The sequence below is a fragment of the Oncorhynchus clarkii genome, chromosome 12 (assembly GCF_045791955.1).
Source record: "Oncorhynchus clarkii lewisi isolate Uvic-CL-2024 chromosome 12, UVic_Ocla_1.0, whole genome shotgun sequence".
NCBI classification, from domain to species: domain Eukaryota; kingdom Metazoa; phylum Chordata; class Actinopteri; order Salmoniformes; family Salmonidae; genus Oncorhynchus; species Oncorhynchus clarkii.
Genome location: NC_092158.1, coordinates 66,359,686 through 66,636,200, shown reverse-complemented (window position 1 = coordinate 66,636,200; position 276,515 = coordinate 66,359,686). Strand labels below are relative to the sequence as shown.

Sequence of the window (276,515 nt, the reverse complement as noted above, 5' to 3'; positions counted from 1 at the left end):
CTTCTGTAAACAGGGCCTCGCAGTCTCTAGGACCGGGCAAAGGGAGGAGACTTGGTGATGTTGTATTTGTTCATTGCATTGCACAGTAGGCTATTACCTTATTAATCATAGTATCCGTGTAATTCATTGTATTAATATTATTCACAAGGAAATTCATATTAAAGTTATTTGTTATGTTTACTATTTTTCCCGGGTTAGAAACATGAGTGTGCATCTTAACCCTCGCATTGGAGACAAGGTGAAGAACTACTTCAAACAGCTGGATGACTTTCTTTCACATGAGGTAAAACATCTCCTATGTTTACTTTTTTGTTTGTTTTTGGGACCCTATACCTATGATGTAAGCCTATGTGTGCCATGTTTAATTTTAAAATAAAATAAAATATATTCGTTTCCTGCTTTTTCTTTCAGAATTCAGTTCGTGCGCACGGGAGGTCTTGAGAGTTGAAATAGAGGGCATCCTGAGACATTCTCAGAAGAATTTAACAAAAATGCCAAGAATGTACGTGTCATGGTAGCATGTTGTAGTTACATTTTGCATAAGTTTATTAAAACCTGTTTTATAAGTAATAGTGTTCTTTATAAGTAAAAAGTTCTAGATACAACCAAAAAGGGTTTTATTGATTGTTTCATATATATAACCCCTGAAGGTTCTATATAGAACCCTTTTCTAGAGTGTGTATAATATTTGAATAAACACACGCACACACAGCTTATATTTGTTAGAAATGTGCTAGTAATTTTGTAAAGATGTGTGTGTGACCTGAATGAACCGATTAATGAAGACGAATTTCTCAATGAAATGTTACCATAATACCATACCAACATCATCTTCAATGAAAAACAACAAAAGCCTTTACAATACACTTTTAAACAAGACATCATATAATTGTGGCATTTTATCACTGTAAAAAATGGTTTATTCATGTAGTTATTAATAATATAAAGTATATACTGCAACATTATATTTTGAATGTTAGTTCAATGGAGAGTACCAATCGCTCTTAAAACAAAGCCTATACTCTTCAGTCGCTGGGGAGGAAAGGTAATAGATGCAGAGGTCCCATCAACTTACATAACCGGAGGAATAAATAAAATATGTATTTACAAGCCCATTAAAGACAAGACTATTGAATACAGAGACAGATTATCTACGTGAAAGAAGTATCATACGCACACATTCCTAATGGCCCAGATTCAAAAGCCCCCGCAATATAGGCTCAAATTTAAGCAGTATTCCCAAGGTCAGTACTGCCTGTGCACTTCATAGGCTACCAGTGTCTTTTTCTGAAAACCGGGAGCATATAGAAGGGGGTCTATCAAAATATTTCAGACCACCCAAACCTGTTTCTAAAACGAAATAAAGTAATGTTGAGGTTCTATTTCATACAACCCATACAAGGTTGATCTGTATCTTTACATAGACAGTTGGGGTCCACAAACCACAATTACCCTATAAGCAGGTGGTTACAACGTAGTTGACACCAAAGTTTCTGTGTGCAACTGAAAAGGTGTTGCGTTTTCAAACATTAAATACTTTGGTTTTCGAAGTGAAAGGCCAAACTAAATTTGTTCTATATGGTGATATTTATTTAGGCCATAGTCCGATGGATTCACATGTTTATTTTTTTCATCAAAATAATCCTGGTTGAAAGGTCAAAATTTCGTGATAAAATAGCAAATAGCTGAAGATGTAACAATTATTCGAGCGATGCACCTGTCCTTTCGATGCATTTTCTCCACACGTACAAAAACACTCAGGTATGAAAGTGTAAGGGAACTTCCACCTTTCACTTTTTGAACACCTTGCAGACTCGTTGTATAAAGGATCGACACAGGTTGGAACATGGAAGAACTTGGGTGGCAGAACTGGTATTGATCAGTCAGGAAGAACACGTTATATCTTTATCCGTTGCGGACAACTTACTTTTGTCGGAATTATACGAAGTAGTCTATCTTTCGGAAGTGCACCAACGTTGATTGCGGACAGACCGAGAACTACAGTAGACCTACGCTAAAATGGGTTCAATCACCTTTTGGATGTGCTTGGTCATGACGATTTGCACCTGGAATAAAACCATCGGATGCACATGGATGAAGACACTGCCTCGGTCTCCGAGCATGTTCCAAGTGTTCAGCAACAACACCATAACGATGCTTCAGAAAATGGTAGGATATAGGGTCATGTTTAATCACTTGTTCCTGGTCATTGAGCTCTTGTCATCTTTTCAACATTTCATGAGCTGCTGTGTTTCATTGAAATTACCTGACTCCTTTTTGTACAATAATAATAATGCAATATTTTGTTTATATTTTTTGGCATCTCAGGGTCATGAAGTCTCTCGAGGACCTCAGATCACTTTCCCTGATAAACAATACAGACAAGTCAATAATTTCAAGGTAAGAAATATGCATAAAAAATGTTTTGTTCTATCCATAACCTTTTTTTCTAAGAGTGGATTAAACACTGAATTCGGGAAGTATTCAGACCCCTTCACCTTTTCAACATTTTGTTATGTTACAGACCATTTCTAAAATGGATTACAAATAAATAAAAAAACATAAAAAAACGTTTTGGCTTTGTCATTATGGGTTATTGTGTGTAGATTGATGAATGAAATCATATTTATTACATTTTAAATTAAGGCTGTAACGTAACAAAATGTACAGATAGTGAAGTGTTCTGAACACTTTTCCGAATGCACTGTATATAATTAGGTTAAAACGAATTTACAATTTGCTATAATTTTTCGATATTTGCCATCAATTCATAAGGCATATACTAATACAAATCACTCTTCTTCTAGGCTGACGAACAGATTGCCTTCATTTCGCATACTCTGAACGCTATAAAGAAATTGTTCAGCAGTGGTAAATATGAGTCCACCGCCTGGGACCAGAAAGGAGTTGACAAGTTTATGAATGACCTCTATCGCCAGACCTCGGAGCTGGACCAATGCGTATGTCATTTGTGATTTTCGCCTCTTTAACAGTAATGCAAAAAGGAAAACATTATACTATCCTTCTTGATTATAATATAAGTGGTTACATGTTAATCAAAACATAATATTAAATGAATGATTTGTATTTTGTTCTAACAGGTAAAGGCTATGAAAACTAGACTGTCAAAATCTGTCAACAGAGTGAACAAAAAGATGAGCCTTCACTTCAAGTTCCTGAAGCATTTCTTGAAACGCGAGGTAGGTTGATCCATTTGTCTTACAAAGAGAGTACATTCACCAAATCTGGATGTTTTTATGTGATGATACAATATGTGTCTATTCTAAAATATTAACAAGTGTATTTCGTTTATGCAGGATTACAGCGCGAGCGGCTGGGAAGACATAAGGACAGTGGTGCTGGCACACCTACAAAGACTAGACACAACATTAAGTAGCAAATGAGCGTTATGTGTGTGTTGTGTAGATATTTGTTATTTATATATCTATTTATCTATTCATATATCTAACTATATCTTTTTACATGTTTACTTATTTGTTTTTTTAACGTATTTATTTATTGTGTAGTCATGTATTCACAACTCCGAGGAGTAAATATTTTTTTATTCTGAATAGTTATGTGATTGACTTAGGCTATACATGGCCTAATGTATCAATGTTTCCGTGCATTTTTTTTATTCATGAAGGCCATTGCATACTGTATTTATTATTGCAACCTGATAGGAAATGTTTGTTATTGTAATAATGAAATATATTAAAATTAAATAAATGTGTCCTCTACAGCTGTAATCTTTTTTAATCAAATAAATTCTAATTTATCGCATACACACATTTAGCAGATATTTTAACGGCTGTAGCTATATGCTTGTTTTTCTAGCTCTACCACTGCAGTAATATCTGACAATACAAAACAATACACACACATCTAAAAGAAAATTAATGGACATAAGAAACATAGAAATATGTCGGAGTCCGGAGTATATATACACAGTACCAGTCAAAAGTTTGGACACACCTCAGGGTTTTTCTTTATCTTTACTATTTTCTACATTGCAGAATAATAGTGAAGACATCAACACTATGAAATAACACATATGGAATCATGTAGTAACCAAAACATTGTTAAACAAATCCAAATATATGTTATATTTGAGATTATTCAAAGTACCCACCCAGCTTTGATGTCTGCTTTGCACACTCTTGGCATTCTCTGAACCAGCTTCAGGAGGTAGTCACCTGGAATGCATTTCAATTAACAGGTGTGCCTTGTTAAAAGTTAATTTGTGGAATTTCTTTCCTTCTTAATGCGTTTTAGCCAATCAGTTGTGTTGTGACAAGGTAGGGGTGGTATACAAAAGATAGCACTATTTGCTAAAATACCAAGGCCATATTTCTGTCAGGAACAGCTCAAATAAGCAATGAGAAGTGACAGTCCATCATTACTTTAAGACATGAATGTCAGTCAATGCGGGACATTTCTAGAACATTGAATGTTTCTTTAAGTGCAGTTGCAAAATCCATCAAGCACTATGATGAAACTGGCTCTCACGAGGACAGCCACAGGAAAGGAAGACAGAGTTTATTAAGACCCTGATGGAACAGGTGTTTTCGAACTGGGTTGGAAAAAAGCCTGCACCTTCTCCTGCTGGTCTCCAGGACCGTGCAGACAGTTTTGGTGACCACTTCCCTACAGTATAATATACTATGATCTTTACAGTTAAACAGACTTTGAATATTATGAATTAATCCCAACATTATTTAGAAAAAGGGAGAAATGAACCAATGCCAAGTTTTGACCTTGCAGAGTCAAAAACGTGCACAGCACTATGACACACACACACACACACACACACACACACACACACACACACACACACACACACACACACACACACACACACACACACACACACACACACAAAGAAAATAGAAAGTTCCAACAAATCATGTTGTCGTTGCTTGTCAACTTTGCATACATAGCAGACAACAGTAAGGTGAAAGTTGGTTACGTCATTGTGAAAATTAAAGTTGGGAGATGTGGGTATTGACGCTGACGTTTCCCATTCACTTTTCCGTTGTAGCGCAACAGCAAAGGACTACGGAACAATATTTCGGACTAACTTTGATCGAAAACCACTAAATGAATGTCTTATATGGCTACATTTCTTAAGAAGTTTGGGTTTTCGCCTTCGACGATATTATCAGACTTTTTTTTCGGTTCAAGCGAAGTTATTAGCAGTTGAAAGCAAAGCTCGCGAATAGCCTATAGTCGCTAGTAATAGTCAAGCCGATATCTAAAATGAATAATCTTACCTTGTGATTCAATTATAATTTAAAGCTGATTTCAAGGAGAATGTGAATAGATTTACTTGTTTTTTTTTTCGGAAGTCACCGCCTCCGGTAGGTTGATCGGTGGGAAATTCTCCATACAGTTTTCCCTTTCCCAATTCCAGATTAAACTACTTAACACAATGAATATGTTCAAACTCATATGGAAAACTAACAGCGAAACAAATAGCTGTTTACAATGTATACAATGCAGAGCTGGACTTGTATTGTTCTTATTATTTGCAGTATGCAGAGCGTGTGTCATTGCTGTGACTGGATCCGACACCACTACGGTCACTTGAGCGCAGAATACCTTTCCCTGCTGGACCAGATGGTGAGTTATTAGCACACTGTAAGAGGAGACTGAATGCATGTATTAAGGACAGCAAAACAACCAACCAAGTAAAATAGTCATATGTTTCATGTTTAGCATCTGTGTTAGAAAACTGTTAGCCTATATTTGAATATACATACTAAAAGGGCGCTAAGGCTATAATGACAGAGATATCAAGAGACGCTATCTACATTAGGCCTACTGTACTGTAAAGTCAGATTCCGGAACGAGGCCATCTATAAAATCACAAAACTGTTTGATGGGAATATGAAGTCCGTCACCTGGAACAAGAAAAACCTGGACGATTTCCTCAAAATTCTAGAAAACCAATTTGAGAACCTTAATTCCTGCGTAAGTAACGGGTCTATTTAAAGTATAATCCCTGTTCAGGTCAGGGTTCTCCAATCCCGTTTATGTCGAGGTACCCTCCTGTAAGTTTTCGCTCCAACCCCAGTTGTAACTAACCTGGTTAAGTTGATCAACTACCTATTTAATCAGGTGTGGTAGATTAGGGTTGGAGTGAAAACCTAAAGGAATGCAGTTCTCCAGGAACAGGGTTGGAGAGCCCTGGTTTTGCTGTAGCCTACTAACTCTACAAGTGGAGAAATTGACTTATAAAGTACACATATGTTCAACTTTTTCCACATTTTGTTACCTTACAGACTTTTTCTAAAATTGATCAAATTGATTTTTCCCCTCTTCAGTTTATACACAATACCCCATAATGACAAAGCAAAAACCGTGTTTTAGATATTTTGTCAAACATAATAACAATACAAAACTGAAATATCACATTTACGTAGGTATTCAGACCCTTTACTCAGAACTTTGTTGAAGCACCTTTGGAAGTGATTACAGGCTTGAGTCTTCTTGGCTATCATGCTACAAGCTTGGCACATCTGTATTTGAGGAGTTTCTGCCATTCTTCTCTGCAGATCCTCTCAAGTTCTATTCGGTTGGATAGGGAGCGTCGCTGCACAGCTATTTTCAGGTCACTCTAGAGATGTTCGATCATTTTAGCGTAAGTCCGGGCTCTTGCTGGGACACTCAAGGACATTCAGAGACTTGTCCCAAAGCCACTTTTGCGTTGTCTTGGCTGTATGCTTAGGGTCGTTGTCCTGATGGAAGGTGAACCCTCGCCCCAGTCTGAGGTCCTGTATGCTCTGGAGCAGGTTTTCATCAAGGATATCTCTGTACTTTGCTCTGTTCATCTTTCCCTTGATCCTGACTAGTCGCCCAGTCCCTGCCAATGAAAAACATCCACAGCATGATGCTGCCACCACCATGCTTAACCGTAGGGATGGTGCAAGGTTTCCTCCAGACGTAATGCTTGGCATTCAGGCCAAATATATTTCATAAGACCAGAGACACTTGTTTCTCATGGTCTGAGAGTCCTTTTGTCAGGGAGGTGCCGTTTGGCAAACTCCAATCCGGCTGCAATGTGCCTTTTACTGAGGAGTGTCATCCGTCTGGTCATTCTACCAGAGATGGTTGTCTTTCTGGAAGGCTCTCCTATCCCCACAGTAGAAATCTGAAGCTCTGTCAGAGTGACCATCGGGTTCTTCGTCACCTCCCTGACCAAGGCCTTTCTCCCCCGATTGCTCAGTTGTGCCAGGCGGCCAGCTCTGGGAAGAGTCTTGGTGGTTACAAAGTTCTTCAATTTAAGAATGATGGAGCCCACTGTTTTCTTGGGGACCTTCAATGCTGTAGAAATGTTTTGGTACCCTACCCCAGATCTGTGCCTCGACACAATCTTGTCTCAGAGCTCTACGGACAATTTCTTCATGTCCTGGTTTTTGCTCTGACATGAACTTTCAACTATAGGACCTTAAATAGCAGGGTGTGACTTTCTAAATCATGTCCAATCATTTGATTTTACCTCAGGTGGACTCCAATCAAATTATAGAAACACCTCAAGGCTGATCAGTGGAAACAGGATGCACCTGAGCTGAATTTTGAGTCTCATAGCAAAGGGTCTGAATTCTTATGTAAATAAGGTATTTCTGTTTTTGCATTGTCATTATTGAATATTGTGTGTAGATTGATGAATCATTTTTTTCTTTAATCCATTTTAGAATGAGGCTGTAACGTAACAACATTTGGAAAAAGGGAAGGGGTATGAATACTTTCCAAACGCACTGGATATGGGTTATTACAGATTTTGAGCCCGTTTGCGACATCACATAAATAATATTGCAGCAATGAGAAATGTAAATTATTGTGGATTATAATTAATGGAAAGTTTTCATGGGCTTTGATGCATTTTTCATTATGGCAAATCAAGTTTGATATTTTAAAGTGGAAATTACAATCTTTAGAATCCTTTTCAAACATTGAATACACATTAAATTTCAATTTCCTGCCGTGCAGAAAAATTCTCAGAAAAAAAGGGATCAAATGAATATACTACATCTGCATGATGCTAAAGTATTGTTTCATTTTGTCCGACATGTATCACCTGCCATGAAACCTGAGAGGAGACTGAAGCGGTACTTCAAGAAGTTGAATAGGAAGGTTCTGAGAAAAATGGTGAGTTTGATTTCGTATGGAAATGTGTTTAATACATGTAATCATGAATATAAACTAGGGTAAACAGGAGCAGTGTTCTTTAAAACAAAATAGTGAGTACTGGGGACATATGTATCAAGCATCTCAGAAGTGCTGATCTTGTATCAGGTCTCCTCTGTACTTATTTATAGTGATCTTGAAGACAAAACTGATCCCAAATCAGCTCTCCTACTCCGAGAAGCTTAATGCATACGTGCATTTCTATGTTCTTTCTATGTTGTTCAAGACAATATGGTCACTATTTTGCCAAGAAAGTTCACCCCACTAATATTTGAAATGTTCTGTTTTTCAGAACTACAGTGCTCATCAGGAAAGAGATGAAACGTCATCTGCAAATATTGGATATCCTTGTGGCACAATTGTACTGACCATCCAGACTCATTTCAGAAGCTACACCCTTACCAGTTTATAAAGCATGAATACAATCATGTGGGACCCTGTCAGTCTATTTATTATATTTAAATAATACATTATCGTTTTTTATTTTAATAATTTATTATTTATATTTTGTATTTCCCTTTTGTACCTGTGTTGAACTGTAATGCCGGTCTACTTGAAAAAGCAGTGAAAAAATAATATTGAAAATCTGAATTAAAACCTATTTTGTATAAATTGTCCAAATTTCGTTCTTGTCTGAAACCAATGAGAGTGGATTTATAATATCTTATATAACCATCAGAGGGGATTCACATTAAACTTGTTGCTGATCAGTCACATGATCATTTCTACTTTAAGTTTATGTATGCTTGTACTTTCGTTTCTTTATGTAACTTATTTTTTATATGTATTTATACTTTATGAGGGTTGCTGTTCATGTTTTTCCTGTTCGTTTTATGTGTGTTAATCACACTGGGGCTGTGGGCTGAAGGGGGTGGGGAGATCTGGGTGAGGAGTAGAGGATAATTTGGGGGACCAGGAACTTGACATTGTGGGATGTTTATTTATAAAGTCTGTCCAATGTATTAAACACCTGCATGTCTTACTATGATTGGAGGAGAAATAAGAAAAAAGACATGGAAAAAGAGACAAAAAACAAGCAATACTTTTAATGGATAATAGTTTAGTCCCCTGAAAAAGGCAGGGTGCGCAAAAAAATAAAAACAAATAATTTATATAGCTTAGTCATATATATATATATATATATATATATATAACTTTTTAAGTGGCATGGGGATCCTGCTAATAATTCTCAATGGATTACTGAGGTCAATTCTTGTATGACATTAGACAAAGTGTGTATTAAATAGGCCAATGTGGCAGCATTGTAGATATATCATGTGTATCCATTTGTATTATGGTATGAGGTTATTATTTAACATCTAGAATGGTGTGTATGTGTGTTTATATTGTATGGTATAATACTCAGAGCCCCACTGTCAAACCCTGGCCATAGAGAGGCTTATATTCTCTATTTTGGTTAGGCCAGGGTGTGACTAGGGTGGCCATTCTAGGTTCTTTATTTATTTTCTATTTATTTGTTTTTGGCCGAGTGTGGCTCCCAATCAGCGGCAGCTGTCTATCGTTGTCTCTGATTGGGAATCATACTTAGGCAGCCTTTTTTCCCACCTGTGTTTTTTGGGTATTTAGTTTCTGTTCAGTGTCTACACCTGACAGAACTGTTTCGGTTTTTCACTTTGTTCGAGTGTTTTTTGAGAAATAAAATATGAACACTTACCACTTGGTCAGATCCTCATTCCGACGAGAGTCGTGACAGAACTACCCACCACAAAATGACCAAGCAGCATGGCCAAGCGGAGAAGGGATCCTGGGCACGGGAGAGAAGGGAGTTTAGGTCATCGTGGACATGGGAGGAGATCATGGCAGGCGACAAAAGCCTGCCATGGAAACAGACGGAGGCAGATAGAGAGATCAGGAGTTACGGCAGAGACGGGAGCACTAGAGGCAACCCCCCCAAAATTGGGGAGGGACACAGGTTGGCGAGCAGAGTTGGTCACGGTTCCAGTGCCATGTTTTACGCACCGTGCATTCAGTGCACAGACACAGCTCGGTGCGTGCAGTACATGCTCTCCGTACCTGCCCGTAAAGAGGGGTATCCAGCCAGGAAGGGTGGTGCCGGCTCAGCGCTCCTGGTCTCCAGTGCGCCTCCTCGGGCCAGGATATCCTGCGCCTGCTCTGTGCAAGGTGTTTCCAGTGCGCCTGCACAGCCCAGTGCATCCTGTGCCAGCGCCTCGAACGTGCCGGGCTAAAGTGGGGATTCAGCCAGGAGGGGTTGTGCTTGCTCTAAGCTCCAGACCTCAGTGTGCTTTCACAGCCCATTGCATCCTGTGCTGGTCCCCTGCACTTGCTGGATTGAAGTGGGTATCCAGCCAGGATGGGTTGTGCTTGCTCCACGAACCAGGCCTCCAGTGTGTCTCTCCAGCCGGGTGAGCCCTGAGCCTGCCCCACGAACCAGGCCTCCAGTGTGTCTCTCCAGCCCGGTGAGTCCTGGTGAGTCCTACTAATGGTCAATAGTGAATTGTAAATTGGAGTTGGGTTTCAGTTCAACATCTGTTCGGAATCTGTGGAATGCAACTCCTGAACTCAGTGACGTGTGCCTCATGTGCCATATTGTCATAGGTCTGTACATTGAGTCGGGGGCAGGATGTGGCCATTGGCCACGTTGTACTGCAAGGACTTCTGATTGGTCAACACCAGGCTGGGGAGTGGGGTTATAAAAGGCATCCTGTTCCTATGTTCGGTGGGGAAAAGCTGAGGACAGGGGAGACTGAACATCTGAACATCTACCTCCCAGCATAACATATTGATTTGTCATCTCACAATAAACCAATTTTCTCCCCCTGATTTGCTTTGGAGTTTTCGTTATTGAAGAAAAACATAAATTGCTAACAGATGCTGCCATAGAGTTACATTAGAAGTGCCCATCCAAGAAGGCTCAAGGTCGCTGGCCACAGCTAAATGACGTTAAATCAAGATATATCTGCAAAAGCTTTGACTGGACTGATAAAGTCAACATCCAGCGTTCAAAATCTTAGCTCGCAAGCTAGACAAGCAGTCATCATCATGACTCACGTTGACAATCTACTGTCAAATCCTTTTCAAGCCTTGTCATATGAAGAGATGCTGTAGATAAAACATATAAGTGCTCATCTGCCATTAGACATGAACATTACACAACAAGTTGGAAATTGCAAATTCAACAATGAGAGGTTTGTAAGGAATCAGTGGCTAATTTCAAATAACTAGCCTGCTATTCAGTAAACTTGTGTGTGTGGTCCAAGTCTGGGTTTAAGGGTCTCTTTCCAAGATTAAAAGGATAAACTTTCAACACCACGGGCCAGAAAAGGTTGAATACATTGGCCTTGCTGTCAATCCAGCATGACTTTTGCAGTGTTCAAAATAATTGGAAACTAGGAACTGGGAAATCTCAGACTTCAGTGAGTTCAAACAACTAGGAATTCTGTAGAGAAAAAGAGCTCAGACAGAGAAAATACGTTTTGAACAGTCATCCAGCTCGGAATTCCAAGTCGGGATCTCTAGAATTCCTACCTGAAGATTACTGACGTCATGATTCGACCAGTTTTTTCTTGAGTTCCCAGTGGTCTTGGAAGCACCATAAATCCAGAGAATGCCAGACTTTGATGACAAGATGTGCCCAAAAGATGGACCGCAGCGCCTCCTTCCTGTTCAAGTGAACGTAGCACGAAAAGGTGAGTCCAGAAAAGTTTTGTATGCTGCTGCATAAATTATGTAATATGCCAGGGTGATATGTATACTAGTAGCCCATATGCCTCACCCTAATAAGTTTGTCCATTTCCTGTTCTGATCTGACGTGGTGGTGCATATGTAGCCTATAGCCTGTTGTAGAGAAATGTAATCATTGAATATTGTAAGAGCTTTCAATGTCTCCTCACATTCCCTTCTTTTTTATACTACGGTTCTGACTTGGTGCACAGGGAGAATACTGTAAGCATGGCCCATGTTCTGAATTCTGTCACTGTACATTTCAAAAGTGCTGAACAAATAGTTATATTGACTACGTCCCTCCTAGCTCGCTCATGAATGTCTTCATCAAAATTATGGATTGCCTCTTATCCGCTCCTTATGCCGTAGTTTGCACATCTCAATTATCAGTAGAAATCACATTTGTTTAGGCAAGTCAGCCATATTAGCTATGTTATTTTAAGGCAGTAAATGAGGCTGAATGATCTGTTTCCCTGCTAGACAAGGCTCCGCTGATAGCCAGGTGTAGCAGCGTCATGGATTCACTCCATGGTGCTGAAAAGAAAGCTCTGCTGTTGGGACAGCTTTATGTAGGCCCTTGCAGTTTATGGGCACCATTTGTCATCGTTATTGTGCAAATATTGTACTCTTTAGTGTTATGTTGTATTGGTTTTGCTGACATGAGCAAACATTTTTGGGGGAGTTTGCCCCACCAAGATTTAGATGCTAAAAGCCGACTGTCATGATAACCAGTTTGACATGGTGGAGTGTTCCATGTTGCATATATATGATTGGATGAACATGGAAGGACGCTCCTCTAAAAATCATAAATAACTTCTTATGCGCAGGTGGGATGCTAGCGTCCCACTGGCCAACATCCGGTGAAATTGCAGAGCGCCAAATTCAAAATACTAAAATACTCAAAATGAACATTCATAAAATGTTACCATCTGAGAACAGCCCTCTGCTTACAAAAGCATACAAACGTTTTAAAACCAAGTAAAGGAATTACAAAAGTCAGAAACGTCGATAAAATGAATCACTTACCTTTGATGATCTTCATATGTTTGTAGTCACAAGAGTTCATGTTACACATTAAATCTTTGTTTTGTTCGATAAAGTCCCTCTATGTCCCAAAAACTCAGTTTTCTTGGCTCGTTTTGTTCAGTAATCCACTGGCTCAAAGGCAGTCACGACATGCAGACGAAAACATCCTAATAGTACCTTTAAAGTTCGTTGAAACATGTCAAACGATGTTTGTAATTAATCCTCAGGTTGTCTAATGTCTAAATAATTGATATCATTTCAACGGGACAATAGCGTCTTCAATAGAAAGGAAAAACAACGAACGGTGCGCAATCAGTCACGCGCTCAAAACAGCTCTGGTTAATTTAGAGTCCAGTGAAAGAATGGTCTAATTCTTCCTCGTATTTCAGAATATGAGCCTGAAACAATGTCTAAAGACTGTTGACATATACTGGAACTGCAATTGGGGTCCTATCCAAATACATACTGTATAGGCAGGCATTCAATAGAAAAGTACCCACATCAAAAATATCCCACTTCCTGGATGGATTTTGCTCAGGTTGTCGCCTGCCATGTCACTTCTGTTATACTCACAGACATTATTTTAACAGTTCTGGAAACTTTAGAATGTTTTCTATCCAATACTACCATGCATATGCATATCCCTGCTTCTGGGCCTGAGTAACAGGCAGATTACATTGGGCACCTCATTAATCCAAAATTCAAAATACTGCCCACAACCCAAGAGAGGATAAGCACAACATCAAACTTATTCAGGATTTGGTGAGTGGGCTGACATAAACCATTGTTTATTGTTTCCGAGCATGAAATGTAGGCTCATTTCTCAATCTGGACACAATTGACAACTTGCATAACTATATATATATATATATTTTAAATACCTACAGGGGTCATTTTCGGGTGCAGTGCTTGCAAGAGAATGTGTACATCAACATTCAATAGTAATTTGTTATTTGAAGACACCCATTATCAACAGGTAGGTTAGTCTGTAACTTTTAAAGTAGCCAAAGAATCTCCTCTAACGGAATGATTGTGTAGCACATTGATTTACATTAATTTATTTTTCACAACAGAGAGAGATTATTTTTCATTTTAGGTCAAGTGAGAAAGATGCTGAATTTGCTAAACCTTGTCAGCCTCTGCATTCAAGTTGAAATGTCTTCCCTGATATGGCAATACCACCTACTACATTGAATTGTTTCGCACAGTTGAATGCAGATGATAACTCTACCATTGGAAAGTCTGTTGGGTAGCCACATCTAACGCAGCCAAAGCGTGCAGTTTAACCTCGGTTTCCCCGGGAGCAATCAGTAAGCGGAGTTAGCCATCCCGTCCTTGTCGCCAAATTGCTAGAGAAATTCTATAAGAAGAGTGCAGATTCTTTCAAACAATTTTATAAGATTTGCAAAAATGAAGCAATCAATAACAACCACTTAATCAATGCATCATTAGGAAAGCCCAACAAGCAGAGATGTCTCTACTTTAATAGAAAAAGTACAACCTATTTTGTCGAAGTGGCAGTTTAGCAGATTGGTGGAAAGAGAGACGCAACGTGGTGTGTAAAAGCTGAATTAGCTTGTCTTTTCACATTTAGATAGCTGACGTTGCCACCAATGTCTGTTCCTTTCTGCATGTTTCCACACATCTAAGTTCCTGTAGATTGTGGAAACAGTATGTCACATACTGAGGTCGCACCCAAACGACTCTTATTTGTACACACAGACTCACAGACTGAGTAAGATGTGGCTACCCAACAGTTAATGACTTGAATATTCGCATCATTCTTAACTTGGCTAAACAGTATAGTCGTTGTGCGTCCGGAGGCTTCGTAAATTCGCCCTGGCTATCTGCTCCGATTTCAGATCCCTGGCGGAGTGATGCCAGGAAAATATCATCTCCCTCATGGTCAACAAAACAAAGGAGCTGATCGTGGACTTCAGGAGACAGCAGAGGGAGTACGCCCCCATCCACATTGACAGGCCCTCAGTGAAGGTAACCAGCTTCAAGTTCCTCGGAGTACACATCACTGATGTTCCATCCATACCCACAGTGTGGCGAATAAGATTAGCCTGTATCAGCAAAATACTAACATATAACAATGGAAAATTATCTAACCAAAAACAGCATAGTAAGTCTAATTAAACAGTATAGTATGTCATGAATTTTACATTTCCACCACATAATGACGCAGTATAACAGTGGCGAGCAGAACGGCATCTCAGAAATAACCATTTGTGGCTCCTTGTCATGGATGGTCTATTGCAACAGACGACCAAAATGGGTTCTACTCCTACCAGCTATAAACAAGAAGCGGCTCCACTGGGAAAGCAATCACCAAAACTGGACAGTTGAGAAGTGGAAAAAGGTTGCTTGGTCCGATGAATCCCGGTTCCTTTTGCATCATGCTGATGGCAGTCAGGATTGATGTACCTAATAAACTGACCGCTGAGTGTATTTTACATGTTGATTACTGTGAGGGTGGGGGCATCTCTAAATATAATGTCCAAAAATATAAAACAATATTATTATACATTTTTTTTATTGCTTAATATTGTTATTATTATTATTTGTTTTAAATAAATATTTGTCCACTTTCCATAATGTTTGTGTTGTGTCATTAATTCTTATTAAACAAAGGTCCAAAGTGATGTTTTGATTTAGAGCTTCACACTTTAGTGGGATTCACACTAAAATGTTAAATAGTGCTTCCCTCTGGTTGATATTTGGGGTACATGAAATACTGGGAAAATAAATTAAATGTATTCCGTAGCTTAACTAAACAGCTTTAGTGAACTAATCATCTGGCAACCACAGCAAGGTGTCAGCAGAAGGAAGGCCAGAGAACACATACTTGGACCTGCTAAGGAGCAACACCAGACTGGAGGAGGAAGATGTATCTGCAGTGTAGGACAGGCACCTCCGGAGGACCCACCTTTCATCCGGTCACCCAAATCCATAAGGTGAAGACTGTGTGTGTGTGTGTGTGTGTGTGTGTGTGTGTGTGTGTGTGTGTGTGTGTGTGTGTGTGTGTGTGTGTGTGTGTGTGTGTATATATATATATATATATATATATATATATATATATATATATATATATATACAATGTTGTTGGAGAAGAAAGGATTATGTTTTTTTAATCACACTGATGAATCATAAGTGGTTTGAATGATTTATATTACACAGATGTAGGACATTGCAATAAATGAGGCACACACCCATCTTTTAAACCCCCTGTGACAGAGCGCATTGGAATATGAATCTATTGTATTGACAGGCACGACGCAGGACCAGTGCACCATAACCACCATACATTACGCAGACCAGTGCACCATAACCAATCAGAGCTGCATTAGACATATTTGCAAAAAGCCATTGCGGTACATGGCTCTGAGCCATTCACTTTGAACTAGGGAAATTGCGCTTGCTTTGATATCGACGTGAGAGCTGCATGTAGCCAGCCACCTGTGTACATTTGTTCATTTTCTTTGCTAGTTATTGAGCGATTATCCCAGTTTTAGCCAATGTCTGGTCAACAATGGGGGAGTAGTTGCTTCCTACAAGAGCACAAAATGTGTGCATTTCTATCCATCTTTGAAAAGCCAGTCAGGTTCAGAGATTGTTGTATTCCTTAAAGGGGCAGTGTTGCATTTTGAGACTGTCTTGAATAAGCTAAGTAGCCAATAGGTGGAGGGTAGCATAATGTGCATGTTTCTCTCTAATAATGGTATGGGAATAATAATGCATTTTATTTTTTATGTAACAACACAACATTTTCAGTCACCTCCTTGTCTGATGGACAAGTGGATTAACCTTAACCTAAAGCCTTGCATGCTTTTTTCAAAATGTAGGCCTACTTTGAACACCACCCATTGGCTGCTATTAACAGAACATGCAATAAGCATGTAATAATGTTGAGTGAGCTAGCCTTGCACGCAAACAATGTTGTAGCTGGGAAAGATAGATGACGAAATGCAGTAATATTTAAAAACGTTGGTTTTCGAAAGTGAAAGCGATTATGGTGTGTAATCACCGATGTCATCATCTGCCGAGACAGAGGCTGGCCCACGGTCATGGCTATAAGGGTTCCTAATTGTCAAATTAATGTACAAAGTTTTGGGGGGCATTTTACCTATCCCTAACTCTTTTCCTAAATTGAACCTAATAATCCTAACCTGCTACGTTAATTATCCTAACCTGCTGCGTAATTTCGGTTAAACCTGCTACGAAAAATCAAAATGGACGTTAACGTTAACTTGGCCAAAGCTGGATCCCTTCTAGTCATGACCCTGTCCCACGTGCAGTCATACAAAATAACAAATGACTTTAATCTGTATAGTAGCTCGCTGACAGTGAGCACTGAGCAGTCATTGTTCATGTTATTTTATTTGGCCTATAGAAACTGTAAGGAAAACACCTTCATGGCATTAACAATAGAGTTACCTTTTTATACTCCAATGTCACTATGTTTTACAATAAATAATGAAATGCCATGGATGCTACATGTAGTATATTAAGATAACTGCATTGGAGCAGCTGTGTGGAGTCCAACTATTATAATAATGTTCTTCTTTCTGAAACAGAGTAGCTATGCAGATAGTTACACGTTCCATCCCTTGAGAGAAGGGATGTTAAAAAAGTATGCTTTTAAACGCTTATACTGTAGGCTATCAACCCTACTCAATAAATATAAAATTGAAGTACAAAATGGATAGGCTACTGTGTTGAAAATACATTGCGTGAAGCGCAATGTGTATATACACACAGAAGACAAGAATGTCGTCAACAGCTTTGCAAGGTGGAGGAATGGAATTTTCAATGCTCTTTCACTTTCCCCAGTTGAACTTTCCTTGTTTAACAAATTACCTCATCCATGGCATATCAATGAGGGAGGCTATGCAGGTAGGGTAGGTAGCCGACCGTTTAGAAGTCGTGTTCAGGGATGTATCAACTCACCGGACACATGGCGACTCTTAATGTCTCCGTTGTGGTACATCTTCTGTGTGTAATTGTTCTTTACCCGGTTGTGTATGCTAAATGCAGTAACCAAAAGGAGCAAATGCATTATCTTTCTCAAACTCGCCAGACCCTCAATGATCTTTCCATGGTAGGTCAATTTATGTAACCTGTTACAAATTGACCTTATAGGCAGACATATTTAGAAATATGGCTCTGAATATAGGCTTTAGCATACTGTGATATCACAATTTATTTATTCTAGATGAAAATGTATTATTGGAGCTTAATTAATTCATATATTTAGTTATTTTATTGAGATATTTGTATTATGTGTGTGGTATAGGAGAGGAGACCAAGAGGCTGTATCCCAGAGGTGGAAATTATAATGGTCCAAAGTCCAACGCTTTCAAAAGAGGTGATGCTCAGGAGATCATGAGTGTCTACAATTTCTGCGTTAGTCAAGTTCAATCGCATGGTTACACGAAGTGTTATTCTGATTACAGGAGGGGGAAAGGTTTAGACACGAGACTTGCGTTTCAACTAGCCAGCGAGCTCTTCCAACAAAACCTAACTCTTGTGAGTTAATCTCAGGGAGCTCCAAGACCTTCTTGCTCGACAATATATGACCTATTCGGAATGTGTACGTTCTTGGTTATGTTTCATTTGTTAACTTTAACTTGTTGCACAATTTTTTATTTCTACTATTATTATTCAAGTAATCACATGGATATTGATTTTAATGTTGTTTGTTGTTTACTATTTCAGGTCAGAGACATGCTACTGCGTCAAAACATTCCAATTGGTGATATGGTTTAGAACTACTTCAAACAGCTGGACGACTTACTTTCACCTGAGGTAAAGCATCTTATAGGTTGCATTTTACTGAGAGGGCTGGAGTGGGCCTAGCCTATACCTATGGTGTATAATGTATTCTTTTCACTTAAGCGTTTTTCATTTCAGCGCTACAGCTTGTGCTCGTGGGAGGTCGTGAAAGCTGAAATGTGGAGCATCCCGAGGGATTTTTATAAGAAATCAAAAATGCCAAGAACACACGTGTGAGAGTAGCACTACTTTTAGTTCATTTCTGCAAAACATGTAATTTTGATGATTAAATTAAATGTACCACTGTAAGCTTCATATGTTTGTTATTTATCCGTGTTGCAAATTATTTCCATGTAGGCTATGATATTTAAATTAAGATACAAACACGCCTTACATTGGTTGAAATTGTGCTAGCAATTTTGTAAAATTCTGTGGTGTGATACAACCTTGAAATACAACGACTTTTTCGTTTAAATGTTATACTAAATTAGATGTTATTCCTACTAACAATTGCATATCAACATCATCTTCAATGAAATACAATAAACTCCTTTACAATACTCTGAATTCCAGCCATACTTTCCCGCCCTTTCAGACATCATCATATCACTGCAAAACATTGTTGATTCAGATAGTTATTACTTCTAGCAAGTGCATGATATCCAGTAAATATGTAACATAATTATAACTCCACATTCTGAATGTTAGTTCAATGGAGTATAGCAATCGCTAACCGTGCTGTTACTCTTCAGTCTCTACAGTGGAAAGATAATAGATGCAGAGGTAACATCAACTCACATATCTGGATAAAAGTCCAATAAAAACACATGAATACGGAATACTTTGACAAATGATCTACGTGATAGACATATTTTACTCACAAGTGCGTGTAGGCCCAGATTCAAAAGCACCCGAAATACAGTCTCCAATTTAAGCACTAATGTCAAGGTAAGCAGTATTGTCAAGGTCTATACTGCCTGTGCACTGCATAGGCTACCAGTGTCTTATTCTGAAAACCGGGTGCAGAAAGGTGCTCGTCTACGAAATTAAATAAGACCACTAAAACCCGTTTCTAAAACGAAATATAGTAATGTTGAATGTGTAGTTGATATAACCCATACAACGTTGATCTGTATCTTTAAAAAGGAAGTTGAGGTCCAGAAACCACGTTCACCCTTTAAGCAAGTGGTTCCAACGTAGTTGGATACCATAGTTTCCGTGTGTAAATTAAAAGGTGATGCGTTTGCGAAGACGAGATTTAAACACAAGGGTTTCCGAAGTGAAAGGACAACGAAATGTTTGAAAAGAAATGCATATTAATTTACGCTGTCGTCTGACTAAAATGGATTCACAAGTAAATGTTTTTAATCTAAAACATGTTCCTGGTTGGTAATCCAATATTTCAAAAAAAATAACAAATCAGTCAAGAATTGAACAAGTCTTCGAGGGATGCACCTGTCCTTTCCGTGCGTTGTCTCCAGGCCGAAAAATATACTGTCAGGTATGAAAGCGCCTGTCTACCGGGACTTCCACCTTTCACTTTCGGAACACCTTTCAAAATCTTTGTATAAAATATCGACACAGATTGCAGCATGACAGAACTCTGGATTTCGAGAAGAGGGTCGATCAGGAAGGACACTTTATCTCTTTGTCCTTTGAGGAAAACTTATTTTTTTCCGGAATTATACAAAGTATAGGCTGTCTTTCGGAAGTCTGCCTAATTTTGCACCTCGGTTGATAGCGAACAGTCAGCGAACTACAGTACACCTACGATAAAATGGGTTCAATAAGCTTTTGGATGTGCTTGATCCTGACGATTTGCACCTGGCATAAAACCTTCGGATGCACTTGGATGAGGACACTTCCTAAGTCTCGGAGCATGTTCCAAGTGTTCAGCAACAACACCATAACGGTGCTTCGGGAAATGGTAGGATACTGTAATGTTTATTCACTTGTTCCTGGTCATTGAGCAGTTGTCATCTATTCAACATTTAATGTGCTGCTGCGTTTCATTTGATTCAGTTACTCGTTTATGTATACAATAATAATATTGCAATCATTTGATTCTATTTTTTGCCATCTCAGGGTCATGTGGTCTCTCGAGAACCTCGTATTACTTTCCCTTACGAGGAATACAGACATGTCGATCATTTCAAGGTAAGACATATGCATAGCCTACACTATTTAAAAAGGGTTTTGGTTCAACGTTTTTTCTCATAGTGTAGGCCATATAATTAGGTATTAACGAATATGCAAAATTTGCTATACTTTTCTGATATTCATAAGGCATGTACTAAAACAAATCACTCTTCTTCTAGGATGACGACAAGATTGTCTTCATTTCGCAAACTCTGAACGCTATAGAGAAATTGTACAGAAGTGATAACTATGATTCTTTCTGGGACCAGAATGTAGTTGACGAGTTTATGATTGACCTGCATCGCCAGACCTTGGAGCTGGACCAATGTGTAAGTCTATGTGATTTGTGATTTACTATTAACATTAATGCCAAAAGGCAAACATTATCCTATATTTTTTAGATTGCTGTATAATGTGATTTAAACGAATCATAACATAACATTAATGACTTATATTTTGTTCCAACAGGTAAAGGCTATAAGAGCTACACTACCAAAATCTGACAAAGGAGTGAACAAAAATATGAGCCTTCACTTCAAATTCCTGAAGAATTACTTGAAACGCGAGGTATGTCAATTTGTCTTACCAAGAGAGTGCATTCACCAAATAAGGATATGTGATGACACAACATGTGTCTATTCTAAAATATTACATGTGTGTTTCGTTCATGCAGGAATACAGCGCAAGCGGCTGGGAAGGCATAAGGAACGTGGTGCTGAAACACATGCTAAGACTAGTCACAATAATATTGACTAACCAATGAGCCTCGTGTGTGTGTAGAGATTATTTATTTATACTTCTATTTTTTCAACTATTTATTTACACGGTTATTTTTATATATGTTTTATTTATTTATTATGTGAATTCACAACTCTGCGAAGTAAAACACATTTTATACTGAATAATGTATTATGTGCTAGGTATTTTTAAGCTATAGAAAATGTAACAACGTTTTCATGCATTGATTTTTGTATTTATGAAGACCATTGCATACTGTATTTATTATTGCAACAATATTGGAAACGTTCGTTATTGTAACGATTAAATACATTTGAAATAAACTAATGTGACCTCTAACAGCTGAAATATATTTTTAATCTAACATATTTACATATGGGCCTAATAAAAAGGTCCTTAGATAGGCCTGATAATGTCACACAGTGTTGTTTTGTCTTAACTTGAAGACTGATGATATCACACAACCCGTGCATAATGGCTGGGAAACCCTTTAAATGCGTCCACAGTGGAGGCAAGATAAGAAGACATTTCAGCACCATGGCAAACAAACAGACAGGAACGGACATGATTACAGCAATCCTGAATGAATCGTGAATAATGATTAGTGAGAAAGTTAAAGACGCACAAATATCATACCCCCAAGACATGCTAACAGCATTACAGTAACTGCCGAGGTTTGCATTTTTTTGGAGATGGGGTATGATATTTCAAATCAAATCAAACTTTATTTGTCACATGCACCGAATACAACAAGTGTTGACCTTACCGTGAAATGCTTACTTACAAGTCCTTACCAACAGTGCAGTTCAAGAAGAGTTAAGAAAATAGTTACCAAATAAACAAGTAACAAATAATTCAAAGCAACACAATAAAATTAACAATAACTAGGAAATGTACAGGGGTACCGGTTCTGAGTCAGTGTGCCGGGGGTACAGGTTAGTTGAAGTAATTTGTACATGTAGGTAGGGGTGAAGTGACTATGCATAGATATTAAACAGCGAGTAGCAGCAGTGTACAAAACAAATGGAGGAGTGGGTGTCAATGTTCTGGCCATTTGATTAATTGTTCAGCAGTCTCATGGCTTGGGGGTAAAAGCTGTTAAGGAGCCTTTTGGTCCTAGACTTGGCGCTCTGGTACCGCTTGCCGTGCGGTAGCAGTGAAAACAGTCGATGAATTGAGCGACTGGAGTCTCGGACAATTTCATAGGCTTTCCTCTGATACTGTCTATTATTATATAGTTCTCGAAAGGCAGAAAGCTTTGCCCCAGTGATGTTCTGGGCCGTACCAACTACCTTCTGTAGCGTCTTACGGTTAGATAAAGACCAGTTGCCATACCAGGCGGTGATGCAACCGGTCAGAATGCTCTCGATAGTGCAGCTGTAGAAATGATTGAGGATCTGGGGACACATGCCAAATCCTTTCAGTCTCCTTAGGGAGAAAAGGTTTTGTCGTGGCCTCTTCACGACTGTCTTTGTGTATTTGAACCGTGATAGTTTTCTGGTGATCTGTACACCAAGGAATTTGAAACTCTCGATCTGCTCCAATACAGCACCATAGATGTTAATGGGGGTCTGTTTGGCCCGTGTCAGTGATTGGGTGCAGAGATTAGCGGAGTCAGGCGCAGGACACAGGTTTGAGCAACACAACTGAGTTTACTCACAAAAATTCTAGCAATATTTCAAATAGGAAAATACATACAAACTAACACCTACAACAACCACTAAGACACCAACAATCATGGACAGAACAGAAATGTATGCCAGAGGGTTAAATAAGGAACCTGATATGGGAATTGAAACCAGGTGTGTGTAATACAGACAAAAGAAAACGAAAATGAAACATGGATCGGCGGTAACTAGAAAGCCGGTGACGTCGACCGCTGAACACCACCTGAACAAGGAGAGTGGCCGGTTTCGGCGGAAGTCGTGACAGTACCGCCCCCAGACTCTAGATGTGAATTGGGGACCCCAATCAGAAACTATATCCTCAGGCACCCCGTAGTGCCGGATTACGTGGGTGAACAGGGCCTCCGCAGTTTGTAGAGCCATTGGGAGACCGGGCAAAGGAAGGAGGCGGCAGGACTTAGAAAACCGATCCACAATGACCAGGATCGTGGTGTTTCCCCGCGACGGGGGAAGATCCGTCATGAAATCCACCGATAGGTGTGACCGCGGTCGGTGTGGAATGGGAAGGGGTTGTAATTTCCCTCGGGGCAGATGTCTAGGTGCCTTGCACTGTGCGCATACCGAACAAGAGAAAACATAAACCCTCACGTCCTTAGCTAAAGTGGGCCACCAGTACTTCCCAGCAAGGCAGCACCCCGTCCGACCGATGCCAGGATGACCAGAGGAGGGTGACGTGTGAGCCCAACAGATCAAACGATCGAAGACATCAAACGGAACGTACAGACGCCCAGCTGGACACTCAGGGGGAATGGGCTCTGCATGTGACGCCCGCTCGATGTCTGCGTCCACCTCAACAGCCAACAGCTCCCGGTCCCCCACATCATAGTTTCGCTCCACCGGGCTGAGCTTCTTCGAAAAGAAGGGGCGGAGCTTTGGTGGCGTACCCGAGCGCTGAGACAGCTCAGCTCCTATCCCAGCCTCGGACGCGTCCACCTCTACTATGAATGCCAAGGAGGGATCAGGATGAGGCAGTACGGGAGCCGAAGTAAACAGAGCCTTCAGGTGACCAAAAGCCCTGTCCGCCCCAGCTGACCACTGCAGTTGCACCGGTCCCCCCTTCCACAAGGAGGTAATGTGAGCCACTACCTGACCAAAACCCCGGATAAACCTCCGGTAGTAGTTGGCAAACCCTAAGAACTGCAGCACCTCCTTTACCGTGGTTGGAGTCGGCCAATTAGGCATGGCTGAAATGCGGTTATTTTCCATCTCCACCCCTGACGTGGAAAAGAGGTACCCTAGGAAGGAAGGAGACGGACTGTTGGAAGAACAGACATTTCTCCGCCTTGACGTATAGGTCATGTTCCAACAGTCGACCAAGCACCCTGCGCACAAGGGACACATGCTTGGCGCGAGTAGCAGAGTATATTAGAATGTCATCTATATACACCACTACACCCTGTCCGTGCAGGTCCCTGAAAATCTCATCCACAAAGGATTGGAAGACTGATGGAGCATTCATTAACCCATACGGCATGACGAGGTACTCATAGTGCCCAGAAGTGGTACTAAGTGCCGTCTTCCACTCATCCCCCTCCCCCCGGATACGCACCAGGTTGTAAGCGCTCCCGAGATCCAATTTTGTGAAGAAGCGCGCCCCGTGCAATGACTCTGTCATACTGGCGATGAGAGGTAGCGGGTTACTGTATTTTACCGTAATCTGATTTATACCTCGATAGTCAATACACGGGCGTAAACCTCCATCCTTCTTCTTCACAAAAAATAAACTTGAGGAGGCAGGTGAAGTGGAAGGCCGAATGTATCCCTGTCCCAGAGATTCAGCGACATATGTTTTCATAGCCGCCGTCTCCTCCTGTGAAAGAGGATACACGGCACTCCTGGAAGTGCAGCACCTACCAGGAGATTTATCGCACAATCCCCTGTCGATGGGGTGGTAATTGAGTCGCCCTCTTTTTACAGAAGGCGAGTGCCAAATTGGCATATTCGGGGGGAATGTGCATGGTGGAAACCTGGTTTGGACTTTCCACCATAGTGGCACCTAAGGAAACACCTACACACCTCCCTGAACACTGACAGGACCATCCCTTGAGAGCCCTCTGTTGCCACGAAATAATAGGATCATGAGAGGCCAACCAGGGAAGGCCCAACACAACAGGAAACGCAGGAGAGTCGATCAGGAAGAGACTAATTCTCTCCTCGTGACCCCCCTGTGTTCCCATAGCAATGGGAGCTGTGACCTCCTTAATTAGCCACAACCCCAAAGGACGACTATCTAAGGCATGTACAGGTAAGGGAACATCAACAGGAACAATAGGGATCCCTAATCTATGTGCCAAGGAGCGGTCAATAAAGTTCCTAGCTGCGCCTGAATCTACTAGCGCCTTATGCTGGGAATGCGGGGAAAACTCGTAGTCATCCAGAGTCGGGCCTTCCCTTCCGCAGATGGCGTTGGCCCACTCCAGGTCTTTTCCAGTCAGGCAGGAGATGAGGGAGCTCACTCTCTCACGTCCCAAAGGGGCCGGCTGAACAGCTGTCAGGTAGAGCTCCAGCTGGAGTAGGAACCCCTGGCACCCGGCAGCTGTTCCGTGATACACTCCCGGGAGCGAAAGCCGAATCCCACTGGGTCCTGACGACGGAAGGGTGGACATTGGTGTAGGTTGAGGTGCGGGCGGAGGTGATGATGTTGTATTTACAGGAAAGCCTCCTCTCTCCCATCTGTCCATTGTTTGGACGCGCTCCTCTACTGGGAAAGAAAGACTGGCTGCACCTGCTGACTCCATTTGAATGGTCTGTGATTCTATCAGCGATTGGGTGCAGAGATGTAGCGGAGTCAGGTGTAGGACACAGGTTTGAGCAACACAACTGAGTTTACTCACAAAAATTCAAGCAATATTCCAAATAGGAAAATACATACAAACTAACACCTACAACAACCACTAAGACACCAACAATCACGGACAGAACAGAAATGTATGCCAGAGGGATAAATAAGGAACCTGATATGGGAATTGAAACCAGGTGTGTGTAATACAGACAAAACAAAATGAAAATGAAACATGGATCGGTGGTGATTAGAAAGCCGGTGACCACACTGCCAGTTCTCTGACCTCCTCCTTAGACTGGCCGTTGTGGGTGATCAGGCCAACCACTTTGTGTCGTCAGCAAACTTAATGATGGTGTTGGAGTCGTTTTTGGCCACGCAGTTATTGGGTGAACAGGGAGTACAGGAGGGGACTAAGTACACACCCCTGAGGGGCCCCAGTGTTGAGGATCAGCGTGACAGATGTTTTGTTGCCTACCCTTACCACCTGGGGGCGGCCCATCAGGAAGTCCAGGATCCAGTTGCGGAGGGAGATGTTTAGTCTCAGGGTCCTTAGCTTAGTGATGAGTTCCTGGGAAATCAGTATGTCTTTCTCGTCAGACTTGTTAAAGAAAAAAGCTTTTTCCAGTTCGTTGTGAGTAATCGCTGTTCTGATGTCCAGTAGATATTTCCGGTCGTAAGAGATGGTAGGGAGAGGGAGAGGGAGAGGTGTGGTGCCAAGACAAGTAAAAACATAAATGACAAACAACGCAAAAAAACAATCTATTTGTGCATCTGGGTAGGCATATAACGTGAACGTCTAGCAAACGAAAGGCAGCGAGTTTGTATCTCATCACAGACAACCTTATCATTTTAAGTAACGTTGTAATGGTAAGAGTTTATTTTGTCCTTGTGGTATAATATTTTAGCTTCTGTAACTTTCTCACTTATTATTCAAAGATTCATACACGATTATCAAAAATTATTGTAGAATCCACATAAATGTAGAAGTTCTTAGAAGCATATTCTTATTTTGTTTACAGTAAAAGTGACTCCAAAATGACACAAAACATGATCTATCATTAATTTCTATTGGACACAAAATAAATCTGAAACTTAACCAAAACAAACAGCAAATGCAACCAACTAGTTTGTAGAGTCGCAAACTGGATTTAGTCATTGGGAGCTATCAAAATGGGACCAAATACGTGTTACTACTTCAATACACATATAAGTTCATTTCTCCCAATACTTTTGGTCCCCTAAAATGGAGGGGGTATCTACAAAAAGTGTTGTAATTTCAGAAAATATGTCAGATCTCCCCAAGGAGATGTGGGTGTGGAGTCAGGCGCAGGAAAAACAAGTCCCGAAAGAAAAGGGCGTTTCATTTAACAAGTTCAAAATAACAGGACTCCGGACTACAACAGTAGCCACAAACCATACTAAAACACAGTCCAGGGAAAAAACACCTGTTAAAAAATTAACAAGAGAAAACGCAACCCAAAACTTACTGACAGTCAAACAAAAACAATCCCGCACATAACCCAAAGGAAATGGCGAGATTAAATACCCCCTCTAATTAACCAAAATGAAACCAGGTGAAACACAAAACAAACATAACCAAAAGAAAAGGAAAAAAAAAAGGATCGGTGGCAGCTAGTAGACCGGTGACGACGACCTGCCGAGCGCCGCCCGAACAGAGAGAGGAGCCACCTTTGGTGGACGTTGACGCAGGCCTCGAGGACGACCCAGAGGGCGAGGTGCAGGGCTATCAGGATGGAGGCGGTGGAACTCACCCAGCAGAGATGGGTCCAAGATGCCCCCCACCGGTACCCAACACCTCTCCTCCGGACCGTAAACACGCACTGAAACGGCGACAGGTCCGTGGAGGAGTGGCGAAGTGAATTCTGGGCCATCTCGGCCCAGGGAACGAACCTCGCCCATTCTCCAGGCCGGTCCTGTCAATACGACCGCAGAAACCTGCCCAGATCCTGGTTCACTCTCTCCACCTGCCCATTACTCTCAGGGTGAAAACCAGAGGTCAGGCTGATCGAGACCCCCAGACGCTTCATGAACGCCTTCCAAACCCGGGAAGTGAACTGGGGACCCCGATCAGAAACTATATCCTCAGGCACCCCGTAGTGCCGGAAGACTTCTGTAAACAGGGCCTCGCAGTCTCTAGGACCGGGCAAAGGGAGGAGACTTGGTGATGTTGTATTTGTTCATTGCATTGCACAGTAGGCTATTACCTTATTAATCATAGTATCCGTGTAATTCATTGTATTAATATTATTCACAAGGAAATTCATATTAAAGTTATTTGTTATGTTTACTATTTTTCCCGGGTTAGAAACATGAGTGTGCATCTTAACCCTCGCATTGGAGACAAGGTGAAGAACTACTTCAAACAGCTGGATGACTTTCTTTCACATGAGGTAAAACATCTCCTATGTTTACTTTTTTGTTTGTTTTTGGGACCCTATACCTATGATGTAAGCCTATGTGTGCCATGTTTAATTTTAAAATAAAATAAAATATATTCGTTTCCTGCTTTTTCTTTCAGAATTCAGTTCGTGCGCACGGGAGGTCTTGAGAGTTGAAATAGAGGGCATCCTGAGACATTCTCAGAAGAATTTAACAAAAATGCCAAGAATGTACGTGTCATGGTAGCATGTTGTAGTTACATTTTGCATAAGTTTATTAAAACCTGTTTTATAAGTAATAGTGTTCTTTATAAGTAAAAAGTTCTAGATACAACCAAAAAGGGTTTTATTGATTGTTTCATATATATAACCCCTGAAGGTTCTATATAGAACCCTTTTCTAGAGTGTGTATAATATTTGAATAAACACACGCACACACAGCTTATATTTGTTAGAAATGTGCTAGTAATTTTGTAAAGATGTGTGTGTGACCTGAATGAACCGATTAATGAAGACGAATTTCTCAATGAAATGTTACCATAATACCATACCAACATCATCTTCAATGAAAAACAACAAAAGCCTTTACAATACACTTTTAAACAAGACATCATATAATTGTGGCATTTTATCACTGTAAAAAATGGTTTATTCATGTAGTTATTAATAATATAAAGTATATACTGCAACATTATATTTTGAATGTTAGTTCAATGGAGAGTACCAATCGCTCTTAAAACAAAGCCTATACTCTTCAGTCGCTGGGGAGGAAAGGTAATAGATGCAGAGGTCCCATCAACTTACATAACCGGAGGAATAAATAAAATATGTATTTACAAGCCCATTAAAGACAAGACTATTGAATACAGAGACAGATTATCTACGTGAAAGAAGTATCATACGCACACATTCCTAATGGCCCAGATTCAAAAGCCCCCGCAATATAGGCTCAAATTTAAGCAGTATTCCCAAGGTCAGTACTGCCTGTGCACTTCATAGGCTACCAGTGTCTTTTTCTGAAAACCGGGAGCATATAGAAGGGGGTCTATCAAAATATTTCAGACCACCCAAACCTGTTTCTAAAACGAAATAAAGTAATGTTGAGGTTCTATTTCATACAACCCATACAAGGTTGATCTGTATCTTTACATAGACAGTTGGGGTCCACAAACCACAATTACCCTATAAGCAGGTGGTTACAACGTAGTTGACACCAAAGTTTCTGTGTGCAACTGAAAAGGTGTTGCGTTTTCAAACATTAAATACTTTGGTTTTCGAAGTGAAAGGCCAAACTAAATTTGTTCTATATGGTGATATTTATTTAGGCCATAGTCCGATGGATTCACATGTTTATTTTTTTCATCAAAATAATCCTGGTTGAAAGGTCAAAATTTCGTGATAAAATAGCAAATAGCTGAAGATGTAACAATTATTCGAGCGATGCACCTGTCCTTTCGATGCATTTTCTCCACACGTACAAAAACACTCAGGTATGAAAGTGTAAGGGAACTTCCACCTTTCACTTTTTGAACACCTTGCAGACTCGTTGTATAAAGGATCGACACAGGTTGGAACATGGAAGAACTTGGGTGGCAGAACTGGTATTGATCAGTCAGGAAGAACACGTAATATCTTTATCCGTTGCGGACAACTTACTTTTGTCGGAATTATACGAAGTAGTCTATCTTTCGGAAGTGCACCAACGTTGATTGCGGACAGACCGAGAACTACAGTAGACCTACGCTAAAATGGGTTCAATCACCTTTTGGATGTGCTTGGTCATGACGATTTGCACCTGGAATAAAACCATCGGATGCACATGGAGGAAGACACTGCCTCGGTCTCCGAGCATGTTCCAAGTGTTCAGCAACAACACCATAACGATGCTTCAGAAAATGGTAGGATATAGGGTCATGTTTAATCACTTGTTCCTGGTCATTGAGCTCTTGTCATCTTTTCAACATTTCATGAGCTGCTGTGTTTCATTGAAATTACCTGACTCCTTTTTGTACAATAATAATAATGCAATATTTTGTTTATATTTTTTGGCATCTCAGGGTCATGAAGTCTCTCGAGGACCTCAGATCACTTTCCCTGACAAACAATACAGACAAGTCAATAATTTCAAGGTAAGAAATATGCATAAAAAATGTTTTGTTCTATCCATAACCTTTTTTTCTAAGAGTGGATTAAACACTGAATTCGGGAAGTATTCAGACCCCTTCACCTTTTCAACATTTTGTTATGTTACAGACCATTTCTAAAATGGATTACAAATAAATAAAAAAACATAAAAAAACGTTTTGGCTTTGTCATTATGGGTTATTGTGTGTAGATTGATGAATGAAATCATATTTATTACATTTTAAATTAAGGCTGTAACGTAACAAAATGTACAGATAGTGAAGTGTTCTGAACACTTTTCCGAATGCACTGTATATAATTAGGTTAAAACGAATTTACAATTTGCTATAATTTTTCGATATTTGCCATCAATTCATAAGGCATATACTAATACAAATCACTCTTCTTCTAGGCTGACGAACAGATTGCCTTCATTTCGCATACTCTGAACGCTATAAAGAAATTGTTCAGCAGTGGTAAATATGAGTCCACCGCCTGGGACCAGAAAGGAGTTGACAAGTTTATGAATGACCTCTATCGCCAGACCTCGGAGCTGGACCAATGCGTATGTCATTTGTGATTTTCGCCTCTTTAACAGTAATGCAAAAAGGAAAACATTATACTATCCTTCTTGATTATAATATAAGTGGTTACATGTTAATCAAAACATAATATTAAATGAATGATTTGTATTTTGTTCTAACAGGTAAAGGCTATGAAAACTAGACTGTCAAAATCTGTCAACAGAGTGAACAAAAAGATGAGCCTTCACTTCAAGTTCCTGAAGCATTTCTTGAAACGCGAGGTAGGTTGATCCATTTGTCTTACAAAGAGAGTACATTCACCAAATCTGGATGTTTTTATGTGATGATACAATATGTGTCTATTCTAAAATATTAACAAGTGTATTTCGTTTATGCAGGATTACAGCGCGAGCGGCTGGGAAGACATAAGGACAGTGGTGCTGGCACACCTACAAAGACTAGACACAACATTAAGTAGCAAATGAGCGTTATGTGTGTGTTGTGTAGATATTTGTTATTTATATATCTATTTATCTATTCATATATCTAACTATATCTTTTTACATGTTTACTTATTTGTTTTTTTAACGTATTTATTTATTGTGTAGTCATGTATTCACAACTCCGAGGAGTAAATATTTTTTTATTCTGAATAGTTATGTGATTGACTTAGGCTATACATGGCCTAATGTATCAATGTTTCCGTGCATTTTTTTTATTCATGAAGGCCATTGCATACTGTATTTATTATTGCAACCTGATAGGAAATGTTTGTTATTGTAATAATGAAATATATTAAAATTAAATAAATGTGTCCTCTACAGCTGTAATCTTTTTTAATCAAATCAATTCTAATTTATCGCATACACACATTTAGCAGATATTTTAACGGCTGTAGCTATATGCTTGTTTTTCTAGCTCTACCACTGCAGTAATATCTGACAATACAAAACAATACACACACATCTAAAATAAAATTAATGGACATAAGAAACATAGAAATATGTCGGAGTCCGGAGTATATATACACAGTACCAGTCAAAAGTTTGGACACACCTCAGGGTTTTTCTTTATCTTTACTATTTTCTACATTGCAGAATAATAGTGAAGACATCAACACTATGAAATAACACATATGGAATCATGTAGTAACCAAAACATTGTTAAACAAATCCAAATATATGTTATATTTGAGATTATTCAAAGTACCCACCCAGCTTTGATGTCTGCTTTGCACACTCTTGGCATTCTCTGAACCAGCTTCAGGAGGTAGTCACCTGGAATGCATTTCAATTAACAGATGTGCCTTGTTAAAAGTTAATTTGTGGAATTTCTTTCCTTCTTAATGCGTTTTAGCCAATCAGTTGTGTTGTGACAAGGTAGGGGTGGTATACAAAAGATAGCACTATTTGCTAAAATACCAAGGCCATATTTCTGTCAGGAACAGCTCAAATAAGCAAGGAGAAGTGACAGTCCATCATTACTTTAAGACATGAATGTCAGTCAATGCGGGAAATTTCTAGAACATTGAATGTTTCTTTAAGTGCAGTTGCAAAATCCATCAAGCACTATGATGAAACTGGCTCTCACGAGGACAGCCACAGGAAAGGAAGACAGAGTTTATTAAGACCCTGATGGAACAGGTGTTTTCGAACTGGGTTGGAAAAAAGCCTGCACCTTCTCCTGCTGGTCTCCAGGACCGTGCAGACAGTTTTGGTGACCACTTCCCTACAGTATAATATACTATGATCTTTACAGTTAAACAGACTTTGAATATTATGAATTAATCCCAACATTATTTAGAAAAAGGGAGAAATGAACCAATGCCAAGTTTTGACCTTGCAGAGTCAAAAACGTGCACAGCACTATGACACACACACACACGCACACACACACACACACACACACACACACACACACACACACACACACACACACACACACACACACACACACACACACACACACACACACACACACACACACACACACACACACACACACAAAGAAAATAGAAAGTTCCAACAAATCATGTTGTCGTTGCTTGTCAACTTTGCATACATAGCAGACAACAGTAAGGTGAAAGTTGGTTACGTCATTGTGAAAATTAAAGTTGGGAGATGTGGGTATTGACGCTGACGTTTCCCATTCACTTTTCCGTTGTAGCGCAACAGCAAAGGACTACGGAACAATATTTCGGACTAACTTTGATCGAAAACCACTAAATGAATGTCTTATATGGCTACATTTCTTAAGAAGTTTGGGTTTTCGCCTTCGACGATATTATCAGACTTTTTTTTCGGTTCAAGCGAAGTTATTAGCAGTTGAAAGCAAAGCTCGCGAATAGCCTATAGTCGCTAGTAATAGTCAAGCCGATATCTAAAATGAATAATCTTACCTTGTGATTCAATTATAATTTAAAGCTGATTTCAAGGAGAATGTGAATAGATTTACTTGGTTTTTTTTTCGGAAGTCACCGCCTCCGGTAGGTTGATCGGTGGGAAATTCTCCATACAGTTTTCCCTTTCCCAATTCCAGATTAAACTACTTAACACAATGAATATGTTCAAACTCATATGGAAAACTAACAGCGAAACAAATAGCTGTTTACAATGTATACAATGCAGAGCTGGACTTGTATTGTTCTTATTATTTGCAGTATGCAGAGCGTGTGTCATTGCTGTGACTGGATCCGACACCACTACGGTCACTTGAGCGCAGAATACCTTTCCCTGCTGGACCAGATGGTGAGTTATTAGCACACTGTAAGAGGAGACTGAATGCATGTATTAAGGACAGCAAAACAACCAACCAAGTAAAATAGTCATATGTTTCATGTTTAGCATCTGTGTTAGAAAACTGTTAGCCTATATTTGAATATACATACTAAAAGGGCGCTAAGGCTATAATGACAGAGATATCAAGAGACGCTATCTACATTAGGCCTACTGTACTGTAAAGTCAGATTCCGGAACGAGGCCATCTATAAAATCACAAAACTGTTTGATGGGAATATGAAGTCCGTCACCTGGAACAAGAAAAACCTGGACGATTTCCTCAAAATTCTAGAAAACCAATTTGAGAACCTTAATTCCTGCGTAAGTAACGGGTCTATTTAAAGTATAATCCCTGTTCAGGTCAGGGTTCTCCAATCCCGTTTATGTCGAGGTACCCTCCTGTAAGTTTTCGCTCCAACCCCAGTTGTAACTAACCTGGTTAAGTTGATCAACTACCTATTTAATCAGGTGTGGTAGATTAGGGTTGGAGTGAAAACCTAAAGGAATGCAGTTCTCCAGGAACAGGGTTGGAGAGCCCTGGTTTTGCTGTAGCCTACTAACTCTACAAGTGGAGAAATTGACTTATAAAGTACACATATGTTCAACTTTTTCCACATTTTGTTACCTTACAGACTTTTTCTAAAATTGATCAAATTGATTTTTCCCCTCTTCAGTTTATACACAATACCCCATAATGACAAAGCAAAAACCGTGTTTTAGATATTTTGTCAAACATAATAACAATACAAAACTGAAATATCACATTTACGTAGGTATTCAGACCCTTTACTCAGAACTTTGTTGAAGCACCTTTGGAAGTGATTACAGGCTTGAGTCTTCTTGGCTATCATGCTACAAGCTTGGCACATCTGTATTTGAGGAGTTTCTGCCATTCTTCTCTGCAGATCCTCTCAAGTTCTATTCGGTTGGATAGGGAGCGTCGCTGCACAGCTATTTTCAGGTCACTCTAGAGATGTTCGATCATTTTAGCGTAAGTCCGGGCTCTTGCTGGGACACTCAAGGACATTCAGAGACTTGTCCCAAAGCCACTTTTGCGTTGTCTTGGCTGTATGCTTAGGGTCGTTGTCCTGATGGAAGGTGAACCCTCGCCCCAGTCTGAGGTCCTGTATGCTCTGGAGCAGGTTTTCATCAAGGATATCTCTGTACTTTGCTCTGTTCATCTTTCCCTTGATCCTGACTAGTCGCCCAGTCCCTGCCAATGAAAAACATCCACAGCATGATGCTGCCACCACCATGCTTAACCGTAGGGATGGTGCAAGGTTTCCTCCAGACGTAATGCTTGGCATTCAGGCCAAATATATTTCATAAGACCAGAGACACTTGTTTCTCATGGTCTGAGAGTCCTTTTGTCAGGGAGGTGCCGTTTGGCAAACTCCAATCCGGCTGCAATGTGCCTTTTACTGAGGAGTGTCATCCGTCTGGTCATTCTACCAGAGATGGTTGTCTTTCTGGAAGGCTCTCCTATCCCCACAGTAGAAATCTGAAGCTCTGTCAGAGTGACCATCGGGTTCTTCGTCACCTCCCTGACCAAGGCCTTTCTCCCCCGATTGCTCAGTTGTGCCAGGCGGCCAGCTCTGGGAAGAGTCTTGGTGGTTACAAAGTTCTTCAATTTAAGAATGATGGAGCCCACTGTTTTCTTGGGGACCTTCAATGCTGTAGAAATGTTTTGGTACCCTACCCCAGATCTGTGCCTCGACACAATCTTGTCTCAGAGCTCTACGGACAATTTCTTCATGTCCTGGTTTTTGCTCTGACATGAACTTTCAACTATAGGACCTTAAATAGCAGGGTGTGACTTTCTAAATCATGTCCAATCATTTGATTTTACCTCAGGTGGACTCCAATCAAATTATAGAAACACCTCAAGGCTGATCAGTGGAAACAGGATGCACCTGAGCTGAATTTTGAGTCTCATAGCAAAGGGTCTGAATTCTTATGTAAATAAGGTATTTCTGTTTTTGCATTGTCATTATTGAATATTGTGTGTAGATTGATGAATCATTTTTTTCTTTAATCCATTTTAGAATGAGGCTGTAACGTAACAACATTTGGAAAAAGGGAAGGGGTATGAATACTTTCCAAACGCACTGGATATGGGTTATTACAGATTTTGAGCCCGTTTGCGACATCACATAAATAATATTGCAGCAATGAGAAATGTAAATTATTGTGGATTATAATTAATGGAAAGTTTTCATGGGCTTTGATGCATTTTTCATTATGGCAAATCAAGTTTGATATTTTAAAGTGGAAATTACAATCTTTAGAATCCTTTTCAAACATTGAATACACATTAAATTTCAATTTCCTGCCGTGCAGAAAAATTCTCAGAAAAAAAGGGATCAAATGAATATACTACATCTGCATGATGCTAAAGTATTGTTTCATTTTGTCCGACATGTATCACCTGCCATGAAACCTGAGAGGAGACTGAAGCGGTACTTCAAGAAGTTGAATAGGAAGGTTCTGAGAAAAATGGTGAGTTTGATTTCGTATGGAAATGTGTTTAATACATGTAATCATGAATATAAACTAGGGTAAACAGGAGCAGTGTTCTTTAAAACAAAATAGTGAGTACTGGGGACATATGTATTAAGCATCTCAGAAGTGCTGATCTTGTATCAGGTCTCCTCTGTACTTATTTATAGTGATCTTGAAGACAAAACTGATCCTAAATCAGCTCTTCTACTCCGAGAAGCTTAATGCATATGGCACCAGTTCTTTCTATGTTGTTCAAGACAATATGGTCACTATTTTGCCAAGAAAGTTCACCCCACTAATATTTGAAATGTTCTGTTTTTCAGAACTACAGTGCTCATCAGGAAAGAGATGAAACGTCATCTGCAAATATTGGATATCCTTGTGGCACAATTGTACTGACCATCCAGACTCATTTCAGAAGCTACACCCTTACCAGTTTATAAAGCATGAATACAATCATGTGGGACCCTGTCAGTCTATTTATTATATTTAAATAATACATTATCGTTTTTTATTTTAATAATTTATTATTTATATTTTGTATTTCCCTTTTGTACTTGTGTTGAACTGTAATGCCTGTCTACTTGAAAAAGCAGTGAAAAAATAATATTGAAAATCTGAATTAAAACCTATTTTGTATAAATTGTCCAAATTTCGTTCTTGTCTGAAACCAATGAGAGTGGATTTATAATATCTTATATAACCATCAGAGGGGATTCACATTAAACTTGTTGCTGATCAGTCACATGATCATTTCTACTTTAAGTTTATGTATGCTTGTACTTTCGTTTCTTTATGTAACTTATTTTTATATGTATTTATACTTTATGAGGGTTGCTGTTCATGTTTTTCCTGTTCGTTTTATGTGTGTTAATCACACTGGGGCTGTGGGCTGAAGGGGGTGGGGAGATCTGGGTGAGGAGTAGAGGATAATTTGGGGGACCAGGAACTTGACATTGTGGGATGTTTATTTATAAAGTCTGTCCAATGTATTAAACACCTGCATGTCTTACTATGATTGGAGGAGAAATAAGAAAAAAGACATGGAAAAAGAGACAAAAAACAAGCAATACTTTTAATGGATAATAGTTTAGTCCCCTGAAAAAGGCAGGGTGCGCAAAAAAATAAAAACAAATAATTTATATAGCTTAGTCATATATATATATATATATATATATAACTTTTTAAGTGGCATGGGGATCATGCTAATAATTCTCAATGGATTACTGAGGTCAATTCTTGTATGACATTAGACAAAGTGTGTATTAAATAGGCCAATGTGGCAGCACACAGTCCTTTCATAAGACTTGGAATTCCTGGATAGAATAGAGTTATTGTAGATATATCATGTGTATCCATTTGTATTATGGTATGAGGTTATTATTTAACATCTAGAATGGTGTGTATGTGTGTTTATATTGTATGGTATAATACTCAGAGCCCCACTGTCAAACCCTGGCCATAGAGAGGCTTATATTCTCTATTTTGGTTAGGCCAGGGTGTGACTAGGGTGGCCATTGTAGGTTCTTTATTTATTTTCTATATTTTTGTTTTTGGCCGAGTGTGGCTCCCAATCAGCGGCAGCTGTCTATCGTTGTCTCTGATTGGGAATCATACTTAGGCAGCCTTTTTTCCCACCTGTGTTTTTTGGGTATTTAGTTTCTGTTCAGTGTCTACACCTGACAGAACTGTTTCGGTTTTTCACTTTGTTCGAGTGTTTTTTGAGAAATAAAATATGAACACTTACCACTTGGTCAGATCCTCATTCCGACGAGAGTCGTGACAGAACTACCCACCACAAAATGACCAAGCAGCATGGCCAGGCGGAGAAGGGATCCTGGGCACGGGAGAGAAGGGAGTTTAGGTCATCGTGGACATGGGAGGAGATCATGGCAGGCGACAAAAGCCTGCCATGGAAACAGGCGGAGGCAGATAGAGAGATCTGGAGTTACGGCAGAGACGGGAGCACTAGAGGCAACCCCCCCAAAATTGGGGAGGGACACAGGTTGGCGAGCGGAGTTGGTCACGGTTCCAGTGCCATGTTTTACGCACCGTGCATTCAGTGCACAGACACAGCTCGGTGCGTGCAGTACATGCTCTCCGTACCTGCCCGTAAAGAGGGGTATCCAGCCAGGAAGGGTGGTGCCGGCTCAGCGCTCCTGGTCTCCAGTGCGCCTCCTCGGGCCAGGATATCCTGCGCCTGCTCTGTGCAAGGTGTTTCCAGTGCGCCTGCACAGCCCAGTGCATCCTGTGCCAGCGCCTCGAACGTGCCGGGCTAAAGTGGGGATTCAGCCAGGAGGGGTTGTGCTTGCTCTAAGCTCCAGACCTCAGTGTGCTTTCACAGCCCATTGCCTCCTGTGCTGGTCCCCTGCACTTGCTGGATTGAAGTGGGTATCCAGCCAGGATGGGTTGTGCTTGCTCCACGAACCAGGCCTCCAGTGTGTCTCTCCAGCCCGGTGAGTCCTGGTGAGTCCTACTAATGGTCAATAGTGAATTGTAAATTGGAGTTGGGTTTCAGTTCAACATCTGTTCGGAATCTGTGGAATGCAACTCCTGAACTCAGTGACGTGTGCTACATGTGCCATATTGTCATAGGTCTGTACATTGAGTCGGGGGCAGGATGTGGCCATTGGCCACGTTGTACTGCAAGGACTTCTGATTGGTCAACCCCAGGCTGGGGAGTGGGGTTATAAAAGGCATCCTGTTCCTATGTTCGATGGGGAAAAGCTGAGGACAGGGGAGACTGAACATCTGAACATCTACCTCCCAGCATAACATATTGATTTGTCGTCTCACAATAAACCAATTTTCTCCCCCTGATTTGCTTTGGAGTTTCCGTTATTGAAGAAAAACATAAATTGCTAAATGCTAAATGACGTTAAATCAAGATATATCTGCAAAAGCTTTGACTGGACTGATAAAGTCAACATCCAGCGTTCAAAATCTTAGCTCGCAAGCTAGACAAGCAGTCATCATGACTCACGTTGACAATCTACTGTCAAATCCTTTTCAAGCCTTGTCATATGAAGAGATGCTGTAGATAAAACATATAAGTGCTCATCTGCCATTAGACATGAACATTACACAATAAGTTGGAAATTGCAAATTCAACAATGAGGTTTGTAAGGAATCAGTGGCTAATTTCAAATAACTAGCCTGCTATTCAGTAAACTTGTGTGTGTGGTCCAAGTCTGGGTTTAAGGGTCTCTTTCCAAGATTAAAAGGATAAACTTTCAACACCACGGGCCAGAAAAGGTTGAATACATTGGCCTTGCTGTCAATCCAGCATGACTTTTGCAGTGTTCAAAATAATTGGAAACTAGGAACTGGGAAATCTCAGACTTCAGTGAGTTCAAACAACTAGGAATTCTGTAGAGAAAAAGAGCTCCGACAGAGAAAATACGTTTTGAACAGTCATCCAGCTCAGAATTCCAAGTCGGGATGTCTAGAATTCCTACCTGAAGATTACTGACGTCATGATTCGACCAGTTTTTTCTTGAGTTCCCAGTGGTCTTGGAAGCACCATAAATCCAGAGAATGTCAGACTTTGATGACAAGATGTGCCCAAAAGATGGACCGCAGCGCCTCCTTCCTGTTCAAGTGAACGTAGCACGACAAGGTGAGTCCAGAAAAGTTTTGTATGCTGCTGCATAAATTATGTAATATGCCAGGGTGATATGTATACTAGTAGCCCATATGCCTCACCCTAATAAGTTTGTCCATTTCCTGTTCTGATCTGACGTGGTGGTGCATATGTAGCCTATAGCCTGTTGTAGAGAAATGTAATCATTGAATATTGTAAGAGCTTTCAATGTCTCCTCACATTCCCTTCTTTTTTTATACTACGGTTCTGACTTGGTGCACAGGGAGAATACTGTAAGCATGGCCCATGTTCTGAATTCTGTCACTGTACATTTCAAAAGTGCTGAACAAATAGTTATATTGACTACGTCCCTCCTAGCTCGCTCATGAATGTCTTCATCAAAATTATGGATTGCCTCTTATCCGCTCCGTATGCCGTAGTTTGCACATCTCAATTATCAGTAGAAATCACATTTGTTTAGGCAAGTCAGCCATATTAGCTATGTTATTTTAAGGCAGTAAATGAGGCTGAATGATCTGTTTCCCTGCTAGACAAGGCTCCGCTGATAGCCAGGTGTAGCAGCGTCATGGATTCACTCCATGGTGCTGAAAAGAAAGCTCTGCTGTTGGGACAGCTTTATGTAGGACCTAGCAGTTTGTCGGCACCGTTTGTCATCGTTATTGTGCAAATATTGTACTCTTTAGTGTTATGTTGTATTGGTTTTGCTGACATGAGCAAACATTTTTGGGGGAGTTTGCCCCACCAAGATTTAGATGCTAAAAGCCGACTGTCATGATAACCAGTTTGACATGGTGGAGTGTTCCATGTTGCATATATATGATTGGATGAACATGGAAGGACGCTCCTCTAAAAATCATAAATAACTTCTTATGCGCAGGTGGGATGCTAGCGTCCCACTGGGCAACATCCGGTGAAATTGCAGAGCGCCAAATTCAAAATACTGAAATACTCAAAATTAACATTCATAAAATGTTACCATCTGAAGACAGCATACCATCTGAGAACAGCCCTCCGCTTACAAAAGCATACAAACATTTAAAAACCAAGTAAAGGAATTACAAAAGTCAGAAATGTTGATAAAATGAATCACTTACCTTTGATGATCTTCATATGTTTGTAGTCACAAGAGTTCATGTTACACATTAAATGTTTGTTTTGTTCGATAAAGTCCCTCTATGTCCCAAAAACTCAGTTTTCTTGGCTCGTTTTGTTCAGTAATCCACTGGCTCAAAGGCAGTCACGACATGCAGACGAAAACATCCTAACAGTACCTGTAAAGTTTGTTGAAACATGTCAAACGATGTTTGTAATTAATCCTCAGGTTGTCTATTGTCTAAATAATTGATATCATTTCAACGGGACAATAGCGTCTTCAATAGAAAGGAAAAACAACGAACGGTGCGCAATCAGTCACGCGCTCAAAACAGCTCTGGTTAATTTAGAGTCCACTGAAAGAATGGTCTAATTCTTCCTCGTATTTCAGAATATGAGCCTGAAACAATGTCTAAAGACTGTTGACATATAGTGGAATCCATAGGAACTGCAATTTGGGTCCTATCCAAATACATACTGTATAGGCATTCAATAGAAAAGTACCCACATCAAAAATATCCCACTTCCTGGATGGATTTTGCTTAGGTTGTCGCCTGCCATATCAGTTATGTTATACTCATTGACATTATGTTAACAGTTCTGGAAACTTTAGAATGTTTTCTATCCAATACTACCATGCATATGCATATCCCTGCTTCTGGGCCTGAGTAACAGGCAGATTACATTGGGCACCTCATTAATCCAAAATTCAAAATACTGCCCACAACCCAAGAGAGGATAAGCACAACATCAAACTTATTCAGGATTTGGTGAGTGGGCTGACATAAACCATTGTTTATTGTTTCCGAGCATGAAATGTAGGCTCATTTCTCAATCTGGACACAATTGACAACATGCATAACTATATATATTTTTTTTTAAATACCTACAGGGGTCATTTTTGGGTGCAGTGCTTGCAAGAGAATGTGTACATCAACATTCAATAGTAATTTGTTATTTGAAGACACCCATTATCAACAGGTAGGTTAGTCTGTAACTTTTAAAGTAGCCAAAGAATCTCCTCTAACGGAATGATTGTGTAGCACATTGATTTACATTAATTTATTTTTCACAACAGAGAGAGATGATTTTTAATTTTAGGTCAAGTGAGAAAGATGCTGAATTTGCTAAACCTTGTCAGCCTCTGCATTCAAGTTGAAATGTCTTCCCTGATATGGCAATACCACCTACTACATTGAATTGTTTCGCACAGTTGAATGCAGATGATAACTCTACCATTGGAAAGTCTGTTGGGTAGCCACATCTAACGCAGCCAAAGCGTGCAGTTTAACCTCGGTTTCCCCGGGAGCAATCAGTAAGCGGAGTTAGACATCCCGTCCTTGTCGCCAAATTGCTAGAGAAATTCTATAAGAAGAGTGCAGATTCTTTCAAACAATTTTATAAGATTTGCAAAAATGAAGCAATCAATAACAACCACTTAATCAATGCATCATTAGGAAAGCCCAACAAGCAGAGATGTCTCTACTTTAATAGAAAAAGTACAACCTATTTTGTCGAAGTGGCAGTTTAGCAGATTGGTGGAAAGAGAGACGCAACGTGGTGTGTAAAAGCTGAATTAGCTTGTCTTTTCACATTTAGATAGCTGACGTTGCCACCAATGTCTGTTCCTTTCTGCATGTTTCCACACATCTAAGTTCCTGTAGATTGTGGAAACAGTATGTCACATACTGAGGTCGCACCCAAACGACTCTTATTTGTACACACATACTCACAGACTGAGTAAGATGTGGCTACCCAACAGTTAATGACTTGAATATTCGCATCATTCTTAACTTGGCTAAACAGTATAGTCGTTGTGCGTCCGGAGGCTTCGTAAATTCGCCCTGGCTATCTGCTCCGATTTCAGATCCCTGGCGTAGTGATGCCAGGAAAATATCATCTCCCTCATGGTCAACAAAACAAAGGAGCTGATCGTGGACTTCAGGAGACAGCAGAGGGAGTACGCCCCCATCCACATTGACAGGCCCTCAGTGAAGGTAACCAGCTTCAAGTTCCTCGGAGTACACATCACTGATGTTCCATCCATACCCACAGTGTGGCGAATAAGATTAGCCTGTATCAGCAAAATACTAACATATAACAATGGAAAATTATCTAACCAAAAACAGCATAGTAAGTCTAATTAAACAGTATAGTATGTCATGAATTTTACATTTCCACCACATAATGACGCAGTATAACAGTGGCGAGCAGAACGGCATCTCAGAAATAACCATTTGTGGCTCCTTGTCATGGATGGTCTATTGCAACAGACGACCAAAATGGGTTCTACTCCTACCAGCTATAAACAAGAAGCGGCTCCACTGGGAAAGCAATCACCAAAACTGGACAGTTGAGAAGTGGAAAAAGGTTGCTTGGTCCGATGAATCCCGGTTCCTTTTGCATCATGCTGATGGCAGTCAGGATTGGTGTACCTAATAAACTGACCGCTGAGTGTATTTTACATGTTGATTACTGTGAGGGTGGGGGCATCTCTAAATATAATGTCCAAAAATATAAAACAATATTATTATACATTTTTTTTATTGCTTAATATTGTTATTATTATTATTTGTTTTAAATAAATATTTGTCCACTTTCCATAATGTTTGTGTTGTGTCATTAATTCTTATTAAACAAAGGTCCAAAGTGATGTTTTGATTTAGAGCTTCACACTTTAGTGGGATTCACACTAAAATGTTAAATAGTGCTTCCCTCTGGTTGATATTTGGGGTACATGAAATACTGGGAAAATAAATTAAATGTATTCCGTAGCTTAACTAAACAGCTTTAGTGAACTAATCATCTGGCAACCACAGCAAGGTGTCAGCAGAAGGAAGGCCAGAGAACACATACTTGGACTAGCTAAGGAGCAACACCAGACTGGAGGAGAAAGATGTATCTGCAGTGTAGGACAGGCACCTCCGGAGGACCCACCTTTCATCCGGTCACCCAAATCCATAAGGTGAAGACTGTGTGTGTGTGTGTGTGTGTGTGTGTGTGTGTGTGTGTGTGTGTGTGTGTGTGTGTGTGTGTGTGTGTGTGTGTGTATATATATATATATATATATATATATATATATATATATATATATATATATATATATACAATGTTGTTGGAGAAGAAAGGATTATGTTTTTTTAATCACACTGATGAATCATAAGTGGTTTGAATGATTTATATTACACAGATGTAGGACATTGCAATAAATGAGGCACACACCCATCTTTTAAACCCCCTGTGACAGAGCGCATTGGAATATGAATCTATTGTATTGACAGGCACGACGCAGGACCAGTGCACCATAACCACCATACATTACGCAGACCAGTGCACCATAACCAATCAGAGCTGCATTAGACATATTTGCAAAAAGCCATTGCGGTACATGGCTCTGAGCCATTCACTTTGAACTAGGGAAATTGCGCTTGCTTTGATATCGACGTGAGAGCTGCATGTAGCCAGCCACCTGTGTACATTTGTTCATTTTCTTTGCTAGTTATTGAGCGATTATCCCAGTTTTAGCCAATGTCTGGTCAACAATGGGGGAGTAGTTGCTTCCTACAAGAGCACAAAATGTGTGCATTTCTATCCATCTTTGAAAAGCCAGTCAGGTTCAGAGATTGTTGTATTCCTTAAAGGGGCAGTGTTGCATTTTGAGACTGTCTTGAATAAGCTAAGTAGCCAATAGGTGGAGGGTAGCATAATGTGCATGTTTCTCTCTAATAATGGTATGGGAATAATAATGCATTTTATTTTTTATGTAACAACACAACATTTTCAGTCACCTTGTCTGATGGACAAGTGGATTAACCTTAACCTAAAGCCTTGCATGCTTTTTTCAAAATGTAGGCCTACTTTGAACACCACCCATTGGCTGCTATTAACAGAACATGCAATAAGCATGTAATAATGTTGAGTGAGCTAGCCTTGCACGCAAACAATGTTGTACCTGCTGGGAAAGATAGATGACGAAATGCAGTAATATTTAAAAACGTTGGTTTTCGAAAGTGAAAGCGATTATGGTGTGTAATCACCGATGTCATCATCTGCCGAGACAGAGGCTGGCCCACGGTCATGGCTATAAGGGTTCCTAATTGTCAAATTAATGTACAAAGTTTTGGGGGGCATTTTAAGTATCCCTAACTCTTTTCCTAAATTGAACCTAATAATCCTAACCTGGTACGTTAATTATCCTAACCTGCTGCGTAATTTCGGTTAAACCTGCTACGAAAAATCAAAATGGACGTTAACTTGGCCAAAGCTGGATCCCTTCTAGTCATGACCCTGTCCCACGTGCAGTCATACAAAATAACAAATGACTTTAATCTGTATAGTAGCTCGCTGACAGTGAGCACTGAGCAGTCATTGTTCATGTTATTTTATTTGGCCTATAGAAACTGTAAGGAAAACACCTTCATGGCATTAACAATAGAGTTACCTTTTTATACTCCAATGTCACTATGTTTTACAATAAATAATGAAATGCCATGGATGCTACATGTAGTATATTAAGATAACTGCATTGGAGCAGCTGTGTGGAGTCCAACTATTATAATCATGTTCTTCTTTCTGAAACAGAGTAGCTATGCAGATAGTTACACGTTCCATCCCTTGAGAGAAGGGATGTTAAAAAAAGTATGCTTTTAAACGCTTATACTGTAGGCTATCAACCCTACTCAATAAATATAAAATTGAAGTACAAAATGGATAGGCTACTGTGTTGAAAATACATTGCGTGAAGCGCAATGTGTATATACACACAGAAGACAAGAATGTCGTCAACAGCTTTGCAAGGTGGAGGAATGGAATTTTCAATGCTCTTTCACTTTCCCCAGTTGAACTTTCCTTGTTTAACAAATTACCTCATCCATGGCATATCAATGAGGGAGGCTATGAAGGTAGGGCAGGTAGCCCAACGTTTAGAAGTAGTGTTCAGGGATTTATCAACTCACCGGACACATGGCCACTCTTAATGTCTCCTTTGTGGTACATCTTCTGTGTGTAATTGTTCTTTACCCGGTTGTTTATGCTAATTTCAGTGACCAAAAAGAGCAAATGCATTATCTTCATCAAACTCACCAGACCCTCAATGATCTTTCCATGATAGGTCAATTTATGTAACCTGTTACAAATTGACCTTATAGGCAGACATATTTAGAAATAGGGCTCTGAATATAGGCTTTAGCATACTGTGATATCACAATTTATTTATTCTAGATGAAAATTGATTATTGGAGCTTAATTCATTCATATATTTAGTTATTTTATTGAGATATATTATGTGTGTGGTATAGGAGAGGAGAACAAGAGGCTGTATCCCAGAGGTGGAAATGATAATGGTCCAAAGTACAACGCTTTCAAAAGAGGTGATGCTCAGGAGATCATGAGTGTCTACAATTTCTGTGTTAGTCAAGTTCAATCGCATGGTTACACGAAGTGTTATTCTGATTACAGGAGGGGGAAAAGGTTTGGACACTGAGACTTGCGTTTCAACTAGCCAGCGAGCTCTTCCAACAAAACATAACTCTTGTGAAATGGAATTGCATCAATCTCAGGGAGCTCCAAGACATTCTTGCTCGACAATATATTACCTATTCGGAATGTGTACGTTCTTGGTTATGTTTCATTTGTTAACTGTAACTTGTTGCACAATTTTTTATTTCTACTATTATTATTCAAGTAATCACATGGATATTGATTTTAATGTTGTTTGTTGTTTACTATTTCAGGTCAGAGACATGCTACTGCGTCAAAACATTCCAATTGGTGATATGGTTAAGAACTACTTCAAACAGCTGGACGACTTACTTTCACCTGAGGTAAAGCATCTTATAGGTTGCATTTTACTGAGAGGGCTGGAGTGGGCCTAGCCTATACCTATGGTGTATAATGTATTCTTTTCACTTAAGCGTTTTTCATTTCAGCGCTACAGCTTGTGCTCGTGGGAGGTCGTGAGAGCTGAAATGTGGAGCATCCCGAGGGATTTTTATAAGAAATCAAAAATGCCAAGAACACACGTGTGAGAGTAGCACTACTTTTAGATCATTTCTGCAAAACATGTAATTTTGATGATTAAATTAAATGTACCACTGTAAGCTTCATATGTTTGTTATTTATCCGTGTTGCAAATTATTTCCATGTAGGCTATGCTATTTAAATTAAGATACAAACACGCCTTACATTGGTTGAAATTGTGCTAGCAATTTTGTAAAATTCTGTGGTGTGATGCAACCTTGAAATACAACGACTTTTTCGTTTAAATGTTATACTAAATTAGATGTTATTCCTACTAACAATTGCATATCAACATCATGTTCAATGAAAAACAATAAACTCCTTTACAATACTCTGAATTCCAGCCATACTTTCCCGCCCTTTCAGACATCATCATATCACTGTAAAACATTGTTGATTCAGATAGTTATTACTTCTAGCAAGTACATATTTACTGGATATCATGCAACATAATTATAACTCGACATTCTGAATGTTAGTTCAATGGAGTATAGCAATCGCTAACCGTGCTGTTACTCTTCAGTCTCTACAGTGGAAAGATAATAGATGCAGAGGTAACATAAACTCACATATCTGGATAAAAGTCCAATAAAAACACACGAATACGGAATACTTTGACAAATGATCTACGTGATAGACATATTTTACTCACAAGTGCGTGTAGGCCCAGATTCAAAAGCACCCGAAATACAGTCTCCAATTTAAGCACTCATGTCAAGGTAAGCAATATTGTCAAGGTATATACTGCCTGTGCACTGCATAGGCTACCAGTGTCTTATTCTGAAAACCGTGTGCAGAAAGAAGCTGGTCTACGAAATTAAATAAGACCACTAAAACCCGTTTCTAAAACGAAATATAGTAATGTTGAGTGTGTGGTTGATGTAACCCATACAACGTTGATCTGTATCTTTAAAAAGGAAGTCGAGGTCCGGAAACCACATTTACCCTTTAAGCAAGTGGTCCCAACGTAGTTGGATACCATAGTTTCCATGTGTAAATGAAAAGGTGATGCGTTTGCGAAGACGAGATTTAAACGCAATTGTTTCCGAAGTGAAAGGACAACGAAATGCAAATAAATGCATATTCATTTACGCTGTCGTCTGACTAAAATGGATTCACAAGTAATAAAAAAAAATCTAAAACATGTTCCTGGTTGGTAATCCAATATTTCAAAATAAAATAACAAATCAGTCAAGAATTGAACAAGTCTTCGAGAGATGCACCTGTCCTTTCCGTGCGTTGTCTCCAGGCCGAAAAATATACTGTCAGGTATGAAAGCGCCTGTCTACCGGGACTTCCACCTTTCACTTTCGGAACACCTTTCAAAATCTTTGTATAAAATATCGACACAGATTGCAGCATGACTGGACTCTGGATTTCGAGAAGAGGATCGATCAGGAAGAACACTTTATCCCTTTGTCCTTTGAGGAAAACCTATTTTTTTCCCGGAATTATACAAAGTATAGGCTGTCTTTCGGAAGTCTGCCTAATTTTGCAAATCGGTTGATAGCGAACAGACAGCGAACTACAGTAGACCTACGATAAAATGGGTTCAATAAGATTTTGGATGTGCTTGATCCTGACGATTTGCACCTGGAATAAAACCTTCGGATGCACTTGGATGAGGACACTTCCTAAGTCTCGGAGCATGTTCCAAGTCTTCAGCAACAACACCATAACGGTGCTTCGAGAAATGGTAGGATACTGTAATGTTTATTTACTTGTTCCTGGTCATTGAGCAGTTGTCATCTATTCAACATTTAATGTGCTGCTGTGTTTCATTTGATTCAGTTACTCGTTTATGTATACAATAATAATATTGCAATCTTTTGATTCTATTTTTTGGCATCTCAGGGTCATGTGGTCTCTCGAGGACCTCAGATCACTTTCCCTTACGAGGAATACAGACATGTCGATCATTTCAAGGTAAGACATATGCATAGCCTACACTATTTAAAAGTGGTTTTGGTTCAACGTTTTTTCTCATAGTGTAGGCCATATAATTAGGTATTAACGAATATGCCAAATTTGCTATACTTTTCTGATATTCATAAGGCATGTACTAATACAAATCACTCTTCTTCTAGGATGACGACAAGATCGTCTTCATTTCGCAAACTCTGAACGCTATTGAGAAATTGTACAGAAGTGCTAACTATGATTCTTTCTGGGACCAGAATGTAGTTGACGAGTTTATGATTGACCTGCATCGCCAGATCTCGGAGCTGGACCAATGTGTAAGTCTATGTGATTTGTGATTTTCTATTAACATTAATGCAAAAAGGCAAACATTATCCTATATTTTTTAGATTGCCGTATAATGTGATTTAAACGAATCATAACATAACATTAATGACTTATATTTTGTTCCAACAGGTAAAGGCTATAAGAGCTACACTACCAAAATCTGACAAAGGAGTGAACAAAAATATGAGCCTTCACTTCAAATTCCTGAAAAATTACTTGAAACGCGAGGTATGTCAATTTGTCTTACCAAGAGAGTGCATTCACCAAATAAGGATATATTCATATGTGATGACACAACATGTGTCTATTCTAAAATATTACATGTGTGTTTCGTTCATGCAGGAATACAGCGCAAGCGGCTGGGAAGGCATAAGGAACGTGGTGCTGAAACACATGCTAAGACTAGTCACAATAATATTGACTAACCAATGAGCCTCGTGTGTGTGTAGAGATTATTTATTTATACTTCTATTTTTTCAACTATTTATTTACACGGTTATTTTTATATATGTTTTATTTATTTATTATGTGAATTCACAACTCTGCGAAGTAAAACACATTTTATACTGAATAATGTATTATGTGCTAGGTATTTTTAGGCTATAGAAAATGTATCAACGTTTTCATGCATTGATTTTTGTATTTATGAAGACCATTGCATACTGTATTTATTATTGCAACAATATTGGAAACGTTCGTTATTGTAACGATTAAATACATTTGAAATAAACTAATGTGACCTCTAACAGCTGAAATATATTTTAATCTAACATATTTACATATGGGCCTAATAAAAAGGTCCTTAGATAGGCCTGATAATGTCACACAGTGTTGTTGTGTCTTAAAACTTGAAGACTGATGATATCACACAACCCGTGCATAACGGCTGGGAAACCCTTTAAATGCGTCCACAGTGGAGGCAAGATAAGAAGACATTTCAGCACCATGGCAAACAAACAGACAGGATCGGACATGATTACAGCAATCCTGAATGAATCGTGAATAATGATTAGTGAGAAAGTTAAAGACGCACAAATATCATACCCCCAAGACATGCTAACAGCATTACAGTAACTGCCGAGGTTTGCATTTTTTTGGAGATGGGGTATGATATTTAAAATCAAATCAAACTTTATTTGTCACATGCACCGAATACAACAAGTGTTGACCTTACCGTGAAATGTCACGCCCTGGTCTTAGTATTTTGTGTTTTCTTTATTATTTTGGTCAGGCCAGGGTGTGACATGGGTTTATTTATGTGGTGTGTTTTGTCTTGGGGTTTTCGTAGGAATTGGGATTGTAGCTTAGTGGGGTTCTCTAGCAAAGTCTATGGCTGTCTGGAGTGGTTCTCAATCAGAGGCAGGTGTCACGCCCTGGTCTTAGTATTTTGTGTTTTCTTTATTATTTTGGTCAGGCCAGGGTGTGACATGGGTTTATTTATGTGGTGTGTTTTGTCTTGGGGTTTTCGTAGGTATCAGGATTGTGGCTTAGTGGGGTTCTCTAGCAAAGTCTATGGCTGTCTGGAGTGGTTCTCAATCAGAGGCAGGTGTTTATCCTTGTCTCTGATTGGGAACCATATTTAGGCAGCCATATTCTTTGAGTTTTTCGTGGGTGATTGTTCCTGTCTCTGTGTTTTTTTTTGCACCAGATAGGCTGTATAGGTTTTCACGTTCAGTTTGTTGTTTTTGTATTGTTCGTTTTTTCATCATTATTAAACATGTATGAAAATTACCACGCTGCATTTTGGTCCGACTCTCTTTCAACCGAAGAAAACCGTAACATGAAATAATTACTTACAAGTCCTTAACCAACAGTGCAGTTCAAGAAGAGTTAAGAAAATATTTACCAAATAAACAAGTAACAAATAATTTAAAGCAACACAATAAAATAACAATAACTAGGAAATTTACAGGGGGTACCGGTTCTGAGTCAGTGTGCCGGGGGTACAGGTTAGTTGAAGTAATTTGTACATGTAGGTAGGGGTGAAGTGACTATGCATAGATATTAAACAGCGAGTAGCAGCAGTGTACAAAACACATGGAGGAGTGGGTGTCACTGTATTGGCAATTTGATTAATTGTTCAGCAGTCTCATGGCTTGGGGGTAAAAGCTGTTAAGGAGCCTTTTGGTCCTAGACTTGGCGCTCTGGTACCGCTTGCCGTGCGGTAGCAGTGAAAACAGTCGATGACTTGAGTGACTGGAGTCTCAGACAATTTCATAGGCTTTCCTCTGATACTGTCTATTATTATATAGTTCTCGAAAGGCAGAAAGCTTTGCCCCAGTGATGTTCTGGGCCGTACCAACTACTTTCTGTAGCGTCTTATGGTTAGATAAAGACCAGTTGCCATACCAGGCGGTGATGCAACCGGTCAGAATGCTCTCGATAGTGCAGCTGTAGAAATTATTGAGGATCTGGGGACGCATGCCAAATCCTTTCAGTCTCCTTAGGAAGAAAAGGTTTTGTCGTGCCCTCTTCCGACTGTCTTTGTGTGTTTGAACCATGAAAGTTTTCTGGTGATCTGGACACCAAGGAATTTGAAACTCTCGACCCGCTCCAATACAGCACCATAGATGTTAATGGGGGCCTGTTTGGCCCGTGTCAGCGATTGGGTGCAGAGATGTAGCGGAGTCAGGCGCAGGACACAGGTTTGAGCAACACAACTGAGTTTACTCACAAATATTCAAGCAATATTTCAAATAGGAAAATACATACAACATACATACAAACTAACACCTACAACAACCACTAAGACACCAGCAATCATGGACAGAACAGAAATGTATGCCAGAGGGTTAAATAAGGAACCTGATATGGGAATTGAAACTAGGTGTGTGTAATACAGACAAAAGAAAAAGAAAATGAAACATGGATCGGTGGTAACTAGAAAGCCGGTGACATCGACCGCTGAACACCACCGGAAATAGGAGAGTTGCCGGTTCCGGCGGAAGTCGTGACAGTACCGCCCCCAGACTCTAGATGTGAATTGGGGACCCCAATCAGAAACTATATCCTCAGGCACCCCGTAGTGCCGGATTACGTGGGCGAACAGGGCCTCCGCAGTTTGTAGAGCCATAGGGAGACCGGGCAAAGGAAGGAGGCGGCAGGACTTAGAAAACCGATCCACAATGACCAGGATCGTGGTGTTTCCCCGCGATGGGGGGATATCCGTCACAAAAACCACCGATAGGTGTGACCACGGTCGTTGTGGAATGGGAAGGAGTTGCAATTTCCCTCGGGGCAGATGTCTAGGTGCCTTGCACTGTGCGCATACCGAACAAGAGAAAACATAAACCCTCATGTCCTTAGCTAAAATGGGCCACCAGTACTTCCCAGCAAGGCAGCACCCCGTCCGACCGATGCCAGGATGACCAGAGGAGGGTGACGTGTGAGCCCACCTCAACAGCCAACAGCTCCCGGTCCCCCACATCATAGTTTCGCTCCGCCGGGTTGAGCTTCTTCGAAAAGAAGGGGCGGAGCTTTGGTGGCGTTCCCGAGCGCTGAGACAGCTCAGCTCCTATCCCAGCCTCGGACGCGTCCACCTCTACTATGAATGCCAAGGAGGGATCAGGATGAGCCAGTACGGGAGCCGAGGTAAACAGAGCCTTCAGGTGACCAAAAGCCCTGTCCGCCCCAGCTGACCACTGCAGTTGCACTGGTCCCCCCTTCCACAAGGAGGTAATGTGAGCCACTACCTGACCAAAACCCCGGATAAACCTCCGGTAGTAGTTGGCAAACTCTAAGAACTGCTGCACCTCCTTTACCGTGGTTGGAGTCGGCCAATTACGCACGGCTGAAATGTGGTTATTTTCCATCTCCACCCCTGACGTGGAAAAGAGGTAGCCTAGGAAGGAGACGGACTGTTGGAAGAACAGACATTTCTCCGCCTTGACGTATAGGTCATGTTCCAACAGTCGACCAAGCACCCTGCGCACAAGGGACACATGCTTGGCGCGAGTAGTAGAGTATATTAGAATGTCATCTATATACACCACTACACCCTGTCTGTGCAGGTCCCTGAAAATCTCATCCACAAAGGATTGGAAGACTGATGAAGCATTCATTAACCCATACGGCATGACGAGGTACTCATAGTGCCCAGAAGTGGTACTAAATGCCGTCTTCCACTCATCCCCCTCCCCCCGGATACGCACCAGGTTGTAAGGGAATACCCCCCTGAAATGGACAAAAATGAATGGGAAGTCATTGGCATTCGACAAACCATATACACGGTGTCCAATACTACCCAATTCGGCGTTGATTCGTGTAAAGTTGATTGCAAATGCCATATGGCAAATGCCAGTTGTAACACTTCAAAAATCCAACAGGGGGCGAGTGCGCTCCACCTTGGTTTTTCATATTGGAAATGCAACACAAGTCAACATCCAAAAGCAAAAAAAAAATGTGCTTTCTGGACCGTTTTTCGAAATTCTTTCGATTTTTGTGTCAATTACACACGTATAAGAACTGTATCAACATACTTTAGTCATATTTTATTATCATCATTTATTTTATTATTTTTTTACTTGTGCATAAGGCACATGTTTTGTCCATTTGCAATATGATTTAATAGGAAGTCAAAAGTCGAAAATGTGAACTTTAAAAAAAAAAGACTCGTTAAAATCACCCTCGTTAAAAAGTGCTTTCTGGACCGTTTTTAGAAATTGTTTGGATTTTAAGTAAATTAATCATGTGTAAGAACTCTAAGAATATACTTTTGTAAAATGTTATTATCATAATATTTTTTTTTTACTTGTGCATAAGGAATAAGATTTGTCCATTTGCAATATGATTTCATAGGAAGTAAAAAAGTAAAGGTCAAAAGTCACTTTTTTTGGGGCCAAAATGCCAGAATTGACTGGCCTGATGAACTCGGGATGGCCGGGCAGTGATAATTGTTCCTTTCCATCACGATTTCATCATGTCCATTTGGTGATGTTTTTTTCACTATTGAATCATAACCAATGTACGTGCATTTGCAATATGTTTCAATGGGAATTTACCATCACGAATTTGGCATGCTCAAAAGTCAAACTATACTTTGCTCAAACTATACTTTTGTCAACTTTTATTATCATTTTTTTTTTTTACTTGTGCATAAGGCATATGTTTTGTCAATTTGCAATATGATTTCATAGGAAGTCAAAAGCCACTTTTTCTTTGGCCAAATAACATAAGAAATTTGACGTGCTCAAAAATCTTGCAGAAATGCAAAATTGACTGGCCTGATGAACACAGGATGGCCGGGCAGTGATAGTTGTTCCTTTCCATCACGTACATTTGGTGATGTTTTTTCACTATAGAATCATATTGCAAATGCACATGCATTTGCAATATGTTTCAATGGGCATTTACCATCACAAATTTGGCATGCTCAAAAATCCTGCAGAAATGCAAAATTGACTGGCCTGATGAACTCGGAATGGCCGGGCAGTGATAGTTGTTGCTTTCCATCGCTCATTGTGTTTACTTCATCATGTCCATTTGGTGATGTTTTTTCACTGTTGAATCATATTGCAAGTGCACGTGCATTTGCAATATGTTTCAATGGGCATTTACCATCACGAATTTGGCATGGTCAAAAATCCTGCAGAAATGCAACATTGACTGGCCTGATGAACACAGGATGGCCGGGCATTGATAGTGGGTCTTCTCCATCGCTCGTTGTGTTGATTTCATTATGTCCATTTGTTTATGTTTTCTCACTTTTGCAAAGTCACTGTGCATTTGCAATATGGTTCAATGGGCATGTACCATCACAAATTTGTCATGCTATAGAAATCCTGCAGGAATGTGAAATTGACTGGCCCGATGAACTCGGGATGGCTGGGCAGTGATTCTGGTTCATCTCAATCGCTCGTTAGGGTTGATTTCAGAATGTCACTTTGGTGATGGTACCTCACTGTTTAAACATATTGCAACTGGACAAGAGTCACCAGCAAGTCACCGTCCATCAGTCAATTAGATATCATTCTGACACCAAACCCACTTTTTACAACTCGTTTAGTAGCCAACTATCACATACTTCAGAGCTGGCCCAAAATTCACAACGCCTTCGGTTCAAACCATAAAAAAAAACGTAAAAGACGTAGTTATGTTAACCACTTCCGGTTGGTCCAGGAAGCTTAGAATTGACACAGGTAGACCTCATAGTGGCCTGATGGACTGTTATCGAAGACAGGTTCATAAGGCATTCATAACCCACATAGGCCTCAGGTTGAAATTAGGGGTGCAGGCAATGTATTCCAATGGGGAGAGGGTTAATGCCACACGGTCAAGGTTAGGCTTGCACGGATCGGGAGGACCTTAGGAACATTCCTGTGGTTGAATTGTCCTTCTAAACCTAACGGTTCCGCTGCTGTCACCCAAAAGCAAATGACGTTGTGGGGCAGGCTTCATTTTGGGCCTACTTTTCTAATGGTCGCTGCGCTTAGACCGAGCGAGCTACGGTCAAGCGGGATATCTCGTTGAACTCGGCACGGCCTAGGGATTATGGTAATGCCATTGCCTGCTCTCTGTGTCTTTAAGCAACGCACTTTATCACTCCATCCTTGCTGTGTGTGTGTGAGAGCTTTTCTTTGACATCTGTTGGAAGAAATGACTGATTTACAGTTCATGAGGGTTACCTAGTCACACATATGAAGTTTTGGAGAGATGTGCCTTTTTTAACCCTTCAAAACAGACAGTGTGACCCAATTAAAGGCACTTCCGGTTGGCACAGGAAGCTATAAGTAAACACATGTCGTGATTGAGATAGCCACTTACAGAATCCTGAGTTTTAAGTCTTTAACCCTTTCATGCGTGAGTTCCAAATATCTCGAACGGTCGCCCCAGCGTGAGTTTTTTTATGCACGTGATGTTAGAATGTCCTCTCCATTCCAGAATGTGATTGATACGTAACAGTACATTTTATCCGCGCTGCCCTCAAACTAAAGCACGCAGACTGTTTATATGTATAGGTTGTTTTAACTTCAATTTCAAATGATTTTCTAACAAGTTTTTATTTTCTAAAAACAGTTTGAATTTAGGTGTGTTCCGCCTCCTCATTCATTCACATAAAAATAGTCATTTTTACTTTTGCGGATAATTAAATTTTTGGGACATTTCTGACACGGACAAAATTCCCCAAGCACTTCCCAATTGTTTGTGCAGTTCACGTCTGCAGCTCATCTCCCGTCAGAACAGGATCTGCACACGTGTTCACATTTTCCATTCCACATTTCTATTGTAGCGTACTGCATGTATGGAGCATAACATATTTGTGTATATTCTTTATCACCGCGGACACGTGAGGTAACGTTACTCATTGTATAACCTTTATGGTGTTATAGTCAATCGTGCTTATGTTGCCACATTCTTCTATTAGCTCTGTAAAACAATGCTAAATGCGTCAGAGAAGTATTATCTTGTGTTGCATTTTGAAGCTACCCTGGCCTTATGACTCCCAAGTGGCGCAGCGGTCTATGGCACTACATCTCAGTGCTAGAGGCGTCACTACAGACTCCCTGGTTCAAATCCAGGCTGCGTTTCTATCAAAGTAAGTGCCTTATTACGTTATAATAATAGTTTCCGTATGCCGTTTCTGCTGTAGCTGTAGATGATAATATATTCCTTATAACTGCGGACACGTGAGGTAACGTTACACATTTTATAACCTTTGTGGTGTTATTGTCAATCATGCTTACCTAGCTACATTATTCTATTAGCTCTGTAAAACAATGCTAGTTGCGTCAGAAAACTATTAGCTTGTGTTGTATTTTGAAGCTACCCTGGCCTTATGACTCCCAAGTGACGCAGCGGTCTATGGCACTACAGACACCCTGGTTCAAATCCAGGCTGTATCACAACTGGCTGTGATTGGGAGTCCCATAGTGCAGCGCACAATTGGCCCAGCGTTGTCCGAGTTTGGCCGGTGTAGGCCATCATTGTAAATAATAATTTGTTCTTAAATTACTTGCCTAGTTAAATAAAATAAAAATATGACCATGGTTTGTTTATTTGGTCTATTCAGCATAGCTCTGTTCTGCCCTGCCTTGCCCCCTTGTGGAGCTCAAAAGTTAGTTTCTTACTGTTATAACTCAAATCTGTGATTTTGTCAATGCAATAAACTATTTTTTATAGCAGTGTTTATTATGTTACTTCTTTGTAGTATTGTTTTATTGCTATATCCTTATATTGTATTCTAATGAATAATTCCTCTTTATTCTGTACTTTCAGAAACCAGAAACATTATTTGCCAATATTATAACTGGAGCTGGACATCTTTGGAGCTAAAGAATGAGGACAGCTTCTGTATGCTAACGTACACTCTTTAACAGTTTTACTGGATGAAAACACAGCAAGAAAACACATATGCCAATATGTAATAGTCATCTATTTTATTGCAGTATTGGTAGTTGGTTCAACAACTTGTTTTACTAGAGGACAAAAAACTGAATATGCATAACCCATATTTAATATTCATGCAGTGACTGAACAACAACTGAATTTCCACCCCCATCTCTAAAGGCATAGTATCATGGCAAGTCACATGTCAGATCACCTGTCAGGTCAGTCAGTCACTTATTGCTGCAGATGCTGGAAGAGTGTGGGACTGCTGTACCAATTGTCCACGTACAAAGTGTGTCCCTTGCCGAGATGAGGAGCCAGCATGGTCATCACCACGGACCCGGACACCCCAAGCCCCTCATAATGTTGGATGTCAGTGGTGGACCCTGTGTAAACCAGTATTCTCTTAGGGAGTTCTTCTTTACTATTCCAATGAGAAGGACTGTCACCAGGAAGGTATACATTTCACTAATTGTGGTTGTCACCCATTTAGCGAGTTTCCCCCTCACTCCTGTCTCTCTCTTCTCCTGTAGCTCTAAGGCATAGCGATTGGTCTCCTCAACTATGTCTCCCACCAGCTCCTCTGTCAGAAACAACTTGAAGCACTCTGCCTCAGTTGGAAATGGCAAGGGGCGTTGCACTCCAGACTGGGACTCGTCAAAGCAAACAGCAGGGCCAGGAGGGGAGAAATGACTGGTGGCCTTCCAGCTACCACAGAACTCCTGTACTTTATCCACTGTCGGTCTGCCTCCATCACCACCAGCATCTTCAAAGGGAACTGGTACTTCCTCAATGGACAAGGGAAATTCAGATTCAGGGTTCTCAATGACTACAAGGTTGGGGGGCAGCTCCTCTGTCAGAATCTGATTCCTGACTTTCATACTCAGACTCATTGTCAGAATTTAAAAAAATCTCCAGAATTTCCACATTTGTGAGTTGTCTCCTTTTGAAAGACATTGTTAATGCTACAGCTTAGCTCACTAGCAACATACATAAACAACAACACTGAATGGCGCAGAGTGGGAGGTTATGTGGTTGACTGCCAGCACGCGCCACTAGTATCAATAAATCACTATCAGAAAATGTTTTGAGTGGCAATTATTTGTGTATTTACGGTTTTATTCACATGTTTTCAATTCTAGGTGACAAATCATGCATTCCGATTCTTGCACAGATTGTAATGGGCACATATTATGTGTGTAAAATACTTTTTTGAAGGTTGTACTGATTATGATGAGCTAAGCTAATTCCAGCTGTGTAGCCATGTTTGTTGACATACAATGCATTCTGGGATTCAAGTCTGTTTGACCAAAGATGTTATAACAAAATGAGGTGAGTAAGAGTTCACACATTTTTTGAGGACTTCCGGAAATTAATGATGGGATGTGAACAACGATAGATGACACACCCCTTCAACATGCATACTATAAACAGACCAAACTCATCTCGTCTTCTCTTATTATCTTCGGTTTCTGTGAGGAAAAAATGCATGGCTGCGAGCTGAAACTAATCGTCGGATTACTTTCGATTTCTATAAAGTGTTTTACCTAGTTATTTCGATCAATGGTGAGCTCACCCGTGATGCGATTAATTATATATTGCTATTAGCTAATTCATATTGTAGTTTATATCAGCCGAGAGTTAGAAAATATGACTGCTTGTGTTGGGTCAATCTTTCCTCAGCGCTAGGACAAATGTAGCCTACATTTTTCCAGTTAGGATGATTGTGTTATGCTATATTTACTTCTGTGAATATCTGAACAATGCATCCAAAAATAAACTGCTGACATTCTGGACATAACTTTGTAAAGACTGTGTTTGTGTAAATAGTTTCTGAAAAAAGTGTGGTCAGCTCAAACGCTGATTGTTGCGTCATTCGAAACTGCCGTCCTAAACAAGCATTCTAAATGAGTGTTCTAAACACACGGTTGTGATCGTACGCTTCAGGGACCACTGTAGAACGATCACACCCGTGTGATGGTAAGTGTGAAAGAGTTAAGTTAAGAATTGATTGATCTACACAGGTTTGAATACAGTGATTTTCATAATGACAGGTTATGTGTTTCAAAACACTTTTAGGGTGATTTTAACCACTTCCGGTTGCTCCAGGAAGCTTAGAATCAACACAGGTAGACCTCATAGTGGCCTGATGGACTGTCATCGAAGACAGGTTCATACGGCATTGATAACCCACATAGGCTTCAGGTTGAATTTAGGAGTGCAGGCAATGTATTCCTATGGGGAGAGAAGTCAATGCAAACTGTTTGATGTAAACACCTTCTTTTAACTGTTAAGGGTTAATGCCACATGGTCAAGGTTAGGCTTGCACGGATCGGGAGGACCTCAGGAACGTACCTGACGTCGAATTGTGCTTCTCACCCTAACGGTTCTCTCACTGTCACCCAAAAGCAAATGACATTGTGGGGCAGGCTTCATTTTGGGCCTACTTTTCTAATGGTCGCTGCACTTAGACCGAGCGAGCTACGGTCAAGCGGGATATCTCGTTGAACTCGGTACGGCCTAGGGATTATGGTAATGCCATTGCCTGCTTTCTGTGTCTTTAAGCACCGTACTTTGTCACTCCATCCTTGCTGTGTGTGTGTGTGAGAGCTTTTCTTTGACATCTGTTGGGAGAAATGACTGACTTACAGTTTATGGGGGTTGCCTAATCACACATATGAAGTTTTGAAAAGATCTGACCTTTTTAACCCTTGGAAACTGCCACTATGACACCATTTAAGGCACTTCCGGTTGGCACAGGAAGCTATAAATAAACTCATATCCTGATTAAGGTATGCCTTTACAGAATCCTGGGTTTTAAGTATTTACGTTAAGAACTGAGTTATTTACGGAGGGTTTAGTGAGTGTGTGTTATTTCAGAAAATCATAGAAAATCACAGAAATCTCCGCAGCACACTTTAAAAATATTTGTATGAACACCCTGCAACTGGATCTGTAACTGTTGAAAAAATAAAACACCTATCTTTGAACATCACCAATTTGTCATTGTACGATTTCTCTTGGTCAACTGTGCCATTGTGGGTTGGTGGGTTGGTCAACTGTGCCATTAAAATTGTTTATACTTTTGTGGTATCAGGTTGATTGAAGAGGTCTACACCATGTAAATTGTAGTATTTTAGATTAAGAATGCATTGAGATACTGATCTGTATTATGATCATGATTAAAAAAGTTAATAGTAGAATTATGGGATAATTATACTGTATGTAAATCTGCTAATATTGATGTGTGTTAAATTTAGGTTTTTACTTTGAGTGATAAGACAAATTTGAATCACTGAGGAATGCTATTCTAAATATTGGTTCGATAAATAGTTGGGTTGTTACTTATGATTTGGAATATGAATGATTTCAATGACCTATTCTCTATTCCTAAGTATATTTCTGAGCATGAGGACTTATTTTCATTTTTACTCAACAAATGTATTATTCTATATGTTTAAACAGGTGCAAGTCTGTATTATGGTATAAATATTGTAAACTCAGTTTCTGAAGGGTGAATAATTACATTGAAGGGATTTGATTCTTTATTATCTTTACATTTTGATTATGGATTTTTTAATTGTATTATATACTCTGCAACTACTGTTAGTAAGGTGCCATGTTACTATTCTGATTCTTCAGAAGGGACTGAGTCCCTTGAGAGGGGAATGTTGGGGAATAATCAGAATTAGGTGGTAACATAGGTAAGATGTTTTATATTCATCATATGTTTGTAAGTTACTTCTCATCAGAATGTTATTTTTGTATAATACTGTGGCGGGGTTACAGTATCTGTTCTATGTCAAGACTAAGTTGTTTGGGCCGGAGAGAGGGGAGAGGTCAAGGTGTCATCATGTGTAAACATATCTTTTGCTCCACTGTGTGTCTGTGTGCCAGTCACTCCCTACTTTTCCCATCGGGGAGAGGAGGATGGCAGTATCTGGAATCATTCTATGCTCCCTCTTTTGTTGCTCCTATCTTAACCTATAGCCTCACTCTCCTCTCCGTGAGCTTGTTCAGGATTGGTTGTATTTAGAATTGGTTGTATCTAAATGACAATTTGATATATATCATAGGGTGGGGGTAATGTCTTGGTACCATTTTGTACCAAGGACGAAATAAGAGCTTTGTTCAGGAGACCAAACTGAACGATAATTTATAGCCAACTCTGACTGGCTAGGGGATACTCCTCTCTGAAGTAAAGTCTTTCTTTGTGTAAGTTCCTAAGACCTGTGGTTTGTCATGTCGTCTAGGGGGGGTGGATCTTTGCTATAAAGGATCCCATTTGCCATTATGTTGGGACTCTCAACTTTTCATTAGAGATACTGAACTGTTGAAAGTCAAAATGCTATTGCAAAAGCTGAATTATTATTAAAGGTGAAGATTAAGCATAACTCTGACTGGTGTGTGGTTTGCTCTCATGATTTGGTAAATAGAGGAAATTTCCACGACATGACGTGCCCAAAGTAAACTGCCTGTTACTCAGGCCCAGAAGCTAGGATATGCATATAATTGCATTGAATAGAAAACACTCTGAAGTTTCTAAAACTGTTAAAAGTATGTCTGTGAGTGTAACAGAACTGATATGGCAATATGGCAGGCAAAAACCCAAGGAAAATCCTTCCAGAGTTCTCTTTTTGAGGTCACAGTCCATTCAAATGCTTGTCTATGGGATATTCAAAGGAATTCCTCCCAGATTGCAGTTCCTATGGCTTCCACTAGATGTCAACAGCCTTTAGAATGGGTTTTGGGCTTGTTTTTTGAAAAATGACTTAGTAGTTGTAGTTTTCAAGGTGGCTCTCATTTTGACTGTAGTCTTGCGTGGATGAGAGCGCTCACTTCGTTATTTATCTCCGGTATTGAACATACTACATTCCGTCTTAAATTGTATTGTTTATTTACATATTAGGGTACCTGAGGATTGATTAGAAACGTTGTTTGACTTGTTTGGACGAAGTTTATTGATAACTTTTGGGATTGCTTTGTCTGCATGTTGAACGAGTGGAATGGGTGGATTACTGAATCAAACGCGCCAACTAAACTGACTTTTTGGGGATTTAAAGAAGGACTTTATCGAACAAAAGAACCATTTGTTGTGTATTGAAAACAGAGGAAGATCTTCAAAGGTAAATTATTTATTTTTTCGCTATTTCTGATTTTTGTGACGCCTCTGCTGATTTGGAAAATGTTTTTAATGCTGGTGTACGTGGGGCGCTGTCCTCAGATAATCGCATGGTATGCTTTAGCCGTAAAGCCTTTTTGAAATCTGACAAAGTGGTTGAATTGACAAGAAGTTAAGCTTTTAAATGATGTAAGACATATGTATTTTCAAGAATGTTTAATATTACAATGTTGTCCCTTGAATTTGGCGCGCTCCAGCTTTACCTGATGTTGTGGATTTTGATCCCAGTAACGGGATCACTGCACTAAGAGGGAAATGAATGTCAGTCAATGCGGGAAATTTCTAGAACTTTGAACATTTCTTCAAGTGCAGTTGCAAAAACCATCAAGCGCTACGATGAAACTGGCTCTCATGAGGACAGCCACAGGAAGACCCATAGTTACATCTGCTGCAGAGGAGAAGTTCATTTGTTTTACCAGCTTCAGAAATTGCAGCCCAAATAAATGCTTCACAGAGTTCATGTAACAGACACATCTTAACATCGTGTTCAGGGGAGACTGCCTGAATCTGTCCTTCATGGTCGAATTGATGCAAAGAAACACTACTTATGTGTGTGTGTGTGTGTGTGTGTGTGTGTGTGTGTGTGTGTGTGTGCGTGTGATGGGATGTATTGACATTATGGACAGTATGTGGATAGAATTATTATTTTTAATGAATTTGCAAACATTTCTAAAAACCTGTGTTTGCTTTGTCATTATTGGGTTGTGTGTCTCGATTGACAAATATATTTTTTAGCTATTTTAGAAATAGGATGTAACTTAAACAAAGTTTGGAAAACGTCAATGGGGATGAATACTTTCCGAATTCACTGTACCTTAGTTGAATGCACTGTTTGTCGCTGTGAATAGAGCACAGCAGAGTACATTTAAGTAGAGTAGAGTACAGTACAGTATATATTAATTCAGTAGAGTATATTACAGTAGAGTTTAATTCAGTACAGTACAGTAGAGTTTAATTCAGTAGAGTACAGTACAGTTTAGTACATTAGAATAAAGTAGGCTACACTCTACTGTGCAGTACTCTACTGTACTGAATTATTCTTTACTTTAATGTACTGTACACTGTACTGTAGCGAACTATCCTCTACTGTGCTCTACTGTAATGTACTGTCCTGTACACTGTACTGTAATGAACTGTACTCTACTGTACACTCCACTGTAATGAATTTGTGGAATTTCTTTCCTTCTTATTAATGTGTTTTAGCCAATCAGTTGTGTTGTGACAAGGTAGGGGTGGTATACTGAACATGGCACTATTTGATAAAATACCAAGTCCATATTATGGCAGGAACAGCTCAAATAAGCAAAGTGAAATGACAGTCCATCATTACTTTAAGACATGAATGTCAGTCAATGCGGGACATTTCTAGAACTTTGAATGTTTCTTCAAGTGCAGCTGCAAAAACCATAAAGCGCTATGATGAAACTGGCTCTCGTGAGGACAGCCACAGGAAAGGAAGACATAGAGTAACATCTGCTAAAGAGGAAAAGTTCATTAGAGTTACCAGCTTCAGAAATTGCAGCCCAAATAAATGCTTCACAGAGTTCAAGTAACAGACACATCTCAACATCAAGTGTTCAGGGGAGACTGCCTGAATCAGTCCTTCATGGTCGAATTGATGCAAATAAAACACTACTTATATATATATATATATATATATATATATATATATATATATGTGTGTGTGTGTGTGTGTGTGTGTGTGTGTGTGAATTTACATTATGGACAGTATGTGGATAGAATTATTATTTTTTATAAATTTGCTAACTTTTCTGGAAACCTTGCTTTGTCATTATGGGGTATTGTGTCATTATTGAAGAAGATTCTTAAAGAAATCATAGACATTTAGGCTATGTTTTATAAGTTTGAACAGCACAGTATGGAATGGCACAGTTCAATACAATAGAGCACAGTAGAGTACAATAGCGTATAGGATAGTACAGTACAGTAGATATTCATTCAGTACAGTACAGTGTAGTTTAATTCAGTAAAGTACAGTACAATTTAGTAAATTCATGTAAAGTAGGCTACACTCTACTGTGCTGTACTCTACTGTATGTTACTTTCCTTTACTTTACTGTACTAAACACTGTACTGTAATGAACTGTACTCTTCTGTATTGTACTGTACTGTACACTCCACTGAAATGAACTGGACTGTACTACACTCCACTGTAATGAATTCTACTCTGCTGTTCTCTATTGAACTGTGCTCTCCAAATTTATCCATGGACATTGAAATTAACAAACAAACCAACATTTTGACCAAAGAAAGAAGGCCGGTCCAGACAGCACCGTGCTTGGTGGGTATGCACGATGTATCCTGTATTCAGTTGAAGTCAGATGTTTACATTCACTGAGGTTGGAGTCACTAAGATTTGTTTTTCAACCACTCCACACATTTCTTGTTAACAAACTACAGTTTTGGCAAGTCGGTTAGAACATCGACTTTGTGCATGACACAAGTCATTTTTCCAACAATTGTTTACAGACAGATTATTTCACATATAATTCACTATATCACAATTCCAGTGGGTCAGAAGTTTACTTACAAAGTTGACTGACTTTAAACAGCTTAGAAACTTCAAAAAAAATGATGTCATGGCTTTAGAAGCTTCTGATAGGCTAATTGACATAATTTGAGTCAATTGGAGGTGTACCTGTGGATGTACTTCAAGGCCTACCTTCAAACTCAGTGTCTCTTTGCCTGACATCAAGGGAAAATCAAAAGAAATCAGCGAAGACCTAAAAAAAAAAAAACGTAGAAGCCTATACCAAGGAAATATTGTCACATATTATTTTTCATTTCCCCTTGTAATAAAAACGACAAATAGATAGATAAATAGTTCCAACAAATCATGTTGTCTTTGCTTTTCAACGTTGCATCACCAGCAGACAAAAGTAGGGTGAAAGTTGGTTACGTCATCGTGAAAATGAAAGTTGAGAGATGTGGGTATTGACGCTGACGTCTCCCATTCACTTTTCATTTGAAGCGCAACAGCAGAAGACTACGGAACAACATTTCGGACTAACTTTGAACGAAACCCACTAAATAAATGTATTATATGGCTACATTTCTTTAAAAGTGTGGGTTTTATTTCGACTCCGACGATTTTGTTATCAGACTTTTTTCCTCGGTTCACGCGAAGTTATTAGCAAGTTGAAAGCAAAGCTCGCGAATAGCCTATTCTCGCTATAGTAATAGTCTAGCCGATATCTAAATTGAATAATATTTTCTTGTGGTTCAACTATAATTTAAAGCTGCTTTCAAGGAGAATGTGTATATATTTACTTGGATTTGTTCGTCCAGGAGACGGGGCAGGCATGGAATTCCAAGTGCTACATGTGCTAGTCCGGAAAATGAAAGTCCCCGCCTCCGGTAGGTTGATCAGGGGAAATTCTCTATACAGCTTTCCCTTTCCCAATTCCACATAAAACTACTTAACACAGCCAAGATGTTCAAACTCATCTGGATAACTAAAAGCGAAATAAACTGCTATTTACAATGTATGCAATGCAGAGCTGGAGTTGTATTTTTCTTATTATTTGCAGTATGCAGAGCGTGTGTCATTGCTGTGACTGGATCCGACACCACTACGGTCACTTGAGCGCAGAATGCCTTTCCCTGCTGGACCAGATGGTGAGTTATCAGCACATTGTAAGAGGAGACTGAATGCATGTATTAAGGACAGCAAAACAACCAACCAAGTAAAATAGTCATACGTTTCATGTTTAGCATCTGTGTTAAAAAACTGTTAGCCTATATTTGAATGTACATAGTAAAAGGGCTCTAAGGCTATAATGACAGCTAGATCAAGAGACGCTATCTACATTAGGCCTACTGTACTTGGAGTATAAGCTATACTTTTATGTCTGTCTTGATTGCTCTTGAAGTATTTGACACGTGACTTAACATACTATATTGATTGTTTTCCAGGGAGGAGATATCACAAAACAGAATGCCCCAGTCCCTTTCCCAACATCACTTTACAGACACATAGATGATGCTGAGGTAAAGTCTAGAATTTTGACTTATCATGTTCTGATATGCTTTGGTATGGCGATCTTGACCCAATGTTATATTGATGCCATAACAGAAGCCTATACTGTTTCTAATCTTCTTTTTATGTCTTCCTGGGTAGTTTGAGGACAAAGTCATATTCCTGAAAGAGACCATCTATCAAATCACAAAACTGTTTGATGGGAATATGAAATCTGTCACCTGGGACAAGAAAAACCTGGACGATTTCCTCAACATTCTAGAACGCCAATTGGAGAACCTTAATTCCTGTGTAAGTAACGGGTCTATTTAAAGTATAATCTCTGTTTTGGTCAGGGCTCTCCAACCCCATTCTTGGAGAGTTACCTTCCTGTATGTTTTCGCGCCAACCCCAGTTGTAACTAACCTGATTCAGTTTATCAACCACCTAATTAATCAGGTGTTGTAGATTAGGGTTGGAGTGAAAACCTACAGGAAGGTAGTTCTCCTGGAACATTGTTGGAGTGCCCTGGTTTAGGTGTAGCCTACTAACTCTACAATTGGAAAAATCTACGTATAAAGTGCATATAAAGTATTCAACCTATTAACTTGTTCCACATTTTGTTACGTTACAGCTTTTTCTAAAATTGATTAAATAGATTTCCCCCCTCATCAATCCACACACAATACCCAATAATGACAAAGCAAAACCGTGTTTTAGACATTTTTGCAAATGTATTAACAATAAAAAACTTAAATATCACATTTACATAAGTATTCAGACCCTTTACTCAGTACTTTGTTGAAGAACCTTTGGCAGTGATTACAGCCTTGAGTCTTATTGGGTATCATGCTACAAGCTTGGCACATCTGTATTTGGGGAATTTCTGTCATTCTTCTCTGCAGATCCTCTCAAGATCTGTCAGGTTGGATAGGGTGCGTCGCTGCACAGCTATTTTCAGGTCTCTCCAGTGATGTTCGATCAGGTCAAGTCCGGGCTCTGGCTGGGCCACTCAAGGACATTCAGAGACTTGTCCCGAAGCCACTCCTGTGTTGTCTTGGCTGTATGCTTAGGGTCGTTGTCCTGCTGGAAGGTGAACCTTTGCCCCAGTCTGAGGTCCTGAGCGCTCTGGAGCAGGTTTTCGTCAAGGATGTCTCTGTACTTTGCTCCGTTCATCTTTCCCTCGATCCTGACTAGTCTCCCAGTCCCTGCCAATGAAAAACATCCCCACAGCATGATGCTGCCACCACCATACTTAACTGTAGGGATGGTGCAAGGTTTCCTCCAGATGTGATGATTGGCATTCAGGCCAAATAGAGACACTTGTTTCTCATGGTCTGAAAGTCCTTTAGGTGCCTTTTGGCAAACTCCAAGCGGGCTGCAATGTGCCTTTTACTGAGGAGTGTCTTCCGTCTGGCCACTTTACCATAAAGGCCTGATAGGTGGAGTGCTGCAGAGATGGTTGTCTTTCTCGATGGCTTTCCCATCCCCACAGAGGAAATCTGGAGCTCTGTCAGAGTGATCATCGGGTTCTTGGTCATCTCCCTGACAATGGCCCTTCTACCCCTGATTGCTCAGTTTGACCTGGCGGCCAGCTCTAGTAAGTCTTGGTGGTTACAAAGTACCCTTTCCCAGATCTGTATCTCGAGACAATCTTGTCTCTGAGCTCTGCGGACGATTTCCTCAACTTCATGGCCTGGTTTTTGCTCTGACATGCACTGTCAACTGTAGGACCTTAAATATACAGGTTTGTGCCTTTCCAAATCATGTTCAATCAGTTGATTTTACTTCAGGTGGACTCCAATCAAAGTGTAGAAACATCTCCAGGACGATCAATGAAAACAGGATGCACCTGAGCTGAATTTTGAATCTCAAAGCAAAGGGTCTGAATTCATATGTAAATAAGGTATTTGTGTTTTTGCATTGTCGTTATTGGATATTGTGTGTAGATTGATGAGGATTTTTTTTTCTTTAATCCATTTTAGAATAAGGCTGTAACGTAACAAAATTTGGAAAAGGGGAAGGGGTCTGAATACTTTCCGAACTTACTGTGTATGGGTAATTACAGATTTTGAGTCATTTTGCGACGTCACATAAATAATACTGCAGCAATGAGAAATGTAAATTATTGTGGATTATTATTAATGACCATTTTTTGTAAGCTTTGATTCATATTTCATTATGGCAAATCAAGTTTGATATTTTAAAGTGGAAATTACAATCTTTAGAATCCTTTTCAAACATTGAATACATGTTAAGGTTCCATTTCCTGCCGTGCAAGAAAAAAAATATTGATCAAATGAAGATCCTACACCTGTATGACGCTAATGTTTTGTTTAATTTTTTTCCAACAGGTATCACCTGCCATGAAACCTGAGAGGAGACTGAAACGGTACTTCAAGAAGTTGAATAGTAAGGTTCTGAGAAAAATGGTGAGTTTGCTTTCATATGGCAACATGTTTAATGCATGTAGTCAAATGAATATAAACTAGGCTAGGCTAAACTTGAGCAGTGTTCATTTAAAAATAAAAATGTGGGTTCTGGGGCCATATGTATCAAGCATCTCAGAGAAGTGCTGATCTAGTATCAGGTCTCCTCTGTCTTTGTTTATAGTGATCCAAAAAACAAAACTGATCCTAAATCAGCACTCCTACTCTGAGAAGCTTTACATTTGGCACCAGTCCTACTCTGTTGTTCAAGACAAAATGTTCATTATTTTGCCAAGATAGGTCACCCCTCTAATATTTGACATTTTCTGTGTTTTTCAGAACTACAGTGCACAGGCGTGGGAGCTCATCAGGAAAGAGATGAAACGTCATCTGCAAAGATTGGATATCCTTGCAGCACAGATGTACTGATCATCCAGACTCATTTCAGAAGCTATGCCCTTACCAGTTTATAAAGCATGAATACAATCATGTGGGACCCTGTCAGTCTATTTATTATATTTAAATTCATAAATTATTGTTTTTTATTTTTTATAATTTATAATTTATATTTTGTATTTCCCTTTTGTACATGTGTTGAACTGAACTGTATTGCCGGTCTACTTGAAAAACCAGTGAAAAAATAATATTGAAAATGTGAATAAAAACGTATTTTGTACAAATTTTCCAAATTTCATTCTTGTCTGAAACCAATGAGTGTGGATTTATAACATCTCATCTAACCATCATAGGGGATGCACATTAAACTTGTTGCTGATTAGTCACATATTAATTTCTACTTTAAGTTTATGTATGCTTGTAGTTTTTGTTTCTTTATGTAACTATTTTTACTGTGTTTTTGTACTTTGTGAGTGTTGCTGTTCATGTTTTTCCTGTTCGTTTTATGTGTGGTAATCACACAAGGGCAGGTGGCTGAAGGGGGTGGGGAGATCTGGGTGAGGTGTAGAGGATAATCTGGGGGACCAGAACCAGAACTTTTAGCTCCCACTTGACCTTGTGGATTTTCATTTATAAAGTCTGTCCATTGTATTAAACACTTGTATGTCTTACTACGATTGGAGGAGAAATAAGAAAAAAGACTAAATGGAAAAAGAGACAAAAAACAAGCAATACTTTTAATGGATAATAGTTTAGTCCCCTGAACGAGGCAGGGTGCTGGTGGGCAAGAAATAAAAACTAATAATTTATATAGCTTAGTCATATACAGTGGGGCAAAAAAGTGTTTAGTCAGCCACCAATTGTGCAAGTTCTCCCACTTAAAAAGATGAGAGAGGCCTGTAATTTTCATCATAGGTTCAACTATGACAGACAAAATTCGATTTTTTTTCCCCCAGAAAATCACATTGTAGGATTTTTAATGAATTTATTTGCAAATTATGGTGGAAAATAAGTATTTGGTAAATAACAAAACATCTCAATACTTTGTTATATACCCTTTGTTGACAATGACAGAGGTCAAACGTTTTCTGTAAGTCTTCACAAGGTTTTCACACACTGTTGCTGGTATTTTGGCCCATTCCTCCATGCAGATCTCCTCTAGAGCAGTGATGTTTTGGGGCTGTTGCTGGGCAACACGGACTTTCAACTCCCTCCAAAGATTTTCTATGGGGTTAAGATCTGGAGACTGGCTAGGCCACTCCAGGACCTTGAAATGCTTCTTTTTATGAAGCCACTCCTTCGTTGTCCGGGCGTTGTGTTTGGGATATTTGTCATGCTGAAAGACCCAGCCACGTTTCATCTTCAATGCCCTTACTGGTGGAAGGAGGTTTTCACTCAAAATCTCACAATACATGGCCCCATTCATTCTTTCCTTTACACGGATCAGTCGTCCTGGTCCCTTTGCAGAAAACCAGCCCCAAAGGATGATGTTTCCACCCCCATGCTTCACAGTAGTTATGGTGTTCTTCAGAAGCAACTCAGCATTCTTTGTCCTCCAAACACGACAAGTTGAGTTTTTACCAAAAAGTTATATTTTGGTTTCATCTGACCATATGACATTCTCCCAATCTTCTTCTGGATCATCCAAATGCTCTCTAGCAAACTTCAGACGGGCCTGGACATGTACTGGCTTAAGCAGGGGGACACGTCTGGCACTGCAGGATTTGAGTCCCTGGCGGCGTAGTGTGTTACTGATGGTAGGCTTTGTTACTTTGGTCCCAGCTCTCTGCAGGTCTTTCACTAGGTCCCCCCGTGTGGTTCTGGGATTGTTGCTCACCGTTCTTGTGATCATTTTGACCCCACGGGGTAAGATCTTGCGTGGAGCCCCAGATCGAGGGAGATTATCAGTGGTCTTGTATGTCTTCCATTTCCTAATAATTGCTCCCACAGTTGATTTCTTCAAACCTAGCTGCTTACCTATTGCAGATTCAGTCTTCCCAGACTAGTGCAGGTCTACAATTTTGTTTCTGGTGTCCTTTGATAGCTCTTTGGTCTTGGCCATCGTGGAGTGTGACTGTTTGAGGTTGTGAACAGGTGTCTTTTATACTGATAACAAGTTCAAACAGGTGCCATTAATACAGGTAACGAGTGGAGGACAGAGGAGCCTCTTAAAGAAGAAGTTACAGGTCTGTGAGAGCCAGAAATCCTGTTTGTTTGTAGGTGACCAAATACTTATTTTCCAGCATAATTTGCAAATAAATTCATAAAAAATCCTACAATGTGATTTTCTGGAATTATTTTCTCATTTTGTCTGTCATAGTTGAAGTGTGCCTATGATGGAAATTACAGGCCTCTCATCTTTTTAAGTGGGAGAACCTGCACAATTGGTGGCTGACTAAATACTTTTTTTGCCCCACTGTATATATACCTTTTAAGTGGCATCATGGGGATCCTCCTAATAATTCTCAGTGGATAAATGAAGTCAATTGTTGTATAACATTAGACAACGTGTGTATTAAATAGGCCAATGTGGCAGCACACAGTCCTTTCATAAGACTTGGAATTTCTTGATAGAATATAGTTATTGTAGATATATACTGTATATCCATTTGTATAATGGTATGAGGTTATATGAGGTCATTATTTAACATCTAGAATGGAGTATATGCATGTTTACATTGTATGGTATAATACTCAGAGCCCCACCTGTTTCAATCCCCACCTCTTTAGCAAGAAATACAGTTTTGTTTTTGTTGTTGCCTGTTTTGCATGTGATTTTGGTATTAATACGTGTCAGATATCAGTTTGCAAACAATGTTTAAAAAATATATTTTAGTTCAAACTTGTTATGGCTGTAATCCCACTATCGGGATAAGTGTCATCAACAACCGCTGAATAGCATAGGGCCACATACAATAAATATTACTACAAATATTTATATTCATGAAATCACAAGTGCAATATAGGAAAACACAGTTTAGCCTTTTGTTAATCCACCTGTCGTGTCAGATTTTGAAATTATTATCCAAGCGTTTTTGTATGTTTATCATTCGCACGATAAAACATTAAGTACACTTAGCATCAGGTAGCTTGGTCACGAAAATCAGAAAAGCAATCAAATTAATAATTTACCTTTGATGATCTTCGGATGTTTGCTACTCTGCCTGCTGCTCAGGCCCAGAAGCTAGGATATACATACTATAAGTAGATTTGGATAAAAACACTCTGAAGTTTCTAAAACTATTTGACTGATGTCTGTGAGTATAACAGGACTTATTTGGCAGGCGACACCCCGAGGTATCACAACAGATTTCCTCTCCTTCCTATGAAGTGGAGGTGTGGCAAGGATCGGACCAATATGCGACATGGTATGTGTCCATGGAATTTAATAAGAACACTCAACATGAACACAAATACAAAACAACAAAGTGAATTGGCAACGAAACAGTCCCGTGTGGCACAAACATTGACACAGGAAACAATCACCCACAAAATACCCAAAGAACATGGCTGACTAAATATGGTTCCCAATCAGAGACAACGATAAACACCTGCCTCTGATTGAGAACCAATCTAGGCAACCATAGACTTACATAAACACCTAGACTAGGAAACACCCCATAAACATACAAAACCCCTAGACCAGACGAAACACATAAATCCCCCATGTCACACCCTGACCTAGCCAAAATAATAAAGAAAACAAAGATAACTAAGGCCAGGGCGTAACACGAGGACAAACCAACCAGAAATGTGTTTTTTTGAGGTCACTCTCGGTTCAATGGGTCTTCTATGTGGATCTAAATTTCTAATGCACTTGCTTGCAGTTCCTATCGCTTCCACTAGATGTCAACAGTATTTAGAAATTGGTTGATGTTTTTCCTTTCTGTAATGAAGAAGTAGGGCAGTTCAGAACGAGGGTCGAGTGAAGTGTACTGTTTGTTAGAGGCGTGTGACCTGAAAGCTCGCTCCACTTAGTTTTTATCCGCTATTGAACGCAGTTTATCCCGTCTTTATTTATTTATTTTTTTACGTAAAAAAATACCTAAAGTTGTATTAGGAAAGTTGTTTGAAATGTTTGGACAAAGATGAACTTATTAGATATTTTGTATTCATTGCTCGAGGTGGAACCAGTGTTTTTCTGGATCAAACGCACCAAATAAATGGACATTTTGGATATATAACGATGGAATTAATCGAAAGAAAGGACAATTTGTGATGTTTATGGGACATATTGGAATGCCAACAGAAGAAGCACGTCAAAGGTAAGGCATAAATTATATCGTTATTTCTGAGTTGCGTGTCGCGCCTTGCGGGTTGAATTATGATTGTCTGTGTTTGTTTGATGGGGTGCTGTCCTCAGATAATAGCATGGTTTGCTTTTGTCGTAAAGCCTTTTTTAATCTGACAGGTTGGCTGGATTAACAACAAGTGTAGCTTTAATTTGATGTATTGCATGTGTGATTTCATGAAAGTTTAAAATTTATAGTAATTTAATTTGAATTTGGCGCTCTGCATTTCACCGGATGTTGTCAAATCGATCCCGTTGACGGGATTTGATCCCTAAGAAGTTTTTAAGCCCCTTGGGTGTATAAGAATATTTTGATGATAAATACACAATGCAGAGAATGAGAGGACAACAAAATAGAGTACTAATGGTCAATAGCAAATTGTAAATAGGAGTTGGGTTTCAGTTCAACATCTGTTCAGAATCTGTGGAATGCCACTTCTGAACTCAGAGCGACGTGTGCTACGTGTGCCACGTTGTCACTGGTCTGTACATTGAGTTGGGGGCAGGATTTGGCCATTGGCCAAGTTGTACTGCAAGGACTTCTGATTGGTCAAGCCCAGGCTAGGGTGGAGGGGTTATAAATGGCATCCTGTTCCTTTGTTCGGTGGGGAGAAGCTGAGGACAGAGGAGACTGAACATCTGAACATCTACCTCCCAGCATTACATCTTGATTTGTCCTCTCTGAATAAACACATTTTTCTCCCCCTGATTTGCTTTGGATATTATGTTATTGAAGAATAACGTACATTGCTAACAGGTGCTGACATAGAGTTACATTAGAATTACCCATCCAAGAAGGCTCAACGTCATTGGCCACAGATAAAATTATGTTAAATCATGTTATATCTACCGTAGCTTTGATTGGACTGATAAAGTCAACATCCAGCTTTCAAAATCTTAGCTCGCAAGCTAGACAAGCAGTCATCATCATGACTCACATTGACAATCTACTGTTAAATCCTTTTCAAGCCTTGTCATATGAAGAGATGCTGTAGAAAAAAAACGTATAAATGCTCACCAGAAATTAGACATGAACATTACACAACAAGTTGGAAGCTGCAAATTCAGCAATGAGGGTTTTGGAAGGAATCCGTGGCTAATTTCTAATAACTAGCCTGCTATTCAGTAGACTTGTGTGTGGGTTTAAGAGTCTCTTTCCAACATTAAAAGGATAAACTTTCAACACCAAGGGCCAGAAAATGTTGATTACATTGTCCATGCTGTCAATCCAGCATGACTTTTTATGTGTTCAAAACAACTGGAAACAACTGGGAAATCTCAGACTTCAGTGAGTTCAAACATTTGGGAATTCTGGAGAAAAAAAAACGCGCTCCGACAGGGAGAATACGTTTTGAACAGTCATCCAACTCGGAATTCCAAGTCGGGATCTCTAGTGTTCCGACCTGAAGCTTAATGATGTCATTATTTAACCAGTTATTTTTTCTTGACTTCCCAGTTGTCTTGGAAGCGCCATAAATCAAGATAATGCCAGACTTTGATGACAAAGTTTGATGAAAAAATGTGCCCAAAGGATGGACTGCAGCGCCTCCTTCCTGTTCAAGTGAGCATGCAAAACAAGCTTAGTTCAAAAATGTATTGCATGCTGCTGCATAAATTATGTAATATGCCAGGGCGATATGTATACTCTAGCTATGAAAGTAATACTAAGTATATGATGTGTAGTAAGCTGTTAGTAGCCCATATGCCTCACCCTGATAAGTTGGTCAGTTTCCCCCTAATAACTTAGCCTACTGTTCTGACTTGGCAGTGCATATGTAGCCTATAGCCTGTTTTAGAGAAACGTAATCATTGAATATTGTAAGAGCTTTCGATGTCTGCTTACACGCCCCCTTTTTTTATCCTATGGTTCTGACTTGGTGCACAGGGAGAATACTGTAAGAACGTCCCATGTTCTGAATTCTGTCACTGTACATTTCAAAGTGCTGAACAAATAGTTATATTGATTACGTCCCTCCTAGCTCGCTCATGAATGTCTTCATCAGAATTTTGGATTGCCTCTTATCCGCTCATAGTCCCCTTATGCCGTAGTTTGTACAACTCAGTTATCAGTAGACATCACATTTGTTTTAGCAAGTCAGCCATATTAGGTATGTTTTTTTAAAGGCAGAAACAAGGCTAAATTAACTGTTTCCCTGCCAGACAAGGCACCGCTAATAGCCAGGTGTAGCAGCACCTGGCTATGCACTCCATAGTGCTGAAAAGAAAGCTCTGCTGTTGGGAGAGCTTTGTGTAGGCCCTAACATTTTGTGGGGACCGTTAATCACCGTTATAGTGCAATTATTGTACTGTTCAGTGTTATGTTATATCGGCTTTGCTGGCATGCATAAACATTTTTGGGGGAGTTTGCCCAACCAAGATTTAGATGCTAAAAGCCAACCATCATGATAACCAGTTTTACATGGCGGAGTGTTCCATTTTGCACATTTATGATTGGATGAACATGGAAGGATGCTCCTCTAAAAATCATAAATAAGCACAACATCAAACTTTTTCAGTATTTGGTGAGTGGGCTGACGATTGTGTCCGAGCACAAAATGTAGGCTAATTTCTCAATCTGTATTCCATGTCATTTTAAAAAAATACTTGGCGGGGTTGTTTTCAGGGGCAGTGCTTGCAAGACAACGTGTTCATCAACATTCAACATTCATTTGAAAAAAAACATTATCAACAGGTTGGTTAAGTCTGCAACTTTTAACGCTTTTGGGGTTACTACATGATTCCATTTGTGTTATTTCATAATGTAGATGTCTTCACTATTATTCTACAAAATAGAAAATAGTTAAAATAAAGAAAACCCTAAGGTGTGTCCAAACTTTTGACTTGTACTGTATATATATATACTCCGGACTCAGACTTTGCTCCTCCTAATATTTCTATGTGTCTTATGTGCACGTCGTAAATTCCTGAGAATCTCCTGATGGACACACAGTAGAGAGAGAGTAGACTTTTATGGAGAACAAAGGAAATCCTTTGTTCTCCTTTTACTTTTAGTGTCATGACTTCCGCCGAAGTCGGATCCTCTCCTTGTTCGGGCGGCGTTCGGCAATCAAGGTCACCTACTTTCTAGCCATCACCGCTCCATTTTGTCATATATCCATTTCTCTTGTGTTGCTTCCATATACACCTGGTTTTCATTTCCCCAATCAATCTACTTGTATTTATCCCTCTGGTTCCCATCATGTTTTGTGTGTAATTGTGTGATGTTATGTGGTGTTATTTTACGCGCTTTACTTTTATGTTCCGTTTTTTGAGCGCGTTTGATTCATGTAGTGCTCTCGTTTAAGGAACAATAATAAAAGTGCGCCTGTTCATTATACTCTGCTCTCCTGCACCTGACTTCGCCTCCAATACACCATTGCCATTTAGATTTGTGTGTATTGTTGTGTATTGTTAGATATTACTTCAATGGTAGAGCTAGTACCACAATCATTCCACTACACCCATCAAAACATCTGCTAAATATGTTTGTGATAAATTATAATTTATTTGATTAAAAAAGATTATCGTTGTAAAAAATTATGAAGTTAAGTTTGAAAAAATGTGTAAAATAATTTATTTCATTGTAAAATATTTCATTATTACAAAAACAAACATTTCCTATAAGGTGGCAATAATAAATACAGTATGCAATGGCCTTCATAAATACAAAAATGAATGTACGAAAACATTATTACATGAGGCTATGTGTCACGCCCTGATCTAAGTATTTTGTGTTTTTCTTCATGTATTGGGTCAGGCCAGGGTGTGGCATCGGGTTTTTTGTATTGTGGTGTGTTTTGTCCTTTTGTTCTGGTGTGTATGTATTGGGATTGTAGCTAGTGGGGTTATCTAGCAAAGTCTATGGCTGTCTGTAGTGGTTCTCAATCAGAGGCAGGTGTTTATCGTTGTCTCTGATTGGGAACCATATTTAGGCAGCCATATTCTTTGAGTTTGTCATGGGTGATTGTCCTGAGTGTCTTGATGTCCTTGTTTGATGTTAGTTGACACAAGTATAGGCTGTTTTCGGTTTTCGTTTCGTTTATTGTTTTGTAGTGTTCGTGTTTAGTCGTGTTTACGTTTGTTTAAATAAACATGGATCGCAATCGACACGCTGCAGTTTGGTCCGACTCTCCTTCACTATATGAAAGCCGTTACACTATCTATAGCCTAAATCAAATACACGAGTATTCAGTATGAACAAGGATTTACTCCACAGAGTTGTGAATACATTACTACACTATAAATAAATACGTTTAAAACAAATAAATAGGTATATAAATAAATAATATCTACACAACACAAACATAACGCTCATTGGCTACTTAATGTTGTGTCTAGTCTTTGTAGGTGTGCCAGCACCACTGTCCTTATGTCTTCCCAGCCGCTTGCGCTGTAATCCTGCATAAATGAAATACACTTGTGTCATGACGTTGGTATAGCAAGCCCATCCCCCTCTCCCTGCCTCCCCCTTTCCTCCTTCAACTAGGTTGCTGTGGTCAGAGAGACGTCGTAAATTCCTGAGAATCTCCTGATGGACACACAGTAGAGAGAGAGTAGACTTTTATGGAGAACAAAGGAAATCCTTCCACCTCACAGAACTTGAGGTACGAACAAATGTCATGTTCCGGAGAAAGTGTAAAAGACCGGTGAAGAATCCAGCTACGCACTGGTCCGTTTGTCACAACTTGGGAAGCTCATGGGAGATGGTGTGGCACATTACCATAACGCTGTTTATATAATAGCCTCAGATATGAGGTTTACATCTAATTGTTGTATAAGATGAATGAGTGAGTATGATACTGTTTGTATAAATTGTGTAATATGATTGTGGACTGTTTAATGAAGAAAAATACAATTCCCTTTTGATTTGAACTAAATCAGAGGACTGCCACTGAGTCCAGTTAGGGTCAGGCCTCCTGGGACAGCCCCTTTTCTGCCATTACGAATAAAACCCAACTTTGAGAATTTATCAGCAGACCGAGCTTACCTCAATTATGAGATGGCTAAAGGTTGCAGAGCATTGCTGAATCTTTTAACCATATCACGTGGTTAAACTCTTAGACTGTCGATACCGACAGAATGAGAACAAGTCTTTGATATTAATTACTAGTCTGCAGCTAGGAATTCGGTATCATTGAACGCGAAGAATGACCACCGCCGAAAAATCCATTCTATAATGAATGTCACTCTGAACTATTCCCTCTAACCACAACCGAGAGAGAGAGAGAGGGAGAGAGATGGACAATTCTAAAAAATAAACAAACTTTTCACCAGCGATCAAGACGACACACTGAGCATAAATTAATGTATATTGATTGCAATTGTTCCCGAATGAGTGAGCGTTCATGTGTAAAGGATTAGCATTTTAATTGTTATAATTATCACTCTGTAGTGACTTCTTAGTCGACCCCCACTTCCCCTTTGTCTAACAAGCCGCCATGCCGGTTTAGCCCACTAGGGCACATTTCATGTAACCACATTTACCTTGTTTGTTTGTTTATGCATTTCTGTGAATTACTTAGTTAGTAATAAATAAATGATTTAAGACAATTGATGTATGGATGACTCATAGTGAAGACTGGGTTCGTGCAGATAACCAACAATTTATGACGTTTGGAATGAGACTAACGTGAGGTACAGTAAATATTTTCATTAATTCGAAGACTAATTGATCAGATAAAATATCTGAAAAGTTAAAAAGATTATTTTGTAATCTGAATATTTTTCCTTGGTGCCCCAACTTCCTAGTTAATTAGTTACGTAATTAATCAGTTGATCGCACAGTTTTTTCAGTCTTTGTGTGTCTGCACCAGACAGAACTGTTTCGGTTGTTTCTTTGTTTTTGTTATTCAGTGTTCAGTTTTGATTTTTATTAAATAAGATGAACACGAACCACGTCGCGCTTTGGTCCTCTCCTTCTTCCCAAGACAGCCGTTACAGATAAAAACTATAAGTCTTCAGTTAATGATAGTAAAGACATGATACTTGTTAAGATTTGAGAATAGACACATGTTGTATCATCACATAAATACATCCAGATTTGGTGAATGTACTCTCTTTGTAAGACAAATGGATCAACCTACCTCGCGTTTCAAGTAATGCTTCAGGAACTTAAAGTGAAGGCTCATCTTTTTGTTCACTCTGTTGACAGATTTTGATAGTCTAGTTTTCATAGCCTTTAACTGATAGAACAAAATACAAATAATTCATTTAATATTATGATTTGATTAACATGTAACTACTTATATTATCATCTAATACAATAGGATAATGTTTTCCGTTTTGCATTAATGTTAAGAGGCGAAAATCACAAATGACATACGCATTGGTCCAGCTCCGAGGTCTGGCGATAGAGGTCCTTCATAAACTTGTCAACTCCTTTCTGGTCCCAGGCGGTGGACTCATATTTACCACTGCTGAACAATTTCTTTATAGCTGTTATGGTGAGTGAATGAGGACCCAAAAGCGAACTAACTTAAACAGAGCTTCTTTAATAACCAAACATAGGTAGGCTCAGATAGACCGGCAGATTCCGACAGGACAGGACAAGGTTACAGCAAACATGACGATAGTCTGGCTCAGGCATGAAACACAACAAACAAGAATCCGACAAGGACAGGAACAGAAACAGAGAGAGATATAGGGACCTAATCAGAGGGAAAAAGGGAACAGGTGGAAAACGGGGTGAATGGGTAGTTAGAGGAGACAAGGAACAGCTGGGGGAAAGCGGGGGAGAAAAGGTAACCTAACAACGACCAGCAGAGGGAGACAGGGTGAAGGGAAAGGACAGAGACAAGACACAACATGACAGTACATGACAGTACCCCCCCACTCACCGAGCGCCTCCTGGCGCACTCGAGGAGGAAACCTGGCGGCAACGGAGGAAATCCTCGATCAGCGCACGGTCCAGCACGTCCCGAGAGGGAACCCAACTCCTCTCCTCAGGACCGTACCCCTCCCAATCTACGAGGTACTGGTGACCACGGCCCCGAGGACGCATGTCCAAAATTCTACGGACCCTGTAGATGGGTGCGCCCTCGACAAGGATGGGGGGGGGGGGGGAAGACGAGCGGGGGCGCGAAGGACGGGCTTGATGCAGGAGACATGGAAGACCGGGTGGACGCGACGAAGGTATCGCGGAAGAAGAAGTCGAACTGCGACAGGATTAATGACCCGAGAAATACGGAACGGACCAATGAACCGCGGGGTCAACTTGCGAGAAGCCGTCTTAAGGGGAAGGTTCTGAGTGGAGAGCCAAACTCTCTGACCGCGACAATATCTAGGACTCTTAGTTCTACGCTTATTAGCAGCCCTCACAGTCTGCGTCCTATAACGGCAAAGTGCAGACCTGACCCTCTTCCAGGTGCGCTCGCAACGTTGGACAAAAGCCTGAGCGGAGGGGACGCTGGACTCGGCGAACTGAGATGAGAACAGCGGAGGCTGGTACCCGAGGCTACTCTGAAAAGGAGATAGCCCGGTCGCAGACGAAGGAAGCGAGTTGTGGGCGTATTCTGCCCAGGGGAGCTGTTCTGACCAAGACGCAGGGTTACGAAAAGAAAGACTGCGTAAGATGCGACCAATAGTCTGATTGGCCCGTTCTGCTTGACCGTTAGACTGGGGGTGAAAGCCGGAAGAGAGACTGACGGAAGCCCCAATCAAACGGCAAAACTCCCTCCAAAATTGAGACGTGAATTGCGGACCTCTGTCCGAAACGACGTCTGACGGAAGGCCATGAATTCTGAAAACATTCTCGATGATGATTTGTGCCGTCTCTTTAGCAGAAGGAAGCTTAGCAAGGGGAATGAAATGAGCCGCCTTAGAGAACCTATCGACAACCGTAAGAATAACAGTCTTCCCCGCTGACGAAGGCAGTCCGGTGACAAAATCTAAGGCGATGTGAGACCACGGTCGAGAGGGAATAGGAAGCGGCCTGAGACGGCCGGCAGGAGGAGAGTTACCGGACTTAGTCTGCGCGCAGACCGAACAAGCAGCCACGAAACGACGCGTGTCATGCTCCCGGGTGGGCCACCAAAAACGCTGGCGAATGGAAGCAAGCGTACCCCGAACGCCAGGGTGGCCGGCTAACTTGGCAGAGTGAGCCCACTGAAGAACGGCCAGACGAGTAGGAACGGGAACGAAAAGAAGGTTCCTAGGACAAGCGCGCGGCGACGGAGTGTGAGTGAGCGCTTGTTTTACCTGCCTCTCAATTCCCCAGACAGTCAACCCGACAACACGCCCCTCAGGGAGAATCCCCTCGGGGTCAGTGGAGGCTACTGAAGAACTGAAGAGACGAGACAAAGCATCAGGCTTGGTGTTCTTAGAGCCCGGACGATAAGAAATCACGAACTCGAAACGAGCGAAAAACAGCGCCCAACGCGCCTGACGCGCATTAAGTCGTTTGGCAGAACGGATGTACTCAAGGTTCCTATGGTCAGTCCAAACGACAAAAGGAACGGTCGCCCCCTCCAACCACTGTCGCCATTCGCCTAGGGCTAACCGGATGGCGAGCAGTTCGCGGTTACCCACATCATAGTTACGTTCCGACGGCGACAGGCGATGAGAAAAATACGCGCATGGGTGGACCTTGTCGTCAGAGAGGGAGCGCTGAGAAAGGATGGCTCCCACGCCCACCTCTGACGCGTCAACCTCGACAACGAACTGTCTAGAGACGTCAGGTGTAACAAGGATAGGAGCGGATGTAAAACGATTCTTGAGGAGATCAAAAGCTCCCTGGGCGGAAACGGACCACTTAAAGCACGTCTTGACAGAAGTAAGGGCTGTGAGAGGAGCTGCCACCTGACCGAAATTACGGATGAAACGACGATAGAAGTTCGCGAAGCCGAGAAAGCGCTGCAGCTCGACGCGTGACTTAGGGACGGGCCAATCAATGACAGCTTGGACCTTAGCGGGATCCATCTTAATGCCTTCAGCGGAAATAACAGAACCGAGAAATGTGACGGAGGAGGCATGAAAAGTGCACTTCTCAGCCTTCACAAAAAGACAATTCTCTAAAAGGCGCTGGAGGACACGTCGAACGTGCTGAACATGAATCTGGAGTGACGGTGAAAAAATCAGGATATCGTCAAGGTAAACGAAAACAAAGATGTTCAGCATGTCTCTCAGGACATCATTGACTAATGCCTGAAAGACAGCTGGAGCGTTAGCGAGGCCGAAAGGAAGAACCCGGTATTCAAAGTGCCCTAACGGAGTGTTAAACGCCGTCTTCCACTCGTCCCCCTCCCTGATGCGCACGAGATGGTAAGCGTTACGAAGGTCCAACTTAGTGAAAAACCTGGCTCCCTGCAGGATCTCGAAGGCTGAAGACATAAGAGGAAGCGGATAACGATTCTTCACTGTTATGTCATTCAGCCCTCGATAATCTATGCAGGGGCGCAGAGACCCGTCCTTCTTCTTGACAAAAAAAAACCCTGCTCCGGCGGGAGAGGAGGAGGGGACTATGGTACCGGCGTCAAGAGCTACAGACAAATAATCTTCGAGAGCCTTACGTTCGGGAGCCGACAGAGAGTATAGTCTACCCCGGGGGGGGGTGGTTCCCGGAAGGAGATCAATACTACAATCATACGACCGGTGTGGAGGAAGAGAGGTGGCCCTGGACCGACTGAACACCGTGCGCAGATCGTGATATTCCTCCGGCACCCCTGTCAAATCACCAGGCTCCTCCTGTGAAGAAGAGACAGAGGAAACAGGAGGGATAGCAGACATTAAACATTTCACATGACAAGAGACGTTCCAGGAGAGGATAGAATTACTAGACCAATTAATGGAAGGATTATGACAAACTAGCCAGGGATGGCCCAAAACAACAGGTGTAAAAGGTGAACGAAAAATTAAAAAAGAAATGGTTTCACTATGATTACCAGAAACAGTGAGGGTTAAAGGTAGCGTCTCACGCTGAATCCTGGGGAGAGGACTACCATCCAGGGCGAACAAGGCCGTGGGCTCCTTTAACTGTCTGAGAGGAATGTCATGTTCCCGAGCCCAGGTCTCGTCCATAAAACAGCCCTCCGCCCCAGAGTCTATTAAGGCACTGCAGGAAGCTGACGAACCGGTCCAGCGTAGATGGACCGACAAGGTAGTGCAGGATCTTGAAGGAGAGACAGGAGTAGTAGCGCTCACCAGTAGCCCTCCGCTTACTGACGAGCTCTGGCCTTTTACTGGACATGAAGTGACAAAATGACCAGCGGAACCGCAATAGAGACAGAGGCGGTTGGTGATTCTCCGTTCCCTCTCCTTAGTCGAGATGTGGATACCTCCCAGCTGCATGGGCTCAGCACCCGAGCCGGCAGAGGAAGATGGTAGTGATGCGGAGAGGGAGGCGACGGAGAGCGCGAGCTCCTTTCCACGAGCTCGGTGACGAAGATCAACCCGTCGCTCAATGCGAATAGCGAGTTCAATCAAGGAATCCACGCTGGAAGGAACCTCCCGGGAGAGAATCTCATCCTTTACCTCTGCGCGGAAACCCTCCAGAAGACGAGCGAGCAAGGCCGGCTCGTTCCAGCCACTGGAGACAGCAAGAGTGCGAAACTCAATAGAGTAGTCTGTTATGGATCGATTGCCTTGACATAGGGAAGACAGGGCCCTGGAAGCCTCCTCCCCAAAAACAGATCGATCAAAAACCCGTATCATCTCCTCCTTAAAGTCCTGATACTGGTTAGTACACTCAGCCCTTGCCTCCCAGATTGCCGTGCCCCACTCACGAGCCCGTCCAATAAGGAGAGATATGACGTAGGCGACACGAGCAGTGCTCCTGGAGTAAGTGTTGGGCTGGAGAGAAAACACAATATCACACTGGGTGAGGAACGAGCGGCATTCAGTGGGCTCCCCAGAGTAACACGGCGGGTTATTGATTCTGGGCTCCGGAGATTCGAAAGCCCTGGAAGTGGCCGGTGGATCGAGGCGGAGATGGTGAACCTGTTCTGTGAGGTTGGAGACTTGGGTGGCCAGGGTCTCAACGGCATGTCGAGCAGCAGACACTTCCTGCTCGTGTCTGCCTAGCATCGCTCCCTGGATCCCGACGGCTGAGTGGAGAGGATCCGAAGTCGCTGGGTCCATTCTTGGTCGGATTCTTCTGTTATGGTGAGTGAATGAGGACCCAAAAGCGAACTAACTTAAACAGAGCTTCTTTAATAACCAAACATAGGTAGGCTCAGATAGACCGGCAGATTCCGACAGGACAGGACAAGGTTACAGCAAACATGACGATAGTCTGGCTCAGGCATGAAACACAACAAACAAGAATCCGACAAGGACAGGAACAGAAACAGAGAGAGATATAGGGACCTAATCAGAGGGAAAAAGGGAACAGGTGGAAAACGGGGTGAATGGGTAGTTAGAGGAGACAAGGAACAGCTGGGGGAAAGCGGGGGAGAAAAGGTAACCTAACAACGACCAGCAGAGGGAGACAGGGTGAAGGGAAAGGACAGAGACAAGACACAACATGACAGTACATGACAATAGCGTTCAGAGTATGCGAAATGAAGGCAATCTGTTCGTCAGCCTAGAAGAAGAGTGATTTGTATTAGTATATGCCTTATGAATTGATGGCAAATATTAGAAAATTATAGCAAATTGTATATTCGTTATAACCTAATTATATACGGTGTATTCGGTAATTGTTCAGAACCCTTCACTATCTGTGTTACGTTACAGACTTATTTTAAAATGTAATAAATATGATTTCATTCATCAATCTACACACAATAACCCATAATGACCAAGCCAAAACATGTTGTTCGAAATGTTTGCTGATTTATTAAAAACAAAATACTATTTTTGCCATTTTAGAAATTGTCTGTAACGTAACAAATTGTGGAAAAGGTGAAGGGGTCTGAATGCTTCCCGAATTCAGTGTTTAATCCATTCTTAGAAAAAAAAGTTATGGATAGAACAAAACACTTTTTATGCATATTTCTTACCTTGAAATGATTGACTTGTCTGTATTGATTGTCAGGGAAAGTGATCTGAGGTTCTCGAGAGACTTCATGACCCTGTATTGCCAAAAATTATTGCATTATTATTACTGTACAAAAAGGAGTCAGGTAATTTAAATGAAACATAGCAGCTCATGAAATGTTGAAAAATTGACATGAGCTCAATGACCAGGAACAAGTGAATAAACATGACCCTATAACCTACCATTTTCTTAAGCATCGTTATGGTGTTGTTGCTAAACACTTGGAACATGCTCGGAGACCGGGGCAGTGTCCTCATCCACGTGCATCCGATGGTTTTATTCCAGGTGCAAATCGTCATGACCAAGCACATCCAAAAGCTGATTGAACCCATTTTAGCGTAGGTCTACTGTAGTTCTCGGTCTGTTCGCAATCAACGTTGATGCACTTCCGAAAGATAGACTTCTTCGTTTTATTCCGACAAAAGTAAGTTTTCCGCAACGGATAAAGAGATAAAGTGTTCTTCCTGAACAATCAATTTCTCGAATACTCAAGTTCTGCCATGCTCCAACCTGTGTCGATCCTTTATACAACGAGTCTGCAAGGTATTCCAAAAGTGAAAGGTGGAAGTTCCCTTACACTTTCATACCTGAGTGTTGTTGTACGTCTGGCGAAAATGCACGGAAAGGACAGGTGCATCTCTCGAAGAATTGTTACATCTTAAGACATTTTTTTATTTTTTTTATGATGAAATATTTGCCTTTCAACCAGGATATTTTTTGATTAAAAAAAAATATCATGTGAATCCATCGGACTACGGCCTAAATAAATATCACCATGTAGAACAAATTTAGTTTGGCCTTTCACATCGAAATCCAAAGTATTTAATGTTTGAAAACGCAACACCTTTTCATTTGCACGCAGAAACTTTGGTGTCAACTACGTTGTAACCACCTGCTTAAAGGGTGATTGTGGTTTGTGGACCCCAACTGTCTATGTAAAGATACAGATCAACCTTGTATGGGTTGTATGAATTACACACTCAACATTACTTTATAACGTTTTAGAAACAGGTTTGGGTGGTCTGAAATATTTTGGTAGACCCCCTTTTATATGCTCCCGGTTTTCAGAAAAAGACACTGGTAGCCTATGCAGTGCACAGGCAGTAGAGACCTTGGGAATACTGCTTCAATTGGAGCCTATATTGCGGGGGGCTTTTGAATCTGGGCCAATAGAACTGGGCCAATAGGAATGTGTGCGTAAAATAGATCTTTCACGTAGATCATCTGTCAAAGTATTCAATATTCTTGTCTTTAATGGATTTGTAAATACATATTTTATTTATTCCTCCAGTTATGTAAGTTGATGGGACCTCTGCATCTATTACCTTTCCTCCCCAGCAACTGAAGAGTATAGGCTTTGTATTAAGAGCGATTGGTATTCTCCATTGAACTAACATTAAAATTATAATAATGATTATGTTGCATAATATCCAGTATATACTTTATATTATTAATAACTATACGAATAAACCTTTTTTTACAGTTATATGATGCCACAGTCATATGACTTCTTGTCTAAAAGTGTATTCCTAAGGAGATTATTGTTTTTCATTGGAAACAGGAGACAAAGGGCTGTGAGACAGAGGTTTAGTCCTAGACACATGAAAAGTGGAATGTATACGGAGACGGACAGCAGAGGGGCTAAGGATTTTAGAGATGTGGAAAGGGCCGATGAAACGGGGGTAAAGCTTACGGGACTCCACCTGGAGGGGGGGCTGGTCCCGAGTGGAAACCTATACCTTCTGCACGAGCCGATAGTGGGGATCAGCAGTCCATAGGCGATCCGTAGTTCGCCGATACCTAGATGTGGTCTTCCAGGTACTCCGGGCTCTCTTCCAGGTACGGCAACAGCGGCAGACGAACATCGGGGCAGAGGGTATGCTAACTTCTTCCTCTTGCTCAGGAAAGAGCCGGGGCTGATATCCCAAGTAACACTTGAAGGGCGATTAGGGAAGGGTGTTACGGGCGTGTTCCACCCACACAAGTTGCTGACTCCAGGTGGTGGGGTTGGCGGAGACTAGGCAATGAAGAGCCGCTCGCTCTGACTGACAATTAGATTAGGGGTGGAAACCAGAGGACAGGCTGTCCAGAGACCAAAGAATCATACAGAAGAAGAACCATATATGTGACATGTAATAAAAAAAAAGAGATATACATGAAAAATCATTGGACACCATTTTTCTATAGTGAACCGGTTTCACAAGCTTTCCACGCGCTAATTAACAAAAATTTTAAATTTAAAGATAGGCTCTCGTGGAATAACCGTTTATGTGCACCACTCAGAATGGACGGACAAGCGCACAACCTTTCTGTTGCTGATGAAAATCGCAGAAATGTGGGAAAGAAACGTAAAACAAAACTAAAAGAATGGAAAGACAGGCAAAGGTAGATCTTACGGGATGCGGGAAAACCCTATACAAATCGTAAGGGTCAAGAAAAAACTGGGAAAAGCTGTCCAAAAGAGGTATGTGGAAGAACCGTATATCAAACAATCAAGCTAGCTAGCTATAGAGTACAGTAACTAACATGTATGTTCTGGGTTGTCTAATTTGTAACTATAGAGAAAACATATTAGCTAAAGTTCGTTGGCTACTAACTCATACATTATCGTTACAAATGTTATTGCTAGATTATAGAAGAAACATAGCTAGCTACTTTTTCTCCGTCCACCGGATGATTCGACATGGCTACAGTAGCTAGCTACACTGTATCCTGCAGGGAAGAGCGTGTTCCACGACGTGCAGAAAGGATTGTGGAAAGTTGACTGATGAACGCAAGCTGCATCTGTTCAACAGGTTCTATACTGTCCCATACGAGAAACAACAAGCGTTGATTCTCTCCGGCTTAGAACAGGTTAGAAATAAGACAAAACGCCTATTATTATAATAGCTATATTGAACACTTGCATAGTTTAACTTTGACAGTAATGATACGTACATTAACGTTAACTCTAAAAGTGCTGTGTTACACAATGGTGCAATACAAACTCATTCTGTGTATAGATTGGGAGTGTGTGAAAGATGGAGGTCCTGATCAAGCAATATCCTGAATGTGCTACAGTATATTAAATTCTGAATTCATCATTGTCAATTTTTATTGCAGCATGAGGTGAAACGGAGACGTAAACCTGAGGATACAAAGGAGAACAAACGACGGAAACAAACCTTCAAATACCATGTACAGCAAGCAGGCCAGAGATTGAATGTGTGCAAGGTTACTTTCATGTCTGTGTTCCAGCTAACCAACAGCCGTCTTCAGGCAAGTGAAAATATGAATTAATGTCTATATGAATATCAATTACAAACATATTGTATTCTCTGTACAGATGCTGACAGATGCTGTGGGCAGAATAACAACTGGCGGATGCTCAATCTGATGTCGATGCTCGTCTCTATGGGTTACTTTACCCAAGTTGAGCAGAAGTTCATGGTCTCTGGTCATTCTTTTCTTCCTTGTGATCGATCTTTTGCCACCATCGAGAAGAGGCGCAAGGTGTCAGTCCTTCATACACCTGATGATGTTTCAAAGATGATACTTGAAGCACAACCAGCAAAACCATTCAATGTGATGAGGATGCAATGTGAAGACTTCAGGCACCTCCCAGATTCTGTCCTCAAGCGACCAGCTGGACTACAGATCACCTCAGTGAGGTGGTTAAAAGTCACAGGTATTGCACAGAGAATAGTTTACTAACATCCCATCAACACGCAACATGTTGTTCTAACAATAAAATATCCTAATGCTTGACTGTGAAAGTTGTTATTGATGTCAGGAACTTAAAATGTTTCTGTTCTAATTTCAGTTGAGGATCCTTGGAATCTGTACGCCAAACAGAGCCACAGTCTATTTGAGGGATGGAAGCCGTGGCTGATCTCCAAACCAAAACAAGGAGCTACACCTCAACCTCCCTATTTTGCAAGCCACTACCCTAGAGCATATGAGAGTCCTCTGCCCATCAAAAAAAACAAGTACCAAGATCTGATGACCATGCTCAACTACTTGAGAGATGCTGCACGCTCTTTTTATGAATCACTGCAGAGTGAATAATTTCTTGTTAAACCAAGCTACATAATTAAACGTTTTTTCTGTGAGTTTATGATCCCCTGAACCTGTATACTGTAGTATGTTGAATCTGTATACATTTCAGAAGACATGTCACCCCTATTGTAGGACATTAAATGTATCGTAGGTGTTTTCTATGTGAATCAATTTGTGTATGATTTGAACCAGCACAATATATTTAATTAATTTAATTTTAAGATGTTGTTCCTAGTGTAGAAAATGTTATGTACAATGTGTTCTGTTGATAATTATTTTGTGTGTTATCATTTGAACCTTTTTTAATCTGAATGAATTAAAAACAAATAAGTCATCACATACAGTATGTGAGTATTCATTTGATCTTGATTCCCTTTTTTTATTCATTACAATATACACTGTCTCTCTGTCACCACATTTAGCATTAACTCTAAGCAGTTAATACTTATTTACTGCTGTCACCTCAGTGCAGAAGGACATTTCTTGCCTTTAGCATGGGTTTAACGCAATTCAAAACCTAATTGCTGATCATAGTTTTAAACACAAAGAGAATGGTTTTCTGAACGTTTTGTAATATTGACTTTCGGGACCTGCATAATGGACATGCATATTGGCACATCACATTTATCCCTATTTGATATTTACAAGTTGTGCTTGTTTTGATTGAATTCATTTAATTGTATTCTATTTTGGTAGTTCTATGGTATGTTCACATTGAGGGCTTCATTTTAAATGAGACTAAGATTTCATGACTCAACTTTTAAGAAAAGTCATCAGTGCTAAAGTTGATAGACCACCTTTAAATGAACCTCCATACAAATGAATGAACTGCATATTGCATGTAAGTTATTTACATGAAGGGCATATGTACTTGAAAGTACTTAAAACATCATATCAGGTGTTAAAAAAGGACATCTTACAAGAGTCATGCAAAATGTCACATATACTGTTCTTCCACAAACTGAAATCATCACTGGAGATATACTGTTCTTCCACATTCTAAAAATTAAAACGGCAATAAAAAAAATATTATTTGAAATAACAAAAAAATATAAATTGTTGTTGGAAGAAATGGGTATGGTGAATTATTTCTCAACCACAAAACACCTAATGTGGTACACACAATTAATAATATAAAAATAACTGATTATCTTAAAATGGAAAAATTGTCACATATATGGTTCTTCGTCTGTAGGGTTCAGAATGCCTTCCAGAACTGAGGACCACGATCGGAGACCAAGCCGACCCGGAAGTCCATGGATACGGAAGAAGTGCTGCACCATGAGCTGAGCCGTCTCCTTGGCTGAGTGTAATTTGGGAAGGGGAATAAAATGGGTGGATAGAAGACCTATCCACCACTGTCAGGATCGTGGTAATGCCATCTGATAGAGAAAGACCAGTAACAATGTCCAGAGAGATATGGGACAAGGGGCGGTGAGGAACAGGGAGTGGTTGAAGAAGGCCATCCGGAGCTTGCCGCGGAGTCTTATTGTGCACACACAGTGCAGGCGGCGACGAATGTGGAGACGTCATGAACCATGGAAGGCTACCAAAAGTGCCGGATGAAAGCCAGGGTTATTATTCACACAATTGGTTAATAATTATTTATTATTATTTATTTCTTGAATGCGGTCCAACTGTTTGCAAAAGTAGTGGTTCTCAGGATTTGAGAACAACTTCCCCTGTCTCTGTAATGTCAAAGGATAGTGGAGAGTGAATATCAAACAATGATTAAACCTCAGATCCACAAATGAGCTTTTAAAGCATGTCTGCGAGATTTTTTAGACAGGCATAGATCAGATGAGGTTAATAAATAATCCCAAACCTCTGAATATTTTGAGTACGGTCATGTATGGTAATTCATCTCTGGATCGTGTATAATTGCAACCAGAAGCTTAATATATCTCGCAGTCTTTCCTAAATGAGCTGTGAGTGGAAACTCAGGAATGTCACTATGAGGCTAAAGATTATTTTAAAATAGCTACAGTGTGTATTGGCTGAGCTGATAGAAAACTCTGCATGGATCAACATCATTGCCTTCACTCCACATTACAGGCCTGAATGACAAAGTGAAAAGTAGTAGACCTATTCAAAAATAACCCATTCTAAAACATCCACTCGGGTTGCAACATGGCAGTTAAGCAATATTGCAAGACAACATGGCAAATTAATGAACTTTTGTGTCTAAATAATAAATGTTGTGGCAAATCCAACACAACACATCACAGAGTGAAACTGTTGGTATTTTCAAGTTTTACAGTGGCTGCACCTGTCACGTTCTGACCTTTATTTCCTTTGTTTTGTCATTATTTAGTATGGTCAGGGCGTGAGTTGGGGTGGGCAGTCTATGTTCGTTTTTCTATGATTTTGGGATTTCTATGTTTCGGCTAGTATGGTTCTCAATCAGAGGCAGGTGTCGTTAGTTGACTTTGATTGAGAATGATACTTAGGTAGCCTGGGTTTCACTGTTTGTTTGTGGGTGTTTGTTTCCGTGTCTGTGTTTTTCACCACACGGTACTGTTTTGGGTTTCGTTCGTTCCACGTTTATTGTTTTGGTATTCAGTTGTGTTCATGTTGAGTATTTCTTATTAAAAGAATCATGGACACTTACCACGCCGCATATTGGTCCTCCGATCCTTCTCGCCTCTCCTCTTCAGACGAAGAGGAGGAAAACCCTGACAGCATCATGTTATGGGTAGACTTGTCACCAGAAGGGACTGAGGAGTTTGTCGGGATCAAAATAAATATGAAAGGAGCAAAGCCAAGATGAAAAATTAGAGGAAAACATGCCTTAGTTCTTTGAAGACCTGACACTGGGTTAGCATTACATTTTTCAGTGGGACAATTACACACATTTTAAGGCAAAAGACACACCAGAATGGCTTTCCAAGAGGTGTTTAGTGTTCCTCAGTGGTCAAGTTAAAGACAACGTATGAATACTGCTATCTATCAATAATACCCAACCAAATTGACTGAGCTTGAGAAATTTGACAAACACCATGAGCTCCAAAAGGATTGGGACAGTGACACGTTTGGTTGTTTTGGCTCTGTACTCTTGCACTTTGGATTTGAAATGATACATGACTATGAGGTTAATGTGCAGACTGTCAGCTTTCATTGGCTGGTATTTTCATCCATTTCAGTTGAACTGAAATGAATCCATTTTAGAATAAGGCTGTAACGTAACAACACTTTCCGAATGCACTGTATATGTGTCACGACATCCACCGAAGGTGGCTCCTCTCCCTGTTCACGCGGCGCTCAGCGTTTGTCGTCGCCGGACTACTAGCTGCCACCGATCCCTTCTCTTTTTCGTTTGGTTTTGTCTGGTTGAGCACCTGTGTCTAGTTTAGGTTATTAGTGGGGTATTTAATCTCGCCACTCCCTCTTGGGCTTGTGCGGGAGTGTTTGTTAGCTGTCATTTGTTTGGGTTGCGTTTTGGGTTTGTTCTATTGAACAGGTGTTTTTTCTGGACCGCGTTCCTGTTGTTTTGTGGCTACTGTTGTGGTCCTGTTCCTGTTATTTGGACTTGTAATAAACACCCTTCCTTGCAATTCACTCTCTCCTGCGCCTGACTCCACACCCACCTCTCCTAGGGAGATTTTGACAGAATCCTTCACCACAATCATGGAGTCAGCAGGAGAGGACGCGCCCTCTCCGTCCATGGAGGAACGTGTCCTCTAGCATACAACGGTGCTACACCGTCTGGGGACGGCCATGGATCAAGTGATGTTGAGAATTGAGAGATGGGAGAGGAGCGGCCTCCCTACCCCGTCTTCAGCCACTCTCCAGCCTGCACCACCACCTTCTCTGGCGGTGTCCGGCCCCAGCGGGATTCGGCTCACGCTCCCGAGGAAGTACGATGGGACGGCTGCCAGGTGCAAGGGGTTCCTGCTCCAGCTGGATCTTTACCTGGCGACCGTTCACCCGACTCCCTCGGGAGAGGAGAGTGTCAACGTCCTCGTCTCCTGCCTTTCGGGCAAAGCCCTGGAGTCGGCCAACACGGTCTGGTAGGGTCCAGACTCAGCGAGGGACAATTACCCAGAGGTCACCCGCCGCTTCCGGGCTGTGTTCGATCACCCACCGGAGGGCAGAGCGGCGGGTGAATGGCTGTGTCATCTGAGGCAGGAGACGAGGAGCGCACAGGACTTCCCTCTTGAATTCCTTACCCTGGCCGCCGGCGCAGGGTGGAATGACAGGGCCCTGATGGACACTATAAGTGTAGACTGCGAGAGGACGCCCGCAGGGAGCTAGCTTGTCGAGACACCACCCTCACTCTGGACCAACTGATCGACATGTTCATCAGGCTGGACAACTTGCTGGCAGCTTGTGGGCATCCAGATAGGGTTCTGTTCATTCCACCTCCCAGCCCTCCCGCTCCAACACCCATGGAGTTAGGGGGTGATGCAGCTAGGGCGACCGGAGGAGGAGCCTCCTGTAACGGCTGTCGTTGGTGGAAGAAGGAGTAGACCAAAGCGCAGCGTGGTACGTGTTCATGATGCCTTTAATAAACTCAACACTGAATACAAACAAACAAAAGAATAAAGGAAAACCAAAACAGTCCCGTATGGTGAAAACACTGAAACGGAAAATAATCACCCACAAATCAAAATGGGAAAACAGGCTACCTAAGTATTGCTCTCAATCAGAGACAACGATAGACAGCTGCCTCTGATTGAGAACCATACCAGGCCAAACACATAGAAAAATAAACTTCTGACCGGTGTTGGAGGAGCTCGTCTGGGAGTCAAGAGGACAGGCAGAGCACTGCTCGGACACCTCAGGTGAGTCAGCACCAGGCTCACCCAGTGCTCCCTGTTTGTCATTTGTATGTGTTGATTTCCTTTCTTGAGTTTTCCCCTCATTCCCAGCATAAGGCGCTAGTAGATTCAGGCGCAGCGGGAAGTTTAATGGACCACGGGTTTGCGCTTAAGTTAGGGATTCCCTTGGTTCAGATGGACCAACCCTTCCCCGTGCACGCCCTAGATAGTCGACCATTAGGGTCAGGGCTGGTCAGGGAGGCCACGGTTCCACTGGACATGGTGACGAAGGGGGGTCATGAGGAGCGGATTAGTCTCTTCCTCGTTGGCTCTCCTGCGTTTCCAGCGGTGCTGGGGATTCCCTGGTTGGCTTACCACAATCCTAAAATGTTGTGGAAACAGGGGGCTCATGAGGGATGGTCATAGGAGTGCTCAGGTAGGTGTGTGGGAGTTTCCATCGGTGCGACGACGGTGGAGAGTCCGGACCAAGTCTCCACCATGCGCATTCCCCCCGAATATGCCGATTTGGCTATCGCTAACTGTGAAAAGAGGTCGACCCAATTACCATATCATTGACGAGGGGATTGTGCGATAAACCTCCAGGTGAAGGCCGCACTTCCCAGGAGTCACGTGTATCCCCTGTCACAGGACGAGACGGTGGCTATGGAGACATATGTCACCGAATCTCTGGGACAGGGGTACATTCGTCCCTCCACGCCTCCTTGAGTTTCTTTTTTTGTGAAGAAGAAGGATTGAGGTCTGCGTCCGTGTATAGACTACAGAGGTCTACATTCCATCACAGTGGGGTTCAGTTACCCGCTACCTCTCATCGCATTGCGGCCGTGCGTAATTGGCTGACTCCGACCACAGTAAAGGAGGTGCAGCGGTTTTTAGGATTTGCCAATTACTACCGGAGGTTTATCCGGGGTTTTGGTTAGGTGGCTGCTCCCATTACCTCACTGCTGAAGGGGGGGGCCTGTGCACTTGCAGTGGTCGGCGGAGGCGGACAGGGCGTTTGGTCGTCTGAAGGCGTTGTTTACCGATGCTCCCGTATTGGCGCATCCTGACCCCTCTTTGGCATTCATAGTGGAGGTGGACACGTCCGAGGCTGGTGTTGGAGCTGTGCTATCACAATTCTTGGGCACGCCCACGAAGCTTCGCCCCTGCACTTTCTTCTCGAGGAAGCTCAGTCCGGCAGAGCGAAACTATGATGTGGGGAACCGGGAGTTGCTGGCTGTGGTAAAACCTCTGAAGGTGTGGAGACATTGGCTTGAGGGGGCAGAACACTCTTTTCTCATCTGGACTGACTACCGTAATCTGGAGTACATCCGGGCAGAGAGGAGACTGAATCCTCGTCAGGCAAGGTGGGCGATGTTTTTCACCAGCTTTTGTTTCACCATCTCTTACAGACCAGGTTCACTGACGCACTGTCCCGTCTCAACGATACCGAGGAGTGGTCCATCGATCCCACCCCCATACTTCCGACTTCTTGTCTGGTGCCACCGGTGGTATGGGAGGTGGACGTGGAAATCGAGCAGGCTTCATGGTTAGAACCCACTCCAGCACAGTGTCCAGCTGGTCGGAGGTACGTCCCACTTGGTATTCGCGATAGATTGATCAGGTGGGCCCACAAGCTACCCTCCTCTGGTCACCCGGGGATCGAGAGGACGGTGCAGCGTCTTAGGGGGAAGTACTGGTGGCCCACCTTGGACAAAGACGTGTGGGTTTATGTTTCAGGGTTTGGAGAGCGTTGATGGAACGTCTGGGGGTCTCGGTCAGCCTCACCTTGGGTTTTCACCCCGAGAGTAATGGGCAGGTGGAGAGATTGAACCAGGATGTGGGCAGGTTTCTGCGGTCATATTGCCAGAACCGGCTAGGAGAGTGGGCGAGGTTCGTCCCATGGGCCGAGATGGCTCAAAATTCACTCCGCCACTCCTCCACGGACCTGTCGCCGGGGGGGCCCGGCGTACACTGTACGCTCCATCCTGGACCCAAGGCGTCGGGTGAGGGGCCTGCAGCACCTCGTGGATTGGGTGGGGTACGGTCCGGAGGAGAGGTGCTGGGTGCCGGTGCGGGACGTCTGGACCCATCTCTGCTAGGTGAGTTCCACCGCCTCCATCCGGATCGCCCTGCGCCTCGCTCTCCAGGTCGTCCTCGAGGCTGTAATTTCAGCCCCTTTACTATGTATTTTCAAATATAGGCTAACAGTTTTCTAACACAGATGCTAAACATGAAACACATGACTATTTTGCTTGGTTGGTTGTTTTGCTGTCCTTAATACATGCATTAAGTCTCCTCTTACAGTGTGCTGATAATTCTACTTATGTGTGTGTGTGTGTGTGTCTGTCTGTCTGTCTGTCTGTCTGTCTGTCTGTCTGTCTGTCTCTCTGTCTGTCTGTCTGTCTGTCTGTCTGTCTGTCTGTGTGTCTGTGTGTCTGTGTGTGTCATAGTGCTATGCACGTTTTTGACTATGCAAGTCAAATCTTGGCAATGGTTCATTTCTCCCCTTTTCTATATAATATTGGGATTAATTCATAATATTCAAAGCCTGTTCAACTGTAAAGATCATATACTTTAGGGAAGTGGTCACCAAAACTGTCTGCACGGTCCTGGAGACCAGCAGGAGAAGGTGCAGGCTTTTGTTTCTACACAGTTCGAACACACCTGTTCAGGGTCTTGATAAAATGTCATGGGTGGAATAATTTTGAAATGTCATGTTATAGGCTAAAATGTCAGATGTAGCCTAATTATTCTGCTGCATTTATTCACTCCAATTCTCTGATATACATTATAAATACAGGCCCTGGTGTTAGTCTATATAGCCTTAATAGGACCAGCCATGAGGAATCATAATAGTGACACTTGAAATGTGATACCAAAGAGTCAGAGAGCTATATTTCCCATCACATATAGTTTTACAAATTTAAGTTTAGGGGTTAGGGGAATTGGAACACTAGTAAGCAGGACAATAACAGTAGCAAAAGGGCTGCGGCCACAACACAGAACAACTGATAGAATCTTTGCCGTGTGACGATGTTCAAAGTGCTGAAGTGGCTGACGTCTTCGTGGGTTTTTGCGCTAGTAGTGATACCTGTCAATGGTGCTGAAACGTCTTCTTACGTCACATGACACGCCTGTGTTGGACGCATTTTGGGGTTTTCCCAGCTGTTTTACACAAGTTGTGCGATGTCATCAATTTCACCTGAGTTTTCTCCCCAGTAATCATAGACACCTTTGGCCGACATATCGAATTGGGAATATGTAGTTTGGAGAGCGTTTGATACTGGGAAGACGTCGCCAAGACATCATTATAAAATGCTAATGTCTAACCGACATATCAACGATGTAGAACTGTAGAATTTAGAATGTGTAAGAGGTCAATGAGCAAACAATGTCTGAACTGCATCTTCCCAATGTGTACAGGATGCATTGTGCCTACCCACTAAGCACGGTGTTGTCTGGACAGGCCTTCTTTATTTCGTCAGATTTTTGCTTTGATTGTTAATTTCATTGTCCATGGATACATTTGGACAGCACAGTACAGTAGAGAACAGCAGAGTACAATTCATTACAGTGGAGTGTACAGTACAGTACAGTACAGAAGAGTACAGTAGAGTACAGTTCATTACAGTACAGTGTACAGTACAGTAAAGTAAAGAAAAGTATAATTCAGTACAGTGGAGAACAGCATAGTACAGTTCATTACAGTGGAGTGTACAGTACAGTAAAATAAAGGAAAGTAACGTACAGTAGAGTACAGTTCATTACAGTGGAGTGTACAGTACAGTACAATACAGAAGGGTACAGTAGAGTACAGTTCATTACAGTACAGTGTTTAGTACAGTAAAGTAAAGGAAAGTAACAGTAGTGTACAGCACAGTAGAGTGTAGCCTACTTTACACTATTTTTCTAAACTGTAAGGTACTCTACTGAATTACACTATACTGTACTGTACTGAATTAATATCTACTGTACTGTACTATCCTACACTTTATTGTACTCTACTGTGCTCTATTGAATTGAACTGTTCCATACCATACTGTGCTGTTCAAAGTTGTGAAACATAGCCTAAATGTGTATGATTGGTTCCGATTTGGTCTGGTCATTACATTTTGGTCATTCAGCAGACACTTTTATTCACAGCGACTTACCGTGCATTCAACTAAGGTACAGTGCATTCAACTAAGGTACAGTGCATTCAACTAAGGTACAGTGCATTCAACTAAGGTACAGTGTATTCAACTAAGGTACAGTGTACTCAACTAAGGTACAGTGCATTCAACTAAGGTACAGTGCATTCAACTAAGGTACAGTGCATTCAACTAAGGTACAGTGCATTCAACTAAGGTACAGTGCATTCAACTAAGGTACAGTGCATTTGGAAAGTGTTCAGACCCATTGACTTTTTCCACATTTTGTTACGTTACATCCTTATTCAAAAATGTTTTTTTTAAAGAATCTTCTTCAATCTTGACACAATACCCGATAATGACAAAGAAAGGTAATCAGAAAGTAATCAGAAAGTTTATAAAAAATAATAATTCTATCCACATACTGCCCATAATGTAAATGCATCCAATCACACACACACACACACACACACACACAGTGTTTTCTTTCTAGAAATTCGATCACGAGGGACTGATTCACGCAGTCTCCCCTGAACACTTGATGTTGAGATGTGTTTGTTACATGAACTCTGTGAAGCATTTATTTGGGCTGCAATTTCTGAAGCTGGTAACTCTAATGAACTTCTCCTCTGCAGCAGATGTAACTCTGTGTCTTCCTTTCCTGTGGCTGTCCTCATGAGAGCCAGTTTCATCATAGCGCTTGATGGTTTTTGCAGCTGCACTTGAATAGACATTCAAAGTTCTTGAAATTTCCCGCATTGACTGACATTCATGTCTTAAAGTAATGATGGACTGTCATTTCTCTTTGCTTATTTGAGCTGTTCCTGACAGAAATATGGCCTTGGTATTTTAGCAAATAGTGCTATCTTCTGTATACCACCCCTACCTTGTCACAACACAACTGATTGGCTAAAACACATTAAGAAGGAAAGAAATTCCAGAAATTAACTTTTAACAAGGCACACCTGTTAATTGAAATGCATTCCAGGTGACTACCCCCTGAAGCTGGTTCAGAGAATGCCAAGAGTGTGCAAAGCAGACATCAAAGCTGGGTGGATACTTTGAATAATCTCAAATATAACATATATTTGGATTTGTTTAACGCTTTTTTGGTTACTACATGATTCCATGTGTGTTATTTCATAGTGTTTATGTCTTCATTATTATTATACAATGTAGAAAATAGTAAAGATAAAGAAAAACCCTGAGGTGTGTCCAATCTTTTGACTGGTACTGTGTATATATACTCCGGACTCCGACATATTTATATGTTTCTTATGTCCATTCATTTTCTTTTAGATGTGTGTGTATTGTTTTGTATTGTCAGATATTACTGCAGTGGTAGAGCTAGAATAACAAGCATAAAGCTACACCCGTTAAAACGTCTGCTAAATGTGTGTATGCGATAAATTACAATTTATTTGATTAAAAAAGATTACAGCTGTAGAGGACACATTTATTTAATTATAATATATTTCATTATTACAATAGCAAACATTTCCTATCAGGTTGCAATAATACATACAGTATGCAATGGCCTTCATCTATTCAAAAGAAATGCACGGAAACATTGATACATTAGGCTATGTATAGCCTAAGTTAATCACATAATTATTCAGAATCAAAAAATATTTACTCCTCGGAGTTGTGAATACATGATTACACAATAAATAAATACGTTAAAAAACAAATAAGTAAACATGTAAATAAATAGTAAGATATATGAATAGATAAATAGATATATAAATAAATAATATGTACACAACACACACATAACGCTCATTTGCTACTTAATGTTGTGTCTAGTCTTTGTAGGTGTGCCAGCACCACTGTCCTTATGTCTTCCCAGCCGATTGCGCTGTATTCCTGCATAAATTAAATACACTTGTTAAGATTTGAGAATAGACACATGTTGTATCATCACATAAATACATCCAGATTTGGTGAATGTACTCTCTTTGTAAGACAAGTGGATCAACCTACCTCGCGTTTCAAGTAATGCTTCAGGAACTTGAAGTGAAGGCTCATCTTTTTGTTCACTCTGTTGACAGATTTTGATAGTCTAGTTTTCATAGCCTTTACCTGTTAGAACAAAATACAAATCATTCATTTAATATTATGTTTTGATTAACATGTAACTACTTATTTTATAATTAAGAAGGATAGTATAATGTTTTCCTTTTTGCATTAATGTTAAGAGGCGAAAATCACAAATGACATACGCATTGGTCCAGCTCCGAGGTCTGGCGATAGAGGTCATTCATAAACTTGTCAACTCCTTTCTGGTCCCAGGCGGTGGACTCATATTTACCACTGCTGAACAATTTCTTTATAGCGTTCAGAGTATGCGAAATGAAGGCAATCTGTTCGTCAGCCTAGAAGAAGAGTGATTTGTATTAGTATATGCCTTATGAATTGATGGCAAATATCGAAAAATTATAGCAAATTGTATATTCGTTATAACCTAATTATATACGGTGTATTCGGTAATTGTTCAGAACCCTTCACTATCTGTGTTACGTTACAGCCTTATTTTAAAATGTAATAAATATGATTTCATTCATCAATCTACACACAATAACCCATAATGACAAAGCCAAAACATGTTTTTCGACATTTTTGCCAATTTATGAAAATCAAAAACTGTTTTTGCTTCTTCATTATGGGATATTGTGTGTACATTGATGATGATTTTTATTTATTTGCAATCAATTTTAGAAATGGTCTGTAACATAACAAAATGTTGAAAAGGTGAAGGGGTCTGAATACTTCCCGAATTCAGTGTTTAATCCACTCTTAGAAAAAAAAGTTATGGATAGTACAAAACATGTTTTATGCATATTTCTTACCTTGAAATTATTGACTTGTCTGTATTGTTTGTCAGGGAAAGTGATCTGAGGTCCTCGAGAGACTTCATGACCCTGAGATGCCAAAAAATATAAACAGAATATTGCATTATTATTATTGTACAAAAAGGAGAATGAAACACAGCAGCTCATGAAATGTTGAAAAGATGACAAGAGCTCAATGACCAGGAACAAGTGATTAAACATGACCCTATATCCTACCATTTTCTGAAGCATCGTTATGGTGTTGTTGCTGAACACTTGGAACATGCTCGGAGACCGAGGCAGTGTCTTCATCCATGTGCATCCGATGGTTTTATTCCAGGTGCAAATCGTCATGACCAAGCACATCCAAAAGCTGATTGAACCCATTTTAGCGTAGGTCTACTGTAGTTCTCGGTCTGTTCGCAATCAACGTTGATGCACTTCCGAAAGATAGACTTCTTCGTTTTATTCCGACAAAAGTAAGTTTTCCGCAACGGATAAAGAGATAAAGTGTTCTTCCTGAACAATCAATTTCTCGAATACTCAAGTTCTGCCATGCTCCAACCTGTGTCGATCCTTTATACAAGAGTAGTCAAGGTATTCCAAAAGTGAAAGGTGGAAGTTCCCTTACACTTTCATACCTGAGTGTTTTTGTACGTGTGGAGAAAATGCATCGAAAGGACAGGTGCATCTCTCGAATAATTGTTACATCTTGAGCTATTTGCTATTTTATCATGAAATTTTGACCTTTCAACCAGGATTATTTTGATGAAAAAAATAAACATGTGAATCGATCGGACTATGGCCTAAATAAATATCACCATATAGAACAAATTTAGTTTGGCCTTTCACTTCGAAAACCAAAGTATTTAATGTTTGAAAACGCAACACCTTTTCATTTGCACACAGAAACTTTGGTGTCAAATACGTTGTAACCACCTGCTTAAAGGTTAATTGTTGTTTGTGGACCCCAACTGTCTATGTAAAGATACAGATCAACCTTGTATGGGTTGTATGAATTACACACTCAACATTACTTTATTTGGTTTTAGAAACAGGTTTGGGTGGTCTGAAATATTTTGATAGACCCCCTTCTATATGCTCCCGGTTTTCAGAAAAAGACACTGGTAGCCTGTGAAGTGCACAGGTAGACCTTGGGAATACTGCTTAAATTTGAGCCTATATTGCGGGGGCTTTTGAAACTTCTTTCACGTAGATCATCTGTCAAAGTATTCAATAGTCTTGTCTTTAATGGACTTGTAAACACATATTTTATTTATTCCTCCAGTTATGTAAGTTGATGGGACCTCTGCATCTATTACCTTTCCTCCCCAGCGACTGAAGAGTATAGGCTTTGTTTTAAGAGCGATTGGGACTCTCCATTGAACTATCATTCAAACTATAATAATGATTATGTTGCATAATATACAGTATATACTTTATATTATTAATAACTATATGAATAAACCATTTGTTACAGTGATAAAATGCCACAGTCATAATGATGTCTTGTCTAAAAGTGTATTCTCAAGGCGTTTTTTTTGTTTTTTTTTGTTATGGTATTATGGTAACATTTCATTGAGAAATTCGTCTTCATTAATCGGTTCATTCAGGTCACACATCTTTACAACATTACTAGCACATTTCTAACAAATATAAGCTGTGTGTGCGTGTGTTTATTCAAATATTATACACACTCTAGAAAAGGGTTCTATATAGAACCTTCAGGGGTTATATATATGAAACAATCAATAAAACCCTTTTTGGTTGTATCTAGAACTTTTTACTTATAAAGAACACTATTACTTATAAAACAGGTTTTAATAAACTTATGCAAAATGTAACTACAACATGCTACCATGACACGTACATTCTTGGCATTTTTGTTAAATTCTTCTGAAAATGTCTCAGGATGCCCTCTATTTCAACTCTCAAGACCTCCCGTGCGCACGAACTGATTTCTGAAAGAAAAAGCAGGAAACGAATATATTTTATTTTATTTTAAAATTAAGCATGGCACACATAGGCTTACATCATAGGTATAGGGACCCAAAAACAAACAAAAAAGTAAACATAGGAGATGTTTTACCTCATGTGAAAGAAAGTCATCCAGCTGTTAGAAGTAGTTCTTCACCTTGTCTACAATGCGAGGGTTAAGCACGTGGTTACAACGTAGTTGACACCAAAGTTTCTGTGTGCAAATGAAAAGGTGTTGCGTTTTCAAACATGAAATACTTTGGTTTTCGAAGTGAAAGGCCAAACTAAATTTGTTCTATATGGTGATATTTATTTAGGCCGTAGTCCGATGGATTCACATGATTATTTATTCTAATAAAAAAAATATCCTGGTTGAAAGGCAAATATTTCATCATAAAAAAAACAAATGTCTTAAGATGTAACAATTCTTCGAGAGATGCACCTGTCCTTTCCGTGCATTTTCAACAACAACACTCAGGTATGAAAGTGTAAGGGAACTTCCACCTTTCACTTTTGGAATACCTTGACTACTCTTGCATAAAGGATCGACACAGGTTGGAGCATGGCAGAACTTGAGTATTCGAGAAATTGATTGTTCAGGAAGAACACTTTATCTCTTTATACGGTTGCGGAAAACTTACCTTTGTCGGAATAAAACGAAGAAGTCTATCTTTCGGAAGTGCATCAAGGTTGATTGCGAACAGACCGAGAACTACAGTAGACCTACGCTAAAATGAGTTCAATCAGCTTTTGGATGTGCTTGGTCATGACGATTTGCACCTGGAATAAAACCATCGGATGCACGTGGATGAGGACACTGCATCGGTCTCCGAGCATGTTCCAAGTGTTTAGCAACAACACCATAACGATGCTTAAGAAAATGGTAGGTTATAGGGTCATGTTTATTCACTTGTTCCTGGTCATTGAGCTCATGTCAATTTTTCAACATTTCATGAGCTGCTATGTTTCATTTAAATTACCTGACTCCTTTTTGTACAGTAATAATAATGCAATATTTTTTGGCAATACAGGGTCATGAAGTCTCTCGAGAACCTCAGATCACATTCCCTGACAATCAATACAGACAAGTCAATCATTTCAAGGCAAGAACTATGCATAAAAAATGTATTGTTCTATCCATAACTTGTATTCAGACCCCTTCACCTTTTCCACAATTTGTTACGTTACAGACCATTTCTAAAATGGCAAAAACAGTCTTTTGTTTTTAATAAATTAGCAAAAATTTCGAACAACATGTTTTGGCTTGGTCATTATGGGTTATTGTGTGTAGATTGATGAATGAAATCATATTTATTACATTTTAAAATAAGTCTAACGTAACACAGATAGTGAAGGGTTCTGAACAATTACCGAATGCAGTGTATATAATTAGGTTATAACGACTATACAATTTGCTATAATTTTCTAACATTTGCCATCAATTCATAAGGCATATACTAACACAAATCACTCTTCTTCTAGGCTGACGAACAGATTGCCTTCATTTCGCATACTCTGAACGCTATAAAGAAATTGTACAGCAGTGGTAAATATGAGTCCACCGCCTGGGACCAGAAAGGAGTTGACAAGTTTATGAATGACCTCTATCGCCAGACCTCGGAGCTGGACCAATGCGTATGTCATTTGTGATTTTCGCCTCTTAACATTAATGCAAAACGGAAAACATTATCCTATTCTATTAGATGATAATAAAAGTAGTTACATGTTAATCAAATCATAATATTAAATTAATTATTTGTATTTTGTTCTATCAGTTAAAGGCTATGAAAACTAGACTATCAAAATCTGTCAAAAGAGTGAACAAAAAGATGAGCCTTCACTTCAAGTTCCTGAAGCATTACTTGAAACGCGAGGTAGGTTGATCCATGTCTTACAAAGAGAGTACATTCACCAAATCTGGATGTATTTATGTGATGATACAATATGTGTCTATTCTAAAATCTTAACAAGTGTATTTCGTTTATGCAGGAATACAGCGCAATCGGCTGGGAAGACATAAGGACAGTGGTGCTGGCACACCTACAAAGACTAGACACAACATTAAGTAGCAAATGAGCGTTATGTGTGTGTTGTGTACATATTATTTATTTATATATCTATTTATCTATTCATATATGTGACTATTTATTTACATGTTTACTAGTTTGTTTTTTTAACGTATTTATTTATTGTGTAATAATGTATTCACAACTTCTGGAGTAAATCATTTTTTTCACTGAATAATTTTGTGATTGACTTAGGCAATACACAGCCTAATGTATCAATGTTTCCGTGTATTTCTTTTGAATACATGAAGGCCATTGCATACTGTATTTATTATTGCAACCTGATAGGAAATGGTTATTATTGTAATAATGAAATATATTATAATTAAATAAATGTGCCCTCTACAGCTGTAATCTTTTTTAATCAAATAAATTGTAATTTATCGCATACACACATTTATAAGATGTTTTAACGGGTGTAGCTTTATGCTTGTTATTCTAGCTCTACCACTGCAGTAATATCTGACAATACAAAACAATACACACACATCTAAAAGAAAATGAATGGACATAAGAAACATAGAAATATGTCGGAGTCCGGAGTATATATACACAGTACCAGTCAAAAGTTTGGACACACCTCAGGGTTTCTCTTTATTTTAAATATTTTCTACATTGTATAATAATAGTGAAGACATAAACACTATGAAATAACACATATGGAATCATGTAGTAACCAGTCATTCAGTTGTGCTGTGACAAGGTAGAGGTGGTATACTGAACATAGCACTATTTGCTAAAATACTAAGTCCATATTATGTCAGGAACAGCTCAAATAAGCAAAGAGAAATGACAGTCCATCATTACTTTAAGACATGAATGTCAGTCAATGCAGGAAATTTCAAGAACTTTGAATGTTTATTCAAGTGCAGTTGCAACAACCATCAAGCGCTATGATGAAACATAAGGACAGCCACAGGAAAGGAAGACACAGAGTTACATCTGTTGCAGAGGAGAAGTTCATTAGAGTTACCAGCTTCAGAAATGGCAGCACAAATAAATGCTTCACAGAGTTCAAGTAACAGACACATCTCAACATCAAGTGTTCAGGGGAGACTGCTAGAGTCAGTCCTTCATGGTCGAATTGCTGCAAAGGAAACACTACTTGTGTGTGTGTGTGTGTGTGTTCGTGTGTGTGTGTGTGTGTGTGTGTGTGTGTGTGTGTGTGTGTGTGTGTGTGTGTGTGTGTGTGTGTGTGTGGGATGTATTTACATTATGGTCAGTATGTGGATAGAATTATTAACTTTTCTGGAAACCTTGCTTTGTCATTATGGGGTATTGTGTCAAGATTGAAGAAGATTCTTTAAAAAAATCATAGACCTTGTGTTTTACAAGTTTGAACAGCACAGTCTGGAATGGCACAGTTCAATACAATAGAGCACAGTAGAGTACAATAAAGTATAGGATAGTACAGTACAGTAGATATTCATTCAGTACAGTACAGTATAGTTTAATTCAGTAGAGTACAGTACAGTTTAGTAAATTAGTGTAAAGTAGGCTACACTCTACTGTGCTGCACTCTATTGGACGTTACTTTCCTTTCCTTTACTGTACTGTACACTGTACTGTAATGAACTGTGCTCTACTGTACTCTTCTGTATTGTACTGTACTGTACAATCCACTAAAATGAACTGGAGTTTACTACACTCCACTGTAATGATTTGTACTCTGCTGTTCTCTACTGTACTGTGCTGTCCAAATTTATCCATGGACAATGAAATTAAAAATCAAACCAAAATCTGACCAAATAAAGAAGACCTGTCCAGACAACACCGTGCTTAGTGGGTAGGCACGATGCATCCTGTACAAATTGGGAAGATGCAGTTTCGACATTGTTTTCTCATTGACGTCTTAAACATTCTAAATTCTACAGTTCCACATCGTTGATATGTCGCCAAGACATCAAAATTTGTCTTGATGTCTTGGCGACGTCTTCCCAGTATGCAAACGCTCTCAAAACTACATATTCCCACGTCAGCCAAAGGTGTCTTTGATTACTGGAGAGAACAGGCTTTGTATATTATGAATTAATCCCAATTTAATATAGAAAAAGGGATAAATGAACCTTGTATAGTCAAAAACGTGCCTAGCACTATGACACACACACACACACACACACACACACACACACACACACACACACACACACACACACACACACACACACACACACACACACACACACACACACACACACACAACAGTAGAATAGCCCTGTCAAAACGATTGACTCTGTTGGAAAAATATCCCTGATATCGTAGCCTATACCAAGGAACTATTGTCACATGTTATTTTTCATTTCCCCTTGTAATAAAAACGACAAATAGAAAGTTCCAACAAATCATGTTGTCGTTGCTTGTCAACGTTGCATCACCAGCAGTCAACAGTAGGGTGAAAGTTGGTTACGTCATTGTGAAAATGAAAGTTGAGAGATGTGGGTATTGACGCCGACGTCTCCCATTCCCTTTTCATTTGTAGCGCAACAGCAGAGGACTACGGAACAATATTTCGGACTAACTTTGAACGAAACCCACTAAATTAATGTCTTATGTGGCTACATTTCTTAAGAAGTGTCGGTTTAATTTCGACTCCGACGATTTTGTTAGACTTTTTGTTTTTGGTTCAAGCGAAGTTATTAGCAGTTGAAAGCAAAGCTCGCGAATAGCCTATTCTCGCTATAGTAATAGTCTAGCCGATATCTAGATTGAATAATATTTTATTGTGGTTCAACTATAATTTAAAGCTGTTTTCAAGGAGAATGTGTATAGATTTACTTGGATTTGTTCGTCCAGGAGACGGGGCAGGCATGGAATTCTAAGTGCTACATGTGCTAGTCCGGAAAATGAAAGTCCCCGCCTCCGGTAGGTTGATCAGGGGAAATTCTCTCTACAGCTTTCCCTTTCCCAATTCCACATAAAACTACTTAACACACCCAAGATGTTCAAACTTATCTGGAACACTAACAGCGAAACAAACTGCTATTTACAATGTATACAATGCAGAGTTGGACTTGTATTTTTCTTATTATTTGCAGTATGCAGAGCGTGTGTCATTGCTGTGACTGGATCCGACACCACTACGGTCACTTGAGCGCAGAATACCTTTCCCTGCTGGACCAGATGGTGAGTTATCAGCAAGCACATTGTAAGAGGAGACTGAATGCATGTATTAAGGACAGCAAAACAACCAACCAAGTAAAATAGTAATGTGTTTCATGTTTAGCATCTGTGTTAGAAAACTGTTAGCCTATATTTGAATATACATAGTAAAAGGGCTCTAAGGCTATAATGACAGCGAGATCAAATCAAATCGAAACAAATCTATTTATATAGCCCTTCGTACATCAGCTGATATCTCAATGTGCTGTACAGAAACCCAGCCTAAACCCCCAAATAGCAAGCAATGCAGGTGAAGAAGCACTGTGGCTAGGAAAAACTCCCTAGAAAGGCCAAAACCTAGGAAGAAACCTAGAGAGGAACCAGGCTATGGGGGGGGGGGGGGGGGGCAGGCAGTCTTCTTCTGGCTGTGCCGGTTGGAGATTATAACAGAACATGGCCAAGATGTTCATAAATGACCACCATGGTCAAATAATAATAATCACAGTAGTTGTCGAGGGTGCAGCAAGTCAGCACCTCAGGAGTAAATGTTTGTTGGCTTTTCATAGCCGATCATTAAGGGTATCTCTACCACTCCTGCTGTCTTTAGAGAGTTAAAAACAGCAGGTCTTGGACAGGTAGCACATCCGGTGAACAGGTCAGGATTCCATAGCCACAGGCAGAACAGTTGAAACTGGAGCAACAGCACGGCGAGGTGGACTGGGGACAGCAAGGAGTCATCATGCCAGGTAGTCCTGAGGCATGGTCCTAGGGCTCAGGTCCTCCGAGAGAGAGAAAGAAAGAGAGAATTAGAGAGAGCATACTTAAATTCACACAGGACACCAGATAAGACAGGAGAAGTACTCCAGATATAACAAACTGACCCTAGCCCCCCGACACATGAACTACGGCAGCATAAATACTGGAGGCTGAGACAGGAGGGGTCAGGAGACACTGTGGCCCCATCCGATGATACCCCCGGACAGGGCCAAACAGGAAGGATATTTGACACGTGACTCAACATACTATATTGATTGTTTTTCATGGAGGAGATATCACAAAGCAGAATGCCCCAGTCTTTTCCCCAACATCACTTTACAGACCCATAGATGATGCCGAGGTAAAGGCTAGAAACTTTACTAATCATGTTCTGATATGCTTTGGTATGGCGATCTTGACCCAATGTTATTTTGATGCCATAACGGAAGCCTATACTGTTTCTAATCTTCTTTTTATATCTTCTTGTGTATGTTTAGGACAAAGTCAGATTCCATCTATAAAATCACCTGGGACAAGAAAAACCTGGACGATTTCCTCAACATTCTCGAACGCCAATTTGAAAACCTTCATTCCTGTGTAAGTAACGGGTCTATTTAAAGTATAATCCCTGATAGGTCAGGGTTCTCCAAACCATTTCACGGAGAGTTACCTTCCTGTATGTTTTCGCTCCAACCCGAGTTGTAACTAACCTGATTCCGTTTATCAACCACCTAATTAATTAGGTGTGATAGATTAGGGTTGGAGTGAAAACCTACAGGAAGGTAGTTCTCCAGGGACAGGGTTGGATGGTGCTTTAACCTCACCGTTCATGGTGTGTTATCCTCATGTAAGTTTTTGCTCCAACCCCAGTTGTTACTAACCTGATTCAGTTTCTTTAAAAAAAATGTGGGTTCTGGGGAAATACAGTGGGGAGAACTAGTATTTGATACTTTATTTTAAAAAAATTTTATTTCACCTTTATTTAACCAGGTAGGCAAGTTGAGAACAAGTTCTCATTTACAATTGCGACCTGGCCAAGATAAAGCAAAGCAGTTCGACACATACAACGACACAGAGTTACACATGGAGTAAAACAAACATACAGTCAATAATACAGTATAAACAAGTCTATATACGATGTGAGCAAATGAGGTGAGATAAGGGAGGTAAAGGCAAAAAGGCCATGGTGGCAAAGTAAATACAATATAGCAAGTAAAACACTGGAATGGTAGATTTGCAATGGGAGAATGTGCAAAGTAGAAATAAAAATAATGCGGGTGCAAAGGAGCAAAATAAATAAATAAATTAAATACAGTAGGGAAAGAGGTAGTTGTTTGGGCTAAATTATAGGTGGGCTATGTACAGGTGCAGTAATCTGTGAGCTGCTCTGACAGTTGGTGCTTAAAGCTAGTGAGGGAGATAAGTGTTTCAAGTTTCAGAGATTTTTGTAGTTCGTTCCAGTCATTGGCAGCAGAGAACTGGAAGGAGAGGCGGCCAAAGAAAGAATTGGTTTTGGGGGTGACTAGAGAGATATGGACAGCTGGAGCGTGTGCTACAGGTGGGAGATGCAATGGTGACCAGCGAGCTGAGATAAGGGGGGACTTTACCTAGCAGGGTCTTGTAGATGACATGGAGCCAGTGGGTTTGGCGACGAGTATGAAGCGAGGGCCAGCCAACGAGAGCGTACAGGTCACAATGGTGGGTAGTATATGGGGCTTTGGTGACAAAACGGATTGCACTGTGATAGACTGCATCCAATTTGTTGAGTAGGGTATTGGAGGCTATTTTGTAAATGACATCGCCAAAGTCGAGGATTGGTAGGATGGTCAGTTTTACAAGGGTATGTTTGGCAGCATGAGTGAAGGATGCTTTGTTGCGAAATAGGAAGCCAATTCTAGATTTAACTTTGGATTGGAGATGTTTGATATGGGTCTGGAAGGAGAGTTTACAGTCTAACCAGACACCTAAGTATTTGTAGTTGTCCACGTATTCTAAGTCAGAGCCGTCCAGAGTAGTAATGTTGGACAGGCGGGTAGGTACAGGTAGCGATCGGTTGAAGAGCATGCATTTAGTTTTACTTGTATTTAAGAGCAATTGGAGGCCACGGAAGGAGAGTTGTATGGCATTGAAGCTTGCCTGGAGGGTTGTTAACACAGTGTCCAAAGAAGGGCCATAAATATACAGAATGGTGTCGTCTGCGTAGAGGTGGATCAGAGACTCACCAGCAGCAAGAGCGACCTCATTGATGTATACAGAGAAGAGAGTCGGTCCAAGAATTGAACCCTGTGGCACCCCCATAGAGACTGCCAGAGGTCCGGACAGCAGACCCTCCGATATGACACACTGAACTCTATCAGAGAAGTAGTTGGTGAACCAGGCGAGGCAATCATTTGAGAAACCAAGGCTGTCGAGTCTGCCGATGAGGATGTGGTGATTGACAGAGTCGAAAGCCTTGGCCAGATCAATGAATACGGCTGCACAGTAATGTTTCTTAACGATGGCGGTTAAGATATCATTTAGGACCTTGAGCGTGGTTGAGGTGCACCCATGACCAGCTCTGAAACCAGATTGCATAGCAGAGAAGGTATGGTGAGATTCGAAATGGTCGGTAATCTGTTTGTTGACTTGGCTTTCGAAGACCTTAGAAAGGCATGGTAAGATAGATATAGGTCTGTAGCAGTTTGGGTCAAGAGTGTCACCCCCTTTGAAAAGGGGGATGACCACAGCTGCTTTCCAATCTTTGGGAATCTCAGACAACACGAAAGAGAGGTTGAACAGGCTAGTAATAGGGGTGACAACAATTTTGGCAGATAAATTTAGAAAGAAAGGGTCCAGATTGTCTAGCCCGGCTGATTTGTAGGGGTCCAGATTTTGCAGGTCATTCAGAACATCAGCTGAGCAGATTTGGGAGAAGGAGAAATGGGGAAGGCTTGGGCGAGTTGTTGTGGGGGGTGCAGTGCTGTTGACCGGGGTAGGAGTAGCCAGGTGGAAAGCATGGCCAGCCGTAGAAAAATGCTTATTGAAATTCTCAATTATGGTGGATTTATCAGTGGTGACAGTATTTCCTATCTTCAGTGCAGTGGGCAGCTGGGAGGAGGGTTTCTTATTCTCCATGGACTTTACAGTGTCCCAGAACTTTTTTGAGTTAGTGTTGCAGGAAGCAAATTTCTGCTTGAAAAAGCTAGCCTTGGCTTTTCTAACTGCCTGTGTATAATGGTTTCTAGCTTCCCTGAACAGCTGCATATCACGGGGGCTGTTCGATGCTAATGCAGAACGCCATAGGATGTTTTTGTGTTGGTTAAGGGCAGTCAGGTCTGGGGAGAACCAAGGGCTATATCTATTCCTGGTTCTAAATTTCTTGAATGGGGCATGTTTATTTAAGATTTTAACACAAAAACATTAGGAAGGCATTTAAAAAAAATATCCAGGCATCCTCTTCTGACGGGATGAGATCAATATCCTTCCAGGATACCCCGGCCAGGTCGATTAGAAAGGCCTGCTCGCTGAAGTGTTTCAGGGAGCGTTTTACAGTGATGAGTGGAGGTCGTTTGACCGCTGACCCATTACGGATGCAGGCAATGAGGCAGTGATCGCTGAGATCTTGGTTGAAAACAGCAGAGGTGTATTTAGAGGGCAAGTTGGTTAGGATGATATCTATGAGGGTGCCCGTGTTTAAGGCTTTGGGGAGGTACCTGGTAGGTTCATTGATAATTTGTGTGAGGTTGAGGGCATCAAGTTTAGATTGTAGGATGGCTGGGGTGTTAAGCATGTTCCAGTTTAGGTCGCCTAGCAGCACAAGCTCTGAAGATAGATGGGGGGCAATCAGTTCACAAATGGTGTCCAGAGCACAGCTGGGGGCAGAGGGTGGTCTATAGCAGGCGGCAACAGTGAGAGACTTGTTTTTAGAGAGGTGGATTTTTAAAAGTAGAAGTTCAAATTGTTTGGGTACAGACCTGGATAGTAGGACAGAACTCTGCAGGCTATCTTTGCAGTAGATTGCAACACCGCCCCCTTTGGCAGTTCTATCTTGTCTGAAAATGTTGTAGTTTGGAATTAAAATGTCTGCATTTTTGGTGGTCTTCCTAAGCCAGGATTCAGACACAGCTAGAACATCCGGGTTGGCAGAGTGTGCTAAAGCAGTGAATAGAACAAACTTAGGGAGGAGGCTTCTAATGTTAACATGCATGAAACCAAGGCTATTACGGTTACAGAAGTCGTCAAAAGAGAGCGCCTGGGGAATAGGAGTGGAGCTAGGCACTGCAGGGCCTGGATTCACCTCTACATCGCCAGATGAACAGAGTAGGAGTAGAATAAGGGTGCGGCTAAAAGCAATAAGAATCGGTCGTTTAGAACGTCTTCAACAGAGAGTAAAAGGAGGTTTCTGGGGGCGATAAAATAGCATCAAGGTATAATGTACAGGCAAAGGTAAGGTAGGATGTGAATACAGTGGAGGTAAACCTAGGTATTGAGTGATGAAGAGAGAGATATTGTCTCTAGAAACATCATTGAAACCAGGAGATGTCATTGCATGTGTGGGTGGTGGAACTAATAGGTTGGATAAGGTATAATGAGCAGGACTAGAGGCTCTACAGTGAAATAAGCCAATAAACACTAACCAGAACAGCAATGGACAAGGCATATTGACATGAAGGAGAGGCATGCTCAGTCGAGTGATCAAAAGGGTCCAGTGAGTGGAGAGGTTGGTTGGGGGTCACGACGATTTAGACAGCTAAATCGGTAGCAAGCTAGCATAGGAGCAAGTTAGCATAAGATGGAGGTCTGTTATTAGCCAACTCTTGCGTTCCGTCAGTAGATTAGTGGGTTTCCGTGTGGTAGAGGGGATGAATCCAAATCACACAACAACAACAAAAATAAAAACAATAGAAATAGTTATAGAGGCCCAAGAAGAAAAATAAATTAAAATAAAATAAAATAAAAATGGTCCGATTGTCTATTCAGATAGCAGCCAATAAGATAGCCAACGGCTAGCAGGCCGCAGATGGGCGCCCAGGCAACGTTGCGCCGGAGGAGCCAGCCGGACAATTCCCTTGGGTAGACAACGTCGGCAGTCTAGCCGTGAAGGCCCGGTGGGGCTCCGCGTAGGCAGCAAAACGGGTCCGGATAGGTGACTGCAGCCCAGGAGTGATTGATGGAACTCTTCAGCTGGCTAGCTTCGGAACAATTGATGTTAGCTCCGGAATCGACGAAAGCCGATAGTCACACGGATAGCAGCTAGCTAGCTGCGAGATCCAGGCATGGACGTCCAGAGCCAGCGGCCGAAATCCAGGGACATGGAGAGAAAAATTGGTCCGATATGTTCCGCTCCGAGCCGCGCTGCGCTGCACCGCGCCGTACAAAACTGGCGATAGATTCTCGAGCCAAAGGACAGCCGATGACCACAAACCGTGGTCAGCTGAGTACCAACGATTAGCCAGTAAATAAGCTAACTAGCTTCTGAACTAGCCCCTGAACCAGCTTCAGAGTAGCTTCTGGACCAGCTTCTGGCTAGCTCCCGGCTAGCTTCTGGCTAATTTCTGGCTAGCCTCTCGGAGGATCACAGATCTGAGGTAAATAATACTTTTTTATATAAATATAAATTGGTGAAGCGGATTGCATTAGAGTGTTCTGAAGATGAGTTTTTGGAAAATTAAAAATGTATGTGAAAAAAAAAGTTGTAAATATATATATATATACGGGACACGACAGGACGAGGACAAAAATACGTCTGAACTGCTATGCCATCTTGGGAAACAACACTGACGATTTGGCAGGTTTTTCTACTTACAAAGCATGTAGAGGTCTGTAATTTTTATCATAGGTACACTTCAAATGTGAGAGACGGAATCTAAAACAGAAATCCAGAAATCACATTGTATGAATTTTAAGTAATTCATTTGCATTTTCTTGCTTCTTTAGGGCTTCTTAAAGAAAAACTAACAGGTCTGTGAGAGCCGGAATTCTTACTGGTTGGTAGGTGATCAAATACTTATGTCATGCAATAAAATGCAAATTAATTACTTAAAAATCATACAATGTGATTTTCTGGATCTTTGTTTTAGATTCCGTATCTCACAGTTGAAGTGTACCTATGATAAAAATGACAGACCTCTACATGCTTTGTAAGTAGGAAAACCTGCAAAATCGGCAGTGTATCAAATACTTGTTCACCCCACTGTATCTACCGCGGCTTTGATTGGACTGATCAAGTCAACATCCAGCTTTCAAAATCATAGCTCGCAAGCTAGACAAGCAGTCATCATCATGACTCACGTTGACAATCTACTGTCAAATCATTTTCAAGCCTTGTCATATGAAGAGATACTGTAGATAAAACGTATAAGTGCAAATCGGCCATTAGACATGAACATCACACAACAAGTTGGAAATTGCAAATTCAACAATGAGAGGTTGAGAAGGAATCCGGGGCTAATTTCAAATAACTACCCTGCTATTCAGTAGACTTGTGTGTGGTCAAAATCTGGGTTTAAGGGTCTTATTCCAAAATTAAAAGGATAAACTTTCAACACCAAAGGCCAGAAAAAGTTGAAAACATTGGCCTTGCTGTCAATCCAGCATGACTTTTGCTATGTTCAAAACAACTAGAAACTCGGAACTGGGAAATCTCAGACTTCAGTGAGTTCAAACAACTAGGCATTTTGGAGAAAAAAAAAGAGCTCCGACAGGGAAAATACGTTTTGAACCGTCATCCAACTCGGAATTCCAAGTCGGGATCTTTAGAGTTCCGACCTGAAAATTACTGACATCATGATTCGACCAGTTGTTTTTTCTTGAGTTCCCAGTTGTCTTGGAAGCACCATAAATCACCATAAATCCAGAGAATGCCAGACTTTGATGCCAAAGTTTGATGACAAGATGTGCCCAAAAGATGGACTGCAGCGCCTCCTTCCTGTTCAAGTGAGCATAGCACAACAAGGTGAGTCCAAAAATGTTTTGCATGCTGCTGCATAAATGATGTAATATACCAGGGCAATATGTATACTCTGGCTATGAAAGTAATACTAAGTGTATGTTGTGTAGTAAGCTGTTAGTAGCCCATATGCTTCACCCTGATAAGTTGGTCCATTTCCCCCTAATAACTTAGCCTACTGTTCTGACGTCTTGGTGCTTATGTAACCTATAGCCTGTTGTAGAGAAACATACTCATCAAATATTGTAAGAGCTTTCAATGTCTGCTGTACATGCCCTCATTTTTTATCCTATGGTTCTGACTTGGGGTACAGGGAGATTACTGTAAGAACGGCCAATGATCTGAATTATGTCACTGTACATTTCAAAAGTGCTGATCAAATAGTTATATTGACTATGTCCCTCCTTCCTCGCTCATGAATGTCTTCATCAAAATCATCGATTGCCTCAGTTTGTACATCTCAATTATCAGTTGAAATCACATTTGTTTAAGTAAGTTAGCTATGTTTTTTTATGGCAGTAAATGAGGCTGAATGAACTGTTTCCCTGCCAGACAAGGCTCCGCTGATAGCCAGGTGTAGCAGCGGTAAGGATTCACTCCATGGTGCTGAAAAGAAAGGTCTGCTGTTGGGACAGCTTTATGTAGGCCCTACCAAATTGCGGGCATCATTTGTCACCGTTATAGTGCAATTATTGTACTGTTTAGTATTATGTTGTATTGGTATTGCTGACATGCATAAACATTTTTGGGGTAGTTTTCCCGACCAAGATTTAGATGCTAAAAACCAACCATCATGATAACCAGTTTGACCAGTGTTCTATTTTGCATATGTATGATGGGATAAATAAGCACAACATCAAACTTTTTCAGTATTTGGTGAGTGGGCTGACTTAAACCATTGATGATTGTGTCTGAGCATGAAATGTATGCTAATTTCTCAATCTGTATTCTATTTTCTCAATCTGGACACAAGTGACATCTTGCCTGATAAATACCTAGATGGTCTTTTTCGGGAGCAGTGCTTGCAAGAGAACGTGTACATCAACATTCAACATTAATTTGTTATTTGAAGACACTCATTATCAACAGGTTGGTTAAATCTGTAACTTTTAAAGTAGCCAATGTCATTCCTCTAATGGAATGATCGTGTAGCACATTGATTTACATTCATTTATTTTTCACAGCAGAGAGAGATTATTTATCATTTTAGGTCAAGTGAGAAAGATACTGTATTTGCTAAACCTCATCAGCCTCTGTGATTGATTTCTTAGGAAATATAATTTTACGGTAGACAACAAATTTATCTGAATGCATGAGTATAATTTTTTGCATGCAATTTGAAATGTCTTCCCTGATATGGCAATACCACCTACTACATTGAATTGTTTTGCACAGTTGAATGCAGATGATAACTCTACCATCGGAAACGTTTTCATGGAGACACTACGTCGTTCTACAAAACGTTACTTGAGCAAAATGAAGCAACTTCTGTAGCAAAAGGTTAAAATAACACAGAAGCCTATATTGAATGGTTGTATTTGAATCACTTAATCACTTTTTCGTTGTTACATTTACTCAATCCAAATTACTGTGGGGTTTCATCGTTTCAGGCCAACAGTACCTGGGAGGTTGTTCGAAATGAAATTGTGTGGATATTCAAGAACTTACAGATTCTACTCAAGTCTATGCACCAGAAATGAGCCGATGTAATATATTTATTTCATACCATGACTGGAGGCTGCCGAAATAAACCTGTTGACCCATTTAACATAATTTGTAATTAACTGACTGCACAAATACAGTGAAATTCATCTCAAGTTTTAAAATAATAATGAATTAGTTGATTGGCCAACAATCTTGAACAATCAATGCCATGATCAGATAGTTCATCGTTACATGGTAACCTAATATAAAGGCTTAACATAAAAACTGCATAATCAGAAACCTACACCTCCAATTACACCTTGTTTATTCAGATTAAGATAGCTGACGTTGCCACCGATATCTGTTCCTTTCTGTATGTTTTCAGACATCTAAATTCCCGTATGTTGTGAAAACAGTATGTCACACACTGCGGTCGCACCTAAACGACTCTTATCTGTAGACACAGACTTATGACTAAGTCACTTAAGATTAGCCTGTATCAGCAAAGTACTAACATATAACAATGGACAATTCTCTAAGTAAACACAGCATAGTAAGTCTAATTAAACAGCACAGTAAAATCATGAATTTTACATTTCCACCACATAATGACGCAGTATAACAGTGGCGTACAGAACGGCATTTCATAAATAACAATTTGTGGCTCCTTGTCATGGATGGGCTATTGCAACAGACGACCAAAATGGGTTCTACTCCTACCAGCTAAAAGCATGAAGTGGCTCTAGTGGGAAGGCAATCACGAAAACTGGACAATTGAGAAGTGGAAAAAGGTTGCTTTGTCTGATGAATCCCGGTTCCTTTTGCATCATGCTGATGGTAGTCAGGATTGGTGTACCTAATAAACTCACCGCTGAGTGTATTTTACATGTTGATTACTGTGAGGGTGGGGGCATCTCTAAATATAATGTCCAAAAGAATAAAACAATATTATCATTATTTTTTCTTATTGCTTAATATGTCATTATTTGTTGTTGTTTTTATAAATATTTTACCACTTTCCACAATGTTTGTGTTGTGTCATTAATTCTTATTAAACAAAGGTCCAAAGTGATGTTTTGATTTAGAGCTTCACACTTTAGTGGGATTCACACTAAAATATTAAATAGTGCTTCCCTCTGGTGGACAGTTGGGGTACGTGAATATCCATGACTAATTCCCTAAATTTAACCTAATAATCCTAACCTGGTACGTTAATTAGCCAAATCTGCTGCGTATTTTCGGTTGACCTGCTACGAGAAGTCGAATCTGACGTTAATTTAGCCATAGCTGGATCCCTTCTAGCCATGACCCTGTCCCACGTGCAGTTATACAAAATAACAGAGGACTTTAATCTGTATATTAGCTCGCTGACAGTGAGCATTTAGCAGTCATTGTTCATGTCATTTTATTTGGCCTATAGAAACTGTAATAAAACACCTTCATTACATTGTATCTAGCTCTAAATCAGGTCCACAATAAATTGTTTGAATTACCTTTTTGTACTCCAATGTCAATTTGTTTTACAACAAATAATGTAATGCCATGGATGCTACATGTAGTACATTAATATAACTGCAGTGGAGAAGCTGTGTGGAGTCCAACTATTATAATCATGTTCTTCTTTCTGTAACAGTGTAGCTATGCAGATAGTTACACAATCCATCCCTTGGGAGAGGGGATATAAAAAAGTATGCCTTTGTAACGGATGTGAAACGGCTAGCTTAGTTAGCGGTGTGCGCTAAATAGCGTTTCAATCAGTGACGTCACTTGCTCTGAGACCTTGAAGTAGTTGTTCCCCTTGCTCTGCAAGGGCCGTCCGTGGCTTTTGTGGAGCGATGGGTAACGATGCTTAGTGGGTGACTGTTGTTGATGTGTGCAGAGGGTCCCTGGTTCGCGCCCGGGTATGGGCGAGGGGACGGTTTAAAGTTATACTGTTACATTGGTGCCGTGACCCGGATCACTGGTTGCTGCGGAAAAGGAGGAGGTCAAAAGGGGGGTGAGTGTAACGGATGTGAAACGGCTAGCTTAGTTAGCGGTGTGCGCTAAATAGCGTTTCAATCAGTGACGTCACTTGCTCTGAGACCTTGAAGTAGTTGTTCCCCTTGCTCTGCAAGGGCCGTGGCTTTTGTGGAGCGATGGGTAACGATGCTTCGTGGGTGACTGTTGTTGATGTGTGCAGAGGGTCCCTGGTTCGCGCCCGGGTATGGGCGAGGGGACGGTTTAAAGTTATACTGTTACACCTTTAAACGCTTATACTGTAGGCTATCAAGCCTACCCTCAAAAATATAAAATGAATATACAAAACATAGATAGGCTACTGTGTTGAATACATTGCGTGAAGGGCACTGTGTATCTGCACACAGAAGACAAGATCACAAAATGTCGTCAAACGCTATGCAAGGTGGAGGAATGGAATTTCCCATTCTCTTTCACTTTCCCCACTTGAACTTTCCATGTTTTACATATTACCTCATCCATGGCATATCAATGAGGGAGGCTATGAAGGTAGGGTAGGTAGCCGACCGTTTAGAAGTAGTGTTCAGGGATTTATCAACTCACCAGACACATGGCCACTCTTAACAGAAATAACAAATTGTGGCTCCTTGTCATGTGTTAGTCGAGTTCTGTGTGTAATTGTTCTTTACCCGGTTGTGTATGCTAAATGCAGTGACCGAAAAGAGCAAATGCATTATCTTTCTCAAACTCGCCAGACCCTCAATGATCTTTCCATGGTTGGTCAATTTCTTTAACCTGTAACAAATTGACCATATAGGCAGAGACATATTTAGAAATATGGCTCTGAATATAAGCTGTAGCATACATGTGATATCACAATTTAAATATTATAGTTGAAAATGGATTATTGGAGCTTAATTCATTAATATATTTATTTTATAAAATTATATTTTTTCTGAAATTGATTACAATTAAATAATAAATCATCATCAGTCTACACACAATACCCCATAATGATAAATCAAAAACTGTTTTTTGTTTTGAAAAATTAGAAAAAATGTCTAAAAACATGTTTTGGCTTGGTCGTTATGGGTTATTGTGTGTAGATAAATAATATAATATTTGGAAATAATATTTCATCCATTTGTCTTACAAAGAGAGTACATTCACCAAATCTGGATGTATTTATGTGATGATACAACATGTGTCTATTCTCAAATCTTAACAAGTATCATGTCTTTACTATCATTAACTGAAGACTTATAGTTTTTATCTGTAACGGCTGTCTTGGGAAGAAGGAGAGGACCAAAGCGCGACGTGGTTCGTGTTCATCTTATTTAATAAAAATCCAAACTGAACACTGAATAACAAAAACAACAAAGAAACAACCGAAACAGTTCTGTCTGGTGCAGGCACACAAAGACTGAAAAAAACCACCCACAAAACACAATTGAAAACAGGCTACATAAATATGGTTCTCAATCAGGGACAACGATAGACAGCTGCCTCTGATTGAGAACCATATCAGGCCAAACACAGAAATAGAAAATCATAGAAAAACTAACATAGACAACCCACCCAACTCACGCCCTGACCATACTAAAACAAAGACAAAAACAAAGGAACTAAGGTCAGAATGTGACATTATCAAAGATTCTCTGTAATTAGTCACTGTGCGATCAACTGATTAATTACGTAACTAATTAACTAGGAAGTCGGGGCACCAAGGAAAAATATTCAGATTTCAAAATAATCTTTTTAACTTTTCAGATATTTTATCTGATCAATTAGTCTTCAAATTAATGAATTATTTACTGTAACTCACGTTAGTCTCATTCCAAACGTCATAAATTATTGGTTATCTGCACGAACCGTCTTCACTATGAGTCATCCATACATCAATTGTCTTAAATCATTTATTTATTACTAACTAAGTAATTCACAGAAATGCATAAACAAACAAACAAGGTAAATGTGGTTACATGAAATGTGCCCTAGTGGGCTAAACCGGCATGGCGGCTTGTTAGACAAAGGGGAAGTGGGGGTCGACTAAGAAGTCACTACAGAGTGATAATTATAACAATTAAAATGCTAATCCTTTACACATGAACGCTCACTCATTTGGGAACAATTGCAATCAATATACATATATTTATGCTCAGTGTGTCGTCTTGATCGCTGGTGAAAAGTTTGTTTCTTTTTTAGAATTGTCCGTCTCTCTCCCTCTCTCTCTCTCTCGGTTGTGGTTAGAGGGAATAGTTCAGAGTGACATTCGTTATAGAATGGATGTTTCGGCGGTGGTCATTCTTCGCGTTCAATGATACCGAATTCCTAGCTGCAGACTAGTAATTAATATCAAAGACTTGTTCTCATTCTGTCGGTATCGACAGTCTAAGAGTTTAACCACGTGATATGGTTAAAAGATTCAGCAATGCTCTGCAACCTTTAGCCATCTCATAATTGAGGTAAGCTCGGTCTGCTGATAAATTCTCAAAGTTGTGTTTTATTCGGAATGGCAGAAAAGAGGCTGTCCCACGAGGCCTGACCCTAACTGGGCTCAGTGGCAGTCCTCTGATTTAGTTCAAATCAAAAGGGAATTGTATTTTTCTTCATTAAACAGTCCACAATCATATTACACAATTTATACAAACAGTATCATACTCACTCATTCATCTTATACAACAATTAGATGTAAACCTCATATCTGAGGCTAATATATAAACAGCGTTATGGTAATGTGGCCACACCATCTCCCATGAGCTTCCCAAGTTGTGACAAACGGACCAGTGCGTAGCTGGATTCTTCACCGATCTTTTACACTTTCTCCGGAACATGACATTTGTTCGTACCTCAAGTTCTGTGAGGTGGAAGGATTTCCTTTGTTCTCCATAAAAGTCTACTCTCTCTCTACTGTGTGTCCATGAGGAGATTCTCAGGAATTTACGACGTCTCTCTGACCACAGCAACCTAGTTGAAGGAGGAAAGGGGGAGGCAGGGAGAGGGGGATGGGCTTGCTATACCTAAAGAGGCCAACGTCATGACACAAGTGTATTTCATTTATGCAGGATTACAGCGCAAGCGGCTGGGAAGACATAAGGACAGTGGTGCTGGCACACCTACAAAGACTAGACACAACATTAAGTAGCCAATGAGCGTTATGTTTGTGTTGTGTAGATATTATTTATTTAAATACCTATTTATTTGTTTTAAACTTATTTATTTATAGTGTAGTAATGTATTCACAACTCTGTGGAGTAAATCCTTTTTCATACTGGATACTCGTGTATTTGATTTAGGCTATACATAGCCTCATGTAATAATGTTTTCGTACATTCATTTTTGTATTTATGAAGGCCATTGCATACTGTATTTATTATTGCCACCTTATAGGAAATGTTTGTTTTTGTAATAATGAAATATTTTACAATGAAATAAATTATTTTACACATTTTTTCAAACTTAACTTCATAAGTTTTTACAACGATAATCTTTTTTAATCAAATAAATTATAATTTATCACAAACATATTTAGCAGATGTTTTGATGGGTGTATTGGAATGATTGTGTACTAGCTCTACCATTGAAGTAATATCTAACAATACACAACAATACACACAAATCTAAATGGCAATGGTGTATTGGAGGCGAAGTCAGGTGCAGGAGAGCAGAGTATAATGAACAGGCGCACTTTTATTATTGTTCCTTAAACGAGAGCACTACATGAATCAAACGCGCTCAAAAAACGGAACATAAAAGTAAAGCGCGTAAAATAACACCACATAACATCACACAATTACACACAAAACATGATGGGAACCAGAGGGATAAATACAAGTAGATTGATTGGGGAAATGAAAACCAGGTGTATATGGAAGCAACACAAGAGAAATGGATATATGACAAAATGGAGCGGTAATGGCTAGAAAGTAGGTGACCTTGATTGCCGAACGCCGCCCGAACAAGGAGAGGATCCGACTTCGGCGGAAGTCATGACACTAAAAGTAAAAGGAGAGCAAAGGATTTCCTTTGTTCTCCATAAAAGTCTACTCTCTCTCTACTGTGTGTCCATCAGGAGATTCTCAGGAATTTACGACGTGCACATAAGACACATATAAATATTAGGAGGAGCAAAGTCTGAGTCCGGAGTATATATATATACAGTACAAGTCAAAAGTTTGGACACACCTTAGGGTTTTCTTTATTTTAACTATTTTCTATTTTGTAGAATAATAGTGAAGACATCTACATTATGTAATAACACAAATGGAATCATGTAGTAACCCCAAAAGCGTTAAAAGTTGCAGACTTAACCAACTTGTTGATAATGGTTTTTTTTCAAATGAATGTTGAATGTTGATGAACACGTTGTCTTGCAAGCACTGCCCCTGAAAACAACCCCTCTAAGTATTTAAAAAAAAAAACATGGAATACAGATTGAGAAATTAGCCTACATTTTGTGCTCGGACACAATCGTCAGCCCACTCACCAAATACTGAAAAAGTTTGATGTTGTGCTTATTTATGATTTTTAGAGGAGCATCCTTCCATGTTCATTCAATCATAAATGTGCAAAATGGAACACTCCGCCATGTAAAACTGGTTATCATGATGGTTGGCTTTTAGCATCTAAATCTTGGTTGGGCAAACTCCCCCAAAAATGTTTATGCATGCCAGCAAAGCCAATATAACATAACACTGAACAGTACAATAATTGCACTATAACGGTGATTAACGGTCCCCACAAAATGTTAGGGCCTACACAAAGCTCTCCCAACAGCAGAGCTTTCTTTTCAGCACTATGGAGTGCATAGCCAGGTGCTGCTACACCTGGCTATTAGCGGTGCCTTGTCTGGTAGGGAAACAGTTAATTTAGCCTTGTTTCTGCCTTTAAAAAAACATACCTAATATGGCTGACTTGCTAAAACAAATGTGATGTCTACTGATAACTGAGTTGTACAAACTACGGCATAAGGGGACTATGAGCGGATAAGAGGCAATCCAAAATTCTGATGAAGACATTCATGAGCGAGCTAGGAGGGACGTAATCAATATAACTATTTGTTCAGCACTTTGAAATGTACAGTGACAGAATTCAGAACATGGGACGTTCTTACAGTATTCTCCCTGTGCACCAAGTCAGAACCATAGGATAAAAAAGGGGGCATGTAAGCAGACATCGAAAGCTCTTACAATATTCAATGATTACGTTTATCTAAAACAGGCTATAGGCTACATATGCACTGCCAAGTCAGAACAGTAGGCTAAGTTATTAGGGGGAAACTGACCAACTTATCAGGGTGAGGCATATGGGCTACTAACAGCTTACTACACATCATACACTTAGTATTACTTTCATAGCTAGAGTATACATATCGCCCTGGCATATTACATCATTTATGCAGCAGCATGCAATACATTTTTGAACTCAGCTTGTTTTGCATGCTCACTTGAACAGGAAGGAGGCGCTGCAGTCCATCCTTTGGGCACATTTTTTCATCAAACTTTGTCATCAAAGTCTGGCATTCTCTTGATTTATGGCGCTTCCAAGACAACTGGCAAGTCAAGAAAAAATAACTGGTTAAATCATGACATCATTAAGCTTCAGGTCGGAACGCTAGAGATCCCGACTTGGAATTCCGAGTTGGATGACTGTTCAAAACGTATTCTCCCTGTCGGAGCGCGTTTCTTTTCTCCAGAATTCCCAAATGTTTGAACTCACTGAAATCTGAGATTTCCCAGTTGTTTCCAATTGTTTTGAACACATAAAAAGTCATGCTGGATTGACAGCATGGACAATGTACTCAACATTTTCTGGCCCTTGGTGTTGAAAGTTTATCCTTTTAATGTTGGAAAGAGTCTCTTAAACCCCCACACAAGTCTACTGAATAGCAGGCTAGTTATTAGAAATTAGCCACTGATTCCTTCCAAACCCCTCATTGTTGAATTTGCAGCTTCCAACTTGTGTAATGTTCATGTCTAATTTCTGGTGAGCACTTATACGTTTTTTCTACAGCATCTCTTCATATGACAAGGCTTGAAAAGGATTTGACAGTAGATTGTCAATGTGAGTCATGATGATGACTGCTTGTCTAGCTTGCGAGCTATGATTTTGAAAGCTGGATGTTGACTTTATCAGTCCAATCAAAGCTACGGTAGATATAACATGATTTAACATAATTTTATCTGTGGCCAATGACGTTGAGCCTTCTTGGATGGGTAATTCTAATGTAACTCTATGTCAGCACCTGTTAGCAATGTACGTTATTCTTCAATAACATAATATCCAAAGCAAATCAGGGGGAGAAAAAATGGTTTATTCAGAGAGGACAAATCAAGATGTAATGCTGGAAGGTAGATGTTCAGTTGTTCAGTCTCCTCTGTCCTCAGCTTCTCCCCACCGAACAAAGGAACAGGATGCCATTTATAACCCCTCCACCCTAGCCTGGGCTTGACCAATCAGAAGTCCTTGCAGTACAACGTGACCAATGGCCACATCCTGCCCCCGACTCAATGTACAGACCAGTGACAACGTGGCACACGTAGCACACGTCGCTCTGAGTTCAGAAGTGGCATTCCACAGATTCTGAACAGATGTTGAACTGAAACCCAACTCCTATTTACAATTTGCTATTGACCATTAGTACTCTATTTTGTTGTCCTCTCATTCTCTGCATTGTGTATTTATCATCAAAATATTCTTATACACCCAAGGGGCTTAAAAACTTCTTAGGGATCAAATCCCGTCAACGGGATCGATTTGACAACATCCGGTGAAATGCAGAGCGCCAAATTCAAATTAAATTACTATACATTTTAAACTTTCATGAAATCACACATGCAATACATCAAATGAAAGCTACACTTGTTGTTAATCCAGCCAACCTGTCAGATTCAAAAAGGCTTTACGACAAAAGCAAACCATGCTATTATCTGAGGACAGCACCCCATCAAACAAACACAGACAATCATAATTCAACCCGCAAGGCGCGACACGCAACTCAGAAATAACAATATAATTTATGCCTTACCTTTGACGTGCTTCTTCTGTTGGCATTCCAATATGTCCCATAAACATCACAAATTGTCCTTTCTTTCGATTTATTCCATCGTTATATATCCAAAATGTCCATTTATTTGGTGCGTTTGATCCAGAAAAACACTGGTTCCAACTCGCGCAACATGAATACAAAATATCTAATAAGTTAATCTTTGTCCAAACATTTCAAACAACTTTCCTAATACAACTTTAGGTATTTTTTTACATAAAATAAATAAATAAATAAAGATGGGATAAACTGCGTTCAATAGCGGATAAAAACAAAGTGGAGCGAGCTTTCAGGTCACACGCCTCTAACAAACAGTACACTTCACTCGACCCTCGTTCTGAACTGCCCTACTTCTTCATTACAGAAAGGAAAAACATCAACCAATTTCTAAATACTGTTGACATCTAGTGGAAGCGATAGGAACTGCAAGCAAGTGCCTTAGAAATCTAGATCCACATAGAAGACCCATTGAACCGAGAGTGACCTCAAAAAAACACATTTCTGGTTGGTTTGTCCTCGTGTCACGCCCTGGCCTTAGTTATCTTTGTTTTCCTTATTATTTTGGCTAGGTCAGGGTGTGACATGGGGGATTTATGTGTTTTGTCTGGTCTAGGGGTTTTGTATGTTTATGGGGTGTTTTCTAGTTTATGTGTTTATGTAAGTCTATGGTTGCCTAGATTGGTTCTCAATTAGAGGCAGGTGTTTATCGTTGTCTCTGATTGGGAACCATATTTAGGCAGCCATGTTCTTTGGGTATTTTGTGGGTTATTGTTTCCTGTGTAAGTGTTTGTGCCACACAGGACTGTTTCGTTGGCAGTTCACTTTATTGTTTTGTATTTGTGTTCATGTTGAGTGTTCTTATTAAATACCACGGACACTTACCATGCCGCATATTGGTCCGATCCTTGCTACACCTCCTCTTCAGTGGTGGTAACGGGCAGCAGCAACAGCGGCCGAGGACACAAGACTCCTGGACGTGGGAGGAAATCCTAGAGGGGAGAGGACCCTGGGCTAAGCCAGGGGAATATTGTTTACCCAAAGTGCAGCAGGAGAGGCAGCAGCAGCAGAGGCAGCAGCAGCAGCAGCAGAGGCAGCAGCAGCCGGAGAGGCATCTTCAGAGGAAGAGGAGGAAATCTGTCGTGACAGAATCACCCACCAACCAAGGACCAAGTGGCGTGGTAACGGGCAGCAGCAACAGCGGCCGAGGACACAAGACTCCTGGACGTGGGAGGACATCCTAGAGGGGAGAGGACCCTGGGCTAAGCCAGGGGAATATCTGGCTTAGCCCTACCATGGGAACAGGTGGAGGCAGTGAGAAGAGCAGAGGCAGCCGGAGAGAGGAGCGATACGAGGGAATGCGACTGGCAAGGAAGCCCGAGAGGCAGCCCCAAAAATGTATTGGGGAGGCACACAGTGAGTGTTTGCGAAGCCAGGTAAGAGACCTGCGCCAACTTCCTGTGCTTACCGGAGAGCGAGAAGGACAAGGCAGGCACTGTGTTATGCTGTGGAGCACACGGTGTCCCCAGTGTGGGTGCATAGCCCGGTGCGGTACATACCAGCTCCTCGTATCGGCCGGGCTAGAGTGGGCATCGAGCCAGGTAAGGTTGGGCAGGCTCGGTGCTCAAAAGCTCCAGTGCACCTGCACGGTCAGATCTATCCAGTGCCACCTCCACGCACCAGCCCTCCGGTGGCAGCCCCCCGCACCAGGCTGTCTCTCCATCTCATCCCTACAGGTGCTCCCGCCTTTTCAGCGCTGCCAGAGCCTTGCCCCTCTCCAGCGCTGATAGAGTCTCACGCCTGTCCAGAGCTGCTAGAGTCTCCCGCATGTCCAGAGCTGCTAGAGTCTCCCGCCTGTCCAGAGCTGCTAGATTCTCCCGCCTGTCCAGAGCTGCTAGAGTCTCCCGCATGTCCAGAGCTGCTAGAGTCTCCCGCCTGTCCAGAGCTGCTAGATTCTCCCGCCTGTCCAGAGCTGCTAGAGTCTCCCGTCTGTCCTGAGCTGCTAGAGTCTCCCGCCTGTTCAGAGCTGCTAGAGTCTCCTGCCAGTCTGTCCTGAGCTGCTAGAGTCTCCCGCCTGTCCAGAGCTGCTAGAGTCTCCCGCTTGTCCAGAGCTGCTAGGGTCTCCCGCATGTCCACAGCTCCTAGAGTCTCCGGCCAGTCTGTCATGAGCTGCTAGAGTCTCCCGCCTGTTCAGAGCTGCTACAGTCTCCCGCCAGTCTGTCCTGACCTGCTAGAGTCTCCCGCCTGTTCAGAGCTGCTAGAGTCTCCGGCCAGTCTGTCATGAGCTGCTAGAGTCTCCCGCCTGTTCAGAGCTGCTAGAGTCTCCCGCCAGTCTGTCCTGAGCTGCTAGAGTCTCCCGCCTGTCCAGAGCTGCTAGAGTCTCCCACCTGTCCAGAGCTGCTAGAGTCTCCCGCTTGTCCAGAGCTGCTAGAGTCTCCCGCTTGTCCAGAGCTGCTAGAGTCTCCCACCTGTCCAGAGCTACTAGAGTCTCCGGCCAGTCTGTCCTGAGCTGCTAGAGTCTCCCGCCTGTCCAGAGCAGCTAGAGTCTCCCGCCTGTCCAGAGCTGCTAGAGTCTCCCGCCTGTCCATAGCTGCTAGAGTCTCCCGCTTGTCCAGAGCTGCTAGAGTCTCCCGCCTGTCCAGAGCTGCTAGAGTCTCCCGCCTGTCCAGAGCTCCTAGAGTCTCCGGCCAGTCTGTCCTGAGCTGCTAGAGTCTCCCGCTGTCCACAGCTGCTAGAGTCTCCCGCCTGTCCAGAGCTGCTATAGTCTCCCGCCTGTCCAGAGCTCCTAGAGTCTCCGGCCAGTCTGTCCTGAGCTGCTAGAGTCTCCCGCCTGTCCAGAGCTGCTAGAGTCTCCTAGCTTGTCCAGAGCTGCTAGAGTCTCCCGCCTGTCCAGAGCTGCTAGAGTCTCCCACCTGTCCAGAGCTCCTAAAGTCTCCGGCCAGTCTGTCCTGAGCTGCTAGAGTCTCCCGCCTGCCCAGAGCTGCTAGAGTCTCCCGCCTGTCCAGAGCTGCTAGAGTCTCCCGCCTGTCTTGAGCTGCTAGAGTCTCCCGCCTGTCCAGAGCTCCTAGAGTCTCCGGCCAGTCTGTCCTGAGCTGCTAGAGTCTTCCGCCTGTCCAGAGCTGCTAGAGTCTCCCGCCTGTCCAGAGCTGCTAGAGTCTCCTGCCTGTCCAGAGCTGCTAGAGTCTCCCGCCTGTCCAGAGCTCCTAGAGTCTCCGGCCAGTCTGTCCTGAGCTGCTAGAGTCTCCCGCCTGTCCAGAGCCGCCGGTCTGCAAGGAGCCGCCAGAGCCGGCGGTCTGCAAGGAGCCGCCAGAGCCGCCGGTCAGCCAGGATCCGCCAGAGCCGCCAGTCAGCCAGGATCCGCCAGAGCCGCCGGTCAGCCAGGATCTGCCAGAGCCGCCAGTCTGCAAGGAACCGCCAGAGCCGCCGGTCAGCCAGGATCCGCCAGAGCCGCCGGTCAGCCAGGATCCGCCAGAGCCGCCGGTCAGTCAGGAGCCGCCAGAGCCGCCGGTCTGCAAGGAGCCGCCAGAGCCGCCAGTCAACTAGGAGCCGCCAGAGCCGTCAGTCAGCCAGGATCCGCCTGAACCGCCAGTCTGCAAGGAGCCGCCAGAGTCGCCTGTCTGCAAGGAGCCGCCAGAGCCGGCCTGTGTGCCATTAGCTGCCAGAGCTGCCGGTCTGCAAGGAGCCGCCAGAGCCGCCAGAGCCGCCGGTCTGCAAGGAGCCGCCAGGGCCGCCGGTCAGCCAGGATCCGCCAGAGCCGCCGGTCAGCCAGGATCCGCCAGAGCCGCCGGTCAGCCAAGATCTGCCAGAGCCGCCAGTCTGCAAAGAGCCGCCAGAGCCGGCGGTCAGCCAGGATCCGCCAGAGCCGCCGGTCAGCCAGGAGCCGCCAGAACCGCCAGTCTGCAAGGAGCCGCCAGAGCCACCAGTCAGCCAGGAGCCGCCAGAGCCGCCAGTCAGCCAGTATCCGCCAGTCAGCCAGGATCCGCCAGAGCCGCCAGTCAGCCAGGATCCGCCAGAGCCGTCAACCAGCCTAAGCTACCTCTCAGTCCTGAGCTACCCCTCAGTACTGAGCTACCCCTCAGTCCTGAGCTACCTCTCAGTCCTGAGCTACCTCTCAGTCCTGAGCTGCCCCTCAGTCCGGAGGAGTTTGTTTAGTCCAGTGGGGCACTTTAGTAGGGTTGCCAGTCCTAGGTTGGCAGCGAGGGTCGCCGTTCCTAGGAGGCCACAAGAACGGACTAAGACTATGGTGGAGTGGGGTCCACGTCCCGCGCTAGAGCCGCCACCGTGGACAGACGCCCACCCAGACCCTCCCCTATGGATTTAGGTGTGCGGCCGGGAGTCCGCACTTTTGGGGGGGGGGTTACTGTCACGCCCTGGCTTTAGTTATCTTTGTTTTCTTTATTATTTTGGCTAGGTCAGGGTGTGACATGGGGGATTTATGTGTTTTGTCTGGTCTAGGGGTTTTGTATGTTTATGGGGTGTCCCCTAGTCTAGGTGTTTATGTAAGTCTATGGTTGCCTAGATTGGTTCTCAATCAGAGGCAGGTGTTTATCGTTGTCTCTGATTGGGAACAATATTTAGGCAGCCATGTTCTTTGGGTATTTTGTGGGTGATTGTTTCCTGTGTCAATGTTTGTGCCACACGGGACTGTTTCGTTGCCAGTTCACTTTATTGTTTTGTATTTGTGTTCATGTAGAGTGTTCTTATTAAATACCATGAACACTTACCATGCCGCATATTGGTCCGATCCTTGCCACACTTCCTCTTCAGAGGAAGGGGAGGAAATCTGTCGTGATACCTCGGGGTGTCGCCTGCCAAATAAGTTCTGTTATACTCACAGACATCAGTCAAATAGTTTTAGAAACTTCAGAGTGTTTTTATCCAAATCTATTAATAATATGTACATTGCCTCGCGAAAGTATTCGGCCCCCTTGAACTTTGCGACCTTTTGCCACATTTCAGGCTTCAAACATAAAGATATAAAACTGTATTTTTTTGTGAAGAATCAACAACAAGTGGGAAACAATCATGAAGTGGAACGACATTTATTGGATATTTCAAACTTTTTTAACAAATCAAAAACGGAAAAATTGGGCGTGCAAAATTATTCAGCCCCTTTACTTTCAGTGCAGCAATCTCTCTCCAGAAGTTCAGTGAGGATCTCTGAATGATCCAATGTTGACCTAAATGACTAATGATGATAATTACAATCCACCTGTGTGTAATCAAGTCTCCGTATAAATGCACCTGCATTGTGATAGTCTCAGAGGTCCGTTAAAAGCGCAAAGAGCATCATGAAGAACAAGGAACACACCAGGCAGGTCCGAGATACTGTTGTGAAGAAGTTTAAAGCCGGATTTGGATACAAAAAGATTTCCCAAGCTTTAAACATCCCAAGGAGCACTGTGCAAGCGATAATATTGAAATGGAAGGAGTATCAGACCACTGCAAATCTACCAAGACCTGGCCGTCCCTCTAAACTTTCAGCTCATACAAGGAGAAGACTGATCAGAGATGCAGCCAAGAGGCCCATGATCACTCTGGATGAACTGCAGAGATCTACAGCTGAGGTGGGAGACTCTGTCCATAGGACAACAATCAGTCGTATATTGCACAAATCTGGCCTTTATGGAAGAGTGGCAAGAAAGCCATTTCTTAAAGATATCCATAAAAAGTGTTGTTTAAAGTTTGCCACAAGCCACCTGGGAGACACACCAAACATGTGGAAGAAGGTGCTCTGGTCAGATGAAACCAAAATTGAACTTTTTGGCAACAATGCAAAACGTTATGTTTGGCGTAAAAGCAACACAGCTGAACACACCATCCCCACTGTCAAATATGGTGGTGGCAGCATCATGGTTTGGGCCTGCTTTTCTTCAGCAGGGACAGGGAAGATGGTTAAAATTGATGGGAAGATGGATGGAGCCAAATACAGGACCATTCTGGAAGAAAACCTGATGGAGTCTGCAAAAGACCTGAGACTGGGACGGAGATTTGTCTTCCAACAAGACAATGATCCAAAACATAAAGCAAAATCTACAATGGAATGGTTCAAAAATAAACATATCCAGGTGTTAGAATGGCCAAGTCAAAGTCCAGACCTGAATCCAATCGAGAATCTGTGGAAAGACCTGAAAACTGCTGTTCACAAATGCTCTCCATCCAACCTCACTGAGCTCGAGCTGTTTTGCAAGGAGGAATGGGAAAAAATGTCAGTCTCTCGATGTGCAAAACTGATAGAGACATACCCCAAGCGACTTACAGCTGTAATCGCAGCAAAAGGTGGCGCTACAAAGTATTAACTTAAGGGGGCTGAACAATTTTGCACGCCCAATTTTTCAGTTTTTGATTTGTTAAAAAAGTTTGAAATATCCAATAAATGTCGTTCCACTTCATGATTGTGTCCCACTTGTTGTTGATTCTTCACAAAAAAATACAGTTTTATATCTTTATGTTTGAAGCCTGAAATGTGGCAAAAGGTCGCAAAGTTCAAGGGGGCCGAATACTTTCGCAAGGCACTGTATATCCTAGCTTCTGGGCCTGAGTAGCAGGCAGAGTAGCAAACATCCGAAGATCATCAAAGGTAAATTATTAATTTGATTGCTTTTCTGATTTTCGTGACCAAGCTACCTGATGCTAAGTGTACTTAATGTTTTATCGTGCGATCGATAAACATACAAAAACGCTTGGATTGCTTTCGCTGTAAAGCATCATTTCAAAATCTGACACGACAGGTGGATTAACAAAAGGCTAAACTGTGTTTTCCTATATTGCACTTGTGATTTCATGAATATAAATATTTGTAGTAATATTTATTGTATGTGGCGCTATGCTATTCAGCGGTTGTTGATGACACTTATCCCGTTAGTGGGATTGCAGCCACAACAAGTTTGAACTCAAATATATTTTTTAAACATTGTTTGCAAACTGATATCTGACACGTATTAATACAAAAATCACATGCAAAACAGGCAACAACAAAAACAAAACTGTATTTCTTGCTAAAGAGGTAGGGATTGAAACAGGTGGGGCTCTGAGTATTATACCATACAATGTAAACACGCATATACTCCATTCTAGATGTTAAATAATGACCTCATATAACCTCATACCATTATACAAATGGATATACAGTATATATATACAATAACTCTATTCTATCAAGAAATGTCAAGTCTTATGAAAGGACTGTGTGCTGCCACATTGGCCTATTTAATACACACGTTGTCTAATGTTATACAACAATTGACTTCATTTATCCACTGAGAATTATTAGGAGGATCCCCATGATGCCACTTAAAAGGTATATACAGTGGGGGAAAAAGTATTTAGTCAGCCACCAATTGTGCAAGTTCTCCCACTTAAAAAGATGAGAGAGGCCTGTAATTTTCATCATAGGCACACTTCAACTATGACAGACAAAATGAGAAAATAATTCCAGAAAATCACATTGTAGGATTTTTTTATGAATTTATTTGCAAATTATGGTGGAAAATAAGTATTTGGTCACCTACAAACAAACCAGGTCTGGCTCTCACAGACCTGTAACTTCTTCTTTAAGAGGCTCCTCTGTCCTCCACTCGTTACCTGTATTAATGGCACCTGTTTGAACTTGTTATCAGTATAAAAGACACCTGTCCACAACCTCAAACAGTCACACTCCACGATGGCCAAGACCAAAGAGCTATCAAAGGACACCAGAAACAAAATTGTAGACCTGCACTAGTCTGGGAAGACTGAATCTGCAATAGGTAAGCAGCTAGGTTTGAAGAAATCAACTGTGGGAGCAATTATTAGAAAATGGAAGACATACAAGACCACTGATAATCTCCCTCGATCTGGGGCTCCACACAAGATCTCACCCCGTGGGGTCAAAATTATCACAAGAACGGTGAGCAACAACCCAGAACCACACGGGGGGACCTAGTGAAAGACCTGCAGAGAGCTGGGACCAAAGTAACAAAGCCCACCATCAGTAACACACTACGCCGCCAGGGACTAAAATCCTGCAGTTCCAGACGTGTCCCCCTGCTTAAGCCAGTACATGTCCAGGCCCGTCTGAAGTTTGCTAGAGAGCATTAGGATGATCCAGAAGAAGATTGGGAGAATGTCATATGGTCAGATGAAACCAAATATAACTTTTTGGTAAAAACTCAACTCGTCGTGTTTGGAGGACAAAGAATGCTGAGTTGCATCCGAAGAACACCATAACTACTGTGAAGCATGGGGGTGGAAACATCATGCTTTGGGGCTGTTTTTCTGCAAAGGGACCAGGACGACTGATCCGTGTAAAGGAAAGAATGAATGGGGCCATGTATCGTGAGATTTTGAGTGAAAACCTCCTTCCATCAGCAAGGGCATTGAAGATCAAACGTGGCTGGGTCTTTCAGCATGACAAATATCCCAAACACACCGCCCGGACAACGAAGCAGTGGTTTCGTAAAAATAAGCATTTCAAGGTCCTGGAGTGGCCTAGCCAGTCTCCAGATCTCAACCCCATAGAAAATCTTTGGAGGGAGTTGAAAGTCCGTGTTGCCCAGCAACAGCCCCAAAACATCACTGCTCTAGAGTAGATCTGCATGGAGGAATGGGCCAAAATACCAGCAACAGTGTGTGAAAACCTTGTGAAGACTTACAGAAAACGTTTGACCTCTGTCATTGTCAACAAAGGTTATGTAACAAAGTATTGAGATAAACTTTTGTTATTGACCAAATACTTATTTTCCACCATAATTTGCAAATAAATTCATTAAAAATCCTACAATGTGATTTTCTGGGGAAATGTTTTTAAATGTTGTCTGTCATAGTTGAAGTGTACCTATGATGAAAATTACAGGCCTCTCTCATCTTTTTAAGTGGGAGAACTTGCACAATTGGTGGCTGACTAAATACTTTTTTGCCCCACTGTATATGACTAAGCTATATAAATTATTAGTTTTTATTTCTTGCCCACCAGCACCCTGCCTCATTCAGGGGACTAAACTATTATCCATTAAAAGTATTGCTTGTTTTTTGTCTCTTTTTCCATTTAGTCTTTTTTCTTATTTCTCCTCCAATCGTAGTAAGACATACAAGTGTTTAAGACAATGGACAGACTTTATAAATGAAAATCCACAAGGTCAAGTGGGAGCTAAAAGTTCTGGTTCTGGTCCCCCAGATTATCCTCTACTCCTCACCCAGATCTCCCCACCCCCTTCAGCCACCTGCCCTTGTGTGATTACCACACATAAAACGAACAGGAAAAACATGAACAGCAACACTCACAAAGTACAAAAACACAGTAAAAATAGTTACATAGAGAAACAAAAACTACAAGCATACATAAACTTAAAGTAGAAATTAATATGTGACTAATCAGCAACAAGTTTAATGTGCATCCCCTATGATGGTTAGATGAGATGTTATAAATCCACTCTCATTGGTTTCAGACAATAATGACATTTGGAAAATTTGTACAAGATACAATTTTATTCACATTTGCAATATTATTTTTTCACTGGTTTTTCAAGTAGACCGGAAATACAGTTCAGTTCAACACATGTACAAAAGGGAAATACAAAATATAAATTATAAATTATAAAAATAAAAAACAATAATTTATGGATTTAAATATAATAAATAGACTGACAGGGTCCCACATGATTGTATTCATGCTTTATAAACTGGTAAGGGCGTAGCTTCTGAAATGAGTCTGGATGATCAGTACATCTGTGCTGCAAGGATATCCAATCTTTGCAGATGACGTTTCATCTCTTTCCTGATGAGCTCCCACGCCTGTGCACTGTAGTTCTGAAAAACACAGAAAATTTCAAATATTAGAGGGGTGACCTATCTTGGCAAAATAATGAACATATTGTCTTGAACAACAGAGTAGGACTGGTGCCAAATGTAAAGCTTCTCAGAGTAGGAGTGCTGATTTAGGATCAGTTTTGTCTTTTGGATCACTATAAACAAGGAGAGAGGAGACCTGATACTAGATCAGCACTTCTCTGAGATGCTTGATACATATGGCCTCAGAACCCCTTTTTTTTTTAAATGAACACTGCTCAAGTTTAGCCTAGCCTAGTTTATATTCATTTGACTACATGTATTAAACATGTTGCCATATGAAACCAAACTCACCATTTTTCTCAGAACCTTCCTATTCAACTTCTTGAAGTACCGTTTCAGTCTCCTCTCAGGTTTCATGGCAGGTGATACCTGTTGGACAAAATTAAACAAAACATTAGCGTCATACAGATGTAGGATCTTCATTTGATCAATATTTTTTTTCTTGCACGGCAGGAAGTGGAACCTTAACATGTATTCAATGTTTGAAAAGGATTCTAAAGATTGTAATTTCCACTTTAAAACATCAAACTTGATTTGCCATAATGAAATATGAATCAAAGCTTACAAAAAATGTTCATTAATAATAATCCACAATAATTTACATTTCTCATTGCTGCAGTATTATTTATGTGACGTCGCAAAATGACTCAAAATCTGTAATTACCCATACACAGTAAGTTCGGAAAGTATTCAGACCCCTTCCCTTTTTCCAAATTTTGTTAAGTTACAGCCTTATTCTAAAATGGATTAAAGAAAAAAAATCCTCATCAATCTACACACAATATCCAATAATGATGATGCAAAAACACAAATACCTTATTTACATATGAATTCAGACCCTTTGCTTTGAGATTCAAAATTCAGCTGGAGATGTTTCTACACTTTGATTGGAGTCCACCCGAAGTAAAATCAACTGATTGAACATGATTTGGAAAGGCACAAACCTGTATATTTAAGGTCCTACAGTTGACAGTGCATGTCAGAGCAAAAACCAGGCCATGAAGTTGAGGAAATCGTCCGCAGAGCTCAGAGACAAGATTGTGTCGAGATATAGATCTGGGAAAGGGTACTTTGTAACCACCAAGACTTACTAGAGCTGGCCGCCAGGTCAAACTGAGCAATCAGGGGTAGAAGGGCCATTGTCAGGGAGGTGACCAAGAACCCGATGGTCACTCTGACAGAGCTCCAGATTTTCTCTGTGGGGATGGGAAAGCCATCGAGAAAGACAACCATCTCTGCAGTACTCCACCGATCAGGCCTTTATGGTAAAGAAGCCACTCCTCAGTAAAAGGCACATTGCAGCCCGCTTGGAGTTTGCCAAAAGGCACCTAAAGGACTTTCAGACCATGAGAAACAAGTGTCTCTATTTGGCCTGAATGCCAATCATCACATCTGGAGGAAACCTTGCACCATCAAGTATGGTGGTGGCAGCATCATGCTGTGGGGATGTTTTTCATTGGCAGGGACTGGGAGACTAGTCAGGATCGAGGGAAAGATGAACGGAGCAAAGTACAGAGACATCCTTGACAAAAACCTGCTCCAGAGCGCAGGGACCTCAGACTGGGGCAAAGGTTCACCTTCCAACAGGACAACGACCCTAAGCATACAGCCAAGACAACACAGGAGTGGCTTCGGGACAAGTCTCTGAATGTCCTTGAGTGGCCCAGCCAGAGCCCGGACTTGACCTGATCGAACATCACTGCAGAGACCTGAAATAGCTGTGCAGCGACGCACCCTATCCAACCTGACAGATCTTGAGAGGATCTGCAGAGAAGAATGACAGAAATTCCCCAAATACAGACGTGCCAAGCTTGTAGCATGATACCCAATAAGACTCAAGGCTGTAATCACTGCCAAAGGTTCTTCAACAAAGTACTGAGTAAAGGGTCTGAATACTTATGTAAATGTGATATTTCAGTTTTTTGCAAAAATGTCTAAAACACGGTATTGCTTTGTCATTATTGGGTATTGTGTGTGGATTGATGAGGGGGAAAATCTATTTAATCAATTTTAGAAAAAGCTGTAACGTAACAAAATGTGGAACAAGTCAAGGGGTTGAATACTTTATATGCACTTTATACGTAGATTTTTCCAATTGTAGAGTTAGTAGGCTACACCTAAACCAGGGCACTCCAACAATGTTCCAGGAGAACTACCTTCCTGTAGGTTTTCACTCCAACCCTAATCTACAACACCTGATTAATTAGGTGGTTGATAAACTGAATCAGGTTAGTTACAACTGGGGTTGGCGCGAAAACCTACAGGAAGGTAACTCTCCAAGAATGGGGTTGGAGAGCCCTGACCAAAACAGGGATTATACTTTAAATAGACCCGTTACTTACACAGGAATTAAGGTTCTCCAATTGGCGTTCTAGAATGTTGAGGAAATCGTCCAGGTTTTTCTTGTCCCAGGTGACAGATTTCATATTCCCATCAAACAGTTTTGTGATTTGATAGATGGTCTCTTTCAGGAATATGACTTTGTCCTCAAACTACACAGGAAGATATAAAAAGAAGATTAGAAACAGTATAGGCTTCCGTTATGGCATAAATATAACATTGGGTCAAGATCGCCATACCAAAGCATATCAGAGTTGGAGTGCTGATCTATCATCAGGACCCCCCCTCTGTCCATTCATTATAATCTATAAGTCAAAATTCTAGTCTTTACCTCAGCATCATCTATGTGTCTGTAAAGTGATGTTGGGAAAAGGACTGGGGCATTCTGTTTTGTGATATCTCCTCCCTGGAAAACAATCAATATAGTATGTTAAGTCACGTGTCAAATACTTCAAGAGCAATCAAGACAGACATAAAGTATAGCTTATACTGCAAGTACAGTAGGCCTAATGTAGATAGCGTCTCTTGATCTAGCTGTCATTATAGCCTTAGAGCCCTTTTACTATGTACATTCAAATATAGGCTAACAGTTTTTTAACACAGATGCTAAACATGAAACGTATGACTATTTTACTTGGTTGGTTGTTTTGCTGTCCTTAATACATGCATTCAGTCTCCTCTTACAATGTGCTAATAACTCACCATCTGGTCCAGCAGGGAAAGGTATTCTGCGCTCAAGTGACCGTAGTGGTGTCGGATCCAGTCACAGCAATGACACACGCTCTGCATACTGCAAATAATAACAAAAATACAACTCCAGCTCTGCATTGTATACATTGTAAATAGCAGTTTGTTTCGCTGTTAGTTATCCAGATGAGTTTGAACATCTTGGCTGTGTTAAGTAGTTTTATGTGGAATTGGGAAAGGGAAAGCTGTATAGAGAATTTCCCCTGATCAACCTACCGGAGGCGGGAACTTTCATTTTCCAGACTAGCACATGTAGCACTTGGAATTCCATGCCTGCCCCGTCTCCTGGACGAACAAATCCAAGTAAATCTATACACATTCTCCTTGAAAACAGCTTTAAATTATAGTTGAACCACAATAAAATATTATTCAATCTAGATATCAGCTAGAATATTACTATAGCGAGAATAGGCTATTCGCGAGCTTTGCTTTCAACTGCTAATAACTTCGCGTGAACCGAGGAAAAAAGTCTGATAACAAAATCGTCGGAGTCGAAATAAAACCCACACTTTTAAAGAAATGTAGCCATATAATACATTAATTTAGTGGGTTTCGTTCAAAGTTAGTCCGAAATGTTGTTCCGTAGTCTTCTGCTGTTGCGCTTCAAATGAAAAGTGAATGGGAGACGTCAGCGTCTATACCCACATCTCTCAACTTTCATTTTCATGATGACGTAACCAACTTTCACCCTCCTGTTGTCTGCTGGTGATGCAACGTTGAAAAGCAACGACAACATGATTTGTTGGAACTTTCTATTTGTCGTTTTTATTACAAGGGGAAATGAAAAATAATATGTGACAATATTTCCTTGGCTTCGATGTCAGGGATATTTTCCCTACAGAGTCAATCGTTTTTACAGGGCTATTCTACTATTGTGTGTGTGCGTGCGTGCGTGCCTGTGTGTGTGTGTGTGGGTGTGTGTGTGTGTGTTTGTTTCACAGTGTTCGGGACGTTTTTGAATGACTATGCAAGGTAAAATCTTGGCATTGGTTTATTGCTCCTTTTTCTATAAAATCAAATTTACAGATCATATACTGTAGGAAAGTGGTCACCAAAATTGTCTGTCTGGAGACAAGCAGGAGGAGGTGCAGGCTTTTGTTTCAACCCGGTACGAACACACCTGTTCCATCAGGGTCTTGATAAGATGTAATAGGTGGTTTCATATTGAAATGTCATGTTATAGGCTAAAATTTCAGATGTAGCCTACTTATTCTGCTGCATTCATTCATAAAGCATCTCAGAGTTGGAGTGCTGATCTAGCATCAGGACCCCCTCTGTCCATTCATTATAATCTATAAGGCAAAACTGATCCAAGATCAGCAATGCTACTCTCTGAGATGCTTTATAAATACGGGACTTGGTGTTATTTGATATAGCCTTAGTTGTAGGCCTTATGTATAAAATCTTTTTTTTCTATTGGGGACCATCCATGAATCATAAGAGTGACACTTGAAAAGTGATAGCAAAGAGTCCGAGAGAGATATTTCCCGTCACATATATCATCAATTTATTGCCTATAGTTTTACAAACATGGCAATAACAGTAGCAAAAGGGCTGCAGCCACAACACAGAACCACTGATAGAATCTCTGACAGTGTGGCGACGTCCAAAGTGCTGAAGTGGCTGACGTCTTCATGCGTTTTAGTGCTTTACCTGTTAATGGTGCTGAAACTTCTTCTTATGTCCCATGACACCTCTGCGGTGGATGCATTTTGGGGTTTTCCCAGCTGTTTTACACAAGTTGTGTGATGTCATCAGTTTCCCCTGAGTTTTCTCCCCAGTAATATTAGACACCTTTGGCTGACGTATCGAATTGGGTAGGGAATATGTAGTTTGAAGAGTATTTGTACATTAGGAAGATGTTGCCAAGATATCATAATAGAATGTTGATGTCTAGCCGACATATAAACGATGTAGAACTGTGGAATTTAGAATGTGTAAGACGTCAATGAGCAAACAATGTCTAAACGGTATCATCCCAATGTATAGTTGAAGTCGGAAGACTACATACACCTTAGCCAAAAACAATTAATTTCAGTTTTTCACAATTCCTAACATTTAATCCAAGTAAAAATTCCCTATCTTTGGTCTTTATTTTAAGAATGTGAAATATCAGAATAATAGTAGAGAGAATGATTTAGTTCAGCTTTTATTTTTTATGACCCCGTGGGTCAGAAGTTTACATACACTCATTTAGTATGTGGTTGCATTGCCTTGCAATTGTTTAACTTGGGTCAAATGTTTCGGGTAGCCTTCCACAAGCTTCCCACAATAAGTTGGGTGATTTCTGGCACATTCCTCCTGACAGAGCTGGTGTAACTGAGTCAGGTTTGAAGGCCTCCTTGCTCACACACGCTTTTACAGTTCTGCCCACAAATTTTCAATAGGTTTGAAGTCAGGGCTTTGTGAAGGCCACTCCAATACCTTGACTTTGTTGTCCTTAAAAGCCCTTTTGCCACAACCTTGGAAGTATTCTTGGTGTCATTGTAAATTTGGAAGACCCATTTGCGACCAAGCTTTAACTTTCTGACAGATGTCTTGAAATGTTGCTTCAATATATCCACATCATTTTCCTGCCTCTCGATGCCATCTATTGTGTGAAGTGCACCAGTCTCCTGCAGCAAAGCACCCCCACAATATGATGCTGCCACCCCTGTGCTTCACGGTTGGGATGGTGTTCTTCGGTTTGCAAACCTCCCCCTTTTTCCTCCAAACATTTCAATGGTCATGATGGACAAACAGTTCTATTTTTGATTCATCAGACCAGAGGACATTTCTCCAAAAAGTATGATCTTTGTCCCCATGTGCAGTTACAAACAAGGTCATTTGCTGTTGTTCTGGGATTGATTTGCACTTTTTGCATCAAAGTACGTTCATCTCTAGGAGACAGAACGCGTCTCCTTCCTGAGCGGTACGACTGCTGCATGTTCCCATGGTGTTTATACTTCCGTACTATTGTTTGTACAGATGAACGAGGTTACCTTCAGGCGTTTGAAAATTGCTCCCAAGGATGAACCAGACTTGTGGAGGTCTACATTCTTTTTTAGGTCTTGGCTGATTTCTTTTGATTTTCCCTTGATGTCAGGCAAAGAGACACTGAGTTTGAAGGTAGGCCTTGAAGTACATCCACAGGTACACCTCCAATTGACTCAAATTATGTCAATTAGCCTATCAGAAGCTTCTAACGCCATGACATAATTTTTTTGAAGTTTCTAAGCTGTTTAAAGTCAGTCAACTTTGTAAGTAAACTTCTGACCCACTGGAATTGTAATATAGTGAATTATATGTGAAATAATCTGTCTGTAAACAATTGTTGGAAAAATGACTTGTGTCATGCACAAAGTCGATGTTCTAACCGACTTGCCAAAACTGTAGTTTATTAACAAGAAATGTGTGGAGTGGTTGAAAAACAAATCTTAGTGACTCCAACCTCAGTGAATGTAAACTTCCGACTTCAACTGAATACAGGATACATAGTGCCTACCCAATAAGCACGGTGCTGTCTGGACCGGCCTTCTTTCTTTGGTCAGAATGTTGGTTTGTTTGTTAATTTCAATGTCCATGGATACATTTGGAGAGCACAGTTCAATAGAGAACAGCAGAGTACAATTCATTACAGTGAAGTGTAGTTCAGTCCAGTTAATTACAGTGGAGAGTACAGTACAGTACAATACAAAAGAGTACAGTAGAGTACAGTTCATTACAGTACAGTGTTTAGTACAGCAAAGGAAAGGAAAGTAACGTACAGTAGTGTACAGCACAGTAGAGTGTAGCCTACTTTACACTAATTTACTAAACTGTACTGTACTCTACTGAATTAAACTATACTGTACTGTACTGAATGAATGTCTACTGTCCTGTACTATCCTATACGGTATTGTACTCTACTGTGCTCTATTGTATTGAACTGTGCCATTCCATACTGTGCTGTTCAAACTTATAAAACATAGCCTAAATGTCTATGATTTCTTTAAGAATCTTCTTCAATAATGACACAATACCCCATAATGACAAAGCAAGGTTTCCAAAAAAGTTAGCAAATGTATAAAAAATAATAATTCTATCCACATACTGTCCATAATGTAAATACATCCCATCACACACACACACACACACACACACACACACACACACACACACACACACACACACACACACACACACACACACACACACACACACACACACACACTCACACACACACACACACACATATGTATATATAAGTAGTGTTTTCTTTGCATCAATTCGAACATGAAGGACTGATTCTGGCAGTCTCCCCTGAACACGATGTTGAGATGTGTCTGTTACTTGAACTCTGTGAAGCATTTATTTGGGCTGCAATTTCTGAAGCTGGTAACTCTAATGAACTTTTCCTCTTTAGCAGATGTTACTCTATGTCTTCCTTTCCTGTGGCTGTCCTCACGAGAGCCAGTTTCATCATAGCGCTTTATGGTTTTTGCATCTGCACTTGAAGAAACATTCAAAGTTCTAGAAATTTCCCGCATTGACTGACATTCATGTCTTAAAGTAATGATGGACTGTCATTTATCTTTGCTTATTTGAGCTGTTCCTGACAGAAATATGGACTTGGTATTTTAGCAAATTGTGCCATGTTCAGTATACCACCCCTACCTTGTCACAACACAACTGATTGGCTAAAACACATTAACAAGAAGGAAAGCAATTCCACAAATTCATTACAGTGGAGTGTACAGTAGAGTACAATTCATTACAGTGGAGTGTACAGTAGAGTACAGTTCATTACAGTACAGTGTACAGGACAGTACATTACAGTAGAGCACAGTAGAGGATAGTTCGCTACAGTACAGTGTACAGTACAGTAAAGTAAAGAATAATTCAGTACAGTAGAGTACTGCACAGTAGAGTGTAGCCTACTTTACTCTAATGTACTAAACTGTACTGTACTCTACTGAATTAAACTCTACTGTACTGTACTGAATTAAACTCTACTGTAATATACTCTACTGAATTAATATATACTGTACTGTACTCTACTCTACTTAAATGTACTCTGCTGTGCTCTATTCACAGCGACAAACAGTGCATTCAACTAAGGTACAGTGCATTCGGAAAGTATTCATCCCCATTGACGTTTTCCAAACTTTGTTAAGTTACAGCCTATTTCTAAAATAGCTCAAAAATATATTTGTCAATCAAGACACAAAACCCAATAATGACAAAGCAAACACGGGTTTTTAGAAATGTTTGCAAATTCATTTTCATTAAGATGTGTCTGTTACAAGAACTCTGTGAAGCATTTTTTTTGGCTGCAATTTCTGAAGCTGGTAAAACAAATGAACTTCTCCTCTGCAGCAGATGTAACTATGGGTCTTCCTGTGGCTGTCCTCATGAGAGCCAGTTTCATCATAGCGCTTGATGGTTTTTGCAACTGCACTTGGAGAAATGTTCAAAGTTCTAGAAATTTCCCGCATTGACTGACATTCATTTCCCTCTTAGTGCAGTGATCCCGTTACTGGGATCAAAATCCACAACATCAGGTAAAGCTGGAGCGCGCCAAATTCAAGTGACAAAATTGTAATATTAAACATTCTTGAAAATACATATGTCTTACATAATTTAAAAGCTTAACTTCTTGTCAATTCAACCGCTTTGTCAGATTTCAAAAAGGCTTTACTGCTAAAGCATACCATGCGATTATCTGAGCACAACGCCCCACGTACACCAGCATTAAAAACATTTTCCAAATCAGCAGAGGCGTCACAAAAATCCGAAATAGCGAAAAAATAAATAATTTACATTTGAAGATCTTCCTCTGTTTGCAATCCCAGATACACAACAAATTGTTATTTTGTTCGATAAAGTCCTTTAAATCCCAAAAAAGTCAGTTTAGTTGGCGCGTTTGATTCAGTAATCCACCCATTCCACTTGTTCAACATGCAGACAAAGCAATTCCAAAAGTTACCAATAAACTTCGTCCAAACAAGTCAAACAACGTTTCTAATCAATCCTCAGGTACCCTAATATGTAAATAAACAATACAATTTAAGACGGAATGTAGTATGTTCAATACCAGAGATAAATAACGAAGTGAGCGCTCTCATCCACGCAAGACTACAGTCAAAATGAGAGCCACCTTGAAAACTACAACTACTAAGTCATTTTTCAAAAAACAAGCCTAAAACCCATTCTAAAGGCTGTTGACAACTAATGGAAGCCATAGCAACTGCAAGGAGCCGCCAGAGCCACCGGTCAGCCAGGATCCGCCAGAGCCGCCGGTCAGCCAGGATCCGCCAGAGCCGCCAGTCTGCAAGGAGCCGCCAGAGCCGCCGGTCAGCCAGGAGCCGCCAGAGCCGCCAGTCTGCAAGGAGCCGCCAGAGCCGCCAGTCAGCCAGGAACCGCCAGAGCCGCCGGTCTGCAAGGAGCCGCCAGAGCCTGTCCAGAGCTGCTAGAGTCTCCCGCTTGTCCAGAGCTGTTAGAGTCTCCCGCCTGTCCAGAGCTGCTAGAGTCTCCCGCCTGTCCAGAGCTCCTAGAGTCTCCGGCCAGTCTGTCCTGAGCTGCTAGATTCTCCCGCCTGTCCAGAGCTGCTAGATTCTCCCGCATGTCCAGAGCTGCTAGATTCTCCCGTCTGTCCAGAGCTGCTAGAGTCTCCCGCATGTCCAGAGCTGCTAGAGTCTCCCGCCTGTCCAGAGCTGCTAGAGTCTCCCGCATGTCCAGAGCTGCTAGAGTCTCCCGCATGTCCAGAACTGCTAGATTCTCCTGCCTGTCCAGAGCTGCTAGAGTCTCCCGCCTGTCCAGAGCTGTTAGAGTCTAACACCTGTCCAGAGCTGCTAGAGTCTCCTGCTTGTCCAGAGCTGCTAGAGTCTCATGCCTGTCCAGAGCTCCTAGAGTCTCCGGACAGTCTGTCCTGAGCTGCTAGAGTCTCCCACCTGTCCAGAGCTGCTACAGTCTCCCGCCAGTCTGTCCTGAGCTGCTAGAGTCTCCCGCCTGTCCAGAGCTGCTAGAGTCTCCCGCCTGTCCAGAGCTGCTAGAGTCTCCCGCCTGTCCAGAGCTGCTAGAGTCTCCCGCTTGTCCAGAGCTGCTAGAGTCTCCCGCCTGTCCAGAGCTGCTAGAGTCTCCCGCCTGTCCAGAGCTCCTAGAGTCTCCGGCCAGTCTGTCCTGAGCTGCTAGAGTCTCCCTCCTGTCCAGAACTGCTAGAGTCTCCCGCCTGTCCAGAGCTGCTAGAGCCTCCCACCTGTCCAGAGCTGCTAGAGTCTCCTGCCTGTCCAGAGCTGCTAGAGTCTCCCGTTTGTCCAGAGCTGCTAGAGTCTCCCGCCTGTCCAGAGCTGCTAGAGTCTCCCGCTTTTCCACAGCTGCTAGAGTGTCCCGCTTGTCCAGAGCTGCTAGAGTCTCCCGCCTGTCCAGAGCTCCTAGAGTCTCCGGCCAGTCTCTCCAGAGCTGCTAGAGTCTCCGGCCAGTCTGTCCTGAGCTGCTAGAATCTCCCGCCTGTCCAGAGCTGCTAGAGTCTCCCGCCTGTCCAGAGCTGCCAGAGTCGCCAGTCTGCAAGGAGCCGCCAGAGTCGCCAGTCTGCAAGAATTCGCCAGAGCCGCCAGTCAGCCAGGATCCACCAGAGCCGCCATTCAGCCCGCGCTAGAGCCGCCACCGTGGACAGACGCCCACCCTTACCCTCCCCTATGGATTTAGGTGTGTGGCCGGGAGTCCCCACCTTTGGGGGGGGGGGGGGGGGGGGGGGGGGTACTGTCACGCCCTGGCCTTAGTTATCTTTGTTTTCTTTTTAATTTTGGCTAGGTCAGGGTGTGACATGGGGGATTTATGTGTTTTGTCAGGTCTAGGGGTTTTGTATGTTTATGGGGTGTTCCCTAGTCTAGGTGTTTATGTAAGTCTATGGTTGCCTAGATTGGTTCTCAATTAGAGGCAGGTGTTTATCGTTGTCTCTGATTGGGAACCATATTTAGGCAGCCATGTTCTTTGGGTATTTTGTGGGTGATTGTTTCCTGTGTCAGTGTTTGTGCCACACGGGACTATTTCGTTGCCAGTTCACTTTGTTGTTTTGTATTTGTTGAGTGTTCTTATTAAATACCATGGACACTTACCATGCCGCAAATTGGTCCGATCCTTGCCACACCTCCTCTTCAGAGGAAGGGGAGGAAATCTGTCTTGACACCTCGGGGTGTCGCCTGCCAAATAAGTTCTGTTATACTCACAGACATCAGTCAAATAGTTTTAGAAACTTGAGAGTGTTTCTATCCAAATCTACTAATAATATGTATATCTTAGCTTCTGGGCCTGAGTAGCAGGCAGAGTAACAAACATCCGAAGATCATCAAAGGTAAACGATTAATTTGATTGCTTTTCTGATTTTCGTGACCAAGCTACCTGATGCTAAGTGTACTTAATGTTTTATCGTGCGATCGATAAACATACAAAAACGCTTGGATTGCTTTCGCTGTAAAGCATAATTTCAAAATCTGACACGACATGTGGATTAACAAAAGGCTAAGCTGTGTTTTCCTATATTGCACTTGTGATTTCATGAATATAAATATTTGTAGTAATATTTATTGTATGTGGCGCTATGCTTTTCAGCGGTTGTTGATGACACTTATCCCGATAGTGGGATTGCAGCCATAACAAGTTTGAACTAAAATATATTTTTTAAACATTGTTTGCAAACTGATATCTGAAACGTATTAATACCAAAATCACATGAAAAACAGGCAACAACAAAAACAAAACTGTATTTCTTGCTAAAGAGGTAGGGATTGAAACAGGTGGGGCTCTGAGTATTATACCATACAATGTAAACACGCATATACTCCATTCTAGATGTTAAATAATGACCTCATATAACCTCATACCATTATACAAATGGATATACAGTATATATCTACAATAACTCTATTCTATCAAGAAATTCCAAGTCTTATGAAAGGACTGTGTGCTGCCACATTGGCCAATATATTACACACTTTTGTCTAATGTTATACAACAATTGACTTCATTTATCCACTGAGAATTATTAGGAGGATCCCCATGATGCCACTTAAAAGGTATATATACAGTGGGGCAAAAAAGTATTCAGTCAGCCACCAATTGTGCAAGTTCTCCCACTTAAGAAGATGAGAGTGGCCTGTAATTTTCATCATAGGTACACTTCAACTATGACAGACAAAATGAGAAAATAATTCCAGAAAATCACATTGTAGGATTTTTAATGAATACATTTGCAAATTATTGTGGAAAATAAGTATTTGGTCACTTACAAACAAGCAAGATTTCTGGCTCTCACAGACCTGTAACTTCTTCATTAAGAGGCTCCTCTGTCCTCCACTCGTTACCTGTATTAATGGCACCTGTTTGAACTTGTTATCAGTATAAAAGACACCTGTTCACAACCTCAAACAGTCACACTCCACGATGGCCAAGACCAAAGAGCTATCAAAGGACACCAGAAACAAAATTGTAGACCTGCACTAGTCTGGGAAGACTGAATCTGCAATAGGTAAGCAGCTAGGTTTGAAGAAATCAACTGTGGGAGCAATTATTAGGAAATGGAAGACATACAAGACCACTGATAATCTCCCTCGATCTGGGGCTCCACGCAAGATCTCACCCCGTGGGGTCAAAATAATCACAAGAACGGTGAGCAAAAATCCCAGAACCACACAGGGAGACCTAGTGAATGACCTGCAGAGAGCTGGGACAAAAGTAACAAAGCCTACCATCAGTAACACACTACGCTGCCAGGGACTCAAAACCTGCTGTTCCAGACGTGTCCCCCTGCTTAAGCCAGTACATGTCCAGGCCCGTCTGAAGTTTGCTAGAGAGCATTTGGATGATCCAGAAGAAGATTGGGAGAATGTCACATGGTCAGATGAAACCAAAATATAACTTTTTGGTAAAAACTCAACTCGTCGTGTTTGGAGGACAAAAAATGCTGAGTTGCATCCGAAGAACACCATAACTACTGTGAAGCATGGGGGTGGAAACATCATGCTTTGGGGCTGTTTTCCTGCAAAGGGACCAGGACGACTGATCCGTGTAAAGGAAAGAATGAATGGGGCCATGTATCGTGAGAGTGAAAACCTCCTTCCATCAGCAAGGGCATTGAAGATGAAACGTGGCTGGGTCTTTCAGCATGACAATGATCCCAAACACACCGCCGGACAACGAAGCAGTGGCTTCGTAAAAAGAAGCATTTCAAGGTCCTGGAGTGGCCTAGCCAGTCTCCAGATCTCAACCCCATAGAAAATCTTTGGAGGGAGTTGAAAGTTTGTGTTGCCCAGCAACAGACCCAAAACATCACTGCTCTAGAGGAGATCTGCATGGAAGAATGGGCCAAAATACCAGCAACAGTGTGTGAAAACCTTGTGAAGACTTACAGAAAACGTTTGACCTCTGTCATTGCCAACAAAGGGTATTTAAAAAAGTATTGAGATAAACTTTTGTTATTGACCAAATACTTATTTTCCACCATAATTTGCAAATAAATTCATAAAAAATCCTACAATGTGATTTTCTGGGGAAAAAAATATCTAATTTTGTCTGTCATAGTTGAAGTGTACCTATGATGAAAATTACAGGCCTCTCTCATCTTTTTAAGTGCGAGAACTTGCACAATTGGTGGCTGACTAAATACTTTTTTGCCCCACTGTATATGACTAAGCTATATAAATTATTAGTTTTTATTTCTTGCCCACCAGCACCCTGCCTCGTTCAGGGGACTAAACTATTATCCATTAAAAGTATTGCTTGTTTTTTGTCTCTTTTTCCATTTAGTCTTTTTTCTTGTTTCTCCTCCAATCGTAGTAAGACATACAAGTGTTTAATACAATGGACAGACTTTATAAATGAAAATCCACAAAGTCAAGTGGGAGCTAAAAGTTCCTGGTCCCCCAGATTATCGTCTACTCCTCACCCAGATCTCCTCACCCCCTTCAGCCACCTGATTACCACACATAAAACGAACAGGAAAAACATGAACAGTCACAAAGTACAAAAACACAGTAAAAACAGTTACATAAAGAAACAAAAGTACAAGCATACATAAACTTAAAGTAGAAATTAATATGTGACTAATCAGCAACAAGTTTAATGTGCATCCCCTATGATGGTTAGATGAGATGTTATAAATCCACACTCATTGGTTTCAGACAAGAATGAAATTTGGAAAATTTGTACAAAATACGTTTTTATTCACATTTGCAATATTATCTTTTCACTGGTTTTTCAAGTAGACCGGCAATAGAGTTCAGTTCAACACATGTACAAAAGGGAAATACAAAATATAAATTATAAATTATAAAAATAAAAAACAATAATTTATTAATTTAAATATAATAAATAGACTGACAGGGTCCCACATGATTGTTTTCATGCTTTATAAACTGGTAAGGGCGTAGCTTCTGAAATGAGTCTGGATGATCAGTACATCTGTGCTGCAAGGATATCCAATCTTTGCAGATGACGTTTCATCTCTTTCCTGATGAGCTCCCACGCCTGTGCACTGTAGTTCTGAAAAACACCAAAAATTTCAAATATTAGAGGGGTGACATTTCTTGGCAAAATAATTAACATATTGTCTTGAACAACAGAGTAGGACTGGTGCCAAATGTAAAGCTTCTCAGAGTAGGAGTGCTGATTTAGGATCAGTTTTGTCTTTTGGATCACTATAAACAAGGACATAGGAGACCTGATACTAGATCAGCACTTCTCTGAGATGCTTGATACATATGGCCCCAGAACCCACTTTTTTTTTTAAATGAACAATGCTCAAGTTTAGCCTAGCCTAGTTTATATTCATTTGATTACATGCATTAAACATGTTGCCATATGAAACCAAACTCACCATTTTTCTCAGAACCTTCCTATTCAACTTCTTGAAGTACCGTTTCAGTCTCCTCTCAGGTTTCATGGCAGGTGATACCTGTTGGACAAAATTAAACAAAACATTAGCGTCATACAGGTGTAGGATCTTCATTTGATCAATATTTTTTTTCTTGCACGGCAGGAAGTGGAACCTTAACATGTATTCAATGTTTGAAAAGGATTCTAAAGATTGTAATTTCCACTTTAAAACATCAAACTTGATTTGCCATAATGAAATATGAATCAAAGCTTACAAAAAATGTTCATTAATAATAATCCACAATAATTTACATTTCTCATTGCTGCAGTATTATTTATGTGACGTCGCAAAATGACTCAAAATCTGTAATTACCCATACACAGTAAGTTCGGAAAGTATTCAGACCCCTTCCCTTTTTCCAAATTTTGTTAAGTTACAGCCTTATTCTAAAATGGATTAAAGAAAAAAAATCCTCATCAATCTACACACAATATCCAATAATGATGATGCAAAAACACAAATACCTTATTTACATATGAATTCAGACCCTTTGCTTTGAGATTCAAAATTCAGCTGGAGATGTTTCTACACTTTGATTGGAGTCCACCCGAAGTAAAATCAACTGATTGAACATGATTTGGAAAGGCACAAACCTGTATATTTAAGGTCCTACAGTTGACAGTGCATGTCAGAGCAAAAACCAGGCCATGAAGTTGAGGAAATCGTCCGCAGAGCTCAGAGACAAGATTGTGTCGAGATATAGATCTGGGAAAGGGTACTTTGTAACCACCAAGACTTACTAGAGCTGGCCGCCAGGTCAAACTGAGCAATCAGGGGTAGAAGGGCCATTGTCAGGGAGGTGACCAAGAACCCGATGGTCACTCTGACAGAGCTCCAGATTTTCTCTGTGGGGATGGGAAAGCCATCGAGAAAGACAACCATCTCTGCAGTACTCCACCGATCAGGCCTTTATGGTAAAGTGGCCAGACGGAAGCCACTCCTCAGTAAAAGGCACATTGCAGCCCGCTTGGAGTTTGCCAAAAGGCACCTAAAGGACTTTCAGACCATGAGAAACAAGTGTCTCTATTTGGCCTGAATGCAATCATCACATCTGGAGGAAACCTTGCACCATCCCTACAGTTAAGTATGGTGGTGGCAGCATCATGCTGTGGGGATGTTTTTCATTGGCAGGGACTGGGAGACTAGTCAGGATCGAGGGAAGCAAAGTACAGAGACATCCTTGACGAAAACCTGCTCCAGAGCGCTCAGGACCTCAGACTGGGGCAAAGGTTCACCTTCGAACAGGACAACGACCCTAAGCATACAGCCAAGACAACACAGGAGTGGCTTCGGGACAAGTCTCTGAATGTCCTTGAGTGGCCCAGCCAGAGCCCGGACATGACCTGATCGAACATCACTGGAGAGACCTGAAAATAGCTGTGCAGCGACGCACCCTATCCAACCTGACAGATCTTGAGAGGATCTGCAGAGAAGAATGACAGAAATTCCCCAAATACAGACGTGCCAAGCCTATAGCATGATACCCAATAAGACTCAAGGCTGTAATCACTGCCAAAGGTTCTTCAACAAAGTACTGAGTAAAGGGTCTGAATACTTATGTAAATGTGATATTTCAGTTTTTTATTGTTAATACATTTGCAAAAATGTCTAAAACACGGTTTTGCTTTGTCATTATTGGGTATTGTGTGTGGATTGATGAGGGGGAAAATCTATTTAATCAATTTTAGAAAAAGCTGTAACGTAACAAAATGTGGAACAAGTTAATAGGTTGAATACTTTATATGCACTTTATACATAGATTTTTCCAATTGTAGAGTTAGTAGGCTACACCTAAACCAGGGCACTCCAACAATGTTCCAGGAGAACTACCTTCCTGTAGGTTTTCACTCCAACCCTAATCTACAACACCTGATTAATTAGGTGGTTGATAAACTGAATCAGGTTAGTTACAACTGGGGTTGGCGCGAAAACCTACAGGAAGGTAACTCTCCAAGAATGGGGTTGGAGAGCCCTGACCAAAACAGAGATTATACTTTAAATAGACCCGTTACTTACACAGGAATTAAGGTTCTCCAATTGGCGTTCTAGAATGTTGAGGAAATCGTCCAGGTTTTTCTTGTCCCAGGTGACAGATTTCATATTCCCATCAAACAGTTTTGTGATTTGATAGATGGTCTCTTTCAGGAATATGACTTTGTCCTCAAACTACACAGGAAGATATAAAAAGAAGATTAGAAACAGTATAGGCTTCCGTTATGGCATAAATATAACATTGGGTCAAGATCGCCATACCAAAGCATATCAGAGTTGGAGTGCTGATCTATCATCTGGACCCCCCCTCTGTCCATTCATTATAATCTATAAGTCAAAATTCTAGTCTTTACCTCAGCATCATCTATGTGTCTGTAAAGTGATGTTGGGAAAAGGACTGGGGCATTCTGTTTTGTGATGTCTCCTCCCTGGAAAACAATCAATATAGTATGTTAAGTCACGTGTCAAATACTTCAAGAGCAATCAAGACAGACATAAAGTATAGCTTATACTGCAAGTACAGTAGGCCTAATGTAGATAGCGTCTCTTGATCTAGCTGTCATTATAGCCTTAGAGCCCTTTTACTATGTACATTCAAATATAGGCTAACAGTTTTCTAACACAGATGCTAAACATGAAACGTATGACTATTTTACTTGGTTGGTTGTTTTGCTGTCCTTAATACATGCATTCAGTCTCCTCTTACAATGTGCTAATAACTCACCATCTGGTCCAGCAGGGAAAGGTATTCTGCGCTCAAGTGACCGTAGTGGTGTCGGATCCAGTCACAGCAATGACACACGCTCTGCATACTGCAAATAATAAGAAAAATACAACTCCAGCTCTGCATTGTATACATTGTAAATAGCAGTTTGTTTCGCTGTTAGTTATCCAGATGAGTTTGAACATCTTGGCTGTGTAAAGTAGTTTTATGTGGAATTGGGAAAGGGAAAGCTGTATAGAGAATTTCCCCTGATCAACCTACCGGAGGCGGGAACTTTCATTTTCCGGACTAGCACATGTAGCACTTGGAATTCCATGCCTGCTCCGTCTCCTGGACGAACAAATCCAAGTAAATCTATACACATTCTCCTTGAAAACAGCTTTAAATTATAGTTGAACCACAATAAAATATTATTCAATCTAGATATCGGCTAGACTATTACTATAGCGAGAATAGGCTATTCGCGAGCTTTGCTTTCAACTGCTAATAACTTCGCGTGAACCGAGGAAAAAAGTCTGATAACAAAATCGTCGGAGTCGAAATAAAACCCACACTTTTAAAGAGATGTAGCCATATAATATATTCATTTAGTGGGTTTCGTTCAAAGTTAGTCCGAAATGTTGTTCCGTAGTCTTCTGCTGTTGCGCTTCAAATGAAAAGTGAATGGGAGACGTCCGCGTCAATACCCACATCTCTCATTTTCATGATGACGTAACCAACTTTCACACTACTTTTGTCTGCTGGTGATGCAACGTTGAAAAGCAACGACAACATGATTTGTTGGAACTTTCTATTTGTCGTTTTTATTACAAGTGGAAATGAAAAATAATATGTGACAATATTTCCTTGGTATAGGCTTCGATTTCAGGGATATTTTCCCTACAGAGTCAATCGTTTTTACAGGGCTATTCTATTGTTGTGTGTGTGCGTGCGTGCGTGCGTGAGTGCGTTCGTGCGTGTGTGCGTGTGTGTGTGTGTTTGTTTCACAGTGTTCGGGACGTTTTTGAATGACTATGCAAGGTAAAATCTTGGCATTGGTTTATTGCTCCTTTTTCTATAAAATCAAATGTACAGATCATATACTGTAGGAAAGTGGTCACCAAAACTGTCTGTCTGGAGACAAGCAGGAGGAGGTGCAGGCTTTTGTTTCAACCCGGTACGAACACACCTGTTCCATCAGGGTCTTGATAAGATGTAATAGGTGGTTTCATATTGAAATGTCATGTTATAGGCTAAAATTTCAGATGTAGCCTACTTATTCTGCTGCATTCATTCATAAAGCATCTCAGAGTTGGAGTGCTGATCTAGCATCAGGACCCCCTCTGTCCATTCATTATAATCTATAAGGCAAAACTGATCCAAGATCAGCAATGCTACTCTCTGAGATGCTTTATAAATACGGGACTTGGTGTTATTTGATATAGCCTTAGTTGTAGGCCTTATGTATAAAATCTTTTTTTTTCTATTGGGGACCATCCATGAATCATAAGAGTGACACTTGAAAAGTGATAGCAAAGAGTCCGAGAGAGATATTTCCCGTCACATATATCATCAATTTATTGCCTATAGTTTTACAAACATGGCAATAACAGTAGCAAAAGGGCTGCAGCCACAACACAGAACCACTGATAGAATCTCTGACAGTGTGGCGACGTCCAAAGTGCTGAAGTGGCTGACGTCTTCATGCGTTTTAGTGCTTTACCTGTTAATGGTGCTGAAACTTCTTCTTATGTCCCATGACACGTCTGCGGTGGACTCATTTTGGGGTTTTCCCAGCTGTTTTACACAAGTTGTGTGATGTCATCAGTTTCCCCTGAGTTTTCTCCCCAGTAATATTAGACACCTTTGGCTGACGTATCGAATTGGGTAGGGAATATGTAGTTTGAAGAGTATTTGTACATTAGGAAGATGTTGCCAAGATATCATAATAGAATGTTGATGTCTAGCCGACATATAAACGATGTAGAACTGTGGAATTTAGAATGTGTAAGACGTCAATGAGCAAACAATGTCTAAACGGTATCATCCCAATGTACAGTTGAAGTCGGAAGACTACATACACCTTAGCCAAAAACAATTCATTTCAGTTTTTCACAATTCCTAACATTTAATCCAAGTAAAAATTCCCTATCTTTGGTCTTTATTTTAAGAATGTGAAATATCAGAATAATAGTAGAGAGAATGATTTAGTTCAGCTTTTATTTCGTTCATCACATTTCCCGTGGGTCAGAAGTTTACATACACTCAATTAGTATTTGGTTGCATTGCCTTGCAATTGTTTAACTTGGGTCAAATGTTTCGGGTAGCCTTCCACAAGCTTCCCACAATAAGTTGGGTGATTTCTGGCACATTCCTCCTGACAGAGCTGGTGTAACTGAGTCAGGTTTGAAGGCCTCCTTGCTCACACACGCTTTTACAGTTCTGCCCTCAAATTTTCAATAGGATTGAAGTCAGGGCTTTGTGAAGGCCACTCCAATACCTTGACTTTGTTGTCCTTAAAAGCCCTTTTGCCACAACCTTGGAAGTATTCTTGGTGTCATTGTAAATTTGGAAGATCCATTTGCGACCAAGCTTTAACTTCCTGACTGATGTCTTGAAATGTTGCTTCAATATATCCACATCATTTTACTGACTCACGATGCCATCTATTGTGTGAAGTGCACCAGTCTCCTGCAGCAAAGCACCCCCACAATATGATGCTGCCACCCCTGTGCTTCACGGTTGGGATGGTGTTCTTCGGCTTGCAAACCTCCCCCTTTTTCCTCCAAACATAACGATGGTCATGATGGACAAACAGTTCTATTTTTGATTCATCAGACCAGAGGACATTTCTCCAAAAAGTATGATCTTTGTCCCCATGTGCAGTTACAAACAAGGTCATTTGCTGTTGTTCTGTGATTGATTTGCACTTTTTGCATTAAAGTACGTTCATCTCTAGGAGACAGAACGCGTCTCCTTCCTGAGCGGTATGACGGCTGCATGTTCCCATGTTGTTTATACTTGCGTACTATTGTTTGTACAGATGAACGAGGCTATCTTCAGGCGTTTGGAAATTGCTCCCAAGGATGAACCAGACTTGTGGAGGTCTACATTTTTTATTTTTAGGTCTTGGCTGATTTCTTTTGATTTTCCCTTGATGTCAGGCAAAGAGACACTGAGTTTGAAGGTAGGCCTTGAAGTACATCCACAGGTACACCTCCAATTGACTCAAATTATGTCAATTAGCCTATCAGAAGCTTCTAAAGCCATGACATCATTTTTTGGAAGTTTCTAAGCTGTTTAAAGTCAGTCAACTTTGTAAGTAAACTTCTGACCCACTGGAATTGTAATATAGTGAATTATATGTGAAATAATCTGTCTGTAAACAATTGTTGGAAAAATGACTTGTGTCATGCACAAAGTCGATGTTCTAACCGACTTGCCAAAACTGTAGTTTGTTAACAAGAAATGTGTGGAGTGGTTGAAAAACAAATCTTAGTGACTCCAACCTCAGTGAATGTAAACTTCTGACTTCAACTGAATACAGGATACATAGTGCATACCCAACAAGCACGGTGCTCTCTGGACCGGCCTTCTTTCTTTGTTCAGAATTTTGGTTTGTTTGTTAATTTCAATGTCCATGGATAAATTTGGAGAGCACAGTTCAATAGAGAACAGCAGAGTACAATTCATTACAGTGGAGTGTAGTACAGTCCAGTTAATTTCAGTGGAGTGTACAGTACAGTACAATACAGAAGAGTACAGTAGAGTACAGTTCATTACAGTACAGTGTTTAGTACAGTAAAGTAAAGGAAAGTAACATACAGTAGAGTACAGCACAGTAGAGTGTAGCCTACTTTACACTAATTTACTAAACTGTAAGGTACTCTAATGAATTACACTACACTGTACTGTACTGAATGAATATCTACTGTACTGTACTATCCTATACGTTATTGTACTCTACTGTGCTCTATTGTATTGAACTGTGCCATTCCATACTGTGCTGTTCAAACGTATAAAACATAGCCTAAATGTCTATAATTTCTTTAAGAATCTTCTTCAATAATGATACAATACCCCATAATGACAAAGCAAGGTTTCCAGAAAAGTTAGCAAATTTATACAAAATAATAATTCTATCCACATACTGTCCATAATGTAAATACATCCCAACACACACACACACACACACACACACACACACACACACACACACACACACACACACACACACATATATATAAGTAGTGTTTTCTTTGCATCAATTCGAACATGAAGGACTGATTCTGGCAGTCTCCCCTGAACACGATGTTGAGATGTGTCTGTTACTTGAACTCTGTGAAGCATTTATTTGGGCTGCAATTTCTGAAGCTGGTAACTCTAATGAACTTTTCCTCTTTAGCAGATGTTACTCTATGTCTTCCTTTCCTGTGGCTGTCCTCACGAGAGCCAGTTTCATCATAGCGCTTTATGGTTTTTGCAGCTGCACTTGAAGAAACATTCAATGTTCTAGACATTTCCTGCATTGACTGACATTCATGTCTTAAAGTAATAATGGACTGTCATTTCTCTTTGCTTATTTGAGCTGTTCCTGACAGAAATATGGACTTGGTATTTTAGCAAATTGTGCCATGTTCAGTATACCACCCCTACCTTGTCACAACACAACTGATTGGCTAAAACACATTAACAAGAAGGAAAGAAATTCCACAAATTCATTACAGTGGAGTGTACAGTAGAGTACAATTCATTACAGTGGAGTGTACAGTAGAGTACAGTTCATTACAGTACAGTGTACAGGACAGTACATTACAGTAGAGCACAGTAGAGGATAGTTCGCTACAGTACAGTGTACAGTACAGTAAAGTAAAGAATAATTCAGTACAGTAGAGTACTGCACAGTAGAGTGTAGCCTACTTTACTCTAATGTACTAAACTGTACTGTACTCTACTGAATTAAACTCTACTGTACTGTACTGAATTAAACTCTACTGTAATATACTCTACTGAATTAATATATACTGTACTTTACTCTACTTAAATGTACTCTGCTGTACTCTATTCACAGCGACAAACAGTGCATTCAACTAAGGTACAGTGAATTCGGAAAGTATTCATCCCCATTGACGTTTTCCAAACTTTGTTAAGTTACAGCCTATTTCTAAAATAGCTCAAAAATATATTTGTCAATCGAGACACAAAAACCAACAATAATGACAAAGCAAACACAAGTTTTTAGAAATGTTTGCAAATTCATTAAAAATAATAATTCTATCCACATACTGCCCATAATGTAAATACATCCCACACACACACACACACACACACACACACACACACACACACACACATAAGTAGTGTTTTCGTTGCATCAATTCGACCATGAAGGACAGATTCAGGCAGTCTCCCCTGAACACGATGTTAAGATGTGTCTGTTACATGAACTCTGTGAAGCATTTTTTTGGGCTGCAATTTCTGAAGCTGGTAAAACAAATGAACTTCTCCTCTGCAGCAGATGTAACTATGGGTCTTCCTGTGGCTGTCCTCATGAGAGCCAGTTTCATCATAGCGCTTGATGGTTTTTGCAACTGCACTTGAAGAAATGTTCAAAGTTCTAGAAATTTCCCGCATTGACTGACATTCATTTCCCTCTTAGTGCAGTGATCCCGTTACTGGGATCCAAATCCACAACATCCGGTAAAGCTGGAGCGCGCCAAATTCAAGTGACAAAATTGTAATATTAAACATTCTTGAAAATACATATGTCTTACATCATTTAAAAGCTTTTTAAAGCTTTTTTCATTTAAAAGCTTAGGACACCAGAAACAAAATTGTAGACCTGCACTAGGGTGGGAAGACTGAATCTGCAATAGGTAAGCAGCTAGGTTTGAAGAAATCAACTGTGGGAGCAATTATTAGGAAATGGAAGACATACAAGACCCCTGATAATCTCCCTCGGTCTGGGGCTACACGCAAGATCTCACCCCGTGGGGTCAAAATTATCACAAGAACGGTGAGCAACAATCCCAGAACCACACGGGGGGACCTAGTGAAAGACCTGCAGAGAGCTGGGACCAAAGTAACAAAGCCTACCATCAGTAACACATTACGCCGCCAGGGACTCAAATCCTGCAGTGCCAGACGTGTCCCCCTGCTTAAGCCAGTACATGTCCAGGCCCGTCTGAAGTTTTCTAGAGAGCATTTGGATGATCCAGAAGAAGATTGGGAGAATGTCATATGGTCTGATGAAACCAAAATATAACTTTTTGGTAAAAACTCAACTCGTCGTGTTTGGAAGACAAAGAATGCTGAGTTGCATCCAAAGAACACCATACCTACTGTGAAGCATGGTTTGGAAACATCATGCTTTGGGGCTGTTTTTCTGCAAAGGGACCAGGACGACTGATCAGTGTAAAGGAAAGAATGAATGGGGCCATGTATCGTGAGATTTTGAGTGAAAACCTCCTTCCATCAGCAAGGGCATTGAAGATGAAACGTGGCTGGGTCTTTCAGCATGACAATGATCCCAAACACACCGCCCGGACAACGAAGGAGTGGCTTCGTAAAAATAAGCATTTCAAGGTCCTAGAGTGGCCTAGCCAGTCTCCAGATCTCAACCCCATAGAAAATCTTTGGAGGGAGTTGAAAGTCTGTGTTGCCCAGCAACAGCCCCAAAACATCACTGCTCTAGAGGAGATCTGCATGGAGGAATGGGCCAAAATACCAGCAACAGTGTGTGAAAACCTTGTGAAGACTTACAGAAAACGTTTGACGTCTGTCATTGCCAACAAAGGGTATATAACAAAGTATTGAGATAAACTTTTGTTATTGACCAAATACTTATTTTCCACCATAATTTGCAAATAAATTCATAAAAAAATCCTACAATGTGATTTTCTGGGGAAAAAAAATCGAATTTTGTCTGTCATAGTTGAAGTGTACCTATGATGAAATTTACAGGCCTCTCTCATCTTTTTAAGTGGGAGAACTTGCACAATTGGTGGCTGACTAAACACTTTTTTGCCCCACTGTATATGACTAAGCTATATAAATTATTAGTTTTTATTTCTTGCCCACCAGCACCCTGCCTCGTTCAGGGGACTAAACTATTATCCATTAAAAGTATTGCTTGTTTGTTGTCTCTTTTTCCATTTAGTCTTTTTTCTTATTTCTCCTACAATCGTAGTAAGACATACAAGTGTTTAATACAATGGACAGACTTTATAATTGAAAATCCACAAGGTCAAGTGGGAGCTAAAAGTTCCTGGTCCCCCAGATTATCCTCTACTCCTCACCCAGATCTCCCCACCCCCTTCAGCCAACTGCCCTTGTGTGATTACCACACATAAAACGAACAGGAAAAACATGAACAGCAACACTCGCAAAGTACAAAAACACAGTAAAAATTGTTACATAAAGAAACAAAAACTACAAGCATACATAAACTTAAAGAAGAAATTAATATGTGACTAATCAGCAACAAGTTTAATGTGCATCCCCTATGATGGTTAGATGAGATGTTATAAATCCACACTCATTTGTTTCAGACAAGAATGAAATTTGGAACATTTTTACAAAATACATTTTTATTCACATTTGCAATATTAATCTTTCACTGGTTTTTCAAGTAGACCGGCAATACAGTTCAGTTCAACACATGTACAAAAGGAAAAATACAAAATATAAATTATAAATTATAAAAATAAAAAACAATAATTTATGGATTTAAATATAATAAATAGACTGACAGGGTCCCACATGATTGTATTCATGCTTTATAAACTGGTAAGGGCGTAGCTTCTGAAATGAGTCTGGATGATCAGTACATCTGTGCTGCAAGGATATCCAATCTTTGCAGATGACGTTTCATCTCTTTCCTGATGAGCTCCCACGCCTGTGCACTGTAGTTCTGAAAAACACAGAAAATTTCAAATATTAGAGGGGTGACCTATCTTGGCAAAATAATGAACATATTGTCTTGAACAACAGAGTAGGACTGGTGCCAAATGTAAAGCTTCTCAGAGTAGGAGTGCTGATTTAGGATCAGTTTTATCTTTTGGATCACTATAAACAAGGACAGAGGAGACCTGATACTAGATCAGCACTTCTCTGAGATGCTTGATACATATGGCCCCAGAACCCACATTTTTTTTTAAATGAACACTGCTCAAGTTTAGCCTAGCCTAGTTTATATTCATTTGACTACATGCATTAAACATGTTGCCATATGAAACCAAACTCACCATTTTTCTCAGAACCTTCCTATTCAACTTCTTGAAGTACCGTTTCAGTCTCCTCTCAGGTTTCATGGCAGGTGATACCTGTTGGACAAAATTAAACAAAACATTAGCGTCATACAGATGTAGGATCTTCATTTGATCAATATTTTTTTTCTTGCACGGCAGGAAGTGGAACCTTAACATGTATTCAATGTTTGAAAAGGATTCTAAAGATTGTAATTTCCACTTTAAAACATCAAACTTGATTTGCCATAATGAAATATGAATCAAAGCTTACAAAAAATGTTCATTAATAATAATCCACAATAATTTACATTTCTCATTGCTGCAGTATTATTTATGTAACGTCGCAAAATGACTCAAAATCTGTAATTACCCATACACAGTAAGTTCGGAAAGTATTCAGACCCCTTCCCTTTTTCCAAATTTTGTTAAGTTACAGCCTTATTCTAAAATGGATTAAAGAAAAAAAATCCTCATCAATCTACACACAATATCCAATAATGATGATGCAAAAACACAAATACCTTATTTACATATGAATTCAGACCCTTTGCTTTGAGATTGAAAATTCAGCTCAGGTGTATCCTGTTTTCATTGATCATCCTGGAGATGTTTCTACACTTTGATTGGAGTCCATCTGAAGTAAAATCAACTGATTGAACATGATTTGGAAAGGCACAAACCTGTATATTTAAGGTCCTACAGTTGACAGTGCATGTCAGAGCAAAAACCAGGCCATGAAGTTGAGGAAATCGTCCGCAGAGCTCCTAGACAAGATTGTGTCGAGATACAGATCTGGGAAAGGGTACTTTGTAACCACCAAGACTTACTAGAGCTGGCCGCCAGGTCAAACTGAGCAATCAGGGGTAGAAGGGCCATTGTCAGGGAGGTGACCAAGAACCCGATGGTCACTCTGACAGAGCTCCAGATTTCCTCTGTGGGGATGGGAAAGCCATCGAGAAAGACAACCATCTCTGCAGTACTCCAACGATCAGGCCTTTATGGTAAAGTGGCCAGACGGAAGCCACTCCTCAGTAAAAGGCACATTGCAGCCCGCTTGGAGTTTGCCAAAAGGCACCTAAAGGACTCTCAGACCATGAGAAACAAGTGTCTCTGGTCTTATGAAACCTATTTGGCCTGAATGCCAAGCATCACATCTGGAGGAAACCTTGCACCATCACTACAGTTAAGCATAGTGGTGGCAGCATCATGCTGTGGATGTTTTTCATTGGCAGGGACTGTGAGACTCGTCAAGATCGAGGGAAAGATGAACAGAGCAAAGTACAGAGTCAACCGAGATGAAAAACTGCAAGAGCGCTCAGGACCTCAGACTGGGGCGAAGGTTCACCTTCCAACAGGACAATGACCCTAAGCATACAGCCAAGACAACGCAGGAGTGGCTTCGGGCCAAGTCTCTGAATGTCCTTGAGTGGCCCAGCCAGAGGCCGGACTTGACCTGATCGAACACCACTGGAGAGACCTGAAAATTGCTGTGCAGCGACGCTCCTTATCCAACCTGACAGATCTTGAGAGGATCTGCAGAGAAGAATTGCAGAAACTCCCCAAATACAGACGTGCCAAGCTTGTAGCATGATACCCAATAAGACTCAAGGCTGTAATCACTGCCAAAGGTTCTTCAACAAAGTACTGAGTAAAGGGTCTGAATACTTATGTAAATGTGATATTTCAGTTTTTTATTGTTAATACATTTGCAAAAATGTCTAAAACACGGTTTTGCTTTGTCATTATTGGGTATTGTGTGTGGATTGATGAGGGGGAAAATCTATTTAATCAATTTTAGAAAAAGCTGTAACGTAACAAAATGTGGAACAAGTTAATAGGTTGAATACTTTATATGCACTTTATACGTAGATTTTTCCAATTGTAGAGTTAGTAGGCTACACCTAAACCAGGGCACTCCAACAATGTTCCAGGAGAACTACCTTCCTGTAGGTTTTCACTCCAACCCTAATCTACAACACCTGATTAATTAGGTGGTTGATAAACTGAATCAGGTTAGTTACAACTGGGGTTGGTGCGAAAACCTACAGGAAGGTAACTCTCCAAGAATGGGGTTGGAGAGCCCTGACCAAAACAGGGATTATACTTTAAATAGACCCGTTACTTACACAGGAATTAAGGTTCTCCAATTGCCGTTCTAGAATGTTGAGGAAATCGTCCAGGTTTTTCTTGTCCCAGGTGACAGATTTCATATTCCCATCAAACAGTTTTGTGATTTGATAGATGGTCTCTTTCAGGAATCTGACTTTGTCCTCAAACTACCCAGGAAGATATAAAAAGAAGATTAGAAACAGTATAGGCTTCCGTTATGGCATCAATATAACATTGGGTCAAGATCGCCATACCAAAGCATATCAGAACATGATAAGTCAAAATTCTAGTCTTTACCTCAGCATCATCTATGTGTCTGTAAAGTGATGTTGGGAAAATGACTGGGGCATTCTGTTTTGTGATATCTCCTCCCTGGAAAACAATCAATATAGTATGTTAAGTCACGTGTCAAATACTTCAAGAGCAATCAAGACAGACATCAAGTACAGCTTATACTGCAAGTACAGTAGGCCTAATGTAGATAGCGTCTCTTGATCTAGCTGTCATTATAGCCTTAGAGCCCTTTTACTATGTATTTTCAAATATAGGCTAACAGTTTTCTAACACAGATGCTAAACATGAAACGTATGACTATTTTACTTGGTTGGTTGTTTTGCTGTCCTTAATACATGCATTCAGTCTCCTCTTACAATGTGCTGATAACTCACCATCTGGTCCAGCAGGGAAAGGTATTCTGCGCTCAAGTGACCGTAGTGGTGTCGGATCCAGTCACAGCAATGACACACGCTCTGCATACTGCAAATAATAACAAAAATACAACTCCAGCTCTGCATTGTATACATTGTAAATAGCAGTTTGTTTCGCTGTTAGTTATCCAGATGAGTTTGAACATCTTGGCTGTGTTAAGTAGTTTTATGTGGAATTGGGAAAGGGAAAGCTGTATAGAGAATTTCCCCTGATCAACCTACCGGAGGCGGGAACTTTCATTTTCCAGACTAGCACATGTAGCACTTGGAATTCCATGCCTGCTCCGTCTCCTGGACGAACAAATCCAAGTAAATCTATACACATTTTCCTTGAAAGCAGCTTTAAATTATAGTTGAACCACAAGAAAATATTATTCCATTTAGATACCGGCTAGGCTATTACTATAGCGAGTAAAGGCTATTCGCGAGCTTTGCTTTCAACTGCGAATAACTTCGCGTGAACCGAGAAAAAAAGTCTGATAACAAAATCGTCGGAGTCGAAATAAAACCCACACTTCTTAAGAAATGTAGCCACATAAGACATTCATTTAGTGGGTTTCGTTCAAAGTTAGTCCGACATATTGTTCCGTTGTCTTCTGCTGTTGCGCTACAAATGAAAAGTGAATGGGGACGTCAGCGTCAATACCCACATCTCTCAACTTACATTTTCACAATGACGTAACCAACTTTCACCCTACTGTTGACTGCTGGTGATGCAACGTTGACAAGCAACGACAACATGATTTGTTGGAACTTTCGATTTGTCGTTTTTTTTACAAGGGTAAAATGAAAAAAAAATGTGCCAATAGTTCCCTGGTATAGGCTACGATAACAAGGATATTTTCCCTGCAGAGTCACTAGTTTTGACAGGGCTGTGTGTGTGTGTGTGTGTGTGTGTGTGTGTGTGTGTGTGTGTGTGTGTGTGTGTGTGTGTGTGTGTGTGTGTGTGTGTGTGTGTGTGTGTGTGTGTGTGTGCGTGTCATTGTGTTGTGTACGTTTTTGAATGACTATACAAGTCCAAATCTTGGCAATGGTTTATTGCTAATTTTTATATATACTATTGGAATTAATTCATAAAATACAAAGCCTGTTCAACTGTAAAGATCATATATTGTGGGGAAGTGGTCACCAAAACTGTTTGCATAGTCCTGGAGACAAGCAGGAGGAGGTGCAGGCTTTTTGTTCCAACCCAGTACAAACACACCTGTTCCTTCAGGGTCTTGATAAAATTTCATAGGTGGTTTCACATTGAAATGTCATGTTATAGGCTAAAATGTCAGATGTAGAGTAATTATTCTGCTGAATTTATTCATAAAGCGTCTCAGAGTTGGAGTGCTGATCTAGGATATGGACCCCCTCCGTCCATTCATTATAATCTATACGACAAAACTGATCCTAGATCAGCAATGCTACTCTCTGAGACGTTTTATAAATACGGGCCTTGGTGTTATTTGATATAGCCTTAGTGTGGGCCTTATGTATAAAATATGTTTTTTCTACTGGGGACCAGCCATGAGGATGAATCATAAGAATGACACTTGAAATGTAATACCAAAGAGTCAGAGAGCTATATTTCCCATCATATATATAATCAATTTATTGCCTATAGTTTTACAAGCATGGCAATAACAGTAGCAAAAGGGCTGCAGCCACAACACAGAACCACTGATAGAATCTTTGCTGTGTGGCGACGTCCAATGTACTGAAGTGGCTGACGTCTTCATGCGTTTTAGTGCTAGTAGTGATACCTGTTAATGGTGCTGAAACTTCTTCTTATGTCCCATGACACGTCTGCGGTGGACTCATTTTGGGGTTTTCCCAGCTGTTTTACACAAGTTGTGTGATGTAATCAGTTTCCCCTGAGTTTTCTCCCCAGTAATAATAGACACCTGTGGCTGACATATCGAATTGGGTAGGGAATCTGTAGTTTGAAGAGTGTTTGCACATTGGGAAGATGTTGCCAAGATATCATAATAGAATGTTGATGTCTAGCCGACATATAAACGATGTAGAACTGTATAATTTAGAATGTGTAAGTCGTCAATGAGCAAAAAATGTCTATCATCATCCCAATGTACATTTGAAGTCGGAAGATTACATACACCTTAACCAACAACATTTAAATTCAGTTTTCAAAGTTCCTAACATTTAATCCAAGTAAGAATTCCCTGTCTTAGGTCAGTTAGGATCACCACTTTATTTTAAGAAAGTGAAATGTCAGAATAATATTAGAGAGAATGATTTATTTCAACTTGTATTTATTTCATCACATTCCCAGTTGGCCAGAAGTTTACATACACTCCATTAGTATATGGTAGAATTGCCATTAAATTGCTTAACTTTGGTCAAATGTTTCGGGTACCTTCCACAAGCTTCCCACAATAAGTTTGGTGAATTCTGGCCCATTCCTCCTGACAGAGCTGGTGTAACTGAGTCAGGTTTATAGGCCTCCTGGCTCGCACACACTTTTACAGTACTGCCCACAAATTTTCAATAGGATTGAGGTCAGGGCTGTTGTCCTTAAAAGCCATTTTGCCACAACTTTGGAAGTATGCTTGGGGTCATTGTCCATTTGGAAGACCCATTTGCGACCAAGCTTTAACTTCCTGACTGATGTCTGGAGATGTTGCTTCAATATGTCCACATAATTTTCCTTTCCTCATGGTTCGATCTATTTTGTGAAGTGCACCAGTCCCTCCTGCTGCAAAGCAACCCACAACATTTTTTATTTTATTTTTTTATTTCACCTTTATTTAACCAGGTAAGCTGGTTGAGAACAAGTTCTCATTTGCAACTGCAACCTGGCCAAGATAAACCATAGCAGTTTGCCACATACAACAACAGAGTTACACATGGAATGAACAAAACACACAGTCAATAATACAGTAGAAAAAAAGAAAACAAAGTCTATATACAGTGAGTGCAAATATGGTCAAATAAGGGAGTTAAGGCAATAAATAGGCCATGGTGGTGAAGTAATTACAATATGGCAATTAAACACTGGAATGGTAGATGTGCAAAAGATGGATGTGCAAGTAGAGATACTGTGGTGCAAAAGGAGCAAAAAAAAATACAGCATGGGGATGAGGTAGATACATGGGCTGTATACAGATGGGCTATGAACAGGTGCAGTGAGCTGTGAGCTGCTCTGACAGCTGGTTCTTAAAGCTAGTGAGGGAGATGGGAATCTCCAGCTTCAGTGATTTTTCCATTTCGTTCCAGTCAGTGGCAGCAGAGAACTGGAAGGAAAGGCGACCAAAGGAGGAATTGGCTTTGGGGGTGACCAGTGAGATATACCTGCGCCAATGTAAACTCCGATTTTTGGATATGAATGTGAACTTTACCGAACAAAACATACATGTATTGTGTAACATGAAGTCCTATGAGTGTCATCTGATGAAGATCATCAAAGGTTAGTGATTAATTGTATCTATATTTCTGGTTTTTGTGACTCCTCTCTATGTTTGGAAAATGGCTGAATGCTTTCTGTGACTAAATGCTGACTTAACATGTTGTTAACTTCTTGCGTTGAGCAAACCCGTATCTGGGAGCGTAATCATAGCCTCAAGCTCATTACCATAATGCAACGCTAACTATTCATGAAAATCACAAATGAAATGAAAGAAATATATTCACTCACAAGCTTAGCCTTTTGTTAACAACACTGTCAACTCAGATTTTCAAAATATGTTTTTCAACCATAGCTACACAATCATTTGTGTAAGAGTATGGATAGCTAGCATAGCATTAAGCCTAGCATTCAGCAGGCAACATTTTCACAAAAACAAGAAAAGCATTCAAATAAAATCATTTACCTTTGAAGAACTTCGGATGTTCTCAACGAGGAGACTCTCAGTTAGATAGCAAATGTTCATTTTTTCCAAAAAGATTATTTGTGTAGGAGAAATCGCTCCGTTTTGTTCATCACGTTTGGCTAAGAAAAAACTCTGAAAATTCAGTCATTACAACGCCAAACTTTTTTCCAAATTAACTCCATAATATCGACAGAAACATGGCAAACGTTGTTTAGAATCAATCCTCAAGGTGTTTTCACATATCTATTCGATGATAAATCATTTGTGGTAGTTGGGTTTCTCCTCGGAAGCAAACAGAAAAATACATGCAGCTGGAGATTACGCAATAATTGCGACGGAGGACACCAAGCGACCACCTGGTATATGTAGTGTAAAATGGTCAATCTTCCAATGATATGCCTACAAATACGTCACAATGCTGTCGACACTATGGGGAAACGACAGAAAGTCTAATCTCATTCGTGACCCATACACAGCCATGTAAGGACTCATTGAAACACAGCGCCTTCAAAATCTGGGGGCACTTCCTGTTTGAAATTTCATCTTGGTTTCGCCTGTAGCATCAGTTCTGTGGCACTCACAGACAATATCTTTGCAGATTTGGAAACGTCAGAGTGTTTTCTTTCCAAAGCTGTCAATTATATGCATAGTCGAGCATCTTTTCGTGACAAAATATCTTGTTTAAAACGGGAACGTTTTTTTATCCAAAAATTAAAAGAGCGCCCCCTATATCGAAGAAGTTAAAGACATTACACCCCAATCACGCTATAAAGCCGCTTGAATTTTTTCAGCGAAAACGTGCCAAATATTGCCAACAATCGTCCCGCTTTGTGAATGCTACTTCAGTAAACCAGCGAGCACTGTTAGCATCATATAAGGTGGCGTACCAAATTGCTCAGTTAAAAAAAAACACTCCATAGCAGAGGAGCTGATACTGCCTGCAGCATTAGACATGGCTTCTGTCATGCTGGATGACGCAAGTGCTGCAAAAATAAAAACTATCCCTCTGTCCAATGACACTGTCGCCAGACAGTGCGAACGATCTTAAAGAACAGCTGGTAGATAAACTCAAAGACAAACGTTTTGCCTTACAGTTCGATGAAGCAACTGACCGCAACAAATACTTTTTGTTTATCGCTTATGTACGTTTTGACATGACAAACTCCCTGTGTGAGGATCTACTTTTTTGTAAATATGTCAGAGATAGAGCCATAGCTAAAGAGCTATTCAAAATGCTGGACTGTTTCCTGACTGAGAATGGGCTAAAGTGGGAGAACTGGATTGGTGTTTGCAGTGATGGTGCACAGACCATGGCAGGGATGAGAAAAGGACTTTGGGCACTCATCAAGAAGGCCTCACCTCATGCTGAGTGGACACACTGTGTTATACACAGAGAAGCACTGGCATCAAGGCACCTTTCCTCTGAATTAAGTGAGGTTATGACTGACATCGTAGGTGCAGTCAATTTTATAAAGACCAGACCACTAAAAACAAGAGTCTTCTCTACTATCTGTGAGGAGATGGGAACTGAACATCAAGCTGTGCTGTTTCACAGTGAAGCAAGGTGGCTGTCACGAGGAAGAGTCTTGTCCCAAGTTTTTGAGCTCAGAGAGCAGATAAGAATGTTTTCGGAGCAGGAGCACAAGTATGACCTCGCAGAAATATTTAGTGATGAGAACTTTCTGGCAAAACTGGCCTACCTGAGTGACATATTTGGAAAGCTAAATCAACTAAATCTACAGCTTCAAGGGAAAGATAAACACCTCCCTCAGGTCACAGACCAGATCAGCTCTTTCACTCGAAGCTTGCAATGTGGGGCAGGCGACTTGATGAAGGAAATACAGATTCATTCGAGAACCTGCATGAATTTGTTGACACTACTGACTATGATGCCATCTCAGTGATTCCATATATTTAGGAGCATATTTCATCACTGACAGGATTCTTTAAAAAGTACTTCTCTGAAAACAGTTCCCAATATGACTGGGTGAGAGATCCTTTCAATGCACCAGCTCCAACTGGTTTCAGCTCTGCAGAGGAGGACCAGTTCATTGATATAACATCTGACTCCACATTGAGACTGAGGTTCACATCACAGACAGGGAATTCTGTCTGAGTGTAGAGAGGCAGTATCCACTTTTAGGGCAGAGGGCTATGTGCATTCTTCTTCCTTTTGCAACATCTTATCTTTGTGAGACTGGCTTCTCTGCTGTTGCTGCACTGAATTTATTAAAATTGAAAAACAATGTTAATAAAGTTATTCTTTGTTGTAAGTTGATCTATATTTATTTATTTTTTCTTTTTTTCTTTTCTTTAATGTTAATAAGGATACAATGTCATGCAGAGGTGTACTTATAACAATGTTATAGACAAATTATACTATTTACAGTTGCGGCAGAGAGTTGGGGGGCGCGAAATGTTTACTTCTTCCTAGGGGGGGAGTAACAGAAGATTATTGAGAAGCACTGATTTAAAGGGATAGGACCCAGATTCTGTTCCCTATGGCTTCCACTAGTTGTGAACAGTCTTTAGACATTGTTTCAGGCTTTCATTCTGAAAAATGAGGGAGCATGACAACTTTGAGTGAGTGGATAGTGGGATGTCCCCAGAGCTGTTTCCTGCGCGTGACGGAGAGTGCGCCTTTCTTGTTTTCTTTTATATTGACGACGCTATTGTCCGGTTGAAATATTACCAATTATTTAGGCTAAAAACAACAAGGATTGATTATAAACATCGTTTGACATGTTTCTACAAACTTTACGGATACTATTTGGAATTTTCTTCTGCCTGTTGTGACTGCATTTGAGCTATTGGATTACTGAACAAAACGTGCCAACTAAATGGAGGCTTTTGGATATAAAGAGGGACTTTATCGGACAAAACAAAAATGTATTGTGTGAGTGCAACCATACGAAGATCAACGAAGGTAAGTGATTCATTTTATTGCTATTTCTGACTTTCGTGACTAATCTACTTGGCTGGTAACTGTATGTAATATTTTGTGTGCTGGGCGCTGTCCTCAGATAATCGCATGGTTTGCTTTCGCGGTAAAGCCTTTTTGAAATCTGACATGGTGGCTGGCTTAACAACAAGTTAAGCTTTCTTTTGATGTATTACAATTGTGATTTAATGAAAATTAAATATTTAGAGTAATTTAATTTGATTTTGGTGCTCTGCAAATTCACCGGATGTTGGCCAGGTGGGACGATAGCGTCCCACACCCCCTAGAGAAGTTAAATAAATGTTTTTTTAAAATCTTGCCATAACTATCATTAGCATTGTCATCATTCACATTTGGTAGAATTCACACATCATCATCAAGGCTAATTTGGGGCATATACCATTTTTTTAAACGAAAAGTAACAAACTGTAAAAAGAACCCCTGGAATTTACCGAATCAATTTAATAAGAAAGAACAGCATGAGAGAAAACCGATTTGGTCTGAAAAACAACGCTCAAGCTCTGACACCTTTCACGGCCTATGCAGAATTGCAACACAGTGTAGTATCTGGGATCTACATCTGTTTATATTAGTTACTGTGCTGTTACTAAGCAGTAATGCATTACGGCAGTGTTACGTCACTACACCTAATAGGAAATGCACATGCGCACTGGAATGCCGGGAACCGGGGAGCACAAGTGGTTTTGACTAAACGAAAACTAACTGTACTCCCGTCTCCTGCCTGGTCATTTCTCCACAACACAAATATTACACACAGAAGTGCAACATCGTCGGATATCTCTAGCTGAAACTGACGGGTTTTGATGGCTATTGTTGTATTATGTTCATGCGTCTCTTTTGGCGCATAAACCGCTAGCGGGACACCTACGACAACATCCGGTGAAATTGCAGAGAGCAAAATTCAAAATCCAAGAATTGTAATATTAAACATTCATGAAAATACAAGTGTCATACATCATTTAAAAGTTTAACTTCTTGTTAATCCAACCGCGTTGTCAGATTTCAAAAAGGCTTTACGGCGAAAACATCTGATGACAGCGCCCAACAACAAAATCATTTTTCAACTAGCACAGGCGACACAAAATCACAAATAGCGATTACATAAATCACTTACCTTTGAAGATCTTCCTCTGTTTACAATCCCACGTGTCCCAGCTACACAATGAATGGTCGTTTTGTTTGATAAAGTTCTTCTTTATGTCGAAAATGTCAGTTTAGTTGGTGCCAATGATCTCAGTTATCCACTCTTTCAACATGTATAAAAACGAACACAAAAAGTTACCACTAAAGTCCATCCAAACAATTCAAACGGTGTTTCTAATTAATCCTCAGTTACTCTAATATCTAAATAAACGATAATATTTAAGACGAGAATAGTATGTTCAATAGGGAAGATATAAATGACGAAGAGTGCGCAACTCATTCACGCACCAACATGACCACTTTTCTAATGAGAGACACCTTGTAGTTCTTCCAACTACTTGTTCATTAAAAGAAAAACAAGCCTGAAACCCATTCTAAAGACTGTTGACATCTAGTGGAAGCCATAGGTACTGCAATCTGGGTCCTATCTATTTGTATTTCCTATTGGCAAGCACTGAAATGGCCTGAGACTTCAACAACATAAAATTCTGGATGGATTTTCCTTTGGTTTTCACCTGCCATATCAGTTCTGTTATACTCACAGACATTATTTTAACAGTTTCAGAAACTTCAGAGTGTTTTCTATCCAATCCAAGTATATGCATATCCTAGCTTCTGGGACTAAGTAACAGGCAGTTTACTTTGGGCATGTCAGTCACCCAAAATTCAGAGCAAAAACCAATCTCCCAAACAGGTTAATAACTTCAGCGCTGCACTGTCGGTATGGATGGAACAGTTCAGATTGTCAGTGATGTGTACTCCGGTGAACTTGAAGCTTTTTACCTTCTCCACTGAGGGCCTGTCGATGTGGATGTGGGCGTGCTCCCTCTGCTATCTCCTGAAGTCCAAGATCAGCTCCTTTGTTTTGTTGACCATGAGAGAGACGTTATTTATTTTTTTTATTTTATTTTTCTAATTTTACGAAGCACCCACTTTTACACTGTCCGATGAGAATGCAAAATGACGATACCATTTAGCTAAGCTAAGAATGATGTGAATAATCAAGTCAATAACTGATGGGTAGTTAGATGGCATATAGTTAATATACTAGCTAGATTGATGTGTTAGTAGGCAACTAACCTTAGGTAGCTAGCTAGCATATATTAACAGTGCATATTGCTGTAATGATGTGCTTTATGGTTCATAAGGATAGCGTAACTAACAAATTGTCAGCCAAAATAGTGTATAACGTAATTTGATTACTTTACAACTATCCTCAATATTTTCTGAACATTTGTCATAATTAATTAAATCAATGAATCTGTATCTTAAAACCAATAAGCATACTAAATACTCAATTTACTTCACATATAGTATGGTTAGTGAGGTTATGCTGAGTACATCTAATAATCTTGGTTTTATCGGTTTTTCGCTAACATCAAAACTGTGATGTATTGAGCTTTAGATTAGTCTTTTATGTCATTGTGCCAACTCACAATAGCATCTCTGAATTCTTGATTAGATTGGAATTTTCCGTTATCCATGATTAGATTTTTTCCCATGTTCGAGCGGAATTGGTAGAATGCATTGCGCTTCATTTAGTGCCTCTATGGCTTTGCTATAGTTTACTTCTTCTATGATGGTTATTTCTGCGCCTCTCTCAACGGTGTCCAGAGTATAGATTTCCTCACTCACGGTTTAAATATATGACTTTTTTTTAAATCCAAGGTAATGATACGCAGTTCCCTTGAGAGTAGTTATGGTATTTGTGCCTTTTAATTGGTCACGGCACCTGATACCTTAGAAGAAATATTGAAGTGTCTGCCAATTAACGACTGGAGAATATGGGAGATCTAATGTCTTATACCAGTGGCATGCTTGAAATCTTACTGTTGTTGATAACACATATTACCAAATTACGGTCATTCGTCTGTCCATAATATAAATCTATCAATAATACACACACGCATGAAACAAAAAAAAACACACAAAACAAACAGTATTTGGTTAGGAACATCTTCCTTTCTTAGAATTTTAAGAGTAATTTCTTCTCAATTAAAATATATGTATGTATTTTAATGCAAATTTCCCATTATTTTTGTATATATATTTTCTATTTTTACAAAAAAATTTAGAGCCTGCAGGAATATTTTATTTTTCTATCTCAGGATTGTGCCCTGGGATCACATAACTCATAACTGTGTTATATCATCCGATGGCCGCTTCTCTGCTTCAACCGAGGCACAATACCTGTCTCTAACCAGGATACTTCTGCTTCAACAAAAATATCCTAATTGGAGATGTCCCTGCTCCTACAGGGTTACCCTACTTCAACACGGTGTTTGCCCTGGAATTACTCCTTTAATAAATAAAGATCTGTTTTATCAGAGTTCCCAATAAAAAAGTATAGTGCTTTCACTATTCAGAAATAACTCTGCTACAACAAAGTTCCTAACTAAGGGTGTCTTTGCTACAACAAAGTTTCTAACTAAGGGTGTCTTTGCTACAACAAAGTTTCTAACTAAGGGTGTCTTTGCTACAACAAAGACAAAATGTGCACAACCTGTCCCAGAACAGGATTTTCTATGATGTTCAAAAGAAAATCAGTCTCACCCTTAATTTATTTTGTCTGTTCGGAATGGCGTATCCACTCACTGACGCTCCCTGCCGGTCTGAGCGGGTCACTTTTCTGCTCTGCTTAGTCCAAGTGTGGGGCTCCCTGAGCCACATCTAATGCAGCCAATGTGCACAGTTTAACCTCGGTTTCCCCAGGAGCAATCAGCAAGCGGAGTTAGCCATCCCATCCTTGTCGCAAAATCTTTAGAGAAATTCTACAGGAAGAGAGACCGCAGATTCTTTCAAAAAACAATTTTATAAGATTTGCAAAAATGAAGCAATCAATAACAACCACTCAATCAGTGCATCATTAGGAAATCCCAACGAACAGAGTTGTCTCTTATTAAAAAAAAGCACAACCTAATTTGTCTAAGTTGCAGTTTAGCAGATTGGTGGAAAGAGGGACCGAACATGGTGTGTAAAAGCTGATTTAGCTTTTCTGTTCAGATTAACCTCTCTTGGGTAGGGGTGTGTGCCAAAGTAAACTACCTGTTACTCAGGCCCAGAAGATAGGATATGCATATAGAATAGAATACACTCTAAAGTTTCTAAAACTGTTAAAATTATGTCTGTGAGTATAACAGAACTGATATGGCAGGCGAGACCCCGAGTACCATCTATCCCCCCAAAAAATAAATTCAGCCTCCTACTGTTTTCAATGGCTGTCACTTTTATTATAAGGCTAAATCCACCCCGATTGCAGTTCCTAGGGCTTCCACTAGATCTCAACATTCTTCAGAAAGAGTTTCATGCTTGTTCTTTGAAAAATGAGCCAGAAATTGTAGTTTTTCTAGGTGGCTCCAATTTTGACTGTAGTGTTTCCAAGCGTGTGGAAGAGAGCGCATTCTTTGGTATTTTTCTCCGGTAAAGACAATAATGATTCCCCATCTTAAATGTTATCATTTATTTACGTATTAGGGTACCTAAGGTTTGATTATAAATGTTGTTTGACTTGTTTGGAAAAGTTTATTAGTAACGTTTGGGATTAGTTTCGTATGCTTTTTGATGGAGGGAAACTGGGTGGATTATTGACTGAAGCGTGCCAGCTTAACTGAGTTTTTATGGATATAAAGAATGACATTATCAAACAAAAATAACCATTTGTGATGTATCTGGGACCTTTTGGAGTGCCAACAGAAGATCATCAAAGGTAAGGCATTTATTATATTGCTATTTCTGACATTCGTGGCGTACACTGTACACTCTGACTTATCACTAAGTCACATATGACAAGCCTGTATGAGCAAAATCCGAACATATAACAATGGACAATTCTCTAAGTAAAAACAGCATAGTAAGTCTAATTAAACAGTATAGTATGTAATGAATTTTACATTTCCACCACATAATGATAATTTCCACCAGTATAACAGTGGCGTGCAGAACGGCATCTCAGAAATAACAATTTGTGGCTCCTTGTCATGTATGGTCTATTGCAACAGACGACCAAAATGGGTTCTACTCCTACCAGCTGTAAACAGGAAGAAGCGGCTCCACTAGGAAAGCAATCACCAAAACTGGACAATTGAGAAGTGGAAAAAGGTTGCTTGATCCGATGAATCCCGGTTCCTTTTGCATCATGCTGATGGCAGTCAGGATTGATGTACCTAATAAACTGACCGCTGAGTGTATATTACATGTTGATAACTGTGAGAGTGGGGAGCCATCTCTAAATATAATGAATGATGTAGGACATTGCAACAAATGAGTCACGCACCCATCTTTTAACTCCCTGTGACAACGATTATGAGGCATATGACTAACAAACCAATGGTTTAGCAGTGGAGAGATGCAGAAATAGGTAATATTACATAAAAATGTATAGATGGAATCTACTGTAAGTCAGACAAGGCACAGCGGTGGGCTGAATTCCATTAGGGGAAAAAGGGCAGGTAGAAATGGCGGTCCTGTCCAGAAACAACCCCTACCCACTACACACATATAGATCTGAAAGGCTTGGATAGGTAATTAACGTCAGGATTGGATAGGTACAAGCAATGTTCCCTCAAAGCTGAACACATCTCCCCCGGGCTGCCGAGCAGAAGAAATATCAGCCTGCGCAGAGAAGCACTAGATTGGACATCACTCAACTTTCTAGAATTTCCCCCTTTAGTTACCACTATCAACGTTTCACTCTACTGTGGGAATGCTCGAATCAACAGAGTATTAGACACTTCAATGTAACATACCGAAACAAAATGAACTGTGCAAGATATTTTCTTGTAAGCAGAGCGCATTGGAGTAGGAATCTATTACATTGACAGGCACGACTCAGGACTATCCTCAACGCAGACCAGTGCGCCATGACCAATCAGAGCTGCAGTAGACCTATACGCAAATAGCCATTGCCATACGTGGATCTGAGCCGTTCACTTTGAACTGGGGTAAATGCCCTTGCTTTGATATCAAACGTGAGAGATGCATTTAGCCACCTGTGTACATTTTTTCATATTCTTTGCTAGTTATTGAGTGATTAGCCCAGTTATAGACAATGTCTGGTCAACAATGGGGGAGTGGTTGCTTCCTACAAGACCACAAAATGTGTGCATATCTAGCCATCTTTGAAAAGCCAGAGATTTTTGTATTCCTTAAAGGGGCAGTGTTGTATTTTGAGACTGTCTTGAATAAGCTAAGTAGCCAATAGGCGGAGGGTAGCAAAATGTGTCTGTTTCTCTCTAATAATGGTATGGGAATAATAAAGCATTTTATGTTTTATGTAAAAACACAGCATTTTCAGTCACCTCGTTGTCTGATGGACAAGTGGATTAATGTTAAAGTCAAGCCTTGCATGCTTTTTTCAAAAGTCTCATGGAATGTAGGCCTACATTGAACACCACCCATTGGCTGCTACTAACAGAACATGTTAATACATGCAATAAGCATGGACTCTTTTCCTAAATTTAACCTAATAATCCTAACCTGCTACATTAGTTATCCTATCCTGCTACGAAAAGTCAAATCTGACGTTAATTTGGCCAAAGATGGATCCCTTCTAGTCATGACGTGTCCCACGTGCAGTCATACAAAACAACAAAGGACTTTAATCTGCATAGTATCTCGTTGACAGTGAGCACTGAGCAGTCATTGTTCATGTTATTTTATTTGGCCATTAGAAACTGTAATGAAACACCTTCATGACATTGTATCTAGTAGCTCTTAATAATAAATCAGGTCCACAAGAAATTGTTTGAATTACCTTTTTAAATTCCCGATGTCAATTTGTTTACCAACAAATAATGAAATGGCATAGGCTACATGTAGTACATTAGGATAACTGTAGTGGAGCAGCTGTGTGGAGTCCAACTATTATCATCATGTTCTTCTTTCTGTAACAGAGTAGCTGTGCAATTAGTTACACGTTCCATCCCTTGAGAGAGGGGATATAAATAGTATGCCTTTAAGCGCTTATATTGTAGGCTATCAAGCCTACTCAATAAATATAAAATTGAACTTCAAAAAAAGACAGGCTACTGTGTTGAAAATGCATTGTGTGAAGGGCACTGTGTATCTGCACACAGAAGACAAGAACGCAAAATGTCAACAGCTCAGAAAGGTGGAGGAATGGAATTTCCCATTCTCTTTCACTTTCCCCAGTTGAACTTTCCTTGTTTTACATATTACCTCATCCATGGCATATCAATGAGGGAGGCTATAAAGGTAGGGCAGGTAGCCCAACGTTTAGAAGTAGTGTTCAGGGATTTATCAACTCACCGGACACATGGCCACTCTTAATGTCTCCTTTGTGGTACATCTTCTGTGTGTAATTGTTCTTTACCCGGTTGTTTATGCTAAATGCAGTAACCAAAAGGAGCAAATGTATAATCTTTCTCAAACTCGCCAGACACTCAATGATCTTGCCATGGTTGGTCAATTTCTTTAACCTGTTACAAATTGACCATATAGGCAGAGACATATTTAGAAATATGGGTCTGAATATAGGCTGTAGCATGCATGTGATATCACAAGTTATTTATTATTGTTGAAAATTGATTATTTGAGCTTAATTCATTCCTATATTTAGTGTTTATTTGAGATTTTGTGTATTTTGTGTGTGGCATAGGAGAGGAGACCAAGAGGCTGTATCCCAGAGGCGGAAATGATAATGGTCCAACGTCCAACGCTTTCAAAAGAGGTGATGCTCAGGAGATCATGAGTGTCTACAATTTCTGTGTTAGTCTAGTTCAACCGAATGGTTACACGAAGTGTTATTCTGATTACAGGAGGTGGAGAAGGTTTGGACACTGAGACTTGCGTTTCAACTAGCCAGCGAGCTCTTCCAACAAAACCTAACTCTTGTGAAATGGAATTCCATTAAACTCAGGGACCTTCAAGACCTTCTTGCTCGACAATATATGACCTATTCGGAATGTGTACGTTCTTGTTTATGTTTAATTTGTTAACTGTAACTTGTTACACAATTATGATTATGTATATTATTATTATTATTATTCATGTAATCACATGTATATGTTTATATTAATGTTGTTGTTTACTATTTCAGGTCAGAGACATGCGTCTGCGTCAAAACCTTCCAATTGGTGATATGGTTAAGAACTACTTCAAACAGCTGGACGACTTTCTTTCACGTGAGGTAAAGCATCTTATAGGTTGCATTTTACTGAGAATGGTGGAGTGGGCCTAGCCTATACCTATGTTGTATAATGTATTATTTTCACCTAATACATATTTGTTGGTCGTTTTTGTATTTTAGAGTTTCAGCTTGTGCTCATGGGAGGTCGTGAGAGCTGAAATGGGGAGCATCCTGAGGGATTTTTACAATAATTCAAAAATGCCAAGAAAACACGTGTGAGAGTATCATTACTTTTAGTTAATTTCTGCAAAACGTGTAATTTTCTTGTATGTTATTTCTCCGTGTTGCAAATAATTTCAATGTAGGTTATAGTATTTAAATGAAGATACAAACAGACTTACATTGGTTGAAATTGCGCTCGCAATTTTGTAAAATTCTGTGGTGTGATGCAACCTTGAAATACAACGACTTTTTCGTTTAAATGTTATACTAAATGAGATGTTATTCCTACTAACAATTGCATATCAACATCATCTTCAATGAAAAACAATAAACTCCTTAATTAACAATACTCTGAATTCCAGCCATACTTTCCTGCCCTTTAAGACATCATCAAATCACTGTAAAGCATTGTTGATTCGGATAGTTGTTAATACTATCAGGTACACATTTACTGGATATCATGCAACATAATTATAACTCCACATTCTGAATGTTAGTTCAATGGAGTATAGCAATCGCTAACCGTGCTGTTACTCTTCAGTCTCTACATTGGAAAGATAATAGATGCAGAGGTAACATCAACTCACATATCTGGATAAAAGTCCAATAAAAACACACGAATGTGGAATACTTGACAAATGATCTACGTGACAGACCTATATTTTACTCACAAGTGCGTGTAGGCCCAGATTCAAAAGCACCCGAAATATAGACTCCAATTTAAGCACTGATGCTAATGTAAGAGGTATGGCCAAGGTCTATACTGCCTGTGCACTGCATAGGCTACCAGTGTTTTATTCTGAAAACAGGGAGCATAATGGTGCGGGTCTACCAAAATTATTCAGACCACTTAAACAAGTTTTTAAAACGAAATAAATTAATGTTGAGTGTGTAATTGATAGAACCCATACAAGGTTGATCTGTATCTTTAAATAGGCAGTTGAGGTCTAAATACCACAATTACCCTTTAAGCAGGTGGTTACAACCTAGTTGGCACCATAGTTTCTGTGCGCAAATGAAAAGGTGTTGCGTTTTCAAAAATGAAATGCTGTTGTTTTCGAAGTGAAAGGACAAACTAAATTTTGTTCCATATGGTGATATTTATTTCGGCCATAGTCTGACTGAAATGGATTCACATGTTTATTTCTTCTATTAAAAGCAATCCTGGATGAAAGGACAATATTTCATGATAAAATAGCAAAAAAATCAAGATGTAACAATTATTCGAGAGATGCAGCTGTCCTTTCCCTGCATTTTCTCCAAACGAAGAACAACACTCTCAGGTATGAAAGTGTAAGGGAACTTCCATCTTTCACTTTTGGAATACCTTGCAGAATCTTTGTATGAAGGATCGACACAGGTTGGAGCATGGCAGAACTCTGTTTTGTCGGAAATATACGAAGTCGGGTATATTTCGGTTTGGAAGGGCATCAACGTTGATTGCGGATAGACCGAGAACGACAGTAGACCTAAGCTAAAATGGGTTCAATCAGCTTTTGGATGTTTTGCACCTGGAATAAAACCATCAGATGCAGTTGGATGAGGACACTGCCCAGGTCTCCGAGCATGTTCCAAGTGTTCAGCAACAACACCATAACGATGCTTCAGAAAATGGTAGGATATAGGGTAATGTTTATTCACTTGTTCCTGGTTATTGAGCTCTTGTCATGTTTTCAACATTTCATGAGACAGTACTGTACAGTAATAATAATGCAATATTTTGTTTATATTTTTTGGGCATCTCAGGGTCATGAAGTCTCTCGGAAACCTCAGATCACTTTCCTGATAAACAACACAGACAAGTCAATAATTTGAAGGTGAGAAATACGCATAAAAAATGTTTTGTTCTATCCATAAACTTTTTTTCTAAGAGTGAATTAAACACTGAATTCAGAAAATATTCAGACCCCTTCACCTTTCCCACGTTACAGATCATTTCTAAAATTGATTACAAATAAATAAATAATCAATCTACACACAATATCTAATAATGAGAAAGCAACAACAGTTTTTCGTTTTGAATAAAATTAGCAAAAAAATTCTAAAAACATGTTTTGGCTTGGTCATTATGGGTTATTGTGTTTAGATTGATAAAACAAATATTTAATCCATTTTACAATAGTTCTGTAACATAACAAACTGTGCAGATAGTGAAGGGTTCTGAACACTTTCCGAATGCACTGTATATAATTAGGTTATAAGGAATATGCAGTTTGCTATAATTTTCAGATATTTGCCATCAATTCATAAGGCATATACTAATACAAATCAGCCTTCTTCTAGGCTGACGAACAGATGGCCTTCATTTCACATACTCTGAAATTGTACAGCAGGGGTAAATATGAGTCCACCGCCTGGGACCAGAAAGGAGTTGACAAGTTTATGAATTACCACTATCGCCAGACCTCGAATTGTTCACGGGAGCCTCGGTCTGACTCTGATGCCAAGGAGCTAGACCCGGCTGATACCCTAATATACATTGAAAGGGAGAAAGGTTAGTGGAGGAGTGGCGTAGCAAGTTCTGGGCCATCTCTGCCCAGGGCACGAACTTCGCCCACTCCTCCGGCCGGTCCTGGCAATAAGACCGCAGAAACCTACCCACATCCTGGTTAACTCTCTCCACCTGCCCATTACTCTTGGGGTGAAAACCTGAGGTAAGGCTGACCGAGACCCCCCAGACGTTCCATGAACACCTTCCAGACCCTTGATGTGATCTGGGGACCCCGATTAGACACTCTATCCTCAGGCACCCCGTAGTGCCGGAGAATGTGTGTAAACAGGGCCTCCGCAGTCTGTAGGGCGGTAGGGAGACTGCGCAAAGGGAGGAGATGACAGGACTTAGAAAAACGATCCACAACGACCAGGATTGTGGTGTTACCCTGTGAAGGTGGAAGATCAGTTTAAAAAAATCCACCGACAGGTGCGACCACGGCCGTTGTGGAACGAGTAAGGGTTGTAACTTAGTTCATTTTTGTTTTAAAAAAAAAACGAGTATATGCTCTAAATTTGCCGTGAATTTGACCGAATGTGGATGATGCTAATGATGGTTATAGCTATATTTTTCTAAACGTTTATTTAACCATGAAAATTCCATTCAGATATAGAATAATTGGATGATGATGACTACGACGTTCTTTGGAGGTGTATGTTTCTGATTATGCAGTTTTTATATTAGATTACCTTGTAACAATTAACTAACTGATGATGGCGTTGATTGTTCTAGATTGTTGGCCAATCAACAAATTAATGATTGTTTTCAAACTTGAGATGAATTACACTGTACTTGTGCAGTCAGTTAATTACAAATGTTGTTAAATGGGTCAACAGGTTTATTTCGGCAGCCGACAGTCGTGGTATGAAATAAATATATTACATCTGCTCATTTGTAGTGCATAGACTCCACTATGCTGTTGTTTTGAACTGCATATTGCCTATAAACAAATGAATATATGAATGAATGAATGAATGAAAGTCTGAATGAAAGACTGAATGAAAGAATGAATGAAAGACTGAATGAAAGACTGAATGAAAGACTGAATGGATGAAGGCATAGATGACTGAATATGTAAATGAATAAAAACAACATGATAATAGATGCATGTTTTTTTCTTTTAATTTTGGTATTAAATAATAAAGGAATAAATACATGTATAGCCTTCACATGTACATGTGAGGCCATTAAATAATTGGGCCATATATCCCAAAGCCTCCGGGGCGGCCTCGCCCTGTATAAAAGAAACCCGTGTTTTAGCCATTTGGGTGTCTCATACATTTCATGTTTAAACTTCCAATTTATCATTTTGAAATTGTACAAAATCATATACTGTAGTGTAGGCTATCAAAATCTTGATATATGGTACTGAAGTGTATTGCCTGTGTGTTCTTGCAAACATGCCTGTGTGTTCTTGTAAACATGCCTGTGTGTTCTTGTAAACATGCCTGTGTGTTCTTGTAAACATGCCTGTGTGTTCTTGTAAACATGCCTGTGTGTTCTTGTAAACATGCCTGTGTGTTCTTGTAAACATGCCTGTGTGTTCTTGTAAACATGCTCTGAAACATGTGAGCGACTTGTCTTTTAGACACAGAAGTGGATATTGTCCACTCTGAAATAAAGTGAACTGTATTGGAATAGTAACCTTAAATGATACAATTAAAATAAATGTAGGACTAATAATGAAATGTATTGAGAATCAAATTTGACACACCAAATAGCGGACTGGTGCAAAATTTAGTGGACTGGTGCATAAACTGCGTCCACCTGCAACGATCGGAGTCTGCTGTGCCTCGGCCGAACAGAGTCAGGCAGATACTCAACCATGCCATGTTTCTTTTGATAATATTTAAGTGTAACATACTTTCGAAATAATCAACAACCGATTATCTTAATCTTGATTCGATATGATACCTACACTGCTAAAGTTGTCCATCATATAATTAATTAACCGAAGTATCGCTATACGTGAAGGTATAAAACATTCCTTTGTGGTGAAGAAGGCTGCATGGTTCCGGCTTTAGCTTCCCTTTACAAGCCCCACTTTTTTTGCTATTGTGAAATTAATAAGAATGTTTGTTTTTTTTTGTCCAGCAAGTTAGGTTTTCATACGTGTCTTTGCATAGAATTGCATTTCATGAGGTCAGAAAGCAGTTATTCAGCAGGCAATTATATATATTTTTATTTTACCTTTATTTAACTAGACAAGTCAGTTAGAGAACAAACCCTTATTTACAATGACGGCCTAGGAACAGTGGGTTAACTGCCTTGTTCAGGGGCAGAACGACAGATTTGTACCTTGTCAGCTCGGGGTTTCGATCTGGCAAGCTTTCGGTTACTGGCCCAACATTCTAACCACTAGGCTACCCTGCCACCCCATATTCAATATTGAATATAAAAAAACGGTAACCGATTTCGAGAGTATAGTGCGGTGACATTGGCTTCTTTTCCTTTTCTCTCATGGTGTTCATTCTTACTACCTTGATTCGGTAAATTCCAAGGGGATCTTTTTACAGTTTGTTCATTTCTGGTTAATATAAGAGTATTTGCCCCAGATTAACCTTTTATTAGGCGCTTACCAAGACGACGAAAAATGATGACGAAGATGCGTGAGTTTGGCCTAATGTGAATGAGCAGAAAAGTCACATTGATGTATAGTCTCATATAATGACGGTGATGTGATGATGACGACGTTAACCCTCCTGTTGTGTTCATTTCATGTTAATTAATTTTGTGTTCCCGGTCCAAAATGACTTCCCCATTATAGCTGATTATAAATCCATAATAATACATATATTATCACCTAATGTTGTGTTTGATCTTTTTTTATCAACTTAAGCTCTTTTGAACATTACACGTTTTGAACTTCTCTTTACTATTTATGGGCTGTACTCCTCATTGACCTGAGCTCATAACACTCGTTTTTTAGTAAAAAAAAAAAAAGAAGCATAATGTATGGATTATTTTGACTATAACAAATACTCAGATTAAACCTATTGTGCTATTTATCACAGACTACTTTTTGTCAAAGTTTAACAAGGACTCTCTCCTCATTACCAGTGTCATGATCAAAGATATGATCAAGAGCCTCACATACAGTATATCGTTTGGTCATTGTGCTGCCACAGAACGAATTGTGAGCAAGGCATCAAAAAAGCTTTTATATACCAGAGCTTCGAGAAAAGTGCTATATATATTATTGAAACAATGTTGCGATTGTTTGTGAGAATGCCGACAGGTGTGGTTCCCGTGGGGGAAAGATTCTATCGGGGAAAGGTTCCGGTGGGGGTTGCCATGGAAGCGAAGAATTGGAGTGAGGTGTGTCTGTGTGTGCTCAAACACACATGTATGTGGAGGTCTGGGAGAGGAAGTTTGTCCATCTGATGAATGGGCATGTGCCTGAACTCAATTTTATACACTAATTGTAGTCTCACCCATTCATTTCTAATGATCGGTCAATTTTGACCGGGAACGTCACAAGTGTACAAAAGTTCAACAAAACACCCAAAATGTTATGAAAATCATCCAAATGTATTTTGTGTGTTCAGATGGACAAAGTCACGGAACCGTATGACAATTAGATTAAATGAACTAAATTTTTCCGAGCGAGAACTTGTAAATCGGTCCAATTCGACCGTAACACAGCAGGGGGGTTAATTTGAGATGTAGGTTAGTGACATATCGTTTAAATGGATCAACAAGTTTATTTTGGTAGCCTAGTCGTGTTATTAAATAAACATATTGCATCTGCACATTTGTGGTGCATAGACTCGAGTAGAATCTGTGGGTCAATCAACTTCATCACGATTTCATTTCGAACGTCCTCACAAGTAGAAAAGCTGCTGTCCTGAAACGAGAGAACCACACAGTAAAATAATGTATTCAAATAAAACCCTTCAATATAGGCTACTGTGTTATTTGAACATTTTGCTTTAGAAGTTGCTTCGTTTTGCTGAAGTAACGTTTTGTCGAACAACGTAGTGTCTCCATGAAAAGGTATCAACTTGTAGAATTCTCATCTGCATTTATCTGTGTAAAAAGAATCAACGTAATAAATGGTATTGTCATATCAGGGAAGACATTTCAATTTGCATTCAAAAAAAATCATACTCAGGCATTCAGATACATTTATTGTCTGTCGGGAAATTATATTTCTAAAGTAATCCAGGTTACTTTTGTTACATGACAGAGACAGAAGAGGTTCAGCAAATATCTTTCTCGGTGACCTAAATGATATATGCAGTTCAAACCATCTCTCTCTGTTGGGAAAAATAAATGGATGTAAATGAATGTGCTATACAATCATTCCCATTGAAGAAAATTATTTAAGTTTTTTGGGGGTATCTGTACTTTATTTTACTATTTATATTTTTGACTACTTTGACTTTTACTTCATTACATTCCTTCAGAAAATGTTAATATTTTTACTCCATACATTTTCCTTGACACCCAAAAGAACTCGTTAGGAAAATTGTCAAATTCACGCATTTATCAACAGAACATCCCTGGTCGTCCCTACGGCCTCTGATCTAGCGGACTCACTAAACACACGTTTTGTTTGTGAATTATGTCTAAATGTTGGAGTGTGCCCCTGGCTATCCGTAAATTTAGAAAACAAGAAAATGGTCATGTCTGGATTGATTAATATAAGGAATTGGAAATACTTTTACTTTTGATACTTATGTATATTTTAGCAATACCATTTACTTTTGATACTTAAGTATATTTTAAACCAAATACTTTTACTCAAGTAGGATTTTACTGGTTGAATTGTAATTTTACTTGAGTCATTTTCTATTAAGGTTTCTTTACCTCTACTCAAGTATGATAATTGGGTACTTTTTCCACCACTGAGAATAAGTGTGAGACACTGAAAAAGCACAGAGACGTAGTAAAATTCAACTACACACATTTTCAATATGCAATTTTGTTCACAGGTTATTCAAGCAGACAGGTAATACAGTTCAGTTCAACATAGGTACAAAAGGGAAATACAAAATATAAATATTAATTTATAATAATAAAAAACAATAAATTATGCATTTAAATATAATAAATAGACTAACAGGGTCCCACGTGATTGTTTGCATTCTTTATAAACTGTTAAGGGCGTAGCTTCTGAGATGAGTCCGGATGATCAGTGCATCTTTGCCTCAAAAATATCCAATCTTTGCAAATGATGTTTCGTCTCTTTCCTGATGAGCTCCCACGCCTGCGCACTGTAGTTCTGAAATACAAAGGAAAATGTAAATATCAGTGGTGTGGACTTTCTGGTCATATAATGATCATATTGTCTTGAACAACAAAGGGCTGGTGCCATATGTAATAATAATAATAATAATAATGTATGAAGCTTCTCCGAGTAGGAGTGCTGATTAAGGATCAGTTTTGCATTTCAGATCACTATGAATAAGGACATAGGCCTGACACTAGATCAGCACTTCTCTGAGATGCTTAATACATATGGCCCTAAAACCCCAAAAGTGTTACAAAACTGCTCCTGCTTAGCCTAGTTTATATTAATTTGATTAGATGTATTAAACACGTTGCCACCCGAAAACAAACTCACCATTTTTCTCAGAACCTTCCTATTCAACTTCTTGAAGTAGCGTTTCAGTCTCCTCTCAGGTTTCTTGGCAGGTAATACCTGTTGGACAAAATTAAAACATTAGCCTCCCACTGAACATAATAGCCCTCAGATTCTCACTTGTACAGTTAATAGTCTACACCTAAAACAGGGCCCTCCAACCCTGTTCCTGAAGAGATACGGTCCTTTAGGTGTTCACTACAATCCTCCTCTAGCACAGCCGATTAATTAGCTGGTTGATAAACTGAATCAGGTTAGTTACAACTGGGTTAGTTACAACCTACACGAGGGTAGCTCTCCATGAACAGGGTTGGAGAGCCCTGACCGACCGAGCCCTGACCGAAACAGGGACCATACTTTAAATAGAACCGTTACTTACACAGGATTTAAGGTTCTCAAACTGGCGTTCGAGAATGTTGAGGAAATTGTCCAGCTTTTTCTTGTCCCAGGTGACAGCCTTCATATTCCCATCAAACAGTTTTGTGATTTGATAGATGGTCTCGTTCCGGAATCTGACTTGGTCCTCAAACTACACGTGAACATGTAAAAAGAAGATTAAAAACAGTTTAGGCTTCAATTATGCCATCAATGTAACGTTGGGTCAAGACCGCTGTACTAAAGCATATCAGAACATGAAAAGTCAAAATTATAGTTTTTACCTTGGCGTCATCTATGCGTCGGTATAGTGATTCGGGGAAAAAGACAGGGGCCTCCTGCTCTGTGATGTCTCCTCCCTGGAATACAACGAATATAATATTTTAAGTCATTCGTCTAAAAGTATACCTTATACTGCAAGGACAGTATAGGCCTAATGTATATAGCCTCTCGTGATCGCTCTGTCATTATAGACCAGCGCCCTTTTACTATGGCTATTCACACATAGATTACAGTCTTCTAACACAAAGGCTAAACATGAAACACAATACTATTTTGCTTGGTTGTTTGTTTTGCAGTCCTTAATACATGCATTCAGTCTCCTCTTACAGTGTGCTGATAACTCACCATCTGGTCCAGCAGGGAAAGGCATTCTGCGCTCAAGTGACCGTAGTGGTGTCGGATCCAGTCACAGCAATGACACACGCTCTGCATACTGCAAATAATAAGACAAATACAACTCCAGCTCTGCATTGTATACATTGTAAATAGTAGTTTGCTTCGCTCTTAGTTTTCCAGTTGAGTTGAACATTTTGGCTCTTAACGAGTTTTATTTGAAGATGGGAAAGCGAAAATTGTACGGAGAATTTCCCTGATAAACCTACCGGAGGCGGGGACTTTAACTTTCCAGACTCTAGCTAGCAAATGCAGGCAAAGGAATTCCATGCCTTGTCCGACTTCTGGACGACCAAATGCCAGCGTTGAATGATAGTTTAACCACAACAATATATGTTATTTTATTTAGATATAGACTATTCGCGAGAATGAGCTATACGCGATCGTCGAAGTCGACATAAACCCCACAATTATGACATTTACCCACATAATAAGTAAATTTAGTGTGTTTCGTTCCCAAGTTAGTTCGAAATATTGTTTCGCTGCGGTCTGGCAAGTACTCAATGTTGCGCTTCAAATGAAAAGTGGAGGGGAGACATATGCGTCTCTCAACTTTTCATTTCAACAATGATTTAACCAACTTTTACCTGCTGGTGATGCAATTTTGACGAGCAATGACAACATGATTTATTGGCACTTTGTCCTTTTCTTTTCAAAGGAAAAATGAAAAATTATATTTGACCATACACTGAGTGTACAAATCATTATGAACACCTTCCTAATATTGAGTTGGACCCCATTTTGCCCCCAGAACACCATCAATTCGTCGGGGCATGGACTCTAAAAGGTGCCGAAAGCGTTCCACAGGGATGCTGGCCCACGTTGACTCCAATGCGTCCCACAAATGTGTCAATTTGGCTGGATGTTCATTGGGTGGTGGACCATTCTTGTTTTTTTACCTTTATTTAACTAGGTAAGTCAGTTAACTGCTGGAAAAGCATAGGCCTTATGTCTATTTCGGATATTGAGAGACAATATACATTGTTGATGTTATGGAGCCGCCAATAAGGCTAGGTTTCACTGCTGGTCTCAGATCCCTTCATCACTTTCTCTTAGCCTAGGCTTTCTCCGTGCTTTCTTTGTCTGTCTGTCTGTCTGTCTGTCTGTCTGTCGGTCTGTCAGTCTTACCCAATGCTCTTTCACCTGGGAAGCGTAACATGAGCCTGATACAACATTGTAGCCACAATTCACCGTTTTTCCAAAATGAATAATTAGACAAAACAGAAATTATTTATAATATGTCTCTGTGATTCAATAGTTAATCATTACATTACTTTTAAGTTAAAACACTATTTGTTTTGCTCAGAGTCTGTCAGTAACTCTATTAGAGGCAGATGATCTACTCTTTTTGGCTGCTTCTGATGACGTTTGCATATATTGACAATAGAATCTCGAAACTATGCTGGTATTATTTTGTCCTTTATTATATATATATATATGTATTATTATATCCTTATCTATGAATATGTTTTATTAGTAGCAGTAATAATTAGTAAATGGCACCATGTAAAGTTCTATTTGGACCCAATTTTGGTTCAGGGAGGAAGGTTCTATATTTGGTTCAGTGAAAGAGTGTAAGCATATTAACGGAATCATTCTGTAAACATATTGTTTCATAAAAAGTGGCAATGCAAACAAATTACTTTGGTAAACACAGGATACATGCTTCTTGTTGTTTTTACTTTTCCATTTCATATCAATTACATTGATATAACTTTTTACTCTAGAACATTCAAAGTGAAAAATATAACCAACCATACATATTCATTGTTGACACATGCATTTGATACATGTTATTCACAATTACAGTATCAAGACCTAGAAATCCCCCAAAATATCCAGTACAAAGACAGAAGGAGACAAGAGAGAACAGTCTGAACATTTAAATACAGATTACAGAGCGATGTGGAAAGGTCTACATTCCACAAGCTTTCTCATAGCATAAGAAAAGCATGTTTCTCTTTGAGGTTAAAGAGAAAGTCTCCCCACCGTTTCAAGTTTTGGCTTGACAACCTTGTCGCCATTGCTTGACCCTCTGAAATAAAACCAAAAGAAGACAGTTAATTAGTATTACAGTTTACATAATTTATCCTAATGTTCATCTAAAACTAGAATAATGGTACAAAGATTTTAATTATTTTAATAATTTCCTCATTAATTAAGCCGCAAATGTAGAAATTACTTTTCTGTCTTTGAAACCGGTCCACCACTTGGGTTCCTCCTCCTGAAGTTTAAAGTTGTGTTCTAGAGGTAAAGAACAAACCAATATTGATCCTACAGTGACAGATTAAAGTGAATTGATTTCGTCAAAGTGTTAGTGTTGGTTAGTTATAATTTTACTGGTGAGATTATTGAAAGAATGATGTGAAATAAAAACAGGCAATTGTAAAAAACGGATCTTTCCTCCCAACAGCTAAAGGTCCTGAAGATTCTGCACATGTGCAGGACCCCCCAACTCCACACAGTCTCCTCTCCATTCATAGAGAACAGGCTAGCCTACTGTGGATAATGCTGCTCATTTAATAAAGTTAGATCAAATCTGAATCTATTTCTGCAAGATCACATAATGATCGTTTTCTACATAACATAACCAAATATAATAGCGTAGTATAACGTTACTTACTGTAAGACAACAACAACAAAAAACACCTAATTTCTCATGACATTGAGACATCGATTGTGCTGCTAGGCAACATATGTGCTTTGATTGAAACTAAACAGGTAGGCTATGCTACAGTTTGTTAACACCCTCTGCTCTACAATTCACTCATTGTACGTCATTTAAAACAACACTATAGGCTACTACGAAACTGTAGCCTACAACTCAAGAAAATCTAAATGCATATCCTCATGAAACTGATTGAGATCAAATGGTAGGTATGCAGATTCTGCATGACGTTTCACTGGAACCATTTGAAGAGTTGTTATTCACAATTGACTGTGAGAAATGTGAAGGGAGGTTCACCATGAGTAGAGCTGGGACTGTGCGCAAAGTTGAGAATACTGCACCTGCGCAGAAGCCCCAGGTCCCCCAGCCACCTGGAAGCAGTGTCCAAAAAAATACGTATCTGCAGCCTTGGCCGATGCAAAAAAATATTTGCCAACTGAAACTTCAGGTTTTTTAAATGGGTTTCTTCCCAAATGTACAAATTATTGTCTCTAGTTGATTTTAAATGACAACATTCCAAACTCGTTTATTATGATCTATTAAATTATGGCATCATTCTGTTGGCATCATTCTACTGTTGTGGCTAATCCTTATTGTGTCTATCTTCACATAGATGGGTCAGACCACCATAAATAAAAAAGAACTGTCTTATAAATTAGGATTATTTTAGATGATGACACCTAGCTATATAGTATCTAACTATAGCTACTGAAAAAAATTATGTCGTTTGGCTATTTTTTTGGGGGAAGAACATTGTTTGCATCCATCAGCTAGCTATCTTTTTTTTATGACGCGAGACAACTTTAGCAGCATCAGAGCATACTTATCGAAGAATCGTTGTGACATATATGTAGTGATAGTGTAATCAGTGTGTAATAACTACGTAAAAATGTATAAACGCGTTAAATTATTATGTGACAAGTAGTCATATTCAGGTCCTGATTGGTGAACAAGCTTATTTGACACGGCAAATAGTGTTATTTGACACGTCATTATGCGCATCAATATGGGCACACAGAATAGTGGACTGGAAGCAATTTAAATTACTCACCATATCTAAGAGCAGATCTATGCTCAGATCGTTCAGTCTGCCCAACCGCGTCCACCTGCACGTATGGGATGCTGCAGTGTCTAGCAGAACAGAGTCAGACAGACGCACATCCATTTCAAGCCATGTTTCTTTTGATAGAACTTGAGAGCAACAGACATTATAAATGATTAACAACCTATTATCTTGATTCGATATGATACCTACATTGTTGAAGTATAAAACCAAGTATCGCTCCATGAAGATATAAAACAATTATTTGAGTTGAAGAAGGTTGCATTGTTCAGGCTTTTGCTTCACTTTATAAGCCCACATTTTCAGTGAGTGATTCTTAATTATGCTATCGTGAAATTAATCAGATGAATATAATGCAAGTGAACAGTTTTCATACATGTATATGTAAAGAATTGCATTGGAGCCATGCATTTCATGATAACAGTAAGCAGATATTTAGCGGGCAATAATTGAATATGAAAAACGAATTACTGTAACACAATGGTGCAGGTCTCTGTCTTATTAAATGAGGGCCATGTTCAATATAAATATGCTGAAATTGTGCATATTGCACACCACACTTTTCAGATTCTGTGTAGGGTTAGCTAGATCCGTTGTTTCAAATGACATTTCACAGAGACCACATTTTGCTCACACATGATGTCTGTTGACTCTCTTTTAATCAGATTGCAGTGCAATCTAAACATATGGCTGTTCAGTATTTGTAAAACACATATTTGAAATGTAAATGCATGTTATTAATAGAGAGACTGATAGTGTTGAATGAAGGCTAAAGATCGACCATTTTACCTCACTGCTTGTGAAATCACAGTGCACCTGTTCAGTCTATTCGGCTAAAATTGTTCCGATTACGGTATTGATAGTGGATCGCAATTCCACAGAGTGGGTTGGAACCATAGAATTAGGATTTCGAATAATTTAATAGGATCTCTAGAGTAGGAACTGAATTCGTATAGGAACTTTAAGTACAACGTTCCAAACAGGTCCGCCATGTCCAATGCTAAAACACACTTAATTAAAAAAAGGATTTTCAATTTAACCACATTTTGAGAAGATACATTTGACTTGATATTAGGGCTTTCCTTAACGGATTCGTAGGCTAAAGCAGTAAATGTACTGCCATCCATATGTTCTGAGCATGTTTAATACAAATATGAATGTTCACACATCGACAGACTGGGCTACAGAATGAGCACTCCGATTAACAATATTTAAAACTATAGAAATGTTTATTAACTTAACATTTGATGAAGAGCAACATATTTTCAAATAGATGAATCAATAAATTCATGAATAGGCATACATAAAAAATAACCTTGTTAATTAAATAAATAAATAAATACATGAATAAATAATACTGCTGTTTCACGTTGCACATTACATGATTGTAGAATAGTAAGCTTTTAAAATCAAACACAACTGTAAAAAAGTTCTGCAAGTTCAAATTCATGTTCTGTTGGCCCACAGAAGGCTATCAGAGTTGTGTTCCAGAATGAACTGTAGGCTGTACAGGAGCTCCTTTCGAACCACTTCCCAGGCGCAGTAACTGAAATTCTGTGAAAATACAAATAAACTGTTAGGGCAATGTAGGGTAATATTGTCCAATGTAGAGATATCATTAAAACAATGTGTATATTTGTGTTTAACCTATAGTCTACCTTTTCTTTTAGGACTGCTGCAATGTTCCCAAAGTACGTCTTCAGTCCTTCTGTCCTGATGAGATAATCACTTGTATCCACACTGCCCATCATCTGCCAGAAAGAAAAAGGCAGGCGATGAATAATAATAAAAATGCCACAATACCACAATTAAACAGTTAACCTATCTGTGTTGGCATAGTAACTCACACATTTGCTCTCTTCAATCTGGCGGTATACAATATTCTGAAAATTCTCTAACTTCCGTTGGTCCCACTTAGAGGGCAGGTCGTCAGCTCCAAACAATGTGTCGATGTTCTTCAATGTCTCATAAATAGCTTTAGCACCACTGCTACTCAACTGAAACGGACAACAACAATAATTTCAAATAACATAAATGGCAATTTAAAGTTATCTACTTTTTAATCTTAACGGTTGCAAATACTCTGTCATGCTGTAAATAACACTTCGACATGCTCGCTTGCCCTTACCTGTGATTCGCCGGAGATTGTAAATGCGGTGGCTGGGAATGCCACGAAGACATTCTCCTGCAGGCACTCCAGAGGAAAATTACCCCCCTGAAAGTTAGAGAAAACACCGCATTCACGTTGAGCTATTCAGTTAAACATAGTTGGATAATACAAGACAAAAGCAATTTAAAAAATGTACCATGTCTCTCAGTAGGTTGTGGGTTATTCGCACCAGCTGTCCTTGTAGCTGGCAAGGCATGGGCATGGAGCAAACTTGCGCAAGGCAAAGGAAGGCGCTCATCCAAGTAATAGTCTGAAGTGCCATTCTTATTGTAGTTAGATGATCTGCAGCAGATGATCATTGTTAGTCGAATATAATCCTGAAAATAATTAATCTTTTGTATCCTGAAGCAAATATCAAATGATAGCATATTGTTGACTCACCTGTTGCCAGTAAATTGCAAATTTCCTCCAGTGAGAATGTGGTTTGTGTTCTGATCCCATATCTGCGGGTGAATTTAAATAGTGAGGATTGAAAGGATGTACAAAAAGTGAAAGGGTGTCTCGCTAAATTAAGAGTTAAAATGAATGAATTTGGGAAACTTTTGCCTAGTGAACCGCAAGACCGGATTTCTCTTTCCATGTGCTCCACTTCCCTCTCATCGTGTTTCGAGTGTTCCTTCATGGGAGGCACGTTGAAAGAAAGTAACTCAAAGCTGGTCTTGTGAAAGCTCAAACGTTTCTAAGAAAGACAGGGAGAAGGAGAGAGAGATAGAATGTCGACCCCTTAACTATACAATGAATGCAGTAGACCTCTTTAAGTCTTTATTAACACCAACATTAAACTAATGGCACTTTTGTGGACTAAGGGTAGGCTTACTACAATGTTTGTTTTTCAATCACAAACTGCTATTTGCTTGTTTGTTTGTCTCTCTTTCTCTGTTTGTGTGGGTGTGTGAGAGGGAGGGAGGGAGAGATGATGATTTGATATGATCTCGTTCTGTTTGGATCTTCTGTCTTTAATCCAATTCATGTCTATACGTTTGAATTAAACTCTTGATAATAACTGATGATTCAATAACTGATGAACATTAACATTTGACTATTTATTCCTTACGAGAGACAAAGCAAGGATATTCCTGTAAATATACCAATGTGTTGTGAAGACGTTATCGTAGGTTTATTAGAAAAATAGCTAAATCCTAATAATACTACTTTTCATCGTCTGGGATATGCTTAGCAAAAAGGGACATTTCTGTGATTGCTACATCCCATATAGACTTTTAAATTAATGATAGACAGGCTTATTGACTCTTAAAGAATATATACCTTTTAAATGCCTCATGAGCTTCGTTCACCTGTCTTACCTCAACAGAACCCAAAATGTTATTTTTTATGACATTGTTTGAAACTACATCTAAACAAACATGGTATAGCTTCAAAATGTAGTTAAAATTATAATTTTAAACTCTTGGATGGTCATTACTTGAATCAATATCTCTCTGACAGTGGTTACTTTTATTGAAACCTATCACTCAGCTATTTACCAAAATAGGGGTTGAGTGACCACCATGCTGTTGTTTTGAACTGCATATTGCCTATAAACAAATTAATGCATGAAAGTCTGAATGGATGAATGCATGGATGACAGAATATGTAAATGAATACAAACAATATGATAATAGATGCATGTTTTTATTTTTGTATTTTAGTATATAATGGTAAAGGAATAAATAAATACATAGCCTTCACATATAAATAAATCAGTCAGTCAGTAAATATATCATCCATCAATCTATTAGCCAGCCTCAGGTACATGTCACATGTCTCTGATGATTATGTGGTTTGTCCAACGGACCGCTTCTTCCTCACTGCTTGACTCTGCAGTGGATTTCGTCACCGCTTGACTCTGCTGTCGAGGAATGCTGCGCCAACGCATCCGACGACAAAAACGGCGTTTGGAAGTTCCATGTTTCACATGTGAGTTGTGGCAGCAAAATGCATCCGATTTGCGGTGATGTAGAACTTTTCATCTGATTAATTTAGCCTCTTTTCGAGGACATTTGATATTGGACCCACCTTTTGTTTCAAGACGGTGCTCAGCTTGTCGAAATATGTTTTCATGACGCGTTACCAGAAGTAACCGAGCCTCCATCTCCAGAGGATGCCCCAACACCACACCCGACCTGGAGACAATATAAAATGGTGGTCAGGGAATTAGTTCTGTCTTAAGATATGTTCTGAAAATATTATGCAAAAATAATTTAGATTAAATCACAATTTAAAGACCTGTGCCAATTATTGTCTGCCCCCCCAAATATAGCTTAGGCTCCACAATGAGGGATCATACTTACGCATCCCTCTAGTTTCTTAACTTAACTAGGTCATCTGTTTATCAACAGGTTCAGCCTTTCCTTGTTCCACGTGACAGGAGTCAGGCCATTAAATAACTGGGCAATGTATCCCGAAGCCTCTAATGCAACCACAGAGATGTCCACGCCCTGCAAAATAGAAAATAGGGTTTTAGGCATTAGGGTGTCTCCTTAATTCCATGGTAAAACGTCCAATTTATCATTTTGAAATTGTAAAAAAATAATATACTATAGTTTAGGCTATCAAAATCTTGCTATATGATACTGAAGTGTATCCTGTCTGTGTGTTCTTGTAAACATGCTCTGGAAACATGCGCTCGACTTTTCCTTTAGACACAGAGCTGGATACTGTCCACCCTGAAATAAAGTCATATCAATGTCAAAAAGTGAACTGTATTGGAATAGTAACCTTATATTAAACGTTGTGGTACAGATAGTGAAAGCATTGGTTAAATAAAATGTGTTATAATGAAATTAAATAAATGTAGGACTAATAATGAGATGTATTGAGCATCAATCTGTGATCAACAAAGAGCGGAATTTGGTGCAAAATTTAGCGGGTTGGTGCATAAACTGCGTCCACCTGCACCAATCGAGGTCAGCTGTGCCTCGGCCGAACAGAGTCAGGCAGACACTCAACTATTTCCATAGAACCATGTTTCTTTTGATATCACTTAAGTGTAGCAGACTTTTCGAAATTATTAACAACCGATTATCTTAATCTTGATTCGATATGATACCTACATTGCTAAAGTTGTCCATCTTCTACAATTATGATGAAGTAGCCCATCTTATATAATTAACCCTAGTGCCGCTGTACGTTGAGATATAAACATTCCTTTGTGGTGAAGAAGGTTGCATGGTTCAGGCTTTAGCTTCCCTTTAAAAATCCAACTTTTCAGTGGGTGATTCTTAATTATGATATTGTAAAATTAATAAGAGTGTTTTTTGTCCAGCAAAATAACAGTTTTCATACATGTCTTTGCATAGAATTGCATTGGAGCAATGCATTTCATGAGGTCAGACAGCAGTTATTCAGCAAGCAATATTGAATATAAAAAACTAATAAAACAGTAGCCTATTTCTACAATGGTGCAGGGCTTCATCTTAGTAAATGAGGGCCATGGTCAATATTGTGGACATTGCACACCACATTTTTTAGATTCTGTGTAGGGTTAACCAGAAACGTGTTTCAATAGGCGAGGAACAGCGATCATATTTTGCTCACAAGTTAAGTCTGTGGTGACTTTCTTTTAATCGGGTAGATCAATCTGAAGCATGACTGTTCAGTGTTAATATGGCACATTTTTTATAATTAAACATATTCCATTGACAGAGTGACTGGTAGTTAACTGGTAGTGTTGAATGAAGGCTGAAGCCGACCCGCCTCTAAAATGGAGAGTAGAGGGCGGTGGTATTGTCTTCACTTTTCCTTTTCTCTCATGCGGTTCATTCTTATTACATTGATTCGGTAAATTCCAACTTTTTACAATTTGGTCATTTCTAGTTGATAAAAGAGTATGTGCCCTAGATTAGCCTTTATTGGCCGCTTACCAAGACGACGAAAATGATGACGATGATGTGTGAGTTTGGCCTGATGTGAATGAGTAAGAAAGTCTGATATATAGACTCATATGATGATGCTGTTGCTGATGATGCTGATGGTGATGTGATGATGACGAATACGTTAATTGGAGATGTAGGCTTCTGATTATGCAGCTTTTATATTAATATTAAGTATTTATCTTATGAAACTTTGCAACAACGAACTGATCATGGCATTGATAGAATAACATTGTATGCCTATCAACAAATTAATTCGTATAGGAGCTCAAAGTACAACGTTCAAAACAGGCCCGCCCTGTCCAGTGTTAAAACACACTTCATTGACAAAAAGCTTTTGAGTATAACTACATTTTGTACTGTCATCCATATGTCCTGAGCATGTTTAACACAAATCGGAATGTTCACACATCGACAGACTTGGCTACAGAATGAGCACTCAGATTAACAATATTAAAAACTATAGAAATGTTTATTAATTTAACAATTGAAAAAGAGCAACAGATTTTCAAATAGATGAATCAATAAATGAATAAATAGGCATACATAAATAAATAACCTTGTTAAATAAATAAATACAGATTTAATATAGCTATTTGACGTTCCACATTAGATGCTTGTAGAAGAGTAGGCTTTTAAAATCAAGCACAATCGTAAAACACAATTGTAAAAAAGTTCTGCAAGTTCAAATTCATGTTCTGTTGGCCCACAGAAGGCTATCAGAGTTGTGTTCCAGAATGAACTGTAGGCTGTACAGGAGCTCTTTTCGAACCACTTCCCAGGCGCAGTAACTGAAATTCTGTGAAAATACAAATTAACTGTTAGGGCAATGTAGGGTAATATTGTCCAATGTGAGATATGATCAAAAAATGGTCTATTTGTGTTTAACCTATAGTCTACCTTTTCTTTTAGGACTGCTGCAATGTTCCCAAAGTACGTCTTCAGTCCTTCTGTCCTGATGAGATAATCACTTGTATCCACACTGCCCATCATCTGCCAGAAAGAAAAAGGCAGGCGATGAATAATAATAAAAATGCCACAATACCACAATTAAACAGTTAACCTATCTGTGTTGGCATAGTAACTCACACATTTGCTCTCTTCAATCTGGCGGTATACAATATTCTGAAAATTCTCCAACTTCTGTTGGTCCCACTTAGTAGGCAGGTCGTCAGCTCCAAACAATGTGTCGATGTTCTTCAATGTCTCATAAATAGCCATAGCACCACTGCTGCTCAACTGAAACGGACAACAACAATAATTTTAAATAACATAAATGGCAGTTTAAAGTTTTCTACTTTCTTATCCTAACGGCTGCAAATACTCTTTCATGCTGTAAAGAACACTCGGATGTACTCGCTTGCCCTTACCTGTGGCGCACCGGAGGTTGCAAATGCGGTGGCTGGGAATGCCACGAAGACATTCTCCTGCAGGCACTCCAGAGGAAAATTACCCCCCTGAAAGTTAGAGAAAACACCGCAATCACGTTGTGCTATTCAGTTAAACATTGTTTGATAATACTTCTCAAGACAAAAGTAATTTAATAAATGTACCATGTCTCTCAGTAGGTTGTGGGTTATTCGCACCAGCTGTCCTTGTAGCTGGCAAGGCATGGGCACGGAGCAAACTTGCGCGAGGCAGAGGAATGCGCTCATCCAAGTGACAGTCTGAAGTGTCATTCTTGTTGTAGTTAGATGATCTGTAGCAGATGATCATTGTTAGTCGAACATAATCCTGAAAATAATTCAGTATTTGTACCCTGAATCAATAATCAAATGATAGCATATTTTTGACTCACCTGTTGCCAGTAAATTTTAATTTTCCTCCAGTGAGAATGTGGTTTGTGTTCTGATCCCATATCTGCGGGTGAATTTAAATAGTGAGGATTGAAAGGATGTACAAAAAGTGAAAGGATGTTTCGCTAAATTAGGAGTTAAAATGAATGAATTTGGGAAACTTTTGCCTAGTGAACCGCAAGACCGGATTTCTCTTTTCGTGTGCTCCACTTCTCTCTCAGCATGTTTCGAGTGTTCCTTCATGGGAGGCAGGTTGAAAGAAAGTAACTCATAGCTGGTCTTGTGAAAGCTCAAACGTTTCTAAGAAAGACAGGTAGAACAACGACCCCTTAACTTCACAATGAATGCAACAGACCTCTTCATGTCTTTATTTTACTAGGAACCCGGCCATTTTTTAAATTGTTCAACAGTCTTATGGCTTGGAGGTAGACGCTGTTAAGGAGCCTTTTGGTCAAGTACAGTGCAGTAGCAGAGATAACAGTCTATGACTTCGGCGTCTGAAGTCTTTGACAATTTTTTGGGCTTTCCTCTGACACCGCCTAGTATATAGGTCCTGTATGGCAGGAAGCCTGGCCCCGGCGATTAACTGGACCGTGCGTACTACCCTCTGTAGCGCCTTACGGCCAGATGCAGAGCAGTTGCCATATCAGGAAGTGATGCAAGCGGTCAGGATGATCTCTGCTGTATAACTTTTTGAGGATCTGGGGACCCATGCCAAATATTTTCATTCTCCCGATGGGGATAATGACCACTCTATGGAAAGGAGAGACTTACACAATATGATAATGCTCTCCCTTTTGCTCTACGACCCCCACAAGTGTCAAAGGACTTGTCTGATGTCGGTACCATCAATGTGCCAACTTCTGTTCGTAGGTCAAAACCGTTTGGACTACAAACTAATGTGACCCCACTGTGGAAAGGGGAGATTCTCGTTATGCTCTAAACTCCCCATTAATGTCACAGAACTCATCTGGAGGTAACCAGTGCTGGTAAAAAAAAATTGAAGTATGGAGTGAGTTTTGTGCCTACCCCCAAAAAATATTTTCTGAGTGTTGTTTTTTTAAACAAGAAAGCTAAAACTGATTTTGAGAAATGTTTGAAAATGAATTATAAATTTAAAACTGAAATAACACATTTACATAAGTATTATGACCCTTTACTCAGTACGTTGTTGAAGCACCTTTGGCACCGAGTACAGCCTAGAGTCTTCATGGGTATGACGCTACAGGCTTGGCACACCTGTATTTGGGGAGTTTCTCCCATTTTTCTCTGCAGATCCTCTCAAGATCTGTCAAGTTGGATGGGTAGCGTCGCTGCACAGCTATTTTCAGGTCTCTCCAGAGATGTTCAATATGTTCAAGTCCAGGCTCTGGCTGGGCAATTCAAGGACATTCAGAGACTTGTCCTGATGCCACTCCTGTGTTGTCTTGGCTGTGTGGTTAGGGTCATTGTCCTTCTGGAAGGTGAACCTTCTCCCAAGTCAGAGGTCCTGAGCTCTCTGGAGCAGGTTTTCATCAAGGATCTCTCTGTACTTTGCTCTGTTCATCATTCCCTCGATCCTGACTAGTCTCCTAGTCCCTGCTGCTGAAAAACAACACCACCATGTGATGCTGCCACCACCATGCTTCACCGTAGGGATGGTGCCACGTTTCCTCCAGAAGTGATGCTTGGCATTCAGGCCAAGAGTTCATACTTGGTTTCATCAGATCAGATCATCTTGTTTCTCATGTTCTTACTCCAATAGGTGCATTTTGGCAAACTCCAAGCGGACTGTCATGTGCCTTTTACTGGGGCGTGGCTTCTGTCTGGCCACTCTACCATAAATGCCTGATTGGTGGAGTGCTGCAGAGATGGTTGTCCTTCTGGAAGGTTCTTCCATCTCCAAAGAGGAACTCTGGAGCTCTGTCAGAGTGTCAGAGTGACATTTAAGTTCTTGGTCACCTTGATAACCAAGGGCTTTCTCTCCCGATTTCTCAGTTTGGCCGGGCGGCCAGCTTTAGGAAATGTCTTGGTATTTATGTTTTTATTTTTAATACATTTGCAAAAATGCCTAAAAACTTGTTTTCACTTTGTCATTGTGTGGTGTTATTTGTAGATCAATGATGATTGATTTTTAGAATAAGGTGTAATGTAACAAAGGTGTAATGTAACAATATATGGAAAAAGTCAAGGGGTCTGAATACTTTCCGAATACACTGTATCAAACAACCTGACAATGATCCACATCATATGGGTAGAATCGAGGCCTTTCCCTGTCATGAAATACAAAGCAGTTTCCCTCTTGGTTCTCATTGGCGAAGACTGAACTCAAGTTAGGGGTCATGTCAGACTCTCCTATACCACTTTGCCCAACATGTTATACCCCAGAGGTTGTAAATACACCCTTTTTAAGTTGATATAACTTGCATTATTACTATAGGGCTGTGAAAACCATAGCCTAAAGGCGTCAGACTGAGCATTTGTCACTGGAAATTGCTGATGACATTGAACATAGTTTAGGATTAGGGTATTTCAATCATTTCAGTCTCTCTATTCTGCCCTGGAATTGCGTTCCCATGCAAAACTAGACAGATAGCTAACAACTAAATCTTCAATAAAACTCCCAAGGCGTGACTTTTCTGGATTTAATATGTTGAAAACGTTTAAATACAACGCACATTTCAAGGTACCATGTATCTGGCATGATGCCAAACCAGACAGACAATTACCATATGAGTTGCAACTAGCCAACTCGTTCATTACTCTAATAATGTGCAAACACCTCTGTACAATAACAAAGCATATTACACTAGAAACAGTAAGAAAACTACAGTATTGTATTTTTACAATTAGTTTAATTACGCACGAGCAAACTAATACAGCTGACGGCATACATGAAAGGCAAGGCAATTTGTGTGAGTAAATGCAACCAACTAACATTGCAAGCAATTCTATCAATAATAATATTATCATCACTAGCAATATGCTTGAATCTAATTTACAAATAAATATTTTCCGATGCTGAAGCTAACAAGAAATAACTGCACTGAAAGAACAACACCATACCGTTGCTTTTAGCTGCCTCTCTGCGTGCAGAACGACGACTCTATTCTACTTCCTGTTTCCATTCAGTCTAAGTACCAGAAAGCTCAAATAGGGGGCGACAAACACCATGGGACACAATGAAAATCAGTTTTAACCACCGTAATAAAATAATATGTTACCTTCTAACAGGAAGGCAGCACACTCCCCGCCTGGTATAAAGAAATTGTGCCATTATGAAATAAAACATGTATCAAGAAACAAATAATATCCTTTTATAAAAAAAATATATTTTGTCTCTAGGATGCTTCAGAAAGAAGAACAACAATCTCTGAGATTGGTCTCAGAAACACGTTAGCAGCCTCTTGCTTGACAATTTTTTGTTCTACTTTCCTAACCTTTTTGTCAGTCATTTCTGTGCGCCTGACTGTCTTTCAATAAGAAAACATCTCCCACTTTTGCATTTGTCTTTTCTGCGTCTCTGCAGCGTTGTCAGGTACTCCTGTCTCCATCTTTTCCAAAAGGTGTCAGCGATACACTGGACTTGTTCCACTGTTTTCCATTAAGGTCGTTCATGCTGAAGTATCCAGAAGGGGCTCAGGAAGTGCTGGCCTCTTGTGTCAGTTACATTCAGGTTGTGAGAATGGCAGGCATGTCAGGGTCGGTTATCATTGACTTGAGGGGTCTCGCATTGATTATTTCCATAAGAGTGCTCAAGACCTCATGTGTGAGATGAGTGGAGCCCGTCTGAAACAGCATAGCATTTGGCAACCCCAATGATTCTCTCCCAAGAACAACCCATTTGAGACAAGTGTGGGGGATTAAATATTTAAGTACATCCCTTGTCTGAGAGGTATTTAGTCAGTTCTGAGTCATTTCTGTCGATTCCCAGTTCCTTGCAGGCACCTATGAAGTTTGTACCTCAATCAGAGCATAGCACTTTTGCTGGACCACGGGATAGAGAAAAAACGCCTTAGCGCACTGATGAATCTGGATGTGGACAAGGATTCGATGAGGTCAATATGGACAGCTCTAGTAGACATACATGGAAAGAGTACCACCCAGCGCTTGGAGTCTGCACTACCACCTCTTTTTTTAAATTTTATTTCACCTTTATATAACCAGATAGGCCAGTTGAGAACAAGTTCTCCTTTCCAAATGCGAACTGGCCTGACCTCTAGTGCTACGAGTTATGACATTCCATGGTCCAAACTCATCAAGTCCAACGCTGATGAATGGTGGTTCAGATGTGAGTCTGTCTGTAAGTCAGCCTTGTTTTGGTCAAGTATCCTCCCTCTAACTTTGCGGCAGGTGACACACTTGTGGATGATACCAGAGACCAGACGTTTGCTCCCAATAATCCAGAAGCCTGCTGCTCGAATAGCGCCATCTGAAAAATGACGGCAGTGGTGAGCCACTTGCTTGTGATAATGTCTTACCAGCAGAGCGGCAACATGATGTGATGATGAGAGGATGTTTTCCGTCTTGTGACATTGTAAGCAGAGAATAAGCAGCCTCCCACCCTCAGCAATCCATCCTCATCATTCACTGGGTTCAGCTTTTTGAGTGTACATTATTTTAGGAACTCTTTTCCTTTTTAAAGCCATTTGAATTCCTTTTTGAAGGATTCATGTTGCACACAGTGAATGATTGCTGTTTTGGCTTGTGACAACTCACTTGTACTGCATGGTTTATTGCAGTCATGCCAGCCTCTGCAGTTGGTGTCGTCCGCACCTTCATGGAAGGATCTGGCAACATGAATGAGTCGTGCTGTGGCTCGATTGAGAGCTTTCCAGCTTGAGAACCTCTCAAAGCGATGAGAGCCGAGTTGAGCTTCAGAAATCTTTGTGGCAAAGGCAGTGACGTCTGCTTGAATCTTTGCATCTGTGTGAGGCTCTACAAGGTCAAAATTGATAGTCTCAGACTCACTTGAGTTTGCTTGGGTCAGGAAAGGTGGACATGAGAACGAACTGGTGTGCTTTAAGAGTGCAGCTAGTATTGGCCTGGTTGCATGGTCTGCTGGACTGCTGTTGGTGTTTACATAACACCACTGGATGGGTAGAATTCCTGATGTGAGTTACCCTATTGGCAACATACACATATAATATTTTGGTGACATTGTGGATGTAACCGAGAACTATCTTACTGTTTGTGTAAAACTCTGATCAGTTCATAGCCTCACACAGTTCTAGGCGTGGGATAGTGTTGGCCGGCTGAGGGGCCAATTTTGATTTCCCCAAGATAAATCCAACATGGCATTGACCTTTCAGAGTCAATAACTCTCAGGTAGGCTACCACTCCTATGGCTACTGTAGAGGCATCCGAGAAGATGTGCAGCTCTCTTCTTTGAGTGGTAGACAAGGAGACTGTGGTGTTCATCCTGTACTCAGTTATGTTTTCTATCTGGGTTGTTGTCTTCATACCAGAGAAACCTTAAGTAATCTCTGTGATCCTCACGTACACCAAAACAGTAAATCATTTGTTACACATCTGCCGTTAGTGCAATACAATCATTGCGGAAGCGCATTAGGACGCCCAAGAGTGTGTTGTTTAAGTCTGGACCACTGAGCAGAACGTTGTTAAGTGACACTCGTTGACGCTTAGCACTGGAGTCAAACACTACTCTTGTATGTTCAGGCTTTTGTGGATAGTGAACACCAAATATGGACAGATACCAGTGTTCTTTGTCTCCCTCTAGTGGTGGAGAAGGTTTGACTTGGTCGTTATCAGCATCTTTTGCATGAAGAATAAAATGACATTTCATGTCAGGCTTTTTGTCAAAAGTCCTGCGAAGTGATGTGAAACAGTTCATGACCTGCATGGCCTATCGTCTGGCATCATGTCGCAGTCTATCAGAGTAGGGAGAGTGAGCTGCATGTGTCCGTCTATAGACTCCACCATGAAGTTGACGGCTCTCCTGCCTGAAGTCTCTGTTACCCCAGAACAGGTCTTCATGGTATATGGAGCAGAGTTGTCATTGATGTTGAAGAGATTCAAAAACGCTGTCTTGGCCAGAGATTTGTTGCTCTGTTCATCAAGCACTACATAAATGTTGACGACTCTCTCTATTGTCCCAGCTGGATAAGATTTGACTAGGCATATTATTGACTAAAATAAATGTTGATTTGTTTAACACTTTTTTTGGTTACTACATGATTCCATATGTGTTATTTCAAAGTTGTGATGTCTTTACTATTATTTCACAATGTAGAATATAGTAAAAATAAAGAAAACCCCTTAAAGAATATATAAAGAAAGATAATTGTAGCCCTAGGAAGAATAAATAAAGACAATTGTGTAATGTACTGTAGTCTCCACGAACTATGAAATGCGTTATGAAGAAAATTGTAAAGGCCTATTGTTGGCTACATGAGAAAGGGGTCTTTCTGACTCCAAATACACCAGTCTCCTAAAGAATTAAAAGAAAACAAGCATAGGAAAGGGTTTTGGCATTAATAAAAATGTAAAATACAATGTAAGGCTTCTATTATAATATAATTATTTTGGTGACAACCTGGTTGATTAACAATATTTGGTGTTATCATGTTTTTTTAAAAATATATATAAGTATATATGGGACAACAAAAAGGCAGTTGCTCATCAAGCATTACTCAAATAACTTTGAAAAGATTGTTAAGAAGTTTGACACCCGAAAAAGTTTGTTCCAATGAATGAAGTTGCACAATAATGTGTCTTTTCCTACGTATTAACTAGCACAAAATGCGTATTTTTCACACAAATTAAGCCACACAAAAACCCACAAAAATACTTGAAATATGCTAAATTATTTTCGTACATATTTGCACGAAATGAGTGTGAGATTGTGTTGCAACACAACAAACCAATGTACAAACGTGTTTTACACCATTGGTTGAAACAATGTGATTATTAAAAACAACTTTACATCTTCAAAGTGTAGGTAAAACTAGAATTGTGATTTCATGGATCATCCTTCCTTGCATCTATAGTTCTGTGACAGTAGTTATTTTTTTCAACCACATCTCTCAGCTATTTGCAAAAAGAGTGTTTGAGTGTGTGCTTTGGTTTAGTTTGAACTGCAGAGTTCCCCTTTAGAAAGTCGGTCTATAAAAAAAATATTTAAGTGAATGAAAACAATATGAGAATAGTTGTATGTATTTTTTATTTAATTGTATTATAAATAAAACACGAATAAATAAATACATTGTGTATACATAAATATCCATCTACCAATATATATAAAATAAATAAATCAGTCATTCAGTCAATCGAGCAGTCGGCCAGTCAGTCAGTCAGTATAAATATCAGCCATCAATCTGTTAGCCAGCCTGAGGAATATGTCACGTCTCCAATGATGATTATGTGGTTCTCCTCACGGCTTGACTCTGCTGTCAATGAATTTCTTGAACTGCACCAAGTTTTCGCGAATCTCCTTTCGCACAATCTCCCATGCGCATGCGCTGTGTTCCTGGAGATCGGACAAGATAAACATTTTATGTCAGTCAACTCAACCACTGCAGGTGTTGTTGATCCAGCGCATCCATCGACATAAAAACCGCACTTGGCAATTCCAAGTTTCAAATGTGAGTTGTGGCATTGAAATGCGTCCTATTTGTGGGGATCTAGAACTTTTGCTCAGATTAATTTAGCCTCTATTCGAGGACATTTGATATTGGACCCACCTTCTCTTTCAAGACCGTGTTCAGCTTGTTGAAATATGTTTTCAGGGTAACCGACCCTCCATCTCCAGAGGATTCCCAAACACCGCCTACAACCTGGAGACAATATAAAATGCTGGTTATGAAAATATATATATTTTTTATTGTAGTGTAGAAATTATGTATATACCAATGCCCACGATTGTCTGCCCCAAAATGTGTACACCACATTAGTAACACGTTCATAACATTGAGTTTCACCCCGTTTTACCCTCAAAACAGCCTAAATTCGTCAGGGCATGTTTTCCACGGCGACACTGGCCCATGTTGACTCCAATACTTCCCACAGATGTGTCATGTTGGCTGGATGTCCTTTGGGTGGTGGACCATTGTTCATACACAAGGGAAACGGTTGAGCATGAGAAAGCCAGCGGCGTTGCAGTTCTTGACACATTCAAACTGGTGCGCCTGGCACCTACATCCATACTCCTACATCCAGACATATTTGTTCTTGCACATTCACCCTCTGAATGGCACACGTGCACAATCCATGTCTCAATTGTCTCAAGGCTTAAACATCCTTCTTTAACCTGTCTCCGCCCCTTCCTCCACACCAATAGGAGTGGGTCTAACAAGTGAGGGATCATTGCTTTCACCTGGATTCAGCTGGCCAGTCTATGTCATGGAAAGAGCAGGTGCTAATGTTTTGTTCACTCAGCGTATAACCTATAGACTACACAAGAGGGATCGTACTTACACATAACTCTAAGTTTTGAACTTGACGATATATGACGTTTTGGAACATGTTAAGTTTTGTTTTGTTCCAAGTGACAGACGTCAGACTGTTGTTATATAATTGGTCCACATATCGCATAGCCTCCAATGCAACCACAGAGACGTCCTCACCCTGGATAAAATAAAACAGGGTTTTAGGCATTGGGTGTCTAAATAAATGGTTAAACTTCCAATTTACCATACTGTACTTTAGTTTATCAATATACTGAAGTGTATCCTACCTCTGTGTTCTTGTAAAGATCCTCTGGAAACATTTGTTCGACGTTTTCTTCTGCACACATAAGTGGAAAGAGTCCACCCTGAAATAGAATTCATATCAATATCAAGAAGTAAACTATATTGTGATAGTAACCTTAAATTAAACTTTGTGGTACAGAAAGTGAAAGTATTGCTTAAAAATAAAATTAGCTATAATGCAAAATAGAAATATGAATATTATTGCGGATTTTCGTCATAAATCTGTGCACATCAAATAGCGGACTGGTGCAGTTTAAATTCCTCACCATATCTGAGAGCAGGTCTATGCTCACATCGTTCAGCTTCCCCAACCTAAACTGCGTCCACCTGCAAGGTTTTGATGCTGCTGTGCCTTGGCAGAACAGAGTCAGGCAAATGCTCAACCATTTCAATACAGCCATGTTTCTTTTATAAGAACTTGAATGGAACAGCTATTATAAATGATTAACGACGGATTATCTTAATCTTGATTGATATGATACCTAGACTGTTGAAGTTGCCCATTTTATATAACCCAAGTATCGCTACGTAAAGGTATCAAAATCCCTTTGTGGTGAAGAAGGGTTTCATGGTTCAGACTTTCGCTTCCCTTTATAAGCCCACATTTTAGGGGTAATTCTTAATTATGCTATTGTAAAACTAATCAAAAAATGTTTTCCTATCAAGTTAACAGTTTTCATATGTAGAGAATTGCATTGGGGCAATGCATTTCATGCTAACATATTCAGCAGGTGTTAAAATGTAGGCCATATTGAATATTAAAAACTAAGAAAAACGTGGCTGATTTGTTATTTCTATAATACATTGGTACAGGGCCCTCTCCTATGAAATGAGGGCCATGTTTAGTAAATATGCTGTACTTTTGGACATTGCACACCACATGTTTCAGATTCTGTGTAGAAAAGTATTTTTGATAGGAGTAGCATGGAGATCCATTTTTGCTCACACTCGTTTAATCTGTTGTCGACTCTCTTTTAATCCGGTAGTGCAGTCTGAAGCATTTACTGTTCAGTGTTAATATTGCAAATGTTTGAAATAACAAAACGTTTTATTAATAGAGTGACTGGTAGTGTTGCATGAAGACTAAAGCCGCCGCCTCTAAAATCGAGAGTAGAGTGCGGTGGTGTTGCGGTGGTGTTGGCAGCATGCTGGGGAATTACTTTTCCTTTTCTCTTATGCGCTTCATTCTTATTAAATTGATTCGGTAAATTCCAAGAGGTCCTTTTAAAGTTGGTTCATTTTTGTTTAAAAAAAGAGTTATATGCCCTAAATTTGCCTTCACGATAATGTGCGAATTTTACCGAATGCTAATGATGGTTGTAGCTATATTTTTCCAAACTTTTTTTAACCATGAAAATCCCATTCAGATATAAAATCATATGACAATAATGACTACGACGTTAATTGGAGGTTTCTGATTATGCCGTTTTTATGTTAAGCCTTTATATTAGGTTACCTTGTAACCTAATGTCATTGATTGTTTTCAAACTTGAGATGAATTTCACATTACACATGTTGTTAAATGGGTCAACAGGTTTATTTCGGCAGCCTACAGTCGTGGTACAAAATAAATATATTACATATGCTTATTTGTAGTGCATAGACTCCACTATGCTGTTGTTTTGAACTGCATATTGCATATGAACAAATGAATGCATGAAAGACTGAATGGATGAATTAATATGTAAATGAATACAAAACAATATGATAATAGATGCATGTTTTTTTCATTTAATTTTAATATAAATAAATTACAGAATAAATAAATACATAGCCTTCACATATAAATAAATCAGTCAGTCAGTAAATATATCATCCATCAATCTATTAGCCAGCCTCAGGTACATGTCACATGTCTCTGATGATGATTATATGGATTGTCCAACAGACCGCTTCTTCCTCACTGCTTGACTCTGCAGTGGATTTCGTCACCGCTTGACTCTGCTGTCGAGGATTTTTTTTAACTGCACCTGTTTGTAGCAAACCTAAGCCCCCAAGATCTTACATGCTCATGTGCTGTGTTCCTGGAGCTCAGACAATACTTTCATTTTTTAGTCAACTCAGCCACAGCAGGTGACGCGCTTACGCATCCTTCGACTAAAACGGCGTTTGGAAGTTCCATGTTTCACATGTGAGTTGTGGCAGCAAAATTCATCCGATTTGTGGTGATCTTTTCCTGTGATTAATTTATCCTCTTTTCGAGGACATTTGATATTGGACCCACCTTCTGTTTCAAGACGGTGTTCAGCTCGTCGACATATGTTTTCATGATTCGTTACCAGAAGTAACCGACCCTCCATCTCCTGAGGATGCCCCAACACCACACCCGACCTGGAGACAATATAAAATGGTGGATAGTGAAATAGTTCTGTATTAAGTCAAGTTCTGACAATATTAGGCAAAAAATAATTTAGATTAAATTACAAATTAAAGACCTGTGACAAGTATTGTCTGCCCCCCAAATATAGCTTAGGCTACCACGAGGGATCATACTTACTTTCTTAACTTAACTAGGTCATCTGTTTTTGAACAGGTCCAGTGTTTCCTTGTTCCACCTGACAGGAGTCAGGCCATTACATAATTGGGCCGTATGTCCCGAAGCCTCTAATGCAACCAGAGAGGTCCTCGCCCTGCATGATAGAAAACAGGGTTTTAGGCATTAGGGTGTCTCATAAATTCCATGTTTAAACTATCAATTTATCATTTTGAAATGGTAAAAAATCATATGCTATATTTTAGGCTATCAAAATCTTGCTATATGATACTGAAGTGTATCCTGCCTGTGTGTTCTTGTAAACATGCTGTGGAAACATACGCTCGACTTTTCCTTTAGACACAGAGCTGGAACGTGTCCACTCTGAAATAAAGTAATATTAATGTCAAAAAGTGAACTGTATTGGAATAGTAACCTTACATTAAACTGTGTCCACTTGCACCGGTCGGAGTCTGCTGTGCCTCGGCAGAACAGAGTCAGGCAGATACTCAACTATTTCAATAGAACCATGTTTCTTTTGATATCATTTAAGTGTAACAGACTTTCGAAATGATTAACAACCAATTATCTTTATCTTGATTCGATATGATACCTACATTACTGAAATTGTCCATCATATAATTATCCCTGGTACTGCTGTACTTTGAGATACAAAACATTCATTTCTGTTGAAGAAGGCTACATGGTTCAGGCTTTCGCCTCGTTTTATAAGCCGATTTTTTTAGTGGGTGATTCTTAATTATGCTATTGTGAAATTAATAAGAATTATTTTTTTGTCCAGCAAGTTAACAGTTTTCATACATGTCTTTGCGGAGAATGTATTGGAGCAATGCATTTCATGAGGTCAGACAGCAGTAAATCAGCAGGCAAAATGTTATATGAAAAACTAATAAAACAGTTGCCTATTTCTACAATGTTGCAGGGCTTCATTTTAGCAAATGGGGGCCATGGTCAATATTGTGGACATTGCTCACCACATTTTTCAGATTCTGTGTAGGGTTAACCAGACAGTTGTTTCAATAGGCGTAGCACAGCGATCACATGTTGCTGTTGTGACTTTCTTTTAATCAGGTAGATCAATCTGAAGCATGCCTGTTCAGTGTTTATATTGCACATCTTTGAAAAGTAGACACATTTTATTGACAGAGTGACTGATAGTGTTGAATGAAAGCTGAAGCCGACCCGCCTCTAAAATCGAGAGTAATATGCTGTGGTATTAGCTTTACTCTTCATTTTCTCTCATGCGGTTCATTCTTAATACATTGTTTCTGCAAATTCCAACTTTATACAGTTTGTTCATTTCTGGTTAAAAAAATTGTATTTGCCCCAGATTAGCCTTTATTGGGCGCTTACCAAGACGACGAAAATGATGACGATGACGTTTGAGTTTGGCCAAATGTGAATGAGCAGGAAAATCACATTGATATGTCGTCTCATATAATGATGCTGATGATGATGCTGATGTGATGATGACGACGACGTTCATTGGAGATGTAGGTTTCTGATTATGCAGCTTTTATATTAAGAATTTATCTTATGTAACTGTTAAAATGAACTGGTAATGGCATTGATAGAACAACATTGTATGCCTATCAACAAATTAAGTCGTATAGGAGCTCAAAGTACAACGTTCAAAACAGGCCCGCCCTGTCCAGTGTTAAAACACACTTCATTGAAAAAAAGGATTTTCAAAATAACTACATTTTGAGAAGATACATTTGACTTTCCTTAATGGATTCGTAGGCTATAGGACTAATAGTACTGACATCCATATGACCTGAGCATGTTTAATACAAATCTGAATGTTCACACATCGACAGACTGGGCTACAGAATGAGCACTCAGATTAATAATATTTAAAAGTATACAAATGTTTATTAACTTAACATTTGATGATTTTCAAATAGATACATCAATAAATTCATAAATAGGCATACATAAATAAATAACATTGATAAGTAAATAAATAAATACATGTTTAATATTGCTGTTTGACGTTGCACATTACATGATTGTAGAATAGTAGGCTTTTAAAATCAAGCACAATTCTAAAACTCAATTGTAAAAAAGTTCTGCAAGTTCAAATTCATGATCTGTTGGCCCACAGAAGGCTATCAGAGTCGTGATCCAGAATGAACTGTAGGGTGTATGGAGGGTAATATTGGTAATGAAGGGTACAATTGTCCAAATTGTCTATTTGTGTTTAACCTATAGTCTACCTTTTCTTTTAGGACTGCACATTTGGGCAATGTGCCCAAAGTACGTATTCAGTACTTCTGCCCTGATGAGATAATCACTTGTATCCACAAATTTGGATATCATAGAATTACATGGATATATCTTATGTAAAATGTTGAAGTAGTCACGGGGAACTACGTGTGTGAGGATTGGAATCAGGCGCAGAGAGTTCCGCGGGGAAAAGTGCACTTTAATACGGCACAAACAAACAAGCCCACAACACAAGGCGCGAAATATATGGACCACCCAAAACCACAGGGTACCAGGTCCAGAACACGAACACATCTAACTAAAAAAAGGGCGGGTAAACCTACTTTTAAATAAGGAAGCCCATCAAGCACACACAAATAGACACAGGTGCAACTAATAAGACAAAACAAACAGACAACGAAAAAGGGATCGGTGGCGGTTAGTAGGCCGGTGACGAGGACCGCCGAGCACCGCCCGAACAGGCAGGGGAGCCAACTTCGGCGGAAGTCGTGACAGAAGTGCACTTCCTTAACTTTGTTGGTATACAGTATTTGTAAGGCGTTAACCATGCATTTTTCCAGACAATGTCAGGAATAAGCATGTTCCATAAAAACTTTCCTCTCAGTGTAAGTTGGTTTTGTGAATTAAGAATTTGTCTTATATATTTATTACAACAAGATTTATCAAGTAAGCCCACGCCTTCCATTCTGAGTTCTGGATAAACTTTGTGATCATTCCCAAAACTCAGATGAGTTTTCATTAGTGTAGTTAGACCACTGGGAATGGCTTTGATCACAGAAATAAACTCTCTGAAAGGTATTGGAAACTCGTTCAATGTTATAAATTGTTCATGTGTGAGAATATTACCCTTGTTGTCGAAAATATCAAGGACAAAGTCAATATTCCTCTCATGCCAGCTGGGGTAGAACAATGACTTACTCCTTACAGTTATGTCTGAATTATTCCACAAAAGAGCTTTATGTGGGGAAAAATTGTTCAGGAAACATATTTTCCAGGCCATTAAAGCTTGTTGGTGAAACCTGGCCAATTTAGCAGGTAATCTTTCAGGAATAAAATTACATTTCAGTAAAAATTGAAGACCTCCCAATTTATTAAATACATTATTTGGAATGAAATACCATATTTAATCAGTATTGATCAAACATTCTTTCAACCAGTTTATCTTGAAAGTGTTATTTATGTCAACAAAATCCAACACTTCTAGACCACCTTTAGATCTTTTGTTAGAAAGAACAGGGTTTCTATTGTTTGTGAGACTTTTTTTTCCAGATGAAGTCCAGAAAGGTCTTATTGATCTCTTTACAAGTAGCTGGATTTACACATAACGATAATGAGGGGTTCACAAAACGAGACAGTCCCTCTGCCTTGGACAGTAGTACTCTCCCAAGTATAGAAATATCTCTTTGTAGCCAATTATTACATATATTTTTAGTTCTCTTAATTTTAGAAGAGAAATTAAAATGTTGTCTGACTAAGTGGTTTTTTGACAGATGTATTCCTAAATATTAAACACAGTACTTTACAGGAATATTTTATATTTATTTATCATCAGAGTCAAATAAACATACGATTTCACATTTAGAAACATTCAGCATTAATCCTGATATTGAATGTATCTGCGTTTTCTGTGAAAAATAAGGTGAGAATCTGTCTCACTTGTTCTTTGATTGTAAATTTGTGTCAGAATTTTGGGAAAACCTTGCAAAAATACTTATTTACCATTATGAACACTGCCTATGTTTTTGACATGAAAGATATCATATGTTACTATTGCAATGATAACAAGACCACTGAAATGATTGTTATTTTTTTTTATTCTGGTTGCCAAATACTTCATACACAGACAAAAATTCCAAAATTCTATACCAAAATTACAATTTTTTCTGATTGAATTCAACTATCTTATTAAAACATTAACCCTGGTAAATAACAACAAGAATAACATCTCCCTGAATCATTATAATAAGATTCTTTCAGAGTAAATACAATAGCACAATTTTTTGTATTTTTTAAATTATTTTATTGATATTTTTTGATTGTTTGAGTATTTTCTTGTTAATACCTGTGTTTTGTTTTGTTAGACATGTTTGATGTAGCAATGTAAGTTGATTTTTGTATAAAAATAATAATAATAACAATAATCACTTGTATCCACACTGCCCATCATCTGCCAGAAAGAAAAAGGCAGGCGATGAATAATAATAAAAATGCCACAATACCACAATTAAACGGTTAACCTATCTGTGTTGGCATAGTAACTCACGCATTTGCTCTCTTCAATCTGGCGGTATACAATATTCTGAAAATTCTCCAATTTATGTTGGTCCCACTTAGTAGGCAGGTCGTCAGCTCCAAACAATGTGTCGATGTTCTTCAATGTCTCATAAATAGCCTTAGCACCACTGCTGCTCAACTGAAACGGACAAGAACAATAATACAACAAAAACAAATGTCAGTTTAAAGTCTACTTCTACTTTCTAATCCTAACGGTTGCAAATACTTTCATGTACCTCCTGTATATAGCCTCGTTATTGTTATTCTTTTGTGATAGTTTATTATTTATTTATTTATTTATAGCAACGATTTTCTTACTTACTTAAAAAAAACTGCATTGTTGGTTAAGGGCTTGTAAGCATTTCACCGTACGGTCTACACACCTGTTGTATTCAGCGTACGTGACAAATACAATTTTATTCTACATTAAAATTCCTTCAAATAGAGGCAACATTAATCATAAGAAAAGTTCTAGATCACCACAAATCGGATGCATTTCGCTGCCCCAACTCACATATGAAACTTGGAACTTCCAAGCGCCGTTATGGTGTATTCGGATGCCTTGGCGCAGCACCTGCTGTGGTTGAGTTGACTGAAAAAAATTATATTGTATGTTTTCTCTCAGGAAAAAAGTGCATGCTGCGAATGCTGAGATCGTTCAATAAAAGCCGCGAGGAAGACAGCAGAGTCAAGCCGTGAGGAAGAACCATACATAGAATCATAATTGGAGACGTGCCATATTCCTGAGAATGGCTAATAATGTAGATTTGATGCCTGACATATTTACTGAATGACTGACAGGCTGCTAGATAGACTGAATGACTTATTTATAAATATTGGTTGACTGATGGGTATGCCATGTATTTGTTTATTTAGAACAAATTAAACATTTTCATTCATTCATTCATTCATTCATTCATTCATTCATTCATTCATTCATTCATGCAATCATTTGTTTACTGACTTTTTAAAGGGGCCATCAGCAAACAACACCAAAGTAGTCGCTCAACCACTATTTTGGTAAACACAGTGCCTTCGGAAAGTATTCAGACCCCTTGACTTTTCCTACAGTTTGTTAGGTTACAGCCTCATACTAAAAACCTGTTTTCACATTGCCATTATGGGGTATTGTGTGTAGATTGCTGAGGATGCTTTTTGTATTTAATCAATTTTAGAGTACAGCTGTAATGTAACAAAATGTGGAAAAAGTCAAAGGGTCTGAATACTTTCCAAAGGCACTGTAGCTGACAGATGGGGTTGGAGAAAAATAACTACTGTCACAGAGCTATTAGGTCCAAGGAACGATCACCCATGAGACAAAACTGACATAAACTGACATGGAATTGTTTTAAGATGGTCATATCATGGATCATTTGTGTATTTCAGGTATCTTTTTTTTCTTCAGAATATTGAATTTGGCCAGCCCCATAGAAACACATTGAAAAACATATCCATAAATGGCAAACAAGACGGTCAAAAAATGTATCATTAGGAATAAGGTTTTGAAGTGTCTGCCCTATATCTAGGAGATATAAGAAAGCTCAGGAAATATATAAAACAATTATGACACATATTTAACCCCCTTTCTTTGGTAGGCACAAAACTACCTCCAATCTTCCATAATTTTTTTTTAACCAGTACTGGTTACCTTTAGACGAGTCCTGTGAAACTTGAAGGGGTTATAGAGCGAAACGAGAATCTCCCCTTTCTACAGTGGGGTCACATTAATTTGTTGCCCAAACAGTTCAGACGCTACAAACAGGAGTTGGCACATCAATGGTACCGACTTCGTGAGGAGACCGATTTGGTCTGACAGACAACGCTCTAGTTCTGCCCACATTCCATTGTGGAAGTGCAACACGGAAGTGCGACATCGGCGGATGCCGAAGATATCTCCAGCTTAAACTGACGGGTTTTGATGGGGATTTTTTCATTACATTACTTAAAACTTCTTTCTTCTACTTGAGACACAGATGTCTCAAGTAGACACCTGGAAATGCAAATGCGCTACGCTAAATGCTAAATGTACTCGTTAAAACTCAAACGTGCATCAAAATTCACAAGCAGGGTATTGAATTAAAGCTACACTCGTTGTGAACCTAGCCAACAAGTCAGATTTTTAAAATGCTTTTCGGCGAAAGCATGAGAAGCTATTATCTGATAGCATGCAACACCCCAAAATGCCTGAATGCGATGTAAACAAAGATATAGCTTAGCCGGCGCAACACAAAACGCAGAAATAAAATATAAAACATTCATTACCTTTGACGAGCTTCTTTCTTGGCACTCCTATATGCCCCATAAACATCACTATTGGGTCTTTTTTTCGTTTAAATCGGTCCATATATACCCAAAATAGCTTTCTATGGAAGCTGTGTCATTCAGAAAAAAACATCGTATTTAAACGCTGCGTCATTTTTTAAAATTAAAAAAGTCGACGATAAACTTTCACAAAACACTTCGAAATCCTTTTGTAATCCAACTTTAGGTATTAGTAAACGTTTATAATCTATCAAAATGATTACAGGGCGATGTATATTCAATAGCTCCTCGTCTGCAAATCAATGGCTGCCAATGTCCACATTGAAAAGATCCTGGTGGAGACCGGAAGAAACGGAATCCAGATAGTTGGATTTTCCAACAAAAAATTCCATTGAAAATGACGACAATGGCGACATCGTGTGGAATTTGCATGAATTGCATGCAGGTCGATATTAAATTTTGTCCCCTTTTAACAACCCATGAAAGTGACTTATGGAAATTATTTTTAGCTTTCAGAGAGCAGTTTTTCTTGCGTTTTTCAATGAAACACACGATCTGTTATAGTCACAGCCGTGATTTAACCAGTTTTAGAAACTTCAGAGTGTTTTCTATCCACACATACTAATCATATGCATATACTATATTCCTGGCATGAGTAGCAGGACGCTGAAAAGTTGCGCGATTTTTAACAGAATGTTCGAAAAAGGAAGGGGTAGACTTAAGAGGTTTAATAACTTCTTCGCCACACTATGTATGGATGGAATATTTCAGATTGTCAGTGATGTGTACGCCGAGGAACTTGGAGCTTTTCACCAGGTCCTGTCGATGTGGATGGGGGCGTTCTCCCTCTGCAGCCTCCTGAAGTCCGATCAGCTCCTTTGTTTTGTTGATGTTGTGAGAGAGGTAATTTTCCTGGCACCACTCCACCAGGGCTCTCACCTCCTCCCTGTACGCTATCTCATCATTTTCGAGAATCAGGCCCATCACTTTTGTGTTGTGTGCAAACTTAATGATTGAGTCAGACCCAGGGCCCCTAGCTTGGAAAGCACTATGGTGTTGAAGGCTGAGCTGTAGTCAATTAATAGCATTCTTACATAGGCATTCCTCTTGTCCAGATGGGAAAGGGCAGTGTGCAGTGTGATGGCGATTGGATCATAATTGGATCTATTGGGGCGGTATGCAAATTGAGTGGATGCAGGGTGTCGAGTAAGGTGAAGGTGATATGATCCTTAACTAGCCTTTCGTAACCAGAAGTTGACCGATTATGATTTTTCAACCCGATACTGATTATTGGAGGACCAAAAAAAGCCAATACCGATTAATAGGCCAATATATATATATATATATATATATATATATATATATATATATATATATATATATATATTTGTAATAATGACAATTACAACAAAGACAATTACAACAATACTGAATAAACAATTAACACGTATTTTAACTTAATATATTTATAACCACTAGGCTACCCTGCCGCCCCTATGACAGCGGCTGGTTCAATATACCCAGTTAATACGTTTTAGGTTGTAGTTATTATTAGGAATTATGACGCATCAACTATTTCTCTCTATACCATTTGTAATTCATGTACATTTGACTATTGGATGATCGAATAGGCACTTTACTATTGCCAGCCTAATCTCAGGAGTTGTCACGATCATCGTAATGATGTGACCAACGCGCAGCGTGAATAGTTCCACATATTTTTAATCAACTGAAACTCACTGAAACAAAACAGCAAACAACCAAACTAAATGTGAAGCTACTAGTGTGCACACAGGCACCTAACTGTAGACCAGATCCCACACCAGAAAGTGGGAAACAGGGCTGCCTAAATATGATCCCCAATCAGAGACAATGATAAACAGCTGTCTCTGATTGGGAACCATATCAGGCCAACATAGAAATACAAAAACCCCTAGACCTACAACAACGCTAGACATACAAAACCCTAGACATACAAAACCCCAGACATACAACACTACAGTACCCACCCTAGTCACACCCTGACCTAACCAAAATATATAGAAAACAGAGATATCTAAGGTCAGGGCATGACAGGAGTTGATAGGCTTGAAGTCATAAACAGCTCTGTGAAGCAAGCATTACTAAGAGCTGCTGGCAAATGCAGTAAAGTTTGAATGAATGCTTATGAGCCTGTTGCCAGCTACCACCGCTCAGTCAGACTGCTCTATCAAATCATAGACCTAATTATAATATAATAAACACAGAAATACGAGCCGTTAGCCATTCATATTGTCAAATCTGGAAACTATAATTTCGAAAACAAAACATTTATTCTTTCAGTGAAAAACGGAACCGTTCAGTATTTTATCGAATGGGTGGCAACACTAAGTCTAAATATTGCTGTTACATTGCACAACCTATGTCATAATTATGTAAAATTCTGGCAAATTAGTTTGCAACGAGCCAGGCGGCCCAAACTGTTGCAAATACCCTGACTCTACGTGCAATGAATGCAAGAGAAGTGACACAATTTGCCTAGTTAATATTGCCTGCTAAGATTAATTTATTTTAACTAAATATGTAGGTTTAAAAAAATATACTTCTGTGTATTGAATTTAAGAAAGGCATTGATGTTTATGGTTAGGTCCATTCATGCAATGATTGGGCTTTTTTCGGGAATGCGCTTATATCATCCCCTGTTTGGCGAAGTAGGCTGTGATTCGATGATAAATTAACAGGCACTGCATTGATTATATGTAACACAGGACAAGCTAGTTAACCTAGTAATATCATCAACCATGTGTAGTTAACTAGTGATTATGTGAAGATTGATCATTTTTATAAGATAAGTTTAATGCTAGCTAGCAACTTACTTTGGCTCCTTGCTGCACTCGTGTAACAGGTGGCCTGACATGCAGTTTCCTCGTGGAATGCAATGTAATCGGCCATAATTGGTGTCCAAAAATGCTGATTACCGATTGTTATGAAAACTTGAATTCGGCCCTAATTAATCGGCCATGCCTGGTTGATGTTACTATAGCTAGCTAGCAAACGGCAACTAACCGCTAGTTAACATAAAGAATGACCTGTAATTTAGCAAAAATTAAGACTGGTGATGGTCATAAATATGTTTTATTGTATTGAGTGGTAGAAGTAAAGAAATGTCTAACATATCCTTTGTTTGAACTACTTACTGGAGGTCAGCCACCAATGACAGACTGTCAGATTCCCACATATGCGCTGTAACTGCATCATGTGCCACTGCTGAGGGCTGGGGGGATGGGAGGCAGTGGACCAAACCATTGTGAGGCAAAGGGCAGGGGGTCGCAATCTTTTGAAACTTAAAAACCTACTAATAAGTGTCTATAATCAGCACAAGTGCTTTCATTGCATATTATTAATATTATTGAAATTACATAGCAATCCTCCTTTATTTCATGTTGATGAAACAGTCTATCACTCTGTCATACAGTACACACTTTTATTTCATTTTTTTGATACCTGGATATAATGCTTGCTCGCTAGCCTAACTTTGATTTACAGGAAACGTTAGCTAGTTAACATTAACCTTCCACATCAAGCTACATGTTAAACGTCCATCCTCTCAGGCCAGGGGCACGACAATATATACATTTTTGGTTTGATCAGAATCGCCGTTATAGTCACTGGCCAGTACAGAGAGTTAAGCAAAACATCAAATCCAAATCACGATCTCCATCATTGGCTAATTTAGGAAAGGGACAACTTTAGCTAGCTAGCCACCGGATGACAACAACTCAAGGAGGTGAAACAATTCAAGTTGTTTCTGTCAATGACCTATGCTCTCAATGCGATTTGATAGGAGTGACGCCAAAATCCAAGCTGGCTTCCCATGACACTTTTTTTTGGTGCTCCGGGAATTCCTTTGGCTGCATGCACTAGAGTCGGGAAAGTTAAAGTCCCCGCCTCCGGTAGGTTGATCTGGGAAATTCTACATACAGTTTTCCCTTTCCCTCCACATATAACTACTTAACAGAGCCAAAATGTTGAAAATCAACTGGAAAACTAACAGCGAAGCAAACTACTATTTACAATGTATACAATAAAGAGCTGGATGTGTATTTTTCTTATTCATTGCAATATGCAGAGCGTGTGTCATTGCTGTGACTGGATCCGACACCACTACGGCCACTTGAACGCAGAATTCCTTTCCCTGCTGGACCAGATAGTGAGTTATCAACACACTGTATTGAAGACTGAATGAATGCATCAACCAAGCCCTGTCTTTTTTCCAAAGTCACTTCAGAAGCATAGGTGATGCCGAGGTAAAAACTACAATTTTGACTGCTCGTTTTCTGATATGCTTCAGTATAGCAGTCTTGACCCAATGTTACATTGATGCCATAATTGTTATTTTATTTATTCTTATTGAACCTTTATTTATAATTTAAGACTATACTGTTTCTAATCTTCTTTTTACATGTTCATGTGGAGTTTGAGGACCAAGTCAGATTCCTGAACGAGACCATCTATCAAATCACAAAACTGTTTGATGGGAACACGTCGAGAGAATTTTCAATCCCAATGATAATAACTGACAATCAATAGCTCTGACCAATCCCAGAGATCTGTAAAACCATGGGTTTAACAATAATTAGTCAAAGACTCAGCTTATGCAAAAAGATAGTACAGTTTATTCAGAGAACGTTCTGAGGTCCATTATACAAAGACATCCATTTTATAGCTGCACACATACTTCCACACAAACAGTAGGTATCCTACGCACATACTTCCACACAAACAGTAGGTGAGTTTTATCCTTCTCCATAGTTCTCACCACTGTGTATCACTGCCCAGCCGACAGTTCCATTCCCCCGAGATTAGGGAAACCTTGAGAAGTACTCCCTATGCTATCATAGGTTCCTCAGAAGCCTAGCCAGGTCGGTCCAAACACAGTTTAACTGTTCTCGTTTTTTTTCTTCGGCACCCACATACAAGTTCAAATCCTAAGCTACGCCTTGCTCAGACAGTCTGTGTTTTTCCACTATACAGACACATGGTTTAACCTAATTCTGACTAAAACTACACACATCATCAGATTATAATTGTATGATTCTAATCAATTTCATACAGTTGTAAGGTTTCAGAGTGGAATTATTTTATCATTATCTTTCAACATATACATTATTTTATCAGAATATTAAGGCTGTCACCTGGGACAAGAAAAATCTGGACGATTTCCTGAACATTCTAGAACGCCAATTTGAGGACCTTAATTTCTGTGTAAGTAATGAGTCTATTTAAAGTATAGTCCCTGTTTCGGTCAGGGCTCTCCAACCCTGTTCATGGAGAGCTACCCTCCTGTAGGTTTTCGTTCCAACCCAAGTTGTAACTAACCTGATTCAGTTTATCAACCAACTAATTAATTGGCTGTGCTAGATTAGGATTGTAGTGAAAACCTAAACGACCGTATCTCTCCAGGAACAGGTTTGGAGAGCCCTGTTTTAGGTTGATGGGGTTCACCTTGGGGTCATGATAGGGCTGCACCAAATGTTTGATGTATAATAATAATTTATTATGCTTATGTTGTATTAATAGAAGGGGAAGGGCTAGACACCTCCCCCACTACATTTATTGGGTCCTAGACTACAGATTAGCAATATATATATTCATTATAAGGTTTAATATTGTTCCACTATTCCTTTCTAATCTCTGCCTCCTATAAAGACACGGTCTGAGAGATGTGTGTTATTGCAGTCAAAACAGGGTGTCTGTGAGAAAGCTCCACAAGGCTAAAAGAGATTCATAGACATCGAACCCTGCAGGGGAGTGAAAGAGATAAGAGACTAGTCAGACATACCACTATAAATCAACTTGGGGAGTGGACATTTACTGCTGAGCCTTTAGATAACACTGAAACTATTGTTTGTATAGTTGTGTATGCATGGGCTTGGTCTCATGAGTAGAAGGTAATGACATAGGCAGTGACATCACTAGGGGTTGACTGCAGGCATACTAGGATAACTTGGACCCTTTACTATTTTGCAGATCTTACTCGGAAACATGCGTGCTATGTTCCCGTTGTCAACTTCTGTCTGCAATTGCATTAATAAAGGTGTTTGATTGATTTACTTAAAGATATTGTCTGAATGCTAATTTCACCAATGAGCCAATGATTGACAAGGAACAAGGAACAAACCCCAACAAGGTGTAGACTACTAACTGTACAAGTGAGAAAATCTATGTGGGCTATTATGTTCAATTGGAGGCTAATGTTTTAATCTTGTCCAACAGGTATCACCTGCCAAGAAACCTGAGAGGAGACTGAAACGCTACTTCAGGAAGTTGAATCGGAAGGTTCTGAGAAAAATGGTGAGTTCGGTTTTGAATGGCAATGTGTTTAATACATGGAATTAAATTAATATAAACTTGGCTAAACAGGAGCAGTTTTGAAACACTTTTGTGCTCTGGGGCCATACAGTATGTGTCAAGCGTCTCAGAGAAGTGCTGATCTAGCATCAAGCCTCCTCTGTCCTTATTTATAGTGACCTAAAATGCACAACTGATCAAAAATAAGCACTCCTACTCTGAGAATCTTAATTTATTATTATTATTATTATTATTATTATTATTATATACTGCACCAGGCCTTTCTTTGTTGTTCAAGACAATATGATCATTATAATGGCCAGAAAGTCCAAACCACTAATATTGACATTTTCTTTTGTTTTTCAGAACTACAGTCCACAGTCTTGGGAGCTCATTAGGAAAGTGACGAAACGTCATCTGCAACGATTGGTACGCCCTTACCAGTTTATTTACAATCATGTGGGACCCTGTTAGTCTCTTTACTATATTTAGATCCATAAATGGTTGTTTTTTATTATTATAAATTCATATTTACGTTTTGCATTTCCTTTTTGTACATGTGTTGAATAGAACTGTATTGCCTGTCTACTTGTAAAACCTGTGGAAAAATGAATATTGAAAATGTGAATAAAAAAAGGATTTTGTATGGTATCTCCAAATGTCATTCTTGTCTAAAACCAATGAAAGTGGATTTATCTAACCATCTGAGGGGATGCAGATTAAACTTGTTGCTGATCGTCAGTCACAGTCACGTGATAATTCTACTTTAAGTTTATACACCAGATGACTAATCGAACATCTTATGCTGCTATAACAGCCTCCACTCTTATGGGAAGGTTTTCCACTAGATGAAACTTGGAACATTGCTGTGGGGACTTGTTTCCATTCAGCCACAAACATTAGTGAGGCTGGGCACAGATGTTGGACATTTAGGCCTGGCTCGCAGTCGGCATTCCAAATCATCTCAAATGTTTTCAATAGGGTTGAGATCAGGGCTCTGTGCAGGCCAGTCAGGTTCTTACACGCCGATCTTGACAAACCATTTCTGTACGGACCTTGCTTTATGCACGGAGTCATTGTCATGCTGAAACAGGAAAGGGTCTTCCCCAAACTGTTGCCAAAGTTGTGTGGTGGATATTATAAAATAACAATTTGCTGGAGCCCAAGTCAAGCTAAGATTTGTTATTTCTCTGAGCTCAGAGGGAATAACAGATTTACACTGCACAATGTAGGCAGTCTGAATTCCGAAGCAATGAGTGATGAGAACATATTTTTTTATAGTTTCCTGTCCTTGGGTGGGACTTTATCCATGCAAGGACACAGGTGCAAGCTGGTTTGCAACACAGGATGATACTCCCAAGAATAGGACATGATAATTGGACAGTTTTGCACAGTTTTACAAGGTTAGTCACATACTCAGGTGGGTGGACACATACAATTAAAATTTGCCATTACAGTTGGAAGCACAGAATCGTCTAGCATGTCATTGTATGCTGTAGTGTTAAGATTTCCCTTCATTGGAAGCTTACTAGCCCAAACCATGAAAAATACCCCTCGACCATTATTCCTCCTCCACCAAACTTTTCAGTTGGTACTATGCATTCGGACAGGTAGCATTCTCCTAGCATCCGCTAAACCCAGATTCATCTGTCAGACTGCCAGATGGTGAAGAATGATTCATCATCCTATGACGGTGCCACGTTGACAGTCACTGAGCTCTTCAGTAAGGCCATTATATTGCCAGTGTTTGTCTACAGAGATTGCATGGCTGTGTGCTTGATTTTATACACCTGTCAGGAACTGGTGTGGCTGAAATTAGAAAAAGATAATACTTTAGTCCCCCTGAACAAGATGGTAGGCAAAACATATACATACCAATTGATTTAGCTGAGTGATATATCAAAAATAAATATAACTTTTAAGTGGCATCCTAATACAGTATCTCTCAATGAATAAATTAGGTCAATTCCTTTATGACTTTAGAAAAAAAGATGTATTACATAGGCCTACGAGGCAGCCCACAGTCCTTTCATAAAACTTGGAATTCCTGGATAGAATAGATTCTCATGGAGACACTACGTCGTTCTACAAAACGCTACTTTGGCAAAATGAAGCAACTTCAATAGCAAAAGGTTAAAATAGCACAGAAGCCTATATTGAATGGTTTTATTTGAATCCCTTTATCGCTGCTACATTTACTCATTTCAATTTATTGTGGGGTTTTATCATTTCGGGAGAACAGTACCTGGGAGGTTGTTCGAAATGAAATCCTGTGGATATTCAATAAATAAATCAATCAAATGTATTTATAAAGCTCTTTAGACAGCAGCACGTCACAAAGTGCTACACATAAACCCAGCAAAAAACCCAAACAGCAAGCATATTGAAGAACTTACAGATTCTACTCGAGTCTATATGCACTACAAATTAGCAATGTAATATATTTATTTCTTACCACGACTGTAGGCTGCCAAAATAAACCTATTGACCCATTTAGCAACATTTGTAATTATCTGACTGCACAAATGCATCGAAATTCATCTCAAGTTTGAAAATAATCATTAATTTGTTGATTGGCCAACAATCTTGAACAATCAATGCCATGATCAGATAGTTCATTGTTACACGGTAACCTAATATAAAGGCTTAACATAAAAACTGCATAATCAGAAACCTACACCTCCAATTAACATCATCATCATCCTATGAGTCTACATCTGAATGGGACTTTCATGGTTAAAAAAAAGTATAGAAAAATACAGCCATAACTATCATTAGCATCATCGTCATTCACATTAGGTCAAATTCACACATCATCGTCAAGGCTAATTTAGGGCATATACTCTTTTTTTAAACAAAAATTAACAAACTTTAAAAAGACCCCTTGGAATTTACCGAATCAATTTAATAAGAATGAAGCGCATAAGAGAAAAGGAAAAGTAATTCCCCAGCATGCTGCCAACACCACCGCAATACGACCGCACTCTACTCTCGATTTTAGAGGCGGCGGCTTTAGTCTTCATGCAACACTACCAGTCACTCTATTAATAAAACGTTTTGTTATTTCAAACATTTGCAATATTAACACTGAACAGTAAATGCTTCAGACTGCACTACCGGATTAAAAGAGAGTCGACAACAGATTAAACGTGTGTGAGCAAAAATCTCAGTGCTACTCCTATCAAAAAAAAAACGTTTCTACACAGAATCTGAAAAATGTGGTGTGCAATGTCCAAAAGTACAGCATATTTATATTGAACATGGCCCTCATTTCATAGGAGAGAGCCCTGTACCATTGTATTATAGAAATAAAAAATAACCATGGTTTTCTTAGTTTTTAATATTCAATATGGCCTACATTTTGACACCTGCTGAATATGTTAGCATGAAATGCATTGCTACAGTGCAATTCTCTACATATGAAAACTGTTAACTTGATAGGCAAACATTTCTTATTAGTTTTACAATAGCATAATTAAGAATTACCCCCTAAAATGTGGGTTTATAAAGGGAAGCGAAAGTCTGAACCATGAAACCCTTCTTCACCACAAAGGGATTTTGATACCTTTACGTAGCGATACTTGGGTTATATAAAATGGGCAACATCAACAGTCTAGGTATCATATCAATCAAGATTAAGATAATCCGTCGTTAATCATTTATAATAGCTGTTCCATTCAAGTTCTTATAAAAGAAACATGGCTGTATTGAAATGGTTGAGCATTTGCCTGACTCTGTTCTGCCAAGGCACAGCAGCATCAAAACCTTGCAGGTGGACGCAGTTTAGGTTGGGGAAGCTGAACGATGTGAGCATAGACCTGCTCTCAGATATGGTGAGGAATTTAAACTGCACCAGTCCGCTATTTGATGTGCACAAATTGATGAGCAAAATTCGCAATGATATTCACATTTCTATTTTTTTATTATAGCTCATTTTATTTTTAAGCAATACTTTCACTTTCTGTACCACAATGTTTAATTTAAGGTTACTAGCACAATATAGTTTACTTCTTGATATTGATATGAATTCTGTTTCAGGGTGGACTCTTTCCACTTATGTGTGCTGAAGAAAACGTCGAACAAATGTTTCCAGAGGATCTTTACAAGAACACAGAGGTAGGATACACTTCAGTATATTGATAAACTAAAGTACAGTATAACTAAAGTACAGTATGGTAAATTGAAAGTTTAACCATTTATTTAGACACCCAATGCCTAAAACCCTGTTTTATTTTATCCAGGGTGAGGACGTCTCTGTGGTTGCATTGGAGGCTATGCGATATGTGGAACAATTATATAACAACAGTCTGACGTCTGTCACGTGGAACAAAATAAAACTTAACATGTTCCAAAACGTCATATATCGTCAAGTTCAAAACTTAGAGTTATGTGTAAGTATGATCCCTCTTGTGTAGTCTGTAGGTTAGACGCAGATTGTACAAAACATTAACAAGACACTTGTTAGACCCACTCCTATTGGTGTGGAGGAAGGGGCGGAGACAGGTTAAATAAGGATTTTTAAGCCTTGAGACAATTGAGACATGGATTGTGTACGTGTGCCATTCAGAGGGTGAATGTGCAAGAACAAATATGTCTGGATGTAGGAGTATGGATGTAGGTGCCAGGCGCACCAGTTTGAATGTGTCAAGAACTGCAACACCGCTGGCTTTCTCATGCTCAACCGTTTCCCTTGTGTATGAACAATGGTCCACCACCCAATGGACATCAAGCCAACATGACACAACTGTGGGAAGTATTGGAGTCAACATGGGCCAGTATCGCCGTGGAACACATGCCCCTGACGAATTTAGGCTGTTTTGAGGGTAAAACGGGGTGAAACTCAATGTTATGAACGTGTTACTAATGTGGTGTACACTCAGTGTATTTTGGGGCAGACAATCGTGGGCATTGATATTTAAATAATTTAAACACTTCAAACACACCAAATATTTTCTAATCTTTTCATAGCCGTCTCATCAGACAAAATGCATGCCCTCACCAGCATTTTATATTGTCTCCAGGTTGTAGGCGGTGTTTGGGAATCCTCTGGAGATGGAGGTTCGGTTACTCTGAAAACATATTTCAACAAGCTGAACACCGTCTTGAAAGAGAAGGTGGGTCCAATATCAAATGTCTTCGAATAGAGGCTAAATTAATCCGAGCAAAAGTTTTTGATCACCACAAATAGGACGCATTTCATTGCCACAACTCACATTTGAAACTTGGAATTGCCAAGTGCCGTTTTTATGTCGATGGATGCGCTGGATCAACAACACCTGCAGTGGTTGAGTTGACTGACATAAAATGTTTATCTTGTCCGCTCTCCAGGAACACAGCGCATGCGCATGGGAGATTGTGCGAAAGGAGATTCGCGAAAACTTGGTGCAGTTGAAGAAATTCATTGACAGCAGAGTCAAGCCGTGAGGAGAACCACATAATCATCACTGGAGACGTGACATATTCCTCAGGCTGGCTAACAGATTGATACTGACTGACTGACTGACTGACTGACTGACTGACTGACTGACTGACTGACTGACTGACTGACTGACTGACTGACTGAATGACTGACTGACTGACTGGCCGGCTGCCCGATTGACTGAATGACTGATTTATTTATTTATTTATATATATTGATAGACTGATATTTATGTATACACAATGTATTTATTTATTCGTGTTTTATTTATAATACAATTAAATAAAAAAATACATACAACTATTCTCATATTGTTTTTTTCATTATCTTATATAATAATTAATTAATGCATTCATGCATTCATGCATTCATGCATTCATGCATTCCTGCATTCTTCCATTCATTCTTTCATGCATTCATTATTGTACAGAAAGACTTTCTCAAGGGGAACTCTGCAGTTCGGACAAAACCAAAGCACACACTCAAACAATACTTTTGTAAATAGCTGAGAGATGGGGTTGAAACAAATAACCACCGTCACAGAACTATAGATGCAAGGAAGGATGATCCATGAAAACACAATTCAAGTTTTATCTACATGTTTGAAGATGTACAGTGGTTGTAAAATGTCTACATCTGGACACAATTGACATCTTGCCTGACCATACCATTTTCATTTTGATACCTTAGAGCGGTCGAAACGACCGCTCTAAGGTATCAAAATGAAAATGCAGGGCTGGCAAGAGAATTTATACATCAACATTCAACATTCATTTGTTATTTGAAGACACCCATTATCAACAGGTCGGTAAAGGCTGTAACTTTTAAAGTAGCCAAAGAATTGTGTAGCACATTAATTTACACAAATTTATTTTTCCCAAAAGAGAGAGATGGTTTTGACAGCATATGTCATTTAATATCAAGTGAGAAGGGTATTTGCTCATTCTAGTCAAACTCTGTCATGGAACAAAAGGCACCAGGATTACTTAAGAAATTTAATTTTCAGACAGATAACGACTGTATCTGAATGCATGAGTATGACTTTTTTGCTAGCAACTTAAAATGCCAATGTGACAATACCACTTACTACATTGAATCGTTTCAAACAGTTGCAGACGAGAATTCTACCATTCTATACGTTTTCATGGAGACACTTCATCGTTCTGCAAAACCCTACTTTAGCAAAATGAATCTACTTCTAATAGCAAAGGCTTAAAATAACACAGAAGCCTATATTGAATGGTTGTATTTGAATCACTTTTTCGTTGGTACATTTACTCAATTCAATTGACTGTGGGGTTTCATCATTTCAGGGCAACATTTATTGAATTTGTGAGGTTTTTCGAAATGAAATCGTGTGGAAATACAATGAAATATACCTTTAATAACACGACTGTAGGCTACCGAAATAAACCTGTCGACCAATCTAACCCATTTGTAATTAATTGACTGTACAAATACAGTTACATTAATCTCACGTTTTTGCAATTACATTATATCACATTTACATACGTATTCGGACCCTGTACTCAGTACTTTGTTGAAGCCCCTTTGGCAGCGATTACAGCCTCGAGTCCTCTTGGGTGTGACGCGACAAGCTGGGCACACCTGTATTTGGGGAGTTTCTCTCATTCTTCTCTGTAGATCCTCTCAAGCTTTGTCAGGTTGGGAGCGTCGCTGCACAGCTATTTACGGGTCTACAGATACCCTTCTCCAGATCTGTGCAGCGACACAATCCTGTCTCGGAGGTCTACGGACAATTGCTTCGACCTCATGGCTTGGTTTTTGCTCTGACATGCACTGTCAACTGTTGGACATTACATAGACAGGTGTGTTCCTTTCCAAATCATGTCAGATCAATTAAATTTACAACAGGTATTTAATGTCGTCATCATCACATCACCATCAGCATCATCACCAGCATCATTCTACGTGTCTATATAACAAAGTGACTTTCCTATTCACTCACATTAGGCCAAACTCAAACGTCATTGTCATAATTTCCGTAGTCTTGGTAAGCGCCTTAGAAAGGCTTATCTAGGGCACATATTTTTTTATTAACCAGAAATTAACAAACTGTAAAAAGTTGGAATTTACCGAATCAACGTAATAAGAATGAACCGCATGAGAGAAAAGGAAAAGTGAAGACAATACCACCGCCCTCTACTCACCTTTTTAGAGGCGGTTCAGCCTTCATTCAACACTACCAGTCACTACCAGTTAACTACCAGTTAATAAAATGTGTTTTTATTTCAAAGATGTGCGATATTAACACTGAACAGTCATTCTTCAGATTGATCTACCCGATTAAAAGAAAGTCACCACATACTTAACTTGTGAGCAAAATGTGACCGCTGTGCTACGCCTATTGAAACAACTGTCTGGTTAACCCTACACAGAATCTGAAAAATGTGGTGAGCAATGTCCACAATATTGACCATGGCCCCCATTTGCTAATATAGAGCCCTGCACCATTGTAGAAATAGGCTACTGTTTTATCAGTTTTTCATATTCAATATTGTCTGCTGAAAAAATGCTGTCTGAACTCATGAAATATTGCTCCAATGCAATTCTCCGCAAAGACATGTATGAAAACTGTTAAACTTGCTGGACAAAAAAACATTCTTATTATGCTATTTCACAATAGCATAATTAAGAATCACCCACTAAAAAATGGGCTTTTAAAGGGAAGCTGAAGCCTGAACCATGTAGCCTTCTTCACCACAAAGGAATGTTTTATACCTTGAAGTTCATCGATAATTCGGTTAATTATATAAAATGGACAACTATAGCAATGTAGGTATCATATCGAATTAAGATTAAAATAATCGGTTGTTAATAATTTCGAAAATTTGTTACTCTTAAATGATATCAATAGAAACATGGTTCTATTGAAATAGCTGAGTATCTGCCTGACTCTGTTCTGTCGAGGCACAGCAGACTCCGACCGGTGCAGGTGGACACAGTTTATGCACCAATCCGCTAAATGTTGCACCAGTCAGCTCTTTGGTGAACACAATTTGATGCTCAATACATCTCATTATTAGGCCTACATTTATTTTATTTCATTATAACACATTTAATGTAACCAATGCTTTCACTATCTGTACCACAACGTTTAATGTAAGGTTACTATTCCAATACAGTTCACTTTTTGACATTGATATGACTTTATTTCAGAGTGGACACGTTCCAGCTCTGTGTCTAAAGGAAAGGTCGAGCGCATGTTTCCACAGCATGTTTACAAGAACACACAGGCAGGATACACTTCAGTATCATATAGGAAGATTTTGATAGCCTAAACTACAGTATATGATTTTTACCATTTCAAAATTTCAAATTGGAAGTTTTACCATGGAATTTATGAGACACCCTAATGCCTAAAACCCTGTTATCTTTTAAAACAAATCAAATCAAATTTTATTTGTCACATACACATGGTTAGCAGATGTTAATGCGAGTGTAGCGAAATGCTTGTGCTTCTAGTTCCGACAATGCAGTAATAACCAACAAGTAATCTAACTAACAATTCCAAAACTACTGTCTTATACACAGTGTAAGGGGATAAAGAATATGTACATAAAGATATATGGATGAGTGATGGAACAGAGCAGGATAGGCAAGATACAGTAGATGGTATCGAGTACAGTATATACATATGAGATGAGTATGTAAACAAAGTGGCATAGTTAAAGTGGCTAGTGATACATGTATTACATAAGGATGCAGTAGATGATATAGAGTACAGTATATACGTATACATATGAGATGAATAATGTAGGGTATGTAAACATTATATTAGGTAGCATTGTTTAAAGTGGCTAGTGATATATTTTACATAATTTCCCATCAATTCCCATTATTAAAGTGGCTGGAGTTGAGTCAGTGTGTTGGCAGCATCCACTCAATGTTAGTGGTGGCTGTTTAACAGTCTGATGGCCTTGAGATAGAAGCTGTTTTTCAGTCTCTCGGTCCCAGCTTTGATGCACCTGTACTGACCTCGCCTTCTGGATGATAGCGGGGTGAACAGGCAGTGGCTCGGGTGGTTGTTGTCCTTGATGATCTTTATGGCCTTCCTGTAACATCGGGTGGTGTAGGTGTCCTGGAGGGCAGGTAGTTTGCCCCCGGTGATGCGTTGTGCAGACCTCACTATCCTCTGGAGAGCCTTACGGTTGTGGGCGGAGCAGTTGCCGTACCAGGAGGTGATACAGCCCGCCAGGATGCTCTCGATTGTGCATCTGTAGAAGTTTGTGAGTGCTTTTGGTGACAAGCCAAATTTCTTCAGCCTCCTGAGATTGAAGAGGCGCTGCTGCGCCTTCTTCATGATGCTGTCTGTGTGAGTGGACCAATTCAGTTTGTCTGTGATGTGTATGCCGAGGAACTTAAAACTTACTACCCTCTCCACTACTGTTCCATCGATGTGGATAGGGGGGTGTTCCCTCTGTTGTTTCCTAAAGTCCACAATCATCTCCTTAGTTTTGTTGACAGGTTATTGTGAGGTTATTTTCCTGACACCACACTCCGAGGGCCCTCAACTCCTCCCTGTAGGCCGTCTCGTCGTTGTTGGTAATCAAGCCTACCACTGTTGTGTCGTCCGCAAACTTGATGATTGAGTTGGAGGCGTGCGTGGCCACGCAGTCGTGGGTGAACAGGGAGTAGAGGAGAGGGCTCAGAACGCACCCTTGTGGGGCCCCAGTGTTGAGAACCAGCGGGGTGGAGATGTTGTTGCCTACTCTCACCACCTGGGGGCGGCCTGTGAGGAAGTCCAGTACCCAGTTGCACAGGGCGGGGTCGAGACCCAGGGTCTCGAGCTTGATGACGAGCTTGGAGGGCACTATGGTGTTAAATGCCGAGCTGTAGTCGATGAACAGCATTCTCACATAGGTATTCCTCTTGTCCAGATGGGTTAGGGCAGTGTGCAGTGTGGTTGCATCGTCTGTGGACCTATTTGGGCGGTAAGCAAATTGGAGTGGGTCTAGGGTGTCAGGTAGGGTGGAGGTGATATGGTCCTTGACTAGTCTCTCAAAGCACTTCATGATGACGGAAGTGAGTGCTACGGGGCGGTAGTCGTTTAGCTCAGTTACCTTAGCTTTCTTGGGAACAGGAACAATGGTGGCCCTCTTGAAGCATGTGGGAACAGCAGACTGGTATAGGGATTGATTGAATATGTCCGTAAACACACCGGCCAGCTGGTCTGCGCATGCTCTGAGGGCGCGGCTGGGGATGCCGTCTGGGCCTGCAGCCTTGCGAGGGTTAACACGTTTAAATGTTTTACTCACCTCGGCTGCAGTGAAGGAGAGTCCGCATGTTTTCGTTGCAGGCCGTGTCAGTGGCACTGTATTGTCCTCAAAGCGGGCAAAAAAGTTATTTTGTCTGCCTGGGAGCAAGACATCCTGGTCCGTGACTGGGCTGGTTTTCTTCTTGTAGTCCGTGATTGACTGTAGACCCTTTTATACAGGGCGAGGACATCTCTGTGGTTGCATTAGAGTCTTTGGGATATATGGTCCAATTATTTAAAGGCCTGACTCCTGTCACGTGGAACAAGGAAACACTGAACCTGTTAAAAAAACAGATGACCTAGTTAAGGTAATAAGAAATTAGAAATTAGTTAGTATGATCCCTCATGGTGTAGTCTAGTCTAAGCTATATTTGGGGGGCAGACATTAATTGACACATGTATTTAATTTGTGATTCAATCCAAATTATTTTTGTATAATATTTTCAGAACTTTACCTAATACGGAACTAATTCACTGTCCACCATTTTATATTGTCTCCGGGTCGGGTGTGGTGTTGGGGCATCCTCTGGAGATGGAGGGTCGGTTACTTCTGGTAACGCGTCATGAAAACATATGTCGACAAGCTGAACACCATCTTGAAACAGAAGGTGGGTACAATATCAAATGTCCTCGAAAAGAGGCTAAATTAATCACAGGAAAAGTTCTAGATCACCACAAATGGGATGATTTTTGCTGCCACAACTCACATGTGAAACATGGAACTTCCAAACGCCGTTTAAGTCGACGGATGCATTAGCGCTGCACCTGCTGTGGTTGAGTTGCCTTAAGAATGCGCTCAAGGAACACTGCGCATGCGCATGTGAGATCGTGGGGCTTAGGTTTGCTACAAACTGGGGCAGTTAAACAAATTGCTGAGTGAGGAAGAAGCGGTCTGTTGGACAAACCACATAATCATCATCAGAGACATGTGACATGTACCTGATGCTGGCTAATAGATTGATGGATGATATATTTACTGACTGACAGATTTCTGTACATGTGAAGGCTATGTATTTATTTATTCTTATTTATATTTAAATTAAATAAAAAAAAACTTGCATCTATTATCAGAATGTTTGTATTCATTTACATATTCAGTCATCCATGCATTCATCCATTCAGTCTTTCATGCATTCATTTGTTTAGGCAATATGCAGTTCAAAACAACAGCATAGTGGAGTCTATGCACTACAAATAAGCAGATGTAACATATTTATTTCCTACCACGACTGTCGGCTGCCGAAATAAACCTGTTGACCCACTTAACAACATTTTTAATTAACTGACTGCACATGTACAGTGAAATTCATCTCAAGTTTGAAAATAATCTTTAATTAGTTGATTGGCCAAAAATCTAGAACAATCAATGCCATGATCAGATAGTTCATTGTTACCAGTTAACCTGATATAAAGACTTAACATGAAAACTGCATCATCAGAAACCTTACATCTCCGATTAAGGTCGTAGTCATCATCGTCATCCTATGATTCTATATCTGAATGGGACTTTCATGGTTAAATAAAAGTATAGAAAAATATAACTACAACCATCATTAGCATCATCGTCATTCACATTAGGTCAAATTCATACATCATCGTCAAGGCTAATTTAGGGCATACACTCTTTTTTTAAACACAAAGGAACAAACTTTAAAAAGAACCCTTGGAATTTACCGAATCAATTTAATAAGAATGAAGCGCATAAGAGAAAAGGAAAAGTAATTCCCCAGCATGCTGCCAACACCACCGCAACACCACCGCAATACCTCGATTTTCGAGGCGGCGGCTTAAGTCTTCATGCAACACTACCAGTCACTCTATTAATAAAACGTGTCTTTTTTCAAAGATTTTCAATATTAAAAATGAACAATAATGCGTCATATTGAACTACCGGATGAAAAGAGTGTCGACAACAGATTAAACGTGTGTGAGCAAAAATTCATCTCCATGCTACTCCTATCAAAATACCTTTCTACACAGAATCTGAAAAAGGTGGTGTGCAATGTCCAAAAGTACAGCATATTTATATTGAACATTGCCCTCATTTCATAGGAGAGAGCCCTGTAACATTGTATTATAGAAATAACAAATCAGCCATGGTTTTTAATATTCAATATGGCCTACATTTTAACACCTACTGAATATGTTAGCATGAAATGCATTGCTACAGTGCAATTCTCTATTATATGAAACATTTTAACTTGATAGGCAAACATTTTCTTGATTAGTTTTACAATAGCATAATTAAGAATTACCCCCTAAAATTGGGGCTTATAAAGGGAAGCGAAAGTCTGAACCATGAAACCCTTCTTCACCACAAAGGGATTTTGATACCTTTACGTAGCGATACTTGGGTTATATAAAATGGGCAACTTCAACAGTCTAAGTATCATATCAATCAAGATTAAGATAATCCGTCGTTAAACATTTATAATAGCTGTTCCGTTCAAATTCGTATTAAAGAAACATGGCTGTATTGAAATGGTTGAGCATTTGCCTGACTCTGTTCTGCCAAGGCACAGCAGCATCAAAACCTTGCAGGTGGACGCAGTTTAGGTTGGGGAAGCTGAACGATGTGAGCATAGACCTGCTCTCAGATATGGTGAGGAATTTAAACTGCACCAGTCCGCTATTTGATGTGCACAAATTGATGAGCAAAATTCGCAATGATATTCAAATATCAATTTTTTTATTATAGCACATTTTATTTTTAAGCAATGCGTTCACTTTCTGTACCACAATGTTTAATTTAAGGTTATTAGCACAATATAGTTTACTTCTTGATATTGATATGAATTCTATTTCAGGGTGGACTCTTTCCACTTATGTGTGCAGAAGAAAACTTCGAACAAATGTTTCCAGGGGATCTTTACAAGAACACAGAGGTAGGATACACTTCAGTATATTGATAGCCTAAAGTTAGGTATCACTAAAGTACAGTATGGTAAATTGGAAGTTTAGCCATTGCCTAAAACCTAAAACCCTGTTTTATTTTATCCAGGGTGAGGACGTCTCTGTGGTTGCATTAGAGGCTATGCGATATGTGGACCAATTATATAACAACAGTCTGACGCCAGTCACGTGGAACAGAACAAAACTTAACATGTTCCAAAACGTCATATATCGTCAAGTTCAAAACTTAGAGTTATGTGTAAGTATGATCCCTCTTGTGTAGGCTGTAGGTTATACGCTGATTGTACAAAACATTAGGAACACCGGCTCTTTCCATGACAGAGACTTTCCAGCTGAATCCAGGTGAAAGCAATGATCCCTCACTTGTTAGATCCACTCCTATTGGTGTATAGGAAGGGGCGGAGACAGGTTAAAGAAGGATTTTTAAGCCTTGAGACCATTGAGACATGGATTGTGTATGTTTGCAATTCAGAGGGTGAATGGGCAAGACAAAAGATGTAAGTGTCTTTCACGGGAGAATGGATGTTGGTGCCAGGCGCACCAGTTCGAATGTATCAAGAACTGCAACGCTGCTGGCTTTCTCAAGGTCAGCAGTTTCCTTTGTGTATGAAGAATGGTCCACCACCCAAAGGACATCCAGCCAACTGTGGGAAGTATTGGAGTCAACATGGGCCAGTCTCGCCGTTGAACACATGCCCTGACGTATTTAGGCCGTTTTGAGGGTAAAACGGGGTGAAACTCAATGTTATGAATGTGTTACTTATGTGGTGTACACTCAGTGTATTTTGGGGCAGACAATCGTGGGCATTGATATTTAAATAATTTAAACACTTCAAACACACCAAAACATATTCTAATATTTTCATAACCGTCTCATAAGACAAAATGCATGCCCTCACCAGCATTTTATATTGTCTCCAGGTCGTGGGTGGTGTTTGGGAATCCTCTGGAGATGGAGGGTCGGTTACTCTGAAAACATATTTCAACAAGCTGAACACGGTCTTGAAAGAGAAGGTGGGTCCAATATCAAATGTCCTCGAATAGAGGCTAAATTAATCCCAGAAAAAGTTGTAGATCACCACAAATAGGACGCATTTCAATGCCATAACTCACATTTGAAACTTGGAATTGCCAAGTGCCGTTTTTATGTCGATGCTTTTTGTAAATATCTGAGAGATGGGGTTGAAAAAAAACCCCACTGTCACAGAACTATAGATGCAAGGAAGGATAATCCATGATATCACAATTCTAGTTTTACCTACATGTTGAAGATGTATTGAAATAATCGCATTTTTTTTTTTACCAATGGTGTAAAACACGTTTGTACATTGGTTTGTTGTGTTGCAACACAATCTCACACTCATTTCGTGCAAATATGTACGAAAATAATTTAGCATATTTCAAGTATTTTTGTGGGTTTTTGTGTGGCTTAATTTGTGTGAAAAATACGCATTTTTGTGCTAGTTAATACGTAGGAAAAGACACATTATTGTGCAAGTTCATTCATTGGAACAAACTTTTTCGGGTGTCAAACTTTGTAACAATCTTTTCAAAGTTATTTGAGCAATGCTTGATGAGCAACTGCCTTTTTGTTGTCCCATATATACTTATATAAAAAACCAAACGTGATAACACCAAATATTGTTAATCAACCAGGTTGTCACCAAAATAATTATAATATAATAGAAGCCTTACATAGTTTTTTTTTTTTTTATTAATGCCAAAACCCTTTCCTATGCTTGTTTTCTCTTAATTCTTTAGGAGACTGGTGTATTTGGAGTCAGAAAGACCCTTTTCTCATGTAGCCAACAGTAGGCCTTTACTATTGTCTACATAACGCATTTGATAGTTCGTGGAGACTACAGTACATTACACAATTGTCTTTATTTATTCTTCCTAGGGCTACAATTCTCTTTCTTTATATATTCTTTAAGTGGTTTTCTTTATTTTTTACTATATTCTACATTGTGAAATAATAGTGAAGACATCACAACTTTGAAATAACACATATGGAATCATGTAGTAACCAAAAAAGTGTTAAACAAATCAACATTTATTTTAGTCAATAATATGCCTAGTCAAATCTTATCCAGCTGGGACAATAGAGAGAGTCGTCAATATTCATGTAGTGCTTGATAAAACAGAGCAACAAATCTCTGGCCAAGACAGCGTTTTTGAATCTCTTCAACATCAATGACAACTCTGCTCCATATTCCATGAAGACATGTTCTGGGGTAACAGAGACTTCAGGCAGGAGAGCCGTCAACTTCATGGTGGAGTCTATAGACGGACACATGCAGCTCACTCTCCCTACTCTGATAGACTGCGACATGATGCCAGATGATAGGCCACCGTCTCACATCACTTCGCAGGACTTTTGACAAAAAGCCGGACATGAAACGTAATTTTATTCTTCATGCAAAAGATGCTGATAACGACCAAGTCAAACCTTCTCCACCACTAGAGGGAGACAAAGAACACTGGTATCTGTCCATATTTGGTGTTCACTATCCACAAAAGCCTGAACATACAAGAGTAGTGTTTGACTCCAGTGCTAAGCGTCAACGAGTGTCACTTAACAACGTTCTGCACAGTGGTCCAGACTTAAACAACACACTCTTGGGCGTCCTAATGCGCTTCCGCAATGATTGTATTGCACTAACGGCAGATGTGTAACAAATGATTTACTGTTTTGGTGTACGTGAGGATCACAGAGATTACTTAAGGTTTCTCTGGTATGAAGACAACAACCCAGATAGAAAACATAACTGAGTACAGGATGAACACCCCAGTCTCCTAGTCTACCACTCAAAGAAGAGAGCTGCACATCTTCTCGGATGCCTCTACAGTAGCCATAGGAGTGGTAGCCTACCTGAGAGTTATTGACTCTGAAAGGTCAATGCCATGTTGGATTTATTGTGGGGAAATCAAAATTGGCCCCTCAGCCGGCCAACACTATCCCACGCCTAGAACTGTGTGAGGCTATGAACTGATCAGAGTTTTACACAAACAGTAAGATAGTTCTCGGTTACATCCACAATGTCACCAAAAGATTCTATGTGTATGTTGCCAATAGGGTAACTCACATCAGGAATTCTACCCATCCAGTGGTGTTATGTAAACACCAACAGCAGTCCAGCAGACCATGCAACCAGGCCCATACTAGCTGTGCTCTTAAAGCACACCAGTTCGTTCTCATGTCCACCTTTCCTGACCCAAACAAACTCAAGTGAGTCTGAGACAATCAATTTTGACCTTGTAGAGCCTCACACAGATGCAAAGATTCAAGCAGACGTCACTGCCTTTGCCACTAAGATTTCTGAAGCTCAACTCGGCCCTCATCGCTTTGAGAGGTTCTCAAGCTGGAAAGCTCTCAATCAAGCCACAGCACGACTCATTCATGTTGCCAGATCCTTCCATGAAGGTGCGGACGACACCAACTGCAGAGGCTGGCATGACTGCAGTAAACCATGCAGTACAAGTGAGTTGTCACAAGCCAAAACAGCAATCATTCACTGTGTGCAACATGAATCCTTCAAAAAGGAATTCAAATGGCTTTAAAAATGAAAAGAGTTCCTAAAATAATGTACACTCAAAAAGCTGAACCCAGTGAATGATGAGGATGGATTGCTGAGGGTGGGAGGCTGCTTATTCTCTGCTTACATTGTCACAAGACGGAAAACATCCTCTCATCATCACATCATGTTGCCGCTCTGCTGGTAAGACATTATCACAAGCAAGTGGCTCACCACTGCCGTCATTTTTCAGATGGAGCTATTCGAGCAGCAGGCTTCTGGATTATTGGGAGCAAACGTCTTGTCTCTGGTATCATCCACAAGTGTGTCACCTGCCGCAAAGTTAGAGGGAGGATACTTGACCAAAACAAGGCTGACTTACAGACAGACTCACATCTGAACCACCATTCACCAGCGTTGGAGTTGATGTGTTTGGACCATGGAATGTCATAACTCGTAGCACTAGAGGTCAGGCCAGGTCGCATTTGGAAAGGAGAACTTGTTCTCAACTGGCCTATCTGGTTAAATAAAGGTGAAATTAAAAAAATAAAAGAGGTGGTAGTGCAGACTCCAAGCGCTGGGTGGTACTCTTTCCATGTATGTCTACTAGAGCTGTCCATATTGAGCTCATCGAATCCATGTCCACATCCAGATTCATCAGTGCACTAAGGCGTTTTTTGTCTATCCCGTGGTCCAGCAAAAGTGCTATGCTCTGATTGAGGTTCAAACTTCATAGGTGCCTGCAAGGAACTGGGAATCGACAGAAATGACTCAGAACTGACTAAATACCTCTCAGACAAGGGATGTACTTAAATATTTAATCCCCCACACTCGTCTCAAATGGGTTGTTCTTGGGAGAGACTCATTGGGGTTGCCAAATGCTATGCTGTTTCAGACGGGCTCCACTCATCTCACACATGAGGTCTTGAGCACTCTTATGGAAATAATCAATGCGAGACCACTCACGTCAATGTTAACCGACCCTGACATGCCTGCCATTCTCACACCCTCAATGTAACTGACACAAGAGACCAGCACTTCCTGAGCCCCTTCTGGATACTTCAGCATGAACGACCTTAATGGAAAACAGTGGAACAAGTCCAGTGTATCGCTGACACCTTTTGGAAAAGATGGAGACAGGAGTACCTGACAACGCTGCAGAGACGCAGAAAAGACAAATGTAAAAGTGGGAGATGTTGTCTTATTGAAAGACAGTCAGGTGCACAGAAATGACTGACAAAAAGGTTAGGAAAGTAGAACAAAAAATTGTCAAGCAAGAGGCTGCTAACGTGTTTCTGAGACCAATCTCAGAGATTGTTGTTCTTCTTTCTGAAGCATCCTAGAGACAAAATATACATTTTTATAAAAGGACATTATTTGTTTCTTGATACATGTTTTATTTCATAACGGCACAATTTCTTTATACCAGGCGGGGAGTGTGCTGCCATCCTGTTAGAAGGTAACATATTATTTTATTACGGTGGTTAAAACTGATTTTCATTGTGTCCCATGGTGTTTGTCGCCTCCTATTGGAGCTTTCTGGTACTTAGACTGTACGGAAACAGAAAGTAGAATAGAGTCGTCGTTCTGCACGCAGAGAGATGCAGCTAAAAGCAACGCTACGGTGCTGTTCTTTCTGTGCAGTTATTTCTTGTTACGCTTCAGCACCAGAAAATATTTATTTGTAAATTAGATTCAAGCATATTGCTAGTGATGATAATATTATTATTGATAGAATTGCTTGCAATGTTAGTTGGTTGCATTTACTCACACAAATTGCCTTGCCTTTCATGTATGCCGTCAGCTGTATTAGTTTGCTCGTGCTTCATTAAACGAATTGTAAAAATACAATACTGTAGTTTTCTTACTGTTTCTAGTGTAATATGCTTTGTTATTGTACATAGGTGTTTGCACATTATTAGAGTAATGAACGAGTTGGCTAGTTGCAACTCATATGGTAATTGGCTGTCTAGTTTGGCATCATGCCAGACACATGGTACCTTGGCATGTGCGTTGTATTTAAACGTTTTCAACATATTAAATCCAGAAAAGTCACGCCTTTGGAGTTTTATTGAAGATTTAGTTGTTAGCTATCTGTCTAGTTTTGCATGGGAATGCAATTCCAGGGCAGAATAGAGAGACTGACATGAATGAAATACCCTAATCCCAAACTATGTTCAATGTCATCAGCAATTTCCAGTGACAAATGCTCAGTCTGACGCCTTTAGGCTATGGTTTTCACAGCCCTATAGTAATAATGCAAGTTATATCAACTTAAAAAGGGTGTATTTACAACCTCTGGGGTATAACATGTTGGGCAAAGTGGTATAGGAGAGTCTGACATGACCCCTAACTTGAGTTCAGTCTTCGCCAATGAGAACCAAGAGGGAAACTGCTTTGTATTTCATGACAGGGAAAGGCCTCGATTCTACCCATATGATGTGGATCATTGTCAGGTTGTTTGATACAGTGAATTCGGAAAGTATTCAGACCCCTTGACTTTTTCCATATATTGTTACATTACACCTTTGTTACATTACACCTTATTCTAAAAATCAACCATCATTGATCTACAAATAACACCCCACAATGACAAAGTGAAAACAAGTTTTTAGACATTTTTGCAAATGTATTAAAAATAAAAACAGAAATACCAAGACATTTCCTAGAGCTGGCCGCCCGGCCAAACTGAGCAATCGGGAGAGAAAGCCCTTGGTTATGAAGGTGACCAAGAACTTAAATGTCACCATGACACTCTGACAGACCTCCAGAGTTCCTCTTTGGAGATGGAAGAACCTTCCAGAAGGACAACCATATCTGCAGCACCCCACCAATCAGGCCTTTATGGTAGAGTGGCCAGACAGAAGCCACTCCCCAGTAAAAGGCACATGACAATCCGCTTGGAGTTCGCCAAGAGGCACGTATTGGAGTAAGAACATGAGAAACAAGATGATATGATCTGATGAAACCAAGTTTGAACTCTTGGCCTGAATGCCAAGCATCACTTCCGGAGGAAACCTGGCACCATCCCTACGGTGAAGCATGGTGGTGGCAGCATCACATGGTGGGGTTGTTTTTCAGCAGCAGGGACTAGGAGACTAGTCAGGATTGAGGGAATGATGAACAGAGCAAAGTACATAGAGATCCTTTATGAAAACCTGCTCCAGAGAGCTCAGGACCTCGGACTGGGGCGAAGGTTCACCTTCCAGCAGGACAATGACCCTAACCACACAGCCAAGACAACACAGGAGTGGCTTCAGGACAAGTCTCTGAATGTCCTTGAATTGCCCAGCCAGAGCCTGGACTTGAACATATTGAACATCTCTGGAGAGACCTGAAAATAGCTGTGCAGCGACGCTACCCATCCAACTTGACAGATCTTGAGAGGTACTGCAGAGAAAAATGGGAGAAACTCCCCAAATACAGGTGTGCCAAGCCTGTAGCGTCATACCCATGAAGACTCTAAGCTGTACTCGGTGCCAAAGGTGCTTCAACAACTTACTGAGTAAAGGGTCTTAATACTTATGTAAATGTGTTATTTCAGTTTTACATTTGTAATTAATTTTCAAACATTTCTCAAAACCAGTTTTAGCTTTCTTGTTAAAAAAAACAACGCTCAGGAAATATTTTTTTGGGGTAGGCACAAAACTCTCTCCATACTTCCATTTTTTTTACCAGCACTGGTTACCTTCAGATGAGTTCTGTGACATTAATGGGGAGTTTAGAGCAAAACGAGAATCTCCCCGTTCCACAGTGGGTTCACATTAGTTTGTAGTCCAAACGGTTTTGACCTACGAACAGAAGTTGGCACATTGATGGTACCGACATCAGACAAGTCCTTTGACACTTGTGGGAGTCGTAGAGCAAAAGGGAGAGCATTATCATATCGTGTAAGTCTCTCCTTTCCATACAGTGGCCATTATCCCCATCGGGAGAATGAAAATAATTGGCATGGGTCCCCAGATCCTCAAAAAGTTATACAGCAGAGATCATCCTGACCGCTTGCATCACTTCCTGGTATGGCAACTGCTCTGCATCTGGCCGTAAGGGTAGTACGCACGGTCCAGTACATCGCCGGAACCAAGCTTCCTGCCATCCAGGACCTATGTACTAGGCGGTGTCAGAGGAAAGCCCAAAAAATGGTCAAAGACTTCAGACACCCAAGTCATGGACTGTGATCTCTGCTACTGCACTGAACGCGGTACTGTACTTGAGCTCCTAGTCTAGGACCAAAAGGCTCATTAACAGCTTCTACCCCCAAGCCATAAGACTGCTGAACAATTAATAAAATGGCCGCGTGGTGACAACCCCCCCCATTTGTTTTTACACTGCTGTCACTCGCTCTTTATTATCTGTGCATAGTAACTTTACCCCTACCTACATGAACAAATTACCCCCAGACATTGACTTGGTACCCCCTGTCTACAGCATCGTTATTTTATTGTGTTACTTTTTATAATATTTTACATTAGTTTATTTGTTCAATATGTTCTTAACTGACTTTCCTAGTAAAATAAAGACATGAAGAGGACTATTGCATTCATTGTGAAGTTAAGGGGTCGTTGTTCTACCTGTCTTAGAAACGTTTGAGCTCTCACAAGACCAGCTATGAGTTACTTTCTTTCAACCTGCCTCCCATGAAGGAACACTCGAAACATGCTGAGAGAGAAGTGGAGCACACGAAAAGAGAAATCCGGTCTTGCGGTTCACTAGGCAAAAGTTTCCCAAATTCATTCATTTTAACTCCTAATTTAGCGAAACACCCTTTCACTTTTTGTACATCCTTTCAAGCCTCACTATTTAAATTCACCCGCAGATATGGGATCAGAACACAAACCACATTCTCACTGGAGGAAAATTGAAATTTACTGGCAACAGGTGAGTCAACAATATGCTATCATTTGATAATTGATTCAGGATACAAATAATTAATTATTTTCAGGATTATATTCGACTAACAATGATCATCTGCTACAGATCATCTAACTACAATAAGAATGACACTTCAGACTGTCACTTGGATGAGCGCCTTCCTCTGCCTCGCGCAAGTTTGCTCAATGCCCATGCCTTGCCAGCTACAAGGACAGCTGGTGCGAATAACCCACAACCTACTGAGAGACATGGTACATTTATTAAATTACTTTTGTCTTGAGAAGTATTATCCAACAATGTTTAACTGAATAGCACAACGTGATTGCGGTGTTTTCTCTAACTTTCAGGGGGGTAATTTTCCTCTGGAGTGCCTGCAGGAGAATGTCTTCGTGGCATTCCCAGCCACCGCATTTGCAACCTCCGGTGCGCCACAGGTAAGGGCAAGCGAGTACATCCAATGTTCTTTACAGCATGAAATGTTATTTGAAATTATTGTTGTTGTCCGTTTCAGTTGAGCAGCAGTGGTGCTATGGCTATTTATGAGACATTGAAGAACATCGACACATTGTTTGGAGCTGACGACCTGCCTACTAAGTGGGACCAACAGAAGTTGGAGAATTTTCAGAATATTGTATACCGCCAGATTGAAGAGAGCAAATGTGTGAGTTACTATGCCAACACAGATAGGTTAACCGTTTAATTGTGGTATTGTGGCATTTTTATTATTATTCATCGCCTGCCTTTTTCTTTCTGGCAGATGATGGGCAGTGTGGATACAAGTGATTATCTCATCAGGACAGAAGGACTGAAGACGTACTTTGGGAACATTGCAGCAGTCCTAAAAGAAAAGGTAGACTATAGGTTAAACACAAATATACCATTTTTTGATCATATCTCTACATTGGACAATATTACCCTACATTGCCCTAACAGTTCATTTGTATTTTCACAGAATTTCAGTTACTGCGCCTGGGAAGTGGTTCGAAAAGAGCTCCTGTACAGCCTACAGTTCATTCTGGAACACAACTCTGATAGCCTTCTGTGGGCCAACAGAACATAAATTTGAACTTGCAGAACTTTTTTACAATTGTGTTTTACGATTGTGCTTGATTTTAAAAGCCTACTCTTCTACAATCATCTAATGTGGAACGTCAAATAGCTATATTAAATCTGTATTTATTTATTTAACAAGGTTATTTATTTATGTATGCCTATTATTCATTTATTGATTCATCTATTTGAAAATCTGTTGCTCTTTTTCAATTGTTAAATTAATAAACATTTCTATAGTTCATTTGTTGATAGGCATACAATGTTATTCTATCAATGCCATTATCAGTTCGTTGTTGCAAAGTTTCATAAGATAAATACTTAATATTAATATAAAAGCTGCATAATCAGAAACCTACATCTCCAATTAACGTCTTCGTCATCATCACATCACCATCAGCATCATCAGCAACAGCATCATCATATGAGTCTATATATCAGACTTTCTTACTCATTCACATCAGGCCAAACTCACACATCATCGTCATCATTTTCGTCGTCTTGGTAAGCGCCCAATAAAGGTTAATCTAGGGCACATACTCTTTTATCAACTAGAAATGTCCAAATTGTAAAAAGTTTGAATTTACCGAATCAATGTAATAAGAATGAACCGCATGAGAGAAAAGGAAAAGTGAAGACAATACCACCGCCCTCTACTCTCGATTTTAGAGGCGGGTCGGCTTCAGCCTTCATTCAACACTACCAGTTAACTACCAGTCACTCTGTCAATGGAATGTGTTTAATTATAAAAAATGTGCCATATTAACACTGAACAGTCATGCTTCAGATTGATCTACCCGATTAAAAGAAAGTCACCACAGACTTAACGTGTGAGCAAAATATGATCGCTGTTCCTCGCCTATTGAAACAAGTTTCTGGTTAACCCTACACAGAATCTAAAATATGTGGTGAGCAATGTCCACAATATTGACCATGGCCCTCATTTACTAAGATGAAGCCCTGCACCATTGTATAAATAGGCTACTGTTTTTTTTTTGTGTTTCATATTCAATATTGCTTGCTGAATAACTGCTGTCTGACCTCATGAAATGCATTGCTCCAATGCAATTCTCTGCAAATACATGTATGAAAACTGTTATCTTGCTGGGCAAAAAACATTCTTATTAATTTTATAATAGCATAATTAAGAATCAACCACTGAAAAGTTGGATTTATAAAGGGCAGCGAAAGCCTGAACCATGCAGCCTGCTTCACCACAAAGCTACTTCATCATTATTATAGAAGATGGACAACTTTAGCAATGTAGGTATCATATCGAATCAAGATTAAAATAATTGGTTGTTAATCATTTCGAAAGTCTGCTACACTTAAATGATATAAAAAGAAACATGGTTCTATTGAGTATCTGCCTGACTCTGTTCGGCCGAGGCACAGCAGGCTCCGATTGGTGCAGGTGGACGCAGTTCACGCACCAATCCGCTAAATTTTGCACCAGTCCGCTCTTTGGGGAACACAATTTACATCTCAATTTTAGGCCTACATTTATTTTATTTCATTATAACACATTTTATTTAACCAATGCGTTCACTATCTGTACCACAACGTTTAATGTAAGGTTACTATTCCAATACAGTTCATTTTTTGACATAGACATGACTTTATTTCAGAGTGGACACGTTCCAGCTCTGTGTCTAAAGGAAAAGTCGAGCGCATGTTTCCACCGCATGTTTACAAGAACACACAGGCAGGATACACTTCAGTATCATATAGCAAGATTTTGATAGCCTAAACTATAGTATATGATTTTTACCATTTCAAAATGATAAATTGATAGTTTAACCATGGAATTTATGAGACACCCTAATGCCTAAAACCCTGTTTTCTATCATGCAGGGCGAGGACCTCTCTGGTTGCATTAGAGGCTTCGGGATACATTGTCCAATTAAATAATGACCGTAGTCCTGTCGCGTGGAACAAGGTAACGCTGAACCTGTTCATTAACAGATTACCTAGTTAAATAGAAATTAGAGGGATGCGTAATTATGATCCCTCATGGTGTAAACTTAGCTATATTTGGGGGGCAGATAATAATTGGCACGGGTCTTTAAATTGTGATTTAATCTAAATCATTTTTGCATAATATTTTCAGAACATATCTTAAGACAGAACTAATTCACTGACCACCATTTAATATTGTCTCCAGGTCGGGTGTGGTGTTGGGGCATCCTCTGGAGATGGAGGCTCGGTTACTTCAGGCAACGCGTCATGAAAACATATTTCGACAAGCTGAGCACCGTCTTGAAACAAAAGGTGGGTCCAATATCAAATGTCATCGAAAAGAGGCTAAATTAATCATATGCAAGTTCTACATAACCGCAAATCGGATGAATTTTGCTGCCACAACTCACATGTGAAACATGGAACTTCCAAATGCCGTTTTTGCCGTCGGATGCGTTGGCGCAGCACCTGCTGTGGTTGAGTTAACTTAAAAAATGCATGTCTTGTTTGCATACCAGCAACACAGCGCATGCGCATGTGAGATCGTGGGGTTGAGGTTCGCTTCAAAAATTCCTCGACTGCAGAGTCAAGCGGTGACGAATCGACTGCAGAGTCAAGCAGTGAGGAAGAAGCGGTCTGTTGGACAAACCACATCATCATCAGAGACGTGTGACATGTACCTGAGGCTGGCTAATAGATTGATGGATGATATATTTACTGACTGACTGATTTATTTATATGTGAAGGCTATGTATTTATTTATTCCTTTACCATTTTATACTAAAATTAAAAGAAAAAAACATACATCTATTATCATATTGTTTGTGTTAATTTACATATTCTGTCATCCATGCATTCATCCATTCAGTCAATCATGCATTCATTTGTTTACAGGCAATATGCAGTTCAAAGCAACAGCATGGTGGTCACTCAACCCCTATTTTGGTAAATAGCTGAGTGATAGGGTTCAATAAAAGTAACCACTGTCAGAGAGATATTGATTCAAGTAATGACCATCCAATAGTTCAACATTTAATTTTAACTACATTTTGAAGCTATACCATGTTTGTTTCGATGTACGTTGTTTCAAACAATGTCATAAAAAATAACATTTTGGGTTCTGTTGAGGTAAGACAGGTGAACGAAGCTCATGAGGCATTTAAAAGGTATATATTCTTCAAGAGTCAATAAGCCTGTGTATCATTAATTTAAAAGTCTATATGGGATGTAGCAATCGCAGAAATGTCCCCTTTTGCTAAGCATATCCCAGACGATGAAAAGTAGTATTATTAGGATTTAGCTATTTTTCTAATAAACCTACGATAACGTCATCACAACACATTGGCACATTGGTTTATTTATAGGAATATCCTTGCTAGTCTCTCGTAAGGAATAAATAGTCAAATGTTAATGTTAGCCTGATTATTCATCAGTTATTGAATCATCAGTTGTTACCAAAAGTTTAATTCAAATGTATAGACACGAATGGGATTAAAGACAGAAGATCCAAACAGAACGAGATCATATTAAATCATCATCATCTCCCTCTCTCTCTCTCTCTCTCTCTCTCTCTCTCCCTCCCTCCCTCCCTCCCTCTCACAGACACACACACACACCCACAGAGAGAGAGAGAAACAAACAAACAAGCAAATAGCAGTTTTGTGATTGAAAAACAAACATTGTAGTAGGCCTACCCTTAGTCCATAAAAGTGCCAATAGTTTAATGTTGGTGTTAATAAAGACTTAAAGAGGTCTACTGCATTCATTGTAAAGTTAAGGGGTCGCATTTCTCTCTCTCTCTCTCTCTCTCTCTCTCTCTCTCTCTCTCTCTCTCTCTCTCTCTCTCTCTCTCTCTCTCTCTCTCTCCTTCGCCCTGTCTTTCTTAGAAACGTTTGAGCTTTCACAAGGCCAGCTGTGAGTTACATTTTTTAAAACTACTTAGGACAACGTGCCTCTGCATCTGGTCTTGCGGTTCACTAGGCAAAACTTTCCCAAATTCATTCATTTTAACACTTCATTTAGCGAGACACCCTTTCACTTTTTGTACATCCTTTCAATCCTCACTATTTAAATTCATCCACAGATATGGGATCAGAACACAAACCACATTCTCACTGGAGGAAATGTTCAATTTACTGGCAACAGGTGAGTCAGCAATATGCTATCATTTGATAATTGCTTCAGGATACAAATAATTTATTATTTTCAGGATTATATTCTACTAACAATGATCATCTGCTACAGATCATCTAACTACAATAAGAATGACACTTCAGACTGTCACTTGGATGAGCGCCTTCCTCTGCCTCGCGCAAGTTTGCTCCATGCCCATGCCTTGCCAGCTACAAGGACAGCTGGTGCGAATAACCCACAACCTACTGAGAGACATGGTACATTTATTAAATTGCTTTTGTCTTGAGAAGTATTATCCAACAATGTTTAACTGAATAGCTCAACGTGAATGCTGTGTTTTCTCTAACTTTCAGGGGGGTCATTTTCCTCTGGAGTGCCTGCAGGAGAATGTCTTCGTGGCATTCCCAGCCACCGCATTTGCAACCTCCGGTGCGCCACAGGTAAGGGTAAGCGAGTACATCCGAGTGTTCTTTACAGCATGAAAGAGTATTTGCAGCCGTTAGGATAAGAAAGTAGAAAACTTTAAACTGCCATTTATGTTATTTGAAATTATTGTTGTTGTCCGTTTCAGTTGAGCAGCAGTGGTGCTATGGCTATTTATGAGACATTGAAGAACATCGACACATTGTTTGGAGCTGACGACCTGCCTACTAAGTGGGACCAACGGAAGTTAGAGAATTTTCAGAATATTGTATACCGCCAGATTGAAGAGAGCAAATGTGTGAGTTACTATGCCAACATAGGTTAACTGTTTAATTGTGGTATTGTGGCATTTTTATTATTATTCATCGCCTGCCTTTTTCTTTCTGGCAGATGATGGGCAGTGTGGATACAAGTGATTATCTCATCAGGACAGAAGGACTGAAGACGTACTTTGGGAACATTGCAGCAGTCCTAAACGAAAAGGTAGACTATAGGTTTAACACAAATAGACAATTTTTTTGATAATATCTCTACATTGGACAATATTACCCTACATTGCGCTAACAGTTTATTTGTATTTTCACAGAATTTTAGTTACTGCGCCTGGGAAGTGGTTCGAAAAGAGCTCCTGTACAGCCTACAGTTCATTCTGGAACACAACTCTGATAGCCTTCTGTGGGCCAACAGAACATGAATTTGAACTTGCAGATCTTTTTTTACAGTTGTGTTTGATTTTAAAAGCCTACTATTCTACAATCATGTAATGTGCAACGTCAAACCGCAATATTATTCATGTATTTATTTATTTATTTAACAAGGTTATGTTTTTATGCATGCCTATTCATGAATTCATTGATTTATCTATTTGAAAATATGTTGCTCTTCATTAAATGTGAAGTTAATAAACACTTCTATACTTTTAAATATTGTTAATCGGAGTTCTCATTCTGTAGCCAAGTCTGTCGATGTGTTAACATTCATATTTGTATTAAACATGCTCAGAACATATGGATGGCAGTACATTTAGTGCTTTAGCCTACGAATCCATCATGGAAAGCCCTAAAATCAAGTCAAATGTATCTTCTCAAAATGTGGTTATATTGAAAATCCTTTTTTCAGTTAAGTGTGTTTTAGCACTGGACATGGCGGACCTGTTTTGAACGTTGTACTTAGAGTTTCTATACGAATTCATTTCCTACTCTAGAGATCCTATTAAATTATTCGAAATCCTAATTCTATGGTTCCAACCCACTCTGTGGAATTGCGATCCACTATCAATACCGTAATCGGAACAATTTTAGCCGAATAGACTGAACAGGTGCACAGTGATTTCACAAGCAGTGAGGTAAAATGGTCGATCTTTAGCCTTCATTCAACACTATCAGTCTCTCTATTAATAACATGCATTTACATTTCAAATATGTGTTTTACAAATACCGAACAGCCATATGTTTAGATTGCACTGCAATCTGATTAAAAGAGAGTCAACAGACATATTGTGTGAGCAAAATGTGGTCTCTGTGAAATGTCATTTGAAACAACGGATCTAGCTAACCCTACACAGAATCTGAAAAGTGTGGTGTGCAATATGCACAATTTCAGCATATTTATATTGAACATGGCCCTCATTTAATAAGACAGAGACCTGCACCATTGTGTTACAGTTATTCGTTTTTCATATTCAATTATTGCCCGCTAAATATCTGCTTACTGTTACTGTTACTTACTGCTCCAATGCAATTCTTTGCATAGACATGTATGAAAACTGCTCACTTGCATTATATTCATCTGATTCATTTCACAATAGAATAATTAAGAATCACTCACTGAAAATGTGGGCTTATAAAGTGAAGCAAAAGCCTGAACAATGCAACCTTCTTCAACACAAATAATTGTGTTATATCTTCATGGAGCGATACTTGGTTTTATACTTCAACAATGTACGTATCATATCGAATCAAGATAATAGGTTGTTAATCATTTATAATGTCTGTTGCTCTCAAGTTCTATCAAAAGAAACATGGCTTGAAATGGATGTGCGTCTGTCTGACTCTGTTCTGCTAGACACTGCAGCATCCCATACGTGCAGGTGGACGCGGTTGGGCAGACTGAACGATCTGAGCATAGATCTGCTCTTAGATATGGTGAGTAATTTAAATTGCTCCAGTCCACTATTCTGTGTGCCCAAATTGATGCGCATAATAACGTGTCAAATAACACTATTTGCCGTGTCAAATAACACTATTTGCCGTGTCAAATAAGCTTGTTCACCAATCAGGACCTGAATATGACTACTTGTCACATAATAATTTAACGCGTTCATACATTTTTACGTAGTTATTACACACTGATTACACTATCACTCGTATTACATATGTCACAACGATTCTTTGATAGGTATGCTCTGATGCTGTTAAAGTTGTCTCGCGCACCTACAGTGCTGGTCATAAAAAAATATAGCTATCTGGTGGATGCAAACAATGTTCTTCCTCAAAAACATAGCAAAACGATATAATCTGTTTCAGTATCTATAGTTGGGTAGCTAACTATATAGCTAGGTGTCATCGTCTAAAATAACCCTAATTTATAAGACAGTTCTTATTTAATTAATGCTGGTCTGACCCATCTACGTTAAGCTAGACACAATAAGGATTAGCCACAACAGTAGACTTTGCGATTAGCCTTCAAAATAAAATTATGTCACTGACAGTGATGCAAAATAATACAATAGTATAATTATGCCATCATTTAATAGATCAAAGTAAACGAGTTTGTAATGTTGTTATTTAAAATCAAACAAAGACAATCATTTGTTAATTTGGGAGGAAACCTATGTAGAAAACCTGAAGTTTCAGTTGGCTAATATTTTTTTCATCGGCCTTGGCTGCAGATACGTATTTTTTTGGACACTGCTTCCAGGTGACTGGGGGTCCCGGGGCTTCTGCGCAGGTGCAGTATTCTCAACTTTGCGCACAGTCCCAGCTCTACTCATGGTGAACCTCCCTTCACATTTCTCACAGTCAATTGTGAATAACAACTCTTCAAATGTTTCCAGTGAAACGTCATGCAGAATTTGCATACCTACCATTTGATCTCAATCAGTTTAATGAGGATATGCATTTACTTTTTCTTGAGTTTCGTAGTCGCCTATAGTGTTGTTTTAAATTATGTACCATGAGTGAATTGTCGAGCAGATGGTGTAAACAAACTGTAGCATAGCCTACCTGTTTAGTTTCAATCAAAGCACATATTTTGCCTAGCAGCACAATCGTCCTCAAATTTCATGAGAAATTAGTTGTTGTTGTTGTTGTTGTCTTACAGTAACGCTACTACGCTATTATATTTGGTTCTGCTATGTAGAAAACTATCATTATGTGATCTTGCAGAAATAGATTCAGCTTTGATCTAACTTCATTAAATGAGCACCGTTCGCCACAGTAGGCTAGCATGTTGTCTATGAATAGAGAGGAGACTGTGTGGAGTTGGGGGTCCTGCACATGTGCAGAAGCTTCAGGACCTTTAGCTGTTGGGAGGATATATCCGTTTTTTTCAATTGCCTGTCTTTAATTCACATCATTCTTTCAATAATCTCAGCAGTAAAATCATAACTAACCAACACTAACACTTTGATGAAATTAATTAACTTTAACTGTCACTGTAGGATCAATATTGGTTTGTTCTTTACCTATAGAACACAACTTGAAACTTCTGGAGGAGGGACACAAGTGGTGGACCTGGTTTTGGACCTGGTTTTCTGGATTTCAAGGTCTTTACACTGTAATTGTGACTAACATTTAGCAAATGCATGTGTCAACAATGAATGCTTGGTTATGCTTTTCACTGAGTAAAAGGTCAAATCAATGGATATGAAATGGAAAAGTAAAAACAACAATAAGCATTTGTCTCCTGTGTTTACCAAATTAATTTGTTTGCATTGCCACTTTTTTTTTATTTTATTTTTTTTATTTTTTTTTACAGAATGATTCCATTAATGTGCCTACACTCTTTCACTGAACTAAATATAGAACCCAAGGTGTTCTTCCTCACTGAACCAAAATTGGGTCCAAGAATAACTTTGTATTTGTCATTTATGAATTATTACTGCTACTAATAAATAATATGTATAGATAAGAATATAGTAATACATATATTTAATAAAGGACAAAAGAATACCAGCATAGTTTCGAGATTCTATTGTCATTTTATGCTAACGTCATCAGAAGCAGTCAAAAGAGTAGATCATCTGCCTCTAATAGAGTTGCTGACAGACTCTGAGCAAAACAAATGGTGTTTTAACTTAAAAGTGGTGTAATGATTAACTATTGAATCACCATGACATCTTACAAATAATTTATCTGATTGGTCTAATTATTAATTTTGGGGAAAAAATGTGAATTGTGGCGGCTGCTACAATGTTGTACCAGGCTCATGTTACGCTTCCCAGGTGAAAGAGCATTGGGTAAGACAGACAGACAAGCACGGAGAAAGTCTTGGCTAAGTGAAAGTGATGAAGGGATCTGAGACCAGCAGTGAAGCCTAGCCGTATCAGTGGCTCCATAACAGCAACAATTTAGATTGTCTATCAATATCCGAAATAGACATGAGGCCTATGCTTTCCCAGCAGTTACCTGACTTGCCTAGTTAAATAAATGTACAAAATAAAATAAAAAACAAGAATGGTCCACCACCCACGTTAGGCTACGTTATGTGAGCTAGCTTCCAAATAGCTAGTCGCCCATCTCGCCCCGTTGCAATGGAACGTTTTCTGATCAAGAGAAGAGTGTTGATAGACATTGAAAATCCAGACCCAGGCCCTGTCTCCGAGGGGGCCAAAGAAGAATAGGGAGATAAGAAAGATGAGTCGGAGAGAGAAACTCGTGAGCCACGACGTGAGGGAGCACCAGAGCAGTTCGTCGCTGATGGCTGTGCTCCCTCTGATTTAAACCAGTTAGTTACATGTTAAAGAACCAAGTTTGTCTTCGGTGTTATCCAGCCACAAATGTTGAACAGCAGGATCGCTACTTCAATCGTAGATGGTATGAGGATTACAAATTGCTGGAATATTCTATTTCAAAGGACCGTGCCTTCTGCTTTGCATGACGCCACTTTCAACGTCCAGGAAACCATGGTGGAGAGAGGCGGCATTTACCCACGATGGCTACTAGAACTGGAAGAAAGCGACAAGTTCGTTCAAGACACTCAATGCTAGTGTTAAGCATAGATATGCAATGATAGCGTGGAATGAGTGGACTATTCAGAAAGAGTATGGCTCAACAATATGCAATGCTCTAAGTGATGGACATTCGAAAATAGTCCGAGAGAACGGAGAGTATATGAGAGCAGTTGGAAAGTTCCTGTCCATGCTTAAACGTTACAAAGACTACTTCGTGGACGCATGTTGCGTGTAAAAACCTACCCGAGAAACAGAATGGCAAACACTCGACTCAGCAACCTTGACTGCCTGTCCATACACGCAGAAAGAACTAATTTGCAACGAACCACAACAACAGACGCATGTCCTTCTATAAAACAACACTTGATGAGTAACTGATTCATTTAATATAAATATGCCATAGGATATTATTATGTGTTATTAAGTTGGGTAATTTTGTATATTGTGCGCCTGTCGTAGCCTCATCTATTATTATGAATGTTCAACTGAAAGGCCTTTTATGTATTGACAGAGCGCGCCTGTCGGTGGTCTGGACCTGGATGGAACAAGAAGACGGATGCATATTGTCGGCCAGTTGGCCTACAAGTATTTTTTCAATAGAAATGTAATCACTAAGATTGTGATGATAGCCAGTTCGTTTTACAAGTGTGTGACACAGTTAACAGGCACAGGCTAAATGCATTGCACTTCTCGTTGTGGCAGCACTTTGGATATTATTAATTGCATTTCTGACGTTGTGATAGCCATTTCATCCGAAACATTATTACCAATGTACAGTTGTCTGATTATGCATATGAAATAAATGCACTTCTTGTTGTTGTCGCATTTTGGATGTATTGTGTTGTTATTGCTGAAAGACTTCAGTGCATGGGCGCTGTCCGGTGCTGAAGTCTGTCACCTTTGCACGTGAAAGGCGTTTTTGTCATTGCCTTGTGGTCACTTGTAGCTATCACTTGGGCTTATAGGTATTTTGTTGAATATTCTTTGGATAAATTAAATTAAAAACTACATTTATATCAATGTGCTGTGTGTCATATCTGCTTTTATTGAAAAAACGAGAACTTCCTTATAACTCTGAAGTCATGAAAATCGACTATTTTCTTAGCAGCCCCAGGTATTGGGCAAGCCCCCCTTAAGCCCCCCGAGAGAAAAAATCCTGGCGCTGTGCCTGCTTGCAAGAAAAAAATGTAGAGTCTGGAAAGTTAAAGTCCCCGCCTCCGATAGGTTAATCGGGGAAATTCTCCATACAGCTTTCCCTTACCAAACTCCACATAAAACTCCTTAACAGAGCCAAAATGTTCAAACTGTGTGTCATTGCTGTGACTGGATCCGACACCACTACGGTCACTTGAGCGCAGAATACCTTTCCCTGCTGGACCAGATGGTGAGTTATTAGCACACTGTAAGAGGAGACTGAATGCATGTATTAAGGACAGCAAAACAACCAACCAAGCAAAATAGTAATGTGTTTTAGCCTTTGTGTTAGAAGACTGTAATCTATATGTGAGTAGCCATAGTAAAAGGGCGCTAGGCTATAATGACAGAGCGATCACGAGAGGATATATACATTAGGCCTATACTGTCCTTGCAGTATAAACTATACTTTTTGACTTAAAGTACTACATTGGTGGTTTTCCAGGGAGGAGATATAACAGAGCAGGAGGCCCCTGTCTTTTTCCCCGAATCACTTTACAGACGCATTGAGCTTGCCGAGGTAAAAACTAGAATTTTGACTTTTCATGTTCTGATATGCTTTAGTATAGCGGTCTTGACCCATAATTGAACCCTATACTGTTTCTCGTCTTCTTTTTATAACTGCATGTGTAGTTTGAGGACAAAGTCAGATTCTGGAACGAGACCATCTATCAAATCACAAAACTGTTTGATGGGAATATGAAGGCTGTCACCTGGGACAAGAAAAAGCTGGACGATTTCCTCAACATTTTCGAAGGCCAATTTGAGAACCTTAAATCCTGTGTAAGTAACGGTTCTATTTAAAGTATAATTAATCCCTGTTTTGGTCAGGGCTCTCCAACCCTGTTCATGGAGAGCTACCCTCGTGTAGGTTTTCGCTCCAACCCCAGTTGTAACTAACCTGATTTAGTTTATCAACCAGCTAATTTATCGGCTGTGCTAGATGAGGATTGTAGTGAAAACCTAAATGACCCTATCTCTTCAGGAACAGGGTTGGAGGGCCCTGTTTTATGTGTAGACTATTAATTTAACTGTACAAGTGAGAATCTGTGGGCTATTATGTTCAGTGGGAGGCAAATGTTTTAATTTTGTCCAACAGGTATCACCTGCCAAGAAACCTGAGAGGAGACTGAAACGCTACTTCAAGAAGTTGAATAGGAAGGTTCTGAGAAAAATGGTGAGTTTGTTTTCGGATGGCAACGTGTTTAATACATCTGATCAAATCAATATAAACTAGGCTAAACAAGAGCAGTTTTGGTGCACTTTTTCGGTTCTGGGGACATATGTATCAAGCGTCGAAGATAAGTGCTGATCTAGTATCAGGTCTCCTCTGTCCTTATTCATAGTGATCTAAAAGACAAAACTGATCCTAAATCAGCACTCCTACTCTGAGAAGCTTCATACATTACTATTATTACATACGGCCCCAGCCCTTTGTTGTTCAAGACAATATGATCATTATATGACCAGAAAGTCCATACCACTAATATGTACATTTTCCTTTGTTTTTCAGAACTACAGTGCGCAGGCGTGGGAGCTCATCAGGAAAGAGACGAAACATAATCTGCAAAGATTGGATATTTTTTAGGCAAAGATGCACTGATCATCCGGACTCATCTCAGAAGCTACACACTTACCAGTTTATAAAGAATGCAAACAATCACGTGGGACCCTGTTAGTCCATTTATTATATTTAAAATCATAATAAATAAATCATAGTTTGTAATTATTATACTTTTCCCTTTTGTACCTGTGTTGAACTAAACTGTATTACCTGTCTACTTAAAAATCTGTGAAAAAAAATAATATTGAAAATGTGTCTATTTGAATTTTACTGCGTCTCTTTCTGCTTTTTCAGTGTCTCACACTTATTCTCAGTGGTGGAAAAAGTACTCTTTTGTAATTATGGGTAAAAGTAAAGAAACCTTAATAGAAAGTGACTCAAGTAAAAGTAAAAGTCACCCAGTAAAATTCTACTTGAGTAAAAATATTTGGTTATACTTAAGTATCAAAAGTAAATGTTATTGCAAAAAATATACTTAAGTATCAAAGTAAAAGTATAAACTATTTCCAATTCCTTATATTAAGCAATCCAGACGTCACCATTTTCTTATTTTCTTAATTGAAAACCAGAGACAGTAGGGATGACCAGGGATGTACTGTTGATAAGTGCATGAATTGGACAATTTTCCTGTCCTAATTAACATTCAAAATGTTACGAGTACTTTTGGGTGTCAAGGAAAATGTATGGAGTAAAACGTACAATATTTTCTTAAATGTAATGAAGTAAAAGTAAATGTAGTCAAAAATATAAATAGTAAAGTAAAGTACAGATACCGCAGAAATGTCTTAAGTAGTTATTTAATGTATTTTTACTTAAGTACTTACACGACTGCTTATTCTACATATTTGACCTGTTTAATACTTAGAAATGCGCCTGTTGTAGACAGACAGGGTGTCTGAGGATTGCTCTCACAAGGTCGGCTCAGCGGGAGTGAAAATAATTGGCTGAACACCCAGACTGTGGTTGCCAGGTGTTGTCCTCCTCCGCATCCGGTCTCTGAGAGCAAATGCTTTGCTGAGAAAGGAGACACTTGGTTATCTTTGTGTAACCCGTAGCGATAGTATCAATATGCCGAGGGGGAAATACCTCGTCAGAGCCTCTGGCTAACTTCTACATGAAGCGCTGTTTGTCTGTAATCTCTCCACTGGCGTGAATAAATATACATTAATTTAAGCTTGACTTTGGGGTCCTTAGTGGTCATTTCCACGACTTGTGAATGAAATGTATTTTGTATAAATTGTCAAAATTTCGTTCTTGTCTAAAACCAATGAGAGTGGTTTTATCTAACCATCTGAGGGGATGCAGATTAAACTCGTTGCTGATCGTCAGTCACATGATAATTCTACTTTATACACCGCATGACCAGACGTATGTGGACACCTGCTCATCGAACATCTCATTCCCCCCTTTGCTGCTATAGTAGCCTCCACTCTATGGAAATGCTTTCCACTAGATGTTACTTGGAACATTGATGCGGGGAGTAGGGGATAAGGAGGAGTAGAGGATAATCAGGGGGACCAGGACCTTTTAGCTCCCACTTGACATTATGGGATGTTTATTTATAAAGTCTGTCCATTGTCCATCTGTCCAAAGGAAAACATGGGAAGAAAGACAAAAAACAAAGAATACTTAAAATAGATAATAGTTTAGTCCCACTGAGGTCAATTATTATAAGGCATTAGAGAAAAACGTGTGTTACATAAGCCTACGAGGCAGTCCACAGTCAGTTCATATGGCTTGGAATTCCTGGATAGAATAGAGATATTGTAGATATATAATATCTAATTATATAATGGTGTGAGGTTATTTGACATAACATCTATAATGGTGTGTATGTGTGTTTTCATTATATGGTATAATTCTCATGTGTGCTGTATCAAAATGGCTTTAAGTATGTTTTTTGTATTTATAAAAAATAAAAATAAATAATAATGATCATCCAATGACTTGGCACATGAAACTGTTAATGAATGCAACGTTTAAACTCAATAAACGCAATTTCCCCCTAGAGAAACCTGTCTAGAGTCGATCACCATATGTTATTTTGGTTGAGTAAAGTATATTTTTTTCAATTGAAGATCACCACTGACGTTTGTAGGCCACATGGGAAGGTTTCAGTGCACCGGGTTAATTTATGAAATCAACCTTCTTTACAGTCTCATCATAAGGCTTATTTATGGTGAGTCACACTCGGTTGGCTGTTAGGTATAGGCTACATATTGATGCTTGTCTCAGATTTCCAGACCGATCTTTCGAATACTTTGTGAGAATGTATAGAGTAGCCGACCATTCATGCATGATAACCAGTTTGACGTGGTGGAGTGTTTCATTTAGCATATGGAAGCACATGGAAGGACGCTCGTCTAAAAATCCTAAATAAGCACAGCAACAACCTTGGCTGGCATAAACCATTGGTGATTGTGTTCGAGTATGAAACGCAGCTTTTAAAAAACAATTCTGGGCACAATTGACATATTGGCTGAACATATCATGTTTTAAATGTTTTTTTCCGGTTCAGTGCTTGTAGTAGAACGTGAACATCGAATTCAACATGAATTTGTTATTCGAAAACCCCCATTATCAACAGGTTAAGTCTGTAACATTTGCAGAAGCCAAATAATTTTCTTCAATGGAATGATTTTATAGCACTACGATTTACATCCATTTATTTTTCCCCAACAGAGAGAGATGGTTTTGACTGCATAAGGTTTAGGTCAAGTGAGAAAGATATTTGCTAAACCTCTGTCATGGTATAAAAGTCACCTGGACTACTTTAGAAATATAATTTTCCGACAGACAACAAATGTACCTGAATGCCTGAGTATGATTTTTTGCCTGCAAATTGAAATATCTTCGCTTATATGACAATAGCACTTATCACATTAAATCGTTTCACACAGTTAAATGCAAATGAGAATTCTACCATTGGACACCTTTTCATGGAGACACTACGTCGTGCTACAAAACGTTATTTCAGCAAAATGACGCAACATCCAAAGAAAAATATTAAAATATCACAGAAGCCTATATTGAATGGTTTTATTTGAATCACCTTTTCCTTCTTCCATTTACTCATTTCAATTTACTGTGGGGTTTCGGGATAACTGTTATTGTACTTGGGAGGATGTTCAAAATGAAATCGTGTGGAAATTGAAGGACCCACAGATTCTACTCGAGTCTATACACCAAATACGAGCAGATGTAAAATGTTTCTTTCATAACACGACTGACTGTAGGCTACCAATATAAACCTGCTGACCCATTCAAACGATATTCATTGACTGGACAAAGAAAGTGAAATTCTTCTGACGTTTAAAATAATTATTAATTTGTTGATAGGCATACAATGTGGTTCAATCAATGCCACGATCAGTTCATTGTTACAAAGTGAAAATAATAATATAAAACTGCATAATCACTAACCTACATCTCCAATTAACGTCGTCATTATCACATCACCATCATCATCAGCATCATTATATGAGTATATATATATCAATGTGACTTTCATACTCATTCACATTAGGCCAAACTCACACATCATCGTCAACATTTTCGTCGTCTTGGTAAGCGCCTAATAACGGCTAATCTAGGGCACATACTCTTTTATTAACTAGAAATTAACAAACTGTATAAAGATCCCTTTGGAATTTACCGAATCAATTTAATAAGAATGAACCGCAAATTAAAGCCAAATCACCGAACTTTACTCTCGATTTTAAAGGCGTGTCGGCTTTAGCCTTCATTCACAACACTACCAGTCACTCTGTTAATAAAATGCTTATTTTAAAGATGTGCAATATTAACACTGAACAGTCATGCTTTAGATTGAACTACCTGATTCAAAGAAAGTCACAACAGACTTAACTTGTGAGCAAAACGTGATCGCTGTGCTACGCCTATTGAAACAACTGTCTGGTTAACCCTACACAGAATCTAAAAAATGTAGTGTGCAATGTCCAAAATATTGACCATGGCCCTCATTTGCTAATATAGAGCCCTGTAACACTGTAGAAATAGGCTACTGTTATATTAGTTTGTCATATTCAATATTGCCTGCTGAATTACTACTTTTGCAATTCTCTGCAAAGACATGTATGAAAACTGTTAATCTGCTGGACAAAAAAAAATATTTTTAATTTCACAATAGCATAATTAAGAATCACCCACTGACAAGTTGGACTTATAAAGGGAAGCTAAAGCCTGAACCATGCAGCCTTCTTCACCACAAAGGAATGTTTTATACCTTCACGTATCAAATCAATCAAAGTGCATTTGTCACGTGCGCCGAATACAACCTTTGTAGACCTTATAGTGAAATGCTTACTTACAAGCCCTAACCAAAAGTGTAATTTTTAAGCAAAAAAATAGGTATTAGGTGAACAATAGATACGTAAAGAAGTCCAATACAACAGTAAAGAGATGTTGAAAAATAACAGTAGCGAGGCTAAATACAGGTACTGGTTAGTCGGGCTAATAGAGGTAGTATGTACATGTAGGTATGGTTAAAGTGACTATGCATATATGATAAACAGAGAGTAGCAGTAGTGTAAAAGAGTGGTTGGCGGGGCGGGACAATGCAAATAGTCCGGGTAGCCATTTAATTACCTGTTCAGGAGTCTTATGGCTTGGGGGTAAAAGTTGTTTGGTCCTAGACTTGGCGCTCCGGTCCCGCTTGCCATGCGGTAGTAGAGAGAACAGTCTATGACTGGGGTGGCTGGGGTCTTTAAAAAAATGTAGGTCCTGGTTAGCAAGCAGTTTAGCACCAGTGATGAACTGGGCCTTACGCACTACCCTCTGTAGTGCCTTGTGGTCGCAGGCCAAGCAGTTACCATACCAGGCAGTGATGCAACCAGTCAGGATGCTCTCGATGTTGCAGCTGAAAAACCTTTTAAGGATCTGAGGACCCATGCCAAATCTTTTTAGCTTCCTGAGGGGAATAGGCTTTGTCGTGCCCTCTTCAGGACTGTCTTGGTGTGTTTGGACCATTCTAGTTTGTTGGTGATGTGGACACCAAGGAACTTGAGGTGCTCAACATGCTCCACTACAGCCCCGTCGATGAGAATGGGGGCGTGCTCGGTCCTCCTATTCCTGTAGTCCACAATCATCTCCTTTGTCTTGATTACGTTGAGAGATAGGTTGTTATTCTGGCACCACCCGGCCAGGTCTCTGACCTCTTCCCTGTTGGCTTTCTCATCATTGTCGGTGATCAGGCCTTCCACTGTGTCGTCTGTAAACTTAATGATGGTGTTGGAATCGTGCCTGGCCACGTAGTCGTGGGTGAACAGGGAGTACAGAAGGGGACTGAGTACAGTGGTGAGGATCAGGGTGGTGGATGTGTTGCTACCTACCCTCACCACCTGGGGGCAGCCCGTCAGGAAGTCCAGGATCCAGTTGCAGAGGAAGTGTTAAGTCCCAGGATACTTAGCTTAGTGATGAGCTTTGAGGGTACAATGGTGTTGAAAGCTGAGCTATAGTCAATGAATAGCATTCTCACATAGGTGTTCCTTTTGTCCAGGTGGGAAAGAGCGGTGTGGAGCGCAATAGAGATTGCATAATCTGTGGATCTGTTTGGGCGGTATGCAAATTGGAGTGGGTCTAGGGTTTCTGGGATGACTGTGTTAATGTGAGCCATTACCAGCCGTTCAAAGCAATTCATGGCTACGGATGTGAGCGCCACGAGTCTGTAGTCATTTAGTCAGGTTGCCTTAGTGTTCTTGGGCACAAGGACTATGGTGGTCTGCTTGAAACATGTTAGTATTACAGACTCAATCAGGGACATGTTGAAAATGTCAGTTGAAGACACATGCCAGTTGGTCAGCACATGCCCGGAGCACACGTCCTGGTAATCCGTCTGGCCCAGCGGCCTTGTGAATGTTGACCTGTTTAAAGGTCTTTCCCACGTCGGCTACGGAGAGCGTGATCACACAGTCGTCCGGAACAGCTGATACTCTCACGCATGCCTCGATGTTGCTTGCCTCGAAGCGAGCATAGAAGTGATTTACCTCATCTGGTAGGCTCGTGTCACTGGGCAGCTCGCAGCTGTGCTTCCCTTTATAGTCTGTAATAGTTTGCAAGCCCTGCCACATAAGACGAGTGTCGGAGCTGGTGTGGTACGATTCAATCTTAGCCCTGTATTGGCGCTTTGCCTGCTTAATGGTTAGTCGGAGGACATAGCAGGATTTCTTATAGGCTTCCGGGTTAGAGTCCCGCACCTTGAAAGTGGCAGCTCTACCCTTTAGCTCAGTGCGAATGTTGCCTGTAATCCATGGCTTCTGGTTGGGGTATGTACGTACGGTCACTGTGGGGACTACATCATCAATGCACTTTTTGATAAAGCCAGTGACAAATTTGATGTACTCCACAATGCAATCGGAAAAATGTTCCAGTCTGCGCTAGCAAAACAGTCCTGTAGTTTAGCATCTGCTTCATCTGACCACTTTTTTATAGACAGAGTCAGTGGTACTTCCTGCTTTAGTTTGTGCTTGGAAGCAGGAATCAGGATAGAATTGTGGTCAGATTTACCAAATGGAGGGCGAGGGAGAGCTTGTATGCATCTCTGTGTGTGGAGTAAATGTGATCTAGAAATGTTTTCCCTCTGGTTGCGCATTTAACAAGTTGATAGAAATTAGGTAAATCTGATTTCAGTTTGCCTGCATTAAAGTCCCTGGCCACTAGGAGTGCCGCCTCTGGGTGAGCGGTTTCCTGATTGATTATCTCCTTTTACAGCTGACTGAGTGCGGTCTTAGTTCCAGCATCGGAAAACGATACTTCGGTTTATTATATAAGATGGGCAACTTCATCATTATTATAGAAGATGGACAACTTCAGCAATGTAGGTATCATATCGAATCAAAATTAAGATAATCGGTTGTTAATAGTTTTGAAATTTGATGCTCAGTATATCTCATTATTAGGCCTACATTTATTTAATTACAGCACATTTTATGTAACCAATGCTCTCACTCTCTGTACCACAATCTTTTAGTAAAAGGTTACTATTCCAATACAGTTCACTTATTATATTGATATGACTTTATTTCAGGGTGGACAATTTCCAGTTCTGTGTCTAAAAGAAAAGTAGAGCGCATGTTTACAAGAACACACAGGATCAAATCAAATCAAGTTTATTTATATAGCCCTCCTTCCATCAGCTGATATCTCAAAGTGCTGTACAGATACCCAGCCTAAAACCCCAAACAGCAAGCAATGCAGTTGCAGAAGCACGGTGGCTAGGAAAAACTCCCTTGAAAGGCCAAAACCTAGGAAGAAACCTAGAGAGGAACCAGGCTATGAGGGGTGGCCAGTCCTCTTCTGGCTGTGCCGGGTGGAGATTATAACAGAACATGGCTAAGATGTTCAAAAGTTCATAAATGACCAGCATGGTCAAATAATAATAATCACAGTAGTTGTCGAGGGTACAACAGTTCAGCACCTCAGGATTAAATGTCAGTTGGCTTTTCATAGCCGATCATTGAAAGTATCTCTACCGCTCCTGCTGTCTCTAGAGAGTTGAAAACAGCAGGTCTGGGACAGGTCAGGGTTTCATAGCCGCAGGCAGAACAGTTGAAACTGGAGCAGCAGCGCAGCCAGGTGGACTGGGGACAGAAGGAGTCATCATGCCAGGTAGTCCTGAGGCATGGTCCTAGGGCTCAGGTCCTCCGAGAAAGAAAGAAAGAAAGAAAGAAAGAAAGAAAGGAGAGAGAAAGAAAGGAGAGAAAGAGATTTAGAGAGAGCATGCTTAAATTCACACAGGACACCAGATAAGACAGGAGAAATACTCCAGATATAACAGACTGACCCTAGCCGCCCGACACAAACTACTGCAGCATAAATACTGGAGGCTGAGACAGGAGGGGTCAGGAGACACTGTGGCTGTCACAGCCATCGAAAGAAGAGGACCAAAGTGCAGTGTGGTGAGCGTCCATTTCTCTTTTTATTTAAAATGTCGCCAACAAAACAAGAAACAACCGGGAAGCTTACAGGGCTAAGTGCCACGAACAAAAGATAACTACCCACACTGAAAGGAGGGGAAAAGGGCTACCTAAGTATGAGTCCCAATCAGAGACAACGATAGACAGCTGTCCCTGATTGAGAACCATACCCGGCCAAAACATAGAAATAAAGAAACATAGAAAACAAAACATAGAATGCCCACCCAACATCACACCCTAACCTAACCAAATAGAGAAATAAAACGTCTCTCTAAGGTCAGGGCGTGACAGTGGCCCCATCCGATGATACCCCCGTACAGGGCCAAGCAGGCAGGGTATAAAGGAGGAACACACTTCAGTATCATATAGCAAGATTTTAATAGGCTAAACTATAGTATATGATTTTTTACAACTTCAAAATGATACATTGGAAGTTTATCCATGGAATTTACACCCTAATGCCTAAACTGCTGTTTTCTTTTACAGAGGTGAGGACGTCCCTGTAATTGCATTAGAGGCTTTGGGATATATAGTCCAATTATTTAACGGCCGGACTCCTGTCAGGTGGAACAAGGAAACACTGAAACTGTTCAAAAACAGATGACCTAGTTAAGTTAATAAATTAGAGCGATGCGTCAGTATGATCCCTCATGGTGTAGCCTAAGCTATATTGGGGAGTAGACAATAATTGGCACAGGTCTTTCATTTGTGATTTAATCTAAATGATATTTGAATAACATTTTCAGAACCTTTCTTAAAACAGAACTATTTCACTGACCACCATGTTATATTGTCTCCAGGTCGGGTAAGGTATTGGGGCATCCTCTGGAGATGGAGGGTCGGTTTCTTCAGGCAACGCGTCTCTGAAAACATATTTCGATCACCACAAATCGGATTAATTTTGCTGCAACAACTCACATTTGAAACTTGGAACTTCCAAGCGCCGTTTTTGTCGTCGGATGCGTTGGCCCAGCACCTGCTGTGGTTGAGCTGACTGAAAATGCACATCTTGTTTGCCCTCCAGGAACACAGCGCACAGCGGAAGTTCACTACAAACTGATGCAGTTTTAAGAATTCCTCGTCAGCAGAGTCAAGCAGTGACAATGTCGAGAGAGTCAAGACTCTGCTTGGCAGAGTCAAGCAGTGAGGAAGAAGCGGTCTGTTGGACAACCACATAACATCATTGGAGACATGTGACATGTACCTGAGGCTGGCTAATAGATTGATGGATGATATATATACTGACTGACTGATTTATTTATATGTGAAGGCTATGTATTTATTTATTCCTTTACTTACCTATAACAAAATGAAATTACATGCATCTATTATCATGTTGTTTGAATTCATTTTCATATTCAGCCATCCATGCATTCATCCATTCAGTCAATCATGCATTCATTTGTTTACAGGCAATATGCAGTTCAAAGCAACAGCATGGTGGTCACTCAACCCCTATTTTGGTAAATAGCTGAGTGATAGGGTTCAATAAAAGTAACCACTGTCAGAGATATTGATTCAAGTAATGACCATCCAAGAATTCAACATTTAATTTTAACTACATTTTGAAGCTATACCATGTTTGTTTAGATGTACGTTGTTTCAAACAATGTCATAAAAAAGCACATTTTGGGTTCTGTTGAGGTAAGACAGGTGAACGAAGCTCATGAGGCATTTAAAAGGTATATATTCTTCAAGAGTCAATAAGCCTGTGTATCATTAATTTAAAAGTCTATATGGGATGTAGCAATCGCAGTAATGTCCCCTTTTGCTAAGCATATCCCAGACGATGAAAAGTATTATTATTAGGAATTAGGAATATTTCCAATAAGCCTGCGATAACGTCATCACAACACATTGGCACATTGGTTTATTTAATAGGAATATCCTTGCTAGTCTCTCGTAAGGAATAAATAGTCAAGCGATAATGTTAGCCTGATTATTCAGATGCAGACGTCATAAAATGCTGGTTAATTTCTATTTAATCATTAGTTATTATCAACAGTTTAATTCAAATGTATAGACATGAATGGGATTAAAGACAGAAGATCCAAACAGAACGAGATCATATTAAATCATCATCTCTCACTCCCTCTCTCTCACAGACACGCGCACGCAGGCACCCAGACAGACAGAGAGAGAGAGAGAGACAAACAAACAAACAAGCAAATAAAGAGGTCAACAGCATTCATTGTAAAGTTAAGGGTTCGATATTCTCTCTCTGTCACTCTCTCTCTCCTTCTCCCTGACTTAGAAACATTTGAGCGTTCACAAGGCCAGTTATGACTTACATTTTCTAAACCTACCTAGACCAAGTGCCTCCTGTGAAGGACCACTCGAAACATGATGAGAGGGAAGTGGAGCAAACGAAAAGAGAGATCCGGTCTTGCGGTTCACTAGGCAAAACTTTCCCAAATTCATTCATTTTAACTCCTAATTTAGCGAGAAACCCTTTCACTTTTTGTACATCCTTTCAACCCTCGCTATTTAAATTAATCCGCAGAAATGGGATCAGAACACAAACCACATTCTCACTGGAGGAAATTTGCAATTTACTGGCAACAGGTGAGTCAACAATATGCTATCATTTTATAATTGATTCAGGATTCAATGAATTCATTATTTTCACGATTCTTTTCAAATAACAATGATCTTCTGCTGCAGATCATCTAACTACAATAAGAATGGTACTTCAGACTGTCACTTGGATGAGCGCCTTCCTCTGCGTCGCGCAAGTTTGCTCCATGCCCATGCCTTGCCAGCTACAAGGACAGCTGGTGCGAATAACCCACAACCTACTGAGAGACATGGTACTTTTTTTTAATTACTTTTGTTTTGAGATGTATTCTCCAACTATGTTTAACTGAATTCCTCAACGTGAATGCTGTATTTTCTATTTCTTTCAGGGGGGCAATTTTCCTCTGGAGTGCCTGCAGGAGAATGTCTTCGTGGCATTCCCAGCCACCGCATTTTCAACCTCCGGCGCGCCACAGGTAAGGGCAAGCGAGTACATCCAAGTGTTCTTTACAGCATGAAAGAGTATTTGAAACTGTTAGGATTAGAAAGTAGAACCCTTTATACTACAATGTATGTTTTTACAATTATTGTTGTTGTCCGTTTCAGTTGAGCAGCAGTGGTGCTAAAGCTATTTATGAGACATTGAAGAACATCGACACATTGTTTGGAGCTGACGACCTGCCTACTAAGTGGGACCAACAGAAGTTGGAGAATTTTCAGAATATTGTATACCGCCAGATTGAAGAGAGCAAATGTGTGAGTTACTATGCCAACACAGATAGGTTAACTGTTTAATTGTGGTATTGTGACATTTTTTATTATTATTCATCGCCTGCCTTTTTCGTTCTGGCAGATGATGGGCAGTGTGGATACCAGTGATTATCTCAACAGGGCAGAAGGACTGAAGACGTACTTTGGGAACATTGCAGCAGTCCTAAAAGAAAAGGTAGACTATAGGTTTAACACAAATATACACATTGTTTTGATAATATCTCTACATTGGACAATATTACCCTACAGTGCCCTAACAGTTTATTTGTATTTTCACAGAATTTCAGTTACTGCGCCTGGGAAGTGGTTCGAAAAGAGCTCCTGTACAGCCTACAGTTCATTCTGGAACACAACTCTGATAGCCTGCTGTGGGCCAACAGAACATGAACATGAACTTGGAGAACTTTTTTACAGTTGTTTGATTTTGAAAGCCTATTATTCTACAATCATGTAATGTGCAACGTCAAAAAGCAATATTATTAATGTATTTATTTATTTATCATGGTTAATTATTTATGTATGCCTACATATTAATTTATTGATGTATCTATTTGAAAATCATCAAATGTTAAGTTAATAAACATTTGTATACTTTTAAATATTATTAATCTGAGTGCTCATTCTGTAGCCCAGTCTGTCGATGTGTGAACATTCAGATTTGTTTTAAACATGCTCAGGTCATATGGATGTTAGAACTATTAGTCCCATAGCATACGAATCCATTAAGGAAAGCCCTAAAAACAAGTCAAATGTATCTTCTCAAAATGTAGTTATATTCCAAGTCCTTTTTTTCAGTGAGGTGTGTTTTAACACTGGACAATGCGGGCCTGTTTTGAGCGTTGAACTCTGAGCTCCTATGCGATTTCCGTTCCGACCATGGAGATCCTATTACATTTTATAATTCCCAATTCTGTGGTTCCAACTCCCTCTATGAATTTGCTTTCCACAGTAAATAACGTAATCGGAACAATACTAGCCCAATAGACTGAACAGGTGCACTGTGAATTCACCAAAGCTAGCCCAGCTCAATTAATCCTCACCGTTTCGCTTAGTTGTCATAATTGTTCACCAAATGTACATTATCCCAGTGGCGTTGAAAGACAAAATGTAAGTAACCGAATTTCTGTCCCTCTTACTGCCCCGGATGCCTCTGTTGATCCTACAGCTATTTTCTTTTATATATACAGTGGGGCAAAAAAGTATTTAGTCAGCCACCAATTGTGCAAGTTCTCGCACTTAAAAAGATGAGAGAGGCCTGTAATTTTCATCATAGGTACACTTCAACTATGACAGACAAAAAGAGAAAAAAAATCCAAAAAATCACATTGTAGGATTTTTAATGAATTTGGGGCTGTTTAATGAATTTGGGGCTGTTTTTCTGCAAAGGGACCAGGACGACTGTTCCGTGTAAAGGAAAGAATGAATGGGGCCATGTATCGTGAGATTTTGAGTGAAAACCTCCTTCCATCAGCAAGGGCATTGAAGATGAAACGTGGCTGGGTCTTTCAGCATGACAATGATCCCAAACACACCGCCCAGGCAACGAAGGAGTGGCTTCGTAAGAAGCATTTCAAGGTCCTGGAGTGACCTAGCCAGTCTCCAGATCTCAACCCCATAGAAAATCTTTGGAGGGAGTTGAAAGTCCGTGTTTCCCAGCAACAGCCCCAAAACATCACTGCTCTAGAGGAGATCTGCATGGAGGAATGGGCCAAAATACCAGCAACAGTGTGTGAAAACCTTGTGAAGACTTACAGAAAACGTTTGACCTCTGTCATTGCCAACAAAGGGTATATAACAAAGTATTGAGATAAACTTTTGTTATTGACCAAATACCTATTTTCCACCATAAATTGCAAATAAATTCATTAAAAATCCTACAATGTGATTTTCTGGATTTTTTTATTTTTTTTGTCTGTCATAGTTGAAGTGTACCTATGATGAAAATTACAGGCCTCTCTCATCTTTTGGTGGCAATTGGTGGCTGACTAAATACTTTTTTTGCCCCACTGTGTGTGTGTATATATATATATATAAAATAAAAATATATTTCACCTTTGTTTAACTAGGCAAGTCAATTTATAACAAATTCTTATTTACAGCTCTGTATTTTTCGCTGACTGCCCCACCACCACAGAAATCACTGAGCTAGGCTGAAACACCTGCATTTTGGAACTGCCTTACTCAAAAAAGCAAAAAAAGAGACCATGTTTGTATGCAGCTTTATTAACTCAATAATTACTTATTTTTTATATTGTTTACAAACTTATATGTGACACGTATTAATGCCAAAATAACATGCAAAACAGGCAACAACATAAAAACGTTACATTTTTAAAAACGTTTTGTTGTTGTTGTAGTCAAAACAGATGGAGTTCTGCCCCACCTGCCCTGAAAACCGGTCGCCACTGGGTGGGTCCAATATCAAATGCTCTCGAATAGAGGCTAAATTAGACTGAGCAAAAGTTCTACATCACCACATATGGGATGCATTTCGCTGCCACAAATCACATATGAAACTGGGAACTTCCAAGCGCCGTTGTGGTGTCGTAGGATGCGTTGGCACAGCACCTGCTGTGGTTGAGGTGACTGGAAGAAAAAATATATAATTATTTCTGCATTGTTTGCTATCCAGGAACACAGCGCATGCGTATGGGAGATCACGCGAGTGGAGGTTCCCGAAAACCTGGTGCAGTCCAAGAAATATCTCGACAGCAGAGTCAAGCCGTGAGGAAGAAGCGGTATTTTGGAGAACCACATAATCATCATTGGAGACATGTGACATGTTTCTGAGACTGGCTAATAGATTGACAGCTGATGCATTTACCGAGTGAATTATTTGTTTATAAACATTGGTTGACTGATATTTATATGTGAAGGCTATGTATTTATTCCTTTATAATAAAATTTAATAATTATTCTCATATCTTTTTTTATTAATTAATTTATATATTTAGTCATTCATGCATTCATCCTGCCATTCTTTCTTGCATTCATTTGTTTATAGACTGACTTTTGTAAAGGAGTAATCTGCAGTTCAAACAACACGAAAGCGGTCACTGAACCACTATTTTTTCATAATAGCTGAGAAATGGGGTTGGAGAAAAGTAACCACTGTCACAGAGCTATGGATGAAAGGAAGGTCCACCTATGAGATTAAAGTTGTAGTCTAGTTTTATGTACAGTTGGAAACAATATCCTGTGTTTTTCTACATTTACATGGTTTCAAACAATGTCAATTATTTTATTTGGGGTTCTGATGAGGTAAGACAGTAGTTGAACTAAACTCACGAGGATTGTAAAATGTATATATATTCTTCAGGAATCAATGGGTAGCTTGTGTATCAATTGTTTTAAAATGGATGTGGTAATCGCAGAAATGTCCCCTTCAGCGTAGTATGTCGGGGATGATGAAACGTTATAGTATTAGGAATTATGATTTAGGTAATTGTCTAATAAACCTACGATTACGTTATCACAACACATCGGCAAATTGGTTCATTCATATAGCCCTGCTTGCCTCTCCCAACGACGAACTATTCAAATGTTAATGTTAGCAGGATTATTCAGACACAAATGTCATAACATGATGGTTCATTTCTATTTAATCATCAGTTATTACCAACAGTTTAATTCAACTGTACAGGCATGAATTGGACGCAGAGGATGCAAACATAAAGCGATCATATTAAGTTTTGTGTGGCTCAGCTGGTAGAGCGTGGTGCTTCCAATGCCAATGCTGTGGGTTCAACTTCCATAGGGGACAGTAAAACTGTATGCACTCACCACTGTAAGTCGCTCTGGCTAAGAGCGTCTGCTAAATGACAAAAATGTCAATCATAATCTCACAGAGAGAGAGAGAGATACTGGTTGACTGATAATATTTTATTTATTCATAACATT

General features: G+C 40.0%; 24 protein-coding genes and 1 long non-coding RNA gene across 26 annotated transcripts; 16 read left to right on the top strand and 9 right to left on the bottom strand.

Annotated features, from left to right (window-relative positions):
• Positions 1-2,019: 2,019 nt before the first annotated feature.
• On the top strand, positions 2,020-3,404 carry LOC139422167 (interferon a3-like). Its single transcript, XM_071173323.1, has 5 exons — positions 2,020-2,169; positions 2,329-2,400; positions 2,808-2,960; positions 3,102-3,200; positions 3,318-3,404. Exons 1-5 carry the CDS (start codon positions 2,020-2,022, stop codon positions 3,402-3,404), a joined length of 561 nt encoding a protein of 186 aa, XP_071029424.1.
• Positions 3,405-5,487: 2,083 nt separating this feature from the next.
• Positions 5,488-8,558, top strand: LOC139422511 (interferon a3-like). The gene is made up of 4 exons (XM_071173669.1): positions 5,488-5,622; positions 5,791-5,973; positions 7,993-8,165; positions 8,483-8,558. The coding sequence occupies exons 1-4, from the start codon at positions 5,488-5,490 to the stop codon at positions 8,556-8,558; spliced, it is 567 nt and encodes a 188-aa protein (XP_071029770.1).
• Positions 8,559-20,473: 11,915 nt separating this feature from the next.
• LOC139422166 (interferon a3-like) lies at positions 20,474-21,598 on the top strand. The gene is made up of 5 exons (XM_071173322.1): positions 20,474-20,623; positions 20,782-20,853; positions 21,015-21,164; positions 21,304-21,402; positions 21,509-21,598. Exons 1-5 carry the CDS (start codon positions 20,474-20,476, stop codon positions 21,596-21,598), a joined length of 561 nt encoding a protein of 186 aa, XP_071029423.1.
• An 8,589-nt stretch (positions 21,599-30,187) lies between these two features.
• On the top strand, positions 30,188-31,572 carry LOC139422165 (interferon a3-like). Its single transcript, XM_071173321.1, has 5 exons — positions 30,188-30,337; positions 30,497-30,568; positions 30,976-31,128; positions 31,270-31,368; positions 31,486-31,572. The coding sequence occupies exons 1-5, from the start codon at positions 30,188-30,190 to the stop codon at positions 31,570-31,572; spliced, it is 561 nt and encodes a 186-aa protein (XP_071029422.1).
• Positions 31,573-33,699: 2,127 nt separating this feature from the next.
• On the top strand, positions 33,700-36,765 carry LOC139422510 (interferon a3-like). Its single transcript, XM_071173668.1, has 4 exons — positions 33,700-33,834; positions 34,003-34,185; positions 36,205-36,377; positions 36,690-36,765. Exons 1-4 carry the CDS (start codon positions 33,700-33,702, stop codon positions 36,763-36,765), a joined length of 567 nt encoding a protein of 188 aa, XP_071029769.1.
• An 11,861-nt stretch (positions 36,766-48,626) lies between these two features.
• Positions 48,627-49,759, top strand: LOC139422164 (interferon a3-like). Its single transcript, XM_071173320.1, has 5 exons — positions 48,627-48,776; positions 48,935-49,006; positions 49,168-49,317; positions 49,457-49,555; positions 49,670-49,759. Exons 1-5 carry the CDS (start codon positions 48,627-48,629, stop codon positions 49,757-49,759), a joined length of 561 nt encoding a protein of 186 aa, XP_071029421.1.
• A 16,372-nt stretch (positions 49,760-66,131) lies between these two features.
• LOC139422163 (interferon a3-like) lies at positions 66,132-69,692 on the top strand. The gene is made up of 6 exons (XM_071173318.1): positions 66,132-66,212; positions 66,386-66,473; positions 66,771-66,845; positions 66,976-67,125; positions 69,168-69,245; positions 69,582-69,692. Exons 2-6 carry the CDS (start codon positions 66,387-66,389, stop codon positions 69,669-69,671), a joined length of 480 nt encoding a protein of 159 aa, XP_071029419.1. The 5' UTR covers positions 66,132-66,212; position 66,386; the 3' UTR covers positions 69,672-69,692.
• An 8,442-nt stretch (positions 69,693-78,134) lies between these two features.
• On the bottom strand, positions 78,135-86,235 carry LOC139422162 (interferon a3-like). Its single transcript, XM_071173317.1, has 6 exons — positions 86,086-86,235; positions 85,866-85,937; positions 85,393-85,447; positions 80,252-80,364; positions 80,013-80,111; positions 78,135-78,327 (listed from the first exon to the last, which is right to left on the bottom strand). Exons 1-6 carry the CDS (start codon positions 86,233-86,235, stop codon positions 78,241-78,243), a joined length of 576 nt encoding a protein of 191 aa, XP_071029418.1. The 3' UTR covers positions 78,135-78,240.
• A 14,375-nt stretch (positions 86,236-100,610) lies between these two features.
• On the bottom strand, positions 100,611-102,049 carry LOC139422161 (interferon a3-like). The gene is made up of 5 exons (XM_071173316.1): positions 101,900-102,049; positions 101,681-101,752; positions 101,054-101,206; positions 100,815-100,913; positions 100,611-100,697 (listed from the first exon to the last, which is right to left on the bottom strand). The coding sequence occupies exons 1-5, from the start codon at positions 102,047-102,049 to the stop codon at positions 100,611-100,613; spliced, it is 561 nt and encodes a 186-aa protein (XP_071029417.1).
• A 2,323-nt stretch (positions 102,050-104,372) lies between these two features.
• Positions 104,373-105,715, top strand: LOC139421070 (interferon a3-like). The gene is made up of 5 exons (XM_071171590.1): positions 104,373-104,522; positions 104,671-104,742; positions 105,122-105,274; positions 105,415-105,513; positions 105,629-105,715. Exons 1-5 carry the CDS (start codon positions 104,373-104,375, stop codon positions 105,713-105,715), a joined length of 561 nt encoding a protein of 186 aa, XP_071027691.1.
• A 2,409-nt stretch (positions 105,716-108,124) lies between these two features.
• LOC139422509 (interferon a3-like) lies at positions 108,125-227,308 on the top strand. The gene is made up of 9 exons (XM_071173667.1): positions 108,125-108,140; positions 108,450-108,567; positions 108,741-108,832; positions 109,851-109,921; positions 224,026-224,087; positions 224,727-224,814; positions 225,826-225,903; positions 226,267-226,329; positions 227,267-227,308. The coding sequence occupies exons 1-9, from the start codon at positions 108,125-108,127 to the stop codon at positions 227,306-227,308; spliced, it is 630 nt and encodes a 209-aa protein (XP_071029768.1).
• On the top strand, positions 115,700-118,863 carry LOC139421071 (uncharacterized). Its single transcript, XR_011635585.1, has 4 exons — positions 115,700-116,494; positions 117,462-117,577; positions 117,884-117,988; positions 118,099-118,863. It is a non-coding gene; the product is annotated as an uncharacterized lncRNA (long non-coding RNA).
• Positions 136,648-140,381, bottom strand: LOC139422160 (interferon a3). Of its 2 annotated transcripts, XM_071173315.1 has the most exons (6): positions 140,262-140,381; positions 140,001-140,088; positions 139,630-139,704; positions 139,301-139,450; positions 137,250-137,327; positions 136,648-136,916 (listed from the first exon to the last, which is right to left on the bottom strand). In XM_071173315.1, exons 2-6 carry the CDS (start codon positions 140,085-140,087, stop codon positions 136,827-136,829), a joined length of 480 nt encoding a protein of 159 aa, XP_071029416.1. In that variant the 5' UTR covers position 140,088; positions 140,262-140,381; the 3' UTR covers positions 136,648-136,826. The 2 variants fall into 2 exon arrangements, with proteins under 2 accessions (XP_071029416.1, XP_071029415.1); XM_071173314.1 differs by lacking the exon at positions 140,262-140,381 and having other exon boundaries at positions 140,001-140,135.
• Positions 151,431-155,272, bottom strand: LOC139422159 (interferon a3-like). Its single transcript, XM_071173313.1, has 6 exons — positions 154,913-155,272; positions 154,652-154,739; positions 154,281-154,355; positions 153,952-154,101; positions 151,876-151,953; positions 151,431-151,541 (listed from the first exon to the last, which is right to left on the bottom strand). The coding sequence occupies exons 2-6, from the start codon at positions 154,736-154,738 to the stop codon at positions 151,452-151,454; spliced, it is 480 nt and encodes a 159-aa protein (XP_071029414.1). The 5' UTR covers position 154,739; positions 154,913-155,272; the 3' UTR covers positions 151,431-151,451.
• On the bottom strand, positions 162,379-165,744 carry LOC139422158 (interferon a3-like). Its single transcript, XM_071173312.1, has 5 exons — positions 165,657-165,744; positions 165,286-165,360; positions 165,006-165,155; positions 162,877-162,954; positions 162,379-162,542 (listed from the first exon to the last, which is right to left on the bottom strand). The coding sequence occupies exons 1-5, from the start codon at positions 165,741-165,743 to the stop codon at positions 162,453-162,455; spliced, it is 480 nt and encodes a 159-aa protein (XP_071029413.1). The 5' UTR covers position 165,744; the 3' UTR covers positions 162,379-162,452.
• Positions 188,553-190,281, bottom strand: LOC139422157 (interferon a3-like). The gene is made up of 6 exons (XM_071173311.1): positions 190,262-190,281; positions 190,005-190,092; positions 189,662-189,736; positions 189,382-189,531; positions 188,985-189,062; positions 188,553-188,642 (listed from the first exon to the last, which is right to left on the bottom strand). Exons 2-6 carry the CDS (start codon positions 190,089-190,091, stop codon positions 188,553-188,555), a joined length of 480 nt encoding a protein of 159 aa, XP_071029412.1. The 5' UTR covers position 190,092; positions 190,262-190,281.
• On the bottom strand, positions 195,230-196,215 carry LOC139422156 (interferon alpha-7-like). Its single transcript, XM_071173310.1, has 5 exons — positions 196,090-196,215; positions 195,912-195,998; positions 195,631-195,780; positions 195,442-195,534; positions 195,230-195,337 (listed from the first exon to the last, which is right to left on the bottom strand). Exons 1-5 carry the CDS (start codon positions 196,213-196,215, stop codon positions 195,230-195,232), a joined length of 564 nt encoding a protein of 187 aa, XP_071029411.1.
• Positions 200,517-201,504, bottom strand: LOC139422154 (interferon alpha-7-like). The gene is made up of 5 exons (XM_071173306.1): positions 201,379-201,504; positions 201,196-201,282; positions 200,915-201,064; positions 200,726-200,818; positions 200,517-200,624 (listed from the first exon to the last, which is right to left on the bottom strand). Exons 1-5 carry the CDS (start codon positions 201,502-201,504, stop codon positions 200,517-200,519), a joined length of 564 nt encoding a protein of 187 aa, XP_071029407.1.
• LOC139422155 (interferon a3-like) lies at positions 208,994-210,712 on the bottom strand. Its single transcript, XM_071173309.1, has 5 exons — positions 210,578-210,712; positions 210,296-210,373; positions 210,037-210,186; positions 209,304-209,396; positions 208,994-209,089 (listed from the first exon to the last, which is right to left on the bottom strand). The coding sequence occupies exons 1-5, from the start codon at positions 210,710-210,712 to the stop codon at positions 208,994-208,996; spliced, it is 552 nt and encodes a 183-aa protein (XP_071029410.1).
• A 2,290-nt stretch (positions 227,309-229,598) lies between the features above and the next one.
• On the top strand, positions 229,599-231,324 carry LOC139422153 (interferon a3-like). The gene is made up of 5 exons (XM_071173305.1): positions 229,599-229,733; positions 229,939-230,016; positions 230,142-230,291; positions 230,922-231,014; positions 231,229-231,324. Exons 1-5 carry the CDS (start codon positions 229,599-229,601, stop codon positions 231,322-231,324), a joined length of 552 nt encoding a protein of 183 aa, XP_071029406.1.
• A 7,740-nt stretch (positions 231,325-239,064) lies between these two features.
• Positions 239,065-275,343, top strand: LOC139422150 (interferon a3-like). The gene is made up of 5 exons (XM_071173303.1): positions 239,065-239,199; positions 239,405-239,482; positions 239,599-239,748; positions 240,432-240,524; positions 275,248-275,343. The coding sequence occupies exons 1-5, from the start codon at positions 239,065-239,067 to the stop codon at positions 275,341-275,343; spliced, it is 552 nt and encodes a 183-aa protein (XP_071029404.1).
• LOC139422149 (interferon alpha-7-like) lies at positions 248,023-248,957 on the top strand. Its single transcript, XM_071173302.1, has 5 exons — positions 248,023-248,148; positions 248,245-248,331; positions 248,409-248,558; positions 248,655-248,747; positions 248,850-248,957. Exons 1-5 carry the CDS (start codon positions 248,023-248,025, stop codon positions 248,955-248,957), a joined length of 564 nt encoding a protein of 187 aa, XP_071029403.1.
• LOC139422147 (interferon alpha-7-like) lies at positions 253,171-254,156 on the top strand. The gene is made up of 5 exons (XM_071173300.1): positions 253,171-253,296; positions 253,393-253,479; positions 253,611-253,760; positions 253,853-253,945; positions 254,049-254,156. Exons 1-5 carry the CDS (start codon positions 253,171-253,173, stop codon positions 254,154-254,156), a joined length of 564 nt encoding a protein of 187 aa, XP_071029401.1.
• On the top strand, positions 260,017-261,417 carry LOC139422152 (interferon a3-like). The gene is made up of 5 exons (XM_071173304.1): positions 260,017-260,019; positions 260,275-260,349; positions 260,463-260,612; positions 260,929-261,006; positions 261,343-261,417. The coding sequence occupies exons 1-5, from the start codon at positions 260,017-260,019 to the stop codon at positions 261,415-261,417; spliced, it is 381 nt and encodes a 126-aa protein (XP_071029405.1).
• On the top strand, positions 272,012-273,002 carry LOC139422148 (interferon alpha-7-like). The gene is made up of 5 exons (XM_071173301.1): positions 272,012-272,137; positions 272,234-272,320; positions 272,451-272,600; positions 272,698-272,790; positions 272,895-273,002. The coding sequence occupies exons 1-5, from the start codon at positions 272,012-272,014 to the stop codon at positions 273,000-273,002; spliced, it is 564 nt and encodes a 187-aa protein (XP_071029402.1).
• Positions 275,344-276,515: the final 1,172 nt, after the last annotated feature.

Excerpts from the sequence above, each read along its gene's own strand:
- LOC139422153 (XM_071173305.1), top strand. The coding sequence starts at position 229,599 with ATGGCTGTATTGAAATGGTTGAGCATTTGCCTGACTCTGTTCTGCCAA. Across the intron at positions 230,017-230,141 it reads ATCTTTACAAGAACACAGAG|GGTGAGGACGTCTCTGTGGT; the intron begins GTAGGATACACT and ends TATTTTATCCAG. Across the intron at positions 230,292-230,921 it reads TTCAAAACTTAGAGTTATGT|GTTGTAGGCGGTGTTTGGGA; the intron begins GTAAGTATGATC and ends TATTGTCTCCAG.
- LOC139422152 (XM_071173304.1), top strand. Across the intron at positions 260,613-260,928 it reads TTGAGAACCTTAAATCCTGT|GTATCACCTGCCAAGAAACC; the intron begins GTAAGTAACGGT and ends TTTGTCCAACAG. Across the intron at positions 261,007-261,342 it reads GGAAGGTTCTGAGAAAAATG|AACTACAGTGCGCAGGCGTG; the intron begins GTGAGTTTGTTT and ends TTTGTTTTTCAG.
- LOC139422154 (XM_071173306.1), bottom strand. The coding sequence starts at position 201,504 with ATGACACTTCAGACTGTCACTTGGATGAGCGCATTCCTCTGCCTCGCG. Across the intron at positions 201,283-201,378 it reads ACAACCTACTGAGAGACATG|GGGGGTAATTTTCCTCTGGA; the intron begins GTACATTTATTA and ends TCTAACTTTCAG. Across the intron at positions 201,065-201,195 it reads CAACCTCCGGTGCGCCACAG|TTGAGCAGCAGTGGTGCTAT; the intron begins GTAAGGGCAAGC and ends TGTCCGTTTCAG.
- LOC139422155 (XM_071173309.1), bottom strand. The coding sequence starts at position 210,712 with ATGGCTGTATTGAAATGGTTGAGCATTTGCCTGACTCTGTTCTGCCAA. Across the intron at positions 209,397-210,036 it reads TTCAAAACTTAGAGTTATGT|GTTGTAGGCGGTGTTTGGGA; the intron begins GTAAGTACGATC and ends TATTGTCTCCAG. Across the intron at positions 209,090-209,303 it reads ACACGGTCTTGAAAGAGAAG|GAACACAGCGCATGCGCATG; the intron begins GTGGGTCCAATA and ends TCCGATCTCCAG.
- LOC139422158 (XM_071173312.1), bottom strand. The coding sequence starts at position 165,743 with ATGCAGAGCGTGTGTCATTGCTGTGACTGGATCCGACACCACTACGGT. Across the intron at positions 165,361-165,656 it reads TTTCCCTGCTGGACCAGATG|GGAGGAGATATCACAAAACA; the intron begins GTGAGTTATCAG and ends ATTGTTTTCCAG. Across the intron at positions 165,156-165,285 it reads GACACATAGATGATGCTGAG|TTTGAGGACAAAGTCAGATT; the intron begins GTAAAGACTAGA and ends CTTCCTGGGTAG.
- LOC139422166 (XM_071173322.1), top strand. The coding sequence starts at position 20,474 with ATGGGTTCAATAAGCTTTTGGATGTGCTTGATCCTGACGATTTGCACC. Across the intron at positions 20,854-21,014 it reads GACATGTCGATCATTTCAAG|GATGACGACAAGATTGTCTT; the intron begins GTAAGACATATG and ends CTCTTCTTCTAG. Across the intron at positions 21,403-21,508 it reads AGAATTACTTGAAACGCGAG|GAATACAGCGCAAGCGGCTG; the intron begins GTATGTCAATTT and ends TCGTTCATGCAG.
- LOC139422150 (XM_071173303.1), top strand. The coding sequence starts at position 239,065 with ATGGCTGTATTGAAATGGTTGAGCATTTGCCTGACTCTGTTCTGCCAA. Across the intron at positions 239,749-240,431 it reads TTCAAAACTTAGAGTTATGT|GTCGTGGGTGGTGTTTGGGA; the intron begins GTAAGTATGATC and ends TATTGTCTCCAG. Across the intron at positions 240,525-275,247 it reads ACACGGTCTTGAAAGAGAAG|GAACACAGCGCATGCGTATG; the intron begins GTGGGTCCAATA and ends TTTGCTATCCAG.
- LOC139422159 (XM_071173313.1), bottom strand. The coding sequence starts at position 154,738 with ATGCAGAGCGTGTGTCATTGCTGTGACTGGATCCGACACCACTACGGT. Across the intron at positions 154,102-154,280 it reads GACACATAGATGATGCTGAG|TTTGAGGACAAAGTCATATT; the intron begins GTAAAGACTAGA and ends CTTCCTGTGTAG. Across the intron at positions 151,542-151,875 it reads GGAAGGTTCTGAGAAAAATG|AACTACAGTGCACAGGCGTG; the intron begins GTGAGTTTGGTT and ends GGTGTTTTTCAG.
- LOC139422162 (XM_071173317.1), bottom strand. The coding sequence starts at position 86,235 with ATGGGTTCAATCAGCTTTTGGATGTGCTTGGTCATGACGATTTGCACC. Across the intron at positions 85,938-86,085 it reads TAACGATGCTTAAGAAAATG|GGTCATGAAGTCTCTCGAGA; the intron begins GTAGGTTATAGG and ends TTGGCAATACAG. Across the intron at positions 80,365-85,392 it reads GAACGCTATTGTCATGTACT|CTATAAAGAAATTGTTCAGC; the intron begins GTCATGTTGTGT and ends TCACCATAACAG.
- LOC139422509 (XM_071173667.1), top strand. Across the intron at positions 109,922-224,025 it reads GACCCATAGATGATGCCGAG|TTTGAGGACCAAGTCAGATT; the intron begins GTAAAGGCTAGA and ends GTTCATGTGGAG. Across the intron at positions 224,088-224,726 it reads ATCACAAAACTGTTTGATGG|GAATATTAAGGCTGTCACCT; the intron begins GAACACGTCGAG and ends ATTATTTTATCA.
- LOC139422148 (XM_071173301.1), top strand. The coding sequence starts at position 272,012 with ATGGTACTTCAGACTGTCACTTGGATGAGCGCCTTCCTCTGCGTCGCG. Across the intron at positions 272,321-272,450 it reads CAACCTCCGGCGCGCCACAG|TTGAGCAGCAGTGGTGCTAA; the intron begins GTAAGGGCAAGC and ends TGTCCGTTTCAG. Across the intron at positions 272,601-272,697 it reads AGATTGAAGAGAGCAAATGT|ATGATGGGCAGTGTGGATAC; the intron begins GTGAGTTACTAT and ends TCGTTCTGGCAG.
- LOC139422157 (XM_071173311.1), bottom strand. The coding sequence starts at position 190,091 with ATGCAGAGCGTGTGTCATTGCTGTGACTGGATCCGACACCACTACGGT. Across the intron at positions 189,532-189,661 it reads GACGCATAGATGACGCCAAG|TTTGAGGACCAAGTCAGATT; the intron begins GTAAAAACTATA and ends GTTCACGTGTAG. Across the intron at positions 189,063-189,381 it reads TTGAGAACCTTAAATCCTGT|GTATTACCTGCCAAGAAACC; the intron begins GTAAGTAACGGT and ends TTTGTCCAACAG.
- LOC139422156 (XM_071173310.1), bottom strand. The coding sequence starts at position 196,215 with ATGGCACTTCAGACTATTACTTGGATGAGCGCCTTCCTTTGCCTTGCG. Across the intron at positions 195,535-195,630 it reads AGATTGAAGAGAGCAAATGT|ATGATGGGCAGTGTGGATAC; the intron begins GTGAGTTACTAT and ends TCTTTCTGGCAG. Across the intron at positions 195,338-195,441 it reads CAGCAGTCCTAAAAGAAAAG|AATTTCAGTTACTGCGCCTG; the intron begins GTAGACTATAGG and ends GTATTTTCACAG.
- LOC139422161 (XM_071173316.1), bottom strand. The coding sequence starts at position 102,049 with ATGGGTTCAATCAGCTTTTGGATGTGCTTGGTCATGACGATTTGCACC. Across the intron at positions 101,207-101,680 it reads GACAAGTCAATAATTTCAAG|GCTGACGAACAGATTGCCTT; the intron begins GTAAGAAATATG and ends CTCTTCTTCTAG. Across the intron at positions 100,698-100,814 it reads AGCATTACTTGAAACGCGAG|GAATACAGCGCAATCGGCTG; the intron begins GTAGGTTGATCC and ends TAATTTATGCAG.
- LOC139422164 (XM_071173320.1), top strand. The coding sequence starts at position 48,627 with ATGGGTTCAATAAGATTTTGGATGTGCTTGATCCTGACGATTTGCACC. Across the intron at positions 48,777-48,934 it reads TAACGGTGCTTCGAGAAATG|GGTCATGTGGTCTCTCGAGG; the intron begins GTAGGATACTGT and ends TTGGCATCTCAG. Across the intron at positions 49,007-49,167 it reads GACATGTCGATCATTTCAAG|GATGACGACAAGATCGTCTT; the intron begins GTAAGACATATG and ends CTCTTCTTCTAG.
- LOC139422510 (XM_071173668.1), top strand. The coding sequence starts at position 33,700 with ATGTATACAATGCAGAGCTGGACTTGTATTGTTCTTATTATTTGCAGT. Across the intron at positions 33,835-34,002 it reads TTTCCCTGCTGGACCAGATG|AGATATCAAGAGACGCTATC; the intron begins GTGAGTTATTAG and ends CTATAATGACAG. Across the intron at positions 36,378-36,689 it reads AAAATGGTGAGTTTGATTTC|AACTACAGTGCTCATCAGGA; the intron begins GTATGGAAATGT and ends TCTGTTTTTCAG.
- LOC139422160 (XM_071173314.1), bottom strand. The coding sequence starts at position 140,135 with ATGTATACAATGCAGAGCTGGAGTTGTATTTTTGTTATTATTTGCAGT. Across the intron at positions 139,451-139,629 it reads GACACATAGATGATGCTGAG|TTTGAGGACAAAGTCATATT; the intron begins GTAAAGACTAGA and ends CTTCCTGTGTAG. Across the intron at positions 136,917-137,249 it reads GGAAGGTTCTGAGAAAAATG|AACTACAGTGCACAGGCGTG; the intron begins GTGAGTTTGGTT and ends TGTGTTTTTCAG.
- LOC139422511 (XM_071173669.1), top strand. The coding sequence starts at position 5,488 with ATGTATACAATGCAGAGCTGGACTTGTATTGTTCTTATTATTTGCAGT. Across the intron at positions 5,974-7,992 it reads TTGAGAACCTTAATTCCTGC|AAAAATTCTCAGAAAAAAAG; the intron begins GTAAGTAACGGG and ends CCTGCCGTGCAG. Across the intron at positions 8,166-8,482 it reads AAAATGGTGAGTTTGATTTC|AACTACAGTGCTCATCAGGA; the intron begins GTATGGAAATGT and ends TCTGTTTTTCAG.
- LOC139422165 (XM_071173321.1), top strand. The coding sequence starts at position 30,188 with ATGGGTTCAATCACCTTTTGGATGTGCTTGGTCATGACGATTTGCACC. Across the intron at positions 30,569-30,975 it reads GACAAGTCAATAATTTCAAG|GCTGACGAACAGATTGCCTT; the intron begins GTAAGAAATATG and ends CTCTTCTTCTAG. Across the intron at positions 31,369-31,485 it reads AGCATTTCTTGAAACGCGAG|GATTACAGCGCGAGCGGCTG; the intron begins GTAGGTTGATCC and ends TCGTTTATGCAG.
- LOC139422147 (XM_071173300.1), top strand. The coding sequence starts at position 253,171 with ATGACACTTCAGACTGTCACTTGGATGAGCGCCTTCCTCTGCCTCGCG. Across the intron at positions 253,480-253,610 it reads CAACCTCCGGTGCGCCACAG|TTGAGCAGCAGTGGTGCTAT; the intron begins GTAAGGGTAAGC and ends TGTCCGTTTCAG. Across the intron at positions 253,761-253,852 it reads AGATTGAAGAGAGCAAATGT|ATGATGGGCAGTGTGGATAC; the intron begins GTGAGTTACTAT and ends TCTTTCTGGCAG.
- LOC139422167 (XM_071173323.1), top strand. The coding sequence starts at position 2,020 with ATGGGTTCAATCACCTTTTGGATGTGCTTGGTCATGACGATTTGCACC. Across the intron at positions 2,170-2,328 it reads TAACGATGCTTCAGAAAATG|GGTCATGAAGTCTCTCGAGG; the intron begins GTAGGATATAGG and ends TTGGCATCTCAG. Across the intron at positions 2,961-3,101 it reads CCTCGGAGCTGGACCAATGC|GTAAAGGCTATGAAAACTAG; the intron begins GTATGTCATTTG and ends TTGTTCTAACAG.
- LOC139422163 (XM_071173318.1), top strand. The coding sequence starts at position 66,387 with ATGCAGAGCGTGTGTCATTGCTGTGACTGGATCCGACACCACTACGGT. Across the intron at positions 66,474-66,770 it reads TTTCCCTGCTGGACCAGATG|GGAGGAGATATCACAAAACA; the intron begins GTGAGTTATCAG and ends ATTGTTTTCCAG. Across the intron at positions 69,246-69,581 it reads GTAAGGTTCTGAGAAAAATG|AACTACAGTGCACAGGCGTG; the intron begins GTGAGTTTGCTT and ends TGTGTTTTTCAG.
- LOC139421070 (XM_071171590.1), top strand. The coding sequence starts at position 104,373 with ATGAGTTCAATCAGCTTTTGGATGTGCTTGGTCATGACGATTTGCACC. Across the intron at positions 104,743-105,121 it reads GACAAGTCAATCATTTCAAG|GCTGACGAACAGATTGCCTT; the intron begins GCAAGAACTATG and ends CTCTTCTTCTAG. Across the intron at positions 105,514-105,628 it reads AGCATTACTTGAAACGCGAG|GAATACAGCGCAATCGGCTG; the intron begins GTAGGTTGATCC and ends TCGTTTATGCAG.
- LOC139422149 (XM_071173302.1), top strand. The coding sequence starts at position 248,023 with ATGACACTTCAGACTGTCACTTGGATGAGCGCCTTCCTCTGCCTCGCG. Across the intron at positions 248,149-248,244 it reads ACAACCTACTGAGAGACATG|GGGGGTAATTTTCCTCTGGA; the intron begins GTACATTTATTA and ends TCTAACTTTCAG. Across the intron at positions 248,559-248,654 it reads AGATTGAAGAGAGCAAATGT|ATGATGGGCAGTGTGGATAC; the intron begins GTGAGTTACTAT and ends TCTTTCTGGCAG.